At 49.2% G+C, this 288,358-nt stretch overlaps 2 protein-coding genes and 1 long non-coding RNA gene across 6 annotated transcripts; 1 reads left to right on the top strand and 2 right to left on the bottom strand.

Annotated features, from left to right (window-relative positions):
- Positions 1 to 38,229: 38,229 nt before the first annotated feature.
- LOC134933879 (E3 ubiquitin/ISG15 ligase TRIM25-like) lies at positions 38,230 to 40,736 on the bottom strand. Its single transcript, XM_063929418.1, has one exon. It carries the CDS (start codon positions 40,719 to 40,721, stop codon positions 38,949 to 38,951), a length of 1,773 nt encoding a protein of 590 aa, XP_063785488.1. The 5' UTR covers positions 40,722 to 40,736; the 3' UTR covers positions 38,230 to 38,948.
- Positions 40,737 to 136,168: 95,432 nt separating this feature from the next.
- On the top strand, positions 136,169 to 271,271 carry LOC134933876 (solute carrier organic anion transporter family member 1C1-like). 3 transcript variants are annotated; one of them, XM_063929417.1, is made up of 15 exons: positions 136,169 to 136,300; positions 179,508 to 179,629; positions 219,826 to 219,967; positions 221,402 to 221,534; positions 221,626 to 221,732; positions 224,430 to 224,576; positions 227,524 to 227,622; positions 228,106 to 228,321; positions 240,437 to 240,601; positions 241,164 to 241,359; positions 243,220 to 243,385; positions 266,915 to 267,099; positions 268,356 to 268,420; positions 268,552 to 268,669; positions 270,274 to 271,271. In XM_063929417.1, exons 2-15 carry the CDS (start codon positions 179,522 to 179,524, stop codon positions 270,482 to 270,484), a joined length of 2,058 nt encoding a protein of 685 aa, XP_063785487.1. In that variant the 5' UTR covers positions 136,169 to 136,300; positions 179,508 to 179,521; the 3' UTR covers positions 270,485 to 271,271. The 3 variants fall into 3 exon arrangements, with proteins under 3 accessions (XP_063785487.1, XP_063785485.1, XP_063785486.1); XM_063929415.1 differs by lacking the exon at positions 136,169 to 136,300 and adding an exon at positions 174,839 to 174,945; XM_063929416.1 differs by lacking the exon at positions 136,169 to 136,300 and adding an exon at positions 174,878 to 174,959.
- On the bottom strand, positions 267,076 to 287,179 carry LOC134933878 (uncharacterized). 2 transcript variants are annotated; one of them, XR_010179769.1, is made up of 4 exons: positions 287,073 to 287,179; positions 286,619 to 286,725; positions 282,630 to 282,802; positions 267,076 to 267,160 (listed from the first exon to the last, which is right to left on the bottom strand). It is a non-coding gene; the product is annotated as an uncharacterized LOC134933878 (long non-coding RNA). The 2 variants fall into 2 exon arrangements; XR_010179768.1 differs by lacking the exon at positions 287,073 to 287,179 and having other exon boundaries at positions 286,619 to 287,045.
- Positions 287,180 to 288,358: the final 1,179 nt, after the last annotated feature.

Genomic DNA, 288,358 nt, shown 5'->3' with positions numbered 1-288,358 from the left:
TGTAGTTGTGTTATGCTGAGTGCAGTGTGGGATAATGGAGAAAGGTAAAATACTATGCAGCGTCTGTGAATGTGACACTGGCATTACAATCACACCCCCAACTGGGCCTCTGGGACATCTGCAGGACTTTGCACTCCCCTTGGTGGCTTAACCCCCCACCCCCACCCCCAGAGCCGGATTTCCCACTAGGCACATGGAGGTGGCATGCTCCCCCCCCCCCCCCCCCCATTAGAGAAGCTGATGTCCCCCTGTGCTGTAAGCGGCACTTCATTCTGATCCAGCCAGTGCCGGATGAAGAGGATGGTCCGGGGGCTGCTCCTTAGCTGATGATTGATGTCCCCCTGTGAGGCTGTGTGCGGAGCCAACGGCGCAGGTGCTTGCCGCTCGCTCCTCCTCCTCCCTGCTGTCAATTCGCCACTGCTGATGATTCATGTCTCCCTGTGAGGCTGTGAGCGGCGAGTACCCACGTCGACGGTGCCACTCACAGCCTCACAGGGAGACATCAATCATCAGCTAACCAGGGCTGCCAGGAACTGCAGCCCCCGAACCATCCTCTTCATCATGCCATGGAACTGGCAGGATCAGAAAGAAGCCTACTTCACATCAAGGATGCCTCAGAGTGGCATGGGCGCTCGCCGCTCGCTCCTCCTCTGCTGTCAGTTCACCAATGCCTGCACTGCTGCAATTGCAACATGTTAAATTAGGTGTGTGTGCAGGGGGGGGGCAACAATATTGTGCTTAGGGGCGGCTTGACCCTTAAATTCGCCACTGCCTCCCCCCCCCCCCCCCCATGCTCCCCAGCTGGGCCAAATCATACTGTAATTGCGGCAATTGTGATCGGGCATTTGTTGCCTTTTTGCATGCCCTAGGACAAACAAGCGAACGTATAACAACTTACAGCGTGTCTCCGTGTCCTGTCCTTCACTCCCAACCAACCCCGCGGTGCATTCCTGTGATTGCGATTTGTGCACAGCCAGTGGCGGATCTAGACTTAACTTTTAGGGGGCGGCGGTTTAAGAATGATGACTCCTCCCCCTAATCATAGCCCCTCCCACTAAGTAATGCCCTTCCCGTTCGCTTCTAAAATTTCCTATTGTTGCCATTACTAATAAAATGTTGCCAGTTAGTGGAGAGAACCCTGCGCACTGGTGATACAGACTGGCGAACCGCCTTGCCTTCCATCAGGGGTGATAGAGGCTAAGACAGTAGGGCAATTTTAAACATGCATGGGATAGACATAAGGATCTCCTTACAAAGAAATAAGGATCAAATAAGGTTAGAGATAAAAATAATGTTAAAAAAAAAAAAAAAGGGGGCAGACTAGATGGGCCAAGTGATTCTTATCTGTCGTCACATTCTATGTTTCTATAGCACACAGTGACAGAATGAGCCGAAACTCACATTATAGCACACTGTATGAGCCGAAACTCACATTATAGCACACTGTATGAGCCGAAATTCACATTATAGCACACTGAATGAGCCGAAATTCACATTATAGCACACTGTATGAGCTGAAATTCACATTATAGCACACTGAATGAGCTGAAATTCACATTATAGCACACTGAATGAGCCGAAATTCACATTATAGCACACTGAATGAGCCGAAATTCACATTATAGCACACTGTATGAGCCGAAATTCAGATTACAGCACACTGAATGAGCCGAAATTCAGATTGTAGCACACTGAATGAGCCGAAATTCACATTGTAGCACACTGAATGAGCCGAAACTCACATTGTGGCACACTGAATGAGCCAAAATTCACATTATAGCACACTGTATGAGCCGAAATTCACATTGTAGCACACTGTATGAGCTGAAATTCACATTGTAGCACACTGAATGAGCCGAAATTCACATTATAGCACACTGAATGAGCCGAAATTCACATTATAGCACACTGTATGAGCCGAAATTCAGATTACAGCACACTGAATGAGCCGAAATTCAGATTGTAGCACACTGAATGAGCCGAAATTCACATTGTAGCACACTGAATGAGCCGAAACTCACATTGTAGCATACTGAATGAGCCGAAACTCACATTGTGGCACACAGAATGAGCCGAAATTCACATTATAGCACACTGTATGAGCCGAAATTCACATTGTAGCACACTGTATGAGCCGAAATTCACATTATAGCACACTGTATGAGCTGAAATTCACATTGTAGCACACTGTATGAGCTGAAATTCACATTATAGCACACTGAATGAGCCGAAATTCACATTATAGCACACCGAATGAGCTGACATTCACATTGTAGCACAATGAATGAGCCGACATTCACATTGTAGCACAATGAATGAGCCGAAATTCACATTATAGCACACCGAATGAGCTGACACTCACATTGTAGCACACTGAATGAGCCGAAATTCACATTATAGCACACCGAATGAGCCGACATTCACATTGTAGCACAATGAATGAGCCGACATTCACATTGTAGCACAATGAATGAGCCGAAATTCACATTATAGCACACTGAATGAGCCGAAATTCACATTACAGTACACTGAATGAGCCAAAATAATGCAGGCACTGGGGGCAAGGGGAATCCTACCCCCATATTAACTTACACTGGGGCAGCGAGGAAAAAAAACACAGGCGGGAGACGTGGCACACACACACTTTAGCTAGGAGGGGGGACATATCATACACTTTAGTTAGAGAAGAGGGGGGAGAAATGGCACACAGACACTTTAGCTAGGAGGGGAGGGGGGAGACATGGAACACAGACGCTTTAGTTAGGAGGGGAGACATGGCATACACACTTTAGCTAGCAAGCTAGGAGAAGGGGGTGGTGGATGACACACACACACACACACACACACACACACACACACACACACACACACACACACACACTTTAGCTTGGAGGGGAGGAGACATGGCATACACTGACACCTACTCATATTTTGTCCGCAGCACGAGGAGTCGGGATGGAGGCCGGGTCCCGCCGCGGTGTTGGGAACGGGGTGGAGAGCGGTGCAGCGGGGGAAGGGGAGAGAGAGAGCGTCCTGACGTGCGTAGAGGGAGGAGGGGGCATGGTCAGAACGGACGGCAGAGGCAGCAGTGTATACAATCACTGTAGCCTGTCCCCGCCGGCCTCTGTTTTGTAGGGGGGTTGTTCGCCCTAATCGCCCCCCGCTAAATCCGCCACTGTGCACAGCTGCGGGAAGGAAGGTTCCAGTTAGTTCCTCCATCTCCACTGATCCCTTATGAGCAACAGCCCCCAGGCACATGAGGCAGCAGGGTGAGTGTTAGCAAGCCCCTTGCAGGCTCGCTGCGGGCATGGTGGCTAGCTGCGCTTGCCACAGGATTTATTCTCCCTCTATGGGTGTCATGGACACCCATATAGTGAGAAAATCCTGTGGCGGCGGGATTCTGGCGTCGGTATTTCAGCGCTAGTCGTGATTCCGGTGTCTACGTTGTGATGTCAGGGATCCCGACTAATATGGTAACCACTTCCCCTTCATGGAAGCCTTCAACCTCCATGTTGTATCAGTCTCCGAGTCAGGATCTACAAGTGAGCCAGCACCAGCTTCATCAGGCCATCTTCCCAGAACCTTTGAAATCAGGTCTGACAACATGCCCGATGCAGGTACACAAGGGATTAATGCGCAAGCAGCTGTACATCTTGTTACCAATAAAGTTAATATGAAAATGATGTTTAGTTAAAAAATACCACATGAATTGGGAGCAACAACTGGCAGCTTTTAGGCAAGCATACAATAACTAGAGATGAGCGGGATCGGTTCCTCGGGATCCGAACCCCCCCGAACTTCACCCATTTTACACGGTTCCGAGGCAGACTCGAATCTTCCCGCCTTGCTCGGTTAACCAGAGTGCGCCCGAACGTCATCATCCCGCTGTCGGATTCTCGCGAGATTCGTATTCTATATAAGGAGCCACGCGTCGCCGCCATTTTCACTTGTGCATTGGAGATGATAGCGAGAGGACGTGGCTGCGTTCTCTCAGTTTCTGTGTTCGGTGTGCTGCAAATATCTGTGCTCAGTGTGCTGCAAATATCTACGTTCTCTGCCTGAAAAACGCTCCATATCTGTGCTGCATTGTAGTATATAGTAGGAGGACAGTGCAGAATTTTGCTGACCACCAGTATATATATATAGCAGTACGGTACAGTAGTCCATTGCTCTACCTCTGTGTCGTCAAGTATACTATCCATCCATACCTGTGCTGCATTTTAGTTGTGCGCAGTATATAGTAGGAGGACAGTGCAGAATTTTGCTGACCACCAGTATATATATAGCAGTACGGTACAGTAGTCCATTGCTCTTCCTCTGTGTCGTCAAGTATACTTTCCATCCATACCTGTGCTGCATTTTAGTTGTGCGCAGTATATAGTAGGAAAGTGCAGAATTTTGCTGACCACCAGTATATATATATATATATATATATATATAGCAGTACGGTACAGTAGTCCATTGCTCTACCTCTGTGTCGTCAAGTATACTATCCATCCATACCTGTGCTGCATTTTAGTTGTGCGCAGTATATAGTAGGAGGACAGTGCAGAATTTTGCTGACCACCAGTATATATATAGCAGTACGGTACAGTAGTCCATTGCTCTACCTCTATGTCATCAAGTATACTATCCATCTATACCTGTGCTGCATTTTAGTTGTGCGCAGTATATAGTAGGAGGACAGTGCAGAATTTTGCTGACCACCAGTATATATATAGCAGTACGGTACAGTAGTCCATTGCTCTACCTCTGTGTCATCAAGTATACTATCCATCCATACCTGTGCTGCATTTTAGTTGTGCACAGTATATAGTAGGAGGACAGTGCAGAATTTTGCTGACCACCAGTATATATATAGCAGTTCGGTACAGTAGTCCATTGCTCTACCTCTGTGTCGTCAAGTATACTATCCATCCATACCTGTGCTGCATTTTAGTTGTGCGCAGTATATAGTAGGAGGACAGTGCAGAATTTTGCTGACCACCAGTATAATAAGAATTTACTTACCGATAATTCTATTTCTCGTAGTCCGTAGTGGATGCTGGGGACTCCGTAAGGACCAAGGGGATAGCGGCTCCGCAGGAGACTGGGCACAAAAGTAAAGCTTTAGAACTACCTGGTGTGCATTGGCTCCTCCCCCTATGACCCTCCTCCAAGCCTCAGTTAGGATACCGTGCCCGGACGAGCGTACACAATAAGGAAGGATTTTGAATCCCGGGTAAGACTCATACCAGCCACACCAATCACACCATATAACTTGTGATCTAAACCCAGTTAACAGCATGATAACAGAGGAGCCTCTAGAAAAGATGGCTCACTACAGCAATAACCCGATTTTTTGGTAACAATAACTATGTACCAGTATTGCAGACAATCCGCACTTGGGATGGGCGCCCAGCATCCACTACGGACTACGAGAAATAGAATTATCGGTAAGTAAATTCTTATTTTCTCTGACGTCCTAGTGGATGCTGGGGACTCCGTAAGGACCATGGGGATTATACCAAAGCTCCCAAACGGGCGGGAGAGTGCGGATGACTCTGCAGCACCAATTGAGAGAACTCCAGGTCCTCCTCAGCCAGGGTATCAAATTTGTAGAATTTTACAAACGTATTTGCTCCTGACCAAGTAGCTGCTCGGCAAAGTTGTAAAGCCGAGACCCCTCGGGCAGCCGCCCAAGATGAGCCCACCTTCCTTGTGGAATGGGCTTTTACAGATTTTGGCTGTGGCAGGCCTGCCACAGAATGTGCAAGCTGAATTGTACTACAAATCCAACGAGCAATAGTCTGCTTAGAAGCAGGAGCACCCAGCTTGTTGGGTGCATACAGAATAAACAACGAGTCAGATTTTCTGACTCCAGCCGTCCTGGAAACCTATATTTCCAGGGCTCTGACAACGTCTAGCAACTTGGAGTCCTCCAAGTCCCTAGTAGCCGCAGGCACCACAATAGGTTGATTCAGGTGAAACGCTGAAAACCACCTTAGGGAGAAACTGAGGACAAGTCCTCAATTCCGCCCTGTCCGAATGGAAAATCAGATGAGGGCTTTTACAGGATAAAGCCGCCAATTCTGACACGCACCTGGCCCAGGCCAGGGCCAACAGCATGACCACTTTCCATGTGAGATATTTTAACTCCACATATTTAAGTGGTTCAAACCAATGTGACTTTTGGAACCCAAAAACTACATTTAGATCCCAAGGTGCCACTGGAGGCACAAAAGGAGGCTGTATATACAGTACCCCTTTCACAAACGTCTGAACTTCAGGGACTGAAGCTAGTTCTTTTTGGAAGAAAATTGACAGGGCCGAAATTTGAACCTTAATGGACCCCCATTTCAGGCCCATAGACACTCCTGTTTGCAGGAAATGTAGGAATCGACCTAGTTGAAAATTCCTCCGTCGGGGCCTTACTGGCCTCGCACCACGCAACATATTTTCGCCAAATGCGGTGATAATGTTTTGCGGTTATATCTTTCCTGGCTTTGATCAGGATAGGAATGACTTCATCCGGAATGCCTTTCTCCTTCAGGATCCGGCGTTCAACCGCCATGCCGTCAAACGCAGCCGCGGTAAGTCTTGGAACAGACAGGGTCCTTGCTGGAGCAGGTCCCTTCTTAGAGGTAGAGGCCACGGATCCTCCGTGAGCATCTCTTGAAGTTCCGGTTACCAAGTCCTTCTTGGCCAATCCGGAGCCACGAATATAGTGCTTACTCCTCTCCATCTTATAATTCTCAGTACCTTGGGTATGAGAGGCAGAGGTGGGAACACATACACTGACTGGTACACCCACTGTGTTACCAGAGCGTCTACAGCTATTGCCTGAGGGTCCCTTGACCTGGCGCAATACTTGTCGAGTTTTATAAACACGTGGAAGACTTCTGGGTGAAGTCCCCACTCTCCCGGGTGGAGGTCGTGTCTGCTGAGGAAGTCTGCTTCCCAGTTGTCCACTCCCGGAATGAATACTGCTGACAGTGCTATCACATGATTTTCCGCCCAGCGAAGAATCCTTGCAGCTTCTGCCATTGCCCTCCTGCTTCTTGTGTCATCCTGTCTGTTTACGTGGGTGACTGCCGTGATGTTGTCCGAATGGATCAACTCCGGGTGACCTTGAAGCAGAGGTCTTGCTGAGCTTAGAGCATTGTAAATGGCCCTTAGCTTCAGGATATTTATGTGAAGTGATGTCTCCAGGCTTGACCATATGCTCTGGAAATTCCTTCCCTGTGTGACTGCTCCCCAGCCTCGCAGGCTGGCATCCGTGGTCACCAGGACCCAGTCCTGAATGTGCGGCCCTCTAGAAGATGAGCACTCTGCAACCACCACAGGAGAGACACCCTTGTGCTTGGTGACAGGGTTATCCGCTGATGCATCTGAAGATGCGACCCGGACCATTTGTCCAGCAGGTCCCACTGGAAAGTTCTTGCGTGGAATCTGCCGAATGGGATTGCTTCGTAGGAAGCCACCATTTTTCCCAGAACCATTTCATTGATGTACTGAGACTTGGCTCGGTTATAGGAGGTTCCCGACTAGCTCGGATAACTCCCTGACTTTCTCCTCCGGGAGAAACACCGTTTTCTGGACTGTGTCCAGGATCATCCCTAGGAACAGAAGACGAGTCGTCGGAATCAGCTGCGATTTTGGAATATTGAGAATCCAATCGTGCTGCCGCAACACTACCTGAGATAGTGCTACACCGACCTCCAACTGTTCCCTGGATCTTACCCTTATCAGGGAATCGTCCAAGTAAGGGATAACTAAAATTCCCTTCCTTCGAAGGAGTATCATCATTTCGGCCATTACCTTGGTAAAGACCCGGGGTGCCGTGGACCATCCATACGGCAGCGTCTGAAACTGATAGTGACAGTTCTGTACCATAAACCTGAGGTACCCTTGGTGAGAAGGGTAAATTGGGACATGAAGGTAAGCATCCTTGATGTCCCGAGACATCATGTAGTCCCCTTCTTCCAGGTTCGCAATCACTGCTCTGAGTGACTCAATCTTGAATTTGAACCTCCGTATGTTAGTGTTCAAGATTTTAGATTTAGAATCGGTCTCACCGAGCCGTCCGGCTTCGGTACCACAACAGTGTGGAATAATACCCCGTTCCCTGTTGCAGGAGGGGTACCTTGATTATCACCTGCTGGGAATACAGCTTGTGAATGGCTTCCAAAACTGCCTCCCTGTCAGAAGGAGACATCGGTAAAGCCGACTTTAGGAAACGGCGAGGGGGAGACGTCTCGAATTCCAATTTGTACCCCTGAGATATCACCTGAAGGATCCAGGGGTCTACTTGCGAGTGAGCCCACTGCGCGCTGAAATTCATTGAGACGGGCCCCCACCGTGCCTGATTCTGCTTGTAAAGCCCCAGCGTCATACTGAGGGCTTGGCAGAGGCGGGAGAGGGCTTCTGTTCCTGGGAACTGGCTGATTTCTGCAGCCTTTTTCCTCTCCCCCTGTCACGGGGCAGAAATGAGGAACCTTTTGCCCGCTTGCCCACGAAAAGACTGCGCCTGATAATACGGCGTCTTCTTATGTTGAGAGGCGACCTGGGGTACAAACGTGGATTTCCCAGCTGTTGCCGTGGCCACCAGGTCTGAAAGACCGACCCCAAATAACTCCTCCCCTTAATAAGGCAATACTTCCAAATGCCGTTTGGAATCCGCATCACCTGACCACTGTCGTGTCCATAACCCTCTACTGGCAGAAATGGACAACGCACTTAGACTTGATGCCAGTCGGCAAATATTCCGCTGTGCATCACGCATATATAGAAATGCATCTTTTAAATGCTCTATAGGCAATAATATACTGTCCCTATCTAGGGTATCAATATTTTCAGTCAGGGAATCCGACCACGCCAACCCAGCACTGCACATCCAGGCTGAGGCGATTGCTGGTCGCAGTATAACACCAGTATGTGTGTAAATACATTTTAGGATACCCTCCTGCTTTCTATCAGCAGGATCCTTAAGGGCGGCCATCTCAGGAGAGGGTAGAGCCCTTGTTCTTACAAGCGTGTGAGCGCTTTATCCACCCAAGGGGGTGTTTCCCAACGCACCCTAACCTCTGGCAAGAAAGGATATAATGCCAATAACATTTTAGAAATTATCAGTTGTTATTGGGGGAAACCCACGCATCATCACACACCTCATTTAATTTCTCAGATTCAGGAAAACTACAGGTAGTTTTTTCTCACCGAACATAATACCCCTTTTTGGTGGTACTCGTATTATCAGAAATGTGTAAAACATTTTTCATTGCCTCAATCATGTAACGTGTGGCCCTACTGGAAGTCACATTTGTCTCTTCACCGTCGACACTGGAGTCAGTATCCGTGTCGGCGTCTATATCTGCCATCTGAGGTAACGGGCGCTTTAGAGCCCCTGACGGCCTATGAGACGTCTGGACAGGCACAAGCTGAGTAGCCGGCTGTCTCATGTCAACCACTGTCTTTTATACAGAGCTGACACTGTCACGTAATTCCTTCCAACAGTTCATCCACTCAGGTGTCGACCCCCTAGGGGGTGACATCACTATTACAGGCAATCTGCTCCGTCTCCACATCATTTTTCTCCTCATACATGTCGACACAAACGTACCGACACACAGCACACACACAGGGAATGCTCTGATAGAGGACAGGACCCCACTAGCCCTTTGGGGAGACAGAGGGAGAGTTTGCCAGCACACACCAGAGCGCTATATATATACAGGGATAACCTTATATAAGTGTTTTTCCCCTTATAGCTGCTGTATTTTTAATACTGCGCGTAATTAGTGCCCCCCTCTCTTTTTTAACCCTTTCTGTAGTGTAGTGACTGCAGGGGAGAGCCAGGGAGCTTCCCTCCAACGGAGCTGTGAGGGAAAATGGCGCCAGTGTGCTGAGGAGATAGGCTCCGCCCCCTTCTCGGCGGCCTTATCTCCCGTATTTCTGTGTATTCTGGCAGGGGTTAAATTCATCCATATAGCCCAGGAGCTATATGTGATGCATTTTTTTGCCATCCAAGGTGTTTTTATTGCGTCTCAGGGCGCCCCCCCCCCAGCGCCCTGCACCCTCAGTGACCGGAGTGTGAAGTGTGCTGAGAGCAATGGCGCACAGCTGCAGTGCTGTGCGCTACCTTGTTGAAGACAGGACGTCTTCTGCCGCCGATTTTCCGGACCTCTTCTGTCTTCTGGCTCTGTAAGGGGGCCGGCGGCGCGGCTCTGGGACCTATCCATGGCTGGGCCTGTGATCGGTCCCTCTGGAGCTAATGTCCAGTAGCCTAAGAAGCCCAATCCACTCTGCACGCAGGTGAGTTCGCTTCTTCTCCCCTTAGTCCCTCGATGCAGTGAGCCTGTTGCCAGCAGGTCTCACTGAACATAAAAAACCTAAAACTAAACTTTTCACTAAGCAGCTCAGGAGAGCCACCTAGTGTGCACCCTTCTCGTTCGGGCACAAAAATCTAACTGAGGCTTGGAGGAGGGTCATAGGGGGAGGAGCCAGTGCACACCAGGTAGTTCTAAAGCTTCACTTTTGTGCCCAGTCTCCTGTGGAGCCGCTATCCCCTTGGTCCTTACGGAGTCCCCAGCATCCACTAGGACGTCAGAGAAATATATAGCAGTACGGTACAGTAGTCCATTGCTCTACCTCTATGTCATCAAGTATACTATCCATCCATACCTGTGCTGCATTTTAGTTGTGCACAGTATATAGTAGGAGGACAGTGCAGAATTTTGCTGACCACCAGTATATATATAGCAGTACGGTACAGTAGTCCATTGCACTACCTCTGTGTCGTCAAGTATACTATCCATCCATACCTGTGCTGCATTTTAGTTGTGCGCAGTATATAGTAGGACAGTGCAGAATTTTGCTGACCACCAGTATATATATATAGCAGTACGGTACAGTAGTCCATTGCTCTACCTCTGTGTCGTCAAGTATACTATCCATCCATACCTGTGCTGCATTTTAGTTGTGTGCAGTATATAGTAGGAGGACAGTGCAGAATTTTGCTGACCACCAGTATATATATAGCAGTACGGTACAGTAGTCCATTGCTCTACCTCTATGTCGTCAAGTATACTATCCATCCATACCTGTGCTGCATTTTAGTTGTGTGCAGTATATAGTAGGACAGTGCAGAATTTTGCTGACCACCAGTATATATATAGCAGTACGGTACAGTAGTCCATTGCTCTACCTCTGTGTCGTCAAGTATACTATTCATATGTGTGCTGCATGTGCTGTTTGGGGACTATTTTTTAAATCTGCCATCCTGTCTGACACTGCAGTGCCACTCTTAGATGGGCCAAGTGTTTGTGTCGGCCACTTGGGTCGCTTAGCTTAGCCATCCAGCGACCTTGGTGCACCTCTTTTTTTCTTTGCATCATGTGCTGTTTGGGGACAGTGCCACTCCTAGATGGGCCAGGTGTTTGTGTCGGCCACTTGTGTCGCTTAGCTTAGTCACACAGCGACCTTGGTGCGCCTCTTTTTTTCTTTGCATCATGTGCTGTTTGGGGACTATTTTTTTGAAGTGCCATCCTGCCTGACACTGCAGTGCCACTCCTAGATGGGCCAGGTGTTTGTGTCGGCCACTTGGGTCGCTTAGCTTAGTCACATAGCTACCTCATTGCGCCTCTTTTTTTCTTTGCATCATGTGCTGTTTGGGGACTATTTTTTTGAAGTGCCATCCTGTCTGACACTGCAGTGCCACTCCTAGATGGGCCAGGTGTTTGTGTCGGCCACTTGGGTCGCTTAGCTTAGTCACACAGCTACCTCATTGCGCCTCTTTTTTTCTTTGCATCATGTGCTGTTTGGGGACTATTTTTTTGAAGTGCCATCCTGTCTGACACTGCAGTGCCACTCCTATATGGGCCAGGTGTTTGTGTCGGCCACTTGGGTCGCTTAGCTTAGTCACACAGCTACCTCATTGCGCCTCTTTTTTTCTTTGCATCATGTGCTGTTTGGGGACTATTTTTTTGAAGTGCCATCCTGTCTGACACTGCAGTGCCACTCCTAGATGGGCCAGGTGTTTGTGCCACCCACTTGGGTCGCTGAGCTTAGCCATCCAGCGACCTCGGTGCAAATTTTAGGACTAAAAATAATATTGTGAGGTGTGAGGTATTCAGAATAGACTGAAAATGAGTGGAAATTATGGTTATTGAGGTTAATAATACTATGGGATCAAAATGACCCCCAAATTCTATGATTTAAAGCTGTTGAGGGTTTTTTGTAAAAAAACACCCGAATCCAAAACACACCCGAATCCGCCAAAAAAATTTCAGGGAGGTCTTGCCAAAACGCGTCCGAATCCAAAACACGGCCGCGGAACCGAATCCAAAACCAAAACACAAAACCCGAAAAATTTCCGGTGCACATCACTAACAATAATCATGAATATTCTAACAGTAAAGGTAAAATGTTTGTGTTATACACATATACTGTACTGTAGACACTACCTATGGTGAATGAGATTTGAGAGATTTAATTTCCTCCTACCTCTTTCCTGCCTCCACCATTCCTCTTCTCTCTCTTTACCATCTCCCACAATTCCTTATCTCTCTCACTTTCGTCTCCCCCTTCCTACTGTCCCCCCCATTCTTCTTTTCTCTCTCTCTCACTCATCTTCCCCAATTCCGTTTCTCTCTTGCTCTCGTCTCCGCCTCCTCCTCTTTTATCCCCCCATTCTTTTTATTTCTCTCTAATCTTCCCCAATTCATTCTCTCTCTCCACTGTCTCCCCTTCTTGCTCCTATTTCTCTCTGGGGGTGATTCACTTTTGCGTGATAATAATAGCACTGGGAAGGAGGTCAGGGTCTGTGATCTGTGCTGCTAGGAGAGGGGTACTGTGCTGGGGGTGGGGTTCTGTATGAGGGGTGCTGTGCTGGATGAGGATTGATGTGGGAGAGGGGTGCTGGGTGTTGCTGGATGCTGCTGTGATCTGAGCTGCTGGGTGATGGGTGCTGTGCTAGGAGAGGGGTGATGGATCAGCAGCAGAACTAGGGGTGATGCAGCTGGTGCATTGCGCCGCCACCTGCCACAATAAAGGATCCCGTAGCCGGCAGAAGTATAATGATGTAGAGATGTGCCCTGTGTCACAGGGCACATCAGAAGTGCAGCGGCGGGTGTCCGGTGCAGGGATTAGAGGGGGGCGCGGCGAGCCAATCGGCCAGAGCCGGATTAACAATGGGGCGGGTGGAGCTGCAGCTCCAGGCCTCCCCATGAAAATAGGCCCACAGAAGACTGTCAGCTATGACAGGAAAAAAAACGTTTTCCTATTAAAAGTTGCCAACGGCCGTCCTCCCAGAGCCTCTTGCAAACCCTGCTGGCCGTCACCTCCCCTCCCCGCCTGGGAGAATGCCTCAATTATCATGGAGTCAGGTCCCCGGCATGAAAAATAGCAACACAGTGAAGAGCTTCACAAGCCCTCCCTGTGCCGCTGACATCATCTAGGTTCCACCCTATGGGCGCAGCTAGGGGCAGTGGAGTAATTACCGTGGCTGCTATTGGTAATCGATTGCCTCTAGGGCCCGCCCCGCACCTTCACCCAGTCATGCCACAGTAGAGCCGCGCTTTCCGTGGTGTACCGGTACAATTGTGGAGCCGCCGGCACTCCGAATCCCAAGCATGCATACTGCATGCTTAATGCTATTACCCAGCGCCTCGTTCCCGCAGCGTGTGTTCCTAGTCCTAGTACAGTGCCCAGCCGAACTTCCTGCAGTGGGGAGGAGGAGCCAGGAGCCAGCCCTGCAGACAGCTGAGCGGGGAGATATATGAGTTGAAGAGAAGCTGAATAGAAGAGACCATTAAATTGATAGTAAGAAAAAGATGCTGGGGAGGGGGGCTGGTTGCGATAGCAGATTGCATTGGAGGCACCATGTTTTTGTTAGGTTTGGAGAGAATAAGGGGGCAGTTTGGGATTTTACTAAGATACTGTGGGGTAGATTTATTAAGCCTGGTGAAGTGATAAAGGGAAAGGTGATAAAGCACCAGCCAATCAGATCCCAACTTCCATGTTACAGGCTAGGTTTGAAAAATGACAGTTAGGCGCTGACTGGCTGGTACGTTATCACCTTCCACTTTATCACATCACCAAGCTTAATAAATCTGCCCCTGTATATTTGTTTAGTAATGAAAATATTGCTATTTTTAACAAATTCAACAGTGACACTTTATATACAATGGCTGCAGTAGCTCCAAATATAGGTAGACAGAAGGGTTAGATGCATTGAATACTATACAAATTTCAATTCTATGCATATGCACAGCAAGATGGCGAAGCGTCAGATCGAGAGGAGGAGATATAGAAGCATCAGGTCAGTAGCAGGACATATGGAAGTGTCAGGTCAGGAGGAGGAGATATGGAAGCGTGCGTCAGGTTAGGAAGAGGAGATATAGAAGCATCAGATCGGTAGCCGGACATACGGAAGCATCAGATTGGGAGGAGAACGTATGGAAGTGTCAAGTCAGGAGGATGACATATTGAAGCGTCAGGTCGGCAGGAAGAGATATGGAAGCGTCAAGTCAGGAGGAGGAGATACGGAAGCGTCAGAGCGGGAGGAGGAGATACGGAAGCGTCAGGTCAGGAGGAGGAGATATAGAAGCATCAGGTCGGGAGGAGGAGATATAGAAGCATCACGTCGGGAGGATGACATATAGAAGCATCAGGTCGGGAGGAGGAGATATGGAAGCGTCAGGTCAGGAGGAGGAGATACGGAAGCGTCAGAGCGGGAGGAGGAGATATAGAAGCATCAGGTCAGGAGGAGGAGATATAGAAGCATCAGGTCAGGAGGAGGAGATATGGAAGCGTCAGGTCAGGAGGAGATATGGAAGCGTTAGGTCAGGAGGAGGAGATATGGAAGCGTCAGGTCAGGAGGAGGAGATACGGGAGCGTCAAAGCGGGAGGAGGAGATATGGAAGCGTCAGGTCAGGAGGAGGAGATATAGAAGCATCAGGTCAGGAGGAGGAGATATGGAAGCGTCAAGTCGGGAGGAGAAATATGGAAGCGTCAGGTCAGGAGGAGGAGATACGGGAGCGTCAGAGCGGGAGGAGGAGATACGGAAGCGTCAAGTCAGGAGGAGGAGATATAGAAGCATCAGGTCAGGAGGAAGAGATACGGAAGCGTCAGAGCGGGAGGAGGAGATACGGAAGCGTCAGGTCAGGAGGAGGAGATATGGAAGCGTCAGGTCAGGAGGAGGAGATATGGAAGCGTCAGAGCGGGAGGAGGAGATACGGAAGCGTCAGGTCAGGAGGAGGAGATATGGAAGCGTCAGGTCAGGAGGAGGAGATACGGGAGCGTCAAAGCGGGAGGAGGAGATACGGAAGCGTCAGGTCAGGAGGAGGAGATATGGAAGCGTCAGGTCAGGAGGAGGAGATATGGAAGCGTCAGGTCAGGAGGAGGAGATACGGGAGCGTCAAAGCGGGAGGAGGAGATATGGAAGCGTCAGGTCAGGAGGAGGAGATATAGAAGCATCAGGTCAGGAGGAGGAGATATGGAAGCGTCAGGTCAGGAGGAGGAAATACGGGAGCGTCAAAGCGGGAGGAGAAGATATGGAAGCGTCAGGTCAGGAAGAGGAGATATGGAAACGTCAGGTCAGGAGGAGGAGATATAGAAGCATCAGGTCAGGAGGAGGAGATATGGAAGCGTCAGGTTGGGAGGAGGAGATATGGAAGCGTCAGGTTGGGAGGAGGAGATATGGAAGCGTCAGACCGGGAGGAGGCCATATGGAAGCGTCAGGTCAGGAGGACCGTTTGTGATTTTGCTGCTGCAAAATCACAAATGGACGCTTTCTGGCCATCTGCGCATGTACAGAGTACGCAGGGTGTGCGCGCGGACATTCACCTAGTGATCACATCCTGGAACGATGCAATCGCTCTGTAATTGACAGACGGTGGGGTTTGGGGCCATCATGCGGCATTGAGGGGAAGGGCACCAATGCCTAATAATGTCGCCTGCGTTTCCTGTGATCAGAAACATGGCGGTGGTGCACCTGCCTTCGCAGCCTGGCAACCCTTATTCTTGCCATTCCTGCGATGCGATTGCAATTAATATGGATCGCAGTGCAGGGTGGCATTTCTAATGTGGGGCCTTGCCCTGTGTTGGCGGCTCCAAGCATGAGATTTTTTCAGCAGCAGTTTTTGCGATTTAGCAAAACTGCTACTGATGCTGAATAAGGCCCTAAGTGCCCTTTGTCTTTTTTTTTGTCATATTAACAAGGGGTGTTTCCTTTTTTAATTTGTAGACTTTCAAATTACGCTGTGGATTTAAAGAAAGTGGGGAGGGCAAATGAGGTGATTGAGGGAAGGCGCTAGCCACAGTCCATAACGCCACCCCCCCCCCACAGAACTGGTCATGCCCCCCCATATCACTAATCACACCCACTGTGGCGGCACACAATAGGCCTTTCAGAAATTTCAGCTCCAGGCCCTTGTGGACATTAATCTGGCACTGCAATCGGCGCTCGCCGCGTCATAGGCCCCGCCCCCGGCGTGTGATGTCAGACGCCGGGCAGGAGCCGAAGCAAGAAGAAGCCGCGCCGAAGAGCGGTGAAGAGTCGGGCGGCGCCAAGAAGAAGAAGACATCGCGGGAAGAGCTCTGGTGGCCACGGAAGAGGCCAGAAGACGCCTGCTTCCCGACTGGACGCGGAGGAGCAGCGGCGGCGCTGCTGGCCAGGACGGGCCAGCGGCAGAAGAGCCTATCCAGGCCTGAGAAGTGCTGCAGTGGTGGGAAGCAACGGACCTGTGCAGTTCCCCACTGCAGCACCCTTGGAAGGTGCCCCCCCCCCCCCTTTCCTCCCTAGATCACCGGGTGATCGGGCACCAGGCCCGTAGGCACAGTCAGGCCCTCCCGGCCTGTGGGTAAATAGTCGGGCCCTCTCGGCCCGTGGCCACATATAGTCAGCCCCCCGGCCCGGGGCCCTAGTGTTCGGGCATTAGGCCCGTGGGACAGTCAGGCCACAAGCCTGTGGCACAAGTTAGGCGGGCACTAGGCCCATGGGCAACATCAGGCATTAAGCCTGTAGGATATTAGAGGGCATTAGGCCCTAGTTCAGTAAAGTGCGGCCGTATATAAGGTGACCCTGGGCACTAGTCCCAGATCACCCAACGGGCCCCAAGTTACTCGGGCGCTAGGCCCGTAGGTGATGTCAGGCCTCTGGCCTGTGTGTAATTAGGGGCGCTAGGCCCAGTAAATAAGTTGTCCCCCAGGTAAATAAAGGTGGTACTGGGCACTAGGCCCAGGCCACCTCGAGGTGTATAGGTAGGCAGGCCAGCTTGGACTGAGCCCCATATAATGACAAAGGACAGAAAAAGGATTGTCTCTTCGTTGGCACACTTAGAAAGAGGAAAACTTATGTATTTTCTTAAAATATAACTTTTATTCTTATTTGATAAAAAATTGCCTAGCAATTGAGAAACAATTCAAATTATGCTACAGCAGTACACTTTAGACATGTTATGCCACACAGTTGCACCCCTTACACATGTTACGTCACACAGTTGTACCCCTTATACACAGTAAGCCACACAGTAGTACCCCCTTATACACAGTATGCCACACAGTAGTACCCTTACACGCAATATGCCACACAGTAGTACCCTTACACACAATATGCCACACAGTAGTACCCATTTTACACAATATGCCAGTCAGTAGTACACCTTATACAAATTTTGCACCTTATTGATAATAAAAAATCACTAGTCCAGCAGCTAGGTCAGGCTTAGGTAGAGGGGGAAGTGGTGGGGGGCACACATTGTCTTTAATAGTTAAATCCTAATATCCCCCTCCCCCCTTCACCTTAGCCTGAACTAAATGCAGGACAAATCATTTTTATTAGACTTTTTTATAAGCTCTAGTAACAGTCCATTTCCACCACAACTCCCCCCATCAACCCCCCTCAGCCCTGTCCCTCCCTGGCAGGTTTTTACTATATATATATGGGAGAGTCTGAGCCATGCGGGAGCTCGAAGGTGCCGGGGCTGACTGCGGAGGCAGGGCTGAGACACACATGCGGGAGCTTGAAGGCGCCGGGGCTGACTGCGGAGGCAGGGCTGAGACACACATGCGGGATCTCAAAGGCGCCGGGGCTGACTGCGGAGGCAGGGCTGAGACACACATGCGGGAGCTCGAAGGCGCCGGGGCTGACTGAGGAGGCAGGGCTGAGACACACATGCGGGAGCTTGAAGGCGCCGGGGCTGACTGTGGAGAGAGAGCTGAGACACACATGCCAGAGCTGGAAGGCGCCGGACCTGACTGAGGAGGCAGGGCTGAGACACACATGCGGGAGCTCGAAGGCGCCGGGGCTGACTGTGGAGAGAGAGCTGGGACAAACATGCCAGAGCTGGAAGGCGCCGGACCTGACTGAGGAGGCAGGGCTGAGACACACATGCGGGAGCTCGAAGGCGCCGGACCTGACTGAGGAGGCAGGGCTGAGACACACATGCGGGAGCTTGAAGGCGCCGGGGCTGACTGTGGAGAGAGAGCTGGGACAAACATGCCAGAGCTGGAAGGCGCCGGACCTGACTGAGGAGGCAGGGCTGAGACACACATGCGGGAGCTCGAAGGCGCCGGGGCTGACTGAGGAGGCAGGGCTGAGACACACATGCGGGAGCTTGAAGGCGCCGGGGCTGACTGCGGAGGCAGGGCTGAGACACACATGCGGGATCTCAAAGGCGCCGGGGCTGACTGCGGAGGCAGGGCTGAGACACACATGCGGGAGCTCGAAGGCGCCGGGGCTGACTGAGGAGGCAGGGCTGAGACACACATGCGGGATCTTGAAGGCGCCGGGGCTGACTGTGGAGAGAGAGCTGGGACAAACATGCCAGAGCTGGAAGGCGCCGGACCTGACTGAGGAGGCAGGGCTGAGACACACATGCGGGAGCTCGAAGGCGCCGGGGCTGACTGAGGAGGCAGGGCTGAGACACACATGCGGGAGCTCGAAGGCGCCGGGGCTGACTGAGGAGGCAGGGCTGAGACACACATGCGGGAGCTTGAAGGCGCTGGGGCTGACTGTGGAGAGAGAGCTGGGACAAACATGCCAGAGCTGGAAGGCGCCGGACCTGACTGAGGAGGCAGGGCTGAGACACACATGCGGGAGCTCGAAGGCGCAGAGGCTGACTGAGGAGGCAGGGCTGAGACACACATGCGGGAGCTCGAAGGCGCAGGGGCTGACTGAGGAGGCAGGGCTGAGACACACATGCGGGAGCTCGAAGGCGCAGGGGCTGACTGAGGAGGCAGGGCTGAGACACACATGCGGGAGCTCGAAGGCGCCGGGGCTGACTGAGGAGGCAGGGCTGAGACACACATGCGGGAGCTCGAAGGCGCCGGGGCTGACTGTGGAGAGAGAGCTGGGACAAACATGCCAGAGCTGGAAGGCGCCGGACCTGACTGAGGAGTCAGGGCTGAGACACATGTGCGAGAGCTGGAAGGCACTGACACTGACTGCGGATGGAGAGCCGGAACATACGTGCAGGAGATGGAAGGCGCCGGACCTGACTGCCGAGGGAGAGCCAGGACAGGCGTGCGGGAGATGGAAGACCAGATCTGCCAACAGAACCCTGCTTCTCCCGCTCCACCTGTTACCCTGCTTAGCGCAAGCTGACCCCTCCAGCCAGTGCTGAACTGCTGAGAGGTTGAATACCTGCAGGAGCGGCAGGTATGCAGAGCATTGCCGTGGATATGGTTGGGCGGGCCTCGGGCCCCCCACTCTGTCTGGGCCCGGGACTGCTGTACCCGCAGTCCCCCCTTGATGGCGGCCCTGTTTATTTCTATACATTTTTGGTGGATATCCAGATCCTCCTTGTGTGGGCTGCCATAAGACGAATGTGATTTAAATATATACATCAATCATATTTGTCACTTTTGACATTTGCAGACAGATCCATACCACAGTAAGTTAAGTACCTACTCAAAACGGGTGGTATTCATGTGACCGCCGGTCAGCTGACCGACAGTCACATGACCTCCTCCACCAGCCCGACGGGTCACTATCCCGACGGTCGGCATGCCGACCAACAGGGACTATTTCCACTCGTGGGAATAGAACCCGTGGCGACCGCAGGTCGCGACCGAGCCCGCAAGGGGCTTGCTGCACTCGCCCCTCTCCGCCGGGATCCCGGTGTCGGTATGCTGCCGGGATCCCGGCGTCGGTAAGCTGACCTGCGGTCAGGAGACCGCCGGTCAGCAGTACTACACCCCTCAAAACACATATACATATTTTTTTGGGGCCCATATTTGTTTATATTCTAAAATTGAAAAATAACAATCTTTAACCACATATGGGCCCTCATTCCGAGTTGTTCGCTTTTTAGCTGCTTTTAGCAGCATTGCACACGCTAAGCCGCCGCCCTCTGGGAGTGAATCTTAGCTTAGCAGAATTGAGAACGCAAGATTAGCAGAATTACGAATAGAAATTTCTTAGCAGTTTCTGAGTAGCTCGAGACTTACTCTGCCACTGCGATCAGTTCAGTCAGTTTCGTTCCTGGTTTGACGTCACAAACACACCCAGCGTTCGCCCAGACACTCCCCCGTTTCTCCAGACACTCCCGCGTTTTTCCCAGAAACAGCTGCGTTTTTTCACACACACCCATAAAATGGCCAGTTTCCGCCCAGAAACACCCACTTCCTGTCAATCACACTCCGATCACCAGAACAAAAAAATTTCTCCGTTAAGCCGTGAGTAAAATACCAATCTTTTTAGCAAATTTACTTGGCGCAGGCACACTGCGAACGTTGCGCATGCGCAGTTTGCGACTAATCGCACCGATGCGAAGAAAAATAACGAGCGAACAACTCGGAATGAGGGCCATGGTTCTACGTTACACAAATATAATTTTTAAAAATTCCAAAAAATAAGAATTTACTTACCGATAATTCTATTTCTCGTAGTCCGTAGTGGATGCTGGGGACTCCGTAAGGACCATGGGGAAATAGCCGCTCCGCAGGAGACTGGGCACAAAAGTAAAGCTTTAGAACTACCTGGTGTGCACTGGCTCCTCCCCCTATGACCCTCCTCCAAGCCTCAGTTAGGATACTGTGCCCGGACGAGCGTACACAATAAGGAAGGATTTTGAATCCCGGGTAAGACTCATACCAGCCACACCAATCACACCATATAACTTGTGATCTAAACCCAGTTAACAGCATGATAACAGAGGAGCCTCTAGAAAAGATGGCTCACTACAGCAATAACCCGATTTTTTGGTAACAATAACTATGTACCAGTATTGCAGACAATCCGCACTTGGGATGGGCGCCCAGCATCCACTACGGACTACGAGAAATAGAATTATCGGTAAGTAAATTCTTATTTTCTCTGACGTCCTAGTGGATGCTGGGGACTCCGTAAGGACCATGGGGATTATACCAAAGCTCCCAAACGGGCGGGAGAGTGCGGATGACTCTGCAGCACCAAATGAGAGAACTCCAGGTCCTCCTCAGCCAGGGTATCAAATTTGTAGAATTTTACAAACGTATTTGCTCCTGACCAAGTAGCTGCTCGGCAAAGTTGTAAAGCCGAGACCCCTCGGGCAGCCGCCCCAGATGAGCCCACCTTCCTTGTGGAATGGGCTTTTACAGATTTTGGCTGTGGCAGGCCTGCCACAGAATGTGCAAGCTGAATTGTACTACAAATCCAACGAGCAATAGTCTGCTTAGAAGCAGGAGCACCCAGCTTGTTGGGTGCATACAGAATAAACAACGAGTCAGATTTTCTGACTCCAGCCGTCCTGGAAACCTATATTCCCAGGGCCCTGACAACGTCTAGCAACTTGGAGTCCTCCAAGTCCCTAGTAGCCGCAGGCACCACAATAGGTTGATTCAGGTGAAACGCTGAAAACCACCATAGGGAGAAACTGAGGACAAGTCCTCAATTCCGCCCTGTCCGAATGGAAAATCAGATGAGGGCTTTTACAGGATAAAGCCGCCAATTCTGACATGCACCTGGCCCAGGCCAGGGCCAACAGCATGACCACTTTCCATGTGAGATATTTTAACTCCACATATTTAAGTGGTTCAAACCAATGTGACTTTTGGAACCCAAAAACTACATTTAGACCCCAAGGTGCCACTGGAGGCACAAAAGGAGGCTGTATATACAGTACCCCTTTCACAAACGTCTGAACTTCAGGGACTGAAGCTAGTTCTTTTTGGAAGAAAATTGACAGGGCCGAAATTTGAACCTTAAAGGACCCCCATTTCAGGCCCATAGACACTCCTGTTTGCAGGAAATGTAGGAATCGACCTAGTTGAAAATTCCTCCGTCGGGGGCCTTACTGGCCTCGCACCACGCAACATATTTTCGCCAAATGCGGTGATAATGTTTTGCGGTTATATCTTTCCTGGCTTTGATCAGGATAGGAATGACTTCATCCGGAATGCCTTTCTCCTTCAGGATCCGGCGTTTAACCGCCATGCCGTCAAACGCAGCCGCGGTAAGTCTTGGAACAGACAGGGTCCTTGCTGGAGCAGGTCCCTTCTTAGAGGTAGAGGCCACGGATCCTCCGTGAGCATCTCTTGAAGTTCCGGTTACCAAGTCCTTCTTGGCCAATCCGGAGCCACGAATATAGTGCTTACTCCTCTCCATCTTATAATTCTCAGTACCTTGGGTATGAGAGGCAGAGGAGGGAACACATACACTGACTGGTACACCCACTGTGTTACCAGAGCGTCTACAGCTATTGCCTGAGGGTCCCTTGACCTGGCGCAATACTTGTCGAGTTTTATAAACATGTGGAAGACTTCTGGGTGAAGTCCCCACTCTCCCGGGTGGGGGTCGTGTCTGCTGAGGAAGTCTGCTTCCCAGTTGTCCACTCCCGGAATGAATACTGCTGACAGTGCTATCACATGATTTTCCGCCCAGCGAAGAATCCTTGCAGCTTCTGCCTTGCCCTCCTGCTTCTTGTGTCACCCTGTCTGTTTACGTGGGTGACTGCCGTGATGTTGTCCGAATGGATCAACTCTGGGTGACCTTGAAGCAGAGGTCTTGCTGAGCTTAGAGCATTGTAAATGTCCCTTAGCTTCAGGATATTTATGTGAAGTGATGTCTCCAGGCTTGACCATAAGCTCTGGAAATTTCTTCCCTGTGTGACTGCTCCCCAGCCTCGCAGGCTGTCATCCGTGGTCACCAGGACCCAGTCCTGAATGTCGAATCTGCGGCCCTCTAGAAGATGAGCACTCTGCAACCACCACAGGAGAGACACCCTTGTGCTTGGTGACAGGGTTATCCGCTGATGCATCTGATGATGCGACCCGGACCATTTGTCCAGCAGGTCCCACTGGAAAGTTCTTGCGTGGAATCTGCCGAATGGGATTGCTTCGTAGGAAGCCACCATTTTTCCCAGAACCCTTTCATTGATGTACTGAGACTTGGCTCGGTTATAGGAGGTTCCCGACTAGCTCGGATAACTCCCTGACTTTCTCCTCCGGGAGAAACACCTTTTTCTGGACTGTGCCCAGGATCATCCCTAGGAACAGAAGACGAGTCGTCGGAATCAGCTGCGATTTTGGAATATTGAGAATCCAATCGTGCTGCCGCAACACTACCTGAGATAGTGCTACACCGACCTCCAACTGTTCCCTGGATCTTACCCTTATCAGGGAATCGTCCAAGTAAGGGATAACTAAAATTCCCTTCCTTCGAAAGAGTATCATCATTTCGGCCATTACCTTGGTAAAGACCCGGGGTGCCGTGGACCATCCATACGGCAGCGTCTGAAACTGATAGTGACAGTTCTGTACCACAAACCTGAGGTACCCTTGGTGAGAAAGGTAAATTCGGACATGAAGGTAAGCATCCTTGATGTCCCGAGACATCATGTAGTCCCCTTCTTCCAGGTTCGCAATCACTGCTCTGAGTGACTCAATCTTGAATTTGAACCTCCGTATGTAAGTGTTCAAGATTTTAGATTTAGAATCGGTCTCACCGAGCCGTCCGGCTTCGGTACCACAACAGTGTGGAATAATACCCCGTTCCCTGTTGCAGGAGGGGTACCTTGATTATCACCTGCTGGGAATACAGCTTGTGAATGGCTTCCAAAACTGCCTCCCTGTCAGAGGGAGACATCGGTAAAGCCGACTTTAGGAAATGGCGAGGGGGAGACGTCTCGAATTCCAATTTGTACCCCTGAGATATCACCTGAAGGATCCAGGGGTCTAATTGCGAGTGAGCCCACTGCGCGCTGAAATTCATTGAGACGGGCCCCCACCGTGCCTGATTCTGCTTGTAAAGCCCCAGCGTCATACTGAGGGCTTGGCAGAGGCGGGAGAGGGCTTCTGATTTCTGCAGCCTTTTTCCTCTCCCTCTGTCACGGGGCAGAAATAAGGAACCTTTTGCCCGCTTGCCCACGAAAGGACTGCGCCTGATAATACGGCGTCTTCTTATGTTGAGAGGCGACCTGGGGTACAAACGTGGATTTCCCAGCTGTTGCCGTGGCCACCAGGTCTGAAAGACCGACCCCAAATAACTCCTCCCCTTAATAAGGCAATACTTCCAAATGCCGTTTGGAATCCGCATCACCTGACCACTGTCGTGTCCATAACCCTCTACTGGCAGAAATGGACAACGCACTTAGACTTGATGCCAGTCGGCAAATATTCCGCTGTGCATCACGCATATATAGAAATGCATCTTTTAAATGCTCTATAGGCAATAATATACTGTCCCTATCTAGGGTATCAATATTTTCAGTCAGGGAATCCGACCACGCCAACCCAGCACTGCACATCCAGGCTGAGGCGATTGCTGGTCGCAGTATAACACCAGTATGTGTGTAAATACATTTTAGGATACCCTCCTGCTTTCTATCAGCAGGATCCTTAAGGGCGGCCATCTCAGGAGAGGGTAGAGCCCTTGTTCTTACAAGCGTGTGAGCGCTTTATCCACCCTAGGGGGTGTTTCCCAACGCACCCTAACCTCTGGCGGGAAAGGATATAATGCCAATAACATATTAGAAATTATCCGTTGTTATCGGGGAAACCCACGCATCATCACACACCTCATTTAATTTCTCAGATTCAGGAAAACTACAGGTAGTTTTTCCTCACCGAACATAATACCCCTTTTTGGTGGTACTCGTATTATCAGAAATGTGTAAAACATTTTTCATTGCCTCAATCATGTAACGTGTGGCCCTACTGGAAGTCACATTTGTCTCTTCACCGTCGACACTGGAGTCAGTATCCGTGTCGGCGTCTATATCTGCCATCTGAGGTAACGGGCGCTTTAGAGCCCCTGACGGCCTATGAGACGTCTGGACAGGCACAAGCTGAGTAGCCGGCTGTCTCATGTCAACCACTGTCTTTTATACAGAGCTGACACTGTCACGTAATTCCTTCCAACAGTTCATCCACTCAGGTGTCGACCCCCTAGGGGGTGACATCACTATTACAGGCAATCTGCTCCGTCTCCACATCATTTTTCTCCTCATACATGTCGACACAAACGTACCGACACACAGCACACACACAGGGAATGCTCTGATAGAGGACAGGACCCCACTAGCCCTTTGGGGAGACAGAGGGAGAGTTTGCCAGCACACACCAGAGCGCTATATATATACAGGGATAACCTTATATAAGTGTTTTTTCCCCTTATAGCTGCTGTATTTTTAATACTGCGCGTAATTAGTGCCCCCCTCTCTTTTTTAACCCTTTCTGTAGTGTAGTGACTGCAGGGGAGAGCCAGGGAGCTTCCCTCCAACGGAGCTGTGAGGGAAAATGGCGCCAGTGTGCTGAGGAGATAGGCTCCGCCCCCTTCTCGGCGGCCTTATCTCCCGTTTTTCTGTGTATTCTGGCAGGGGTTAAATTCATCCATATAGCCCAGGAGCTATATGTGATGCATTTTTTGCCATCCAACGTGTTTTTATTGCGTCTCAGGGCGCCCCCCCCCCCCAGCGCCCTGCACCCTCAGTGACCGGAGTGTGAAGTGTGCTGAGAGCAATGGCGCACAGCTGCAGTGCTGTGCGCTACCTTGTTGAAGACAGGACGTCTTCTGCCGCCGATTTTCCGGACCTCTTCTGTCTTCTGGCTCTGTAAGGGGGCCGGCGGCGCGGCTCTGGGACCTATCCATGGCTGGGCCTGTGATCGGTCCCTCTGGAGCTAATGTCCAGTAGCCTAAGAAGCCCAATCCACTCTGCACGCAGGTGAGTTCGCTTCTTCTCCCCTTAGTCCCTCGATGCAGTGAGCCTGTTGCCAGCAGGTCTCACTGAACATAAAAAACCTAAAACTAAACTTTTCACTAAGCAGCTCAGGAGAGCCACCTAGTGTGCACCCTTCTCGTTCGGGCACAAAAATCTAACTGAGGCTTGGAGGAGGGCCATAGGGGGAGGAGCCAGTGCACACCAGGTAGTTCTAAAGCTTTACTTTTGTGCCCAGTCTCCTGCGGAGCCGCTATTTCCCCATGGTCCTTACGGAGTCCCCAGCATCCACTAGGACGTCAGAGAAACAAGTGTTTAATGTGTTCTTAACCTAAGCCTACCTGAAATATTGTCTGACTATTCGTGCCCTAAAGGCATGTCCCCGCTGGGCCTCCGAGCCCCAGACCCTTGTGCGCCCAAACCCTGGCTCCTCATCCTCTTGGGGTAATACCTCATTATCAGGCAGCTCGACACGCCTCCTCACAGCAATATTGTGCAGGATTGCACACAGGACCACAATTATACTTACCAGTTCCGGCGAATACATGAGGTCGCCACCAGTGCGGTGGAGCACACGGAAGCGTCCTTTCAGGACGCCAATTGTGTGCTCCATCAACTGCCTAGGGGCTGTAAGTGCGTAATAAAATGCTGCTTGTGGCCCTGGTGTGGGTGTGCTGCAAGGAGTCATGAGCCAGGGGGTGCAAGGGTATCCACGATCTCCTCTAAAAAGACAAGACAATCATATGTTCAAAGTATGGCCCACATAACCTAAGATTTAAAGCTTTAAAAAAATGTTGCCAATACAACTCACCCAATAGCCACGTGTCTTGGCCTTCCATCAGTCTTAATTTTTGGCAGATCCCTGATTGCCTAATGACGTGGACATCATGCGCACTCCCAGGGTACTTTGCATTCAGGGACAGGATCTGGAGGGATGGGCCACAAACAACCATCACATTCAGAGAGTGGAACATTTTCCGGTTCCTATAGATTTCTTCATTATGATCTGGTGCCACAAGTGGAACATGTGTCCCATCCACAACCCCAAAAAACGTGTGGGTAGCGACTACCTCCTTCCTGGAATTGCCACTTCACCACAGCTCAGGCCCCAGCATCCAATGGCATTGATATGAACTGCTTAATTCTTCTGCAATTACGCGCCTCAGTATTTTTGAGAAAGCTGAGTGTGAGATTCCTACCAGCACCCCAACCACATGCTGTGGCGCAGAAATGTAACACAACAAAGGAATTGTGTCAATGCTGGTATTGCTGTAGGATACCGAATTGATGTATCTAGATCACTCTCTATTATTGAGAGAGTTTCTAGGATGACCTGAGGGGGCAGCCTGTATCACTGCACAACCTCATCATCTGGCATACCAAAAAGGGTGACACGGGTACGGAAAATACTAGGCCTTGCACGCCTCTATTGCCTTCCAGGATGAGGGGCAGGTTGGGTTTGGACGGCTTCTGAGGATAGATATGTGGCCACCAGCATCTTGAAAAGGTTAAAAAATTGTGTCAAAACAACATCCAATGTGTTACAAATATTACAACATTGAAATATATGCATCATGAAAAAACAACTCACTTCTGTCTCATAATACATATCTAAATGTCGACCACCAGGAGGAAAGAAATGTAAACAATTAGGCAGAATATTTTGACAATTTTTAACCAAAAACAACAAACACCAATAAAATTACAAAAACACACTTGTTACCTTAAACATACAATTAACACACAAATATACTTACATGGGTAAATAGAAACTCCAAAAATGAGCCAACGCCCCACCACTCCAAACACACCAAAGAACATGCATATACGTACCAGCAGATAGATAGCAAGGCCCCCCCAAAAAAGGCAAAAGGCCTGGAGAACTGAAACAAGCCTACTATGGCACAAAAATACAAAATATGCTCCCTGGAGAATGAAAAGTGACACAACAATAAGAAGCAAACCTGTACACAGAGAATACCACACTCCACCACCCCAAACACACCAAAGAACATGCATATACTTACCAGCAGATAGATATACTGTTGGTCCAATTAGAATAAAGGAAAACAGATTCCAGTTACAATGAAAGTCCAAACCACCACAAACGTCATACAAGACATACCAACAAAACGCAAAAAAAACTAACAACATGTAAGTCAAAATTAATGTTTAAAAATGCTGAGCGTTCGCTAAACAACAAATAACTGCAACGCAATACGATGGAAGTATGCGTTTGTTTGAAACACAAAACTTACCTTGAATGGCGAACAACTCTGAAAAGACAACTCGAAATTCATAAAATCCTGCATACACCCACAACACAGGCGGCATGGAAGATGCTTAAATAGTGTGAGTAATCCCTGCATGTGTACCACTTGTGTATGCATCACCTGCGCGGGTTCACGCAACACCCTGCATACACAGGTATAAAACCACATCACAGATTCATACGTACATGTAATAAGCATCCTGGAGCAGGATCTAGTGACTGATCCAGTGGCTGCTGAGATGGAAATGCTCTATCAGCAGATGCGTGCCATCTTGGCAAGATGAAGGCAGCTGGCATGGACGTGCTCAGCAGCAACAAACACCTGCCAGTGCAGAGGAGGAAGTAGCAGGACCCAGTATTGACCAACCCCCATCTACTGGCCCACAAGCAGAAGAAGAGGCTGGTGTGAGGGACCTGCATGAGGAAGATTCTGTCCCAAATACCCACACCCAGCAAACCCATCCACAAAGTGAAGAGGAAGGTGGCGACACTTCACAGGCTGATGGTTCACAGGCAACAGAAAGAGAAAACGGCAACCGCCATTTTCAAAGAGGGAGTTGGCAATCTTGGTTCCACAGGCCATTGATAAAATCCATTTTGGACCGAAAAACATGGGCGCTGGGGCAAAAGACCAGATCTGGCAAGAAATTACAGACAGTGAATGGAGTTGGCCCAATTGTCCGCACACCACAGGAAGTCCGAAGACGGTAAGTACATACTGCGACACAAGGACAAACACTATAGTATGCATTAATTAAGATTTAAGCAGCAGTTTTCAAGTGAGGTTGCCTTTAGCAACCAATACCATGTCAGGTGTTCAAAAAGTAGGCAGCACATTTACTTACATTTTCTTTCTTCTCCATTCCCCCAAACCACAAAACATATGTAGTTGGGCTGACTTCAAGTCCCGCCTGAAGCTGAAAAAGTCTGCGAACTGGAATGCTTTGAGGGCAACAGGGGGAGGCCCAGCCCCTGAAACTGTGGAGTATACAGACCTGGAGGAGCTAGCGATGGTCTGTGTGTCCTATGAGGAGGTGGCAGGTGTGTCTGAAATGGACACCGACACACCTGCCATGGAATGTCCACATGGCTTGGCAGGTAAGGATGGAGAGGGTGACCTTCTGGTGCCCCGCCGGCTTGCTCTAATCAAATAACTGGAGACGAGACTTGTAATTTTGTGCAAAGAATAAATGGTCACAGCTTTATTTCCACCTAATACCAAAAACACACCATTGCAGGGTAAAAAGGAGAGGAAGCGGTGCACGGCTCTCCCGCTGTTTAGAGAAACGCCTGGGGCGTGCCTTACCGGCAACGGCCACGCCCCCTCCCCGCCTGAGGCGTACCCGGCCCGCCCTTGCGGGCCGACGGACCACGCCCCCTGCGCTGGGGGACCAGCTACCATGCGCATAACACCCTACCACGGCGCGCAACCCGTATGGCCCCTGCCGCATTTAGCTGGAACCAGGCGTATGGCCTACTAATTGGTGACTTATGCGAGGCATTCTGACAATCCCCCCTTACCATGCCTTGTGCACCGCTCCTTCCCCGCCACACGAGGTCCCAGCGACCTGCGGACCAAAGCCCCACCCTGCGCTACCACCGCAAACCCTCCAACGCATCCTGCAACGCATTGTTGAAGATATCAAGGCCTATGTCCGACAGGTGCACCCCATCGTGCCTGTAAAAACCCTCACATCTCCCTGCAAGGTCATTGTGGTGTATAACGCTTCCCCCGTTGGCTGTGACCACTTTACCGATGGCCGCATTGACTTTCTTCCTAGCTCTGTCTATTCCGTGCCCTGACCTAGCCCCCCTCCAGGCTAGTCGCGGGATAATTTTTGACCAGACTATGCGCACGTTGCTCCACCGCCCTTTTATCCAGGCAATGTCCTCCCTGGCCTGCCTGATCAGGTCTAGCGACTTTGTTTTCCTGATATCGTTTCCCCCAAGGTGCAACACCAACATGTCGGGCTTTCCCAATGCCCGCTCGGCTTTGAGCCAGGCCTCCCTGGCCTGCTCCCATACCATGCCCCTGTTGCCCAGCCAAAAAACTGCTGCCTCTTCTCGCCTCATCCCCAGCTGGCGCCCGTATGGTCTTTTTGCGGCCCGTGCCGCTGCCCAGAATATGTATGAATGGCCGAAGATCCAACACCGCTTCCCGATGATCCCTGCGAAGATTAAAGGAAGCGGGGGGGGGGGGGAGGAGGGGGTGTTAGGACAGTTGTCAATTCCTTCTATTGCGGCGGCGCCCTGGCCACCGGCCTGACGTAAGATTTGTAACTGTTTGACTTCCACCCCCCTTTCCCCTTTATCTCTTCGGCTGAACATCCCTGGCTTGCGGCGGATGTTGCCGCGCCGATCCTAAATGAGTGGGTTCCGAACTTCTTCGGGTTCCAGCCTAACTCCCTGATGCATTTTTTAAATATGGCTGTGAACTGGAACCTGGTAAGTGCTGTCTGATCCACATGAATAAGGAAATTCTCGCCCCCTTTTGGCCTGACCTCCAAAAATTTTTGTACCGCCTCGATTGGACAGACTGTTGTGTCCTGGTGCCTGCCCAACTGGACCCATCTTCCCTTCCCTATCTGGTCCGTTTTTGACTTGTGAATTTTGCACAAGACCGCGCCCTGCGAGGCCGCTACGTTTTTTACCAACAGGCCTGTTCCTGTGGCCGTTTTTGACTGCGCTACCAGATCCCCGACCCTAAATGCTCCGCTAAACGCCATGATAAACGCTGCTTTAAACAGTGTTTCCTCGTACTCTCCGCTACATACTTTCGCCACTATGTGAATAATGCTCTTAAGCCTCTCTATGGTTACTGGCTCCCGGGAGTCCGGTCTCCGTATCTCCGCTCTGGCCCATCCCTTCATCACTGTGCGCACTACGAATGCCTTAGTTAGGTCCTCTTTCCCTAGCAACTTTGAAAAGAAAGATACCCCTGCCAGCCTGGTGTTTGCCACTGCCCTTGATGCTCCCTCCTCCCTACTCTTGCCTAAGAATTCCAACAATTGCTGCAGGGGCGCCTGGCCCTCTGAGCTTACGTTCCCCTGGAACTGCTGCCATTTCTCCCATGCTGCCACGTACGCTTTCCAGGTCTTGGGCGCCAGGGACCTTCCCACCAGCTCGTTCAAACAGGCTCGGCTATCTGCCAAAGATGAGAAGGGCATGTTAAACCTTGGCCCCGCGCGAACGGCGCTGCCGCCCTAAACACCTCCCATTTCTGACGTGACAGCGCGTCCGCGATAACGTTCTCGACTCCTGGCACATGCTTTGCCCTGAATGTGATGTTGTGCCTCAAGCATGCCGCTACCAACCACCTCAGCAACCTAATCACCGGTGCGGACGAGGCAGATTGGCTGTTTATGGCCTGTACCACACCCATATTGTCGCACCAAAACTGTATGAACTTATTCTCTAGCCTGCGGCCCCAAACCTCTACGGCTACCACTATAGGAAACAACTCCAAAGCTGCCAAGTTCTTAGTCAAACCGCTGTCCTTCCACCTTTGCGGCCATTCTTCTGCGCACCACTCTCCCTGCAAGTACGCTCCGAAGCCTATGGCTCCTGCTGCGTCTGTGAACAGCTGCAGTGCATGGTTTGGCGATATCTTGCTCGGCCACATGCGTACCCCGTTAAACTGTTTCAAGAAATCCTGCCATACTAACAAATCTTCCTTCAATTCCCCGCTGATGCGGATGAAGTGATGTTTCTTCCTCACTCCCGCTGTTGCCCTTTCCATACGTCGCTTGAAAATCCGCCCCATAGGGATTACGTGACAAGCAAAATTCAGCGACCCTAGCAATGACTGCAACTGGCCCAAGGTAACTGACTTCGCTTGGGCGCATGCACTGATTTCTCGCTCCAACTTTTCGATTTTTTCTGTTGGCAACCGGCACTCCATCTTCTCTGTGTCGATCTCTATACCTAGGTAAGAGATAACCTGTTTTGGGCCCTCAGTTTTCTCCCCCGCAATGGGGACTCCGAACTCGTTCAGCATCTTTGTGAGCTCTTGCAGCAACTGCGCGCACTGCCCAGACTGAGCTGGGCCTGCCAGCAAGAAATCGTCCAGGTAGTGCGCTACTGCCCTACAGCCTGTCCGTGCTTCCAAGCACCAGTGCAAGAAGGAGCTGAAAATTTCGAATAACGCGCAAGATATTGCGCATCCCATAGGCAAACATTTGTCCACGAAATATTGGCCCTCAAACTGGAAACCCATAAGGTAAAAACTGTCCGGATGCAGGGGGAGTAGCCTGAACGCTGACTCGATGTCCAGCTTCGCCAACAAGGCCCCTTTCCCTTGCCTCCTAACCATTTTTATCGCATGGTCAAACGACTGATATTGCACCGAGCACTGTTCCACGTCCAGGGCATCATTAACCGATGCCCCCTCCGGGAAAGATAGGTGTTGAATAAGTCTGAACTTTCCCGGTGCTTTCTTGGGAACTAACCCCAGCGGTGACACTACCAAATTTTCAATTGGGGGGGGCGCGAATGGCCCGGCCATCCTGCCCATCTCCAATTCTTTTCCAATTTTCTGTCGCGCCACCTGCGGCTGCTCCCTGATGGAATGAAGGTTCCTATTGCGGTCGCCCGGAAGGACTTCCCGTCTTACTGGGATCTTGAACCCTACTCTAAAACCCTCCTGCAACCGCTGGGCTTCTAAACGCTTGGGGTACCTGGCTAGCCATGCCTGCATACCCTCCAGCCTCACTGGGCTACTTGCCTTTGACAGGCACAAGCGCTCCAGATACCTTCTCCCCTCTCTCTCCCTGGCGGCCTTTTTTCCTAAAGCAGTCTTTTGCCGGGTGACTTTCGCTGCAGTGCGTGCATGCGTGCTTGAATTTGCAGAACGCCCGTGTGCACCGGGTGTCATTGAAGGCGTAGCATTTGAGCATATCTTGTCTATGCGTGCCAGGCCTCCCTGTCCCCTGCCTTTGCGCTGTCGCTTCTTTATCGCTAGCCCCTCTTGCCTGCGCCTTGAGCCACAGCTCGATATCCTTTGTCCCAAACTTGATGGGTTGCTGCCCTTGCGCTCTTAACCTAAAGGACTCGTCGTATCTGCGCCACGCAGTTCCCCCATAATCCTTGTACACTGAATAAACAAGATTGATGTATTTCATCATGTTCATTGCCATATTTGGGTAAGCTTCTATGTAGCAACCAGAGTATGCGAACATCCCGGTCATCCAATTGTCAATTGTCTTGTAGGATTCCCCTCGCCCTACTCCCTTCTCGCTGCCCCTCTCCTTGTCCCTGAGACCCTCCTCTGTAAGGGAGCATATGTCGATTAAATCCCCCTTCACAATTTCCTTCCTAATTTCTTTAGGCAAATGCCCTGCCAATGCGCCTAGCTCGTGATCCAATGCGCCTCCCTGCTGTAAGAAAACTGGCTTAGCTGCTCCGGTCTGACCTAGCTTACTCCACGCTGTATCTGCCCCTGGGGCTGACAACTTCTTCTTCTTGTGATTGGCCCTGGCCAACCGCAGTTGCTCTTTCAATACCTTGCATGCCTCGTCGTCGTCTGACTCGGACGCGCTGCTATTGCCCCGCTTGCCCGCCTGATTATCTGCGGCGCTGTTACCCTCCCATTGTGTGTTCGCTACATCGTTTAAGGTGGCCCCCCTGCCATTTGCGCTGTTTTGGTGCAACCCCTGCCTCTGCCCCTTTTCAGTACCACCCCTCACACTTTGTGTATTGCTATTATACAACGGCATAACATTCACATTCTGCATATTAAACACATGGTTCATCTCACCGTTCCTGAGTGATGCTGTGGAGACGTCTTCTCTGGCCGGGCTGGTCACGGCACCGGCCTCCGCTGTATTCTTCTCCGCCGTTCTTGCAGCGGCAAGATGCTGCCCTGACGGGCCGCTGGGCATGGCGAGGACCGCACTGTCTCTGTAACTGCTGTAATTGTCTTGGATTCTCGCTTGTGGTTGTGATGTGAAATCTTGCGATTGTGATGCGAAATCTTGTGCTTGTGATGTAAAATTTTGCGCTTGTGATGTGAAATTTTGCGATTGTGATGTGAAATCTTGCGATGTGGCTCCTTGCTCCCGATTGCTTGCTTGCGGCGTTTCGTGGCCCCTGCTCTGTCCTGTGACTGGCGTTGGTATCTGCTGGTACATTCTCCTGGGCGGGGATATAAACGCAGGGGAGCGGGCAAGCTGGTTTCGCAACCCTAGCGTAATGTCCCTGTCCTGTGCGCTCCCTGCGCCCTGTCCCCAGTTACCCCCTTGCCTAGGAGTGCCCTCTGGCTGCCTAGCCGGGCTATTATATTGCTGTGTCTCTGCCAGGAATACCCATCTCCCCCTCACTTCGGGTGACCCTGCCCCGCTAGCTGTGTCGGTGAGAATAACTCCCCCTTCCTGGCATGCTGCTCCTACGTTCCTAGCCTGTGTTGGGGTATTCTGCTGCAACGTTAATAGGGGTTCCCCCGCTCTGCCCCTCCCCCCTTGGGCCTAAAATGGCTGCCCCATTCCCCCTTTCTCCTATGCCTTCTTGCCCCGGCTGGTACTCACCCCCCTCTTGCCCTTGCTCCTTTCGCAGGGCTGCTGGTCGCTGCTGCCTTCCGGATCTAGCCGTTGCTTTTCCTGCTTTCTTTCTTTTTTCCCCTGGTTGTTTCTTCTTATGTGTCCTCCGGCCACCAGATGGCGCCACAGCACCATTTTCACTGCTCCTGTGCTGCCTTTCTGAAGAGGAACGAACGGATGGGCCCTGCAGCTGCTGGCCAGAAATGCTGACCTCCCGGCCTCTGTATCGTGCTGGAAGCTCCCTTCTCCTCTCTGGCCGCTCTGCCAAGCGCTGCCCGACCCTTGCTCCCTGCTGTGATGGTGACCTGCCTCCGGTCACTGTGGAAGCCATGCCTGGATCCCTGGAATTGCAGCAGCCACCGGACAGACACAGGTACTTCCTTTCCTGTGTGGGGCAAATGGAGCTATTAACTCCCTCCCCCCCGGCTGCTGCTTTATCTGCCTCTCCCTCCTCCCCCCCCCCCCCGCCTCTGGGCCGCACCTTTTACTGGCCCAGGGTTCCCTGCAGGTGATGCAAAGGGGAGGGGGTCCTGCCTCCCTGCAGCCAACCCCCCCTCCCCCGGCGTTCACGCCTTCGGGCCGCCCGGCACCCCTCCTCCTTATCCTGCTGCGGCGCCATTGCTGCCCCCTTCGCCCCTGTAAGTTTAGAAACATATATTGGCAAGTGCTTTCTGTATCATTGTATTATTTTTTTTTCTTTTTGATCTTTTTGTCTTTTTTATCTTTTTGCCAAAACACAGCACGGGGGGGGGGGGGGGCATCTCACTGAGTCACAGGTGGGGCATCTCACTTAGGCTGAGGATGGGGGAGGTAGTGTCAACTCCAGTGTGGGGCAGCAAATACCACCTGGCGAGCCCAACACTGGGCCCCCCACCCAAACCACTCTCCCGGGGTTTCTGGCTGAGATAGCCAGTCATGGAGTTGAAAACACAAATTCCATGACGAGATGTTCCGGGGGGTACGTGAGATGTCCTGCCGGCTCACTGAGCTGAACACCTGTGATCGCCAGGGCATGAAGGGCCCACCGGGGGGATGCTGTGGTAGGGGCCCATGTTTAGAGGTGTGGCCAGTCTCCTGAAGGGGTGTGGCCAGCCAGCACATTGGTTTGCCTAACTATAAGAGAGTGCATGGTCTGGGCCCTTTGATAAATATATATAGTAATTACTGCTAATACATGCATGATAATGTACCAGAGTAATACACCATAGTCCTGTGCAGTATAAGGTAACAAGTATAATGTACAATTCAAGTACACAGTCTGGAACCTGATCCATTGTGGAGGGGAAGGGATACCCAGACAGTGGGGCCCACATGTGGTTTCCCCTGTACCCAGGGCCAGTCCAACCCTGCTTCCAGACCATCGCTGGACTCCTTAGCCACAGTCTTAGGGATGCTCCAACACCTGGGCCATCCCCTACCCCTGCCCAAGAAAAAAGAACCACTGGACATCCACTTCAGGTGGGCCACAAAAAGAAGAAGAAATTATTTCTTGCCAGATGCGGTCACATTTCCTGGCATCCATGTTGATTTGGGCCTCAAATTGCTTTTCACTGGCTTGTGGGACCATAATGACCAACTCCCTCATGCTGAATGGGGTTTGCTGTTTTCTCTTTTTGTTAGTAGCCTGTGATGCATTATCTTTGGAAGTTGTCCCAGCTTCCTCTTCATATTGTGGTGTGGATAGTTGGGTTTGGGTATTGTGGCCAGAATCTTCCCCAACTTGACCCACATGTTCATCAGCCAGGGTTATGACACCAGTCTCTTTTTGAGTTTGCTGCCCAGTAGATGGGGGGGGGGGGGGGCTTCACTACTGGGTACTGTCTTCCTACTTTGTGCACTAGCAGGAGTCTATTGCTCTGTTATTTTTGTTAACAAATGTTCTTTTTGTGACAAACATTATGTACTAGTTTCAAACATAGGCCCTCATTCTGAGTTGATTGCTCGCTAGCTACTTTTTGCAGCCGTGCAAATGCATAGTCGCCGCCCATAGGGGAGTGTATTTTCGCTTTGCAAGTATGCGATCGCATGTGCAGCCGAGCAGGACGAAAAAGATTTTTGCAGTTTCGGAGTAGGTCTGAACTTACTCAGACCTTGCGATCACTTCAGCCTGTCCGGTCCCGGAACTGACGTCACACACCCGCCCTGCAAACACTTGGACACGCCTGCATTTTCCCTACCACTCCCAGAAAACGGTCATTTGACACCCATAAACGCCCTCTTTCTGTCAATCTCCTTGCGATCACCCGTGTGAATGGATTAGTCGCTAGAAGCATCGCCCAGCAACAATGCTGTTTGTACGACGCACGTGCGCATTGTGGTGAATACGCATGCGCAGTAGTAACCCGATCGCTGTGCTGCGAAAATCAGCAACGTGCGATCAACTCAGAATGACCCCCACAGTACATTTACTTTGAGCCAAGATACTTTGGTGTGAAATTGTGTGTTTATTATTGTGGGTGTGTCTAAAGAGTTAATTCATTTTAGATTTTTTGCTTTAAAAAAAAAGTTTGTCAAAGCCAAGAAATCATGGCAAGTTGCTTAGCGTAAAATCATTCTTAAAAATAAAACATGTATGTTGCTCCTTACACAATGGCCCTCATTCCGAGTTGATCGGTCGCAAGGCGAATTTAGCAGAGTTACACACGCTAAGCCTACGCCTACTGGGAGTGTATCTTAGCTTCTTAAAATTGCGACCGAAGTATTCGCAATATTGCGATCACAAACTACTTAGCAGTTTTAGAGTAGCTCCACACTTACTCTGCCTGTGCGATCAGTTCAGTGCTTGTCGTTCCTGGTTTGACGTCACAAACACACCCAGCGTTCGCTCAGACACTCCCCCGTTTCTCCGGCCACTCCTGCGTTTTTTCCGGAAACGGTAGCGTTTTCATCCACACGCCCCTAAAACGCCGTGTTTCCGCCCAGTAACACCCATTTCCTGTCAATCACACTACGTTCGCCGGAGCGATGAAAAAGCTGTGAGTAAAAATCCAATCTTCATTGTAAAAATACTTGGCGCAGTCGCAGTGCGAATATTGCGCATGCGTACTAAGCGGAATTTCACTGCGATGCGATGAAAAATACAGAGCGATCAACTCGGAATGAGGGCCAATATACGGCCACGAAGATGTTTGGGTACAATGAGCAATATCAGAAATATAACTCACAACTGACCTAATTCATCCATAGCAATGTATCAGGCAAATCTGCAGGTAACAACATTGTAGGTTATGGTCAATTATGTTTGTAATGTTGTTATGTAAACACAAAAGTAATCTATGAATCTGGAAAACATGGCATGTCTGTGGCTATATAATGAAATTATTTAGTTTTTATCACTTACAAATAAAAATACATTTATACACAAAGCAGACATGTGGGACAATGGACGTGACCAGTACACATGTATTTGCTGCTGCTACTACTACACACGTGTGCTGCTTGGCAGTGTAACATCATTTGCTTACATTGAACGTAATAAAATTTCCAGGGAGTGTAAGTGTACATACAATCTGTCAGTGATACAGCTATAAATGAGGTCTTCATGCGTTCACATCTCAATCAGCTGCGTTCAATTGTTAATGATTAGCCAGGTGCACCCTGTCAGGCACCTGTAGCAAGTGTTCTCTAGCTGTGCGCAGCCCTAGACTTACTCCTGTGCTGCGAACGCCTGGTGTGTACCAGCAACGAGCAGCTTTGCCACGGTGCGAAAACCACACCTGCAGCCTTTAGCACACTCCCCCACAAGACACCCATTTTCGCTAGCTATCGAAGCCATTCCTTCGCACCGCCCTCAAGACGCCTCTTTGTCATTGCATGGATGCGAACACAAAAAAATTGTTTATTTCTGCACATTTGTCGTAGAGGGGACTTTGCGCGTGCGCATTTGGCTAAATCACGCTGCTTGTGATGCGAAGATCAGCAGCATAATATACACAACTGTAGCTCCTCCTACTGCCTCATTCTATTTGCTGAGTGTCCCACCAATCAGTTTTACTTCCCTGTGATGTCACCAGTCTCTGGGCAGATGTCTTATGGTAATGTCTCCCAGCTCCTGACTCCCTCACATACAGTTATACACCCTTTCTCTACATATAATGCAGCATGGAGGGGCTCAGTGAGGACGGTAGTGTAGGTGTGTAAGTGTCTGATGGGGTCACACAGAGAATAAAAGGACAACTGTCCTGCCTCATAATCCAGATATACCCTCACTCTGTCACAGGGGATATTGTCAGGTAACTGGATATCTGTCCTGTCATGTCTCACTGAGTACTCATTCTTATACCTCCGCAAACACCAGGACTTGTTATTACCTCCAATGTATGACTGCAATCCTCTCCTTTCTATACTGGGATAACACATCCCCACCATCCACCTCACTGACTTACTGACATCCACCTCCCAGTAATGTCGCCCTGAGGAGAATCCCCTGCTGCTTATTACCTGATCACACTGAAATCTCTCTGGTGTTACTGGGTGATTCTGGTTTATATGTGACCTGGATGTGCTTTTCCTGTCCCCAGATATTTGTATATTATTACCAGCTGTGGCTACATCCAGTAATATGTCTGCAGGTTCCTGCACATAGAAACACACATTTATCCCTGTTATTATATCAGATAATGTGCGTAACGTCCCTGAGATGAGACCAACATCCAGATCTCCTACCTTATGTATCTCTACCTCCTCAGTCTCATCCTCACTATCATCCTCACTATCATCCTCACTATCATCCTCACTATCCTCCTCCTCACTATCCTCCTCCTCAGTATCCCCCATATCTGACCCTTTTTCTACACCAGTCTCTGGATCAGGCATGTTACTCAGCTCCTCAGTGTCACACAAGTCCCCTGTGTCCTGTAAGACAGTCACTGGATCAGTCATGTTACTCAGCTCCTCAGTATCACACAAGTCCCCTGTGTCTGGTTCCTGTAAGACAGTCACTGGATCAGACATGTTACACAGCTCCTCAATGTGACGCATATTCCTGGACAGCTCGTCCTTCTTTATTTCCAGCTTCTGGATCAGATCAGAGACTGAGAGTGAAACGCGCTGTTCCTGCCTTGAGATCTCACTCAGGACTCCCTTCTCCAGGTCCTCCAGCTGTCTCCTGATGTCTCTAAACAGAGCAGTGATTGTCTCTGTCACACCAGCTGCTATACCCTGATCTTCTCTCCTGCGCTCCTGCAGACTCTGGACTCTTTTCTCAGCCTCCGCTCTCTTTGTGGTCAATTTCTGCAGAACATCTCTCAGCTTTTCCTTCTTCTTCTCAGAGGCCTCATCCAGTGACTCCATCTGATGTCCTCTATGCTCCCCGATCAAACAGCAGGACACACATATACAGGCAGCGTCCTCAGTGCAGTAATATTCCAGGATCTTCTTATGGATGGAGCATTTTCTGTTTTCCAAGGAAGTGGTTGGATCAACTAAGACATGTTCTGCTGACTTGTTGTGTGTCCTCCAATGTGTATCACACAGAGAAGCTTCACACTTGAGACAGGATTTAAGAGCAGGTACTGGAGATTGGACACAGTAAGTACAGAACACCCCGGTTTCCTCCTCTGGAATAGAGCGGATATGTTCTGCTATGTTGCAGAGCTTCCTGTTTTTCTCCAGGGCAGGGCGCTCCTGATACTCTGCTCTGCAGTCAGGACAGGTATATACTCCAGCCCTCCCCTGTGCATCCAGCACTCGATCAATACAGACCCGGCAGAAGTTGTGGCCACATCTCAGGGTGACAGGATCTGTATAAATGCTCAGGCAGATGGAACAGTCCAGCTCCTGTCTCAGATCAGCAGACGCCATCGCTGCAGCAGGAGAGGGAAATGAAAGTGAAAGTCTCTGACACTCAGACACCAAGGGGGGGTCACATTCTGCACACAGGGGGAGGGGAGCTGTCACTCAGATTATAGCTACAGGCTCAGTTACACTAATACCCTGCTTGTAAAGAAAATATGACAATAAAAACACAACACGTTTTTAAAAATGTTTTATTATTCAGGGTCTTCACCTGGTGGGCGGCGGCCTTTAAGCTCTTTTGCACAGCCGCCCCTTATCCAGGACTTCCCCGATGTCTTCTGCCTTCAGAAGCTCATCACTGCTCCTCATCCGCCTTCGGACTGATGCCGCTGCATCGCGCTGACTTACATAAGTCAGCCAGGGGGGGCGGGGCAATGACGCGGCAAGCCGTGATTGGCTCGCGGCGGCCATCTTGAATTTAAAAAATGACGCTGAGGTGCCATTTTTTAAATGGCTAGCGCTCCGCTGCCAAGCTCTTCACAACAGCAGGCAGGGATCTCGGATACCTGCTGCTATGGCTATTGACTCCGCTGCGTTCTGCTGCCGCTGAAGCCTGCACCTCCGCCGCGTCCCGCTGCCGCTGACGACCGCAACTCTGCCACACCCACACAGTGATTACAACGGATCCTGTGACGGATCTGCTGGCCAATCACTCTGGCCTCACTGACAGGGGCGTGCTCAGAGCCGGCCTTAGGCATAGGCAAACTAGGCAAATGCCTAGGGCATTTGGTATGCTTAGGGGCACCAGCAGCTTCTGCTGATTAAAATGATATGCAGCATGCCTATATTCTGTGTGTGACTGCAGCTGTATCTGCATACGAAATGCTACGTTGCAGTGTATTCCTGGAAATCACTGTAATGTAGCAATTCATATGCAGATACAGCCACAGTCGCACACAGAATACAGGCATGTTGCATATCATTTTAATCAGCAGAAGCTGCTTGTGCATCCTAGCCACATAGTAATGAAAATAAGATGCATTTTCATAAACAAAAGGCGCCCGGAGTTAGCAGAGCTGCCAGCTGACTTATGCCAGGCATCTCCTGCAGAACTAGCGGCGGTGCTAGCGGGCACCAGCCAAAATCTTGCCTAGGGCATCATATTGGTTAGGGCCAGCTCTGGGCGTGCTTTCATAGTTGAAAGCACGTCCCTGTATCACAGCGACACTTCTAATGGTGCAGCTTTTCCATTTGCTTTCAATGGGCTTTTACAGCCTGCATCATGGCAAGGGTGCCAGGCACTGTTCGTTATTAGGCCCCACCCCCAACATGGCAGAATGACATGAATTGTGGGTCTATGAGGAGGGGTCTGGGATATAGTGACCTGATTGGTTGCTGGGTGTGTGTACCTGTTGTTAGCGCAGTACCTGAGTCTTCATCACTGCTGGTGGGGAAGTGGACAGCAGATTCTTACACGACATGTAGGGCACACACACACACACACACACACACACACACACACACACACACACACGGGTGTTGCGTGTATATGGAGGTGTAATAACGCAACATGTCAGTAAAAAGGTATTACAGCAATATGGTGGCTGACCTGCTGATATTGGCAAGTCCAGTGGAGGGCGGTCCAGGTGGATGGTCTGGGGGTCTGGCACAGCAAATTACATCATTACAGAACTGATGATTATGCTCTGCTGTTAACTTTAGTACATGGCAACTTCCCATGTTGTGTAATCTCTTCTAGGCGTTGCCTATTCCACCCAGGGTGACCTATGTGGTGTGCCCAAAATGGCTGCCTTGTCTGGTACCTTTTAATGGTGGGTTATGTAACCTGTGTAAATTATTAATCAAGATGGCTGCACAGCCTGCATCATGGTTATTGGGGGGGGATGTAATGGGATGCGCTTTGGTGACAAAATGCGAGTTTAGCACTAAGCTCGCATGTTTTCACTCTCGCAAATGTAATACCATGTGTATATGAGTTTAATGTGAGTAAAGTAGCATTTTTCAGCCTTACTAAAAATAGGATTTTAAATACCTACTGGTAAATCCTTTTCTCGTAGTCCATAAGGGATATTGGGGAACTCATTAGTACGATGGGGTATAGACGGGTCCAAAGGAGCCGGTGCACTTTCAATTTCTTCCACTGGGTGTGTTGGCTCCTCCCCTCTATGCCCCTCCCACAGCTCAGTTATAGGTAAACAGTGCACAAAGGAGAATGACATACTTGAGAGAAGGAACATGACAACAATAAGTGTGGTGAGATTTACACACCAGCACACCATAACATAACCTGGCCAGCAATGGCTGGCAACAGAAACAGCAACAGCTGAACAGGTAACACATAACAGAGAACCTGCAGAAGTCACCGCAAAGAGGCGGGTGCCCAATATCCCTTATGGACTACGAGAAAAGGATTTACCAGTAGGTATTGTCGAAGTCGAAAATATTATACCCACATGCATCAAGTACAAACACCACACAGAGTGGCCTCCGTGCGCGTGCTTGTTCTGCGTGTGTGCGTATGCCCGCACGCTGCGTACATTGGCTCGCGAAGCCCTGCGTATAAGCGCGTGGTATGAGTAATTACAGTAGCATAAGCATTCGCATGGAAGAAGCCACAAAGACATAACTGATATTTCATCCACATAGTGCATAATGTACACATAGTCTACACACACCACACCAGCAAGATACATTTACTTTAGAAATGGAACAATAGAGATATTCAACTTTACAGGATGTGAGGGGACAGAAATAGGTCAGAACATAGTGTTTGGTATCCACATGTACAGTAATTCAAGGGCAATATACCGATCGCAGTTTGCAGATTATAGCGTGCTCCTGCGCATAATTATGTGCAGGAATACAATATTCATATCTCACTGTATGTACTGTACTCCTGATATTCGGCGGGAACCCAGTGGAAGACATCTGAAAGTACACCTGGACTAAGCATCGCCCACCTGTTCAAACCAACCTATGACCCCTCATGTACTGTAAATGACCGGCCCTTTGACCTATGAAAGAAGAGATTACAGTTTCCTTTGTTTCATGCTTTGGACTATTGTATAAAAGCCAACCCTCCTGGCCGGTCTCAATCTATTCTCTGAAGGTAATCTTTCCAGACTGACTGAGGACCGGATCCGGGTGGCGCAGGTGAAAAAACATATGTATCCATTGGTTGTAGCTTCTTCTCTGTAATATTGTTGTATTTCATTGTATATCCCCTTTTAGTAAATAATTGTTGCTGCGTTGGACCACAACATAACATATACTACTGGTGTCGCATTCCATTTCTGTTAAGGGTTTAAAGTGTATTCAGTCACACGTGTAGCTGCATTGTGCTCACAGCGTGTTGGCATGTGTATGCAAAGTGTGTACATATTACGCCCGTTCGGCGTGGGTACGCAAAGCGTGTACACAGTTACGGATTGCATTCTGCGGCCGCAGCGGCCCGAACTTCAGTGTAATAAGGTACTGCTTTTTCCTGTAAGTTAAACGAACTTAACAATTGGGAGCTCGCCCGGTTCACCACATACTCATGGACTTGCAGGGCCTAACAGACTTTGGTCTACCAGCAAAGGGTGGAGACACGTCTTAAGTAAGTTTGTATTGTGTTTAAAACATCTTGTGTTAGACCATGTCTGTTCTGTACAGTCTTAGAGGTGCTGGTGCGAACCGAGGGACAAACAGGAAAAAAAGCCATCTATTATTTCTTTGTGTGTGTAATTTACTGTAAAGCGTGCTGATAGTTTGCATACATTCTCACATATTGTTGCTATAGGTTGTAATAGTCATTTTAGATCTGTATAAAATCGGATACGTTTATTTGTTATATATTTGACATAGTTTGTTAAGGGAGTAATTATAAATAACACGAAACGCAGTTCTGGCCTAAAACGTTTAGGTAAACACTCAAAGGAGGATCACCCTTGTGGGCGGTTTCCGGCGGGTGTAAGGGACAAAGGTGTATTGTGTAAGTGAGCAGTAGGATTATTGCTTACATTGATAGTTATACGGGTGATATATTGAATTGCGAACGCACGGTGTACGGCACGTGAGGAAAAACTACGAGACGCGCACGTGGTGCAGAAATGAACACGGTTGCGTAAGCGTGCAAGGTTGCGTGAAATAGCGAGCGCAAGTGTAACCACACAATAGAAATAAATTTAAAGGCGGGATATAAGATATAGTTATACAATAGCAAGTAACTACCCGATTTTAAAAGCAGATTAATATAATATTTGTTTAAAGTGTACTACCTCTGGAACAAGCTATCAATCAAAGGGAGTGATATTTTTCTGTACAGAAAACCTGTGTATTAGTGTGGGTTGAAAGCAAGTGTGAATGCATTGAACTCTATGACCAATTTGGGTTTCCATAGAAGACACTGAGTTGGCAGAGGGTTGATGGCATGAAGGCTAGCGACCTTACGTTATATGAGAAATACGCAGGTAGTGAGGAAACTTACGGAGGAGCGTGATAGAGTATAGATTGTGAAGCATTGAAGTAAGGTTTTGGTATTACACTCCGCCTGTGGAGCGCAGCTAGTTGAATTCGACTCCCGAGATTGCAGGGCATATGGATATGCTGTGCGATTGGACTGCACGTCTGTGTGTGCAATACGCGGTGCAACGTGATACCATTTGCTTTCTTTCACGCAAATTGCATCATCATACGCGCTGTGCGGAGCATACACAGACATGATTTGTGTAAAGTAGACGGAATTTTCGCTGACTCTCTCAGGAAATATTCCGGGTGGAAGTCCATAGGAAGGCTTGGTGACGTTTCCCAGGCAGAATTGCTGTGGAAAGAAAGCACAAAGATCAGGCTAATTTTTTTAACCTCCACTGAAAAAGGTGGCGTATTGATTTATTGCTGTCAATACGTCAATACTTACAGTGAAGAGGGGTCTGGTATGGATCCTCACTGGGTACGCGGTGGTCACTATTGGAGTGAATCGTGGTACTGTCAGCGAGGAAGGAGTTGGTGAGAGAACTCAGAGAACTTTCACAGTTTGCTCACATTGTTCATTTGGTGCATGTGTACCCACGATGGAAACCAAGTGCACAAGCGAGAAGCGTTCAACGGCCAGGGTTCAGGCTGACGAGCTGAGACCAAGGGGGTCCGCTCAGGTGATAATGTGTGGAAAATATGATCCACACGCAGAGGCTTTCTGTGATGAATGGGTAAGAATGACAACGAATGATAGGAGATCATTTCCTAGGGTTGGCAGTTTTGATCCAGAGGTGCTACAGAATGTTAGGAATAGAATATGTCTGATAAAATCTAAGAAACAAAGGGTCAGACATAATGACTGTTTAAACATGTGGCAACAAGAGGGAGATATGCAAAGGGAACTTGCTCACACAGCAAATTCCAAACCACACAGAAATGTGAATGCGAGTGCACCACCACCGCCATATGTCGATGGGCAGAAGGCAGCTACAGCCAATGGTACATCGGTAAATGATAAGAACATGCATAACACTTGTATTAACCCTAATCCCTACAAGTTGTATCCTGTTTTCAATTCTCCCCAAGGTTGTAGTATTGAAGAAGACGATGAGCCCAGCCCTTTCCCTAGCAGCTACCATACGGGACACTCAGGTGGGCACGGCTCAACCAGTAAGAGCAGTGGCGATGAACCCCAGTGGAGGGGTGGGTGAGATCATATCCACCGGTAAGTATGGAACCGTTCATTATGCAGAGACAGTAACCCTCCCCCCCCCCCCCGTATTATAGAGACAAACAAATTAAGTGGTTGAGTTAAACCCTGTCAGGGTTGGGAGAACTGATAATCAGGGAGTAACCCCCATCAGGAACATTGCAGTGCATTGTCCATGGTCCCGGTCTGAACTGAGGTCCATTATGTCAGAATTCCCCTATCCCAGAAAAGATCTAGTCAGATGCCAGAAATTTATTAAAGAACTGGGCAATGCCCATGAGCCCACAAACAAAGATTGGCGGATAGTGTTAAGAGCGAGTCTACCCTCTAATATTGACATCCCAAAATTTATAACAGACTGCAAACTGGATACAGAAGTGCCTCTCACTGATTAATACAGCCAGGAGAATGTAAGGCAAATTAACATACAATTAGGATTGTATTTCCCCACTATTGTCAAGTGGAATAAAATTTTCTCCATAAGACAGAAAGAAAGTGAAATGGCATCCGAGTATTTCCATAGAGCTTTACAGGAAATGGCTAGATACACTGGGATAGAGGATATAAAGGAAAATGCCAACCACAGGGAGGTAGCTGTCTCTGTACTAATGGACGAGCTCAAAGAGGCATTGAGGGTCAGAGTACAAACCTCTTTGCCAAATTGGAGGGGGATCATGGTAGATGCCCTGAGAGAGTCTGCCATCGACCATGACCATAATATCCTCAAACACAAGGAGTCGCAAGGGGATAGGTTAATGGTGGTAAGTATACAGGCTCTTGAAGGGAGGTCTGACCAACAAAAACCCCACACCCCTGACGACTGGAGAAGGTCAACAACATGTTTTAATTGCAAAAAGGAGGGACACATTGCCAGAGAATGTAGGTTTGCAGGGACACATAGCCAGTATAGGCCCCCTAGACAAGATTACGAGCCACGCTACCAAACACATAGACGGGATCAGAGAACATATAGGAGAGAATATGAACCACATAACGGGGAAACAAGGAGGTACCCACCAAGGAGGGACTGGCAGGCCTCCGAAAACTCACAGCTACCCCCCTCACATATAGTAGCTGCCAACGCCATACAGGAAGTCCAACACCCACAATAGAGGTCAGGTCATACCTGTAGTCTGCAGTCGGTGAAACTGATTGCTGGCCTTGGAAATGAACCTGAGCTGATGGTCAATGTAGCTGGCATACCACAACCTTTTCTTGTAGATACAGGGGCACCCAGATCAGTACTTAACTCCACAGCAGGTTTAATGAGAACGGGAAAAATGATTTTGGCTATGGGAGTAACGGGAAAGGTACAGCAGTACCCTTTGAGTAGACCTGCAGAGGTTACGATAGGGCCCTTGCATACCAAACATTCTTTTCTGTTGGCTGCATCGGCTCCGACTAATCTACTTGGCAGAGATTTGTTGTGTAAAATGTGGTGGGTCATATATTGTACCCCTGAGGGTGTGTTTTTAGATATCTCTGAGAACCATGCACAGGAAGTACAAGATATATTAGACACCCCTCAAAGGCTAATGTTACACTCCACCGTTATAGACACATGTCCATCGCAGGTAGAGGAAATGATCTCACAAATACTGGGTTCCCTTTGGACCAAAGAAGGACAGGACACTGGATTGATGGCGAATGTAGCTCCAGTAGCAGTACAAGTAAAAGATGGCAGGATAGCTCCAAAAATCCCCCAGTACCCTCTGAAACCAGAGGTTGAATTAGGAGTATACCCCGTCATAGAGCGGCTTCTACAGCAGGGCATCCTAGTCAGGACGTCCAGCACAGCCAACAGTCCCATCTTCCCTGTGAAAAAGAGTGAGGGAAGGGGTTACAGGCTAGTGCAGGATCTAAGGGGGATAAACAAGATAGTCGAGAGCCAATTTCCCGTAGTGTCCAATCCAGCTGTCATCCTCATGCAGATTCCCTCCACCTCTAAGTACTTCACTGTCATTGACCTCTGTTCTGCTTTCTTTTCTGTCCCCCTTCACCTCGACAGTCAGTACCTTTTGGCTTTTACCTACAAGGGAGTACAGTACACTTGGACCCGTCTCCACCAAGGTTTCATTGACAGCCCAAGTATTTTCTCCCAGGCCCTGCATGACTGTTTGCAATCCTTTCAACCTGAGAATGGGTCAGTGCTGATACAATATGTTGATGACGTGTTGTTGTGCTCTGACTCATTCGAGTCGTCCCTGGCAGACACTAAACAGCTTCTGTTTCATCTCTCCCAGACAGGACACATGGTTTCAAAGGATAAGTTGCAGTTGTGCTGGACTAAGGTTAAATACTTGGGACACTGCTTGACGCAAGGACTCAGACACCTGACCACTGACAGAATACAGGCCATCCGCGACATGACTCTGCAACAAACTCAGCAACAAATGTGCACTTTTCTAGGAATGTGTGGGTATTGTCGGAACTGGATTCCGGGGTTCTCTATTCTGGCACTACCACTGCAAGAAATGGTCTCTTTGAACAAACCAGAATGGGTCTCTCATACAGAAGAGTCTGAACTGGCGTTTGATAGACTAAAAGAGTGTTTGTCACAAGCACCAGCATTGGGGATGCCGGATTATGAGAAGCCCTTTGAGTTGTACGGTACCGAAAGTGCTGGGTGCGCGGCAGGAGTCTTAACCCAGAAACATGGTGATGCCAGCAGACCGGTAGCCTACTACAGTGCACAGCTGGACACTGTAGCACGATCTCTTCCTACTTGCCTATGAAGTGTTGCAGCCATTGCCTTGTTGGTAAGTGTGACCGGACGGTCCTGTACGAAAGTCCTCACCACTTTCGCGTCCCGTCCCCATACACAGAATGGATGTTTAGGTCACACAGGACATGGCCACATAGGGGATTCCCGCTTACAGTCAGTAACCGCCTGTTACAGACTCCACCCACTGCGCAGTGGGCAGGTTTATGCTGCCACCACCAAACTCCTAACCTGCCGTGGCATTTGGAACCACGGTTCTGCTCTATATGTGCCGACACGCTGCCTTACCACACCTGTGTGGTGTTGACAAATCCCCAATAGTCGCTTGACTAAGGCTCTACCGGTAGCTGGCGTAAGGCGGAACTTGGAGACGCTGGTTCACCATGGACAGCTGGTGAATGGGGCTAGGTTTCGCATAGCCCTGTAGGTCACAAGATGAAGCAATCTTCTTGAGGCAGATGATATTTAATGCCAACAAATAGTTCTGAAAAGAACTCAGCAATACAGCAGATGTTACAGCAGAATGAAAATGGTATAAAAAACTTGGAGCTCACAGGCTATCTCTTTATTATACAATAAAACCACACAGTACCACAGGGGGTCATGTCCCCCCCTGTGTCCTTTCCATCCAATCAGGAAATCTTACAAAATACAAATAAATAAATTACATTTCAAAAGGATATAAGTGCATATAACAATTTCCTACTTCCTGTCACACAGACAACGTTTGGTATCAGTTTAACATTCACTATTGATAAATTTATCACATAGCTTCAAAATACAAATGTTTCTGTCTCATTCACATCTCCATGCAAACCCAGTGTTTGGGATTACAACAGGAAAGGCTGCAACACAAACAGTCTTCCTTCCACCTTCATTTGTATTTCAAAGATGTTTGGCCACCAAGAGGCCGGCTAATTTACACTTACTTGTACATAGCAAGTCTGGAGCTAGGATAATTACCATACTACTTCCTATGCAAAAGTGTCTCAAGAACTATTTTCAAGGCCTTTTTAGAAACAAAATACCTTGTACTTTTCTCAAAAGTGTCCTGTCTATGCAGTTCATCATTCTCCAACTGCGCACTGCGCAGTGATATAACATATGACACATTATTAAACATATTTTAAATACCCGGTGCCTAGCACCCACAATACATTTAAAGATGGCGCCTAGCGCCGGTGCACAGTTTAACGGTGGTGCCAAGCGCTCATTGTCCTCCTAATGGCGCCGGGCACTAGGGGTTAACCCCTTCAGTGCCACGGCCACCATTGTCCATGTGGCCACCAAGGCTGTCCGGCCACACTAAGTAAAAGCGAAGACGTAGTGTTAGGACACGACTTGACCATCCATACACCACATGCAGTATCAGCCTTGCTAAACTCCGCCCAAACCAGACATGTCTCATCTGCTCAGTTTACAAAGTGGGAACTGTAACGAAACGAGATGGACTTGGACTGAGAACCTTTTTATTCATCACTCGTTTCTCTCAGTATAATGTACTTTTTAATCCTTGGCCCAGTCTAGGTATATACACCAGAGCATAGGTGTATCATGTGTTATTTCATGTTATTAGGTATTTAGTGTCTTGCTATTACCTGCAATATGGTATGTATTGGAGATATAAAGACAATTGCCATACTGTGTGACTATAGCAGGACAGGTCATAATGTGTGACAGGAGAAGAGCCAGGCAGCTGTGCTAGTTCATTACCATTTGTATCACATATGTGAGTCCATTGTGTGAGGTGTAATAGGTGTTGCTGGTAATGTAATCAGAACAATGACTGAGTGACTGGTAAGATAGCTAGCTGCCAGCCCATGTTATTTATATAGGTCATCAGGTCATCTGGGAGGTAATTAGGTTAGAACTCCCAGAGGATGTACAATGGGTCTCCACAGCAGGATACTGGCTGAAATAGCCTTGGGATATCCTGACCCAACCTCCTGAGTAGACTGTTTGGCACCAGAGGGGATCTGCCAGTCAGGTATATAAGGAGAGCAGGTCTCAATGGAAGGGAGTCTATTGTGGTGGATCCTGTGAATCAGACGTCAGCAGGAAACACTCTGAGCTGGGCATCGTTGTGCCACCAGAGGAAACCCTACCAGGACAGGGTCAGTGTGAGCCAGTACCCCAGGCTGGGGTACACAGGACTGTCTAGCAAGAGGTAGTGGTAAGGATACAGATTACTTCTATTGCTACTTATGGATGCTGACTGCAAGAGTCTGCTGGAGGATATGTGCTACCAATTACCCTGTAACATGTGACTATTTTATGGTGCTGTGCTGTCATAATAAAGACTTATTTTTTATATATTCTGATCTGCCCGAGTGAATTGAATCCCACAGAGGGTAACCACCATCCCAGTGAAGCGTGGTTTCCTCACAATTGGTGGCAGCAGTGGGATCACTTGGTCCGGTATCACAAGAACCGGGAGGCTGCGAGGAATGCAAGCGTTTGCAGTCCAAGAGCCTTGCACGGACAGCACAACACGGGAAACACAGCACTCAGAGAAAGCCAGTCAGAGGACTTATAAGAAACGTGAGCCATGAAGAGATACAGCTCCCTAAACCTGAAGAGGATCCAGGAAATATGCCGGGCAAGGTAAATTTCTACTACCCGTGATGACTCCAGGACACAGCTAGTGGGAAAACTACACCAAGGGGACATGTCCCTACTCGATGAGGCAATCGGTATGAAAACAGTGGAGGTCCCAGCAATAGAATTCTCTAAAGTTGGGACTCATGTAGCAGAGATTCTGGATGCCAGGCAATCAGGTGTGGACCAGGAGCAACCCTGTATGTTGGTACTGAGTGATGGGGCCATGCTATTTGCAAAACCATCTGAGGTGAGCATTATTAAGGAAAGGCAGGAGAACTTCCCAGAAATGGTGGGGGAATGGTCCAAGGAAACTGGGGTGAGTTACTACACCACCTCACTGCCTGAGGAGCAGACGCCACTGGAGTCCACAGACCTGGCACTACTCTTTCAGGAACAGCCAGTAAAGATTCCTGAGATCGCAGCTACCGTGCAGACCAAACCCACCACAGGCCAGTCAGCAGTGCGCAGTGGAAGCTGTGACTACGATCAGCTTTGCCGAGAGCTGCAGGAAGTTCTGAATTGGTGGATCTTGAAAAAAGGTCTTGGGTCGGTAAAAGCATGGCTGCCTGACATTTTACTCAACCTTCAGGATTGGGTGGCCAAGTGGAAGCCACAGTCCCAGGAAAAGCCAAAAAAGGGGCAGAAGGAAGGCCCAATGCGACCCAGCAACCGAGGACACTTGGGAAAAGTCTGGAAGCGGTGCCATCGATGTGGACATTGGGGGCATCTACGTCGGGAGTGTCCCAGAAAAGGAGGTCAATTGGATCAATCCCAACCCATGGGTGTTGTTGGCAGGAGCCACCGTTGGAAAAACAAACATTACCCCCCTGATGCGCCAGAGGCGAGGGGGGTAAATGCCACTTGCAATGTTATTGTTGGTGAAAAGCAAAGCAACAGGCAAAGGAAGAACTTTCACCACTACACACCAGTGACAACTGGGTATCAGCAACCCATTTTCCACACCTCCGGACCTCTGAGGGTGAGTAGCCAAGACCATCCTGAGGGGGTGTTAGTCCTAGGGGAGGAGGCTAAGTCTAGACTGCAAGAAGCCCAGTTACTAGATCCAGAACTAGATGGGATGCGGGCAATTGCAGATAGGGCATATGAGACCGGGATGCCAGAGGAATGTGTTTGGATGGATGGATTACTGCATACCGTGTCCAGTCCAAATCATAAGTACAGGCTGGTAGTCCCACCCGAATATCGGGGTCTGTTCCTAGCTCAGGCCCATAGGGCAGGTACCAGTCACTGGGGAAAACGAAGAACAAGAGCCCGGCTCAGGCAGCATTTCATGTGGTTAGGTTTAGCAAGGGATGTAGATCGCTACATAGCCAACTGTGCAGATTGCCAGAATAAGTTACAGCACGGCTGCATCAGTGACAGTCAGACACAGGAGGAGGGTAGGCAGCATAGACAGCAAGACATTGAGGACTGTGTGCTATCACTGTCAGTAGTCCCTGGGGGAAGTAAAGAGCAGCAGGAATCCTGCAGGCAGTCAGTCCATAAGCGGGCGCAGACTGGGGAAATAAGTAACCCCAGGACAGATAGGAACTGGGGGAGGTGGAGGCGCAGCCAGGCAGGGCCGCAGGCAACTAAGGACAGGCAGTGGGTAGGTCACTCAGACAGTAGGGCTCAGACTAGCTACTGGAGAAGGAGACAGAGACTTCCTTCAGAGGTTCGGGGAATTGACTGGTGCTGGTGGTTACAAGAGAACAACATGGGACAACAAGTAAACGCTGGAAGTGGTGCACAGACCAGCAGGAATTGTTTCAACATGCGGAGGTCAACATACAACCTGCAGTAGTGTCTGCAGAAGAGACTGGGGCTCAAGTTTAAAAAGTGGGGGAGGTATATGTAACGAAACGAGATGGACTTGGACTGAGAACCTTTTTATTCATCACTCGTTTCTCTCAGTATAATGTACTTTTTAATCCTTGGCCCAGTCTAGGTATATACACCAGAGCATAGGTGTATCATGTGTTATTTCATGTTATTAGGTATTTAGTGTCTTGCTATTACCTGCAATATGGTATGTATTGGAGATATAAAGACAATTGCCATACTGTGTGACTATAGCAGGACAGGCCATAGTGTGTGACAGGAGGAGATCCAGGCAGCTGTGCTAGTTCATTACCATTTGTATCACATATGTGAGTCCATTGTGTGAGGTGTGATAGGTGTTGCTGGTAATGTAATCAGAACAATGACTGAGTGACTGGTAAGATAGCTAGCTGCCAGCCCATGTTATTTATATAGGTCATCAGGTCATCTGGGAGGTAATTAGGTTAGAACTCCGAGAGGATGTACAATGGGTCTCCACAGCAGGATACTGGCTGAAATAGCCTTGGGATATCCTGACCCAACCTCCTGAGTAGACTGTTTGGCACCAGAGGGGATCTGCCAGTCAGGTATATAAGGAGAGCAGGTCTCAATGGAAGGGAGTCTATTGTGGTGGATCCTGTGAATCAGACATCAGCAGGAAACACTCTGAGCTGGGCATCGTTGTGCCACCAGAGGAAACCCTACCAGGACAGGGTCAGTGTGAGCCAGTACCCCAGGCTGGGGGACACAGGACTGTCTAGCAAGAGGTAGTGGTAAGGATACAGATTACTTCTATTGCTACTTATGGATGCTGACTGCAAGAGTCTGCTGGAGGATATGTGCTACCAATTACCCTGTAACATGTGACTATTTTATGGTGCTGTGCTGTCATAATAAAGACTTATTTTTTATATATTCTGATCTGCCCGAGTGAATTGAATCCCACAGAGGGTAACCACCATCCCAGTGAAGCGTGGTTTCCTCACAGGAACTATCACTGATGGCCCCTGTAAACATCACCATAAAGAGCTGCAGCGCACTAAATCCTGCAACTTACTTGCCGAGTGTGCCTTATCATGCACAAAGGGTGGAGAATGAGAATGATGGTGAAGGAGGATTTATTGCAGACACTGATACGCATGATTGTATGGAATACCTGAACCAGACTTTCACTGTGAGACCTGACATCAGTGACAACCCACTGGAAGATGTAGACTTTATCTTCTACACTGATGGTAGTTGCTACAGACAGATGGACTCGGGAGACCTGTGCATCGGATACGCAGTTGTAGATGATGAAGGTATCATAGAAGCTGAACCCCTTGGTCCATCTCACTCAGCACAAGTCGCTGAGCTGGTAGCACTGACCAGAGTATGTTGGCAAATGGTATGCCTTTGGAGTGGTGCATGATTTCGGGGCCCTGTGGAACCTCAGAAATTTCATGACGGCAGCTGGCACACCTGTGGCGCATGCGTCACACATTAAGAGGCTTCTGACAGCCATACAGGAACCTGACAGAGTGGCTGTTATCAAGTGTAAAGCACACACTTACAACCAAGACCCAATCTCACTTGGTAACAGCCAAGCGGACGAAGCTGCAAAATCAGCAGCGAGCAAGATCATACAAATTAACACCACACAACTGATGACATTCAACACGATAAACATGCAACAAATTAATTGAAATGCAAAATTTGTATTCCCTACAGGAGAAGGCTGTCTGGAAGGCTAAGGGATATGGTCAGGAGTCCTCGGGACTCTGGAGAGATGGACAAGGTAAGCCAGTGGCCCCCAGGGCATATCTCCCAAGCCTAGCTGAAGCGGCACATGGTCTGACTCATCTGGGCTAGGAAGGTATGTGCAAATTGGTAAGAGCCTACTGGAGTGCACCAGGGTTCTCTTCTCATGTAGGCAAGAAAGCAATGACATGTCTTACTTGCTTGAGGAAGAATATTGGTAAGACAATACCAACGGAGCCATCCCATATCCCTCCTACAGATGGACCTTTCCAGGTAATACAAATTGACTTCATACAGTTACCACCCTGTAGGAATTTAAAGTATGTTTTGGTATGTACAGATGTCTTTTCAAACTGGGTAGAAGCGTTCCCCGCTGTCGCAAATACTGCTGTGTTCACTGCAAAGAAAATTGTGCGGGAATTTGTGTGTAGATATGGTATCCCTAAAATGATTGAAAGTGATAGGGGTACCCATTTTACAGGTGAAATCTTTCAAGTCATGTGCAAACTTATGGGTATTAATAGTAAGCTACATACTCCGTACCGACCACAGGCCAGTGTGAAGGTTGAGAGAATGAACAGCACTATTAAGAACAAGCTGAGCAAAGTGATGGCTGAAACTGGACTGTTGTGGCCAGAAGCACTGCCACTAGTGTTGTACAGCATCAGAACCACTCCCAGGTCACCGATTAACCTATCACCCTTTGAAATTCTTTTTGGATGACAGCCCCATGTAATGATAGAACCCCAGGATGATCTGAAGTGCAATAATGGAATGACTGTGAAATATTTGGTTAGGATGAGCTAGCAACTGAGAAACCAGCAAAGGAATCTAAAACTGTCGATTCCTGACCTACCAAACAGTAATTGTCATGACATTAAACCTGGGGACTATGTGAAGATTTGAAATTTTCTATGCTCAGGTTGCCTCATTGACAGGTGGGAAGGACCATATCAAGTTTTGTTGACCAGCACGACAGCATTGAAAGTCGCAGAGAGAGAGACTTGGGTCCATTCGTCCTACTACAAGAAGGTCGCTGACCCGGATAAAACACGTGAGAAAGAGAGTGGTGAAGGAGACCTAATATCACTAGAGAATCTGTTCTGGGAAAGCTAAAAGGCAGGACTGTTGAACGGCACCTGAGCGTGGTGAACAGCAAAATCAAGGACAATTGTCATAATTTTTTTTTCTCCCCAATCACCCCCCACTGCATTTTTCTTTTTACTCCCCCCTTCTCTCTTTTTTTTTTTCCTCTCTCTTTTTTTACTCCTTATCGAAATGGATCCACATCAATAGATTGTGTTCCGGCTTTTTCGTGACTGTTTTTGATCAGGACAATTATGTTTTTGTGAGGGCCCCCGAGAGGTCAAGCAAGGATCTGGAATGGGTTCTGATGAAGAGGATGGATTCCGAGGACCCCAGGATCAGTCCATCACTTTGGTCAAAGCTGGTATCAGTAATAGATCTGGTAGTCCTGGAGCTCGGAGGGAATGTGAAGGGTTATTGTCTGATGAATACTGCATATGTAAGTACTGCGAAAACATAGTCGAAGATGGGTGCATCCAGAGATGTCAGTCAAACACTAATGCCAACATTGGCGGACATCCATTGAGTGATTACCACTCATTAGTGGGTACGGTCTTAAACCAAACGGAATGCTGGGTGTGCTCGCAAGTACCTCAAGGACGGAGTAAGTTGGGATTAGGGCCATACCCTTTAACAGTAAATGAGGTATTCGAATTACATGGAGGGAGACCGGTGGACAGGAAATTTAATATATCTAGGCCCCCTAGCTTGAAGCTCCACCAGTACCACGTAGATAGGTCACTGCTGTGTTTTAGCATGTCCAATTTCTGGAAACCAGGAAATTGGGAAGTGACATGGAACAATCAGACAATGACCTTCTCACATAGAGCTGATAAAGTACCCATCAACTCTGAACTTGTACGTAGGATAGCCACAAGTGGGAAGTACTACCGATACAGGTATACACGTGGGATCAAAACCATGTGGGTTGGAAAAGTGACACAGGGGACCGGTTTCTTTATAAGGAAGATATGTGATATGATTTTATTGCATTTTGTCCCGTATGTTCTTCCAGATGACGCCTATTTCATATGTGGAAGGAAAGCGTACAAGTGGCTTACTCCGAGCTCTGAAGGGTTGTGTTACATTGGCAGAGTACTACCAGAGGTCATGACCAATACACACGACAAAATGAAAGATATTCACTGCAACGCTCAGACTCCTTTTACTCATACACACTATGAACACATTGTCAAGAGACACCTCATAGATAGGACAGAGCCCGCAGCCTCTGATTTGATCCATGAATCCACCGGGATTCAAATTCTTCTCGCATTAGATATCACCCATACTGCCAGAGGAATTATAAATTATAGGTACATCCATGCGCTGGCGAACTTGATAGATAATATCACTGAGATGTATGATGACACCTTCAGGTATACGGGTAGGGAACTACAGGCCTACAAGAAGGAGCTGGTCCAGCACAGGATGGTCTTAAATTATGTCACGGCCGTGACAGGTGGGTACTGTGTTACTCTGGCAACTCAATATGGTGTGAAGTGCTGTACTTACATTACCAACAGTACTGAAGACCCAACGGAGTTCATTGATCAAAAGATGGACGAGATCTTGCAGTTGAAGTGGGAGTTCAGAAGGAAACACAACCTTACTTTATCGGCTGTGGGTAATGAATTGACTATCTGGGCCTCATGGTTGAACCCACTGAAATGGTTCTCTGGGTTAGGAGAGTGGGCACAAAATGTAATCGCAAGTGTGGGAAAGTTTCTCCTCTGTATCCTGGGTGTCGTCATAGTTATCGGTCTGATATTCTGATGTGTTCGAATTTTGACGTGGCGAAAACAAGACAAATTTGATGAGTCTAAGGAGCGAGGGCGTTGTAACAGCGGCAGATTTAATATATGACCCGACGGTAGAAACAGTGTTGTGATAAGGAATGCAAATTAATTTCATGGCCTGTTTCTTTCTCCATTTTACTGTTTTGCCCTCTACCCAGAGACCTACAACCGGACTCCAGTGTACCCAAATTTATGTGAAAGTATTCTTATATGTCTTACCCTCATCTCTGCAATCTTCAGTTATTAACACCCATAGTCGGTAAACATTATCCACACATAATGGCATACACATATACCTCCCCACATGTATCAACAGATAAATGTGCTCCCCTTTTATTATTATAGGAAGCCGAACAAGGTGAGGACTAATGGCCCTTGCCTAGAAAGAGTAATGTTTGTTTGCCCATGCACAGACTCTTAATACGGGATGAGAAGGATTAAATGTATACTTCGCAATACCTCGAAGCTTACTTTAGAACTTATGCGGCATGATGATACATCCCCCTCAGACTCTTGCTCATACATACACACTTTTGCCTATCCCACTAGGTCGTATATTTCCCACCTACAACTCTTCCCCTGTTACCCGAATGTTGTACATATTGTAAATGTAATATTTTCAGTATTATTAGTTATGTGTGGCAGTTTTTGTTTACTGCCAAAGGGTGGACTGTCGAAGTCGAAAATATTATACGCTGCGTACATTGGCTCGCAAAGCCCTGCGTATTAGCGCGTGGTATGAGTAATTACGGTACTATACGCATTCGCATGGAAAAAGCCACAAAAACATAACTGATATTTCATCCACATAGTGCATAATGTACACAGTCTACACACACCACACCAGAAAGTCACATTTACTTTAGAAATGGAACAATAGAGATATTCAACTTTACAGGATGTGAGGGGACAGAAATAGGTCAGAACATAGTGTTTGGTATCCACATGTACAGTAATTCAAGGGCAATATACCGATCACAGTTTGCAGATAATCACATGCTTCTGCGCATAGTTATGTGCAGGAATACAATATTCATATTTCACTGTATGTACTGTACTCCTGATATTCGGCGGGAACCCAGTGGAAGACATCTGCAAGTACACCTGGACTAAGCATCGCCCACCTGTTCAAACCAACCTATGACCTCTCATGTACTGTAAATAACCGGCCCCTTGACCTATGGATGAGGAGCTTACAGTTTCCTTTGTTTCATGCTTTGGACAATTGCAGCGGTGGCCAACCAGTGGCTTGTGAGCTGCATGTGGCTCTTTATTTATTCAAATGTGGCTCCCAACACTCAAAAATCACATGACCACAATAGATAAGGAAACTGCTGCACTCCAGCCAGACACACAGCAGCACTATGGGCAATGAGAATTGAGGGAGTCAGATACTAGAGGTGAGACACCCACTGGCAAACAGAGGACATATAAGGGGCTGCTGCAATGTCTCGAGTTGTATGGGCTGTGGTGACACATGAGGGTGGGCTGGAGTGACACAAGGGGGAGCTGGCTGGAGTGACACAGGAGGGTGCTGGGAGTAGTGACACATGGGGGAGCTGGCTGGAGTAACAAAATTTATTTTATACCAGGTGCGTGGTCTAGTAGGCACAAGGTCCCATTTTTGCACGCGGACCTTTGGCTTGATGTCAGCTCTTTGACGTACCTAACTCGATTTTTTGGCTCTTTGTCTCTGACTGGTTGGCCACCCCTGGACTATTGTATAAAAGCCAAGCCTCCTGGCCGGCCTCAGTCTATTCTCTGAAGGTCATCTTTCCAGATTCACTGAGGACCGGATCCGGGTTGCGCAGGCGAACAAACGTATGTAGCCATTGGTTGTAGCTTCTTCTCTGTAATATTGTTGCTCCTGCGCATAATTATGCGCAGGAATACAATATTCATATCTCACTGTATGTACTGTACTCCTGATATTCGGCGGGAACCCAGTGGAAGACATCTAAAAGTACACCTGGACTAAGCATCGCCTACCTGTTCAAACCAACCTATGAACTCTCATGTACTGTAAATGACCGGCCCTTTGACCTATGAAAGAAGAGATTACCGTTTCCTTTGTTTCATGCTTTGGACTATTGTATAAAAGCCAAGCCTCCTGGCCGGCCTCAGTCTATTCTCTGAAGGTAATCTTTCCAGACTGACTGAGGACCGGATCCGGGTGGCACAGGTGAACAAACGTATGTATCCATTGGTTGTAGCTTCTTCTCTGTAACATTGTTGTATATCATTGTATATCCCCTTTTAGTAAATAATTGTTGCTGCGTTGGACCACAACATAACATATACTACTGGTGTCGCATTCCATGTCTGTTAAGGGTTTAAAGTGTATTTAGCCACACGTGTAGCTGCATTGTGCTCACAGCGTGTCGGCGTGTGTACGCAAAGTGTGTACATATTACGCCCGTTCGGCGTGGGTACGCAAAGCGTGTACACAGTACAGGGGTTACGGATTGCATTCAGCGGCCCTAGCGGCTCGAACTTCAGAGTAATAAGGTACTGCTTTTTCCTGTAAGTTAAACAAACTTAACACTATACTGGGTGCAGGATGTGTGGAGCGTGCAGAGCATACCTCACTGGTGCCAGAATGCGGGTCCCCTCCCTATGTAATGTGCAGGCGGGGGCCCTGGGTGTATCTATACTGGGTGCAGGATGTGCGGAGCGTGCAGAGCATACCTCACTGGTGCCAGCAAACGGGTCCCCTCCCTCTGTAATGTGCCGGCGGTGCCCCTGGGTGTATCTATACTGGGTGCAGTATGTGCGGAGCGTGCAGAGCATACCTCACTGGTGCCAGCAAGTGGGTCCCCTCCCTAAGTAATGTGCCGGCGGTGCCCCTGGGTGTATCTATACTGGGTGCAGGATGTGCGGAGCGTGCAGAGCATACCGCATACCTCACTGGTGCCAGAAAGTGGGTCCCCTCCCTAAGTAATGTGCCGGTGGTGACCCTGGGTGTGTGTATACTGGGTGCAGGATGTGCGGAGCATGCAGAGCATACCTCACTGGTGCCAACAAGCGGGTCCCCTCCCTATGTAATGTGCCGGCGGTGCCCCTGGGTGTATCTATACTGGGTGCAGGATGTGCGGAGCGTGCAGAGCATACCTCACTGGTGCCAGCAAGCGGGTCCCCTCCCTATGTAATGTGCCGGCGGTGCCCCTGGGTGTATCTATACTGGGTGGAGGATGTGCGGAGCGTGCAGAGCATACCTCACTGGTGCCAGCAAGCGGGTCCCCTCCCTATGTAATGTGCGGGCGGTGCTCCTGGGTGTATCTATACTGGGTGCAGGATGTGCGGAGCGTGCAGAGCATACCTCACTGGTGCCAGCAAGAGGGTCCCCTCCCTATGTAATGTGCCGGCGGTGCCCCTGGGTGTATTTATACTGGGTGTAGGATGCGCGGAGCGTGCAGAGCATACCTCACTGGTGCCAGCAAGCGGGTCCCCTCCCTATGTAATGTGCAGGCGGGGGCCCTGGGTGTATCTATGCTGGGTGCAGGATGTGCGGAGCGTGCAGAGCATACCTCACTGGTGCCAGCAAGCGGGTCCCCTCCCTATGTAATGTGCCGGAGGTGCCCCTGGGTGTACCTATACTAGGTGCAGGATGTGCGGAGCATGCAGAGCATACCTACTGGTGCCAGCAAGCGGGTCCCCTCCCTATGTAATGTGCCGGCGGTGCCCCTGGGTGTATCTATACTGGGTGCAGGATGTGCGGAGCGTGCAGAGCATACCTCACTGGTGCCAGCAAGCGGGTCCCCTCCCTATGTAATGTGCCGGCGGTGCCCCTGGGTGTATGTATACTGGGTGCAGGATGTGCAGAGCGTGCAGAGCATACCTCACTGGTGCCAGCAAGCGGGTCACCTCCCTATGTAATGTGCCGGCGGTGCCCCTGGGTGTAACTATACTGGATGGTGGATGTGCGGAGCGTGCAGAGCATACCTCACTGGTGCAAGCAAGTGGGTCCCCTCCCTAAGTAATGTGCCGGCGGTGCCCCTGGGTGTATCTATACTGGGTGCAGGATATGCAGAGCGTGCAGAGCATACCTCACTGGTGCCAGCAAGCGGGTCCCCTCCCTATGTAATGTGCCGGCGGTGCCCCTGGGTGTATCTATACTGGGTGCAGGATGTGCGGAGCGTGCAGAGCATACCTCACTGGTGCCAGCAAGCGGGTCCCTTCCCTATGTAATGTGCCGGCGGTGCTCCTGGGTGTATGTATACTGGGTGCAGGATGTGCGGAGCGTGCAGAGCATACCTACTGGTGCCAGCAAGCGGGTCCCCTCCCTATGTAATGTGCCGGCGGTGCTCCTGGGTGTACCTATACTAGGTGCAGGATGTGCGGAGCGTGCAGAGCATACCTACTGGTGCCAGCAAGCGGGTCCCTTCCCTATGTAATGTGCCGGCGGTGCCCCTGGGTGTACCTATACTAGGTGCAGGATGTGCGGAGCGTGCAGAGCATACCTACTGGTGCCAGCAAGCGGGTCCCTTCCCTATGTAATGTGCCGGCGGTGCTCCTGGGTGTATGTATACTGGGTGCAGGATGTGCGGAGCGTGCAGAGCTTACCTCACTGGTGCCAGCAAGCGGGTCCCCTCCCTATGTAATGTGCCGGCGGTGCCCCTGGGTGTACCTATACTAGGTGCAGGATGTGCGGAGCATGCAGAGCTTACCTACTGGTGCCAGCAAGCGGGTCCCCTCCCTATGTAATGTGCCGGCGGTGCCCCTGGGTGTATCTATACTGGGTGCAGGATGTGCGGAGCGTGCAGAGCATACCTCACTGGTGCCAGCAAGCGGGTCCCCTCCCTATGTAATGTGTCGGCGGTGCCCCTGGGTGTATCTATACTGGGTGCAGGATGTGCGGAGCGTGCAGAGCATACCTCACTGATGCCAGCAAGCGGGTCCTCTCCCTATGTAATGTGCCGGCGGTGCCCCAGGATGAGCGGAGCGTGCAGAGCATACCTCACTGGTGCCAGCAAGTGGGTCCTCTCCCTATGTAATGTGCCGGCGGTGCCCCTGGGTGTACCTATACTAGGTGCAGGATGTGCGGAGCATGCAGAGCATACCTACTGGTGCCAGCAAGCGGGTCCCTTCCCTATGTAATGTGCCGGCGGTGCCCCTGGGTGTATCTATACTGGGTGCAGGATGTGCGGAGCGTGCAGAGCATACCTCACTGGTGCCAGCAAGCGGGTCCCCTCCCTATGTAATGTGTCGGCGGTGCCCCTGGGTGTATCTATACTGGGTGCAGGATGTGCGGAGCGTGCAGAGCATACCTCACTGATGCCAGCAAGCGGGTCCTCTCCCTATGTAATGTGCCGGCGGTGCTCCTGGGTGTATGTATACTGGGTGCAGGATGTGCGGAGCGTGCAGAGCTTACCTCACTGGTGCCAGCAAGCGGGTCCCTTCCTTATGTAATGTGCCGGCGGTGCCCCTGGGTGTACCTATACTAGGTGCAGGATGTGCGGAGCGTGCAGAGCATACCTACTGGTGCCAGCAAGCGGGTCCCTTCCCTATGTAATGTGCCGGCGGTGCCCCTGGGTGTATGTATACTGGGTGCAGGATGTGCGGAGCGTGCAGAGCTTACCTCATTGGTGCCAGCAAGCGGGTCCCCTCCCTATGTAATGTGCCGGCGGTGCCCCTGGGTGTATCTATACTGGGTGCAGGATGTGCGGAGCGTGCAGAGCATACCTCACTGGTGCCAGCAAGCGGGTCCCCCCTATGTAATGTGCCGGCGGTGCCCCAGGATGAGCGGAGCGTGCAGAGCATACCTCACTGGTGCCAGCAAGCGGGTCCTTTCCCTATGTAATGTGCCGGCGGTGCCCCTGGGTGTATGTATACTGGGTGCAGGATGTGCGGAGCGTGCAGAGCTTACCTCACTGGTGCCAGCAAGCGGGTCCCTTCCCTATGTAATGTGCCGGCGGTGCCCCTGGGTGTATCTATACTGGGTGCAGGATGTGCGGAGCGTGCAGAGCATACCTACTGGTGCCAGCAAGCGGGTCCCCTCCCTATGTAATGTGCTGGCGGTGCCCCTGGGTGTATCTATACTGGGTGCAGGATGTGCGGAGCGTGCAGAGCATACCTCACTGGTGCCAGCAAGCGGGTCCCCTCCCTATGTAATGTGTTGGCGGTGCCCCTGGGTGTATCTATACTGGGTGCAGGATGTGCGGAGCGTGCAGAGCTTACCTCACTGGTGCCAGCAAGCGGGTCCCTTCCCTATGTAATGTGCCGGCGGTGCTCCTGGGTGTATGTATACTGGGTGCAGGATGTGCGGAGCGTGCAGAGCTTACCTCACTGGTGCCAGCAAGCGGGTCCCTTCCCTATGTAATGTGCCGGCGGTGCCCCTGGGTGTACCTATACTAGGTGCAGGATGTGCGGAGCGTGCAGAGCATACCTACTGGTGCCAGCAAGCGGGTCCCCTCCCTATGTAATGTGCCGGCGGTGCTCCTGGGTGTATCTATACTGGGTGCAGGATGTGCGGAGCGTGCAGAGCATACCTCACTGGTGCCAGCAAGCGGGTCCCCTCCCTATGTAATGTGCCGGTGGTGCCCCTGGGTGTATTTATACTGGGTGCAGGATGTGCGGAGCGTGCAGAGCTTACCTCACTGGTGCCAGCAAGCGGGTCCCCTCCCTATGTAATGTGCCGGTGGTGCCCCTGGGTGTATCTATACTGGGTGCAGGATGTGCGGAGCGTGCAGAGCATACCTCACTGGTGCCAGCAAGCGGGTCCCCCCTATGTAATGTGCCGGAGGTGCCCCAGGATAAGCGGAGCGTGCAGAGCATTCCTCACTGGTGCCAGCAAGTGGGTCCTCTCCCTATGTAATGTGCCGGCGGTGCCCCTGGGTGTACCTATACTAGGTGCAGGATGTGCGGAGCATGCAGAGCATACCTACTGGTGCCAGCAAGCGGGTCCCCTCCCTATGTAATGTGCCGGCGGTGCCCCTGGGTGTATCTATACTGGGTGCAGGATGTGCGGAGCGTGCAGAGCATACCTCACTGGTGCCAGCAAGCGGGTCCCCTCCCTATGTAATGTGTCGGCGGTGTCCCTGGGTGTATCTATACTGGGTGCAGGATGTGCGGAGCGTGCAGAGCATACCTCACTGGTGCCAGCAAGCGGGTCCTCTCCCTATGTAATGTGCCGGCGGTGCCCCTGGGTGTACCTATACTCAGAGGCGTATCTAGCACGGGGCGAGCAGGGCACGTGCCCTGGGCGCCATGGCAGCCCCAACAGAGGGGGGCGCCACCGGCACCTGCACGGCCCACTCGCCCCATGCTTCAGGGATTCCGCCGGCGCTACCCGCGGCGCTTTCCCTGTCTCCCCGGCTGCTGTGCCTGTCACAATAGACAGGCAGCGGCAGCCAGGAGCCTCCCCCTACTCCCCCCTGCAAAGTGACTGTGTGTGTACGCGATCGCGACCGCGGAGGTGCGCGCATGCGCGTGCGCGACCTCGGGGGGGGGGGGGGGGGCGTGCGTGCGGCCCCTGCCCTCAGCCCTGACAGCAGTGAGTGGCGTGCAGGTGAGCGGGAAGGGGGTGCGGGACATTTTTTTTGTGTGTGTTAAGTGTGTGTGTGTCGGACTGTGTGCGTGTGTGTTGTGTGTGGGACATTGTGTGTGTGTGGGACAGTGTGAGTGTTAATTGTGTGTGTGGGATAGTTTGAGTGTGTGTAAATTGTGTGTGTGTGACTGCGTGTGTGTGTTTGTGTGTGTGGGACAGTGTGCGTGTGTTAATTGTGTGTGTGTGTGTGACAGTGTGAGTGTGTTAATTGTGTGTGTGGGACAGTGCGTGTTTGTTAATTGTGTGTGTGTGACAGTGTGTGTGTGTTAATTGTGTGTGTGTATGGGACAGTGTGAGTGTGTTAATTGTGTGTGTGTGGGAAAGTGCGTGTTTGTTAATTGTGTGTGGGACAGTGTGCGTGTGTGTTATTTGTGTGTGTGGGACAGTGTGCGTGCGTGCGTGTTAATTGTGTGTGGGACAGTGTGCGTGTGTTAATTGTGTGTGTGTGTGTTAATTGTCCCGGCGGTTATTGGCGTCTGTAGTGTGCGCCCCATCCTCCTCCGCTGCCGCTGACAGGAGCAGCGGTGTGCGGCTCTCCCCCTCCTCCGCCGGCTCCGTCCTCCCGTCGTGGCCCTGCAGTGTGTGCCGGTCTCCCCAGCAGCAGCAGCAGGTTAGTCTCCCCCCCCCCCCCCCCTCTCTCTCTCTCTCTCTCTCTCTCTCTCTCTCCTCCTGTGGATTGCAGTTTGTAAGTATCATTTTAATTTTTACAGGTACGTCCCCTATTGGATTCTACTGGACAAGTGGACGTGACCGGCGTGGGATGTAGGTAAGTAATCTGTCTCTCATTTTTACAGGTACCCCTATTGGATTCTACTGGACAAGTGGACGTGACCAGCGTTGGATATAGGTAAGTAATCTGTCTCTCATTTTTACAGGTACCCCTATTGGATTCTACTGGACAAGTGGACGTGACCGGCGTGGGATGTAGGTAAGTAATCTGTCTCTCATTTTTACAGGTACCCCTATTGAATTCTACTGGACAAGTGGACGTGACCGGCGTGGGATGTAGGTAAGTAATCTGTCTCTCATTTTTACAGGTACCCCTATTGAATTCTACTGGACAAGTGGACGTGACCGGCGTGGGATGTAGGTAAGTAATCTGTCTCTCATTTTTACAGGTACCCCTATTGGATTCTACTGGACAAGTGGACGTGACCGGCGTGGGATGTAGGTAAGTAATCTGTCTCTCATTTTTACAGGTACCCCTATTGGATTCTACTGGACAAGTGGACGTGACCGGCGTGGGATGTAGGTAAGTAATCTCTCTCATTTTTACAGGTACCCCTATTGGATTCTACTGGACAAGTGGACGTGACCGGCGTGGGATGTAGGTAAGTAATCTGTCTCTCATTTTTACAGATTCCCCTACTGGATTCTACTGGACAAGTGGACATGACCAGCGTTGGATATAGGTAAGTAATCTGTCTCTCATTTTTACAGGTACCCCTATTGAATTCTACTGGACAAGTGGACGTGACCGGCGTGGGATGTAGGTAAGTAATCTGTCTCTCATTTTTACAGGTACCCCTATTGGATTCTACTGGACAAGTGGACGTGACCGGCGTGGGATGTAGGTAAGTAATGTGTCTCTCATTTTTACAGGTACCCCTATTGGATTCTACTGGACAAGTGGACGTGACCGGCGTGGGATGTAGGTAAGTAATCTGTCTCTCATTTTTACAGGTACCCCTATTGGATTCTACTGGACAAGTGGACGTGACCGGCGTGGGATGTAGGTAAGTAATGTGTCTCTCATTTTTACAGGTACCCCTATTGGATTCTACTGGACAAGTGGACGTGACCGGCGTGGGATGTAGGTAAGTAATCTGTCTCTCATTTTTACAGGTACCCCTATTGGATTCTACTGGACAAGTGGACGTGACCGGCGTGGGATGTAGGTAAGTAATCTGTCTCTCATTTTACAGATTCCCCTACTGGATTCTACTGGACAAGTGGACGTGACCGGCGTGGGATGTAGGTAAGTAATCTCTCTCTCATTTTCACAGGTACCCCTATTGGATTCTACTGGACAAGTGGACGTGACCGGCGTGGGATGTAGGTAAGTAATCTGTCTCTCATTTTTACAGGTACCCCTATTAAATTCTACTGGACAAGTGGACGTGACCAGCGTGGGATGTAGGTAAGTAATCTGTCTCTCATTTTTACAGGTACCCCTATTGGATTCTACTGGACAAGTGGACGTGACCGGCGTGGGATATAGGTAAGTATGTGTGAGTGTGTCAGTGTGCTTTAATAAATTTTTACTGTCACGGTGTGTGAGTTGTGTTTTTATTTGGGTATTTTTTCTGTTGTAGAACTACAGGTACCGGCGGGCCCGTTATTTCCCTGCATGTTGGTACTTGAGGTTCTCCAAGTACCAGCAAGCGGGGAGGCTTTCTGAGCCTTGTAGTTCCACAACAAAAAACAATGGGGGTAATTCTGAGTTGATCGCAGCAGCAAGTTTGTTAGCAATTGGGCAAAACCATGTGCACTGCAGGTGTGGCAGATATAACATTTGCAGAGAGAGTTAGATTTGGGTGGGTTATTTTGTTTCTGTGCAGGGTAAATACTGGCTGCTTTATTTTTACACTGCAATTTAGATTTCAGTTTGAATACACCCCACCCAAATCTAACTCTCTCTGCACATGTTATATCTGCCCCTCCTGCAGTGCACATGGTTTTGCCCAATTGCTAACAAAATTGCTGCTGCGATCAACTCAGAATTACCCCCCATATTCTTTTTTTACTTACATGACTATCAGCCTCCCATCCACAGCCCACGGATGGGGGGGACAGCCTCGGGCTTCACCCCTGGCCCTTGGGTGCCTGGAGGGGGGGTGACCCCTTGATTTAAGGGGTCCCCACTCCTCCAGGGAACCCCGGCCAGTGGTGACTAGTTGGGGGGGGTAATGCCACGGCCGCAGGGACCTACATAAATGTGTCCCCTGGCTGTGGCATTATGTCCCTGGCTAGTGGAGCCCGGTGCTGGTTTTAAAAATACGGGGGGACCCCTACATCTTTTGTCCCCCGTATTTTTGGAACCAGGACTGGACTAAGAGCCCGATGCTGGTTGTCTAAATACGGGGAACCCCTGTCCAATTTTTTCCCAGTATTTAAACAACCAGGACCGGCTCAAAGAGCCCGAGGCTGGTTATACTTAGGAGGGGGACCTCACGCAGTTTTTTTTTACATTTTTAACCCATTCAGACCCTTCTCCATTAAGTTAATGGAAACCCTGGACAACAAAATTGCATTCATGTCCTCCTCCCGCTCCCTTCCCAGTCCCAAACACTGATTATTATTTTTTTCTATAAAAATGTACAATATATCATAAGTATGATGAGCAGGCATGCAGCGGGCATTGGCGACTTTGGACTGAGTTGCAAATTAGTGGCGGAGGGCTGGGTCAGTTGATGGTGGGCGAGTTTGTAAGCCATTGGTGGTGGCAGCGGGCATCGGCTCAGAGGCAGTGGTGGGCATTGGCTCGGTGGCGGTAGGGTTCATCGACAGGATTCGGCGGACATTATGGCTGTAGTGCCTCACCGCACGCCACTGACCTCACCGCACGCCACTGGTGTGTGGGACAGTGTGCGTGTGTGTTAATTGTGTGTGTGGGACAGTGTGAGTGTGTGTTAATTGTGTGTGTGTGGAACAGTGTCAGTGTGTGTAAATTTTTGCAGTCCAGTGTGTGTGTGGGGGAGAGGAAAGTATGAGAATGTGTGTGTGTGTGTAGTCTGAGTGGGTGTGTGTAGGATTTGGGGGTGGCCAGTCTGTGTGTGTGGGATGTACTAATGGCCATTTACCGAAGAGAGATATGTATTAAACCACGGGCACTGAGATGCCCTTCTCACTCACCATCCAGCTGGGTGGGCGAGCCGGGCGGGTGGAAAGCCAGCAGCAGGGGCAGCATGCCGGATATCAGCAGCCGAGGGTGGGGGCTGTAATGCACATGCGGAGCCCAAAGCCGGAGATCAGCAGCATGTTGACCGGCAATAAGCAGCTTCTGCTTCCGCGTTCAACATGCTGCTGATCTCCGGCTTTGGGCTACGCAGGGTTCGGGGGATGGGTGTCCTCTGCCGGTGTACTGCAGCTCCGGGGGTGCGGGCTCCGGAGGCTTTCAGCACTGTTGAATATCCAGCTGCCTCAAGTATGTACAGCCCGCACCCTCTGCTGCAGATATCCGGCATGCTGCTGCTGGCTGTCCCCCCGCCCGGCTCGGCCACACAGCTGTATGGTGAGAAGGGCATCTCAGTTCCTGAGGTTTAACACATATGCCTCAGAAAATGGCCTCTGCGGTAAACGATACTAATGCTTACCGTGACAGTAACAGCGGGGAGGAAGGCGCACATCGGGATCCTGCAGCATGAAACAAGAACCCCTTCGGAGCGCAGCAGGCCACACTGAAAAGGGTGCATACCCGGTGCGGTGCTCTGCATCCCGGGTGGTGCCGAAGATGTGGAGTGTCGGAGGTGGCAGAAGCGCCGCAGCTTGGGGTGAGAAACCGCTGCAGCCCTTCCGCTGCTAAACTCTGCAATTAGTCTATTAAGGGGGTGGGCTCCCCTCATCATAGTGCCCCACAGGCCATGTTAATTCTGGGGGTAGGATCCCCTAACTCTATAATGGGAATTTTGGCTCATATCATGTGCTGTAACGTGAATTTTGGCTCATACTGTGTGCTATAATGTGAATTTCGGCTCATGCCGTGTGGGGTAATGTGAATTTCGGCTCATACTGTGTGCTATAATGTGAATTTCGGCTCATACCGTGTGCTGTAATGTGAATTTTGGCTCATACCATGTGGGGTAATGTGAATTTCTGCTCATACCGTGTGCTATAATGTGAATTTCGGCTCATACCATGTGGGGTAATGTGAATTTTGGCTCATACCGTGTGCTATAATGTGAATTTCGGCTCATACCATGTGGGGTAATGTGAATTTCGGCTCATACCGTGTGCTATAATGTGAATTTCGGCTCATGCCGTGTGGGGCAATGTGAATTTCGGCTCATACTGTGTGCTATAATGTGAATTTCGGCTCATACTGTGTGCTATAATGTGAATTTCGGCTCATACCGTGTGCTATAATGTGAAAGGGGCACCAGTACTAGATAGTATAAGGGGTCCTACTACACTGAAGGACACGCCCCTTTTGAGTGACCACACCCCTTTTCCGGAGCGCGCATAATTGCTATCTGCACTCTTTCATTCCACCTTCAAAAATTCAACTTCGACCACCGCACCTACATACACATACATACACACACACCCTGACATCTTTATATGCAGTGACACCGGTGGCGTCTGCACATACTTTCCTTTTGTATTTTTTTTTTTTATTATCATTTTATTAATTTATTATTTTTATTAAGAAATTTTTTTTTTGGGGGGGGGGGGGGGGGGGGGGCGCCATTATTGATCTTGCCCTGGGCTCCAAAAACCCTAGTTACGCCTCTGCCTATATTAGGTGCAGGATGTGCGGAGCATGCAGAGCATACCTACTGGTGCCAGCAAGCGGGTCCCCTCCCTATGTAATGTGCCGGCGGTGCCCCTGGGTGTATCTATACTGGGTGCAGGATGTGCGGAGCGTGCAGAGCATACCTCACTGGTTCCAGCAAGCGGGTCCTCTCCCTATGTAATGTGCCGGCGGTGCTCCTGGGTGTATGTATACTGGGTGCAGGATGTGCGGAGCATGCAGAGCTTACCTCACTGGTGCCAGCAAGCGGGTCCCTTCCTTATGTAATGTGCCGGCGGTGCCCCTGGGTGTACCTATACTAGGTGCAGGATGTGCGGAGCGTGCAGAGCATACCTACTGGTGCCAGCAAGCGGGTCCCTTCCCTATGTAATGTGCCGGCGGTGCTCCTGGGTGTATGTATACTGGGTGCAGCATGTGCGGAGCGTGCAGAGCTTACCTCACTGGTGCCAGCAAGCGGGTCCCCTCCCTATGTAATGTGCCGGCGGTGCCCCTGGGTGTATCTATACTGGGTGCAGGATGTGCGGAGCGTGCAGAGCATACCTCACTGGTGCCAGCAAGCGGGTCCCCCCTATGTAATGTGCCGGCGGTGCCCCAGGATGAGCGGAGCGTGCAGAGCATACCTCACTGGTGCCAGCAAGCGGGTCCTTTCCCTATGTAATGTGCCGGCGGTGCCCCTGGGTGTACCTATACTAGGTGCAGGATGTGCGGAGCATGCAGAGCATACCTACTGGTGCCAGCAAGCGGGTCCCCTCCCTATGTAATGTGGCGGCGGTGCCCCTAGGTGTACCTATACTAGGTGCAGGATGTGCGGAGCATGCAGAGCATACATACTGGTGCCAGCAAGCGGGTCCCCTCCCTATGTAATGTGCCGACGGTGCCCCTGGGTGTATCTATACTAGGTGCAGGATGTGCGGAGCGTGCAGAGCATACCTCACTGGTGCCAGCAAGTGGGTCCCCTCCCTATGTAATGTGCCAGCGGTGCCCCTGGGTGTATCTACACTGGGTGCAGGATGTGCGGAGCATGCAGAGCATACCTCACTGGTGCCAACAAGCGGGTCCCCTCCCTATGTAATGTGCCGACGGTGCCCCTGGGTGTATCTATACTAGGTGCAGGATGTGCGGAGCGTGCAGAGCTTACCTCACTGGTGCCAGCAAGCGGGTCCCCTCCCTATGTAATGTGCCGGCGGTGCCCCTGGGTGTATCTACACTGGGTGCAGGATGTGCGGAGCGTGCAGAGCATACCTCACTGGTGCCAGCAAGCGGGTCCCCTCCCTATGTAATGTGCTGGCGGTGCCCCTGGGTGTGTGTATACCTGGTGCAGGATGTGCGGAGCATGCAGAGCATACCACACTGGTGCCAGCTAGCGGGTCCCCTCCCTATGTAATGTGCCGGCGGTGCCCCTGGATGTATCTATACTGGGTGCAGGATGTGCGGAGCATGCAGAGCATACCTCACTGGTGCCAGCAAGCGGGTCCCCTCCCTATGTAATGTGCCGGCGTTGCCCCTGGGTGTATCTATACTGGGTGCAGGATGTGCGGAGCATGCAGAGCATACCTCACTGGTGCCAGCAAGCGGGTCCCCTCCCTATGTAATGTGCCGGCGTTGCCCCTGGGTGTATCTATACTGGGTGCAGGATGTGCAGAGCGTGCAGAGCGTGCAGAGCATACCTCACTGGTGCCAGCAAGCGGGTCCCCTCCCTATGTAATGTGCCGGCGTTGCCCCTGGGTGTATCTATACTGGGTGCAGGATGTGCGGAGCGTGCAGAGCATACCTCACTGGTGCCAGCAAGCGGGTCCCCTCCCTATGTAATGTGCCTGCGGTGCCCCTGGGTGTATGTATACTGGGTGCAGGATGTGCAGAGCGTGCAGAGCATACCTCACTGGTGCCAGCAAGCGGGTCCTCTCCCTATGTAATGTGCCAGCGGTGCCCCAGGGTGTATTTATACTGGGTGTAGGATGTGCGGAGCGTGCAGAGCATACCTCACTGGTGCCAGCAAGCGGGTCCCCTCCCTATGTAATGTGCCGGCGGTGCCCCTGGGTGTATCTATACTGGGTGCAGGATGTGCAGAGCGTGCAGAGCATACCTCACTGGTGCCAGCAAGCGGGTCCTCTCCCTATGTAATGTGCCGGCGGTGCCCCTGGGTGTACTGGGTGCAGGATGTGCGCAGCATGCAGAGCATACCTCACTGGTGCCAGCAAGCGGGTCCCCTCCCTATGTAATGTGCCGGCGGTACCCCTGGGTGTATCTATACTGGGTGCAGGATGTGCAGAGCGTGCAGAGCATACCTCACTGGTGCCAGCAAGCGGGTCCCCTCCCTATGTAATGTGCCGGCGGTGCCCCTGGGTGTATTTATACTGGGTGCAGGATGTGCGGAGCATGCAGAGCATACCTCACTGGTGCCAACAAGCGGGTCCCCTCCCTATGTAATGTGCCGGCGGTGCCCCTGGGTGTATTTATACTGGGTGCAGGATGTGCGGAGCATGCAGAGCATACCTCACTGGTGCCAGCAAGCGGGTCCCCTCCCTATGTAATGTGCCTGCGGTGCCCTGGGTGTATCTATACTGGATGCAGGATGTGCGGAGCATGCAGAGCATACCTCACTGGTGCCAGCAAGCGGGTCCCCTCCCTATGTAATGTGCCGGCGGTGCTCCTGGGTGTATCTATACTGGGTGCAAGATGTGCGGAGCGTGCAGAGCATACCTCACTGGTGCCAACAAGCGGGTCCCCTCCATATGTAATGTGCCGGCGGTGCCCCTTGGTGTATCTATACTGGGAGCAGGATGTGCGGAGCGTGCAGAGCATACCTCACTGGTGCCAGCAAGCATGTCCCCTCCCTATGTAATGTTTCGGCGGTGCCCCTTGGTGTATCTATACTGGGAGCAGGATGTGCGGAGCGTGCAGAGCATACCTCACTGGTGCCAGCAAGCGGGTCCCCTCCATATGTAATGTGCCGGCGGTGCCCCTGGGTGTATCTATACTGGGTGCAGGATGTGCGGAGCGTGCAGAGCATACCTACTGGTGCCAGCAAGCGGGTACCTTCCCTATGTAATGTGCCGGCGGTGCCCCTGGGTGTATCTATACTATGTGCAGGATGTGCAGAGCATGCAGAGCATACCTACTGGTGCCAGCAAGCGGGTCCCTTCCCTATGTAATGTGCCGGCGGTGCCCCTGGGTGTATCTATACTGGGTGCAGGATGTGCGGAGCGTGCAGAGCATACCTCACTGGTGCCAGCAAGCGGGTGCCCTCCCTATGTAATGTGCCGGCGGTGCCCCTGGGTGTATGTATACTGGGTGCAGGATCTACGGAGCGTGCAGAGCATACCTCACTGGTGCCAGAAAGCGGGTCCCCTTGCTATGTAATATGCCGGCGGTGCCCCTGGGTGTATCTATACTGGGTGCAGGATGTGCGGAGCATGCAGAGCATACCTCACTGGTGCCAGCAAGCGGGTCCCCTCCCTATGTAATGTGCCGGCGGTGCCCCTGGGTGTATCTATACTGGGTGCAGGATGTGCGGAGCATGCAGAGCATACCTCACTGGTGCCAGCAAGCGGGTCCCCTCCCTATGTAATGTGCCGGCGGTGCCCTGGGTGTATGTATACTGGGTGCAGGATGTGCAGAGCGTGCAGAGCGTGCAGAGCATACTTCACTGGTGCCAGCAAGCGGGTCCCCTCCCTATGTAATGTGCCGGCGGTGCCCTGGGTGTATGTATACTGGGTGCAGGATGTGCAGAGCGTGCAGAGCATACCTCACTGGTGCCAGCAAGCGGGTCCCCTCCCTATGTAATGTGCCGGCGGTGCCCTGGGTGTATGTATACTGGGTGCAGGATGTGCAGAGCGTGCAGAGCATACCTCACTGGTGCCAGCAAGCGGGTCCCCTCCCTATGTAATGTGCCGGCGGTGCCCCTGGGTGTATCTATACTGGGTGCAGGATGTGCAGAGCGTGCAGAGCATACCTCACTGGTGCCAGCAAGCGGGTCCTCTCCCTATGTAATGTGCCGGCGGTGCCCCTGGGTGTATCTATACTGGGTGCAGGATGTGCGGAACACGCAGAGCATACCTCACTGGTGCCAGCAAGCGGGTCCCCTCCCTATGTAATGTGCCGGCGGTGCCCTGGGTGTATGTATACTGGGTGCAGGATGTGCAGAGCGTGCAGAGCGTGCAGAGCATACCTCACTGGTGCCAGCAAGCGGGTCCCCTCCCTATGTAATGTGCCGGCGGTGCCCCTGGGTGTATTTATACTGGGTGTAGGATGCGCGGAGCGTGCAGAGCATACCTCACTGGTGCCAGCAAGCGGGTCCCCTCCCTATGTAATGTGCCGGCGGTGCTCCTGGGTGTACCTATACTGGGTGCAGGATGTGCAGAGCGTGCAGAGCGTGCAGAGCATACCTCACTGGTGCCAGCAAGCGGGTCCCCTCCCTATGTAATGTGCCGGCGTTGCCCCTGGGTGTATCTATACTGGGTGCAGGATGTGCGGAGCGTGCAGAGCATACCTCACTGGTGCCAGCAAGCGGGTCCCCTCCCTATGTAATGTGCCTGCGGTGCCCCTGGGTGTATGTATACTGGGTGCAGGATGTGCAGAGCGTGCAGAGCATACCTCACTGGTGCCAGCAAGCGGGGCCTCTCCCTATGTAATGTGCCGGCGGTGCCCCTGGGTGTATTTATACTGGGTGTAGGATGTGCGGAGCGTGCAGAGCATACCTCACTGGTGCCAGCAAGCGGGTCCCCTCCCTATGTAATGTGCCGGCGGTGCCCCTGGGTGTATCTATACTGGGTGCAGGATGTGCAGAGCGTGCAGAGCATACCTCACTGGTGCCAGCAAGCGGGTCCCCTCCCTATGTAATGTGCCGGCGGTGCCCCTAGGTGTATCTATACTGGGTGCAGGATGTGCAGAGCGTGCAGAGCATACCTCACTGGTGCCAGCAAGCGGGTCCCCTCCCTATGTAATGTGCCGGCGGTGCCCCTGGGTGTATTTATACTGGGTGCAGGATGTGCGGAGCATGCAGAGCATACCTCACTGGTGCCAACAAGCGGGTCCCCTCCCTATGTAATGTGCCGGCGGTGCCCCTGGGTGTATTTATACTGGGTGCAGGATGTGCGGAGCATGCAGAGCATACCTCACTGGTGCCAGCAAGCGGGTCCCCTCCCTATGTAATGTGCCGGCGGTGCTCCTGGGTGTATCTATACTGGGTGCAGGATGTGCGGAGCGTGCAGAGCATACCTCACTGGTGTCAACAAGCGGGTCCCCTCCATATGTAATGTGCCGGCGGTGCCCCTGGGTGTATCTATACTGGGGGCAGGATGTGCGGAGCGTGCAGAGCATACCTCACTGGTGCCAACAAGCGGGTCCCCTCCATATGTAATGTGCCGGCGGTGCCCCTGGGTGTATCTACACTGGGTGCAGGATGTGCGGAGCGTGCAGAGCATACCTCACTGGTGCCAGCAAGCGGGTCCCCTCCCTATGTAATGTGCCGGCGGTGCCCCTTGGTGTATCTATACTGGGAGCAGGATGTGCGGAGCGTGCAGAGCATACCTCACTGGTGCCAGCAAGCATGTCCCCTCCCTATGTAATGTTCCGGCGGTGCCCCTTGGTGTATCTATACTGGGAGCAGGATGTGCGGAGCGTGCAGAGCATACCTCACTGGTGCCAGCAAGCGGGTCCCCTCCCTATGTAATGTGCCGGCGGTGCCCTGGGTGTATGTATACTGGGTGCAGGATGTGCAGAGCGTGCAGAGCGTGCAGAGCATACTTCACTGGTGCCAGCAAGCGGGTCCCCTCCCTATGTAATGTGCCGGCGGTGCCCTGGGTGTATGTATACTGGGTGCAGGATGTGCAGAGCGTGCAGAGCATACCTCACTGGTGCCAGCAAGCGGGTCCCCGCCCTATGTAATGTGCCGGCGGTGCCCTGGGTGTATCTATACTGGGTGCAGGATGTGCAGAGCGTGCAGAGCATACCTCACTGGTGCCAGCAAGCGGGTCCTCTCCCTATGTAATGTGCCGGCGGTGCCCCTGGGTGTATCTATACTGGGTGCAGGATGTGCGGAACACGCAGAGCATACCTCACTGGTGCCAGCAAGCGGGTCCCCTCCCTATGTAATGTGCCGGCGGTGCCCTGGGTGTATGTATACTGGGTGCAGGATGTGCAGAGCGTGCAGAGCGTGCAGAGCATACCTCACTGGTGCCAGCAAGCGGGTCCCCTCCCTATGTAATGTGCCGGCGGTGCCCCTGGGTGTATTTATACTGGGTGTAGGATGCGCGGAGCGTGCAGAGCATACCTCACTGGTGCCAGCAAGCGGGTCCCCTCCCTATGTAATGTGCCGGCGGTGCTCCTGGGTGTACCTATACTGGGTGCAGGATGTGCAGAGCGTGCAGAGCGTGCAGAGCATACCTCACTGGTGCCAGCAAGCGGGTCCCCTCCCTATGTAATGTGCCGGCGTTGCCCCTGGGTGTATCTATACTGGGTGCAGGATGTGCGGAGCGTGCAGAGCATACCTCACTGGTGCCAGCAAGCGGGTCCCCTCCCTATGTAATGTGCCTGCGGTGCCCCTGGGTGTATGTATACTGGGTGCAGGATGTGCAGAGCGTGCAGAGCATACCTCACTGGTGCCAGCAAGCGGGGCCTCTCCCTATGTAATGTGCCGGCGGTGCCCCTGGGTGTATTTATACTGGGTGTAGGATGTGCGGAGCGTGCAGAGCATACCTCACTGGTGCCAGCAAGCGGGTCCCCTCCCTATGTAATGTGCCGGCGGTGCCCCTGGGTGTATCTATACTGGGTGCAGGATGTGCAGAGCGTGCAGAGCATACCTCACTGGTGCCAGCAAGCGGGTCCCCTCCCTATGTAATGTGCCGGCGGTGCCCCTAGGTGTATCTATACTGGGTGCAGGATGTGCAGAGCGTGCAGAGCATACCTCACTGGTGCCAGCAAGCGGGTCCCCTCCCTATGTAATGTGCCGGCGGTGCCCCTGGGTGTATTTATACTGGGTGCAGGATGTGCGGAGCATGCAGAGCATACCTCACTGGTGCCAACAAGCGGGTCCCCTCCCTATGTAATGTGCCGGCGGTGCCCCTGGGTGTATTTATACTGGGTGCAGGATGTGCGGAGCATGCAGAGCATACCTCACTGGTGCCAGCAAGCGGGTCCCCTCCCTATGTAATGTGCCGGCGGTGCTCCTGGGTGTATCTATACTGGGTGCAGGATGTGCGGAGCGTGCAGAGCATACCTCACTGGTGTCAACAAGCGGGTCCCCTCCATATGTAATGTGCCGGCGGTGCCCCTGGGTGTATCTATACTGGGGGCAGGATGTGCGGAGCGTGCAGAGCATACCTCACTGGTGCCAACAAGCGGGTCCCCTCCATATGTAATGTGCCGGCGGTGCCCCTGGGTGTATCTACACTGGGTGCAGGATGTGCGGAGCGTGCAGAGCATACCTCACTGGTGCCAGCAAGCGGGTCCCCTCCCTATGTAATGTGCCGGCGGTGCCCCTTGGTGTATCTATACTGGGAGCAGGATGTGCGGAGCGTGCAGAGCATACCTCACTGGTGCCAGCAAGCATGTCCCCTCCCTATGTAATGTTCCGGCGGTGCCCCTTGGTGTATCTATACTGGGAGCAGGATGTGCGGAGCGTGCAGAGCATACCTCACTGGTGCCAGCAAGCGGGTCCCCTCCATATGTAATGTGCCGGCGGTGCCCCTGGGTGTATCTATACTGGGTGCAGGATGTGCGGAGCGTGCAGAGCATACCTACTGGTGCCAGCAAGCGGGTACCTTCCCTATGTAATGTGCCGGCGGTGCCCTGGGTGTATCTATACTATGTGCAGGATGTGCAGAGCATGCAGAGCATACCTACTGGTGCCAGCAAGCGGGTCCCTTCCCTATGTAATGTGCCGGCGGTGCCCCTGGGTGTATCTATACTGGGTGCAGGATGTGCGGAGCGTGCAGAGCATACCTCACTGGTGCCAGCAAGCGGGTGCCCTCCCTATGTAATGTGCCGGCGGTGCCCCTGGGTGTATGTATACTGGGTGCAGGATCTACGGAGCGTGCAGAGCATACCTCACTGGTGCCAGCAAGCGGGTCCCCTTGCTATGTATTATGCCGGCGGTGCCCCTGGGTGTATCTATATTGGGTGCAGGATGTGCGGAGCATGCAGAGCATACCTCACTGGTGCCAGCAAGCGGGTCCCCTCCCTATGTAATGTGCCGGCGGTGCCCCTGGGTGTATCTATACTGGGTGCAGGATGTGCGGAGCATGCAGAGCATACCTCACTGGTGCCAGCAAGCGGGTCCCCTCCCTATGTAATGTGCCGGCGGTGCCCTGGGTGTATGTATACTGGGTGCAGGATGTGCAGAGCGTGCAGAGCGTGCAGAGCATACCTCACTGGTGCCAGCAAGCGGGTCCCCTCCCTATGTAATGTGCCGGCGGTGCCCTGGGTGTATGTATACTGGGTGCAGGATGTGCAGAGCGTGCAGAGCATACCTCACTGGTGCCAGCAAGCGGGTCCCCTCCCTATGTAATGTGCCGGCGGTGCCCTGGGTGTATGTATACTGGGTGCAGGATGTGCAGAGCGTGCAGAGCATATCTCACTGGTGCCAGCAAGCGGGTCCCCTCCCTATGTAATGTGCCGGCGGTGCCCCTGGGTGTATCTATACTGGGTGCAGGATGTGCAGAGCGTGCAGAGCATACCTCACTGGTGCCAGCAAGCGGGTCCTCTCCCTATGTAATGTGCCGGCGGTGCCCCTGGGTGTATCTATACTGGGTGCAGGATGTGCGGAACACGCAGAGCATACCTCACTGGTGCCAGCAAGCGGGTCCCCTCCCTATGTAATGTGCCGGCGGTGCCCTGGGTGTATGTATACTGGGTGCAGGATGTGCAGAGCGTGCAGAGCGTGCAGAGCATACCTCACTGGTGCCAGCAAGCGGGTCCCCTCCCTATGTAATGTGCCGGCGGTGCCCTGGGTGTATCTATACTGGGTGCAGGATGTGCAGAGCGTGCAGAGCATACCTCACTGTTGCAAACAAGCGGGTCCCCTCCCTATGTAATGTGCCGGCGGTGCCCCTGGGTGTATTTATACTGGGTGTAGGATGCGCGGAGCGTGCAGAGCATACCTCACTGGTGCCAGCAAGCGGGTCCCCTCCCTATGTAATGTGCCGGCGGTGCCCCTGGGTGTATCTATACTGGTAGCAGGATGTGCGGAGCGTGCAGAGCATACCTCACTGGTGCCAGCAAGCATGTCCCCTCCCTATGTAATGTGCCGGCGGTGCCGCTTGGTGTATCTATACTGGGAGCAGGATGTGCGGAGCGTGCAGAGCATACCTCACTGGTGCCAGCAAGCGGGTGCCCTCCCTATGTAATGTGCCGGCGGTGCCCCTGGGTGTATCTATACTGGGTGCAGGATGTGCGGAGCGTGCAGAGCATACCTACTGGTGCCAGCAAGCGGGTCCCCTCACTATGTAATGTGCCGGCGGTGCCCCTGGGTGTATCTATACTGGGTGCAGGATGTGCGGAGCGTGCAGAGCAAACCTCACTGGTGCCAGCAAGCGGGTCCCCTCCCTATGTAATGTGCCGGCGGTGCCCCTGGGTGTATGTATACTGGGTGCAGGATCTACGGAGCGTGCAGAGCATACCTCACTGGTGCCAGCTAGCGGGTCCCCTCCCTATGTAATGTGCCGGCGGTGCCCCTGGGTGTATCTATACTGGGTGCAGGATGTGCGGAGCGTGCAGAGCATACCTCACTGGTGCCAGCAAGCGGGTCCCCTCCATATGTAATGTGGCGGCGGTGCCCCTGGGTGTACCTATACTAAGTGCGGGATGTGCGGAGCATGCAGAGCATACCTACTGGTGCCAGCAAGCTGGTCCCTTCCCTATGTAATGTGCCGGCGGTGCCCCTGGGTGTATCTATACTGGGTGCAGGATGTGCGGAGCGTGCAGAGCATACCTCACTGGTGCCAGCAAGCGGGTCCCCTCCCTATGTAATGTGTCGACGGTGCCCCTGGGTGTATCTATACTGGGTGCAGGATCTACGGAGCGTGCAGAGCATACCTCACTGGTGCCAGCAAGCGGGTCCCCTCCCTATGTAATGTGCCGACGGTGCCCCTGGGTGTATCTATACTAGGTGCAGGATGTGCGGAGCGTGCAGAGCATACCTCACTGGTGCCAACAAGCGGGTCCCCTCCATATGTAATGTGCCGGCGGTGCCCCTGGGTGTATCTACACTGGGTGCAGGATGTGCGGAGCGTGCAGAGCATACCTCACTGGTGCCAGCAAGCGGGTCCCCTCCCTATGTAATGTGCCGGCGGTGCCCCTTGGTGTATCTATACTGGGAGCAGGATGTGCGGAGCGTGCAGAGCATACCTCACTGGTGCCAGCAAGCATGTCCCCTCCCTATGTAATGTTCCGGCGGTGCCCCTTGGTGTATCTATACTGGGAGCAGGATGTGCGGAGCGTGCAGAGCATACCTCACTGGTGCCAGCAAGCGGGTCCCCTCCATATGTAATGTGCCGGCGGTGCCCCTGGGTGTATCTATACTGGGTGCAGGATGTGCGGAGCGTGCAGAGCATACCTACTGGTGCCAGCAAGCGGGTACCTTCCCTATGTAATGTGCCGGCGGTGCCCTGGGTGTATCTATACTGTGTGCAGGATGTGCAGAGCATGCAGAGCATACCTACTGGTGCCAGCAAGCGGGTCCCTTCCCTATGTAATGTGCCGGCGGTGCCCCTGGGTGTATCTATACTGGGTGCAGGATGTGCGGAGCGTGCAGAGCATACCTCACTGGTGCCAGCAAGCGGGTGCCCTCCCTATGTAATGTGCCGGCGGTGCCCCTGGGTGTATGTATACTGGGTGCAGGATCTACGGAGCGTGCAGAGCATACCTCACTGGTGCCAGCAAGCGGGTCCCCTTGCTATGTAATATGCCGGCGGTGCCCCTGGGTGTATCTATATTGGGTGCAGGATGTGCGGAGCATGCAGAGCATACCTCACTGGTGCCAGCAAGCGGGTCCCCTCCCTATGTAATGTGCCGGCGGTGCCCCTGGGTGTATCTATACTGGGTGCAGGATGTGCGGAGCATGCAGAGCATACCTCACTGGTGCCAGCAAGCGGGTCCCCTCCCTATGTAATGTGCCGGCGGTGCCCTGGGTGTATGTATACTGGGTGCAGGATGTGCAGAGCGTGCAGAGCGTGCAGAGCATACCTCACTGGTGCCAGCAAGCGGGTCCCCTCCCTATGTAATGTGCCGGCGGTGCCCTGGGTGTATGTATACTGGGTGCAGGATGTGCAGAGCGTGCAGAGCATACCTCACTGGTGCTAGCAAGCGGGTCCCCTCCCTATGTAATGTGCCGGCGGTGCCCTGGGTGTATGTATACTGGGTGCAGGATGTGCAGAGCGTGCAGAGCATATCTCACTGGTGCCAGCAAGCGGGTCCCCTCCCTATGTAATGTGCCGGCGGTGCCCCTGGGTGTATCTATACTGGGTGCAGGATGTGCAGAGCGTGCAGAGCATACCTCACTGGTGCCAGCAAGCGGGTCCTCTCCCTATGTAATGTGCCGGCGGTGCCCCTGGGTGTATCTATACTGGGTGCAGGATGTGCGGAACACGCAGAGCATACCTCACTGGTGCCAGCAAGCGGGTCCCCTCCCTATGTAATGTGCCGGCGGTGCCCTGGGTGTATGTATACTGGGTGCAGGATGTGCAGAGCGTGCAGAGCATACCTCACTGGTGCCAGCAAGCGGGTCCCCTCCCTATGTAATGTGCCGGCGGTGCCCTGGGTGTATCTATACTGGGTGCAGGATGTGCAGAGCGTGCAGAGCATACCTCACTGTTGCCAACAAGCGGGTCCCCTCCCTATGTAATGTGCCGGTGGTGCCCCTGGGTGTATTTATACTGGGTGTAGGATGTGCGGAGCGTGCAGAGCATACCTCACTGGTGCCAGCAAGCGGGTCCCCTCCCTATGTAATGTGCCGGCGGTGCCCCTGGGTGTATCTATACTGGTAGCAGGATGTGCGGAGCATGCAGAGCATACCTCACTGGTGCCAGCAAGCGGGTCCCCTCCCTATGTAATGTGCCGGCGGTGCCGCTTGGTGTATCTATACTGGGAGCAGGATGTGCGGAGCGTGCAGAGCATACCTCACTGGTGCCAGCAAGCGGGTGCCCTCCCTATGTAATGTGCCGGCGGTGCCCCTGGGTGTATCTATACTGGGTGCAGGATGTGCGGAGCGTGCAGAGCAAACCTCACTGGTGCCAGCAAGCGGGTCCCCTCCCTATGTAATGTGCCGGCGGTGCCCCTGGGTGTATGTATACTGGGTGCAGGATCTACGGAGCGTGCAGAGCATACCTCACTGGTGCCAGCAAGCGGGTCCCCTCCCTATGTAATGTGCCGGCGGTGCCGCTTGGTGTATCTATACTGGGAGCAGGATGTGCGGAGCGTGCAGAGCATACCTCACTGGTGCCAGCAAGCGGGTGCCCTCCCTATGTAATGTGCCGGCGGTGCCCCTGGGTGTATCTATACTGGGTGCAGGATGTGCGGAGCGTGCAGAGCATACCTCACTGGTGCCAGCAAGCGGGTCCCCTCCCTATGTAATGTGCCGGCGGTGCCGCTTGGTGTATCTATACTGGGAGCAGGATGTGCGGAGCGTGCAGAGCATACCTCACTGGTGCCAGCAAGCGGGTGCCCTCCCTATGTAATGTGCCGGCGGTGCCCCTGGGTGTATCTATACTGGTAGCAGGATGTGCGGAGCATGCAGAGCATACCTCACTGGTGCCAGCAAGCGGGTCCCCTCCCTAGGTAATGTGCCGGCGGTGCCGCTTGGTGTATCTATACTGGGAGCAGGATGTGCGGAGCGTGCAGAGCATACCTCACTGGTGCCAGCAAGCGGGTGCCCTCCCTATGTAATGTGCCGGCGGTGCCCCTGGGTGTATCTATACTGGTAGCAGGATGTGCGGAGCATGCAGAGCATACCTCACTGGTGCCAGCAAGCGGGTCCCCTCCCTATGTAATGTGCCGGCGGTGCCCCTGGGTGTATGTATACTGGGTGCAGGATCTACGGAGCGTGCAGAGCATACCTCACTGGTGCCAGCAAGCGGGTCCCCTCCCTATGTAATGTGCCGGCGGTGCCGCTTGGTGTATCTATACTGGGAGCAGGATGTGCGGAGCGTGCAGAGCAAACCTCACTGGTGCCAGCAAGCGGGTCCCCTCCCTATGTAATGTGCCGGCGGTGCCCCTGGGTGTATGTATACTGGGTGCAGGATCTACGGAGCGTGCAGAGCATACCTCACTGGTGCCAGCAAGCGGGTCCCTTCCCTATGTAATGTGCCGGCGGTGCCCCTGGGTGTATCTATACTGGGAGCAGGATGTGCGGAGCGTGCAGAGCATACCTCACTGGTGCCAGCAAGCGGGTGCCCTCCCTATGTAATGTGCCGGCGGTGCCGCTTGGTGTATCTATACTGGGAGCAGGATGTGCGGAGCATGCAGAGCATACCTCACTGGTGCCAGCAAGCGGGTCCCCTCCCTATGTAATGTGCCGGCGGTGCCCCTGGGTGTACCTATACTAGGTGCAGGATGTGCGGAGCATGCAGAGCATACCTCACTGGTGCCAGCAAGCGGGTCCCCTCCCTATGTAATGTGCCGGCGGTGCCCCTGGGTGTATCTCTACTGGGTGCAGGATGTGCGGAGCGTGCAGAGCATACCTCACTGGTGCCAGCAAGCGGGTGCCCACCATATGTAATGTGCCGGCGGTGCCCCTGGGTGTATCTATACTGGGTGCAGGATGTGCGGAGCGTGCAGAGCATACCTCACTGGTGCCAGCAAGCGGGTCCCCTCCCTATGTAATGTGCCGGCGGTGCCCCTGGGTGTATCTATACTGGGTGCAGGATGTGCAGAGCGTGCAGAGCATACCTCACTGGTGCCAGCAAGCGGGTCCCTTCCCTATGTAATGTGCCGGCGGTGCCCCTGGGTGTATCTATACTGGGTGCAGGATGTGCAGAGCGTGCAGAGCGTGCAGAGCATACCTCACTGGTGCCAGCAAGCGGGTGCCCACCATATGTAATGTGCCGGCGGTGCCCCTTGGGTGTACCTATACTGGGTGCAGGATGTGCGGAGCGTGCAGAGCATACCTCACTGGTGCCAGCAAGCGGGTCCCTTCCAGTGGCGTAACTTCTGCCCCCGCAGCCCTCGCGGTGGCTTGGGGGCGAGGGGCTGCGGGGGCGCCACTGATTTACAGCAGACTGACATGCGGACGAGCGTCCGCATGTCAGTCTGCGGTCTCCTTCCCTCCGCCTCTTGTTGGAGGGACACGGAGGGCACAGCGCGCCTCCCTGTGTCCCTCCTGCATCATCTCCGGCGGCCGCGGGTCTAATAGGGGGAAGTGCCGTCCGTGAGCTCTAATTGGCTCACGAACCGGCACTTCCCCCTATTAGACCTGCGGCCGCCGGAGATGATGCAGCAGGAGGGACACAGGAGAGGCGATCTGTGCCCTCCGTGTCCCTCCAAAAAGCAGCAGCAGCAGCGGCGCGGGGGGGGGGGGGGGGGGAATATCTGGCACTGGGGCATATATGGCACTGGGGGAGGAATATCTGGCACTGGGGGCATATATGGCACTGGGGGAATATCTGGCACTGGGGGGGGGAATATCTGGCACTGGGGGGGAATATCTGGCACTGGGGCATATATGGCACTGGGGGGGAATATATGGCACTGGGGGCATATGCGGCACTGGGGGGGGGATTTCTGGCACTGGGGGCATATATGGCACTGGGGGGGGATATCTGGCACTGGGGGCATATGCGGCACTGGGGGGGGGATTTCTGGCACTGGGGGCATATATGGCACTGGGGGGGGGATATCTGGCACTGGGGGGGGGAATATCTGGCACTGGGGGGGGAATATCTGGCACTGGGGGCATATATGGCACTGGGGGGGAATATATGGCACTGGGGGCATATGCGGCACTGGGGGGGGGATTTCTGGCACTGGGGGCATATATGGCACTGGGGGGGGATATCTGGCACTGGGGGGGGGAATATCTGGCACTGGGGGGGGAATATCTGGCACTGGGGGCATATATGGCACTGGGGGGCATATATGGCACTGGGGCATATATGGCACTGGGGCATATATGGCACTGGGGGGGGAATATCTGGCACTGGGGGCATATATGGCACTGGGGGGGAATATCTGGCACTGGGGCATATATGGCACTGGGGGGGGGAATATCTGGCACTGGGGGCATATATGGCACTGGGGGGGCATATATGGCACTGGGGGCATATATGGCACTGGGGAGGAATATCTGGCACTGGGATAATATCTGGCACTGGGGGGGAATATATGGCACTGGGGGGGTATATGTGTACCTGGCACATGGGGGGGGGCTATATTTGGCACTGGGGCATGTGAGTACCTGGCACCGTGGGGGAATATCTGGCACTGGGGACATATGTGGCACTGGGAGCACAGCCCTAGCAACAAGGACTACCTGCTAGCAACGAGCATGACACCCAGTGCATGAAACACCTGGCAACGAGCATGACACCCAGTGCATGAAACACCTGGCAACGAGCATGACACCCAGTGCATGAAACCCCTGGCAACGAGCATGACACCCTGAGCATGAAAACCCCTGGCACCGTGCATGGAACCAAGAGCATGAAACCCCTGGCAACGAGCATGACACCCAGTGCATGAAACCCCTGACAACGAGCAGGTAATTGAAAAGTAATTAGAAGCCTTACTGTAGGACTTAATGTGTAATGGGCATTACGGTGTGTGGCATAATGTATCACGGACATTGCGGTGTGTGTCATAATGTGTCACAGGCATTACGGTGTATGGTATACTATATCGCGGGCATTGTGATATGTGGTATAATATCTCAGGGTCATTGCAGTGTGTGGCATAATGTATCACGGACATTGCGGTGTGTGTCATAATGTGTCAGGCATTACGGTGTGTGGTATACTATATCACGGGCATTGTGGTATGTGGTATAATGTCTCAGGGTCATTGCAGTGTGGCATAATACATAACTGGCATTGCGGTGTGTGGCATAGGGTATAACGGGCAGGGCATTGCGGTATGTGTCACAGGCATTACGGTGTATGGTATACTATATCACGGGCATTGTGGTATAATGTCTCAAGGTCATTGCAGTGTGTGGCATAATGTGTCACAGGCATTGTATGTGCTATAATGTATCGGGCATTGCAGTGTGTGGCATAATGTATCACGGACATTGCAGTGTGTGTCATAATGTGTCACAGACATTGTATGTGCTATAATGTATCAGGGGCATTGCAGTGTGTAGCATAATGTATAACGGGCATTGCGATTCCTGTCATAATGTGTCACAGGCATTACGGTGTGTGGCATAATGTGTCACAGGCATTACGGTGTGTGGCATAATGTGTCACAGGCATTACGGTGTGTGGCATAATGTGTCGGGGGCATTACAGTGTGTGCATATTGTTTCATGTGCATTATTGTGTGTGGAATAATGTCTAAGGGCCATTGCAGTATGTGGCATAATGTATACTGGGCATTACTATAAGGAGGAAAAATGACAAATAATGTAAGGGGCATGAATCAGGATTATTTTTCTTTCCTGTGGTGGCTAACGTCTGGGCGTGCAGGTTGCAAAACTGGGGTATAAGGTAGTCTTTTCCTGCAATGCCACGCCCCTTTATGAGAAACCACGCCCATTCCAACGAAACCACACCCCTTTTTTTGCTGCGCGCGCGCCTTAGGCGCATGCATATTTTTCCCTTTCTTGCTCCCAATTATGGAGCATGAGGGGGGGGGCGCCGAAGAATTGTTTGGCTTGGGGGAGAAAAATTTCTAGTTACGCCACTGGTACCCTCCCTATGTAATGTGCCGGCGGTGCCCCTGGGTGTATCTACACTGGGTGCAGGATGTGCGGAGCATGCAGAGCATACCTCAGTGGTGCCAGCAAGCAGGTCCCCTCCCTATGTAATGTGCCGGCGTTGCCCCTGGGTGTATCTATACTGGGTGCAGGATGTGCGGAGCGTGCAGAGCATACCTCACTGGTGCCAGCAAGCGGGTCCCCTCCCTATGTAATGTGCCGGCGTTGCCCCTGGGTGTATCTATACTGGGTGCAGGATGTGCGGAGCGTGCAGAGCATACCTCACAGGCGCCAGCAAGCGGGTCCCCTCCCTATGTAATGTGCCGGCGGTGCCCCTGGGTGTATCTATACTGGGTGCAGGATGTGCGGAGCGTGCAGAGCATACCTCACTGGTGCCAGCAAGCGGGTCCCCTCCCTATGTAATGTGCTGACGGTGCCCCTGGGTGTATCTATACTAGGTGCAGGATGTGCGGAGCGTGCAGAGCTTACCTCACTGGTGCCAGCAAGCGGGTCCCCTCCCTATGTAATGTGCAGGCAGGGCCCCTGGGTGTATGTATTCTGGGTGCAGGATGTGCGGAGCGTGCAGAGCATACCTCACTGGTGCCAGCAAGTGGGTCCCTCCCTATGTAATGTGCCGGTGGTGCCCCTGGGTGTATCTATACTGGGTGCAGGATGTGCGGAGCGTGCAGAGCATACCTCACTGGTGCCAGCAAGCCGGTCCCCTCCCTATGTAATGTGCCGGCGGTGCCCCTGGGTGTATCTATACTGGGTGCAGGATGTGCGGAGCGTGCAGAGCATACCTACTGGTGCCAGCAAGCGGGTCCCTTCCCTATGTAATGTGCCGACGGTGCCCCTGGGTGTATCTATACTAGGTGCAGGATGTGCGGAGCGTGCAGAGCATACCTCACTGGTGCCAGCAAGCGGGTCCCCCCTATGTAATGTGCCGGCGGTGCCCCTGGGTGTATCTACACTGGGTGCAGGATGTGCGGAGCATGCAGAGCATACCTCACTGGTTCCAGCAAGCGGGTCCCCTCCCTATGTAATGTGCCGGCGGTGCCCCTGGGTGTATCTACACTGGGTGCAGGATGTGCGGAGCATGCAGAGCATACCTCACTGGTTCCAGCAAGCGGGTCCCCTCCCTATGTAATGTGCCGGCGGTGCCCTGGGTGTATCTACACTGGGTGCAGGATGTGCGGAGCGTGCAGAGCATACCTCACTGGTGCCAGCAAGCGGGTCCCCTCCCTATGTAATGTGCCGGCGGTGCCCCTGGGTGTATCTATACTGGGTGCAGGATGTGCAGAGCATGCAGAGCATACCTACTGGTGCCAGCAAGCGGGTCCTCCCTATGTAATGTGCCGGCGGTGCTCCTGGGTGTATCTATACTGGGTGCAGGATGTGCAGAGCGTGCAGAGCGTGCAGAGCATACCTCACTGGTGCCAGCAAGCGGGTGCCCACCATATGTAATGTGCCGGCGGTGCCCCTTGGGTGTACCTATACTGGGTGCAGGATGTGCGGAGCGTGCAGAGCATACCTCACTGGTGCCAGCAAGCGGGTCCCTTCCAGTGGCGTAACTACTGCCCCCGCAGCCCTCGCGGTGGCTTGGGGGCGAGGGGCTGCGGGGGCGCCACTGATTTACAGCAGACTGACATGCGGACGAGCGTCCGCATGTCAGTCTGCGGTCTCCTTCCCTCCGCCTCTTGTTGGAGGGACACGGAGGGCACAGCGCGCCTCCCTGTGTCCCTCCTGCATCATCTCCGGCGGCCGCGGGTCTAATAGGGGGAAGTGCCGTCCGTGAGCTCTAATTGGCTCACGAACCGGCACTTCCCCCTATTAGACCTGCGGCCGCCGGAGATGATGCAGCAGGAGGGACACAGGAGAGGCGAGCTGTGCCCTCCGTGTCCCTCCAAAAAGCAGCAGCAGCAGCGGCGCGGGGGGGGGGGATATCTGGCACTGGGGGCATATATGGCACTGGGGGGGGAATATCTGGCACTGGGGGAATATCTGGCACTGGGGGGGGGGGATATCTGGCGCTGGGGGGGAATATCTGGCACTGGGGCATTTATGGCACTGGGGGGGGGGAATATCTGGCACTGGGGGCATATATGGCACTGGGGGGGAATATATGGCACTGGGGGCATATGTGGCACTGGGGGGGGGATTTCTGGCACTGGGGGCATATATGGCACTGGGGGGGAATATCTGGCACTGGGGAAATATCTGGCACTGGGGGGGGGGAATATCTGGCACTGGGGGCATATATGGCACTGGGGGGGAATATCTGGCACTGGGGCATATATGGCACTGGGGGGGGGAATATCTGGCACTGGGGGCATATATGGCACTGGGGGGGAATATCTGGCACTGGGGCATATATGGCACTGGGGGGGAATATCTGGCACTGGGGGCATATATGGCACAGGGGGGGAATATCTGGCACTGGGGGCATATATGGCACTGGGGGGGAATATCTGGCACTGGGGCATATATGGCACTGGGGGGGGGGAATATCTGGCACTGGGGGCATATATGGCACTGGGGGGGCATATATGGCACTGGGGGCATATATGGCACTGGGGAGGAATATCTGGCACTGGGATAATATCTGGCACTGGGGGGGAATATATGGCACTGGGGGGGTATATGTGTACCTGGCACATGGGGGGGGGGCTATATTTGGCACTGGGGCATGTGAGTACCTGGCACCGTGGGGGAATATCTGGCACTGGGGACATATGTGGCACTGGGAGCACAGCCCTAGCAACAAGGACTACCTCCTAGCAACGAGCATGACACCCAGTGCATGAAACACCTGGCAACGAGCATGACACCCAGTGCATGAAACACCTGGCAACGAGCATGACACCCAGTGCATGAAACCCCTGGCAACGAGCATGACACCCTGAGCATGAAAACCCCTGGCACCGTGCATGGAACCAAGAGCATGAAACCCCTGGCAACGAGCATGACACCCAGTGCATGAAACCCCTGACAACGAGCAGGTAATTGAAAAGTAATTAGAAGCCTTACTGTAGGACTTAATGTTTAATGGGCATTACGGTGTGTGGCATAATGTGTCACAGGCATTACGGTGTGTGGCATAATGTGTCACAGGCATTACGGTGTGTGGCATAATGTGTCGGGGGCATTACAGTGTGTGCATATTGTGTCATGTGCATTATTGTGTGCGGCATAATGTCTAAGGGCCATTGCAGTATGTGGCATAATGTATACTGGGCATTACTATAAGGAGGAAAAATGACAAATAATGTAAGGGGCATGAATCAGGATTATTTTTCTTTCCTGTGGTGGCCAACGTATGGGCGTGCAGGTTGCAAAACTCGGGTAGAAGATAGTCTTTTCCGGCAATGCCACGCCCCTTTATGGGAAACCACGCCCATTCCAACGAAACCACACCCCTTTTTTTGCTGCGCGCGCGTCTTAGGCGCGTGCATATTTTTCCCTTTCTTGCTCCCAATTATGGAGCATGAGGGGGGGGCGCCGAAGAATTGTTTGGCTTGGGGGAGAAAAATTTCTAGTTACGCCACTGGTACCCTCCCTATGTAATGTGCCGGCGGTGCCCCTGGGTGTATCTACACTGGGTGCAGGATGTGCGGAGCATGCAGAGCATACCTCACTGGTGCCAGCAAGCGGGTCCCCTCCCTATGTAATGTGCCGGCGTTGCCCCTGGGTGTATCTATACTGGGTGCAGGATGTGCGGAGCGTGCAGAGCATACCACACTGGTGCCAGCAAGCGGGTCCCCTCCCTATGTAATGTGCAGGCGGGGCCCCTGGGTGTATGTATTCTGGGTGCAGGATGTGCGGAGCGTGCAGAGCATACCTCACTGGTGCCAGCAAGCGGGTCCCCCCTATGTAATGTGCCAGTGGTGCCCCTGGGTATATCTATACTGGGTGCAGGATGTGCAGAGCATGCAGAGCATACCTCACTGGTGCTAGCAAGCGGGTCCCCTCCCTATGTAATGTGCCGGCGGTGCCCCTGGGTGTATCTATACTGGGTGCAGGATGTGCGGAGCGTGCAGAGCATACCTCACTGGTGCCAGCAAGCGGGTCCCCTCCCTATGTAATGTGTTGGCGGTGCCCTGGGTGTATCTATACTGGGTGCAGGATGTGCGGAGCGTGCAGAGCATACCTCACTGGTGCCAGCAAGCGGGTCCTCTCCCTATGTAATGTGCCGGCGGTGCCCCTGGGTGTATCTATACTGGGTGCAGGATGTGCGGAGCGTGCAGAGCATACCTCACTGGTGCCAGCAAGCGGGTCCTCTCCCTATGTAATGTGCCGGCGGTGCCCCTGGGTGTATCTATACTGGGTGCAGGATGTGCGGAGCGTGCAGAGCATACCTCACTGGTGCCAGCAAGCGGGTTCCTCCCTATGTAATGTGCCGGTGGTGCCCCTGGGTGTATCTATGCTGGGTGCAGTATGTGCGGAGCGTGCAGAGCATACCTCACTGGTGCCAGCAAGCGGGTCCCCTCCCTATGTAATGTGCCGGCGGTGCCCCTGGGTGTATGTATACTGGGTGCAGGATGTGCGGAGCGTGCAGAGCATACCTCACTGGTGCCAGCAAGCGGGTCCCCTCCCTATGTAATGTGCCGGCGGTGCCCCAGTCTATACTGGGTGCAGGATGTGCGTATCGTGCAGAGCATACCTCACTGGTGCAAGCAAACGGGTCCCCTTCCTATGTAATGTGCCAGCGGTGCCCCTGGGTGTATCTATACTGGGTGCAGGATGTGCGGAGCGTGCAGAGCATACCTCACTGGTGCCAGCAAGCGGGTCCCCTCCCTATGTAATGTGCCGGCGGTGCCCCTGGGTGTATGTATACTGGGTGCAGGATGTGCGCAGCATGCAGAGCATACCTCACTGGTGCCAGCAAGCGGGTCCCCTCCCTATGTAATGTGCCGGCGGTGCCCCTGGGTGTATGTATACTGGGTGCAGGATGTGCGGAGCGTGCAGAGCATACCTCACTGGTGCCAGCAGGCGGGTCCTCTCCCTATAGGAGGCCTCGCTCAGACGAAGGACACACGCAGCGACTGAATTACGATTCTGCACGCAGGGAGGATTCATTCACAAGTGATGACACAAAGCCGACATTCTGTGTGAGGTAACAAGGAGTGCGGGCGTGTGGGGACCGTTTTTGTGGCGTGTATCAGCCTTGGTCTTCGATACTGTACCCAGGAATCATGTCCCCGGCGTCTCAGTTACGGCGGAGTGACCATGGACTTACGCGAGGAGTCAGTTTGCCTGATCTGCGCCGATGTCGGGAATGTGTACGCAGTTGCGGGCAACAGTGAGGGATCTGGTGGGCGTCTCTACACAAATCCCGGCGGCTGTAACATTATCACAGCATTGTGCAACCTTTGAGTCAGGAATCGCATCTGCGGCAGCGTTAGCGCACATCTCGGAATCTGGCCCATAATAAATGTCTGTATACAGAAGGAGAGCTGAAGCATGGAATGGACAAGAGAGGGTTAAACCCCTCAGGCTGGGGGCAGATCAGGGAAACATCAGGTTTTTAGTGGCCTATGGGTGCAGAGGGTAAGGGCTGTCCCGGAGTTGCTGTAAGGGAGCTGGCAGAGGGTAGGGGCTGTCCCGGATTTGTTGTAAGGGAGCTGGCAGAGGTTAAGGGATGTCCCGGAGTTGGTGTAAGGGAGCTGGCAGAGGGTAGGGGCTGTCCCAGAGTTGTTGTAAGGGAGCTGGCAGAGGGTTAGGGCTGTCCCGGAGTTGTTGTAAGGGAGCTGGCAGAGGGTAAGGGCTGTCCTGGAGTTGTTGTTAGGGAGCTGGCAGAGGGTAAGGGCTGTCCTGGAGTTGATGTAAGGGAGCTGGCAGAGGGCAGGGGCTGTCCCGGATTTGTTGTAAGGGAGCTGGCAGAGGGTTAGGGCTGTCCCGGAGTTGTTGTAAGGGAGCTGGCAGAGGGTAAGAGCTGTCTCGGAGTTGGTGTAAGGGAGCTGGCAGAGGGTAAGGGCTGTCCCGGAGTTGATGTAAGGGAGCTGGCAGAGGGCAGGGGCTGTCCCGGATTAGTTGTAAGGGAGCTGGCAGAGGGTAAGGGATGTCACGGAGTTGGTGTAAGGGAGCTGGCAGAGGGCAGGGGCTGTCCCGGATTTGTTGTAAGGGAGCTGGCAGAGGGTAAGGGATGTCCCGTAGTTGGTGTAAGGGAGCTGGCAGAGGGTAGGGGCTGTTCCGGAGTTGTTGTAAGGGAGCTGGCAGAGGGTAGGGGTTGTCCCGGAGTTGTAAGGGAGCTGGCAGAGGGTAAGGGCTGTCCCAGAGTTGTTGTAAGGGAGCTGGCAGAAGGTAAGGGCTGTCCCAGAGTTGTTGTAAGGGAGCTGGCAGAGGGTAGGGGCTATCCTGGAGTTGTTGTTAGGGAGCTGGCAGAGGGTAGGGGCTGTCCCGGAGTTGTTGTAAGGGAGCTGGCAGAGGGTAAGGGCTGTCCTGGAGTTGTTGTTAGGGAGCTGGCAGAGGGTAAGGGCTGTCCTGGAGTTGATGTAAGGGAGCTGGCAGAGGGCAGGGGCTGTCCCGGATTTGTTGTAAGGGAGCTGGCAGAGGGTTAGGGCTGTCCCGGAGTTGTTGTAAGGGAGCTGGCAGAGGGTAAGAGCTGTCTCGGAGTTGGTGTAAGGGAGCTGGCAGAGGGTAAGGGCTGTCCCGGAGTTGATGTAAGGGAGCTGGCAGAGGGCAGGGACTGTCCCGGATTTGTTGTAAGGGAGCTGGCAGAGGGTAAGGGATGTCACGGAGTTGGTGTAAGGGAGCTGGCAGAGGGCAGGGGCTGTCCCGGATTTGTTGTAAGGGAGCTGGCAGAGGGTAAGGGATGTCCCGTAGTTGGTGTAAGGGAGCTGGCAGAGGGTAGGGGCTGTCCCGGAGTTGTTGTAAGGGAGCTGGCAGAGGGTAGGGGTTGTCCCGGAGTTGTAAGGGAGCTGGCAGAGGGTAAGGGCTGTCCCAGAGTTGTTGTAAGGGAGCTGGCAGAAGGTAAGGGCTGTCCCAGAGTTGTTGTAAGGGAGCTGGCAGAGGGTAGGGGCTATCCTGGAGTTGTTGTTAGGGAGCTGGCAGAGGGTAGGGGCTGTCCCGGAGTTGTTGTAAGGGAGCTGGCAGAGGGTAAGGGCTGTCCCAGAGTTGTTGTAAGGGAGCTGGCAGAGGGTAGGGGTTGTCCCGGAGTTGTTGCAAGGGAGCTGGCAGAGGGCAGGGGCTGTCCCGGAGTTGTTGTAAGGGAGCTGGCAAAGGGTAGGGGCTGTCTCGGAGTTGTTGTAAGGGAGCTGGCAGAGGGTAAGGGCTGTCCCGGAGTTGTTGTAAGGGAGCTGGCAGAGGGCAGGCGCTGTCCCGGATTTGTTGTAAGGGAGCTGGCAGAGGGTAAGAGCTGTCTCGGAATTGGTGTAAGGGAGCTGGCAGAGGGTAAGGGTTGTCCCGGATTTGTTGTAAGGGAGCTGGCAGAGGGTAAGGGCTGTCCCAGAGTTGTTGTACGGGAGCTGGCAGAGGGTAGGGGTTGTCCCGGAGTTGTTGCAAGGGAGCTGGCAGAGGGCAGGGGCTGTCCCGGAGTTGTTGTAAGGGAGCTGGCAGAGGGCAGGGGCTGTCTCGGAGTTGTTGTAAGGGAGCTGGCAGAGGGTAAGGGCTGTCCCGGAGTTGTTGTAATGGAGCTGGCAGAGGGCAGGGGCTGTCCCGGATTTGTTGTAAGGGAGCTGGCAGAGGGTAAGGGATGTCCCGAAGTTGGTGTAAGGGAGCTGGCAGAGGGTAAGGGCTGTCCCAGAGTTGTTGCAAGGGAGCTGGCAGAGGGTAAGGGATGTCCCGGAGTTGTTGTAAGGGAGCTGGCAGAGGGTAAGGGCTGTCCTGGAGTTGTTGTAATGGAGCTGGCAGAGGGTAAGGGGTGTCCCGGAGTTGTTGTAAGGGAGCTGGCAGAGGGTAAGGGCTGTCCTGGAGTTGTTGTAAGGGAGCTGGCAGAGGGTAAGGGATGTCCCAGAGTTGTTGTAAGGGAGCTGGCAGAGGGTAGGGGCTGTCCCAGAGTTGGTGTAAGGGAGCTGGCAGAGGGTAAGGATTGTCCCGGAGTTGTTGTAAGGGAGCTGGCAGAGGGTAAGGGCTGTCCCAGAGTTGTTGTAAGGGAGCTGGCAGAGGGTAAGGGCTGTCCCAGAGTTGGTGTAAGGGAGCTGGCAGAGGGTAGGGGCTGTCCTGGAGTTGGTGTAAGGGAGCTGGCAGAGGGTAAGGGCTGTCCCAGAGTTGGTGTAAGGGAGCTGGCAGAGGGTAGGGGCTGTCCCGGAGTTGGTGTAAGGGAGCTGGCAGAGGGTAAGGGCTGTCCCGGAGTTGGTGTAAGGGAGCTGGCAGAGGGTAGGGGCTGTCCCGGAGTTGGTGTAAGGGAGCTGGCAGAGGGTAAGGGCTGTCCCGGAGTTGGTGTAAGGGAGCTGGCAGAGGGTAAGGGGTGTCCCGGAGTTGTTGTAAGGGAGCTGGCAGAGGGTAAGGGCTGTCCCGGAGTTGTTGTAAGGGAGCTGGCAGAGGGTAAGGGTTGTCCCGGAGTTGTTGTAAGGGAGCTGGCAGTCAGGTCCGCCTCTTTTCTAGAAGATGTTGGTCAGGTGGGAGCTGTACTCTGTGCAGTTACTTAGTGCTGTGGTATATGGGCTCTTGTTCATTGCTCCAGTTTATATTGAGCTTCTCCTTATATTATTACTCATATAATATAATTATTAGAGATGAGCGCCTGAAATTTTTCGGGTTTTGTGTTTTGGTTTTGGGTTCGGTTCCGCGGCCGTGTTTTGGGTTCGACCGCGTTTTGGCAAAACCTCACCGAATTTTTTTTGTCGGATTCGGGTGTGTTTTGGATTCGGGTGTTTTTTTCAAAAAACCCTAAAAAACAGCTTAAATCATAGAATTTGGGGGTAATTTTGATCCCAAAGTATTATTAACCTCAAAAAACATAATTTACACTCATTTTCAGCCTATTCTGAACACATCACACCTCACAATATTATTTTTAGTCCTAAAATTTGCACCGAGGTCGCTGTGTGAGTAAGATAAGCGACCCTAGTGGCCGACACAAACACCGGGCCCATCTAGGAGTGGCACTGCAGTGTCACGCAGGATGTCCCTTCCAAAAAACCCTCCCCAAACAGCACATGACGCAAAGAAAAAAAGAGGCGCAATGAGGTAGCTGACTGTGTGAGAAAGATAAGCGACCCTAGTGGCCGACACAAACACCGGGCCCATCTAGGAGTGGCACTGCAGTGTCACGCAGGATGTCCCTTCCAAAAAACCCTCCCCAATCAGCACATGATGCAAAGAAAAAGAAAAGAAAAAAGAGGTGCAAGATGGAATTATCCTTGGGCCCTCCCACCCACCCTTATGTTGTATAAACAAAACAGGACATGCACACTTTAACCAACCCATCATTTCAGTGACAGGGTCTGCCACACGACTGTGACTGATATGACGGGTTGGTTTGGACCCCCCCCAAAAAAGAAGCAATTAATCTCTCCTTGCACAAACTGGCTCTACAGAGGCAAGATGTCCACCTCATCTTCACCCTCCGATATATCACCGTGTACATCCCCCTCCTCACAGATTATCAATTCGTCCCCACTGGAATCCACCATCTCAGCTCCCTGTGTACTTTGTGGAGGCAATTGCTGCTGGTCAATGTCTCCGCGGAGGAATTGATTATAATTCATTTTAATGAACATCATCTTCTCCACATTTTCTGGATGTAACCTCGTACGCCGATTGCTGACAAGGTGAGCGGCGGCACTAAACACTCTTTCGGAGTACACACTTGTGGGAGGGCAACTTAGGTAGAATAAAGCCAGTTTGTGCAAGGGCCTCCAAATTGCCTCTTTTTCCTGCCAGTATAAGTACGGACTGTGTGACGTGCCTACTTGGATGCGGTCACTCATATAATCCTCCACCATTCTATCAATGTTGAGAGAATCATATGCAGTGACAGTAGACGACATGTCCGTAATCGTTGTCAGGTCCTTCAGTCCGGACCAGATGTCAGCATCAGCAGTCGCTCCAGACTGCCCTGCATCACCGCCAGCGGGTGGGCTCGGAATTCTGAGCCTTTTCCTCGCACCCCCAGTTGCGGGAGAATGTGAAGGAGGAGATGTTGACAGGTCGCGTTCCGCTTGACTTGACAATTTTGTCACCAGCAGGTCTTTCAACCCCAGCAGACCTGTGTCTGCCGGAAAGAGAGATCCAAGGTAGGCTTTAAATCTAGGATCGAGCACGGTGGCCAAAATGTAGTGCTCTGATTTCAACAGATTGACCACCCGTGAATCCTTGTTAAGCGAATTAAGGGCTGCATCCACAAGTCCCACATGCCTAGCGGAATCGCTCCGTGTTAGCTCCTTCTTCAATGCCTCCAGCTTCTTCTGCAAAAGCCTGATGAGGGGAATGACCTGACTCAGGCTGGCAGTGTCTGAACTGACTTCACGTGTGGCAAGTTCAAAGGGCATCAGAACCTTGCACAACGTTGAAATCATTCTCCACTGCACTTGAGACAGGTGCATTCCATCTCCTATATCGTGCTCAATTGTATAGGCTTGAATGGCCTTTTGCTGCTCCTCCAACCTCTGAAGCATATAGAGGGTTGAATTCCACCTCGTTACCACTTCTTGCTTCAGATGATGGCAGGGCAGGTTCAGTAGTTTTTGGTGGTGCTCCAGTCTTCTGTACGTGGTGCCTGTACGCCGAAAGTGTCCCGCAATTTTTCTGGCCACCGACAGCATCTCTTGCACGCCCCTGTCGTTTTTTAAAAAATTCTGCACCACCAAATTCAAGGTATGTGCAAAACATGGGACGTGCTGGAATTTGCCCATATTTAATGCACACACAATATTGCTGGCGTTGTCCGATGCCACAAATCCACAGGAGAGTCCAATTGGGGTAAGCCATTCCGCGATGATCTTCCTCAGTTGCCGTAAGAGGTTTTCAGCTGTGTGCGTATTCTGGAAAGCGGTGATACAAAGCGTAGCCTGCCTAGGAAAGAGTTGGCGTTTGCGAGATGCTGCTACTGGTGCCGCCGCTGCTGTTCTTGCGGCGGGAGTCCATACATCTACCCAGTGGGCTGTCACAGTCATATAGTCCTGACCCTGCCCTGCTCCACTTGTCCACATGTCCGTGGTTAAGTGGACATTGGGTACAACTGCATTTTTTAGGACACTGGTGAGTCTTTTTCTGACGTCCGTGTACATTCTCGGTATCGCCTGCCTAGAGAAGTGGAACCTAGATGGTATTTGGTAACGGGGGCACACTGCCTCAATAAATTGTCTAGTTCCCTGTGAACTAACGGCGGATACCGGACGCACGTCTAACACCAACATAGTTGTCAAGGACTCAGTTATCCGCTTTGCAGTAGGATGACTGCTGTGATATTTCATCTTCCTCGCAAAGGACTGTTGAACAGTCAATTGCTTACTGGAAGTAGTACAAGTGGGCTTACGACTTCCCCTCTGGGATGACCATCGACTCCCAGCGGCAACAACAGCAGCGCCAGCAGCAGTAGGCGTTACACGCAAGGATGCATCGGAGGAATCACAGGCAGGAGAGGACTCGTCAGACTTGCCAGTGACATGGCCTGCAGGACTATTGGCATTCCTGGGGAAGGAGGAAATTGACACTGAGGGAGTTGGTGGGGTGGTTTGCGTGAGCTTGGTTACAAGAGGAAGGGATTTACTGGTCAGTGGACTGCTTCCGCTGTCACCCAAAGTTTTTGAACTTGTCACTGACTTATTATGAATGCGCTGCAGGTGACGTATAAGGGAGGATGTTCCGAGGTGGTTAACGTCCTTACCCCTACTTATTACAGCTTGACAAAGGGAACACACGGCTTGACACCTGTTGTCCGCATTTCTGGTGAAATACCTCCACACCGAAGAGCTGATTTTTTTGGTATTTTCACCTGGCATGTCAACGGCCATATTCCTCCCACGGACAACAGGTGTCTCCCCGGGTGCCTGACTTAAACAAACCACCTCACCATCAGAATCCTCCTGGTCAATTTCCTCCCCAGCGCCAGCAACACCCATATCCTCCTCATCCTGGTGTACTTCAACACTGACATCTTCAATCTGACTATCAGGAACTGGACTGCGGGTGCTCCTTCCAGCACTTGCAGGGGGCATGCAAATAGTGGAAGGCGCATGCTCTTCACGTCCAGTGTTGGGAAGGTCAGGCATCGCAAACGACACAATTGGACTCTCCTTGTGGATTTGGGATTTCAAAGAACGCACAGTTCTTTGCGGTGCTTTTGCCAGCTTGAGTCTTTTCAGTTTTCTAGCGAGAGGCTGAGTGCTTCCATCCTCATGTGAAGCTGAACCACTAGCCATGAACATAGGCCAGGGCCTCAGCCGTTCCTTGCCACTCCGTGTGGTAAATGGCATATTGGCAAGTTTACGCTTCTCCTCCGACAATTTTATTTTAGGTTTTGGAGTCCTTTTTTTTCTGATATTTGGTGTTTTGGATTTGACATGCTCTGTACTATGACATTGGGCATCGGCCTTGGCAGACGACGTTGCTGGCATTTCATCGTCTCGGCCATGACTAGTGGCAGCAGCTTCAGCACGAGGTGGAAGTGGATCTTGATCTTTCCCTAATTTTGGAACCTCAACTTTTTTGTTCTCCATATTTTATAGGCAGAACTAAAAGGCACCTCAGGTAAACAATGGAGATGGATGGATTGGATACTAGTATACAATTATGGACGGACTGCCACGGTTAGGTGGTATAAAAAAACCACGGTTAGGTGGTATATATTATAATAATAATACAATTATGGATGGACGGACTGCCTGCCGACTGCCGACACAGAGGTAGCCACAGCCGTGAACTACCGCACTGTACACTGGTTGATAAAGAGATAGTAGTATACTCGTAACAACTAGTATGACACTATGACGACGGTATAAAGAAAGAAAAAAAAATACCACAGTTAGGTGGTATATATTATAATAATAATACAATTATGGATGGACGGACTGCCTGCCGACTGCCGACACAGAGGTAGCCACAGCCGTGAACTACCGCACTGTACACTGGTTGATAAAGAGATAGTAGTATACTCGTAACAACTAGTATGACACTATGACGACGGTATAAAGAATGGAAAAAAAACCACGGTTAGGTGGTATATATTATAATAATAATACAATTATGGATGGACGGACTGCCTGCCGACTGCCGACACAGAGGTAGCCACAGCCGTGAACTACCGCACTGTACACTGGTTGATAAAGAGATAGTAGTATACTCGTAACAACTAGTATGACACTATGACGACGGTATAAAGAATGAAAAAAAAACCACGGTTAGGTGGTATATATTATAATAATAATACAATTATGGATGGACGGACTGCCTGCCGACTGCCGACACAGAGGTAGCCACAGCCGTGAACTACCGCACTGTACACTGGTTGATAAAGAGATAGTAGTATACTCGTAACAACTAGTATGACACTATGACGACGGTATAAAGAATGAAAAAAAAACCACGGTTAGGTGGTATATATTATAATAATAATACAATTATGGATGGACGGACTGCCTGCCGACTGCCGACACAGAGGTAGCCACAGCCGTGAACTACCGCACTGTACACTGGTTGATAAAGAGATAGTAGTATACTCGTAACAACTAGTATGACACTATGACGACGGTATAAAGAAAGAAAAAAAATACCACGGTTAGGTGGTATATATTGTAATACAATTATGGATGGACTGACTGCCTGCCGAGTTCCGACTGCCGACACAGAGGTAGCCACAGCCGTGAACTACCGCACTGTACTGTGTCTGCTGCTAATATAGACTGGTTGATAAAGAGATAGTATACAATACATACAACAATATACTACTATACTGGTGGTCAGGCACTGGTCACCACTAGTCACACTGGCAGTGGCACTCCTGCAGCAAAAGTGTGCACTGTTTAATTTTAAATTAATATAATATTATGTACTCCTGGGGGCTCCTGCTATAACAACCTGCAGTGCTCCCCAGTCTCCCCCACAATTATTATAAGCTTTGCCTTTTATACATTGATGTGCAGCACACTGGGCTGAGCTGAGTGCACACAGACTGAGTCACACTGTGTGACTGGCTGCTGCTGTGTATCGTTTTTTTTCAGGCAGAGAACGGATATAGCAGAGAACGGATATATTATATTAAAATAAATAAAAGTTAACTAACAACAACTGCACTGGTCACTGTGGTAAACTCTGTCTGACTCTGCACAATCTCTCTCTCTCTTCTAATCTAATTTCTAATGGAGAGGACGCCAGCCACGTCCTCTCCCTATCAATCTCAATGCACGTGTGAAAATGGCGGCGACGCGCGGCTCCTTATATAGAATCCGAGTCTCGCGAGAATCCGACAGCGTCATGATGACGTTCGGGCGCGCTCGGGTTAACCGAGCAAGGCGGGAGGATCCGAGTCTGCTCGGACCCGTGAAAAAAACATGAAGTTCGTGTGGGTTCGGTTTCAGAGAAACCGAACCCGCTCATCTCTAATAATTATTATTATTATTATTATTATTATCCTTTATTTATATGGCGCCACAAGGGTTCCGCAGCGCCCAATTACAGAGTACATATGCACATAATCAAAACAGGAAAACAGTGACTAAGGGTGTGTACACACGGTGAGATTTTTTCTTGAGATTTTGACTATATAGTCAAAAACGCAAGAAAAGTTAGTGCAGATTGCAACTTGGTGAAAGTCACCTTGCGATCCTGATGCGCGGCCCCGCCTGGTCGGCATCGCAAGAAAAGATAGACTGTGCAGGCAAGTCAATCATTGCTAGATCGGTGCACTATCTAGTTCATCTCACATGTCAATGACATCTCACATAAGCCAGAATGGTAAGCACACACAGTCCATATCTCAAGAAAAGTTACTCAAAATCGGTGGTGCTGGGCTCCGGGGAGTTCAGGGGAAATCGCAAGTGAAAATCGGGCATAGCGAGGATCTCTCCGTGTGTACACACCCTAAGTTGAATATAGGACAAGTACAGGGTAACTAAGCATAACTACACCAGTAAATGACAGAGAAGTTCCAGGTGGCCAAAAAACTGCGTGATTTGGGCAGTTGAGGATTATTAAAGTAAGAAAAGGATAAGCACATGAGGGAAGAGGGCCCTGCTCGTGAGAGCTTACATTCTAATCACTCACATACATACAATTACTGAGTTACTACACATTACATTCATGCACCTACGCTTTCAGTCCCTCTTCCGTTCAGCACGCCCCGCCTGCGGCATTCCCCCAGGCCTCCGGCCTGTTACCTCACTGAGGAGGCCAGCGCTCTGGTGCCTGCGGCTCTCCCAGCTGTGCAGCCATCACGTAGTTTCCCCTCTGACGGCGGCAGCGGGCGGCGATGGGGACGTGCTGCTCAACGTTTTACCGCCGCTGCTTCTCCCTCGCTGCCGTAGACAGACCCCTCCCCGACAGGACAATACACGGCGGTGGGGCCGGTTGCCGTTGGGCTGGAGTGGCAGCTCCATGGCCTGCTCGCGCTCAGTCCTCTCTGGCGGTGGCAGCTGCAGCAGGAGCGAGCGGCGGACGGCCGCTGGTGGGAGGCTCCCTGCACCTCACCAGCCGGGTACTGCTGCCATTGTTGCAAGCAGTGGTGCTCCGCCTCCAGCGGTGGGGGCAAGGGCTGAGGGTCCTGCGTAGTCGCTGCGGGGGGTCCCATGGGGGGCGCAGGTATAATTTATCATGGGAAGGTTCTGCTACAGACTCAGCCCAGGCTGCTGGGGCTGGGGAGACTGGGCCCTCCTTCTCCCTAGTAGTGAGGGGGGGTGCTGGACGCAGGCCTGCTGAGGGTCACCCTAGCAAGCGGGCTGCTGCTGGGCCAGTAGTTAAGCAAATCAGACGTGGGTGCCGCAGGGCTGATGTGGCTGCCGACTCTGAGAGGGTTGCGGCGGAGGCAGCAGTGGTTCCGTCGGTCCCTCCGCTCTGTCACCGTTAGTGGCAGCCATGGCTCAGGCCGGTCCTTCTGCTTCGGACGGCCCCAGTAGCTCGGCCTCTCAGCCTGGTGCTTCGGGCGAGGCTGTGGCTCAGTTGCTTAGGGCTTGCTGGGACATCGGTGCGGCTGCAGCGATGATTGGTTCCGGGGCACCCTCGGCTGCTCCGGTTGTGGCGGGTCCTGCTGCTTTGTCTAAACCCTTGTTTTCTGCGAGCGGTGCTTCGGCTCCGGTGTTTTTCTCCTCTGTTGCAGGTGGTTGAAGCAATGCCAGCGGGGACGCCGATGAGGATGCGCTCCTTTTGTCAGTGGCTGGGTCGATGCATGGTGATCCCACCAGGTCGGACAGTGAGTCCAGTGCAGTTTCTGTTACTAGTCGGGTTTCATCGACGTCCAGTCGTTCTTCCGGTAGATCTTCAACAGCGTCATCATCTGTGTCGCTAGCATCTGGCAGTACCGTAACTAGGGCCAAGAAGCGGGCAGCGCATTACGGGGGTCATTCCAAGTTGATCACTAGCTGCCGTTCGCAGCGCAGCGATCAGGCTAAAAATCTGCATTTCTGCGCATGCGTATGTACTGCAATGCGCACACGCAATGTACAACATTGCAATCTGGGACAGCTGTGTAGTTTTCGACACCTCTGCTTGCAATGTAATGGGACACATCCCGCCTTCAATTGCTTCCGCTTGGGTAAGCAGAGTTCCAAGCCCGGTAGTAGCGCAACGCCCAAGCAGGCTGGAGGCAGTGTCCCTAAATAGGGCCCCCACCCCTGTCCGTTTGGCAGCCATGGCCAAATGGTTGGAGTGGTATCCGAACCGGGTTGATGCCGATTTCTTATTTTCAGGGTTTCGTTTTGGTTTTCGCCTGCCAGTTGAAAGGGAGGTGGTTGTTAGTTGCCCCAAAAATTTACAGTCGGCTCAAATTTTTCCTGAGGCTCTTTGGGAAAAAGTTGAACATGAGGTTATGCTAGGGAGGATGGCGGGCCCCTTTTCCCGAGCTCCTTTGGAGAACTTGATTGTCTCCCCTATGGGGGTTGTTCCCAAGAAAGCTCCAGATAAGTTTTGGCTGATTCAGCATCTGTCTTACCCATTAGGGTCTTCTGTTAATGATGCGATACCTCCCGAGCATTGCTCGTGGGGTATCAGTCGTTTGATGAGGTGCTTTGCTTGGTGCGGGCGCATGGCAACCAATGTGAGGTGAGACCGGTTGTTCGCTTTTGCTATCATTTGTTTGGAAACTCTTTGTGGAGGGTCGGTCGAGAGCAACGATTTCTCGTTACCTTGCGGGGATTTCCTTTTTTTCCAAATTGCGGGGTATTCCGGACTACACGAAGGGTTTCCTTTTAACTAAGGGCATGCGGGGTTGGGCGCGGCTGGCGCCTGTTCCTCCTGATAAAAGGCATCCCATTGATAGCTCCCTGCTATCTTCCATCTTGGGAGTGGTTGCAGAGATGGCAATTTCCGGTTTTGAGGCGCTTTTATTTCGATTGGCGTTTTCCATGGCATACCATGGAGCGTTTCGGTTGTCGGAACTGATGGCTTCGTCCAAATGGACTAATGCGATTCATGTTGCATACGGATGTTGTCACGGTAGAGAGGTCCTTGCTATGCAGAGTGCGCCGGTCCAAAACGGACCAATTGGGTCATGGTCGTTTTGCTCTGTGGACGAAATGAAGGCTTTGGGTCGATGGCGGTCGGCCAGTTATAAGCATTACATTCGGCCAGTTGTGCTGTTTTTTGTTCATTCTGGTTGATGTTTATTGCTTGCTTTTGCCTGTTTTCGTCTGTGGTGTTCACGTCTTGTTAGTCTCCCCCTGTCCTCCCTACTCGGGGATTAGCTACTCGCCACTGTTGGCAGTGGGGGTCTGGAGTTCTTTAACAATTTTTTACCTGTACTGACGGACTGAATCTGGTCTATTCAATTTTAATTCAGCTGATTGGGTTTTCAATTATAAGTTCCTCAGCAGGTTTTTAAGTTTCACCTCCAGCCGAGTTCACCTGTTTTTTTCCCGTACTCCCCCTCCCCCCACCTCCCCCTTTTTTATTTTACCATGGCTCTTCCTCCTGTTTCTTTTTGTTGCTTCAATTGGCCTGAAGCTTGTTTTTATGGAAATTTCCATCTACACTATTTTTCTTTTTGGCAGATCCTCTATTAAAGTTATTGCATGCCTTTCCGTTGCCTAGGCTTTGACCTATATTTGTTCCCCAGATTTTAACTTTTGTTCTATTTTCCCCCTCAATTATAGGCAGGGGCGGATTGGGACGCCGGGACACCATGCCAGTTCCTGGTAGGCTGGCCCCTTTGTCCCCTCAGAGGGCTGACTTTCTCCTCCACCAGGCCGGCTACCGCGATCGGAGCTTAGCTCCGATCGGGTAGCGCTGAGAAACAGTCCCCTTTCACAGTCTGTTTAGCTGCAGGCTGTGTAGAGCTGCTCGTACTCGGTGGGCTGTCAGTGTGCAGCACTTCCTCACTGTAAGCCCCGCCCTCTTCATGACGTCGGGCTGGGCGGGATCAGCACTCTGCACAGCAATGTCTGCTTCCATTTAACTACACACTACAGAGACTTAGAGAACTATAGGAAGATGTGAGGCAGAAGAAGAAACTAGCAGTGAGTACAGTAAGCTGCAGTGCAGAAAGGTATAAGGATAAGTGAGAGTGAAGAGAGGAATGTGACTTAGGAATGACAGTGGAGGGAAAGAAAAGACTAGCCTGAGGCAGCAAAGAAAAGTAGGTGATAGAGAAAAGAAAGCTAGTGAGATGCTCTGTGTAGTGAGATGCTCTGTGTATAGTGAGATGCTCTGTGTGTAGTGATATGCTCTGTGTGTAGTGATATGCTCTGTGTAAAGTGAGATGCTCTGTGTATAGTGAGATGCTCTGTGTGTAGTGATATGCTCTGTGTGTAGTGAGATGCTCTGTGTATAGTGAGATGCTCTGTGTGTAGTGAGATGCTCTGTGTATAGTGAGATGCTCTGTGTAGTGAGATGTTCTGTGTATAGTGAGATGCTCTGTGTGTAGTGAGATGCTCTGTGTGTAGTGATATGCTCTGTGTGTAGTGATATGCTCTGTGTGTAGTGAGATGCTCTGTGTGTAGTGAGATGCTCTGTGTGTAGTGATATGCTCTGTGTGTAGTGATATGCTCTGTGTGTAGTGATATGCTCTGTGTGTAGTGATATGCTCTGTGTATAGTGAGATGCTCTGTGTGTAGTGAGATGCTCTGTGTGTAGTGAGATGCTCTGTGTGTAGTGAGATGCTCTGTGTGTAGTGATATGCTCTGTGTGCAGTGATATGCTCTGTGTGTAGTGAGATGCTCTGTGTATAGTGAGATGCTCTGTGTGTAGTGATATGCTCTGTGTGTAGTGAGATGTTCTGTGTATAGTGAGATGCTCTGTGTATAGTGAGATGCTCTGTGTGTAGTGATATGCTCTGTGTGTAGTGAGATGCTCTGTGTGTAGTGAGATGCTCTGTGTATAGTGAGATGCTCTGTGTGTAGTGATATGCTCTGTGTGTAGTGAGATGTTCTGTGTATAGTGAGATGCTCTGTGTGTAGTGAGATGCTCTGTGTGTAGTGATATGCTCTGTGTGTAGTGATATGCTCTGTGTGTAGTGAGATGCTCTGTGTGTAGTGAGATGCTCTGTGTGTAGTGATATGCTCTGTGTGTAGTGATATGCTCTGTGTGTAGTGATATGCTCTGTGTGTAGTGAGATGCTCTGTGTATAGTGAGATGCTCTGTGTATAGTGAGATGCTCTGTGTGTAGTGATATGCTCTGTGTGCAGTGATATGCTCTGTGTGTAGTGAGATGCTCTGTGTATAGTGAGATGCTCTGTGTGTAGTGATATGCTCTGTGTGTAGTGAGATGTTCTGTGTATAGTGAGCTGCTCTGTGTATAGTGAGATGCTCTGTGTGTAGTGATATGCTCTGTGTGTAGTGATATGCTCTGTGTGTAGTGATATGCTCTGTGTGTAGTGAGATGCTCTGTGTGTAGTGATATGCTCTGTGTATAGTGAGATGCTCTGTGTGTAGTGAGATGCTCTGTGTATAGTGAGATGCTCTGTGTATAGTGAGATGCTCTGTGTGTAGTGATATGCTCTGTGTGCAGTGATATGCTCTGTGTGTAGTGAGATGCTCTGTGTATAGTGAGATGCTCTGTGTGTAGTGAGATGCTCTGTGTATAGTGAGATGCTCTGTGTGTAGTGATATGCTCTGTGTGTAGTGAGATGTTCTGTGTGTAGTGAGATGCTCTGTGTATAGTGAGATGCTCTGTGTATAGTGAGATGCTCTGTGTAGTGATATGCTCTGTGTGTAGTGAGATGTTCTGTGTGTAGTGAGATGCTCTGTGTATAGTGAGATGCTCTGTGTGTAGTGAGATGCTCTGTGTATAGTGAGATGCTCTGTGTATAGTGAGATGCTCTGTGTAGTGATATGCTCTGTGTGTAGTGAGATGTTCTGTGTGTAGTGAGATGCTCTGTGTATAGTGAGATGCTCTGTGTATAGTGAGATGCTCTGTGTAGTGATATGCTCTGTGTGTAGTGAGATGCTCTGTGTGTAGTGAGATGCTCTGTGTAGTGAGATGCTCTGTGTATAGTGAGATGCTCTGTGTGCAGTGATATGCTCTGTGTGTAGTGAGATGCTCTGTGTGTAGTGAGATGCTCTGTGTAGTGATATGCTCTGTGTGTAGTGAGATGCTCTGTGTATAGTGAGATGCTCTGTGTGTAGTGATATGCTCTGTGTATAGTGAGATGCTCTGTGTATAGTGAGATGCTCTGTGTATAGTGAGATGCTCTGTGTAGTGATATGCTCTGTGTGTAGTGAGATGCTCTGTGTAGTGAGATGCTCTGTGTGTAGTGAGATGTTCTGTGTGTAGTGATATGCTCTGTGTATAGTGAGATGCTCTGTGTGTAGTGAGATGTTCTGTGTGTAGTGAGATGCTCTGTGTGTAGTGAGATGCTCTGTGTGTAGTGAGATGCTCTGTGTAGTGAGATACTCTGTGTGTAGTGAGATGCTCTGTGTATAGTGAGATGCTCTGTGTGTAGTGAGATGCTCTGTGTATAGTGAGATGTTCTGTGTGTAGTGAGATGCTCTGTGTATAGTGAGATGCTCTGTGTGTAGTGAGATGCTCTGTGTAGCGAGATGCTCTGTGTAGTGATATGCTCTGTGTATAGTGAGATGCTCTGTGTATAGTGAGATGCTCTGTGTGTAGTGAGATGCTCTGTGTGTAGTGATATGCTCTGTGTGTAGTGAGATGCTCTGTGTATAGTGAGATGCTCTGTGTAAGAGGTTAGAAAAGAGTCAAGGTCAGTTTGTTATGTGACAGATGAGAAAGGAAGAAAAGTGAGTGAGAGATGATCTAGAAAAGAAAGGGAGAGTAAATGAGAATAAAGACTAAAGAGAAAGGTGAGGCTTCAAAGAGCGTACGGAGTAAAGAAAAGGGGTATAGGCAGATTGGCATGCCGGGATGCCGGACCAGATGCCGTTTGACTGGTCCGGATGTCCCCTCAGTGACCGCCGTTATCACTCATGCTGGCCGGCTGCCGTGAGTGGTGTTTAGCTCCGATCGCGGCAGCGTTAACCTGAAGCTAACTGAGAGATGGCCGCCAGCGGAGCTGCTGCGCATGTGCATATATATAAACAAATCCAGAAGCCCGGCATTCCATATATCACCATTACTTAGCTGGTTTCCCGCAGTAGAAGGATATACAGTATGCGCCAGACAGCGACACTCCACGCCGCAATAATGAACACCGCACAGGAGGTAAGTTTCAACGTTTCATTGGCTAAACATATATGATGTCCTGATGAAAATGCCATATATTATGTTAAGGCATTGAAACGTTGAAACATACCTCCTGTGTGGTGTTCATTATTGCGGTGTGGAGTGTCGCTGTCTGTCACATACTATATATATACTATATATATTTTATTATCAACGTTTCAAGGCCGAAAATAACGTGCTTTACCTGGGGCAATGCGTATAATGTGCTCTGCCTGGGGTAAAGTGTATACCATTCTCTACCTGGCACAAAGTGTAGACGTGCTCTATCTGGCGGAATATGTATAACTTGCTCTACCTGGCGCAGTGTGTATAGGAGGTTCTATCTGGTGCAATGTGTATAAGCGGCACTACTGTGTGGTGTAATGTGAATTGTCGGTATTATGTGGCCATGCCCCTTCCCCCACGAAGCCACACCCCTAAAATTTTGCAACGCTCCTGCGGCGCGCACTCTCCGTGCTTTCTATAGTCATGCTTTCTGAGCAGTAATCCCTCCCACTCGACAGACTCCACCCCCTCAACAGCCCCCCCACCCTTTATGAGGGCTGCTTCCATAAATTTCCCTGACTGGTTTTAAATCCCAATCCACCCCTGATTATAGGTGTGGTAACGGATGTTTTGGAGGTCTGGGTGGTCGGACACTCCTTTGTGTATTGGGCAGCTGAATTGATGCTTTCAGACGGGGCTCCGTCTTTGGTCAGGCACGCAGGTGTCCATTGGATTGGTGAGTGGGGTATGTTGTGGCAGGATTTGAAGCCCAAGCTGCTTGGTCAGGTGCGGCTTTTTGGGTTACCTAGGATTTTGGTAATTCATCTTGGAAGTAATGATTTGGGGAAGGTGTCCACTTTGCAGCTGCGTTTGACATCATCCATGAATACTGCGCATTATGAGGGCTTGGCCATCCTGTACGGTGATTTGGTCTGAGATTGTACCTAGATTGTTTTGGCATGGAGTGGTAGATTGCAGGGCTTTAGATGAGGCTAGAGAAGAGCTGAAGTCTGCTGTGTCCAAGGTGGTGATGTGTCCAGGTTTAGATATTTTTACCTGTTTAGGAGGGATGGGGTGCATTTGACTGTGGAAGGCTTGTCAATCTTTGTTGAGGATCTGTTTTTTGGTGGTTGCCGGTTTGGGTTAGGGGTATGGTGGCAGTGCGTGATTTCTGTTGCCAGAGGGAAAGATCAGGCTATTACCTGTTGTTGGTTGAGTTTGCTAATTATTTTGGGTGTGCTCACCTGCGGTGACTGTTATAATATCTGCTGGATCACCTTAACGGGGGGGGGGGGGGGGGCAGCCTCACTACCCGGACAGGTGGGTAGTCAAGTGGAGGTTGAGTGGATACCTTTGTGTAGTGTTTTAGTGTTGTGACTTGGCTGGGTTTGTATAGAGCTTTTGGTCTGGACTGTTACTGCCGTTCTTTCTGGCTACCACACTCTTAATTTCTTTACTCTACTTTATTAGATTTATTAGTTTACTACTTATAAATAAATAGCCGTCAAGTTTTTCTGCCAAATCCAAGTCTCCGGGTCTTTATTTTAGATGTTAAGTATAATTGTTGTCACTGAATGAGTTTAACTGGACGGCCCTCAGCCGTTAAGGGGTTTAGAGCGTTCATTACGTTTTAGCAGCCAGTGTCTCATGAAACAGTATATGGTGCGATATTTGTGTTTTATATTTCAAAACTATATATAATAAGTGGTTCATTGTTAATAAGGAATAATAAAATCCTGAGAGAATGCTTTGTGTTGTTATGTATATTGAGTCACTGAGCCACCACTGAATCAGCCCTACGTGAGAGCATATAATTAGGGATATAGGGCCTCATTCAGGTTGGATTGCAAAACGCCATCCATCCACAAATATTGCTAAAAGGATGGCATTCACAACCCCCGTCCTGCGCATGCGCCGCATTTTCTGCGGGGTCTGCAGAAAATGCGAACGCCTCTGCCTGTCAATCTGGCAGAGGCATTCGCGGGACGGGGGTGGGGCGGCAATGATCGTTTCCTAGGGAGAGACGGAGCGTTGTGGGGGGGAGGTGGGCAAACAGGCGCGGAGGCGGGCAAACAGGGGTGGAGTTGTGGAAACGGGGTGTGTTGTGTGGGCGTGATCGCGGCAGCTGCGTGATGTCACACACAGCCGCCGCAATCAGTAAGATAGCGGCTGGAGTGCTGCGCCGGCAGGAGGCAACCTTAATTTCTACGATAAAGATGCGATCACAATTTCTGCTTCAAGGGAGGGAGGGGGGGGGGGGGGGGCGGATAGCATGCGCTCAGAAGGATTGCAATTTCTGCTAATTTGCTATCCTTACTGGATTAGGCCCCTAGGCCCCCATTCATCATAGATCACATTTGTAATGCTGTGTGCAATAGAAACGCAGTAGGAAGTGTTACACACCTCTTTGCTGCATTTGCGATCACGGGACTGCAACCGGAGTCTGAGATCTAACATTGCGACTATCAGTTGTGATGGTCATCTGCGAAGGCGGCCGGATTAAGCCAAGCAGCGTACGCAGGGGGTCATCCCTAATTTCTTGTTCTGCAATGCAATTGCAATTGAATTGCGATCGCATCACTGAGCAGGACTTTGCGTGTTGGGCGGCCTGGCCCTGCGCTATGCGGCCCCCGGTTATACCGAGGAGCAGATTCGGCTACTGAACCTGAATAATAGGCTCCTAATTTCTTTGATGTGAACATTTTATTTTACATGTGAAGTGAAGATGAGAGCGTCCTCTCTGAATTAAGGGTTCTTGTGCCAACCTAGGACGTCAGGGGGCGTCTGAAGACCCTCTTACTTTGCCCTTATAGGCATGCCCTCTTGTATTTACATTGCTACTGCCAGGACGACCTCTGGTTTCCTGTAAATATCAGTTTCGTAAGCGCCCGGGTTGAACTTTCACCTCCACGTGCCGGAATCTTATCGCTCAATAACCAAACACTGGGAAACCTTTCATGTCCCCGACAGAAGCATCATCCCCAGAACTCAGACGCACTCCGTGGCATTTATACCCCTCGCTGATAGAAATGTGACCTGTGCTGCCCTACACGTAACAACATCGCACACTGAACGCGTGTTATCTAATGGCGCATTACATCCATGTAACCACTGCAAAACAAAGTCCCCATATACACTGCAGCAAACGCGACACTCTATGAGGAGACATCCAGGGGTGACTAGCGGGCAAGCGCGCCCAGTTTTCATGGGCCGGCGTGTGGATAATGCAGGGGATAAACACCCATCGGATTAAACACCCCTGACAATCCGGCTACTGCGGCACCTCATGCTAAGATGTCTGCGCTCTCATCTCATTGTCAGGGTTAGATGTGCCCATACTGTATATCCCTACCCTGAAACCACACCAAATACCCCACCCGGCGCACCACAGACCATGCGGCTACGCCACACCGGGTGTCCTGCCAGAGGCTTATTCTCATAATGTGCATCTTATTGGCATCACTAATGCAACAACGCACGAGTACTCTGACCACCAGCGCTGCCATTTCACACACTTCTATGGGTAATCTGGCAAAATACAGAGTTCCAATAGCGAAACAAGCTACGCCACGCCCCGCGTCATGTATTCTTAGGCTTATTCTGTGACTTTAGCATGTGTGGCGCAAAGGACTGGTATAGTATAGTGTGGATGGCACACTGCTATCACCTTGGGTGCGGCAATGATGCGAATAAAACAGTAAAAAGTGCGAATCATTTACAGCGGCGGAGCGTCTGAGTCGTGCCAAGCACTAGGCAAGTGAGGACACAGCTGTAACGCCAGGCTAGATGTAGTGGGTTAGTATGCCCTCCTCATAGTCCGTGCTAGCGCCAGCTATCCAGTGAAATCACAGGGCTTTACCCCGTGCCATGTTCTACCGGACAGACTTTGCCGCTGTTCCGATTTGGCAACGTGCATTTTATACTGTAAATTAAGCATTTTTTAATGATTATCTGCTGCGATAGCGCGGAGGACGGCGGTGGTGCTTACTGTATATGGCTGCGACCCTTCCTATATAGACATTCTTAGGAAGGTTAGCAGCGGAGGAACCTATGGAGGACATAGCATGATTCCTCCAGTCATTTCCTGTATATCATCCAGCCAGTGCATATACTGTACGAGGGTCTGCTGCGCGGAGCCCAGCTTCCCGCTTTCTCCTTTGTCTGACGTCGTGGTAGTAGGAGCGAGATGCGATACTGGGGACAATAGATCGCCGGAGGGGGAAGTCTGAGAATCGCCTCTGCCGTGACTGCATCTGTGGTACATAGTGGCGCAGAGACAGCCCGCATTGCTGCGATACGCATAATGTGTCTTAGCGCTGGCATGACAGCCATATTGGCGAATCTCCCCGGACGTCCCTATGTTCCCTGATGCTTATAGTTAGTAGAGATGAGCGGGTTCGGTTCCTCGGAATCCGAACCCGCCCGAACTTCATGATTTTTTACACGGATCCGAGCGACTCGGATCTTCCCGCCTTGCTCGGTTAACCCGAGCGCGCCCGAACGTCATCATGACGCTGTCGGATTCTCGCGAGGCTCGGATTCTATCGCGAGACTCGGATTCTATATAAGGAGCCGCGCGTCGCCGCCATTTTACACGTGCATTGAGATTGATAGTGAGAGGACGTGGCTGGCGTCCTCTCCGTTTAGAGAAGAAATAGATAGGAGAGTGAGAGTGAGACAGTGACACTTCATTTACTGGAGCTTAGGAGGAGTACTCAGACAGAGAGTGCAGAATTTTGCTGATAGTATTAGTTAGTTATACTAGTGACAGAGTGAGACAGTGACACTTCATTTACTGGAGCTTAGGAGGAGTACTCAGACAGAGAGTGCAGAATTTTGCTGATAGTATTAGTTAGTTATACTAGTGACTGACCAGTGACCACCAGTGCAGTTTTATATTATTTAATATAATCCGTTCTCTGCCTGAAAAAACGATACACAGTGACTCAGTCACATACCATATCTGTGCTCAGCCCAGTGTGCTGCATCATCTATGTATAATATCTGACTGTGCTCACACAGCTTAATTGTGGGGGAGACTGGGGAGCAGTTAGGTTATAGCAGGAGCCAGGAGTACATATTAAAATTAAACAGTGCACACTTTTTTTCTGCAGGAGTGCCACTGCCAGTGTGACTGACCAGTGACCTGACCACCAGTATAGTATACTATATTGTATTGTGATTGACTGTCTGCCTGTAAAAATTAAACACACGTCGTGTGACTTGTGTGGTGTTTTTTTATTCTATAAAATAAAAAACTCATTCTGCTGACAGACAGTGTCCAGCAGGTCCGTCATTATATAATATATACCTGTCCGGCTGCAGTAGTGATATATATATATTTTTTATATCATTATTTACCATCCAGTCGCAGCAGACACCGTACGGTAGTTCACGGCTGTAGCTACCTCTGTGTCGGCACTCGGCAGTCCATCCATAATTGTATACCACCTACCCGTGGTTTTTTTTTTCTTTCTTCTTTATACATACTACATCTCATTATCATCCAGTCTATATTAGCAGCAGACACAGTACAGTACGGTAGTCCACGGCTGTAGCTACCTCTGTGTCGGCACTCGGCAGTCCATCCATAATTGTATACCACCTACCCGTGGTTTTTTTTTCCTTTCTTCTTTATACATACTACATCTCATTATCATCCAGTCTATATTAGCAGCAGACACAGTACAGTACGGTAGTCCACGGCTGTAGCTACCTCTGTGTCGGCACTCGGCAGTCCGTCCATAATTGTATACCACCTACCCGTGGTTTTTTTTTCTTCTTCTTTATACATACTACATCTCATTATCATCCAGTCTATATTAGCAGCAGACACATAACAGTACGGTAGTCCACGGCTGTAGCTACCTCTGTGTCGGCACTCAGCAGTCCGTCCATAATTGTATACCACCTACCCGTGGTTTTTTTTTTCTTTCTTCTTTATACATACTACATCTCATTATCATCCAGTCTATATTAGCAGCAGACACAGTACGGTAGTCCACGGCTGTAGCTACCTCTGTGTCGGCACTCAGCAGTCCGTCCATAATTGTATACCACCTACCCGTGGTTTTTTTTTTCTTTCTTCTTTATACATACTACATCTCATTATCATCCAGTCTATATTAGCAGCAGACACAGTACAGTACGGTAGTCCATGGCTGTAGCTACCTCTGTGTCGGCACTCGGCAGTCCATCCATAATTGTATACCACCTACCCGTGGTTTTTTTTTCTTTCTTCTTTATACATACTACATCTCATTATCATCCAGTCTATATTATCAGCAGACACAGTACGGTAGTCCACGGCTGTAGCTACCTCTGTGTCGGCACTCGGCAGTCCTTCCATAATTGTATACCACCTACCCGTGGTTTTTTTTTTCTTTCTTCTTTATACATACTACATCTCATTATCAACCAGTCTATATTAACAGCAGACACAGTACGGTAGTCCACGGCTGTAGCTACCTCTGTGTCGGCACTCGGCAGTCCGTCCATAATTGTATACCACCTACCCGTGTTTTTTTTTTTCTTTCTTCTTTATACATACTACATCTCATTATCATCCAGTCTATATTAGCAGCAGACACAGTACAGTACGGTAGTCCACGGCTGTAGCTACCTCTGTGTCGGCACTCGGCAGTCCGTCCATAATTGTATACCACCTACCCGTGGTTTTTTTTTCTTTCTTCTTTATACATACTACATCTCATTATCATCCAGTCTATATTAGCAGCAGACACAGTACAGTACGGTAGTCCACGGCTGTAGCTACCTCTGTGTCGGCACTCGGCAGTCCATCCATAATTGTATACCACCTACCCGTGGTTTTTTTTTCCTTTCTTCTTTATACATACTACATCTCATTATCATCCAGTCTATATTAGCAGCAGGCACAGTACAGTACGGTAGTCCACGGCTGTAGCTACCTCTGTGTCGGCACTCGGCAGTCCGTCCATAATTGTATACTAGTATCCATCTATCTCCATTGTTTACCTGAGGTGCCTTTTAGTTGTGCCTATTAAAATATGGAGAACAAAAATGTTGAGGTTCCAAAATTAGGGAAAGATCAAGATCCACTTCCACCTCGTGCTGAAGCTGCTGCCACTAGTCATGGCCGAGACGATGAAATGCCAGCAACGTCGTCTGCCAAGGCCGATGCCCAATGGCATAGTACAGAGCATGTCAAATCCAAAACACCAAATATCAGTAAAAAAAGGACTCCAAAACCTAAAATAAAATTGTCGGAGGAGAAGCGTAAACTTGCCAATATGCCATTTACCACACGGAGTGGCAAGGAACGGCTGAGGCCCTGGCCTATGTTCATGGCTAGTGGTTCAGCTTCACATGAGGATGGAGGCACTCAGCCTCTCGCTAGAAAAATGAAAAGACTCAAGCTGGCAAAAGCAGTAGCACCGCAAAGAACTGTGCGTTCTTCGAAATCCCAAATCCACAAGGAGAGTCCAATTGTGTCGGTTGCGATGCCTGACCTTCCCAACACTGGACGTGAAGAGCATGCGCCTTCCACCATTTGCACGCCCCCTGCAAGTGCTGGAAGGAGCACCCGCAGTCCAGTTCCTGATAGTCAGATTGAAGATGTCAGTGTTGAAGTACACCAGGATGAGGAGGATATGGGTGTTGCTGGCGCTGGGGAGGAAATTGACCAGGAGGATTCTGATGGTGAGGTGGTTTGTTTAAGTCAGGCACCCGGGGAGATACCTGTTGTCCGTGGGAGGAATATGGCCGTTGACATGCCTGGTGAAAATACCAAAAAAATCAGCTCTTCGGTGTGGAAGTATTTCACCAGAAATGCGGACAACATTTGTCAAGCCGTGTGTTCCCTTTGTCAAGCTGTAATAAGTAGGGGTAAGGACGTTAACCACCTCGGAACATCCTCCCTTATACGTCACCTGCAGCGCATTCATAATAAGTCAGTGACAAGTTCAAAAACTTTGGCCGACAGCGGAAGCAGTCCACTGACCAGTAAATCCCTTCCTCTTGTAACCAAGCTCACGCAAACCACCCCACCAACTCCCTCAGTGTCAATTTCCTCCTTCCCCAGGAATGCCAATAGTCCTGCAGGCCATGTCACTGGCAATTCTGACGAGTCCTCTCCTGCCTGGGATTCCTCCGATGCATCCTTGCGTGTAACGCCTACTGCTGCTGTTGGTGCTGCTGTTGTTGCCGCTGGGAGTCGATGGTCATCCCAGAGGGGAAGTCGTAAGCCCACTTGTACTACTTCCAGTAAGCAATTGACTGTCCAACAGTCCTTTGCGAGGAAGATGAAATATCACAGCAGTCATCCTGCTGCAAAGCGGATAACTGAGGCCTTGACAACTATGTTGGTGTTAGACGTGCGTCCGGTATCCGCCGTTAGTTCACAGGGAACTAGACAATTTATTGAGGCAGTGTGCCCCCGTTACCAAATACCATCTAGGTTCCACTTCTCTAGGCAGGCGATACCGAGAATGTACACGGACGTCAGAAAAAGACTCACCAGTGTCCTAAAAAATGCAGTTGTACCCAATGTCCACTTAACCACGGACATGTGGACAAGTGGAGCAGGGCAGGGTCAGGACTATATGACTGTGACAGCCCACTGGGTAGATGTATGGACTCCCGCCGCAAGAACAGCAGCGGCGGCACCAGTAGCAGCATCTCGCAAACGCCAACTCTTTCCTAGGCAGGCTACGCTTTGTATCACCGCTTTCCAGAATACGCACACAGCTGAAAACCTCTTACGGCAACTGAGGAAGATCATCGCGGAATGGCTTACCCCAATTGGACTCTCCTGTGGATTTGTGGCATCGGACAACGCCAGCAATATTGTGTGTGCATTAAATATGGGCAAATTCCAGCACGTCCCATGTTTTGCACATACCTTGAATTTGGTGGTGCAGAATTTTTTAAAAAACGACAGGGGCGTGCAAGAGATGCTGTCGGTGGCCAGAAGAATTGCGGGACACTTTCGGCGTACAGGCACCACGTACAGAAGACTGGAGCACCACCAAAAACTACTGAACCTGCCCTGCCATCATCTGAAGCAAGAAGTGGTAACGAGGTGGAATTCAACCCTCTATATGCTTCAGAGGTTGGAGGAGCAGCAAAAGGCCATTCAAGCCTATACAATTGAGCACGATATAGGAGGTGGAATGCACCTGTCTCAAGCGCAGTGGAGAATGATTTCAACGTTGTGCAAGGTTCTGATGCCCTTTGAACTTGCCACACGTGAAGTCAGTTCAGACACTGCCAGCCTGAGTCAGGTCATTCCCCTCATCAGGCTTTTGCAGAAGAAGCTGGAGACATTGAAGGAGGAGCTAACACGGAGCGATTCCGCTAGGCATGTGGGACTTGTGGATGGAGCCCTTAATTCGCTTAACAAGGATTCACGGGTGGTCAATCTGTTGAAATCAGAGCACTACATTTTGGCCACCGTGCTCGATCCTAGATTTAAAGCCTACCTTGGATCTCTCTTTCCGGCAGACACAAGTCTGCTGGGGTTGAAAGACCTGCTGGTGAGAAAATTGTCAAGTCAAGCGGAACGCAACCTGTCAACAACATCTCCTCCTTCACATTCTCCCGCAACTGGGGGTGCGAGGAAAAGGCTCAGAATTCCGAGCCCACCCGCTGGCGGTGATGCAGGGCAGTCTGGAGCGACTGCTGATGCTGACATCTGGTCCGGACTGAAGGACCTGACAACGATTACGGACATGTCGTCTACTGTCACTGCATATGATTCTCTCACCATTGAAAGAATGGTGGAGGATTATATGAGTGACCGCATCCAAGTAGGCACGTCACACAGTCCGTACTTATACTGGCAGGAAAAAGAGGCAATTTGGAGGCCCTTGCACAAACTGGCTTTATTCTACCTAAGTTGCCCTCCCACAAGTGTGTACTCCGAAAGAGTGTTTAGTGCCGCCGCTCACCTTGTCAGCAATCGGCGTACGAGGTTACATCCAGAAAATGTGGAGAAGATGATGTTCATTAAAATGAATTATAATCAATTCCTCCGCAGAGACATTGACCAGCAGCAATTGCCTCCACAAAGTACACAGGGAGCTGAGATGGTGGATTCCAGAGGGGACGAATTGATAATCTGTGAGGAGGGGGATGTACACGGTGATATATCGGAGGATGATGATGAGGTGGACATCTTGCCTCTGTAGAGCCAGTTTGTGCAAGGAGAGATTTATTGCTTCTTTTTTGGGGTGGGTCCAAACCAACCCGTCATATCAGTCACAGTCGTGTGGCAGACCCTGTCACTGAAATGATAGGTTGGTTAAAGTGTGCATGTCCTGTTTATACAACATAAGGGTGGGTGGGAGGGCCCAAGGACAATTCCATCTTGCACCTCTTTTTTCTTTTCTTTTTCTTTGCGTCATGTGCTGTTTGGGGAGGGTTTTTTGGAAGGGCCATCCTGCGTGACACTGCAGTGCCACTCCTAGATGGGCCCGGTGTTTGTGTCGGCCACTAGGGTCGCTTATCTTACTCACACAGTCAGCTACCTCATTGCGCCTCTTTTTTTCTTTGCGTCATGTGCTGTTTGGGGAGGGTTTTTTGGAAGGGCCATCCTGCGTGACACTGCAGTGCCACTCCTAGATGGGCCCGGTGTTTGTGTCGGCCACTAGGGTCGCTTATCTTACTCACACAGTCAGCTACCTCATTGCGCCTCTTTTTTTCTTTGCGTCATGTGCTGTTTGGGGAGGGTTTTTTGGAAGGGCCATCCTGCGTGACACTGCAGTGCCACTCCTAGATGGGCCCGGTGTTTGTGTCGGCCACTAGGGTCGCTTATCTTACTCACACAGTCAGCTACCTCATTGCGCCTCTTTTTTTCTTTGCGTCATGTGCTGTTTGGGGAGGGTTTTTTGGAAGGGCCATCCTGCGTGACACTGCAGTGCCACTCCTAGATGGGCCCGGTGTTTGTGTCGGCCACTAGGGTCGCTTATCTTACTCACACAGTCAGCTACCTCATTGCGCCTCTTTTTTTCTTTGCGTCATGTGCTGTTTGGGGAGGGTTTTTTGGAAGGGCCATCCTGCGTGACACTGCAGTGCCACTCCTAGATGGGCCCGGTGTTTGTGTCGGCCACTAGGGTCGCTTATCTTACTCACACAGTCAGCTACCTCATTGCGCCTCTTTTTTTCTTTGCGTCATGTGCTGTTTGGGGAGGGTTTTTTGGAAGGGCCATCCTGCGTGACACTGCAATGCCACTCCTAGATGGGCCCGGTGTTTGTGTCGGCCACTAGGGTCGCTTATCTTACTCACACAGTCAGCTACCTCATTGCGCCTCTTTTTTTCTTTGCGTCATGTGCTGTTTGGGGAGGGTTTTTTGGAAGGGACATCCTGCGTGACACTGCAGTGCCACTCCTAGATGGGCCCGGTGTTTGTGTCGGCCACTAGGGTCGCTTATCTTACTCACACAGTCAGCTACCTCATTGCGCCTCTTTTTTTCTTTGCGTCATGTGCTGTTTGGGGAGGGTTTTTTGGAAGGGCCATCCTGCGTGACACTGCAGTGCCACTCCTAGATGGGCCCGGTGTTTGTGTCGGCCACTAGGGTCGCTTATCTTACTCACACAGTCAGCTACCTCATTGCGCCTCTTTTTTTCTTTGCGTCATGTGCTGTTTGGGGAGGGTTTTTTGGAAGGGACATCCTGCGTGACACTGCAGTGCCACTCCTAGATGGGCCCGGTGTTTGTGTCGGCCACTAGGGTCGCTTATCTTACTCACACAGCGACCTCGGTGCAAATTTTAGGACTAAAAATAATATTGTGAGGTGTGAGGTATTCAGAATAGACTGAAAATGAGTGGAAATTATGGTTTTTGAGGTTAATAATACTTTGGGATCAAAATGACCCCCAAATTCTATGATTTAAGCTGTTTTTTAGGGTTTTTTGAAAAAAACACCCGAATCCAAAACACACCCGAATCCGACAAAAAAAATTCGGTGAGGTTTTGCCAAAACGCGGTCGAACCCAAAACACGGCCGCGGAACCGAACCCAAAACCAAAACACAAAACCCGAAAAATTTCCGGCGCTCATCTCTAGTTAGTGGGTGATATATTTGGTATAAAAGAAGGTTCACAAATAAAGTAATTGGAGACTAGACAATCACTTTGCGCTGCATCAGAATTCTGGACCCTTAATCTGCCCTGAGGCGCTCGGAAGCGACTCCCATGAGCAGAGGCGTAACTAGGGTTTTTGGAGCCTAGGGCAAGATGACAAGTGGCGCCCCCCCCCAAAAAAAAAACAAAACAAAACAAAACAACAAAACACCAAAAGAAGTATGTGCGCGTGCCGAAAAAATGGGCGTGACCACGCACCAGAAGGGGTGTGGCCATGCACCAGAACGGGTGTGGTCACTGAAAATGGGGCGTGCCAACATGACTATCACCTACCCCCTGTGTCGCCTCTCAGCGCACTATCACCTACCCCACAATTGCCCCACAGTGCCAGATACACAGTGCCCCACAGTGCCAGATACACAGTGCCCCACAGTGTCAGATCCACAGTGACAGATACAGCACCCAACAGTGCCAGATCCACAGTGACAGATACAGCGCCCCACAGTACCAGATACATGCCCCACGCAGTGCCAGATACAATGCCCCACAGTGCCAGATACAATGCCCCACAGTGCCAGTTACATGTCCCACAGTGTCAGATATAAGACCCCCCCTCACCATTTCCTTCCCCATGCTATGTGAGGGGAGGAGAGCGCAGCGCCTATCCTGCCCCTCAATGCTCCAGGTCTCCGGCGGCGGCTATGTGGCACCGGTTCGTTAGCCAATCAGAGCTCGCGGACCGGCAGCCAATCAGGAGCCGGTCCGCAAGCTCTGATTGGCTACCGCCGGAGACCGGACACAGCAGCGCTGCTGGCGGCAGTAGTGAGTTCATTGAGGGGCAGGAGAGACGCTGCGCTCTCCTCCCCTCACATTGCAGCGAGACGGGGGCGAGTGGGGCATGATGCCCTGGCCGCCGGCAGTGCCCCCCTCTGCTGGACCTGCCTAGGCGCCCAGGGCACGTGCCCCACTCGCCCTGCCCTAGTTACGCCTCTGCCCATGAGAGAGACGGGCAGTGCAGCCTGACGCGTGCTGGGGGACGATCCCGATGATGAAACAGCTGTGTGCTCACCGCTACTTGTCAGCCGCGAATCTCGGCCGCCATTGTGACACTGGCCCAGAGTGGTATCGCAGATACGTGCGCCTGCAAGTCGCCGGCGCAGATCTGGGATTTCAGCTCCACTAATATACGGAAAACAAAAGTAAAATATAGATTAAAAGTTATAAAAAAATACTAAAAAAGATTCATACAAAGATGTTTATCCGTTATGGGTATTTTGCGCTGCAGAGCAGGTATTGGGGCGGTAACGCGGCGAGATGTTATGTGAATGAAGTTACCCCGCAGTAACATTGCAGTGTCATCAGTATGTCCTGTTTGTGTTCTGTGACTCGTGCACTTCACCCCTATCCCAGTGCACTGTTTGCTTTCTGATTAGAGTGTCACAATGTTTCCTGTGACAGTAACAGGCCGGCCGAAGACACTGACCATACAGGGACCTATTCTCTAATATGAGTAATTATACACGTACTGTACCTCACCAGGATTTACTGCAGCCAGTCAGCATTGCTCCGGCGAGGGGTCAGACACGTGCGCAGCGAAGGCCGGAGGATGAGCCCTCTGTGCAATCCGCCATTTCCCTCCTATAAGACGGAGCAGGGCTCAGCAGCTAACGCCATCTGAAGAAGGTGTCAGCTCCCACAATCACGCCCTGAGAACTCGCCGTCCTCATACCAGTATATACGTATAGCGCGTCATGCCGGTGTCACTGATATCTTCTGTTACATAACACATGTATAGAGGACACATCCACCTTGATAAATAGGCCCCACAGTCTCTGCTGGAAAACATTATGGTAACGGTGCACCTCCCCAGTCAAAACTCCTTTTGAATATTGCATCATGGCTTGGAAAGTGATAAAATGGAGAGAGATAAAGTATCAGCCAATCAGCTCCTAACTGCCATTTTCCAAACACAGCCTGTGACATGACAGCTAGGAGCTGATTGGCTGGTACTTTATCACTCTCCATTTTATCACTCTCCAAGCGATGATGTATCTAGCCCACAGTGGGGGGTTTTGGGTGCTACTTGGGGGCCCCTGGGAGATACATGAGGGCCCTTACAAAATATTGTGTTATGGGATCTGTAAATGTCTAGTTACACCCCTGCTACTGCCGCAGCCAATCAATGTCACTAGCCTCCTGTGCTCTGTGGCTGGTTAGTGTCACGCCCACTGTCAGGTAAAGAAGGACTCCGTACTCCTGCCAAGCTGTGCAATATCACCAGGGCTGGACTGTCCCACAGCGGTGCCGAGGAAGCCCCCCGTGGGGCGCACCCCCTCCTCTAGGGATCAGGTTCTAGACTGTGCACTGTAATTAATTATACATTATACATATGTGACCTTCTACAGCACAGAACTATGGGGGTCATTTCGAGTTGATCGCTCGCTAGCAGTTTTTAGCAGCCGTGCAAACGCTATGCCGCCGCCCACTTGAAGTGTATTTTAGCTTAGCAGAAGTGTGAACGAAAGGATCGCACAGCGACTACAAAAAATATTGTGCAGTTTCTGAGCAGCTTCAGACCTACTCAGCGCTTGCGATTACTTCAGACCATTCAGTTCCGGATTTGATGTCACAAACACGCCCTGCGTTCGGCCAGCCACGCCTGCGTTTTTCCTGGCACGCCTGCATTTTTTCAAACACTCCCTGAAAACGGTCAGTTGCCACCCGCCGTTGTGAAAGTACGTCGCACGTGCGCACTGCGCCGCATACGCACGCGCAGAAGTGCCGTTTTTTTCCTAAATCGCACCGCAGTGAACATTTTCAGCTAGCGATCAACTCGGAATGACCCCCAATGGTGTATTCTCTACAGAGCATTCCTGTTATTACTCTGCTACATTATCCTGCAGGCACTCCATGCAGTGTATACTATATTTATCAAGCTGGCCAGACTTTGCGTTCTATAATGGTTACCAAGCCTCTGTGGGGGACTGGCCACAACACTACAAAACATGGGCCCTACCACTGAATCCACCCTGTGGCTCTTCATTCCCCAGTTCGACGCGGCTGACATCCAACAAGACATGTGGTTGTGAAAGGGTTAATGAAAATGCAGACCTAAAACCGAATAATAAATGACTAAACACAAAAATCATTTTCAATGGAATGAGAAGGGAACCACAAGTTCTGAGTAATTAAATAGTCCCTGTAAAACTAGCGTTATCAAGGCCAGGACTGTTTGCTATGTAATTGGCATCTTTTACATTTAACTCTTAGGGGTAAATTTACTAAGATTCGTGTTTTGGCCGAGTCTAAACTCTGCTGGTTAGGAACCTAGACACTGTAGATGTGTTTTTGAAAAAAATATCCAGTAATTTACTAAGCTCCCGTGTTTGCTGGATTCATGTCTTCCGATAGTGTATGCATTCGTGTTTGGATATCGGGTTTGCCGAACACGAAGTCCGCATGGATCAGTGAGATATGTGCAGTGCTTCTATGTGTAAACGTTAAAGAGTTAAAATTAAAAAAACAAACTACGCAGGGTCCCCCTCCTAAGCACAACCAGCTGTGAGACGGTCCTGGATCTAAAAATACAAGGGAAAATTGTGTGAAGTCCCCCTTTATTTAAAGAATCAGCACCCTGGTTTCAAAGATACGAGGGGAAAAAAATGTAGGGGTCCCCTGTATTTTTAAAACCAGCTCTGGGCTCCATTAGCCAAGGAGGTAATGCCACAGCTGGGGGACACATTTATACTGGTCCCTGCGGCAGTAGAATTATCCCCCCCCCCCCCCCTTCTCCAGGGCACTAAAGGACCAGGGCTAGAGCTCAGAGCTGTGGGTGGCAAATGCATAGCATTTCAGTGTAAAAATAAGAATATTGTGTTTTACTTGTGGAACTACAATTCCCAGCAAGCCTCCCCCACATGCTGGTACTTCGAGAACCACAAGTACCAGCATGTGGGGCATTAAGGGGCCCAACGGTACCTGTAGTCCCACCAGTAAAACAAATATTACAATAAACACAGGACACACACACACACCATACACAGTACAACTTTAATAAACTCACAATCACACTTTCATACATGCACACACTCACACATACTTACCTACCTACCATCCCCCATAGTGTTTCGGTCCCCTTGTCCAGTAGTAATCCATACGTAACCTGTCAACAACAACAAAAAATAATACTATTTATATACCTATATCCTGTGTAGATCGATCCCCTTTGGTCCTTGTAGGCATCCCAGGGATTAAAAATAAAATAAAATAAAAATACAGACCATCGGATGTAAGGGAATCCATGTGTATACACCTGGTTTCCCTTTCCTGAATGGCGGGCCTCCACATGACTTCTGCCACTGATTGTCTTTGCGCTGCTGAGCTGTCACTCAAGCGGAGCCCATACACTTCTATGGGGAAAAATCCCCATAGAAGTCTATGGCTGGGACCTGGAGGTTTGCGGTAGACCACAAAATTAATTGAGGTCAATATTGTGATTGACTGCAATTAACCTTGTCTACTGCAAACTGCAATAAGATCACAGGACCAGCAAAGTGCGATCGCATAGCAATTGCCAGGGAGTGACCATTTGTGGGAGGTTGCATGGCGTTTGTGGGGAGTGGTTGGGAAAGTGCAGGCATGTCATGGCCGTTTTTTGGGCGTGTATCTGACGTAAGTTGCGATGGATTGCGACTAAACACTTGGCATCTGAATAAGGTCCATGGTCAGTTGCAAAAAAATAAAATAAAATGTGAAGAGTGTGAGAAACTAGGCCCTGGAGAGGGGACACTGGCACTGAACACCACATGGCTTTCTGGAAAACCGGTAGGGTACGCCCCCTTGTTACACAGAGACCCCATCGCTGGGCCTGACAACCGGAGGCCGCAGACACCTATTTGCAGACACGCAGTTTCACTGCTATTATAATCTTGAAGCTCCTTACTACATAATATACACCGTTGTTGTGGAGACCTGGGGATGCCGATACTATAGGCTATAGATCACCCACCCTGACCTGAAAGCTACAGGATAGTTGCTATTAAGCACCTGAATTACGCTCTTATCTTCTGTTTGACTATTGATATAACAACACAGCCAGCGCTGAGAACTTTGCTTTTATCTAGTGCAGTTTTTATTGCTAACACTTCTGTGGTCACCATCACCTCCTAGGCCCCCCCAACATACTACCCCTCTCCGTATTAACACCGCCTCCGGAGTAGGACGTATAGACCCTGAGCCTCAGGATCGCACTCCCGTGCCACAGTTTCCCCATTGCCCTGGACGGCCCTGTGACGCAGTTCCTGCGCATTGCTATATTGGAGAAGGGCTCACTTCACATACCGTCCATAACTCACCTGCTCTTTGTTAGAGCGCTTTCTTCTCGAAACGTGATGGACTGATAATATTCCATTGTGGCCCTTACACCTTCTTTTTAATCCTTTACTTGGATCCGTGTCTATTGTTTCTAAGCTACAGTATCTGACACCAGCTTTTAATATGTCTAACAGAAACCGGAAAGCCTCTGCTACGACTACCCCTTCTATATTTACTCCCAGAACCAAAGCACCGTCGCAGACTACACACCGTGCGGGATCATCTCCCCCTGATTTCCTGTCAAGCTGGATATCGATCCATCTATTCACTCTGTCCTCACTACGCTTGTAGATGGGATAAAGTTGACATTCCAACAAGAGCTCAAAAGAGCGGTGGACGATTTCAAATCAGGACTGACTTCTCTTGGTACGAGGATGGATGCCCTGGAGTCTAAAACGGATGAAATATGCCAACACCAAGGCACTATGGAGAGAGAGCTTTCCCTCCTGAGATCTGAAATGGCTGACATAAAGGAAAAGCAAGAGGATTTGGAGAATAGATCACGTGGGAACAATGTTAGGGTCAGGGGTGTCCCTGAGACGGTCTCTGCTCCGACTATAACTGCATTTCTTAAAGATCTCTTCAGGCATATTCTCCCCGACCTTCTTGATGATGAACTCCTCCTAGACAAGGCACACCGTGCACTTAGAGCCAGACCACCTCCTGGACAACAGCCCAGGGATATTGTCGCCCGATTACACAACTACTGAACAAAAGAGAAGATTGTCATCGCGACTAGAGATACACCAACCATTGCATTTGGGGACACGCACGTCCAGCTATTCCAAGACCTAGCACCTTCTACAATACAGAAAAGGAGGGATCTTCAACCTATCACAAAAATCCTGCGACACAACAATATAAAATATTGATGGATCTTTCCTTTCCAGTTACAAGTCCTAGCAGACAACACTGTCCGCACAGCCAAAACGCTGGAACAAGGCCAAAAATTACCTACTTCTCCCAGAACCTAACACTGCTGTTATCCTACCAGGTTCTCCCAAGCCATAGCGCAATCGACCTCCTCAGGCGACATGGCAGCAAGTTCGGCATGGCCCAAAAAATTACTCTGCCGCTCCGTGATCTGGGACTTTCGCACTTCTGGTCACACGCACCCTCTTGAGGTGGGAGAGGACGGGGTTTCTTGACCCTACACACCCCGTCTTAGTGATTTAAACCCACACTCACAACTTCATTGCTGCTGCATAGTACTTTATATTTTAGCATCCTTCTAGTTGGTTAGTTCTCTATTCCATTCGATGACCTGCATAATGCTCGTCACTGAGTTTTTCTTGTTTACAGGTTCATTTTGAATATTTTGTTTTGTTATTTTGATAATACTGTTTTTGTTTTACATGTTATTTGCCATTCGTGTTTCTGTTTGCATATTATGGATTCACCACCACTGCGCCTCCTCTTATGGGAGACCTACTATATAGTCTAAGGGCCCATGGTTATCCACCAGCCCTAGCTTTACGTAACCCTCCCCCACTTGGGGGAGTTACTGTTCTCATATATTTTCCCTTTTTTTATTCTAGTGTGTTACTCTTTGTTGAAATGTATAGCCCCTTTGTTAGGGTCTATTTTTTAAAGGGATTTGGCCTACTGAGGTCTTATTTTACTATTCTGTTTCCTCAATCTCCTTTCTCTTCTTCTCTTTTCTTCTTTCTATCTTCCTTCCCCTCTTTCTCTCTCCCCACCTCGACTGGTCCTGTCTTAACCTTTATGGGAATTATCAGCGGTAATCTAAGACTTTTCATATCTGGCCTCCCCTATGGGTCTGAAGGTTTTCTCATTGAACGTTAATGGTCTCAATTCCCCCAAGCGACGTACGCTTGTTTTAGATACTTGTAGATGGGAGAAAGCTGAAATCGTGATGCTTCAGGAAATGCATATGACCGGCGAACATTCTCAATTACGAGGTAAGCACTTTCCCCAATCCTATTTTGCTTCTGCACCTTGCAAAAAAAGGGGCATAGCAATTCTAATTTCCAACAAGGGGGTATATTTACAAAGATTCATGTTTTGGCCGTTTTGAAGGGTGTTTGAACTCGCCAGGACCCCCCCTGACTCCTGTCAAAGAGGGTCCCTTTAGCCAATCAGGGAGCGCCACATCGTGGCACCCTCCTGATTGGCTGTGTGCTCCTGTAGTGTCTGTCAGGCAGCATACGGCACAGATACAATGTAGCGCCTATGCGCTCCATTGTAGCCAATGGTGGGAACTTTGCGGTCAGCGGTGAGGTTACTTTCGGTCAACCGCTGACCGCAAAGTTCCCACCATTGGCTACAATGGAGCGCATAAGCGCTACATTGTATCTGTGCCGTGTGCTGCCTGACAGACACTACAGGAGCACACAGCCAATCAGGAGAGTGCCACAACGTGGCACTCCCTGATTGGCTGAAGGGACCCTCTTTGACAGGAGTCAGGGGGGGTCCTGGCAGTCGGGAAAGGGGTCCCATGTGTAAACATGGGACCCCTTTCAGTGCGTGGTCGGGTTTCCGATTTTTTATTTTACCAAGTACGTGGATTATTCAAAAGTCTGATTCTACACTGGATTATGTGAGTATAATTTTTTTCACAGGTACACCAAGGATTCTACATGGAGAAGAGGACCGAGCCTCGTGGGAACATAGGTAAGTATGTGTGTATGGAGGTGTGCATGTATGTAATAAACTTATACTTTCACGGTGTGTGTGTCCTGTTTTTATTGGGGTATTTTTTTAGTAGTAGTACTACAGGTACCAGCGGGCCCGGTTTTCCACCGCATGCTGGTACTTGTGGTTCTCCAAGTACTGCTACTAAAAACAATATTCACATTTTTTCAAAAGGCTATCAGCCCCCCATCCGCCACCCTTGGATGGGGGGGACAGCCTCGGGCTTCACCCCTGGCCCTTGGGTGGCTGGAGGGGGGGACCCCTTGATTTAAGGGGTTCCCACTCCTCCAGGGTACCCCGGCCAGGGGTAACTAGTTGGGTATGTAATGCCAGGGCCGCAGGGACCAGTATAAAAGTGTCCCCCGGCTGTGGCATTATGTACCTGGCTAGTGGAGCCCGGTGCTGGTTTCAAAAATACGGGGGACCCCTACGCTTTTTGTCCCCCGTATTTTGGAACCAGGACCAGGCGCAGAGCCCGGGGCTGGTTGATTAAATATGGGGGAACCCCTGTCATTTCCCCCCCCATATTTTTGCAACCAGGACCGGCTCAAAGAGCCCGAGGCTGGTTATGCTTAGGAGGGGGGACCCCACGCAATTTTTTTTTCAGTTTTTACACTAAACAGACCCTTTCCCATAGATAACCATGCACAGATCTCACTGATTCGTGCATGGTTATCCAAACTCGACTGGAAGAAGGCAGGTTTATTTTTTTGCTGCTTTTTTTAACGAATCGAAAAAAAAACAGACCCGCACTTGAGCACTCAGAAACTAACACCCAAATACGAATGAATAGTGAATGCCCGTATTCTATGAAATAACAGCCGCGTTTGACCGATGGTCTATTCATTCGTATTTCTGAACGTTGTCATTCAAACCATTACGAATAGTCCAAACACTGCCGAGATTGGTGCTTAGTGAATTCCCGGATTGGGACTTAGAAAAAAAAACACAAATCGGACAAACTCGGATTTTTAGTAAATACTGGCCAAGGTCTCCTTTATTCTCTCTAAGTCCTTGGTAGATCTGGAGGGTAGATACCTTATGATACTGGGCACTATTGGGGCGGAGACGATTACCCTAGTTAATCTATACGCACCTAATACGGGCCAGGGATGCTTCTTCCTCAACACATTTAGACGAATTGAACAATTCTCTCAGGGCCACATAATTATCGTCGGGGACTTTAATGCTGTTCTAGAGCCAACCCTTGACAAAAAAGCTCCCACACAGCTTAAACACTCATCTGAGGTACTGCAGATGGCTCAAGTCCTTGGTGATGGCATGAATAGACTTATGTTGCTGGACTCCTGGTGCCTTAAAAATTCTATGGCCAGAGACTATACCCACTACTCCGGTCCCTACCAAATTTATGCAAGAATCGATATGATCTTGGTCTCCTGTTCCCTAGCATCTACGGTCTCCTATGCGGGTATAAAGCCTATCATGTGGTTGGACCATACGGGATCTATCATTCTGTTCAATCTATATAACTCCACTGGTAGATCTAACTCCTGGCGTCTAGCCGATAGCTTACTATTAGATCTTTCTACTCTCCAGGATGTCAGATCTGCTATATCGCAAAATTTTGAGATCAACTTGTCTGACGAGATCTCTAACAGTGTTATTTGGGAGGCTCATAAAGCCACGATAAGAGGGAAACTCATTAGTAAAGCATCTCATCGCCGAAAGCAAACTCGGCGTGAAATCTCCTCCTTAGAAACTGAAATATCTACGCTGTTAGCTGAACATGAGCTACGCCCCACTCTTACCTTACTCTCCCAGATAAATACTTTAAGAGGCAGACTTAACACTGTGTTATCACGCAGAGCGACTTTCATCTTAAGACGGCTTCAACAGAAATATTACGATAAAGCATACAAAGCAGATTCCGTTCTGGCAAATAAATTACGGCAAAAAAGGGCCTCGGGCCTGATTAACAAACTCAAATCTCAGCAGACAGGGGCCACCACATATGCTCCCGAGAAAATAGTCCGGGAATTTCAGACTTACTACAAAAAACTCTATAATCTCAATAATTCCACAACCCACCGAGAACCCCGGGACACCCCGTCCCTCTCCACTTTTTTCTCTGATGTCTTACTCCCTCGTATTTCTAACCAATAACTTTTAGAATTAAATGCTAATATTACAGAGATAGAAATTCCCGGTGCCATTAAGGGACTTAAAACGTCTGCTGCCCCAGGCCCGGATGGTTTTTCCTCGCAGTACTATAAAAAATGGGCTGCAGTCCTTACTCCTTTCCTTCAAAGGTTTTTTAATGACCTATTAAACGGTGCATCTTTTGATGTTATGACTTCCTTGGCAAGTATAGTTGTTATCCCGAAGCCCGATCGGGGCCCAGACCTAGTCACTAATTACAGACCTATCTCGCTTTTGAATGTTGACATCAAGATCTATGCAAAACTATTGGCAAACAGGCTGGGCCCCCTTCTTCCCAAATTGATTCACCCTGACCAGGTTGGTTTTATACCAGGACGTCAAGTTCTTGACAACACACGTAGGACGATCGATTTGATCCATGAAATACATAAGCGGTAGATTTCAGCTCTGATCATGGGCTTGGACGCTGAAAAGGCGTTTGATCGAATCCAATGGCCTTTTATGTTTCACACGCTCCAACATGCAGGTCTTACGGGCCGCTTCTTTCAAGGAATATCTGCACTATATGGTAACCCCAGAGCAGCTGTACTTGCCACCGGAGTGATGTCTCCGTCCTTCCCAATTACCAATGTAACGTGACAGGGTTGCCCTCTTTCCCCTTTAATATTTGCCCTCTCTATAGAACCCTTAGCTGCACGGATACGGCCGACCCACATATAAAAGGAGTGAAGGTGGGCTCTGTTGAACACAAAATTGCATTATATGCGGACGATGTTCTGCTCACAATCTCCGATCCCATACACTCATTGCCCCACCTTTTTCGGGAAATAGAGGGATTTGGTGTACTCTCTGGCTATAAAGTTAATACTGATAAGACTGAGGTCTTAGATTTTTATATCACGCAGAACATTAAAGATAGCCTAACACATATGTTTAATTTTCGCTGGAACACGCGACAGCTATCGTACCTGGGAGTTGCCATCACCAAGAATTACCATCATCTTTTCCAAGCCAATTACCCCAAACTACTTGTCCAGCTCCAAAGAGATCTTGAGAACTGAGGGAGTCGCTATATTTCCTGGATTGGCCGTATCAATGCCGTTAAAGTGAATTTATTACCGAGACTCCTCTATTTATTTCAAACAGTTCCTATTCGGGTGCCTTCCTATGTTTTCAAACATCTCCAACACGCCACCTCACAATTTATCTGGTCCAAGAAGAAGCCTAGGCCCTCATTCCGAGTCGTTCGCTCGGTATTTTTCTTCGCATCGCAGCGTTTTTCTGCTTAGTACGCATGCGCAATGTTCGCACTGCGACTGCGCCAAGTAATTTTGCTATGAAGATAGTATTTTTACTCACGGCTTTTTCTTCGCTCCGGCGATCGTAGTGTGATTGACAGGAAATGGGTGTTACTGGGCGGAAACACAGCGTTTTATGGGCGTGTGGATAAAAACGCTACCGTTTCCGGAAAAAACGCGGGAGTGGCTGGAGAAACGGAGGAGTGTCTGGCCGAACGCTGGGTGTGTTTGTGACGTCAAACCAGGAACGACAAGCACTGAACTGATCGCAGATGCCGAGTAAGGTTGAAGCTACTCAGAAACTGCTAAGTAGTTTGTAATCGCAATATTGCGAATACATCGTTCGCAATTTTAAGAAGCTAAGATTCACTCCCAGTAGGCGGCGGCTTAGCGTGTGTAACTCTGCTAAAATCGCCTTGCGAGCGAACAACTCGGAATGAGGGCCCTAGAGTGAAATGTATAACATTACAAAAACATTCATCGGAGGGCGGCCTTGGAGTTCCAGACTTTAAAGCCTACTATATGGCTGCCAAACTAGCACAATGTATTCAATGGAATACTCCCAAAAATGAGAGGGTTTGTGTCTCGATAGAATCTGACTCTCTCAACCTGCACTATATATCTTTTTTATTGTGGCTTCCTTGTTTAGCGCGACCTCGCTCGGCTAAATCCCATCTGGTAATTTCCCATTCCTTAGACATTTGGGACTCTGCTAATCACAAATATCAAATGGCCCCATACCCTAGCGCTCTGATTCAACTGTTCGATAACCCTGTATTTCAACCAGGCCATCAACTAAATGCTCTCGTACATTGGCGGGAGGGAGGTATAAGACTACCGAATGACCTAGCTACAGATTCCCTGTTCCCTTCCTTCTCTGATCTCCAATCCAAATTCGCCAGTCCCCATAAATTTTTCTTCCAATATTTGCAGATTCGACACTTCCACTCCATGCTCCTTACACAACTTAATCATAGATCTCTGACCACTCTAGAAGATCATGCAATGCATAAGGACTCGACCAAAGGACTTATTTCTACTATCTATAGATCTCTTCTGCTCCCTTCACGGGTGGATAGAGAGCCTCACGGAAGAGCTTGGGAATTAGACCTAGGGGAAACGCTAGATAATGATGAGTGGTCTGATATTTACTCGAGCCTAGCGTCCAGCTCCATCTGTGTACGAGCGAAGGAGAATGCATATAAGCTTTTTTATAGATGGTATTATGTCCCCACTCGACTTGCTAAAATGTACCCGGAGCTCTCTCCTTTATGCTGGAGATGTAAGACTTTGGATGGAACGTTCCTACATATTTGGTGGGAATGCTCTAAATTATTCCACCTCTGGAAGGAAATAGGATCTCTAATTGACTAAATTTTAGATATTCGGATACCCTTGTGCCCCAAACATTTCCTACTCACCGTGTCTTTACCTGAGGCTTCTCGTAATCAGACGAAACTATTCATCCATATAGTCCTAGCGGCTAGATGTGCCATAGCCTCAACCTGGAAATCCTCGGAGGTTCCCACTCTCTGAGAAATTGTACATTTATACTATGGAACACATTACTAACATTTTAAAGGGTTCTTCTGGGACCTTTCTTAAGGTATGGGAACCCTGGACGTCCTTTTTTTAAGACCCCACCACCCTTTCATTGACTAGCCTTCGCTCTTCCATACCACATAAACTGCTCACGTTATAGCACAATGTTTTTTCAATTTATCTCCCAGAAAGCGGGACCAGTCGAGATATCCTTCCATGCTTCCATCCTATATTTTTCCTATCTTCTATTTCTTATCCCCCTTCCCTTTTAGACTCTATCCTTATCCTTCCTTTTTCTTCTCTCCTCCCCCTCACATCTCCTCATTTCTATACTGTTTCCTACTATATTAAAAGAAATTTGATGAGACTGATTAATGGTTTCTAATCGTATATATTTACAGGAATCTCCCCATGTTGGACACTGGTTTTCCATTTTAGGGCATTCTCTGTGATTCGATAATTTTGCAGAAATCCTGTTGCACACTGTTATTGACATTCTCTTTATTGTATCTCATCTTCCTAATAAAATTTACTTAAAAAAAATAAATAAAAATATGTGAACATCGGCCTTGTGTGTAGATTGTGTGTGGCACAGAATCAGGCTCTATAGGAGCACCCCTGGGGCCCTTTAGCAGTTATAGGGGCCCATTTATCAAAAACATATTTGAAGCTATTTCTCCAAAAACACTCGACGTTAAGTATCTCCTAAATGTCTCTGATACCTGCTGCAATTCCTCCTTTCCTGCCAGCAGCCACAACCCCCATAGGTTTCTACAAAGCATTCCCAATGTTGGCCCCCGCAGCTGCCAGATGGCGGTAGCCCATTGCGGCCTATGGGCTACACATTGCGTTTGCAGCACGGAAATGGCCACGGTGCATGTGCGGTGGGCGGGGCTGTGCATGCATGTGCGGTGGGCGGGGTTGTGCATGCATGTGCGGTGGGCGGGGCTGTACATGCGCAGTAGTCCAGCCGTCACAATGAGCAGGGACGGGCTCTTTCCCCTGCGGGTGCTCATTGATACATTGACCCGGCATAACTGCATGTTGCATTGCGATCCCGCGCACAGATCACATTGAGTATGTGACCAATGATAAATGGACCCCATAAGTGGATGAAATGACCGCGCAGTGCCGACACCAGGGCTCTCACCATCATTTTTTCCTTCAAACCATTTCTTTTATTAAGATTTTCTACTTAATTCTTCATATTTGCTGCAGCTCGTGCTGATTATTATTCAGGGGGGGATTAGGGACTCCCCCTCGTCTCCGTTGCACATTCTCCAGCTAGCTACATTGATGAAGAGAAGGAATGCCAGGAAAAAGCCGGAGAGAGGACGCCTCGTACTGACCCCCTTTTGTTTCAGGATTAGTAACTTTCTCTGTAACACCAGGAGCTTGTGAGATGCTCTGCGGGGACGGTTATTTTGCTGGCCGGAACACACTGAGGCGGTTCCAGTGCTTTTTCCCATCTCATGGAATGAGGCCTCAGGATCCCCCATTGTATGTATGTGAGATTTGGGGTGACCGGTGTTATTCTGCGTTGTACGAGGACCCTGCAGATAGTAACTGGCCACAGTTCATGAAGGTAAATGTTCTGCATTATCGCAATGGCTCGTCTTGTATAACATGTGCTGTAGCGCTGTCACATACTGTCAGGTGAGGGCACATAGTGGTCTATTCATGAAGCAGTGAAACGTGTGGAGAAGTGAGCCAGTGGAGAAGTTGCCCATGGCAACCAATCAACAATGAAGTAACATTTATAATTTGCATACTATACAATTGTACGGAGCAGCTGATTGGTTGCCATGGCTCACTTCTCCGCACTTTTCACTGCTTCATGAATAGACCCCTCATACAGTAGCGTGCATACTTATTTAGTAGGGGCAGAAAACCTGACCACAGCTATATGAGTTTTGGGGCATTTTGGAGGGGGGGGGGGGGATTGACGATAAAGTGTTGCATACCCTGGAAGTGCCACCACGTATGCAGCGACCGTCGGAGCAGGGGTCCCAGTGCACTACCTTACTAAATGTTCTTTTCCTGGATACTGTCACTTACTGTCTCATATACTTCTCTTGTGTATACCATAAACACATAACGGACATTTATAGTTGTCCGAGCTGTCAGAACAGCAGCATACGCCGCGTATTGGTTGTGATATGTTAAGCAAAGGAAAAGGTGCAACAATGGCGCAAGCTAATCGTCACTTCACGCAGGCACCAACCGGCTTCCATCGAAAGAGATTCAAGTGCCACCAATCACAGAGCTGGAATGTGTAATGAGCTTACGGTACGTTGGCCGCTGTTTCTCAATGAATTTAAGCCTAGAGGGTCCATGCGAGAAAAGAACGACGATCCAAATAGAGTTGCCGGTAGAGGGGGACAGAGCAGAGGCCTGGCGCAGCAATGGGATCTCTGCAGGCTTGACCAAAGGGGCCAGGCAGGGTAAAACCCCAATGGGGTACTTGCACTTTTTCCAGTAGACCTCTAGGGTATCTTTATGCAGTGGCGTCACCCAGTGTGTGAAATGGACAGCAAAGAGGGTGAGTGGCCTTGTTGGGAAGGGACATGGTTGCACACCCCAGCCCCCTCCCTGTTTGCATTACTCTGGGAGATGCTGGGCTGCCCAAAAGACTCCCCCCGCACTGCCGGCTCCCCCCGCACTGCCGGCTTCCCCTCAGTAACACACTCCCGCCAGCATGTTTATGTCACTGCTCGGAAGGTGACACCCAGTGCAGTCCACACCCCACTAGTGACACTACTGTCTCTATGGAATTTACTCTCAGGCACTAGGCCCGTGGCACTTGTTGGCATAGGGTCCTCATACGCACCATTAGGTCCTCACATACTACAGTTAGGCGGGCACAAGACCTGAAGGTTATAATGGCAGTAGGCCCTTATCCTAGAAGTGAATTAGAACACTGCCATGGATCCATGGTTACGCCCTGGTGGAGGAGGAGTATGCCCGCTCTCACGCCCAACCAGGAGCTTATAACAGGACTTCAGGCTGGCAATTATCCAGAATACAGTAGGAGGAAGAAGTGCACCAGGAACAAATGGAAACTTATACTATAGTGCTATCTAATCACACACACACACACACACACACACACACACACACACACACACACACACACACACACCATTCCCCACCAGAATAGGGACAGAGTAGGGACACAGCACAGGGATAATCTGTATATTGCAGTGGTTCTCAAACAGGGCCGACTCAGGAGATTTGCAGGGATGCCTTGGATTGGCCCCCAGGGGTAGTTCTGTTAGCTAGAGGAGAATAGGGCAAACACACCCAGGGGTAGTTCTGTTGGCTAGAGGAGAATAGTGCATACACACCCAGGGCTAGTTCTGTTGGCTAGAGGAGAATAGAGCAAACACACCCAGGGGTAGTTCTGTTGGCTAGAGGAGAATAGTGCATACACACCCAGGGGTAGTTCTGTTGGCTAGAGGAGAATAGAGCAAACACACCCAGGGGTAGTTCTGTTGGCTAGAGGAGAATAGTGCATACACACCCAGGGGTAGTTCTGTTGGCTAGAGGAGAATAGTGCATACACACCCAGGGGTATTTCTGTTGGCTAGAGGAGATTAGTGCATACACACCCAGGGGTAGTTCTGTTGGCTAGAGGAGAATAGGGCATACACACCCAGGGGTAGTTCTGTTGGCTAGAGGAGAATAGTGCATACACACCCAGGGGTAGTTCTGTTGGCTAGAAGAGAACAGTGCAAACACACCCAGGGGTAGTTCTGTTGGCTAGAAGAGAACAGTGCAAACACACCCAGGGCTAGTTCTGTTGGCTAGAGGAGAAAAGCGCATACACACCCAGGGGTAGTTCTGTTGGCTAGAGGAGGATAGCGCATACACACCCAGGGGTAGTTCTGTTGGCTAGAGGAGAATAGCGCATACACACCCAGGGTTAGTTCTGTTGGCTAGAGGAGAATAGTGCATACACACCCAGGGGTAGTTCTGTTGGCTAGAGGAGAATAGTGCAAACACACCCAGGGCTAGTTCTGTTGGCTAGAGGAGAATAGTGCAAACACACCCAGGGGTAGTTCTGTTGGCTAGAGGAAAAGAGTGCAAACACACCCAGGGGTAGTTCTGTTAGCTAGAGGAGAATAGCGCATACACACCCAGGGGTAGTTCCGTTGGCTAGAGGAGAATAGTGCATACACACCCAGGCGTAGTTCTATTGGCTAGAGGAGAATAGTGCATACACACCCAGGCGTAGTTCTGTTGGCTAGAGGAGAATAGTGCAAACACACCCAGGGGTAGTTCTGTTGGATAGAGGAGAATAGTGCATACACACCCAGGACTAGTTATGTTGGCTAGAAGAGAATAGTGCATACACACCCAGGGGTAGTTCTGTTGGATAGAGGAGAATAGTGCATACACACCCAGGAGTAGTTATGTTGGCTAGAAGAGAATAGTGCATACACACCCAGGGGTAGTTCTGTTGGATAGAAGAGAATAGTGCATACACACCCAGGGGTAGTTCTGTTGACTAGAGGAGATTAGTGCATACACACCCAGGGGTAGTTCTGTTGGCTAGAGGAGAATAGAGCAAACACACCCAGGGCTAGTTCTGTTGGCTAGAAGAGAATAGTGCAAACACACCCAGGGGTAGTTCTGTTGGCTAGAAGAGAATAGTGCAAACACACCCAGGGGTAGTTCTGTTGGCTAGAGGAGAATAGCGCATACACACCCAGGGGTAGTTCTGTTGGCTAGAGGAGGATAGCGCATACACACCCAGGGTTAGTTCTGTTGGCTAGAGGAGAATAGCGCATACACACCCAGGGGTAGTTCTGTTGGCTAGAGGAGAATAGTGCAAACACACCCAGGGGTAGTTCTGTTGGCTAGAGGAAAATAGTGCAAACACACCCAGGGGTAGTTCTGTTGGCTAGAGGAGAATAGCGCATACACACCCAGGGGTAGTTCTGTTGGCTAGAGGAGAATAGTGCATATACACCCAGGCGTAGTTCTGTTGCCTAGAGGAGAATAGTGCATACACACCCAGGCGTAGTTCTGTTGGCTAGAGGAGAATAGTGCAAACACACCCAGGGGTAGTTCTGTTGGCTAGAGGAGAATAGTGCAAACACACCCAGGGGTAGTTCTGTTGGATAGAAGAGAATAGTGCATAAACACCCAGGAGTAGTTATGTTGGCTAGAAGAGAATAGTGCATACACACCCAGGGGTAGTTCTGTTGGATAGAGGAGAATAGTGCATACACACCCAGGAGTAGTTATGTTGGCTAGAAGAGAATAGTGCATACACACCCAGGGGTAGTTCTGTTGGATAGAGGAGAATAGTGCATACACACCCAGGGTTAGTTCTGTTGACTAGAGGAGATTAGTGCATACACACCCAGGGATAGTTCTGTTGGCTAGAGGAGAATAGAGCAAACACACCCAGGGCTAGTTCTGTTGGCTAGAAGAGAATAGTGCAAACACACCCAGGGGTAGTTCTGTTGGCTAGAATAGAATAGTGCAAACACACCCAGGGGTAGTTCTGTTGGCTAGAAGAGAATAGTGCAAACACACCCAGGGGAAAGTTCTGTTAGCTAGAAGAGAATAGTGCAAACACACCCAGGGGTAGTTCTGTTGACTAGAAGAGAATAGTGCAAACACACCCAGGGGTAGTTATGTTGGCTAGAGGAGATTAGTGCATACACACCCAGGGGTAGTTCTGTTGGCTAGAGGAGAATAGTGCATACACACCCAGGGGTAGTTCTGTTGGCTAGAGGAGAATAGTGCATACACACCCAGGGGTAGTTCTGTTGGATAGAGGAGAATAGTGCATACACACCCAGGAGCAGTTCTGTTGGCTAGAGGAGAATAGTGCAAACACACCCAGGGGTAGTTCTGCTGGCTAGAGGAGAATAGTGCATACACACCCGGGGGTAGTTCTGTTGACCAGAGAAGAATAGTGCAAACACACCCAGGGGTAGTTCTGTTAGCTAGAAGAGAATAGTGCAAACACAGCCAGGGGTAGTTCTGTTGGCTAGAAGAGAATAGTGCAAACATACCCAGGGGTAGTTCTGTTGGCTAGAAGAGAATAGTGCAAACACACCCAGGGGTAGTTCTGTTAGCTAGAAGAGAATAGTGCAAACACACCCAGGGGTAGTTCTGTTGGCTAGAAGATAATAGTGCAAACACACCCAGGGGTAGTTCTGTTGACTAGAGGAGATTAGTGCATACACACCCAGGGGTAGTTCTGTTGGCTAGAACAAAATAGTGCAAACACACCCAGGGGTAGTTCTGTTAGCTAGAAGAAAATAGTGCAAACACACCCAGGGGTAGTTCTGTTGGCTAGAAGAGAATAGTGCAAACACACCCAGGGGTAGTTCTGTTAGCTAGAAGAGAATAGTGCAAAATCACCCAGGGGTAGTTCTGTTAGCTAGAAGAGAATAGTGCAAACATACCCAGGGGTAGTTCTGTTGGCTAGAAAAGAATAGTGCAAACACACCCAGGGGTAGTTCTGTTGGCTAGAGGAGAATAGTGCATACACATCCAGGGGCAGTTCTGTTGGCTAGAAGAGAATAGTGCAAACACACCCAGGGGTAGTTCTGTTGGCTAGAAGAGAATAGTGCAAACACACCCAGGGGTAGTTCTGTTGGCTAGAAGACAATAGTGCAAACACACCCAGGCGTAGTTCTGTTGGCTGGAAGAGAATAGTGCAAACACACCCAGGGGTAGTTCAGTTGGCTAGAAGAGAATAGTGCAAACACACCCAGGGGTAGTTCTGTTGGCTAGAGGAGATTAGTGCATACACACCCAGGGGTAGTTCTGTTGGCTAGAGGAGAATAGGGCATACACACCCAGGGGTAGTTCTGTTGGCTAGAGGAGAATAGTGCATACACACCCAGGGGTAGTTCTGTTGGATAGAGGAGAATAGTGCATACACACCCAGGAGTAGTTTTGTTGGCTAGAGGAGAATAGTGCAAACACACCCAGGGGTAGTACTGTTGGCTAGAGGAGAATAGTGCATACACACCCAGTGGTAGTTCTGTTGACTAGAGAAGAATAGTGGAAATACACCCAGGGGTAGTTCTGTTAGCTAGAAGAGAGTAGTGCAAACAGACCCAGGGGTAGTTCTGTTGGCAAGAAGAGAATAGTACAAACACACCCAGGGGTAGTTCTGTTGGCTAGAAGAGAATAGTGCAAACACACCCTGGGGTAGTTCTGTTAGCTAGAAGAGAATAGTGCAAACACACCCAGGGGTAGTTCTGTTGGCTAGAGGAGAATAGTGCATACACACACACACACACACACACACACACACACACCCAGGGGTAGTTCTGTTGGATAGAGGAGAATAGTGCATACACACACAGGAGTAGTTCTGTTGGCTAGAGAAGAATAGTGCATACACACACAGGGGTAGTTCTGTTGGCTAGAGGAGATTAGTGCATGCACACCCAGGGGTAGTTCTTTTGACTAGAGGAGATTAGTGCATACACACCCAGGGGTAGTTCTGTTGGCTAGAGGAGAACAGTGCATACACACCCAGGGGTAGTTCTGTTGGCTAGAAGAGAATAGTGCAAACATACCCAGGGGTAGTTCTGTTGGCTAGAAGAGATTAGTGCATACACAATCAGGGGTAGTTCTGTTGGAAAGAGGAGAATAGTGCATACACACCCAGGGGTAGTTCTGTTGGCTAGAAGAGAATAGTTCATACACACCCAGGGGTAGTTCTGTTGGATAGAGGAGAATAGTGCATACACACCCAGGCATAGTTCTGTTGGCTAGAGGAGAATAGTGCAAACACACCCAGGGCTAGTTCTGTTGGCTAGAGGAGAATAGTGCAAACACACCCAGGGGTAGTTCTGTTGGCTAGAGGAAAATAGTGCAAACACACCAAGGGGTAGTTCTGTTAGCTAGAGGAGAATAGCGCATACACACCCAGGGGTAGTTCTGTTGGCTAGAGGAGAATAGTGCTTACACACCCAGGTGTAGTTCTGTTGGCTAGAGGAGTATAGTAAATACACACCCAGGCGTAGTTCTGTTGGCTAGAGGAGAATAGTGCAAACAAACCCAGGGGTAGTTCTGTTGGCTAGAGGAGAATAGTGCAAACACACCCAGGGGTAGTTCTGTTGGATAGAGGAGAATAGTGCATACACACCCAGGAGTAGTTATGTTGGCTAGTAGAGAATAGTGCATACACACCCAGGGGTAGTTCTGTTAGATAAAGAAGAATAGTGCATACACACCCAGGAGTAGTTATGTTGGCTAGAAGAGAATAGTGCATACACACCCAGGGGTAGTTCTGTTGGCTAGAGGAGAATAGTGCATACACACCCAGGGTTAGTTCTGTTGACTAGAGGAGATTAGTGCATACACACCCAGGGGTAGTTCTGTTGGCTAGAGGAGAATAGAGCAAACACACCCAGGGCTAGTTCTGTTGGCTAGAAGAGAATAGTGCAAACAAACCCAGGGGTAGTTCTGTTGGCTAGAAGAGAATAGTGCGAACACACCCAGGGGTAGTTCTGTTGGCTAGAAGAGAATAGTGCAAACATACCCAGGGGTAGTTCTGTTAGCTAGAAGAGAATAGTGCAAACACACCCAGGGGTAGTTCTGTTAACTAGAAGAGAATAGTGCAAACACACCCAGGGGTAGTTCTGTTGGCTAGAGGAGATTAGTGCATACACACCCAGGGGTAGTTCTGTTGGCTAGAGGAGAATAGTGCATACACACCCAGGGGTAGTTCTGTTGGCTAGAGGAGAATAGTGCATACACACCCAGGGGTAGTTCTGTTGGATAGAGGAGAATAATGCATACACACCCAGGAGCAGTTCTGTTGGCTAGAGGAGAATAGTGCAAACACACCCAGGGGTAGTTCTGTTGGCTAGAGGAGAATAGTGCATACACACCCAGGGGTAGTTCTGTTGACCAGAGAAGAATAGTGCAAATACACCCAGGGGTAGTTCTGTTAGCTAGAAGAGAATAGTGCAAACACACCCAGGGGTAGTTCTGTTGGCTAGAAGAGAATAGTGCAAACATACCCAGTGGTAGTTCTGTTGGCTAGAAGAGAATAGTGCAAACACACCCAGGGGTAGTTCTGTTAGCTAGAAAAGAATAGTGCAAACACACCCAGGGGTAGTTCTGTTGGCTAGAAGATAATAGTGCAAACACACCCAGGGGTAGTTCTGTTGACTATAGGAGATTAGTGCATACACACCCAGGGGTAGTTCTGTTGGCTAGAAGAAAATAGTGCAAACACACCCAGGGGTAGTTCTGTTAGCTAGAAGAAAATAGTGCAAACACACCCAGGGGTAGTTCTGTTGGCTAGAAGAGAATAGTGCAAACACACCCAGGGGTAGTTCTGTTAGCTAGAAGAGAATAGTGCAAAATCACCCAGGGGTAGTTCTGTTAGCTAGAAGAGAATAGTGCAAACACACCCAGGGGTAGTTCTGTTGGCTAGAAGAGAATAGTGCAAACACACCCAGGGGTAGTTCTGTTGGCTAGAGGAGAATAGTGCATACACATCCAGGGGCAGTTCTGTTGGCTAGAAGAGAATAGTGCAAACACACCCAGGGGTAGTTCTGTTGGCTAGAAGAGAATAGTGCAAACACACCCAGGGGTAGTTCTGTTGGCTAGAGGAGATTAGTGCATACACACCCAGGGGTAGTTCTGTTGGCTAGAGGAGAATAGGGCACACACACCCAGGGGTAGTTCTGTTGGCTAGAGGAGAATAGTGCATACACACCCAGGGGTAGTTCTGTTGGATAGAGGAGAATAGTGCATACACACCCAGGAGTAGTTTTGCTGGCTAGAGGAGAATAGTGCAAACACACCCAGGGGTAGTACTGTTGGCTAGAGGAGAATAGTGCATACACACCCAGGGGTAGTTCTGTTGACTAGAGAAGAATAGTGGAAACACACCCAGGGGTAGTTCTATTAGCTAGAAGAGAATAGTGCAAACACACCCAGGGGTAGTTCTGTTGGCAAGAAGAGAATAGTGCAAACACACCCAGGGGTAGTTCTGTTGGCTAGAAGAGAATAGTGCAAACACACCCAGGGGTAGTTCTGTTAGCTAGAAGAGAATAGTGCAAACACACCTAGGGGTAGTTCTGTTGGCTAGAGGAGAATAGTGCATACACACACACCCAGGGGTAGTTCTGTTGGATAGAGGAGAATAGTGCATACACACCCAGGAGTAGTTCTGTTGGCTAGAGGAGAATAGTGCATACACACCCAGGGGTAGTTCTGTTGGCTAGAGGAGATTAGTGCATGCACACCCAGGGGTAGTTCTGTTGACTAGAGGAGATTAGTGCATACACACCCAGGGGTAGTTCTGTTGGCTAGAGGAGAACAGTGCATACACACCCAGGGGTAGTTCTGTTGGCTAGAAGAGAATAGTGCAAACACACTCAGGGGTAGTTCTGTTGGCTAGAAGAGATTAGTGCATACATACCCAGTGGTAGTTCTGTTGGCTAGAAGAGAATAGTGCAAACACACCCAGGGGTAGTTCTGTTGGCTAGAAGAGAATAGTGCAAACACACCCAGGGGTAGTTCTGTTGGCTAGAGGAGAATAGTGCATTCACACCCAGGGGTAGTTCTGTTGACCAGAGAAGAATAGTGCAAACACACCCAGGGGTAGTTCTGTTAGCTAGAAGAGAATAGTGCAAACACAGCCAGGGGTAGTTCTGTTGGCTAGAAGAGAATAGTGCAAACATACCCAGGGGTAGTTCTGTTGGCTAGAAGAGAATAGTGCAAACACACCCATTGGTAGTTCTGTTAGCTAGAAGAGAATAGTGCAAACACACCCAGGGGTAGTTCTGTTGGCTAGAAGATAATAGTGCAAACACACCCAGGGGTAGTTCTGTTGACTAGAGGAGATTATTGCATACACACCCAGGGGTAGTTCTGTTGGCTAGAACAAAATAGTGCAAACACACCCAGGGGTAGTTCTGTTAGCTAGAAGAAAATAGTGCAAACACACCCAGGGGTAGTTCTGTTGGCTAGAAGAGAATAGTGCAAACACACCCAGGGGTAGTTCTGTTAGCTAGAAGAGAATAGTGCAAAATCACCCAGGGGTAGTTCTGTTAGCTAGAAGAGAATAGTGCAAACATACCCAGGGGTAGTTCTGTTGGCTAGAAAAGAATAGTGCAAACACACCCAGGGGTAGTTCTGTTGGCTAGAGGAGAATAGTGCATACACATCCAGGGGCAGTTCTGTTGGCTAGAAGAGAATAGTGCAAACACACCCAGGGGTAGTTCTGTTGGCTAGAAGAGAATAGTGCAAACACACCCAGGGGTAGTTCTGTTGGCTAGAAGACAATAGTGCAAACACACCCAGGCGTAGTTCTGTTGGCTGGAAGAGAATAGTGCAAACACACCCAGGGGTAGTTCAGTTGGCTAGAAGAGAATAGTGCAAACACACCCAGGGGTAGTTCTGTTGGCTAGAGGAGATTAGTGCATACACACCCAGGGGTAGTTCTGTTGGCTAGAGGAGAATAGGGCATACACACCCAGGGGTAGTTCTGTTGGCTAGAGGAGAATAGTGCATACACACCCAGGAGTAGTTTTGTTGGCTAGAGGAGAATAGTGCAAACACACCCAGGGGTAGTACCGTTGGCTAGAGGAGAATAGTGCATACACACCCAGGGGTAGTTCTGTTGACTAGAGAAGAATAGTGGAAACACACCGAGGGGTAGTTCTGTTAGCTAGAAGAGAGTAGTGCAAACAGACCCAGGGGTAGTTCTGTTGGCAAGAAGAGAATAGTACAAACACACCCAGGGGTAGTTCTGTTGGCTAGAAGAGAATAGTGCAAACACACCCTGGGGTAGTTCTGTTAGCTAGAAGAGAATAGTGCAAACACACCCTGGGGTAGTTCTGTTGGCTAGAGGAGAATAGTGCACACACACACACACACACACACACACACACACACACACACACACACACACACACACACACACACACACAGGGGTAGTTCTGTTGGATAGAGGAGAATAGTGCATACACACCCAGGGGTAGTTCTGTTGGATAGAGGAGAATAGTGCATACACACCCAGGCATAGTTCTGTTGGCTAGAGGAGAATAGTGCAAACACACCCAGGGCTAGTTCTGTTGGCTAGAGGAGAATAGTGCAAACACACCCAGGGGTAGTTCTGTTGGCTAGAGGAAAATAGTGCAAACACACCCAGGGGTAGTTCTGTTAGCTAGAGGAGAATAGCGCATACACACCCAGGGGTAGTTCTGTTGGCTAGAGGAGAATAGTGCATACACACCCAGGTGTAGTTCTGTTGGCTAGAGGAGAATAGTAAATACACACCCAGGCGTAGTTCTGTTGGCTAGAGGAGAATAGTGCAAACAAACCCAGGGGTAGTTCTGTTGGCTAGAGGAGAATAGTGCAAACACACCCAGGGGTAGTTCTGTTGGATAGAGGAGAATAGTGCATACACATTCAGGAGTAGTTATGTTGGCTAGTAGAGAATAGTGCATACACACCCAGGGGTAGTTCTGTTAGATAGAGAAGAATAGTGCATACACACCCAGGAGTAGTTATGTTGGCTAGAAGAGAATAGTGCATACACACCCAGGGGTAGTTCTGTTGGATAGAGGAGAATAGTGCATACACACCCAGGGTTAGTTCTGTTGACTAGAGGAGATTAGTGCATACACACCCAGGGGTAGTTCTGTTGGCTAGAGGAGAATAGAGCAAACACACCCAGGGCTAGTTCTGTTGGCTAGAAGAGAATAGTGCAAACAAACCCAGGGGTAGTTCTGTTGGCTAGAAGAGAATAGTGCGAACACACCCAGGGGTAGTTCTGTTGGCTAGAAGAGAATAGTGCAAACATACCCAGGGGTAGTTCTGTTAGCTAGAAGAGAATAGTGCAAACACACCCAGGGGTAGTTCTGTTAACTAGAAGAGAATAGTGCAAACACACCCAGGGGTAGTTCTGTTGGCTAGAGGAGATTAGTGCATACACACCCAGGGGTAGTTCTGTTGGCTAGAGGAGAATAGTGCATACACACCCAGGGGTAGTTCTGTTGGCTAGAGGAGAATAGTGCATACACACCCAGGGGTAGTTCTGTTGGATAGATGAGAATAATACATACACACCCAGGAGCAGTTCTGTTGGCTAGAGGAGAATAGTGCAAACACACCCAGGGGTAGTTCTGTTGGCTAGAGGAGAATAGTGCATACACACCCAGGGGTAGTTCTGTTGACCAGAGAAGAATAGTGCAAATACACCCAGGGGTAGTTCTGTTAGCTAGAAGAGAATAGTGCAAACACACCCAGGGGTAGTTCTGTTGGCTAGAAGAGAATAGTGCAAACATACCCAGTGGTAGTTCTGTTGGCTAGAAGAGAATAGTGCAAACACACCCAGGGGTAGTTCTGTTAGCTAGAAAAGAATAGTGCAAACACACCCAGGGGTAGTTCTGTTGGCTAGAAGATAATAGTGCAAACACACCCAGGGGTAGTTCTGTTGACTATAGGAGATTAGTGCATACACACCCAGGGGTAGTTCTGTTGGCTAGAAGAAAATAGTGCAAACACACCCAGGGGTAGTTCTGTTAGCTAGAAGAAAATAGTGCAAACACACCCAGGGGTAGTTCTGTTGGCTAGAAGAGAATAGTGCAAACACACCCAGGGGTAGTTCTGTTAGCTAGAAGAGAATAGTGCAAAATCACCCAGGGGTAGTTCTGTTAGCTAGAAGAGAATAGTGCAAACACACCCAGGGGTAGTTCTTTTGGCTAGAAGAGAATAGTGCAAACACACCCAGGGGTAGTTCTGTTGGCTAGAGGAGAATAGTGCATACACATCCAGGGGCAGTTCTGTTGGCTAGAAGAGAATAGTGCAAACACACCCAGGGGTAGTTCTGTTGGCTAGAAGAGAATAGTGCAAACACACCAAGGGGTAGTTCTGTTGGCTAGAGGAGATTAGTGCATACACACCCAGGGGTAGTTCTGTTGGCTAGAGGAGAATAGGGCATACACACCCAGGGGTAGTTCTGTTGGCTAGAGGAGAATAGTCCATACACACCCAGGGGTAGTTCTGTTGGATAGAGGAGAATAGTGCATACACACCCAGGAGTAGTTTTGTTGGCTAGAGGAGAATAGTGCAAACACACCCAGGGGTAGTACTGTTGGCTAGAGGAGAATAGTGCATACACACCCAGGGGTAGTTCTGTTGACTAGAGAAGAATAGTGGAAACACACCCAGGGGTAGTTCTATTAGCTAGAAGAGAATACTGCAAACACACCCAGGGGTAGTTCTGTTGGCAAGAAGAGAATAGTGCAAACACACCCAGGGGTAGTTCTGTTGGCTAGAAGAGAATAGTGCAAACACACCCAGGGGTAGTTCTGTTAGCTAGAAGAGAATAGTGCAAACACACCTAGGGGTAGTTCTGTTGGCTAGAGGAGAATAGTGCATACACACACACCCAGGGGTAGTTCTGTTGGATAGAGGAGAATAGTGCATACACACCCAGGAGTAGTTCTGTTGGCTAGAGGAGAATAGTGCATACACACCCAGGGGTAGTTCTGTTGGCTAGAGGAGATTAGTGCATGCACACCCAGGGGTAGTTCTGTTGACTAGAGGAGATTAGTGCATACACACCCAGGGGTAGTTCTGTTGGCTAGAGGAGAACAGTGCATACACACCCAGGGGTAGTTCTGTTGGCTAGAAGAGAATAGTGCAAACACACTCAGGGGTAGTTCTGTTGGCTAGAAGAGATTAGTGCATACATACCCAGTGGTAGTTCTGTTGGCTAGAAGAGAATAGTGCAAACACACCCAGCGGTAGTTCTGTTAGCTAGAAAAGAATAGTGCAAACACACCCAGGGGTAGTTCTGTTGGCTAGAAGATAATAGTGCAAACACACCCAGGGGTAGTTCTGTTGACTATAGGAGATTAGTGCATACACACCCAGGGGTAGTTCTGTTGGCAAGAAGAGAATAGTGCAAACACACTCAGGGGTAGTTCTGTTGGCTAGAAGAGAATAGTGCAAACACACCCAGGGGTAGTTCTGTTAGCTAGAAGATAATAGTGCAAACACACCCAGGGGTAGTTCTGTTGGCTAGAGGAGAATAGTGCATACACACACACATAGGGGTAGTTCTGTTGGATAGAGGAGAAGAGTGCATACACACCAAGGAATAGTTCTGTTGGCTAGAGGAGAATAGTGCATACACACCCAGGGGTAGTTCTGTTGGCTAGAGGAGATTAGTGCATGCATACCCAGGGGTAGTTCTGTTGACTATAGGAGATTACTGCATACACACCCAGGGGTAGTTCTGTTGGCTAGAGGAGAACAGTGCATACACACCCAGGGGTAGTTCTGTTGGCTAGAAGAGAACAGTGCAAACACACCCAGGGGTAGTTCTGTTGGAAAGAGGAGAATAGTGCATACACACCCAGGCGTAGTTCTGTTGGCTAGAGGAGAATAGTGCAAACAAACCCAGGGGTAGTTCTGTTGGCTAGAGGAGAATAGTGCAAACACACCCAGGGGTAGTTCTGTTGGATAGAGGAGAATAGTGCATACACACCCAGGAGTAGTTTTGTTGGCTAGAGGAGAATAGTGCAAACACACCCAGGGGTAGTACTGTTGGCTAGAGGAGAATAGTGCATACACACCCAGGGGTAGTTCTGTTGACTAGAGAAGAATAGTGGAAACACACCCAGGGGTAGTTCTATTAGCTAGAAGAGAATAGTGCAAACACACCCAGGGGTAGTTCTGTTGGCAAGAAGAGAATAGTGCAAACACACCCAGGGGTAGTTCTGTTGGCTAGAAGAGAATAGTGCAAACACACCCAGGGGTAGTTCTGTTAGCTAGAAGAGAATAGTGCAAACAGACCTAGGGGTAGTTCTGTTGGCTAGAGGAGAATAGTGCATACACACACACCCAGGGGTAGTTCTGTTGGATAGAGGAGAATAGTGCATACACACCCAGGAGTAGTTCTGTTGGCTAGAGGAGAATAGTGCATACACACCCAGGGGTAGTTCTGTTGGCTAGAGGAGATTAGTGCATGCACACCCAGGGGTAGTTCTGTTGACTAGAGGAAATTAGTGCATACACACCCAGGGGTAGTTCTGTTGGCTAGAGGAGAACAGTGCATACACACCCAGGGGTAGTTCTGTTGGCTAGAAGAGAATAGTGCAAACACACTCAGGGGTAGTTCTGTTGGCTAGAAGAGATTAGTGCATACATACCCAGTGGTAGTTCTGTTGGCTAGAAGAGAATAGTGCAAACACACCAAGGGGTAGTTCTGTTAGCTAGAAAAGAATAGTGCAAACACACCCAGGGGTAGTTCTGTTGGCTAGAAGATAATAGTGCAAACACACCCAGGGGTAGTTCTGTTGACTATAGGAGATTAGTGCATACACACCCAGGGGTAGTTCTGTTGGCAAGAAGAGAATAGTGCAAACACACTCAGGGGTAGTTCTGTTGGCTAGAAGAGAATAGTGCAAACACACCCAGGGGTAGTTCTGTTAGCTAGAAGATAATAGTGCAAACACACCCAGGGGTAGTTCTGTTGGCTAGAGGAGAATAGTGCATACACACACACATAGGGGTAGTTCTGTTGGATAGAGGAGAAGAGTGCATACACACCAAGGAATAGTTCTGTTGGCTAGAGGAGAATAGTGCATACACACCCAGGGGTAGTTCTGTTGGCTAGAGGAGATTAGTGCATGCACACCCAGGGGTAGTTCTGTTGACTATAGGAGATTACTGCATACACACCCAGGGGTAGTTCTGTTGGCTAGAGGAGAACAGTGCATACACACCCAGGGGTAGTTCTGTTGGCTAGAAGAGAACAGTGCAAACACACCCAGGGGTAGTTCTGTTGGAAAGAGGAGAATAGTGCATACACACCCAGGCGTAGTTCTGTTGGCTAGAGGAGAATAGTGCAAACAAACCCAGGGGTAGTTCTGTTGGCTAGAGGAGAATAGTGCAAACACACCCAGGGGTAGTTCTGTTGGATAGAGGAGAATAGTGCATACACACCCAGGAGTAGTTATGTTGGCTAGAAGAGAATAGTGCATACACACCCAGGGGTAGTTCTGTTGGATAGAGGAGAATAGTGCATACACACCCAGGAGTAGTTATGTTGGCTAGTAGAGAATAGTGCATACACACCCAGGGGTAGTTCTGTTGGATAGAGGAGAATAGTGCATACACACCCAGGGTTAGTTCTGTTGACTAGAGGAGATTAGTGCATACACACCCAGGGGTAGTTCTGTTGGCTAGAGGAGAATAGAGCAAACACACCCAGGGCTAGTTCTGTTGGCTAGAAGAGAATAGTGCAAACACACCCAGGGTTAGTTCTGTTGGCTAGAAGAGAATAGTGCAAACACACCCAGGGGTAGTTCTGTTGGCTAGAAGAGAATAGTGCAAACACACCCAGGGGTAGTTCTGTTAGCTAAAAGAGAATAGTGCAAACACACCCAGGGGTCGTTCTGTTAGCTAGAAGAGAATAGTGCAAACACACCCAGGGGTAGTTCTGTTGGCTAGAAGAGAATAGTGCAAACATACCCAGGGGTAGTTCTGTTGGCTAGAAGAGAAGAGTGCAAACACACCCAGGGGTAGTTCTGTTAGCTAGAAAAGAATAGTGCAAACACACCCAGGGGTAGTTCTGTTGGCTAGAAGATAATAGTGCAAACACACCCAGGGGTAGTTCTGTTGACTATAGGAGATTAGTGCATACACACCCAGGGGTAGTTCTGTTGGCTAGAAGAAAATAGTGCATACACACCCAGGAGTAGTTCTGTTGGCTAGAGGAGAATAGTGCATACACACCCAGGGGTAGTTCTGTTGGCTAGAGGAGATTAGTGCATGCACACCCAGGGGTAGTTCTGTTGACTAGAGGAGATTAGTGCATACACACCCAGGGGTAGTTCTGTTGGCTAGAGGAGAACAGTGCATACACACCCAGGGGTAGTTCTGTTGGCTAGAAGAGAATAGTGCAAACACACCAAGGGGTAGTTCTGTTGGCTAGAAGAGATTAGTGCATACACACCCAGGGGTAGTTCTGTTGGAAAGAGGAGAATAGTGCATACACACCCAGGCGTAGTTCTGTTGGCTAGAGGAGAATAGTGCATACACACCCAGGCGTAGTTCTGTTGGCTAGAGGAGAATAGTGCAAACAAACCCAGGGGTAGTTCTGTTGGCTAGAGGAGAATAGTGCATACACACCCAGGGGTAGTTCTGTTGGATAGAGGAGAATAGTGCATACACACCCAGGAGTAGTTTTGTTGGCTAGAGGAGAATAGTGCAAACACACCCAGGGGTAGTACTGTTGGCAAGAGGAGAATAGTGCATACACACCCAGGGGTAGTTCTGTTGACTAGAGAAGAATAGTGGAAACACACCCAGGGGTAGTTCTATTAGCTAGAAGAGAAGAGTGCAAACACACCCAGGGGTAGTTCTGTTAGCTAGAAAAGAATAGTGCAAACACACCCAGGGGTAGTTCTGTTGGCAAGAAGAGAATAGTGCAAACACACTCAGGGGTAGTTCTGTTGGCTAGAAGAGAATAGTGCAAACACACCCAGGGGTAGTTCTGTTAGCTAGAAGAGAATAGTGCAAACACACCCAGGGGTAGTTCTGTTGGCTAGAGGAGAATAGTGCATACACACACACCTAGGGGTAGTTCTGTTGGATAGAGGAGAATAGTGCATACACACCCAGGAGTAGTTCTGTTGGCTAGAGGAGAATAGTGCATACACACCCAGGGGTAGTTCTGTTGGCTAGAGGAGATTAGTGCATGCACACCCAGGGGTAGTTCTGTTGGCTAGAAGAGAATAGTGCATACACACCCAGGGGTAGTTCTGTTGGCTAGAAGAGATTAGTGCATACACACCCAGGGGTAGTTCTGTTGGAAAGAGGAGAATAGTGCATACACACCCAGGCGTAGTTCTGTTGGCTAGAGGAGAATAGTGCATACACACCCAGGCGTAGTTCTGTTGGCTAGAGGAGAATAGTGCAAACAAACCCAGGGGTAGTTCTGTTGGCTAGAGGAGAATAGTGCATACACACCCAGGAGTAGTTATGTTGGCTAGAAGAGAATAGTGCATACACACCCAGGGGTAGTTCTGTTAGATAGAGGAGAATAGTGCATACACACCCAGGAGTAGTTATGTTGGCTAGAAGAGAATAGTGCATACACACCCAGGGGTAGTTCTGTTGGATAGAGGAGAATAGTGCAAACACACCCAGGGTTAGTTCTGTTGACTAGAGGAGATTAGTGCATACACACCCAGGGGTAGTTCTGTTGGCTAGAGGAGAATAGAGCAAACACACCCAGGGCTAGTTCTGTTGGCTAGAAGAGAATAGTGCAAACACACCCAGGGGTAGTTCTGTTGGAAAGAAGAGAATAGTGCAAACACACTCAGGGGTAGTTCTGTTAGCTAGAAGAGAATAGTGCAAACACACCCAGGGGTAGTTCTGTTGGCTAGAGGAGAATAGTGCATACACACACACCCAGGGGTAGTTCTGTTGGATAGAGGAGAAGAGTGCATACACACCCAGGAGTAGTTCTGTTGGCTAGAGGAGAATAGTGCATACACACCCAGGGGTAGTTCTGTTGGCTAGAGGAGATTAGTGCATGCACACCCAGGGGTAGTTCTGTTGACTAGAGGAGATTACTGCATACACACCCAGGGGTAGTTCTGTTGGCTAGAGGAGAACAGTGCATACACACCCAGGGGTAGTTCTGTTGGCTAGAATAGAACAGTGCAAACACACCCAGGGGTAGTTCTGTTGGAAAGAGGAGAATAGTGCATACACACCCAGGCGTAGTTCTGTTGGCTAGAGGAGAATAGTGCATACAAACCCAGGCGTAGTTCTGTTGGCTAGAGGAGAATAGTGCAAACAAACCCAGGGGTAGTTCTGTTGGCTAGAGGAGAATAGTGCAAACACACCCAGGGGTAGTTCTGTTGGATAGAGGAGAATAGTGCATACACACCCAGGAGTAGTTATGTTGGCTAGAAAAGAATAGTGCATACACACCCAGGGGTAGTTCTGTTAGATAGAGGAGAATAGTGCATACACACCCAGGAGTAGTTATGTTGGCTAGAAGAGAATAGTGCATACACACCCAGGGGTAGTTCTGTTGGATAGAGGAGAATAGTGCATACACACCCATGGTTAGTTCTGTTGACTAGAGGAGATTAGTGCATACACACCCAGGGGTAGTTCTGTTGGCTAGAGGAGAATAGAGCAAACACACCCAGGGCTAGTTCTGTTGGCTAGAAGAGAATAGTGCAAACACACCCTGGTTTAGTTCTGTTGGCTAGAAGAGAATAGTGCAAACACACCCAGGGGTAGTTCTGTTGGCTAGAAGAGAATAGTGCAAACACACCCAGGGGTAGTTCTGTTAGCTAGAAGAGAATAGTGCAAACACACCCAGGGGTAGTTCTGTTAGCTAGAAGAGAATAGTGCAAACACACCCAGGGGTAGTTCTGTTGGCTAGAAGAGAATAGTGCAAACATACCCAGGGGTAGTTCTGTTGGCTAGTGTCATGAACCGGTCTCTTACCTCTGCGGGTTCTGGGGTTCATCCGTTGCCAGTGCGGTTGCTCGCGGTGCTGTGCGCCCGTGTGGGGACACGGCGTGATCAATGGCACAGGTAATGCAGAGTCTGGGAACTGTGAGTGCGGGGACCAAATGGCCTAAGGCACTGCGGTGTGTCTGCTGTATAGGAGGTGGCCATGTTGGAGACCAAATAGCTAATACAGAGCACTTGTGAAAACACCTGTGGGCAGGTGTAAGCCAATCCCGTGCTTGTGCTGCCTTTAAGTAGGCTGGGATTATGTTACTCTGGGCCAGTGCTTTGTTGTATCAAAGCTGTGCTCTAGCTCTGAGCTCTCTCCGTGCATTCCTGTGTGATTCCCGTGGTCCAGATATCGCCTCCGTTCCCAGAGGTCCGTCTGCAGCCTTCACTGCTGAAAGATCCACCGGCTCTCTGCTGTGCTGTCAGTTAATTGCACTCCTATTGGAAATAGTTGGATTCCCAGTGTCCTGCATGAGGTTACCTTGTCAGTCTGCCTATCATTCAAAGTCTGGAGGATTCTGTTTCTCTCAGCTGTTCGTTTGTTCAACTCTGCATTTAACCCATTCATCACCTTGTCTTCTACTACAGTTTCACAGTGATCTCCGGAACCCGCAAGTAACCCAATTCAGTACTTTTATTTGCTATGTTGTCATTACAAGGATAATTCATCACAGTCTCTCAGTTAACTCTCAAAGCTCCATTGCCAATTCTTACAGTTAATTCTCCATGTCTGCATTAACCAGTTAAACACAATCTGCAGTTCAGCATCAAAGCTTGTTTATATTTGCTATGTTGTCATAACAAGGATAATTCTTCACAGTCTCTCAGTTAACTCTCAAAACTCCATTGCAAATCCTTACAGTTATCTCTTCATGTCTGCATTATCCAGTTAATCATATTCTGCAGTTCAGCATCAAAGCTCGTTTATATTTGGACAATCCAACATTTATTCATCAGCTTGTTTTGCATATGTTTCCATGAACATTTCTTTTATGTATTTTTGAGTTTTCTCTTGCATATTATTCCTGCAATACTTCAGTATAATATGATGATTAACAACTTGTCAGTTAACTCTTTACTGAATTGTTATTTTGAATAAATATATGAATCGGAACTTTCTTCGTCCTCCCTGCTTTCTTCATAGCCCAGCACCTACACCTGTGGTTGGTCCCGGGTTAACGGATTCACAAAAACACCCGGGCCTGACAGCTAGAAGAGAAGAGTGCAAACACACCCAGGGGTAGTTCTGTTAGCTAGAAAAGAATAGTGCAAACACACCCAGGGGTAGTTCTGTTGGCTAGAAGATAATAGTGCAAACACACCCAGGGCTAGTTCTGTTGACTATAGGAGATTAGTGCATACACACCCAGGGGTAGTTCTGTTGGCTAGAAGAAAATAGAGCAAACACACCCAGGGGTAGTTCTGTTAGCTAGAAGAAAATAGTGCAAACACACCCAGGGGTGGTTCTGTTGGCTAGAAGAGAATAGTGCAAATACACCCAGGGGTAGTTCTGTTAGCTAGAAGAGAATAGTGCAAAATCACCCAGGGGTAGTTCTGTTAGCTAGAAGAGAATAGTGCAAACACACCCAGGGGTAGTTCTGTTGGCTAGAAGAGAATAGTGCAAACACACCCAGGGGTAGTTCTGTTGGCTAGAGGAGAATAGTGCATACACATCCAGGGGTAGTTCTGTTGGCTAGAAGAGAATAGTGCAAACACACCCAGGGGTAGTTCTGTTGGCTAGAAGAGAATAGCGCATACACACCCAGGGGTAGTTCTGTTGACTAGATGTCATGACTGAGGTTTTTGTGAACCCGGTGTAGTGAAGTCTGTGCGGGCGACTGGAGGATTATGTGAATACTACCACTGACCTGGTTTCTGAAATGCTGTGGACTCTGGGTTTCCTCCGGTGACTGGGAAGAGGAACCGCAGCAGAGATGGCCGAATCTAGGTTCTCCTCATGCAGGATTAGGTCGGCAGACAGGAGGCATGCTGAAGGTCTCCTGAAAGACAGAACTGGAAAGGCACTGATGAATCAGTGAAGAATACCAGGTATAATTGTGCTAACGGGGTGCTTGGAGACACTGAGGTGCTTGCGGACACTGAGGTGCTTGCGGACACTGAGGTGCTTGCGGACACTGAGGTGCTTGCGGACACTGAGGTGCTTGCGGACACTGAGGTGCTTGCGGACACTGAGGTACTTGCGGACACTGAGGTGCTTGCGGACACTGAGGTGCTTGGAGACACTGAGGTGCTTGGAGGCACTGAGGTGCGTGGAGGCACTGGGGTGCGTGGAGGCACGGAGGTACTGAAGCACGGAGATGCTGGAAGCACGGAGGTACTGAGGCACGGAGGTACTGAGGCACGGAGGTGCTGGAAGCACGGAGGTACTGAGGCACGGAGGTGCTGAGGCACGGAGGTGCTGAGGCACGGAGGTGCTGAGGCACGGAGGTGCTGAGGCACGGAGGTACTGAGGCACGGAGGTACTGAGGCACAGAGATGCTGGAAGCACGGAGGTGCTGAGGCACGGAGGTGCTGAGGCACGGAGGTACTGAGGCACGGAGGTACTGAGGCACGGAGGTACTGAGGCACGGAGGTACTGAGGCACAGAGATGCTGGAAGCACGGAGGTGCTGAGGCACGGAGGTGCTGAGGCACGGAGGTGCTGAGGCACGGAGGTACTGAGGCACGGAGGTACTGAGGCACGGAGGTACTGAGGCACGGAGGTACTGAGGCACAGAGATGCTGGAAGCACGGAGGTGCTGAGGCACGGAGATGCTGAGGCACGGAGATGCTGAGGCACGGAGGTACTGAGGCACAGAGATGCTGGAAGCACGGATGTACTGAGCTCTGGAGATCCCAACTACAACAGTAGTAAAACTGAAACACGACAACTGTGGTTTTAGTGGAGAACACGGAATTCTGTACTGTGCCTTTAAGACAAAACACTGCAGCTGTGCCTTTACATTGAGACTCAGGGAAATGGTGAAATCAATGGCAACACAAAAGTAAACCATACGGTAACAAGGGAACAGAGTTTCCACAGGAACTTAGGTACAAAGGTTACCTTTAGGGAGCTCAGCTTTTCAGACTCACACAAGGCTGTATGTGACACAAGGAACTGGCCCAGATTGCAACTCAGCCTCCTGATTTATACTTCCTGGTCCTTGATGATTGGTGGGCAGGATTAGGTGATGTCACTGACATGTGACTACTCTAGCCAAGGCTGTGATGTAGAATGAGGCCTAGCAGGCCAAGAGAACACTGAAGCCTGGACTTCTGCAAAACACAGGATGCTTGCTTTTAGATTACTGAATTCAGCCTCACACAGGAGATCACCACAGGTGGAGCTGATTACCTCTCAGGCAGAGAACTCAGGAATACTCATAGTGCTGACAAGCTGTTTAACTCCGTGAGTGAAAAGACACAGGATCCAGGACAGATGGCAGGGGTAAGTCACCAAATATAAACCTACAGTCAGGATTGTGACAGTATCCCCCTCTTCAAGGGTGGACTCCGGACACCCATCTTGAATCTTAGAGGAACTTGATGAATAACTTGTACACAAAGCTTCTAAAAAGTGGAAACCAGAGGGTCCAGAACAAAACTTAAGCTGGATTCTTTAGAAGTCTTCCTGATCTTCATCTTCAGAACAGGTAGACCATCCATCATAGACAAGACTGGAATTTCCTTCATCCGAAAGGACTGAGGAATAAACTGTAGAAGGTTCCAAAGGTTTAGGACTAAATTCTTTAACTACAGCGTTACTAAAAGTCTGTAAGTCATGGAACACAGGATCATTACTCTCAAAGAGCATGTTGGCCCACTCCAAAGCTCTTCCTCTGAATGCCAGGAACAGATATCGAGTAACGTTGGAAGGAGTTATTGCACCTAAAGGATCAGACTCCATCCGAGAGAGAAATTGTTCAACCAGAGCGGCATATTGCAATAAATCTCCATCAAAGTAAATAGGTGGAAAACCATCAGATGAACGCTTAGAGGATGAAACTGAAGAAAGCTTTGGCTGGACGAGTAGGACTGGATTGGATCCGAGGATACTTGGATTGGCTGGAGCCAAAGGAGACGGACCAGGCTGGTCCTGGAGTATTGCTGGACCGGCTGGAACCGGGACGGACTGACCAGGCGGAGCCTGGAGTATTGCTGGACCGGCTGGAACCGGGACGGACTGACCAGGCAGAACCTGGAGTATTGCTGGACCGGCTGGAACCGGGACGGACTGACCAGGCTGGGCCTGGAGTATTGCTGGACCGGCTGGAACCGGGACGGACTGACCAGGCAGGGCCTGGAATATTGCTGGACCGGCTGGAACCGGGACGGGCTGAGCCCTTTCTTCACAGGGCTGGGCTGAGGCAAGAGCCCCCTCTTCACGGGGCTGGGCTGAGGCAAGAGCCCCCTCTTCACGGGGCTGGGCAGCACTCTGTAGAATCTCTGGCTGGGCAGCACTCTGTAGAATCTCTGGCTGGGCAGCACTCTGTAGAATCTCTGGCTGGGCAGCACTCTGTAGAATCTCTGGCTGGGCAGCACTCTGTAGAATCTCTGGCTGGGCAGCACTCTGTAGACTCACTGGCTGGGCAGCACTCTGTAGACTCACTGGCTGGGCAGCACTCTGTAGACTCACTGGCTGGGCAGCACTCTGTAGACTCACTGGCTGGGCAGCACTCTGAAGACTCTCTGGGGCTGGACGCTCTGAAGACGCCCCTCCTGGGGCTGGACGCTCTGAAGACGCCCCTCCTGGGGCTGGATGCTCTGAAGACGCCCCTCCTGGGGCTGGACGCTCTGAAAACGCCCCTCCTGGGGCTGGACGCTCTGAAAACGCCCCTCCTGGGGCTGGACGCTCTGAAAACGCCCCTCCTGGGTCTGTGGACACGGACTCCTCTGTGACTGTAAATGGCTTGAACATTCTTCTCTGGACACCCAACTTGGGATAAGGTCTTTTAACCACCGGACCCCAGTCATAAATTTGAGTCTCTCTCAGAAGAGTAGCCTTCTTGATACCCCCGTCAGCAGCAGAAGAATCGGATACTGTGGATGACTTGTAGACATGAGCACTATGATACTGAGATTTGTCACTATTACCTGGCTTGCGAAGAATGCAGTCTTTAACAAAATGACCAGAATTTCCACAGTAAAGACAGAGATGTAGCTCCTTACGCCGCTGACGTTCAGCTTCAGAGAGCTTGGGCCGTGGATAGCTCTGATGAAAAACTTTCCCTTGCGCAGAGGAAGAGACTCTATTAACTGGATGGGACAAAACAGGATCAACAACGTTGGTAGTATTCCTGAGGAGATCAGGCATCACAGAGAGAATACTAGACAAAAGTTCTTGTAACTGTAGTAACATCTGGTAGAAAATCTGCAGTTGGTCAGGAGTCTTAGAGCAGAAGGTCATAGAATCACTGGAGGACGAATTCCGCTGCAGACACTGTGCCAATCGATGCTGAGTCGACTCCAGACCTTCCAAGCGTCCTGCAATATTGCTTAGGAGGTCATGCGTCAGACTAACACTTTCGGCCGGGTCCATGTGGCCAGTTCCTACTGTCATGACTGAGGTTTTTGTGAACCCGGTGTAGTGAAGTCTGTGCGGGCGACTGGAGGATTATGTGAATACTACCACTGACCTGGTTTCTGAAATGCTGTGGACTCTGGGTTTCCTCCGGTGACTGGGAAGAGGAACCGCAGCAGAGATGGCCGAATCTAGGTTCTCCTCATGCAGGATTAGGTCGGCAGACAGGAGGCATGCTGAAGGTCTCCTGAAAGACAGAACTGGAAAGGCACTGATGAATCAGTGAAGAATACCAGGTATAATTGTGCTAACGGGGTGCTTGGAGACACTGAGGTGCTTGCGGACACTGAGGTGCTTGCGGACACTGAGGTGCTTGCGGACACTGAGGTGCTTGCGGACACTGAGGTGCTTGCGGACACTGAGGTGCTTGCGGACACTGAGGTGCTTGCGGACACTGAGGTGCTTGCGGACACTGAGGTGCTTGCGGACACTGAGGTGCTTGCGGACACTGAGGTGCTTGGAGACACTGAGGTGCTTGGAGGCACTGAGGTGCGTGGAGGCACTGGGGTGCGTGGAGGCACGGAGGTACTGAAGCACGGAGATGCTGGAAGCACGGAGGTACTGAGGCACGGAGGTACTGAGGCACGGAGGTGCTGGAAGCACGGAGGTACTGAGGCACGGAGGTGCTGAGGCACGGAGGTGCTGAGGCACGGAGGTGCTGAGGCACGGAGGTACTGAGGCACGGAGGTACTGAGGCACAGAGATGCTGGAAGCACGGAGGTGCTGAGGCACGGAGGTGCTGAGGCACGGAGGTACTGAGGCACGGAGGTACTGAGGCACGGAGGTACTGAGGCACGGAGGTACTGAGGCACAGAGATGCTGGAAGCACGGAGGTGCTGAGGCACGGAGGTGCTGAGGCACGGAGGTACTGAGGCACGGAGGTACTGAGGCACGGAGGTACTGAGGCACGGAGGTACTGAGGCACAGAGATGCTGGAAGCACGGAGGTGCTGAGGCACGGAGATGCTGAGGCACGGAGATGCTGAGGCACGGAGGTACTGAGGCACAGAGATGCTGGAAGCACGGATGTACTGAGCTCTGGAGATCCCAACTACAACAGTAGTAAAACTGAAACACGACAACTGTGGTTTTAGTGGAGAACACGGAATTCTGTACTGTGCCTTTAAGACAAAACACTGCAGCTGTGCCTTTACATTGAGACTCAGGGAAATGGTGAAATCAATGGCAACACAAAAGTAAACCATACGGTAACAAGGGAACAGAGTTTCCACAGGAACTTAGGTACAAAGGTTACCTTTAGGGAGCTCAGCTTTTCAGACTCACACAAGGCTGTATGTGACACAAGGAACTGGCCCAGATTGCAACTCAGCCTCCTGATTTATACTTCCTGGTCCTTGATGATTGGTGGGCAGGATTAGGTGATGTCACTGACATGTGACTACTCTAGCCAAGGCTGTGATGTAGAATGAGGCCTAGCAGGCCAAGAGAACACTGAAGCCTGGACTTCTGCAAAACACAGGATGCTTGCTTTTAGATTACTGAATTCAGCCTCACACAGGAGATCACCACAGGTGGAGCTGATTACCTCTCAGGCAGAGAACTCAGGAATACTCATAGTGCTGACAAGCTGTTTAACTCCGTGAGTGAAAAGACACAGGATCCAGGACAGATGGCAGGGGTAAGTCACCAAATATAAACCTACAGTCAGGATTGTGACACTAGAGAAGAATAGTGGAAACACACCCAGGGGTAGTTCTATTAGCTAGAAGAGAATAGTGCAAACACACCCAGGGGTAGTTCTGTTGGCAAGAAGAGAATAGTGCAAACACACCCAGGGGTAGTTCTGTTGGCTAGAAGAGAATAGTGCAAACACACCCAGGGGTAGTTCTGTTAGCTAGAAGAGAATAGTGCAAACACACCTAGGGGTAGTTCTGTTGGCTAGAGGAGAATAGTGCATACACACACACCCAGGGGTAGTTCTGTTGGATAGAGGAGAATAGTGCATACACACCCAGGAGTAGTTCTGTTGGCTAGAGGAGAATAGTGCATACACACCCAGGGGTAGTTCTGTTGGCTAGAGGAGATTAGTGCATGCACACCCAGGGGTAGTTCTGTTGACTAGAGGAGATTAGTGCATACACACCCAGGGGTAGTTCTGTTGGCTAGAGGAGAACAGTGCATACACACCCAGGGGTAGTTCTGTTGGCTAGAAGAGAATAGTGCAAACACACCCAGGGGTAGTTCTGTTGGCTAGAAGAGATTAGTGCATACACACCCAGGGGTAGTTCTGTTGGAAAGAGGAGAATAGTGCATACACACCCAGGCGTAGTTCTGTTGGCTAGAGGAGAATAGTGCATACACACCCAGGCGTAGTTCTGTTGGCTAGAGGAGAATAGTGCAAACAAACCCAGGGGTAGTTCTGTTGGCTAGAGGAGAATAGAGCAAACACACCCAGGGCTAGTTCTGTTGGCTAGAAGAGAATAGTGCAAACACACCCAGGGGTAGTTCTATTGGCTAGAAGAGAATAGTGCAAACACACCCAGGGGTAGTTCTGTTGGCTAGAGGAGAATAGTGCATAAATACCCAGGGGTAGTTCTGTTGGATAGAGGAGAATAGTGCATACACACCCAGGAGTAGTTTTGTTGGCTAGAGGAGAATAGTGCAAACACACCCAGAGGTAGTACTGTTGGCTAGAGGAGAATAGTGCATACACACCCAGGGGTAGTTCTGTTGGCTAGAGGAGAACAGTGCATACACACCCAGGCGTAGTTCTGTTGGCTAGAGGAGAATAGTGCATACACACCCAGGCGTAGTTCTGTTGGCTAGAGGAGAATAGTGCAAACAAACCCAGGGGTAGTTCTGTTGGCTAGAGGAGAATAGTGCATACACACCCAGGGGTAGTTCTGTTGGATAGAGGAGAATAGTGCATACACACCCAGGAGTAGTTTTGTTGGCTAGAGGAGAATAGTGCAAACACACCCAGGGGTAGTACTGTTGGCTAGAGGAGAATAGTGCATACACACCCAGGGGTAGTTCTGTTGACTAGAGAAGAATAGTGGAAACACACCCAGGGGTAGTTCTATTAGCTAGAAGAGAATAGTGCAAACACACCCAGGGGTAGTTCTGTTGGCAAGAAGAGAATAGTGCAAACACACTCAGGGGTAGTTCTGTTGGCTAGAAGAGAATAGTGCAAACACACCCAGTGGTAGTTCTGTTAGCTAGAAGAGAATAGTGCAAACACACCCAGGGGTAGTTCTGTTGGCTAGAGGAGAATAGTGCATACACACACACCCAGGGGTAGTTCTGTTGGATAGAGGAGAATAGTGCATACACACCCAGGAGTAGTTCTGTTGGCTAGAGGAGAATAGTGCATACACACCCAGGGGTAGTTCTGTTGGCTAGAGGAGATTAGTGCATGCACACCCAGGGGTAGTTCTGTTGACTAGAGGAGATTACTGCATACACACCCAGGGGTAGTTCTGTTGGCTAGAGGAGAACAGTGCATACACACCCAGGGGTAGTTATGTTGGCTAGAAGAGAACAGTGCAAACATACCCAGGGGTAGTTCTGTTGGCTAGAAGAGATTAGTGCATACACACCTAGGGGTAGTTCTGTTGGAAAGAGGAGAATAGTGCATACACACCCAGGCGTAGTTCTGTTGGCTAGAGGAGAATAGTGCATACACACCCAGGCGTAGTTCTGTTGGCTAGAGGAGAATAGTGCAAACAAACCATGGGGTAGTTCTGTTGGCTAGAGGAGAATAGTGCATACACACCCAGGAGTAGTTATGTTGGCTAGAAGAGAATAGTGCATACACACCCAGGGGTAGTTCTGTTAGATAGAGGAGAATAGTGCATACACACCCAGGAGTAGTTATGTTGGCTAGAAGAGAATAGTGCATACACACCCAGGGGTAGTTCTGTTGGATAGAGGAGAATAGTGCATACACACCCAGGGTTAGTTCTGTTGACTACAGGAGATTAGTGCATACACACCCAGGGGTAGTTCTGTTGGCTAGAGGAGAATAGAGCAAACACACCCAGGGCTAGTTCTGTTGGCTAGAAGAGAATAGTGCAAACACACCCAGGGGTAGTTCTATTGGCTAGAAGAGAATAGTGCAAACACACCCAGGGGTAGTTCTGTTGGCTAGAGGAGAATAGTGCATACATACCCAGGGGTAGTTCTGTTGGATAGAGGAGAATAGTGCATACACACCCAGGAGTAGTTTTGTTGGCTAGAGGAGAATAGTGCAAACACACCCAGAGGTAGTACTGTTGGCTAGAGGAGAATAGTGCATACACACCCAGGGGTAGTTCTGTTGGCTAGAGGAGAACAGTGCATACACACCCAGGGGTAGTTCTGTTGGCTAGAAGAGAACAGTGCAAACATACCCAGGGGTAGTTCTGTTGGCTAGAAGAGATTAGTGCATACACACCTAGGGGTAGTTCTGTTGGAAAGAGGAGAATAGTGCATAAACACCCAGGCGTAGTTCTGTTGGCTAGAGGAGAATAGTGCATACACACCCAGGCGTAGTTCTGTTGGCTAGAGGAGAATAGTGCAAACAAACCCAGGGGTAGTTCTGTTGGCTAGAGGAGAATAGTGCATACACACCCAGGAGTAGTTATGTTGGCTAGAAGAGAATAGTGCATACACACCCAGGGGTAGTTCTGTTAGATAGAGGAGAATAGTGCATACACACCCAGGAGTAGTTATGTTGGCTAGAAGAGAATAGTGCATACACACCCAGGGGTAGTTCTGTTGGATAGAGGAGAATAGTGCATACACACCCAGGGTTAGTTCTGTTGACTACAGGAGATTAGTGCATACACACCCAGGGGTAGTTCTGTTGGCTAGAGGAGAATAGAGCAAACACACCCAGGGCTAGTTCTGTTGGCTAGAAGAGAATAGTGCAAACACACCCAGGGGTAGTTCTATTGGCTAGAAGAGAATAGTGCAAACACACCCAGGGGTAGTTCTGTTGGCTAGAGGAGAATAGTGCATACATACCCAGGGGTAGTTCTGTTGGATAGAGGAGAATAGTGCATACACACCCAGGAGTAGTTTTGTTGGCTAGAGGAGAATAGTGCAAACACACCCAGAGGTAGTACTGTTGGCTAGAGGAGAATAGTGCATACACACCCAGGGGTAGTTCTGTTGGCTAGAGGAGAATAGAGCAAACACACCCAGGGCTAGTTCTGTTGGCTAGAAGAGAATAGTGCAAACACACCCAGGGGTAGTTCTATTGGCTAGAAGAGAATAGTGCAAACACACCCAGGGGTAGTTCTGTTGGCAAGAAGAGAATAGTGCAAACACACTCAGGGGTAGTTCTGTTGGCTAGAAGAGAATAGTGCAAACACACCCAGGGGTAGTTCTGTTAGCTAGAAGAGAATAGTGCAAACACACCCAGGGGTAGTTCTGTTGGCTAGAGGAGAATAGTGCATACACACACAAACCCAGGGGTAGTTCTGTTGGATAGAGGAGAAGAGTGCATACACACCCAGGAGTAGTTCTGTTGGCTAGAGGAGAATAGTGCATACACACCCAGGGGTAGTTCTGTTGGCTAGAGGAGATTAGTGCATGCACACCCAGGGGTAGTTCTGTTGACTAGAGGAGATTACTGCATACACACCCAGGGGTAGTTCTGTTGGCTAGAGGAGAACAGTGCATACACACCCAGGGGTAGTTCTGTTGGCTAGAAGAGAACAGTGCAAACACACCCAGGAGTAGTTCTGTTGGAAAGAGGAGAATAGTGCATACACACCAAGGCGTAGTTCTGATGGCTAGAGGAGAATAGTGCATACACACCCAGGCGTAGTTCTGTTGGCTAGAGGAGAATAGTGCAAACAAACCCAGGGGTAGTTCTGTTGGCTAGAGGAGAATAGTGCAAACACACCCAGGGGTAGTTCTGTTGAATAGAGGAGAATAGTGCATACACACCCAGGAGTAGTTATGTTGGCTAGAAGAGAATAGTGCATACACACCCAGGGGTAGTTCTGTTAGATAGAGGAGAATAGTGCATACACACCCAGGAGTAGTTATGTTGGCTAGAAGAGAATAGTGCAAACACACCCAGGGGTAGTTCTGTTGGATAGAGTAGATTAGTGCATACACACCCAGGGGTAGTTCTGTTGGCTAGAGGAGAATAGAGCAAACACACCCAGGGCTAGTTCTGTTGGCTAGAAGAGAATAGTGCAAACACACCCAGGGTTAGTTCTGTTGGCTAGAAGAGAATAGTGCAAACACACCCAGGGGTAGTTCTGTTGGCTAGAAGAGAATAGTGCAAACACACCCAGGGGTAGTTCTGTTAGCTAGAAGAGAATAGTGCAAACACACCCAGGGGTAGTTCTGTTAGCTAGAAGAGAATAGTGCAAACACACCCAGGGGTAGTTCTGTTGGCTAGAAGAGAATAGTGCAAACATACCCAGGGGTAGTTCTATTGGCTAGAAGAGAAGAGTGCAAACACACCCAGGGGTAGTTCTGTTAGCTAGAAAAGAATAGTGCAAACACACCCAGGGGTAGTTCAGTTGGCTAGAAGATAATAGTGCAAACACACCCAGGGGTAGTTCTGTTGACTATAGGAGATAAGTGCATACACACCCAGGGGTAGTTCTGTTGGCTAGAAGAAAATAGTGCAAACACACCCAGGGGTAGTTCTGTTAGCTAGAAGAAAATAGTGCAAACACACCCAGGGGTAGTTCTGTTGGCTAGAAGAGAATAGTGCAAACACACCCAGGGGTAGTTCTGTTAGCTAGAAGAGAATAGTGCAAAATCACCCAGGGGTAGTTCTGTTAGCTAGAAGAGAATAGTGCAAACACACCCAGGGGTAGTTCTGTTGGCTAGAAGAGAATAGTGCAAACACACCCAGGGGTAGTTCTGTTGGCTAGAGGAGAATAGTGCATACACATCCAGGGGCAGTTCTGTTGGCTAGAAGAGAATAGTGCAAACACACCCAGGGGTAGTTCTGTTGGCTAGAAGAGAATAGTGCAAACACACCCAGGGGTAGTTCTGTTGGCTAGAAGACAATAGTGCAAACACACCCAGGGGTAGTTCTGTTGGCTGGAAGAGAATAGTGCAAACACACCCAAGGGTAGTTCTGTTGGCTAGAAGAGAATAGTGCAAACACACCCAGGGGTAGTTCTGTTGGCTAGAGGAGATTAGTGCATACACACCCAGGGGTAGTTCTGTTGGCTAGAGGAGAATAGGGCATACACACCCAGGGGTAGTTCTGTTGGCTAGAGGAGAATAGTGCATACACACCCATGGGTAGTTCTGTTGTATAAAGGAGAATAGTGCATACACACCCAGGAGTAGTTTTGTTGGCTAGAGGAGAATATTGCAAACACACCCAGGGGTAGTACTGTTGGCTAGAGGAGAATAGTGCATACACACCCAGGGGTAGTTCTGTTGACTAGAGAAGAATAGTGGAAACACACCCAGGGGTAGTTCTATTAGCTAGAAGAGAATAGTGCAAACACACCCAGGGGTAGTTCTGTTGGCAAGAAGAGAATAGTGCAAACACACTCAAGGGTAGTTCTGTTGGCTAGAAGAGAATAGTGCAAACACACCCAGGGGTAGTTCTGTTAGCTAGAAGAGAATAGTGCAAACACACCCAGGGATAGTTCTGTTGGCTAGAGGAGAATAGTGCATACACACACACCCAGGGGTAGTTCTGTTGGATAGAGGAGAATAGTGCATACACACCCAGGAGTAGTTCTGTTGGCTAGAGGAGAATAGTGCATACACACCCAGGGGTAGTTCTGTTGGCTAGAGGAGATTAGTGCATGCACACCCAGGGGTAGTTCTGTTGACTAGAGGAGATTACTGCATACACACCCAGGGGTAGTTCTGTTGGCTAGAGGAGAACAGTGCATACACACCCAGGGGTAGTTCTGTTGGCTAGAAGAGAACAGTGCAAACACACCCAGGGGTAGTTCTGTTGGCTAGAAGAGATTAGTGCATACACACCCAGGGGTAGTTCTGTTGGAAAGAGGAGAATAGTGCATACACACCCAGGCGTAGTTCTGTTGGCTAGAGGAGAATAGTGCATACACACCCAGGCGTAGTTCTGTTGGCTAGAGGAGAATAGTGCAAACAAACCCAGGGGTAGTTCTGTTGGCTAGAGGAGAATAGTGCAAACACACCCAGGGGTAGTTCTGTTGGATAGAGGAGAATAGTGCATACACACCCAGGAGTAGTTATGTTGGCTAGAAGAGAATAGTGCATACACACCCAGGGGTAGTTCTGTTAGATAGAGGATAATAGTGCATACACACCCAGGAGTAGTTATGTTGGCTAGAAGAGAATAGTGCATACACACCCAGGGGTAGTTCTGTTGGATAGAGGAGAATAGTGCATACACACCCAGGGTTAGTTCTGTTGACTAGAGGAGATTAGTGCATACACACGCAGGGGTAGTTCTGTTGGCTAGAGGAGAATAGAGCAAACACACCCAGGGCTAGTTCTGTTGGCTAGAAGAGAATAGTGCAAACACACCCAGGGGTAGTTCTGTTGGCTAGAAGAGAATAGTGCAAACACACCCAGGGGTAGTTCTGTTGGCTAGAAGAGAATAGTGCAAACACACCCAGGGGTAGTTCTGTTAGCTAGAAGAGAATAGTGCAAACACACCCAGGGGTAGTTCTGTTAGCTAGAAGAGAATAGTGCAAACACACCCAGGGGTAGTTCTGTTGGCTAGAAGAGAATAGTGCAAACATACCCAGGGGTAGTTCTGTTGGCTAGAAGAGAAGAGTGCAAACACACCCAGGGGTAGTTCTGTTAGCTAGAAAAGAATAGTGCAAACACACCCAGGGGTAGTTCTGTTGGCTAGAAGATAATAGTGCAAACACACCCAGGGGTAGTTCTGTTGACTATAGGAGATTAGTGCATACACACCCAGGGGTAGTTCTGTTGGCTAGAAGAAAATAGTGCAAACACCCCCAGGGGTAGTTCTGTTAGCTAGAAGAAAATAGTGCAAACACACCCAGGGGTAGTTCTGTTGGCTAGAAGAGAATAGTGCAAACACACCCAGGGGTAGCTCTGTTAGCTAGAAGAGAATAGTGCAAAATCACCCAGGGGTAGTTCTGTTAGCTAGAAGAGAATAGTGCAAACACACCCAGGGGTAGTTCTGTTGGCTAGAAGAGAATAGTGCAAACACACCCAGGGGTAGTTCTGTTGGCTAGAAGAGAATAGTGCAAACACACCCAGGGGTAGTTCTGTTGGCTAGAAGAGAATAGTGCAAACACACCCAGGGGTAGTTCTGTTGGCTAGAAGACAATAGTGCAAACACACCCAGGGGTAGTTCTGTTGGCTGGAAGAGAATAGTGCAAACACACCCAGGGGTAGTTCTGTTGGCTAGAAGAGAATAGTGCAAACACACCCAGGGGTAGTTCTGTTGGCTAGAGGAGATTAGTGCATACACACCCAGGGGTAGTTCTGTTGGCTAGAGGAGAATAGGGCATACACACCCAGGGGTAGTTCTGTTGGCTAGAGGAGAATAGTGCATACACACCCAGGGGTAGTTCTGTTGGATAGAGGAGAATAGTGCATACACACCCAGGAGTAGTTTTGTTGGCTAGAGGAGAATAGTGCAAACACACCCAGGGGTAGTACTGTTGACTAGAGAAGAATAGTGGAAACACACCCAGGGGTAGTTCTATTAGCTAGAAGAGAATAGTGCAAACACACCCAGGGGTAGTTCTGTTGGCAAGAAGAGAATAGTGCAAACACACTCAGGGGTAGTTCTGTTGGCTAGAAGAGAATAGTGCAAACACACCCAGGGGTAGTTCTGTTAGCTAGAAGAGAATAGTGCAAACACACCCAGGGGTAGTTCTGTTGGCTAGAGGAGAATAGTGCATACACACACACCAAGGGGTAGTTCTGTTGGATAGAGGAGAATAGTGCATACACACCCAGGAGTAGTTCTGTTGGCTAGAGGAGAATAGTGCATACACACCCAGGGGTAGTTCTGTTGGCTAGAGGAGATTAGTGCATGCACACCCAGGGGTAGTTCTGTTGACTAGAGGAGATTAGTGCATACACACCCAGGGGTAGTTCTGTTGGCTAGAGGAGAACAGTGCATACACACCCAGGGGTAGTTCTGTTGGCTAGAAGAGAATAGTGCAAACACACCCAGGGGTAGTTCTGTTGGCTAGAAGAGATTAGTGCATACACACCCAGGGGTAGTTCTGTTGGAAAGAGGAGAATAGTGCATACACACCCAGGGGTAGTTCTGTTGGCTAGAAGAGAATAGTGCATACACACCCAGGGGTAGTTCTGTTGGATAGAGGAGAATAGTGCATACACACCCAGGCATAGTTCTGTTGGCTAGAGGAGAATAGTGCAAACACACCCAGGGGTAGTTCTGTTGGCTGGAAGAGAATAGTGCAAACACACCCAGGGGTAGTTCTGTTGGATAGAGGAGAATAGTGCAAACACACCCAGGCTTAGTTCTGTTGGCTAGAGGAGAATAGTGCAAACACACCCAGGGGTAGTTCTGTTGGCTGGAAGAGAATAGTGCAAACACACCCAGTGGTAGTTCTGTTGGCTAGAAGAGAATAGTGCAAACACACCCAGGGGTAGTTCTGTTAGCTAGAAGAGAATAGTGCAAAATCACCCAGGGGTAGTTCTGTTAGCTAGAAGAGAATAGTGCAAACACACCCAGGGGTAGTTCTGTTGGCTAGAAGAGAATAGTGCAAACACACCCAGGGGTAGTTCTGTTGGCTAGAGGAGAATAGTGCATACACATCCAGGGGCAGTTCTGTTGGCTAGAAGAGAATAGTGCAAACACACCCAGGGGTAGTTCTGTTGGCTAGAAGAGAATAGTGCAAACACGCCCAGGGGTAGTTCTGTTGGCTAGAAGACAATAGTGCAAACACACCCAGGGGTAGTTCTGTTGGCTGGAAGAGAATAGTGCAAACACACCCAGGGGTAGTTCTGTTGGCTAGAAGAGAATAGTGCAAACACACCCAGGGGTAGTTCTGTTGGCTAGAGGAGATTAGTGCATACACACCCAGGGGTAGTTCTGTTGGCTAGAGGAGAATAGGGCATACACACCCAGGGGTAGTTCTGTTGGCTAGAGGAGAATAGTGCATACACACCCAGGGGTAGTTCTGTTGGATAGAGGAGAATAGTGCATACACACCCAGGAGTAGTTTTGTTGGCTAGAGGAGAATAGTGCAAACACACCCATGGGTAGTTCTGTTGACTAGAGAAGAATAGTGGAAACACACCCAGGGGTAGTTCTATTAGCTAGAAGAGAATAGTGCAAACACACCCAGGGGTAGTTCTGTTGGCAAGAAGAGAATAGTGCAAACACACTCAGGGGTAGTTCTGTTGGCTAGAAGAGAATAGTGCAAACACACCCAGGGGTAGTTCTGTTAGCTAGAAGAGAATAGTGCAAACACACCCAGGGGTAGTTCTGTTGGCTAGAGGAGAATAGTGCATACACACACACCCAGGGGTAGTTCTGTTGGATAGAGGAGAATAGTGCATACACACCCAGGAGTAGTTCTGTTGGCTAGAGGAGAATAGTGCATATACACCCAGGGGTAGTTCTGTTGGCTAGAAGAGAATAGTGCATACACACCCAGGGGTAGTTCTGTTGGATAGAGGAGAATTACACACCCAGGCATAGTTCTGTTTGCTAGAGGAGAATAGTGCAAACACACCCAGGGGTAGTTCTGTTGGCTGGAAGAGAATAGTGCAAACACACCCAGGGGTAGTTCTGTTGGCTAGAAGAGAATAGTGCAAACACACCCAGGGGTAGTTCTGTTGGCTAGAGGAGATTAGTGCATACACACCCAGGGGTAGTTCTGTTGGATAGAGGAGAATAGTGCATACACACCCAGGGGTAGTTCTGTTGGATAGAGGAGAATAGTGCATACACACACACCCAGGGGTAGTTCTGTTGGATAGAGGAGAATAGTGCATACACCCTTTTGTGCTTTTCATCTGCCTTCTCCCTAATAGGGGAGATAGGATGGACCAAAGGCCTTTCCTGATGTCCCTAGTTTTCTGCCTAGAGGGTGTCACTGACATCTATCACCTCAGCATGAGAGCGCACATAGGTGACACAAGGGTGGCTGATGTTCTGGTGCCACCCAATCTGGAGAATAGGTGGCCGGTTCCCCTTTCCCTACCACCTCTTTGCCAGGTTGCCCCCCTCTAGGGCCATAGGGACCAACAGACCTTTACCTTTGTGACAGTGTAATTTAGGTAAGGTACCAATAAAAGCAATGCTTCTTACCTAGACCCTAGTGTGTGCTATAAATTAGATGTGTTTCCCGCTCACTGTGTATGGTAAGACAGCTACTGACAATGATATCCTGCGCACAGAAGGCTAGACGTGGTAGAGGGTGGCCATATACAATAAGATACTGTACCCAGCATGTTCTAGCTTTCTAAATGCTGATTACAAACATGTAGAACCATGACCCAACTACTGTAGTAGGTGACTGAGGCCCCTGGGACCCCTAACACAGGCGGAAGTTTTACGTGTGAAGCTTTTTATTGATCGGAGCGAGGTTGGTAACGCGTTTCTCCAGCATGCGGGTGCAGAACATCTCTCATTACAACTACAGGATGAGGCTCCATCTCTACTCCCTTGGAGCTGGTGCAAACTGTCCTGTTGCCCGGTGTAATGGGAACACCATTAAAAATGTGTCCTGTCAGATCCTATTATTACACTTCATTCCACATGTAAAATAATATTGCATTTCTCAACTGCTCGCAAATGAGGCGTATATCTGCAAGTGTGTACGCGTTCACCTCCTGCCCTCTGCCGGAACAGTGTACATTACGGCCATCTTGCACTGTAAACACCTATTGCAGATTGAGGTACGAGGCGTCCTGCTGTTGGACTGCGGCTGTGGTATCCCCCCGGAGTGTCAGCTTTAAGATTTTTGTATTTTTATCAAATTGCATTTTTCTGTCCTCACGGCAGCGCTCACCGTTTCCCGATACACGCTCTGTTATATATTTTGTTTATCACCCCTGATTCATGTTTGTAAGTAAAGCAAATAAAGCAAGTAACTTTGGGGGTCATTCCGAGTTGATCGATAGCTGCCGTTGTTCGCAGCGCAGCGATCAGGCTAAAAAACAGCACTTCTGCACATGCGTATGCACCGCAATGCGCACGCACATCATACGGGGACAAAGCCCATTGATGTTTTGCTCAGGTTCTAGCGAAGTTTTCAGTCGCACTGGCGGCCGCTAGAAGATTGACAGGAAGGGGGCGTTACTGGGTGTCAACTGACCGTTTTCAGGGAAGGTTTGCAAAAACGCAGGCGTGTCTGAAAATACGCAAGCGGGTGTATGACGTCAAATCCGGACAGGAATAGGCTGAAGTGATCGCAAGCGCTGAGTAGGTCAGAGCTAATCAGAAACTGCACAAACTGTTTTTGCAGAGCTCGGCTGCACAGGCGTTCCCACTTCTGCTAAGCTAAAATACACTCCCCAGAGGGCGGTGGCATAGCGTTTGCACGGCTGCTAAAACTAGCCTGCGAGTGATCAACTCGGAATGACCCCCTTTGTGTCTGGAACAAACCACGTAGCCATGCAAGGGGAGCAAATGCATTTGTATTGTTTCTGTGCAGGGTAAATACTGGCTGCTTCTGCGTGTAGCCCACACATGTTAGACCGCTTTATTCTTACACTGCAATTTAGATTTGTTTGAACACACCCCACCCAAATCTAACTTTCTCTGCACATGTTACATCTAACCCACCTGCACTGCAGCATGGTAGAAAATGTGTAACATGTGCAGAGAGAGTTAGATTTGGGTGGAGTGTGTTGCTTGATAATTTGCTTTTCTTACAAATATGAATCAGGCCCATGGTACGGTGCGCGGATATCACCGGGAGAGTTTGGAGTCCACCACTCTACAATGGACTCATGTACTGCCCCCGTTTACCACCCCCGAGCCTGACTAACAACGACTGCTGGGAGAAACCCTTTGTCCAGGTTTTGGAAAGACAAATACAGTGATCAGTGATCCAGCCAGAGATCACTGATAGCAGAGAGCATTGGTCCAGTCTGTATGCAGGACACCTGGCAGAACAGGTAACTTCCAGCAACCAGGGCCACTGTCTGTTTTGGAGAAGTTAATGATTGCTGACCTCTCACTACACCAAATAGGTAGGAAGGTCTCATCCCGTCTGCAGCCAGTGCATGGAACGTTCCAGCTGGACAGGTAATCCCTATACAGTATGTTACCTTATAGCTTACACCATTCATATAGTGCTGTGTATTTTGTGTATGACATCCTCTCTGGTATATGTAGGCGTTATACGTATTGTGTCTGTGGTAGATGAGGGCTGGCGCATTTATGTCACCCGCTAACTAAAGTGTTTCTGACCACGTTCTCTTTAGTCTGTGTGAGTCGGTTTACGAAGAATCAGATCTTCTAGGAGTTTAGTGAGGAACCCTCCCCTCGTCTTCATGCAAAACAGGTGTACTACGATATACCGGTGTTTGGGATTCCGGCGGAATGCCGGAGGCGGGGCAAGTGAAAAAGATCCTACGCACGCCATACTAATTATTCTCCATCCTGGGGTGTCGTGGATCCTGGCATCGGTATGCAGAGCTCTGGGATACTGACAGCCGGAATCCTGACAGCCTTCCATGCAAAACAATAGTAGATGGCGTTGGGGTACAGATAGCTACTGCGCCATTTTTATACATTATAATTAGACTCCTCAGATGGCAAAATACTTTTAAATAACTTTCTGGGACTGTTCTTAAGGTGCGTGAAGTAGAGATGTGCGGTTCTCCAGAGATCTGAATCCACCCGAATTTTGTGGATCCAAACCAAATCCTGGTCCGGATCACCATAGGAGATCTGAGCCGAGTCTGTTTCAGATCTTCCTGAGGTTCGGATAATGGATTTTAAATCCGAATTCCGGGGTTTTGGTGTGAAGCCATTACATGATTTTAGTTGTTTGTTTTTTAATAGATATTTAGCAATAAGTAATTATTTTTTATTGATTTCTTAACCAAACCAAAAAAACAATCTGAACCATAAGACTTGAGAGCGGCTTCACCAAAACACGTCATTCCGCGCACATCTAGTTTGAACTGTTTAAAAAAATGACCATTCAGCCGTCAGATTCCATCATAAAGGAAAAATCCAAATTAAGACAATGATATTTTACTATACAGTATTATATATTTATATACTAAAGTATGTACTTGTACTGTATGCCATAATAGTCATACACTATATATACAATAATAGTCATACACTATATATACAATAATAGTCATACACTATATATACAATAATAGTCATACACTATATATACAATAATAGTCATACACTATATATACAATAATAGTCATACACTATATATACAATAATAGTCATACACTATATATAGATGTATACAATAACAGTCATACACTATATATAGATGTATACAATAATAGTCATACACTATAAGTATATATACAATAATAGTCATACACTATATATACAATAATAGTCATACACTATATATACAATAATAGTCATACACTATATATACAATAATAGTCATACACTATATATAGATGTATACAATAACAGTCATACACTATATATAGATGTATACAATAATAGTCATACACTATATATACAATAATAGTCATACACTATATATACAATAATAGTCATACACTATATATACACAATAATAGTCATACACTATATATAGATGTATACAATAACAGTCATACACTATATATAGATGTATACAATAATAGTCATACACTATATATAGATGTATACAATAATAGTCATACACTATATATACTGTAGATGTATACAATAATAGTCATACACTATATATAGATGTATACAATAATAGTCATACACTATATATAGATGTATACAATAATAGTCATACACTATATATAGATGTATACAATAATAGTCATACACCATATATACAATAATAGTCATACACTATATATACAATAATAGTCATACACTATATATACAATAATAGTCATACACTATATATAGATGTATACAATAACAGTCATACACTATATATAGATGTATACAATAATAGTCATACACTATATATACAATAATAGTCATACACTATATATACAATAATAGTCATACACTATATATACAATAATAGTCATACACTATATATACAATAATAGTCATACACTATATATACACAATAATAGTCATACACTATATATAGATGTATACAATAACAGTCATACACTATATATAGATGTATACAATAATAGTCATACACTATATATAGATGTATACAATAATAGTCATACACTATATATACTGTAGATGTATACAATAATAGTCATACACTATATATAGATGTATACAATAATAGTCATACACTATATATAGATGTATACAATAATAGTCATACACTATATATAGATGTATACAATAATAGTCATACACCATATATACAATAATAGTCATACACTATATATACAATAATAGTCATACACTATATATAGATGTATACAATAACAGTCATACACTATATATAGATGTATACAATAATAGTCATACACTATATATACAATAATAGTCATACACTATATATACAATAATAGTCATACACTATATATACAATAATAGTCATACACTATATATACAATAATAGTCATACACTATATATAGATGTATACAATAACAGTCATACACTATATATAGATGTATACAATAATAGTCATACACTATATATAGATGTATACAATAATAGTCATACACTATATATACTGTAGATGTATACAATAATAGTCATACACTATATATAGATGTATACAATAATAGTCATACACTATATATAGATGTATACAATAATAGTCATACACCATATATACACATGTATACAATAATAGTCATACACTATATATACAATAATAGTCATACACTATATATACAATAATAGTCATACACTATACATGTATACCATATAATTGACTGAGAACTTACAGAGGTGCATGTACCAAAGACTGAGAACCCGGATCTATGCACCGAGTTAGCATTAAATATGATTTTTCCTACAAGTAGATGGGACGTGGCAGCTCATTGGTGCTGATGAGGTTTCTCTTTACCTTGCCTCAGCGTCGGGGCGGAATGTGATATAATAAATAATACAACCGCTGATGTGTGAGAACAATATACAGCTGCGTTATACAGGATGATGGAAATACATGTATCGGCCGCCTGGTCCCATTCACTTATACGGTGTAGTGAGCGACCCAGAGGCTCGATGATGCTTTTACTGCAGAATGCCAATAACTGTGGCCTTGTAGTTGGGGGGGGAGGAGCTGCAATGGCGCAATTCACTCCGGAAGAGGCGTGAAAATCATCGGCATGTTTGGGGTTACATGCAGAACACGGCGGTATTTTCCATGCTTGCAAAACAGACTGTATTATTACTGTGCGTCACATGGACTGTCCACGTGGCCATTTCCAACCTGACGCTATTCCTAGCGCTAATGAGGCCCAATGGGTGTATTACGCAAGCCGTCTTCTGTGATGTCATATTAGATACTCCTATGTAAGACTGGTGGCTTCAGCGCAATTCTGTTTGCAGAGCGTATTCTGTCTGGGGGCCTAATTCAGACCTGATCGCAGCAGCAAATTTGTTAACTAATGGGCAAAACCATGTGCACTGCAGGGGGAGCAGATGTAACATGTGCAGCGCAGCGGTGGCAGATGTAACATGTGCAGAGAGAGTTAGATTTGAGTGGTTTATATTGTTTCTGTGCAGGGTAAATACTGGCTGCTTTATTTTTACACTGCAATTTAGATTTCAGTTTGAACACACCCCACCCAAATCTAACTCTCTCTGCACATGTTACATCTGCCCCACCTGCACTGCACATGGTTTTGCCATTTGCTGCTGCAATCAGGTCTGTGCTTGCTCCAGAATCAAGTGTATGCATGTACGGGAGATGCAGAGGTATATAGCTCCATTTGCGTCAGAGTAGGCGTAATAGGCTGGCGTAATGGTGGGCTGTGCAGAGATGTTACCGCGCTTGTTTTCAGACTGATGTTTTTGTCCAGGGCTGGTGTAAGCGCGCACTGATAATGATGGTGACTGTGATGCCAGGCGTGTGGATAGTGCTGGTCTGATGACAGAAATGCGTAAATCTCTGCATACGGGGGCGGGGGAGTATCCGCACTTATGTACACACACACAATGCGTCAGTGATCGGATGACCTCTGCATGGGCCGCTGTCTGTATATAGGTAACGCTGTGTCATGGAAGATCAATAGCTGGGAGGCTGCAGTAAGACACAATGATTGTGCAACAGAGAGAAGCACAGCGCAGAGGGGCGCTGTTACCATCTAGTTACTGAGGGGGCACAGAGGGGTGTCATACAGTCCACCAGCCGGTGAGTGTATACTGCACACGGGTGGAATGCAGGGAACCTCTGCTCTCTCTGTCTCCCACCATGTCACGTTACACAGTGAAAAGACAAGTTGTCCCCTGCACTTGCTCAGTAGTGATCTTGGTAGCCATCTTGGGATAGGGCATGTAGCCTCCCTGGAGAACAGGAAAAATGGATTCTGCACAGTAATTCACTCCTCTCTCAGCAACAAGTGCACCTTGAAAGAATAGGAATAATCATTAATACAAGGTATATAATGTGTCACTTATATCCCAAATGATAGTTACTCATTGTCACATGTCATAACAACAATGTATCTTCTCCCAGATTTCAGACCACTGTGTCAGATTCCCTTTGGTGACATTTAATGTTATCTTTCAGACTAATCCTGCAACATGGAGAAAGAAAACAACGACCTCAAGAACTCAAAGTCCAACTTATCTCCGCAAGATGGAAATGTATCTGATCCCGCTAAGAAGCCCCAATGCTGCACCCCTCTGAAGGTACTGTCACGTCACCCTTTATCCCCCCCCCGCAGAGATTGCATCATATATGGGGGAGGATGTATCAAACCTTGGAGAGAGATAAAGTGCCAGCCAATCAGCTCCTGACTGTCATTTTTCAAACACAGCCTGTAACATGGCAGCTAGGAGCTGATTGGCTGGTGCGTTATCTCTTTCCACTTTAGCTTAGTACATCTCCCGCTATGTCTCTATCGCATTCCGGATATTGGTGAAACGGGAAGCATCGCATAGGAACATATGGGGATTGCGGCTGCCGGGCGGTAATGAGGGATCGCTGCGGTTCCTCCTTCTTACATTCAGGAAATACCTAATATTTGCGGCTAACCCCCGAATATGGGTGTTTTCAGTAATATAGCCACAAACATACTTTGATAAATGGGCCCCACGTCGCCCGCCTCCTTGCCCTCCAACATGATGCAGGGATCCGCCTGCGCAGCCGCACGTGTTAATGCAGGTGACACGAGCCCAGCAGTATGATCATTTCTGTATACAATACTTTATATATGTATATATGTAGATTTTTTCCTGCTCCTCCACGCTCCTTGGACATTGCATATTTACTGTTTACAAACCATCAGAGAATATCGGGGTCAGGACAGGCGATGCGGGGGAGTGCGTCACACCTGTCTCCGCAGGAAGAGCGGCTTTTCAGAAGTCATAATAAGGTAAATAGGGATTAATACAATTTCCTCTTAACAACTTGCCTGGCATGGTCGCATCATTTGCAACCTCACCAGGCTGTGCGCTGTCTGGCCTGGTTGCAAACGATGCGACCAGCCAGAAACACATAGTGGCCGGCTGCCGGAAGATATTCTTATAGCAGCCGCCAATCACAGAGGGACCTTCGGGTCCCTCTGCCTCCCTGCACTCTCCCCCAGTGTCTGCCAACCGGTCAGTACGGCAGGACCCCCCACCCGTCGACTACAGAGAGAAGCAGCCGCTCAGGAAATGTAAATGAATCCCCCCCTGAGCCCCCAGTGTGTACCTGGTGGCTGCAGCCACTGGGAAAGTCAAAGATGGGAGGGTCCCACGATGTATCCGATGTTCTGCTGGTGCTGTTGCGATGTTCCAATGTTTGTAAAGCCAATATTTTTAAACTGTTAATTTGTTTCCAATAAAATCATTTTGGATAAGTTTTAAATAGATCAATTAATTCAATCATAAAAAAAAGTCAATTTATGAGCTGTTTTTTGGGAAAAAAACATTAGCCGGTTAAGTGGTTAAAGGAAGAACGCTGTTTATCACAGTGAATTTAATACTAAAGTTTCACTCATGAGAATATAAACGTGATGAATAGACCCCTTAAGCCCAGATCTGCTATTTGTCCATGTGATACACAGACAGGGTAGTGGACAAGTGGAATAGACTCCCATTAGAGGTGGTAGAGGCTAAGACAGTAGAGCAATTTAAAGTTAAAAATACATGGGATAAATATAAGGATCTCCTTACAGGGAACTAATGATCTAATAGGGTTTGAGATAACAATATGATTAGAAAAGGGGCAGACTAGATAGGCCAAGTGGTTCTTATCTGCCGTCACATTCTATATTTCCATAATGTCATACCTGCCTACTCTCCCGGAAGCTGCGGGAGGCTCCCGTTTTTTTGGGGTAGCCCCCCGCACCCCCGGAAGAGTGGGCAGGTCTCCTCCATCCTGCTCACATCCTAGTGATGCGGGAAGGATGGAGAGATACTCTCCTGAGTTAGCGGTTCCGTGGAGTGGGGAAGGGGATAGAATGACGCGAATCGCATCATTTTATCCCCGCCCCCTTCCCATGGACCCCGCAAATTGCGGTGTTTTCCTGATGTAGAGGCGGAGCTTGATGATGTCACAGCCCGTCCCCTGAAGTCTCCTGCAGCGTCTCCTCTCCAGGCTTCTTCCGGAGAGAAGACATTCAAAGTAGGTAAGTATGTAAATTGTTCCCTATTCATTATTCTGGGACCACTGTGCTATCGCCCTGGTCTTCACAGGCCAGGGGTCCTCTCAGCCCAGGGGCCCACTCAGCCCAGGGGTCCTCTCAGCCCAGGGGTCTTCACAGCCCAGGGGTCCTCTCAGCCCAGGGGTCCTCTCAGCCCAGGGGTCTTCACAGCCCAGGGGTCTTCACAGCCCAGGGGTCCGCACAGCCCAGGGGTCCGCACAGCCCAGGGGTCCGCACAGCCCAGCCCAGGGGTCCGCACAGCCCAGGGGTCCGCACAGCCCAGCCCAGGGGTCCGCACAGCCCAGGGGTCCGCACAGCTTGGGAGTCGGCACAGCCCAGGGGCCTCTTTAGCACAGGGGTCTCTTTAGCACAGGGGTCTCTTTAGCACAGGGGCCTCTTTAGCACAGGGGTCTCTTTAGCACAGGGGTCTCATCAGCACAGGGGTCTAATCAGCACAGGGGCCTCATCAGCACAGGGGCCTCATCAGCACAGGGGCCTCATCAGCACAGGGGCCTCATCAGCGCGGTGCTGGTACTCCCATATGGGCAGTACAGTGTGTATGTATAGGAGGAACATTGTCTCAATTACTGTCCTTTAAACCAAAACAAATGGGGTCTCCCGGTAACAGCCCAATTCTCCAGCAACTTTAATATAATCTGACATCTGAGCCTTGTGTGACTGACATCTAATTTCTCTGCTGATTCTCTCCTGTACGCTGCGCCCAGCTGCCACCTATATACTATGACCCCACGTGCGCCCAGCTGCCACCTATAAACCATGACCCCACGTGTGCCCAGCTGCCACCTATATACCATGACCCCACGTGTGCCCAGCTGCCACCTATATACCATGACCCCACGTGTGCTCAGCTGCCACCTATATACCATGACCCAACATGTGATAAACCATGGCCCCACATGTGCCCAGCTGCCACCTATATACCATGACCCCACATGTGCCCAACTGCCACCTATATACCATGACCCATGTTTGCTCTGCTGCCGCCTATATACCATGACCCCATGTGTGCTCAGCAGCCACCTACAGTATATACCATGACCACACGTGTCTCCCAGGTGCTCGGGTATGGCACATTGCGGACCGGATATGGAGGGGCCGGGAACGGTCTTGGTCCACGTTGTCACCAACGACAAAGTTAGTGGTAGGTGGGATGTCCTTAAGAAAGATTATAGGGACCTTGGACAAAAATTAAAGGCAAAGACATCTAGGGTAATATTCTCTGAAATATTACCCGTGCCACGCGCTATCTGAGGGAGGCAGAGGGAGATTACGGAGGGAAATGTGTGGCTCAGAGACTGGTGTAGGAAGGAGGGGTTTGTGTTCTTAGAACACTGGGCGGACTTCTCAGTCAGGCGCCATCTTTTTTGTCGCAATGGATTGCACCTGAATGAGGAGGGGGCAGCGGGGCTGGAGGGGGGGGGGGGGAGGATGGTTAGAAGGGTGGAGGAGATTTTAAACGATGTGCCTGGGGGGGAGGGATTTGAAAGAATTAGTGGGACAACTAGAGAGTGAAGAATAGTGGGATGTATAAAGTATAATGGGGGTGGAGAGGGGGGAAGGAGAGAAATAGTCAGCAATGGTAATTTAAGGGAAACCCAGGTTCCTAAGGAAACGTTATGTACAACAAAACTTGCGGATCAGGGAATTACTAAACTCAAGTGTATGAATGCAAATGCGATAATCCTAACACGTAAAATGGGGGAATTAGAGACAATTGCACTTAATGACCAATATGATATAATAGGCATTACAGAGACGTGGTGGGATGATTCTCACGACTGGGCGGCAAACATTGAGGGGTACACTCTCTTCAGGAGAGATAGGACTAATAAAAAGGGAGGGGGTGTTTGTCTCTATGTTAAACCATTCTTAAAACCATATTTAAAGGAGATCATTTATGAGGGGACTGGAGATAACGTAGAGGCATTATGGGTTGAGATTTCGAGCGGAGTAAAGATATAAAAAAAAATTGTAATAGGGACATGCTATAAACCGCCAGATATTAGTGTGACTGACGAATTACTACTCTGGCAGCAAATAAAAAAAGCTGCAGGTATGGGGGACGTCATTATTGTTGGGGACTTTAATTACCCGGACATAAACTGGAACACCGAAACAGTAACTACAACTAGGGGTAACAGGTTCTTAAACATGCTAAAAGATCATTACTGTTACATTCCTGATGCTCAGAACTGGAGAGATGTAGTGATGCGAGTTCAGAGAACCAGAACGTGACACTGAACTAAGGAGAGGTACGGGAATAGCCCCTAGCACCCTACCTCCGTTGTCTTACCCGTGTGGTCGACTCACGCCTGAACGACTATGGTTTCTTGGGCCCACGGCAGCCGCGTTTGAAGGGCGGATTAGGTCTGCCCAACTCCGATGCCTCCTGGTCTTAGAGAGAGACAAAGCATGAACCGAGATAGGGTAATAATAACAAGGGGACCTCTAACTAAAGCAAACAGAAAGCTAGGGGCTACTAACTACCCTAAACCTAAATATATGTGCGGCACGCCGCCAAGGAAAAAGGACAACAAAAGATACCACTGTCCGTTCCCCCACACGGCACCGCCGAGTTCCGGGGAGGACAGTGAAAAGCGGAAGCCTCCACAAAAACCTCCAATACAAAAGTAATACAAAGTTAAAGCGGCCTAGGCCGCAACTCGCGGCAGAAGCCGCTACTCACGAAACCGGGAGAGAACCCCAAATAACGAGAACCCTCGGATGACTGCAGCCCGCGGGCCGCATAAGGCTCGCAAAGCCATTTGTTACGGGCCAACCCGCTTGTGTGTCAGCGAGACATGCCGCCGTTCAGTCCGCGGCGGGCAGGATCTCAAACCAGCCGCCAGTTCATGAGCCAATCAGAGCTCACGGACAGGCAGCCAATAAGGAGCCGTCGCTGCCGGTCCGCGAGCTCTGATTATCTGTTAGGGTCTCCTGCCCTGTGCTGCCACGTCGTCATGGCAACCGAGAGACAAGTGCTAGCGGAGTAACCTGAGCGCAGCTGATACTCCGGTTCGGGTCTTTTGCTGTGCAGTGGTTACAGGCTCTGTGCACGGCAGGGGATCCGGTGCTGGTTTTTGTGCCCACAGTCTGTGAGGTCTGAGTGGGGCGTGGACAGCACCTGCTTTATAAGGCCTCTTCTCAGGTTAAGCAGATGCTGCTGAATCTTTGTTGGTTAGTCAGTTCCTGAAAGTTAGCCAGTACTGTGTAGCTTTGTATTTGTTGTTGCTTACTGCAAATAGGCCTGGGGATTTGGTACTACACTCTGCCAATCCAGACCTAGCAGTAAGACTGGAGTCAGTCGTTTAGCTTGCTGGGGTTCTTTTACTACTCTGTGAACTTAGCAAGTTTGCGGCTGTATTCTAAGACTTGCCTGCCTAAATCCTGTCTCACTGTGCAAGGTGTTCAGGTGTCAGTTTAGTGGCAGTAAGCTGAACCAGTGCACTGCAAGTGAGAATTAGGATTGTGGAGACTTTCCTTGTGTCTATCATTCCATCTCTGACCAAGGAGTTTACTGCCACACCCGTTGGTAACCCTTTAGGGTTTTGCTGTTGCCCTTAGCAACAGCATTTCGGGTTCCCTACGTATTAAAACACAACATCTTGCTTTTCCCATCTGAGCATTACTAATACTAGGGAGACACCCAGTTCCTTAGCCTCTGGGCTTCTCTGTTCACTTTGTGTGTATTTTGTTACCCTATCACCTTCTGTGTCTGTCTGTGAGTTCATTTGCTTTGCATACCTATCCGTTCAGACACCAGTACATTCCTGCAGGCACTGGTGTGCATAACAGTTCAAACACCAGTACATTCCTGCAGGCACTGGTGTGCATAACAGTTCAAACACCAGTACATTCCTGCAGGCACTGGAGTGCATAACAGTTCTGACACCAGTACATTCCTGCAGGCACTGGTGTGCATAACATATTCAGCAGCCTAATACTCCTGTTGAAATTTTGTGGGAATATGGAGCATACCCCTCAAAATACGTTGCAACAGGTGGTCGATCAGGTGCAGGTCCTGACTCGACAATTTAATGATTTGTCCATTAAAATGCACACCTCCCAGGCCGCTGGCGGAGCTCCTCGCAGCAGCAGCACCTTCAGGGGTTAAGGAGCCGAAAGTAAATCTCCCGGATCGTTTTTCTGGAGATCGCTCGCAGTTCTTTTGTTTCAAGGAGAGCTGCAAGCTATACTTCCGGCTTAGGCCTCAGTCTTCTGGGTCGGAGATTCAGCGGGTGGGCATAGTGATTTCCTTGCTACAAGGAGACCCACAGGTCTGGGCATATGGGTTGCAGCCTGACTGTCCGTCGCTTAAAAGTGTTGATGCTTTTTTTATGGCACTGGGCATGTTGTATGATGACCCTGACAAGACGGCCTCAGCCGAGGCTCAGATTTCGATCCTTAAGCAAGGGCGAAGGCCAGTTGAGGTTTACTGTACGGAGTTTCGGAGGTTGGCCCATGATACCCAGTGGAATGACCCAGCCCTGAGACACCAGTACCGAAGAGGTCTTTCTAACCAGATAAAGGACCAACTGGTACAATATCCCTTGCCTGATAGCTTGGATCAGCTCATGCAGTTATCCATCCGGGTGGATAGATGGCTGAGAGAGCGTAGGCTTGAAAGGGAGACTGAGGTTTCCTTCTTTCCCAAGGGAACCTCAGACTCTGAGGAATTTTCCGAGGAGCCTATGCAGATTGGGGCTACCCGCCTCTCCTCGTGTGAGAAGACGCGGAGGAGACAGCAGGGGTTGTGTTTGTACTGTGGGAATAAAGGTCATGTGGTAGTATCATGCCCAGAAAAGCTGGAAAACTTCAGGGCCTGAGGGTGATGGGAAATATCCTGTCAGGCCAGAAGTCAGAATTTCCCAAGAAGACTTTTATCATTCCGGTGACTTTGAAGGTCCTCGGTCAAACTGTCAAGACTGAGGCCTTTGTGGACAGTGGGGCCGACGGGGTTTTTATGGACCGCCAATTCGCCCTGAAACACTCTGTTCCCTTAGTACCCTTGGCATCGGAAATTGAGATTTGTGGGTTAAACGGGGAACCATTATCCCAAGGTAAAATTACCTCTTGCACTAGCCAGATTTCTTTGTTTATTGGAGCCACACACTCTGAAAAATTGTCCTTTTATGTGACTGTCTGTACTTTTGCCCCATTGGTGTTGGGGTTACCCTGGTTAAGGGCCCACAATCCTCAATTTGACTGGGTCTCTGGGGAGATTCTTAGTTGGGGTACTGATTGTTTCAGGAGTTGCTTGAGCCTTCCAGTCAGGCTCTCGCAGCTAAGTTTGCCAGGATTGCCAGGGTGTTATGCAGATTTTGCGGACGTGTTCTCCAAAAAAGTTGCAGAGGTACTACCTCCCCATCGCCCCTATGACTGTGCCATTGATTTGTTGCCAAATGCTAAGCTTCCCAAGAGCAGGTTGTACTCCCTGTCACGTCCTGAGACTCAGGCTATGGCAGAGTACATTCAGGAGAACTTGGCTAAGGGATTTATCAGACCTTCACAGTCTCCAGTTGGGTCGGGGTTCTTCTTTGTGGGTAAAAAGGACGGTTCGTTGCGACCCTGCATCGACTTCAGGGAATTGAACCGTATCACGATTAAAAACTCATACCCACTGCCTCTCATTTCGGTCTTGTTTGACCAGCTTCGTACTGCCACCATTTTTTCTAAGATTGACCTACGCGGTGCGTACAATCTAATCCGAATAAGAGAGGGGGATGAATGGAAGACTGCCTTTAATACCCACTCAGGGCATTATGAATATTTGGTGATGCCTTTTGGGCTCTGTAATGCCCCGGCAGTCTTCCAGGATTTCATGAATGATGTGCTCAGGGAATATTTGGATAGATTCTTAGTTGTATACTTAGATGACATCCTAATCTTCTCCCATTCCCTGGAGGAACATCGGAAGCATGTACGCTTAGTCCTCCAGAAACTCAGAGACCACCGGCTTGGGGCGAAGCTGGAGAAGTGCGAATTTGAAGTTCAGCAAATCGCATTTCTAGGATATATTATCTCCCCAGAAGGTTTCCAAATGGAGGGTTCCAAGGTACAGGCAGTCCTGGATTGGGTGCAGCCCACTAGTTTGAAGGCGCTTCAGCGTTTCCTGGGCTTTGCGAATTTTTATAGACGATTTATCGCTGGATTTTCGTCTATAGTGGCGCCTTTGGTGGCACTCACTAAGAAAGGGGCGGATGTTGCTCACTGGTCTTGTGAGGCTAAAGCGGCTTTTGCCCGTCTCAAGAGGGCATTTGTATCGGCCAAGGTGCTGCGACACCCAGATCCAGAGCGTCCTTTTGTGGTGGAGGTGGATGCCTCTGAGATGGGTATTGGGGCAGTGCTTTCTCAGATGGGAGTGTCTGATAATCGCCTTCATCCCTGTGCTTACTTTTCCCGTAAATTTTCGCCTGCCGAGATGAATTATGACGTGGGTAACCGGGAATTGTTGGCTATTAAGGATGCACTCGAGGAGTGGAGACACTGGCTTGAGGGGGCTAAGTTTGTGGTCTCAATTCTCACCGACCATAAGAATCTGGCATATTTAGAGTCAGCGAAGCGTCTCAATGCCAGGCAGGCACGATGGGCTTTGTTTTTTGCTCGCTTTAATTTGTTGATAACATATCGCCCTGGGTCAAAAAACATCAAGGCTGATGCGCTCTCGCGGAGTTTTGCTCCAATCCAGGAGACCACCGAGGAGCCGTTGCCCATTGTGTCCCCATCATGTATTAAAGTGGGCATTACCCAGGACCTCTTATCATTAGTCCTTAGAGCACAGGAGCAGGCTCCTCCAGACCTTCCGGTAGGTCTTTTGTTTGTGCCTCCTAGGTTAAGACAGCGAGTGTTCCTGGAATTCCATGCCAAGAAGTCGGCAGGTCACCCGGGTATTGCCAGAACTCGGGAGTTGCTATCTAGGGCGGTGTGGTGGCCCTCGGTGGCTAAGGATGTGGATCAGTGGGTTCGGGCATGTGACATCTGTGCCCGAAATAAGACTCCTAGAGGGGTTCCTGTTGGCCCATTACATCCACTCTCTATCCCATCTAAGCCATGGACCCACATTTCAATGGATTTTGTGGTGGACTTGCCCAAATCCTCGGGGATGACAGCCATCTGGGTTGTCGTTGACAGGTTTTCGAAGATGGCGCACTTCGTTCCACTGGTTGGGCTGCCATCGGCCAGACGCCTGTCTGAATTATTTATGCTGCATGTTGTGCGTCTCCACGGGTTGCCACTTGATGTGGTCTCTGACCGCGGATCCCAGTTTGTGGCCAAATTCTGGAGGGCATTTTGTTCCGATCTCCAGATTTCTGTCAGCTTGTCGTCAGGCTACCATCCGCAGTCTAATGGGCAGACTGAAAGGGTGAACCAGTCCTTGGAGCAGTTTCTCAGGTGTTATGTCTCCAAGTGTCAGACTGACTGGGTTGCTCATCTGTCCATGGCGGAGTTTGCCTATAACAACGCGGCTCACTCTGCTACAGGGATCTCTCCCTTCCTTTGTGTGTATGGGCATCATCCTAAGGCCAATTCTTTTGGCCCCCTGGACTCCACGCCTGGTGGTTCCTCTGTGGTTTCGGTCCTTAGAGGTATTTGGCGGAAAGTGAAGAAAGCCCTTCTGTCTGTGTCATTAGTGACCAAAAGGGTTTTTGATAAGCGGAAAAGACCCTGCAGCTTCAAATTAGGAGACTTCGTCTGGTTGTCTACCAAGAATTTGAAGTTGAGACAGCCATCTCATAAGTTAGGCCCCCGGTTCATCGGCCCTTATAAGATCACCAGGGTTATCAATCCGGTGGCATTTCAGTTAGATCTGCCCCGTTCTTTGGGTATCAATAAAACATTTCATTGTTCCCTTTTAAAACGGGCGATTAGTAATCCTTCTTCCAGTGGAAGACCTTCCCCTCTTCTGATACGTGGCCAGAGGGAGTTTGTTGTTGAAAGGATTCTTGACTCCAAGATGGTTCGGGGTCGGCTGTCATTTTTGGTGCACTGGAAGGGGTATGGCCCGGAGGAGCAGTCGTGGGTGCGCAGTTGTGATCTTCATGCCCCCAGACTGATACGCTCTTTCTTCTCGCAGTTCCCCGATAAACCCGGTGGTAGGGGTTCTTTGACCCCTCGTCAGAGGGGGGTACTGTTAGGGTCTCCTGCCCTGTGCTGCCACGTCGTCATGGCAACCGGGAGACAAGTGCTAGCGGAGTAACCTGAGCGCAGCTGATACTCCGGTTCGGGTCTTTTGCTGTGCAGTGGTTACAGGCTCTGTGCACGGCAGGGGATCCGGTGCTGGTTTTTGTGCCCACAGTCTGTGAGGTCTGAGTGGGGCGTGGACAGCACCTGCTTTATAAGGCCTCTTCTCAGGTTAAGCAGATGCTGCTGAATCTTTGTTGGTTAGTCAGTTCCTGAAAGTTAGCCAGTACTGTGTAGCTTTGTATTTGTTGTTGCTTACTGCAAATAGGCCTGGGGATTTGGTACTACACTCTACCAATCCAGACCTAGCAGTAAGACTGGAGTCAGTCGTTTAGCTTGCTGGGGTTCTTTTACTACTCTGTGAACTTAGCAAGTTTGCGGCTGTATTCTAAGACTTGCCTGCCTAAATCCTGTCTCACTGTGCAAGGTGTCAGGTGTCAGTTTAGTGGCAGTAAGCTGAACCTGTGCACTGCAAGTGAGAATTAGGATTGTGGAGACTCTCCTTGTGTCTATCATTCCATCTCTGACCAAGGAGTTTACTGCCACACCCGTTGGTAACCCTTTAGGGTTTTGCTGTTGCCCTTAGCAACAGCATTTCGGGTTCTCTACGTATTAAAACACAACATCTTGCTTTTCCCATCTGAGCATTACTAATACTAGGGAGACACCCAGTTCCTTAGCCTCTGGGCTTCTCTGTTCACTTTGTGTGTATTTTGTTACCCTATCACCTTCTGTGTCTGTCTGTGAGTTCATTTGCTTTGCATACCTATCCGTTCAAACACCAGTACATTCCTACAGGCACTGGTGTGCATAACAGTTCAAACACCAGTACATTCCTGCAGGCACTGGAGTGCATAACAGTTCTGACACCAGTACATTCCTGCAGGCACTGGTGTGCATAACATTATCTCACGAACCGGTGGCTGGTTTGAGGTCCTACACGCCCCTGCAGCCTGACATAGCCGCGCTCTCCTCCCTGCTCTGACCCCTGACACGCCGCCGCTGGACGGAGCAGCAGCCGGACGGAGCAGCAGCAGCAGCTGTGAACAGCACAGTGGGGTGGGGGGGCATGTGTGGGGGCATTTGTGTATCTGGTGTTGTGGGGGCATTTGTGTATCTGGCGCTGTGGGGGCATTTGTGTATCTGGCACTGCACTGGCATATGTGTATCTGGCACTGTACTATTGGGGGCATAGGTTTATCACATCCCATTTTAATTGGCCACACCCATTTTTTGGCAAAGGCGCGCGCAATTAGTACCTCTAAGGGGCATAACTACTGGGGGGCAGAATCATTTTTAAGTTGATAATTTTTATATGGCCCCCTAAGGATTTTATAAATATTCAAATGGCCTTTGGTAGAAAAAAGGTTCCCCACTCCTGGTTTAGAGGCACTGGACTATGAGGAAAGACTTAAAAAGGTTAGATATGTTCACACTGGAAAAGAAGCGACTAAGAGGGGACATTATTCATATTTATAAATACATTAAGGGACAATACAAGGATTTATCAAACGATTTGTTTACCAAAAATAAAAAACACTACATAGGACACGAGGACACCCCCAGAGGTTAGTAGAAAAAAAATTCCATACTCAACAGAGAAAAGGATTCTTCACAGTAAGGGCAGGAAGGATTTGGAATTCTCTGCCAGAGAAGATAGTAATGGTGGACTCAATCAATAAGTTTAAAAATGGATTAGATAAATTCTTAGCGGAAAAAAAAATATATCCAGGGATACAGCATTTAATTAACAAAAAATAAAAATGTTTTTATAATATAGGTTGAACTCGATGGACAATTGTCTTTTTTCAACCTCAACAACTATGTTACTATGTAACTACTAGTGATGTGCACCGGAAATTTTTCGGGTTTTGTGTTTTGGTTTTGGGTTCGGTTCCGCGGCCGTGTTTTGGGTTCGGACGCGTTTTGGCAAAACCTCACCGAAATTTTTTTGTCGGATTCGGGTGTGTTTTGGATTCGGGTGTTTTTAAAAAAAACAACTAAAAAACAGCTTAAATCATAGAATTTGGGGGTCATTTTGATCCCATAGTATTATTAACCTCAATAACCATAATTTCCACTCATTTTCAGTCTATTCTGAACACCTCACATCTCACAATATTATTTTTAGTCCAAAAATTTGCACCGAGGTCGCTGGATGGCTAAGCTAAGCGACCCAAGTGGCCGACACAAACACCTGGCCCATCTAGGAGTGGCACTGCAGTGTCAGACAGGATGGCCCTTCAAAAAAATTGTCCCCAAACAGCACATGATGCAAAGAAAAAAAGAGGCGCAATGAGGTAGCTGTGTGACTAAGCTAAGCGACCCAAGTGGCCGACACAAACACCTGGCCCATCTAGGAGTGGCACTGCAGTGTCAGACAGGATGGCCCTTCAAAAAAATTGTCCCCAAACAGCACATGATGCAAAGAAAAAAAGAGGTGCAATGAGGTAGCTGTGTGACTAAGCTAAGCGACCCAAGTTGCCAACACAAACACCTGGCCCATCTAGGAGTGGCACTGCAGTGTCAGACAGGATGGCACTTCAAAAAAATACTCCCCAAACAGCACATGATGCAAAGAAAAAAAGAGGCGCACCAAGGCCGCTGTGTGACTAAGCTAAGCGACACAAGTGGCCGACACAAACACCTGGCCCATCTAGGAGTGGCACTGCAGTGTCACGCAGGATGGCCCTTCAAAAAAATACTCCCCAAACAGCACATGATGCAAAGAAAAAAAGAGGCGCAATGAGGTAGCTGTGTGACTAAGATAAGCGACCCAAGTGGCCGACACAAACATCTGGCCCATCTAGGAGTGGCACTGCAGTGTCACGCAGGATGGCCCTTCAAAAAATACTCCCCAAACAGCATATGATGCAAAGAAAAAAAGAGGCGCAATGAGGTAGCTGTGTGACTAAGATAAGCGACCCAAGTGGCCGACACAAACATCTGGCCCATCTAGGAGTGGCACTGCAGTGTCACGCAGGATGGCCCTTCACAAAAATACTCCCCAAACAGCACATGATGCAAAGAAAAATGAAAGAAAAAAGAGGTGCAAGATGGAATTGTCCTTGGGCCCTCCCACCCACCCTTATGTTGTATAAACAGGACATGCACACTTTAACGAACCCATCATTTCAGTGACAGGGTCTGCCACACGACTGTGACTGAAATGACTGGTTGGTTTTGGCCCCCACCAAAAAAGAAGCAATCAATCTCTCCTTGCACAAACTGGCTCTACAGAGGCAAGATGTCCACCTCCTCCTCATCGTCCGATTCATCACCCCTTTCACTATGTACATCCCCCTCCTCACAGATTATTAATTCGTCCCCACTGGAATCCACCATCTCAGGTCCCCGTGTACTTTCTGGAGGCAATTGCTGCTGGTGAATGTCTCCACGGAGGAATTGATTATAATTCATTTTAATGAACATCATCTTCTCCACATTTTCTGGAAGTAACCTCGTACGCCGATTGCTGACAAGGTGAGCGGCTGCACTAAACACTCTTTCGGAGTACACACTGGAGGGAGGGCAACTTAGGTAGAATAAAGCCAGTTTGTGCAAGGGCCTCCAAATTTCCTCTTTTTCCTGCCAGTATACGTACGGACTGTCTGACGTGCCTACTTGGATGCGGTCACTCATATAATCCTCCACCATTCTTTCAATGGTGACAGAATCATATGCAGTGACAGTAGACGACATGTCAGTAATCGTTGGCAGGTCCTTCAGTCCGGACCAGATGTCAGTACTCGCTCCAGACTGCCCTGCATCACCGCCAGCGGGTGGGCTCGGAATTCTTAGCCTTTTCCTCGCACCCCCAGTTGCGGGAGAATGTGAAGGAGGAGATGTTGACGGGTCACGTTCCGCTTGACTTGACAATTTTCTCACCAGCAGGTCTTTGAACCCCTGCAGACTTGTGTCTGCCGGAAAGAGAGATCCAAGGTAGGTTTTAAATCTAGGATCGAGCACGGTGGCCAAAATGTAGTGCTCTGATTTCAACAGATTGACCACCCGTGAATCCTGGTTAAGCGAATGAAGGGCTCCATCCACAACTCCCACATGCCTAGCGGAATCGCTCTGTTTTAGCTCCTCCTTCAATGTCTCCAGCTTCTTCTGCAAAAGCCTGATGAGGGGAATGACCTGACTCAGGCTGGCAGTGTCTGAACTGACTTTCACGTGTGGCAAGTTCAAAGGGTTGCAGAACCTTGCACAACGTTGAAATCATTCTCCACTGCGCTTGAGACAGGTGCATTCCACCTCCTTTGCCTATATCGTGGCCAGATGTATAGGCTTGAATGGCCTTTTGCTTAGAGATGAGCGAGTTCGGTTTCTCTGAATCCGAACCCGCCAGAACTTCATGTTTTTTTTCACGGGTCCGAGCGACTCGGATCTTCCCGCCTTGCTCGGTTAACCCGAGCGCGCCCGAACGTCATCATGACGCTGTCGGATTCTCGCGAGGCTCGGATTCTATCGCGAGACTCGGATTCTATATAAGGAGCCGCGCGTCGCCGCCATTTTCACACGTGCATTGAGATTGATAGGGAGAGGACGTGGCTGGCGTCCTCTCCGTTTAGAATTAGAATAGATTAGAGAGACACTTGATTTACTAATTTTGGGGAGCATTAGGAGTACTCAGTAGTGTACAGTGCAGAGTTTTGCTGATAGTGACCAGTGACCACCACTTTTATTTATAATCCGTTCTCTGCCTGAAAAAAGCGATACACAGCACACAGTGACTCAGTCACATACCATATCTGTGTGCACTGCTCAGGCTCAGGCCAGTGTGCTGCATCATCTATATATATTATATATCTGTCTGACTGCTCAGCTCACACAGCTTATAATTGTGGGGGAGACTGGGGAGCACTACTGCAGTGCCAGTTATAGGTTATAGCAGGAGCCAGGAGTACATAATATTATATTAAAATTAAACAGTGCACACTTTTGCTGCAGGAGTGCCACTGCCAGTGTGACTAGTGACCAGTGACCTGACCACCAGTATATAATATTAGTAGTATACTATCTCTTTATCAACCAGTCTATATTAGCAGCAGACACAGTACAGTGCGGTAGTTCACGGCTGTGGCTACCTCTGTGTCGGCACTCGGCAGCCCGTCCATAATTGTATATACCAGTGACCTAACCGTGGTTTTTTTTTCTTTCTTTATACATACATACTAGTTACGAGTATACTATCTCTTTATCAACCAGTCTATATATTAGCAGCAGACACAGTACAGTGCGGTAGTTCACGGCTGTGGCTACCTCTGTGTCGGCACTCGGCAGCCCGTCCATAATTGTATATACCACCTAACCGTGGTTTTTTTTTCTTTCTTTATACATACATACTAGTTACGAGTATACTATCTCTTTATCAACCAGTCTATATATTAGCAGCAGACACAGTACAGTGCGGTAGTTCACGGCTGTGGCTACCTCTGTGTCGGCACTCGGCAGCCCGTCCATAATTGTATATACCACCTAACCGTGGTTTTTTTTTCTTTCTTTATACATACATACTAGTTACGAGTATACTATCTCTTTATCAACCAGTCTATATATTAGCAGCAGACACAGTACAGTGCGGTAGTTCACGGCTGTGGCTACCTCTGTGTCGGCACTCGGCAGCCCGTCCATAATTGTATATACCACCTAACCGTGGTTTTTTTTTCTTTCTTTATACATACATACTAGTTACGAGTATACTATCTCTTTATCAACCAGTCTATATATTAGCAGCAGACACAGTACAGTGCGGTAGTTCACGGCTGTGGCTACCTCTGTGTCGGCACTCGGCAGCCCGTCCATAATTGTATATACCACCTAACCGTGGTTTTTTTTTCTTTCTTTATACATACATACTAGTTACGAGTATACTATCTCTTTATCAACCAGTCTATATATTAGCAGCAGACACAGTACAGTGCGGTAGTTCACGGCTGTGGCTACCTCTGTGTCGGCACTCGGCAGCCCGTCCATAATTGTATACTAGTATCCAATCCATCCATCTCCATTGTTTACCTGAGGTGCCTTTTAGTTGTGCCTATTAAAATATGGAGAACAAAAATGTTGAGGTTCCAAAATTAGGGAAAGATCAAGATCCACTTCCACCTCGTGCTGAAGCTGCTGCCACTAGTCATGGCCGAGACGATGAAATGCCAGCAACGTCGTCTGCCAAGGCCGATGCCCAATGTCATAGTACAGAGCATGTCAAATCCAAAACACCAAATATCAGTAAAAAGCCTCTTTTTTTCTTTGCGTCATGTGCTGTTTGGGGAGGGTTTTTTGGAAGGGACATCCTGCGTGACACTGCAGTGCCACTCCTAGATGGGCCCGGTGTTTGTGTCGGCCACTAGGGTCGCTAATCTTACTCACACAGCTACCTCATTGCGCCTCTTTTTTTCTTTGCGTCATGTGCTGTTTGGGGAGGGTTTTTTGGAAGGGCCATCCTGCGTGACACTGCAGTGCCACTCCTAGATGGGCCCGGTGTTTGTGTCGGCCACTAGGGTCGCTAATCTTACTCACACAGCTACCTCATTGCGCCTCTTTTTTTCTTTGCGTCATGTGCTGTTTGGGGAGGGTTTTTTGGAAGGGACATCCTGCGTGACACTGCAGTGCCACTCCTAGATGGGCCCGGTGTTTGTGTCGGCCACTAGGGTCGCTTATCTTACTCACACAGCGACCTCGGTGCAAATTTTAGGACTAAAAATAATATTGTGAGGTGTGAGGTATTCAGAATAGACTGAAAATGAGTGTAAATTATGGTTTTTGAGGTTAATAATACTTTGGGATCAAAATGACCCCCAAATTCTATGATTTAAGCTGTTTTTTAGTGTTTTTGGAAAAAAACACCCGAATCCAAAACACACCCGAATCCGACAAAAAAAATTCGGTGAGGTTTTGCCAAAACGCGTTCGAACCCAAAACACGGCCGCGGAACCGAACCCAAAACCAAAACACAAAACCCGAAAAATTTCAGGCGCTCATCTCTACTTTTGCTGCTCCTCCATCCTCTGAAGCATATAGAGGGTTGAATTCCACCTCGTTACCACCTCCTGCTTCAGATGATGGCAGGGCAGGTTCAGGTATTTTTGGTGGTGCTCCAGTCTTCTGTACGCGGTGCCTGAACGCCGAAAGTGGCCCGCAATTCTTCGGGCCACCGACAGCATCTCTTGCACGCCCCTGTCGTTTTTTAAATAATTCTGCACCACCAAATTCAAGGTATCTGCAAAACATGGGACGTGCAGGAATTTGCCCAGATGTAATGCACGCACAATATTGCTGGCGTTGTCCGATGTCACAAATCCCCAGGAGAGTCCAATTGGGTTAAGCCATTCTGCGATGATCTTCCTCAGTTGCCGTAAGAGGTTTTCAGCTGTGTGCGTATTCTGGAAAGCGGTGATACAAAGCATAGCCTGCCTAGGAACGATTTGGCGTTTGCGAGATGCTGCTACTGGTGCCGCCGCTGCTATTCTTGCAGCGGGAGGCAATACATCTACACAGTGGGCTGTCACAGTCATATAGTCCTGAGTCTGCCCTTCTCCACTTGTCCACATCTCCGTGGTTAAGTGGACATTGGGTACAACTGCATTTTTTAGGACACTGGTGAGTCTTTTTCTGAGGTCTGTGTACATTTTCGGTATCGCCTGCCTAGAGACATGGAACCTAGATGGTATTTGGTACCGGGGACACAGTACCTCAATCAAGTCTATAGTTGGCTCTGAGTTAACGATGGATACCGGAACCACGTTTCTCACCGCCCAGGCTGCCAAGGCCTCAGTTATCCGCTTTGCAGCAGGATGACTGCTGTGATATTTCATCTTCCTCGCAAAGGACTGTTGGACAGTCAATTGCTTACTGGAAGTAGTACAAGTGGTCTTCCGACTTCCCCCCTGGGATGACGATCGACTCCCAGCAGCAACAACAGCAGCGCCAACAGCAGTAGGCGTTACACTCTAGGATGCATCGGAGGAATCCCAGGCAGGAGAGGACTCGTCAGACTTGCCAGTGACATGGCCTGCAGGACTATTGGCTTTCCTGGGTAAGGAGGAAATTGACACTGAGGGAGTTGGTGGTGTGGTTTGCAGGAGCTTGGTTACAAGAGGAAGGGATTTACTGGTCAGTGGACTGCTTCCGCTGTCGCCCAAAGTTTTTGAACTTGTCACTGACTTATGATGAATGCGCTGCAGGTGACGTATAAGGGAGGATGTTCCGAGGTGGTTAACGTCCTTACCCCTACTTATTACAGCTTGACAAAGGCAACACACGGCTTGACACCTGTTGTCCGCATTTGTGTTGAAATAATTCCACACCGAAGAGCTGATTTTTTTTGTATTTTGACCAGGCATGTCAATGGCCATATTTCTCCCATGGACAACAGGCGTCTCCCCGGGTGCCTGACTTAAACAAACCACCTCACCATCAGAATCCTCCTTGTCAATTTCCTCCCCAGCGCCAGCAACACCCATATCCTCATCCTGGTGTACTTCAACACTGACATCGTCAATTTGACTATCAGGAACTGGACTGCGGGTGCTCCTTCCAGCACTTGCAGGGGGCGTGCAAATGGTGGAAGGCGCAAGCTCTTCCCGTCCAGTGTCGGGAAGGTCAGGCATCGCAACCGACACAATTGGACTCTCCTTGGGGATTTGTGAATTCGAAGAACGCACAGTTCTTTGCTGTGCTTTTGCCAGCTTAAGTCTTTTCTTTTTTCTAGCGAGAGGATGAGTGCTTCCATCCTTATGTGAAGCTGAACCACTAGCCATGAACATAGGCCAGGGCCTCAGCCGTTCCTTGCCACTCCGTGTCGTAAATGGCATATTGGCAAGTTTACGCTTCTTTTCAGACGCTTTTAATTTTGATTTTTGGGTCATTTTACTGATCTTTTGTGTTTTGGATTTTACATGCTCTGTACTATGACATTGGGCATCGGCCTTGGCAGACGACGTTGATGGCATTTCATCGTCTCGGCCATGACTAGTGGCAGCAGCTTCAGCACGAGGTGGAAGTGGATCTTGATCTTTCCCTATTTCTCTGACGTCCTAAGTGGATGCTGGGACTCCGTAAGGACCATGGGGAATAGCGGCTCCGCAGGAGACTGGGCACAACTAAAGAAAGCTTTAGGACTACCTGGTGTGCACTGGCTCCTCCCTCTATGACCCTCCTCCAGACCTCAGTTAGAATCTTGTGCCCGGCTGAGCTGGATGCACACTAGGGGCTCTCCTGAGCTCCTAGAAAAAGAAAGTTTAATTTAGGTTTTTTATTTTCAGTGAGATCTGCTGGCAACAGACTCACTGCTACGAGGGACTAAGGGGAGAAGAAGCGAACCTACCTGCTTGCAGCTAGCTTGGGCTTCTTAGGCTACTGGACACCATTAGCTCCAGAGGGATCGAACACAGGGCCCGACCTCGATCGTCCGATCCCGGAGCCGCGCCGCCGTCCCCCTTACAGAGCCAGAAGCAAGAAGACGGTCCTGGAAATCGGCGGCAGAAGACTTCGGTCTTCATCAAGGTAGCGCACAGCACTGCAGCTGTGCGCCATTGCTTCCCATGCACACCTCACACTCCGGTCACTGATGGGTGCAGGGCGCTGGGGGGGGTGCGGCCTGGGCTGCAATATTAAGTACCTTGGCTGGCAAAACTACACATAATATAGTCATAGAGACTATATATGTGTAAAATCCCCTGCCAGATATACCTACAAAAAAGCGTGAGAAGTCAGCCGAAAAAGGGGCGGGGCTATCTCCCTCAGCACACTGGCGCCATTTTCCCTCACAGCTCCGCTGGAAGGATCGCTCCCAGGCTCTCCCCTGCAGTTTCCAGACTACATAGGGTAAAAAAGAGAGGGGGGCACTAAATTTAGGCGCAATATTGTGTATACAAGCAGCTATTGGGAAAATCACTCAGTTACAGTGGTAATCCCTGTGTATATATAGCGCTCTGGTGTGTGCTGGCATACTCTCTCTCTGTCTACCCAAAGGGCTTTGTGGGGTCCTGTCCTCAGTCAGAGCATTCCCTGTGTGTGTGCAGTGTGTCGGTACGGCTGTGTCGACATGTTTGATGAGGAGGCTTATGTGGAGGCGGAGCAGATGCCGATAAATGTGATGTCACCCCCTGCGGGGCCGACACCTGAGTGGATGGATAGGTGGAAGGTATTAACCGACAGTGTCAACTCCTTACATAAAAGGCTGGATGACGTAACAGCTGTGGGACAGCCGGCTTCTCAGCCCGCGCCTGCCCAGGCGTCTCAAAGGCCATCAGGGGCTCAAAAACGCCCGCTACCTCAGATGGCAGACACAGATGTCGACACGGAGTCTGACTCCAGTGTCAACGAGGTTGAGACATATACACAATCCACCAGGTACATCCGTTGCTTGATCTCGGCAATGAAAAATGTGTTACACATTTCTGACATTAACCCAAGTACCACAGAAAAGGGGTTTTATGTTTGGGGAGAAAAAGCAGCCAGTGTTTTGTTCCCCCATCAGATGAGTGAATGAAGTGTGTGAAGAAGCGTGGGTTCCCCCGATAAGAAACTGGTAATTTCTAAAAAGTTACTGATGGCGTACCCTTTCCCGCCAGAGGATAGGTCACGTTGGGAGATATCCCCTAGGGTGGATAAGGCGCTCACACGTTTGTCAAAAAAGGTGGCACTGCCGTCTTAGGATAAAGCCACTTTGAAGGAGCCTGCTGATAAAAAGCAGGAGGCTATCCTGAAGTCTGTATATACACACTCAGGTACTATATTGAGACCTGCAATTGCCTCAGCATGGATAGTGCTGCTACAGCGTGGTCTATTACCCTGTCAGGACAGGGATACTATTTTGCTAACCATAGAGCATATTAAAGACGTCGTCTTATATATGAGGGATGCACAGAGGGATATTTGTCGGCTGGCATCCAGAATTAATGCAATGTCCATTCTGCCAGGAGGGTATTAGGAACCCGGCAGTGGACAGGCGATGCTGACCTTAGAAGGCACATGAAGATTCTGCCTTATAAGGGTGAGGAATTGTTTGGGGATGGTCTCTGGGACCTCGTATCCACAGCAACAGCTGGGAAAGAACATTTTTTACCTCAGGTTTCCTCACAGCCTAAGAAAGCACCGTATTATCAGGTACAGTCCTTTCGGCTTCAGAAAAGCAAGCGGGTCAAAGGCGCTTCCTTTCTGCACAGAGACAAGGGAAGAGGGAAAAAGCTGCACCAGACAGCCAGTTCCCAGGATCAAAAATCTTCCCCCGCTTCCTCTGAGTCCACCGCATGACGCTGGGGCTCCACAGGTGGAGCCAGGTGCGGTGGGGGCGCGTCTCGGGAACTTCAGCGACCAGTGGGCTCGCTCACAGGTGGATCCCTGGGTTCTGCAAGTAGTATCACTGGGATACAAGCTGGAGTTCGAGGCGACTCCCCCTCGCCGTTACCTCAAATCAGCCTTGCCTGCTGCCCTCGAGGGGAGGTAGTACTGGCGGCAATTCACAAGCTGTACTCCAGCAGGTGATAATCAAGGTACCCCTCCTTCAACAAGGCCGGGGTTACTATTCCACAATGGTTGTGGTACCGAAACCAGACGGTTCGGTGAGACCCATTCTAAAATTAAAATCCTTGAACACTTATATACGAAGGTTCAAGTTCCAAATGGAATCGCTCAGGGCGGTTATTGCAAGCCTGGACGAAGGGGATTACATGGTATCACTGGACATCAAGGATGCTTACTTGCATGTCCCCATTTACCCTCCTCACCAGGAGTACCTCAAAATTGTGGTACAGGACTGTCATTACCAATTCCAGACGTTGCCGTTGGTCTGTCCCCGGCACCGAGGGTATTTACCAAGGTAATGGCCGAAATGATGATACTCCTTCGAAAAAAGGGAGTTATAATTATCCCGTACTTGGACGATCTCCTTATAAAGGCGAGGTCCAGGGAGCAGTTGTCGGTCGGAGTAGCACTATCTCGTGAAGTGCTACAACAGCACGGCTGGATTCTGAATATTCCAAAGTCGCAGCTGGTTCCTACGACGCGTCTACTGTTCCTGGGTATGGTTCTGGACACAGAACAGAAAAAAGTGTTTCTCCCGGAGGAGAAGGCCAAGGAGATGTCATCGCTAGTCAGAGACCTCCTAAAACAAATACAGGTGTCGGTGCATCAATGCACGCGAGTCCTGGGAAAGATGGTAGCTTCTTACGAAGAAATTCCATTCGGCAGGTTCCATGCAAGGATCTTCCAGTGGGATCTGTTGGACAAGTGGTCCGGGTCGCATCTTCAGATGCATCGGCTGATAACCCTGTCTCCAAGGGCCAGGGTGTCGCTGTTGTGGTGGCTGCAGAGTGCTCATCTTCTAGAGGGCCGCAGATTCGGCATACAGGACTGGGTCCTGGTGACCACGGATGCCAGCCTTCGAGGCTGGGGGGCAGTCACACAGGGAAGAAACTTCCAAGGACTATGGTCGAGTCAGGAGACTTCCCTACACATAAATATTCTGGAACTAAGGGCCATTTCACAATGCAATAAGTCAGGCTAGACCCCTGCTTCAACACCAGCCGGTGCTGATCCAGTCAGACAACATCATGGCGGTCGCCCATGTAAACCAACAGGGCAGCACAAGAAGCAGGATGGCGATGGCAGAAGCCACAAGGATTTTCCGATGGGCGGAAAATCATGTGTTAGCACTGTCAGCAGTGTTCATTCCCGGAGTGGACAACTGGGAAGCAGACTTTCTCAGCAGGCACGACCTCCACCCGGGAGAGTGGGGACTTCATCCAGAAGTCTTCCAAATGATTGTACACCATTGGGAAAGGCCACAGGTGGACATGATGGCGTCCCGCCTCAACAAAAAGCTAAAAAGATATTGCGCCAGGTCAAGGGACCCTCAGGCGATAGCTGTGGACGCTCTGGTAACACCGTGGGGGTACCAGTCGGTGTATGTGTTCCCTCCTCTGCCTCTCATACCCAAGGTACTGAGAATAATAAGAAGGAGAGGAGTAAGAACTATACTCGTGGTTCCGGATTGGCCAAGAAGAGCTTGGTACCCAGAACTTCAAAAAGTGATCTCAGAGGACCCATGGCCTCTGCCGCTCAGACAGGACCTGCTGCAGCAGGGGCCCTGTCTGTTCCAAGACTTACCGCGGCTGCGTTTGACGGCATGGCGGTTGAACGCCGGATCCTGAAGGAAAAGGGCATTCCGGAGGAAGTCATCCCTACGCTGATTAAAGCTAGGAAAGAAGTGACCGCAAACCATTATCACCGCATATGGCGAAAATATGTTGCGTGGGGTGAGGCCAGGAAGGCCCAACGGAGGAATTTCAGTTGGGCCGTTTTCTGCACTTCCTACAGTCAGGGGTGACTATGGGCCTAAAATTGGGTTCCATTAAGGTCCAGATTTCAGCTCTGTCGATTTTCTTCCAGAAAGAAACTGGTTTCACTGCCTGATGTTCAGACATTTGTTAAGGGAGTGCTGCATATTCAGCCCCCTTTTGTGCCTCCAGTGGCACCTTGGGATCACAACGTGGTGTTGGATTTCCTAAAGTCACATTGGTTTGAGCCACTAAAAACCGTGGATTTGAAATATCTCACGTGTAAAGTGGTCATGCTGTTGGCCTTGGCTTCGGCCAGGCGTGTGTCGGAATTGGCGGCTTTGTCATATAAAAGCCCTTATCTGATTTTCCATATGGATAGGACAGAATTGAGGACTCGTCCCCAGTTTCTCCCTAAGGTGGTATCAGCTTTTCATTTGAACCAACCTATTGAAGTGCCTGCGGCTACTAAGGACTTGGAGGATTCCAAGTTGTTGGACGTAGTCAGGGCCCTGAAAATTTATGTTTCCAGGACAGCTAGTGTCAGGAAAACTGACTCGCTATTTATCCTGTATGCACCCAACAAGCTGGGTGCTCCTGCTTCAAAGCAGACTATTGCTCGCTGGATTTGTAGTACGATTCAGCTTGCACATTCTGCGGCTGGACTGCCGCATCCTAGATCAGTGAAAGCCCATTCCACGAGGAAGGTGGGCTCTTCTTGGGCGGCTGCCCGAGGGGTCTCGGCTTTACAACTTTGCCGAGCAGCTACTTGGTCGGGGTCAAACACATTTGCTAAATTTTACAAGTTTGATACCCTGGCTGAGGAGGACCTAGAGTTTGCTCATTCGGTGCTGCAGAGTCATCCGCACTCTTCCGCCCGTTTGGGAGCTTTGGTATAATCCCCATGGTCCTTACGGAGTCCCAGCATCCACTTAGGACGTCAGAGAAAATAAGATTTTACTCACCGGTAAATCTATTTCTCGTAGTCCGTAGTGGATGCTGGGCGCCCATCCCAAGTGCGGATTGTCTGCAATACTTGTATATAGTTATTGTTAACTAAAGGGTTATTGTTGAGCCATCCGTTGAGAAGCTCAGTTATATTTCATACTGTTAACTGGGTATAGTATCACGAGTTATACGGTGTGATTGGTGTGGCTGGTATGAGTCTTACCCGGGATTCAAAATCCTTCCTTATTGTGTCAGCTCTTCCGGGCACAGTATCCTAACTGAGGTCTGGAGGAGGGTCATAGAGGGAGGAGCCAGTGCACACCAGGTAGTCCTAAAGCTTTCTTTAGTTGTGCCGCTATTCCCCATGGTCCTTACGGAGTCCCAGCATCCACTACGACTACGAGAAATAGATTTACCGGTGAGTAAAATCTTATTTTTTTTAACCTCCACATTTTTGTTCTCCATATTTTAATGCGCACAACTAAAAGGCACCACAGGTATACAATGTAGATGGATGGATAGTATACTTATTATTAATGGATGACGAGTGACTGACGACACAGAGGTAGGTACAGCAGTGGCCTACCGTACTGCTATATACAGTATAATAAATGGACCTGGTGGACACTGTCAGCAAACTGCTAAACTAGTAAAAAGAAAAAAAGCCACCACAGGTATACAATGTAGATGGATGGATCGTATACTTATGGACGACGAGTGACGACACAGAGGTAGGTACAGCAGTGGCCTACCGTACTGCTATATACAGTATAATAAATGGACCTGGTGGACACTGTCAGCAAACTGCTAAACTAGTATGTATAAAGAAAAAAAGCCACCACAGGTATACAATGTAGATGGATGGATAGTATACTTATTATTATTAATGGATGACGAGTGACTGATGACACAGAGGTAGGTACAGCAGTGGCCTACCGTACTGCTATATACAGTATAATGGACCTGGTGGACACTGTCAGCAGACTGCTAAACTAGTACTACTAGTATAAAAAAAAAAAGCCACCACAGGTATACAATGTAGATGGATGGTAGTATACTTATGGACGACGAGTGACGACACAGAGGTAGGTACAGCAGTGGCCTACCGTACTGCTATATACAGTATAATGGACCTGGTGGACACTGTCAGCAGACTGCTAAACTAGTACTACTAGTATAAAGAAAAAAAGCCACCACAGGTATACAATGTAGATGGATGGATAGTATACTTATGGACGAGTGACTGACGACACAGAGGTAGGTACAGCAGTGGCCTGCCGTACTGCTATATACAGTATAATGGACCTGGTGGACACTGTCAGCAAACTGCTAAACTAGTACTACTTGTATAAAAAAAAAAGCCACCACAGGTATACAATGTAGATGGATGGATAGTATACTTATGGACGACGAGTGACGACACAGAGGTAGGTACAGCAGTGGCCTACCGTACTGCTATATACAGTATAATGGACCTGGTGGACACTGTCAGCAGACTGCTAAACTAGTACTACTAGTATAAAGAAAAAAAGCCACCACAGGTATACAATGTAGATGGATGGATAGTATACTTATTATTATTAATGGATGACGAGTGACTGACGACACAGAGGTAGGTACAGCAGTGGCCTACCGTACTGCTATATACAGTATAATGGACCTGGTGGACACTGTCAGCAGACTGCTAAACTAGTACTACTAGTATAAAAAAAAAAGCCACCACAGGTATACAATGTAGATGGATGGATAGTATACTTATGGACTACGAGTGACGACACAGAGGTAGGTACAGCAGTGGCCTACCGTACTGCTATATACAGTATAATAAATGGACCTGGTGGACACTGTCAGCAAACTGCTAAACTAGTATGTATAAAGAAAAAAAGCCACCACAGGTATACAATGTCGATGGATGGATAGTATACTTATGGACGAGTGACTGACGACACAGAGGTAGGTACAGCAGTGGCCTGCCGTACTGCTATATACAGTATAATGGACCTGGTGGACACTGTCAGCAAACTGCTAAACTAGTACTACTTGTATAAAAAAAAAAGCCACCACAGGTATACAATGTAGATGGATGGATAGTATACTTATGGACGACGAGTGACGACACAGAGGTAGGTACAGCAGTGGCCTACCGTACTGCTATATACAGTATAATGGACCTGGTGGACACTGTCAGCAAACTGCTAAACTAGTATGTATAAAGAAAAAAAGCCACCACAGGTATACAATGTAGATGGATGGATAGTATACTTATTATTATTAATGGATGACGAGTGACTGACGACACAGAGGTAGGTACAGCAGTGGCCTACCGTACTGCTATATACAGTATAATGGACCTGGTGGACACTGTCAGCAGACTGCTAAACTAGTACTACTAGTATAAAAAAAAAAGCCACCACAGGTATACAATGTAGATGGATGGATAGTATACTTATGGACTACGAGTGACGACACAGAGGTAGGTACAGCAGTGGCCTACCGTACTGCTATATACAGTATAATAAATGGACCTGGTGGACACTGTCAGCAAACTGCTAAACTAGTATGTATAAAGAAAAAAAGCCACCACAGGTATACAATGTAGATGGATGGATAGTATACTTATTATTATTAATGGATGACGAGTGACTGACGACACAGAGGTAGGTACAGCAGTGGCCTACCGTACTGCTATATACAGTATAATGGACCTGGTGGACACTGTCAGCAGACTGCTAAACTAGTACTACTAGTATAAAAAAAAAGCCACCACAGGTATACAATGTAGATGGATGGTAGTATATTTATGGACGACGAGTGACGACACAGAGGTAGGTACAGCAGTGGCCTACCGTACTGCTATATACAGTATAATGGACCTGGTGGACACTGTCAGCAGACTGCTAAACTAGTACTACTAGTATAAAGAAAAAAAGCCACCACAGGTATACAATGTAGATGGATGGATAGTATACTTATAGACGAGTGACTGACGACACAGAGGTAGGTACAGCAGTGGCCTACCGTACAGCTATATACAGTATAATGGACCTGGTTGACACTGTCAGCAGACTGCTTAACTAGTACTACTAGTATTACAAAAAAAAGCCACCACAGGTATACAATGTAGATGGATGGATAGTATATTTATGGACGAGTGACTGACGACACAGAGGTAGGTACAGCAGTGGCCTACCGTACTGCTATATACAGTATAATGGACCTGGTGGACACTGTCAGCAGACTGCTAAACTAGTACTACTAGTATAAAAAAAAAAGCCACCACAGGTATACAATGTAGATGGATGGTAGTATACTTATGGACGACGAGTGACGACACAGAGGTAGGTACAGCAGTGGCCTACCGTACTGCTATATACAGTATAATGGACCTGGTGGACACTGTCAGCAGACTGCTAAACTAGTACTACTAGTATAAAGAAAAAAAGCCACCACAGGTATACAATGTAGATGGATGGATAGTATACTTATAGACGAGTGACTGACGACACAGAGGTAGGTACAGCAGTGTCCTACCGTACAGCTATATACAGTATAATGGACCTGGTTGACACTGTCAGCAGACTGCTTAACTAGTACTACTAGTATTAAAAAAAAAAAGCCACCACAGGTATACAATGTAGATGGATGGATAGTATACTTATGGACGAGTGACTGACGACACAGAGGTAGGTACAGCAGTGGCCTACCGTACTGCTATATACAGTATAATGGACCTGGTGGACACTGTCAGCAGACTGCTAAACTAGTACTACTAGTATAAAAAAAAAAGCCACCACAGGTATACAATGTAGATGGATGGTAGTATACTTATGGACGACGAGTGACGACACAGAGGTAGGTACAGCAGTGGCCTACCGTACTGCTATATACAGTATAATGGACCTGGTGGACACTGTCAGCAGACTGCTAAACTAGTACTACTAGTATAAAGAAAAAAAGCCACCACAGGTATACAATGTAGATGGATGGATAGTATACTTATAGACGAGTGACTGACGACACAGAGGTAGGTACAGCAGTGGCCTACCGTACAGCTATATACAGTATAATGGACCTGGTTGACACTGTCAGCAGACTGCTTAACTAGTACTACTAGTATTAAAAAAAAAAGCCACCACAGGTATACAATGTAGATGGATGGATAGTATACTTATGGACGAGTGACTGACGACACAGAGGTAGGTACAGCAGTGGCCTACCGTACTGCTATATACAGTATAATGGACCTGGTGGACACTGTCAGCAGACTGCTAAACTAGTACTACTAGTATAAAAAAAAAAGCCACCACAGGTATACAATGTAGATGGATGGTAGTATACTTATGGACGACGAGTGACGACACAGAGGTAGGTACAGCAGTGGCCTACCGTACTGCTATATACAGTATAATGGACCTGGTGGACACTGTCAGCAGACTGCTAAACTAGTACTACTAGTATAAAAAAAAAAGCCACCACAGGTATACAATGTTAATGGATGGATAGTATACTTATGGACGACGAGTGACGACACAGAGGTAGGTACAGCAGTGGCCTACCGTACTGCTATATACAGTATAATGGACCTGGTGGACACTGTCAGCAGACTGCTAAACTAGTACTACTAGTATAAAGAAAAAAAGCCACCACAGGTATACAATGTAGATGGATGGATAGTATACTTATGGACGACGAGTGACGACACAGAGGTAGGTACAGCAGTGGCCTACCGTACTGCTATATACAGTATAATAAATGGACCTGGTGGACACTGTCAGCAAACTGCTAAACTAGTATAAAGAAAAAAAGCCACCACAGGTATACAATGTAGATGGATGGATAGTATACTTATTGTTATTAATGGATGACGAGTGACTGACGACACAGAGGTAGGTACAGCAGTGGCCTACCGTACTGCTATATACAGTATAATGGACCTGGTGGACACTGTCAGCAGACTGCTAAACTAGTATAAAAAAAAGCCACCACAGGAGTGTTTTTCAGGCAGACAAACGTATACTGGTGGTCACTGTCAGCAAAACTGTGCACTGTACTCCTGCTATAGCTGCTCCCCAGTCCCCACAATTAAGCAGTGTGAGCACTCAGCACAGATATATCATGCAGCACACTGAGCACAGATATGGTATGGAGCGTTTTTTTCAGGCAGAGAACTGATAAAAAAAAACTGGTGGTCACTATCAGCAAAACTCTGCACTGTACTCCGAGTCCTAACAGCTGCTCCCCAATCCTCCCCACAATTAGTAATAAAACAAGCAATCAACTGTCTCTTCTACAATTATAAACGGAGAGGACGCCAGCCACGTCCTCTCCCTATCAATCTCAATGCACGTGTGAAAATGGCGGCGACGCGCGGCTGCTTATATAGAATCCGAATCTCGCGAGAATCCGACAGCGGGATGATGACTTCGGGCGCGCTCGGGTTAGCCGAGCAAGGCGGGAGGATCCGAGTCTGCTCGGACCCGTGTAAAAAAGGTAAAGCTCGGGTGGGTTCGGTTTCTCGGAAACCGAACCCGCTCATCACTAGTAACTACTATGTGCTGTGCTGCCACCTATATACCATAACCCCACATGCGCCCAGCTGCTACCTATATACCATGACCCCACGGATGCCCAGCTGCCACCTATATACCATGACCCCACATGTGCCCAGCTGCCTGCTGCCTATATACCATGACCCCACGTGTGCCCAGCTGCCTGCCGCCTATATACCATGACCCTACTTGTGCAAAGCTGCCGTCTATATACCATGACCCCATATGCGCCCAGCTGCTACCTATATACCATGACCCCACGGATGCTCAGCTGCCACCTATATACCATGACCCCACATGCGCCCAGCTGCTACCTATATACCATGACCCCACGGATGCTCAGCTGCCACCTATATACCATGACCCTACGGGTGCTCAGCTGCCGCCTATATACCATGACCCCACAGGTGCCCAGCTGCCGTCTATATACCATGACCCCACGTGTGCCCAGCTGCCGCCTATATACCATGACCCCACATGTGCCCAGCTGTCTGCCGCCTATATGCCATGACCCCACGTGTGCCCAGCTGCCTGCCGCCTATATACCATGACCCCACATGTGCCCAGCTGCCGTCTGTATACCATGACCCCATGTGTGCCTAGCTGCCGCCTATATACCATGACCCCACATGTGCCCAGCTGCCTGCCGCCTATATACCATGACCCCACGTGTGCCCAACTGCCGCCTATATACCATGACCCCACATGTGCCCAGCTGCCGTCTATATACCATGACCCCATGTGTGCCCAGCTGCCGCCTATATACCATGACCCCACATGTGCTCAGCTGCCACCTATATACCATGACCCCTGCGCTCAGCTGCCACCTATATACCATGACCCCAAATGTGCCCAGCTGCCGCCTATATACTATGACCCCATGTGTGCTCAGTATTGGATTGCAGATACTTTGGCTGTAGACCCAGCTGAACGAGGCTGTTTGGTTTAGATATGAGATATGTTGAAAGATTTGGATAATGTTTAAACTGTTATAAACTGTTATCATTAGAAGTTGCTGTTTGCTGTGCAGCCGAAAGACAATGGATAACCCGTTATCTGCGCTCTCAGCCTTTGGCCAGGTCTACCGTCCCAGTCCTGAGCCAGATCTTCCCACGTGGCTGATGGCAGCGGCGCCACTGAAGGGGTTAGGCCCCGTGCTGCGGCGCCATATTTAAAAGGACCAATAGGAGCCAGGCTGCATTTTATACATTAAATGCCAGCAATAGGTGCCATTTGTATTAAAATGTGTATTTTATGTGCAGGGGTGTATCTACCTATTGGCCAGGATGGCTCTCGCCAGGGGCGCCAGGCAAGGAGGGGGCGCCATCCGGATGTGCCATCCATGGCCAGGGGGTAGAACCAAGTGGTACTGTTAGACTTGGTGACTGTCTGTTAGTGCTGGCGCCAGTGTCCGGCAGCAGTGCACTGCATCTCGCTTGTAATCAGACTCAACATAAACTACAGCTCCCAGCAGCCCTGGTTGCTGGGATCTCCCGGCACCAAGGGCTGCTAGGAGCTGTATTTTTCTTTGAGTCTGATTGATCACTAGTGCTGAGCTGTGCCGCTGGACATTGGCGCCGGCATTGGGCTAGGGCCGTGGACGGAGTGGAAGCACGGGAGTGGGACTACACGGTACTCACTGCCAGGCAGCCCAACAGCATGGAGGAGACGTAGAGAGGACAATGAGCTACTACAGTACATGCAGTCAGTGTACCCCATACTTACCGATATTCTGGCTGCTCTCTGAGGGAGAGAGCAGCCAGGTCGGCTCAGCGGGCGGGCAGGGGAGGCTGTGCTGTAAAGGAGGGGGTGGCCGGAGGCGGGACAGGGGCGGAATGGGGGCGGAGCAACGGCGGGTCACAGTGACACCTCCTTTAAGCCACGCCCCCGCTCTGTAATGCCGCGGTCACATGGCATTACACTGCAGGGGGCGTGGCTATGATGACGCGATTCAGCAAGAATCGCGTCATCGACTGCCCGGACAACCCACTTTACACACTAAGTGGGCGGACGGGCAGGGGGGACCCCGCAAATCGGGAGACTTGCCTGCTCTTCCGGGGGGCCGGGAGGGTCACTCCCATTCCGGGAGAGTAGGCAAGTATGGTGTACCCTGTCTGTAATGTGGGGGGTGGGGGGGATACTATATAGTCTGTCTGTAATGTGGGGGGTGGGGGGGATACTATATAGTCTGTCTGTATGTATGTCTGTGACTGAATTTATGTATGTGTGTGACTATGTATGAATGTATGTTTGTGTGTGTATAAGTATCTACTGTATTTATGTGTGTTTTAGTGTGTGACTATGTATGTGAATAAGTGTGTAACTATGTACAGTATGTATGTGACTGTATTTGTATCTACTGCATGTGTGACTGTACTGTATATCATATGTATGTGTTTTGTGTGTGACTATGTATGTAAGTGTATGTGTGTGTGCTTATGGGCTGGATCAGGTATACTAATGGCATTCCCCATATAAAATTAGGAATATATTTATTAGCACTGGTCCACATTTCCATTTTCTATTTGCATTCCCCATATGCCCTGTATAGACTGTGTTTTCTATAGGGGTATGACTGTGTGGCGTAACGTGAATAAGAGACACTACTGTGCGGTGTAATGTGAGTAATGGACACTACTGTGCGGTGTAATGTGAGTAATGGACACTACTGTGCGGTGTAATGTGAGTAATGGACACTACTGTGCGGTGTAATGTGAGTAATGGACACTACTGTGCGGTGTAATGTGAGTAATGGACACTACTGTGTGGTGTAATGTGAGTAATGGACACTACTGTGTGGTGTAATGTGAGTAATGGACACTACTGTGTGGTGTGGTGTAATGTGATACTGTGTGGCATAATTTGAATTGGAAGTACTATTGTGCGGCCATGCCCCTTCCCCACAAGGCCGCATTTCTTTTTTGACATGCCTCCGGTATTTCAAATATGTGTTTGTGTGTGTGTGTGTGTGTGTGTGTGTGTGTGTGGGGGGGGGGGGGGCCCTGCCCCTGACTTTGCCAGGGGCGCTCGGACCCCTAGATACACCCCTGTTTATGTGCCGCAGCCCAGGACCCACTCCAGGGTACTGAGGGGTCTATCAACTAAGCATTGGAGAGAGATAAAGTGGGCGGAGATAAAATACCTGTAAGTCTGCTCCAGTCATGTTACAGGATGTGTTAAAAAAAATGACAGGATCTGATTGGCTGGAACTTTATCTCTCACCAATGTTTAGTACATGGGGGGTAATGCAGACCTGATCACTAGGCAGTGTTTTTTGCAACGCTGCGATCAGGTCAGAACTGCGCATGTGTATGCACGGCAATGCGAAGGCGCGTCGCACGGGTACAAAGCGGATCGCCGCTCAGCGATGGGTTTGTGCGAAGATTGACAGGGAGAAGGCATTTGTGGGTGGCAACTGACCGTATTCTGGGAGTGGTTGGAAAAACGCAGGCGTTCCCAAGTGTTTGCAGGGCGGGTGTCAATTCCGGGCCCGGACAGGCTGAAGTGATCGCAGCGGCTGAGTAAGTCCTGGCCTGCGCAGAGACTGCACAACATCTGTTTGTACCGCTCTGCTACACATGCGTTCGCACACTTGCACAGTGAAAATACACTCCCCTATGGGCGGCGACTGGGGTATGGGAACTCAGCTTTCAGCACCCCCAGCATTACAGGGCAGCAGGGCTTAGTGGCCAGGGAGCTGTACCCCCCAGTACTGAGCAATGGCAGCAAGGTGCCCTTACAGCCCGGAAGGAGTACAGTAGCTGCGGAGCTTAGGCGGCAATGGGGGAGTGTAAATGGGGAGCCCCAGCAGGTCCCAGGCTGCAGAGCTATATTAGTGAAACGCAGCGCTGGGCGCTCAGCACAGAATAAAAACATATATAAATGTTTAAAATAAAAGCTACATGTGGTTTAAACGTCCGTGCAGGACTGAGCCAGGAAAGCAGTTAGAGTATACTTTGACACGCAGGTGATGGAGTACACTGTGACACGCAGGTGATGGAGTACACTGTGATACGCAGGTGATGGAGTACACTGTCATACAGGTTCCTGATCTGCAGTGCTACGCTGGGTAAAGCCTGATGGTGTGCACAGCCTCAGAGGATCTATTTACAATGTCACATTTATTTTAAAAGAATGTATTTAATTAAAAATGCACCTACTCTACCTGGTGGTCTAGGGGAAAATCCGGGGCTCTCTGTGGGCTGCTGGGTCCCCCCAGACCTCTCCGGCAGCCTCATCCCTGAGAAATGGCATGAGAAGGTAGAGGGAAAGCTGCATAACATGGCCAGCTAAGTGGTTCCAGGGAGCTCCAAAGAGCTTCCACTCCATGGCCAAGAAACCCTGCCTGGGAACCTTGGTTGCCCAGCTTTGAAGCTGGGATTCAGGCTTGGTCACTTAGCTCAGAGGTTCCCAAACTGTGTGCCGTGGCTCCCTGGGGTGCCTCGGGACACTTGCAGGGGTGCCCTGGGTTGGTGGTCCAGGACCAATTCAAATTACTCATGGTCAATATAACAGGCAAACCAGTGCTGGTGGCTGCCAGTCATAACATATGTGGCCAAACAGAAGCAAATCTTGTCCCTCACCACACAACTGACTCTAAGGATGACATATAAACGCCATCTACTTAATGTAATATTTCTTTCTAAATTTCTCAATAAGAATTTTCGGCCTAGGGGTGTCGTGAAAAAAATTCTGATATTCTAGGGCGCCGTGATTCAAAAAAGTTTGGAATCCACTGACTTAGCTGAATCCTGGAAGTTAGTTTTGGAGGGAACTTTTCCCCCTGGGCGGTGACTGCCAGGTGGGCTCAGGCACAGAGGAGTGAAAACTCCCCATTGTCCATTAGGAACAATGGTAAAGGTGAGCATGCCTTGTGCAGGTCAGGCACACACACTTAACTTGATTGGGTAAAAATAACAGGGCAGGACTAACCCCTGTGGTGTTGTGCATTGGCTTAGGATAGAAGAAGGCCTGCGAGCCATGTTTTATGTATATCTTCTGTGACATTGAGAAGAGATGTACAGCTGTGAACATCTGTATGCTGTATTCCCCCAATATCTGCAAGGGAGGAGTCTATCTGAAGACTTTTTTGAGCAATAAACATCTTGCTTTCAAGACGACTGCCTTTGTATTCTGTGACAACAGGATTGCGCCAAACTTAATTCTCTTCTCCGGCTGTTCCGGGTTGAGCACAGTGTCTAAGATCCACCCTCTGCCAGCTACCTTACAGGGTCTGTTCCATGGCGAGTGACCAGTGGGAACCAGACAACACAACCAAGAGGTGTGGCCACAGCTTGTCTGCGCATATGCAGCAGAATTGGTTCCAGGTGCCGATCAAAGGAACCTGATGGTGGCAGCAAAGTACCTGCCCACTGCGCAGTTGGTGGTGTCAGTAACATGCGGTTACTGACGGTAAGTGGGAATCCCCTATAGGCCCAACTCCAGTGGGATCAAACAAGTCTGTGATCGCCTGGCGCAGCGAGGTCCATCCGGTCACAGAGCCACACAGCTTCCAGTGGAGAAATAGATAAACTAAGGTGTATTAGGAAGAGGTATATCCAACTAATTGTCTGTGCTGCCGGGTTACAGTAGCTGCTGGAGGCCCCGCGCGCTAATCCAGGATTTAGGGTGCAGAGAAACCCGTTAGATTCTGCAGTTTACCAGAGGTTTTACCGGTCAAGGAAAAGGCTAAATACAGTAATTGAATAGCTCCAGGCATTAAACCTGGAACTCTCCCCGTGCAGTAAAACTTGTCCTTAATTGAATAGGACCGGAGCAGGCCTATTTATCAAGATGTTTTTTTTCCATAAAATTATGTAGAAACTGCAGTTTCTTCATTATTTTATATTTACAAAACAGAATGCAAGATGCTTATATCAATGACAATATACTTTAGATCAGAGGTTCTCAAACTCGGTCCTCGGGGGCCCACACAGTGCATGTTTTGCAGGTCTCCTCACAGAATCGCAAGTGAAATAATTAGCTCCACCTGTGGACCTTTTAAAATGTGTCAGTGAGTAATTAATACACCTGTGCACCTGCTGGGTTACCTGCAAAACATGCACTGTGTGGGCCCCCGAGGACCGAGTTTGAGAACCTCTGCTTTAGATGCTTGAAAGGGAGGGGGAATTCTATGCAAGAGACAGGATGGGGATTAACCCCTGGTGCCCCCCCCCCCCAACTATACTGGTAACATGACTTGAAAACACACACACACACACACACACACACACACACACACACACACACACACACACACACACACACACACTCCAAAGATATGTGATAGCACTCACAATGTACATATTCCATCATGCTGGGGTGCACAAAATCTCAGGCAATTCCAGGAGTTCATCCAAAAATCTGCCAATTATATCCAATTTTTGTAAAGAGAGCAATCAACAAATGCAAACACTAAGCAGATTTTACCAGATATACATTGTGGTGTTGGCAATTCAATAAAATGTGCCTGATATATAGAATCTTATTGGTATCGACTGTACCCAGGTTTCATTACTTGATATTATGTTAAATGAGCTACCGCTTATCCAGGAGTGACAACAGAAAGAGTGCAGTAAAAAATTACAACTTATCTTCACTGCAACTGTTTCCGTTGCTCACCTCCCATTGCCATAAGAAAAAAGTGTCTGGTATACAGGCATGTAAAAGAATTGTGCATAATTTCAATACTGTGAGATATGTTTAAGAATTATTATTCTGATTTAGGAGGTAGTACAGCATGTATAGCATTAGCAGTCATCCTCATCTGCTTCACACCATCATCATTGGAGCGGATAACGGGTGAGAGTACGGATTTTTGCCATGCTGATAGAAACACAGATACAGCGCCACTGCATTTCCCTGTATATGGTGTTGGATGGACCTTGATACCAATGGCATTGCAAGTTCCAAATGCGCCAACAGGGAACGTGTGAGCATTGGGAAGGAAGAAAGGTGAAGGTGGTCATATGGGTTACTGTGCTGAAAGTAGCGGTTAGAAACTGCTGGACGCGTCTTCCTCCTGCAGTGAGGCGCCGGTAAGAATACTGACACTGAACGTACGTTTCACCATGCAGGCTTGGTCACCAGGTCGCTTGACATGATGTTAGCTGTCCATTGTTTTAAGCAGTGGTTCTCAAACTCGGTCCTCAGGACCCCACACGGTGCATGTTTTGCAGGTAACCCAGCAGGTGCACAGGTGTATTAATTACTCACTGACACATTTTAAAAGGTCCACAGGTGGAGCTAATTATGTCACTTGTGATTCTATGAGGAGACCTGCAAAACATGCACTGTGTGGTGCCCCGAGGACCGAGTTTGAGAACCTGTGGTTTTAAGCTTCAGTCCCCAATCTGCTTTCAATATGCTAATTAGGTAATTTTTTCACCTGTTGCTGATTGCTGGGTGGACTGTGTTGGGCAATTTCTCTGTAGCAAATTAATCCTAGTAACCCCTTATGGTAAATTAAGCCTAAAATAAAACGAGTATTTAATGTATATAAGCTGAATAAACGTGATTATATGACTAATGTCAATTTATATGAACCATTTCTTTTTGAACAGGGTAAAATATTCATTGTGATTAATCCAAATTGTTCAGTACGCTTATATAATACATATAAGTTGGTTGGAACAAAGGAACACATTATGAATCGGACATAATTAATGAATATCAGGAACATAGTGATCAGAATGTGTCCCTGTGATACCACGATGTAAATACTAGATTAGTTACAATTTTACACTGCACTCTTCCTGTTGTCACTCCTGGATGAGGGGTACCCCATCTAACACAATATCAAGTAATGTAACCCAGCTGCATTTACTGATTGCATTAAAAGGTGCAGAATAATTAGGAGTAATACTTTCTCTCTGTTTAACTGGAATGCACAAACTGTATGCGTTATTATGAGGTATCCAGCGAAAGCGATAATGTATCCTGTCAAATACTGATTTAGGGGTTTATTTATTAACATTATTGTTACTATGTTTTCACACCCTTTTCACATTATTTTAGTATCACCTGAATGTATTTCATGAAAAACTGCTCCAAACCCTTTAATTCACTGTTTTTTAGTAACCCACGTCGCATCCCCCATATTTATAATGGGAAATGTGATGTGGCCAAATTTACTAAAGAAAAATATGAAAAAATATGGCAGTGTGCCCTGTGATGATAACAGCTCAGGCTGGTGAGATCACAGGGCAGCACCGCGATAATGAGGCATTTGCCCCAGGCAGAGAGAGCTGTGCGGGGACCCGGCAGAGTGATCAGCTCCGTGTATCCGATGGACACACAAGCTGATCACAGTGTAAAAATGAAAAAAAAAAAAAAGTAAAAAACCCCAAAACATACTCACCTGTCCAGGGAGCCGGTGTCCGCTGCTCCGGTGAGCGATGGCGGGCACCGGGTCCCCCATATGCTGCACTGTGACCCCGGTGCAGTAAAGTGACTCTGCAACGCGGCAGCGCACTTTACAGCACCGGGGGTCACAGCGCAGGAGAAGGACCCGGCGACCAGCAGCCTCCTGAAGCAGCGCAGGCCGGCTCCCTGGACAGGTGAGTATATTGCTCTTCTGGGGGGGTCCGCGGTGCGCGGGGGTAGTCACAATGGGGCGAGTCGACGCGGTGGCGGCGCATGCGCAGCAGGACATTGGGGTATTTTTTATGAAAAATACCCCGATGATGCTGCGAAGAGGCATCGCAGGGACAGAGCTTGACCGCAAGCTCTGTCCCTGCACGCTATAATTGATACATCCCTGTGATGTAATCAATTATCGCAGTGTGAGTTGGGGTGATTTTATTCCCTGTCGTCCGCATCCTGGATGCGGATGGTGATAAATACTGTAGGCCCCTTAGAATCCTAAAGACCATCTGCTGTAAGAGAGTGATCCACTCCCTTGTTGTGCAGAGCAGGGAACCACTGCCTGGGTTACTGACTCAGATTTCTATTGATGACTGTCTGATTGTATATTGGCCCTCATTCCGAGTTGTTCGCTCGGTAATTTTCTTCGCATCGCAGCGATTTTCCGCTAATTGCGCATGCGCAATATTCTCACTGCGACTGCGCCAAGTAAATTTTCTAAGAAGTTTGGTATTTTACTCACGGCATTACGAGGTTTTTTCTTCGTTCTGGTGATCGGAGTGTGATTGACAGGAAGTGGGTGTTTCTGGGCGGAAACTGGCCGTTTTATGGGAGTGTGTGAAAAAACGCTACCGTTTCTGGGAAAAACGCGGGAGTGGCTGGAGAAACGGAGGAGTGTCTGGGCGAACGCTGGGTGTGTTTGTGACGTCAAACCAGGAACGACAAGCACTGAACTGATCGCACTGGAAGAGTAAGTCTGGAGCTACTCAGAAACTGCTAAGAAATTTCTATTCGCAATTTTGAGAATCTTTCGTTCGCAATTCTGCTAAGCTAAGATTCCCTCCCAGTAGGCGGCGGCTTAGCGTGTGCAAAGCTGCTAAAAGCAGCTAGCGAACAAACAACTCGGAATGAGGCCATTGTGTAATAGTATATAGGAGTGTGTCTATGACAGCTATGTAATATTCTACTTATAGTCAGGATATAGTTACAGGTGTTGATTGGTGAAGGTTTTATGAAATAATTATAAATAAGGTTGAAAACCGATAACTAACCTATAATCTTGTATGGAAATGTTTCGTATACTATAGCGGCGATAATAACATATCTCTGCTATAATAACAGGCGAATAACTGTGCCCTGAATTAACTACTTATGATACTTTGATCTAAGCTGTACGACTCAGGTATTAATTATCCATACATTGGATTTAAGTAAAAATGTCATTCATACAAAAACATCACCAGAGACAAATATTGTGCTTTAATATATATTTAGAATAAGGAGGGGGTAACGTACATGGAATTATTTACAAAGTCACACAAATCACAATTACTTACCACTATTATCTTAAGTAAGAATATTAAAAGTTACGTTTTACAATTAACAATCATCTCAATTTAATCATCACATATAGAAATATAAAAGAGTGCTCCAAAACAGCAGCTGCCGATAAGTAGATATGAGCAGGTTAAGGTTTGGATTGTTGGGGCACCTCCAGCACCATACACTATACACCTATCGGATTCACTTTTAGTGGCTGTTTTTTTTTACGAATTGAAAGTATCAAATATATGTCAAGTCTGGTGCAGGATAATAAAATACCACTGCACATAGTGATCCGACCTTTACAGGCAAAATGATTCCCCTCCAGTGTAATAACAGGGAAACGTCTTCTCTCTACTCTGCAGCTGTTCCTGGTGTCTCTCTGCTTCACTTACTTTGCAAAAGGTCTTTCCGGAAGTTACATGAAAAGCTCCATAACGCAGATCGAGAGACGATTCGACATCTCCTCCTCCACAGTGGGATTGGTGGATGGAAGCTTCGAGCTTGGTAAATATCTTATCCACATATTACCACCTGCCTCTGACTGTCACACATTACCACCTGCCTCTGACCGTCACATATTACCACCTGCCTCTGACTATCACATATTACCACCTGCCTCTGACTGTCACATATTACCACCTGCCTCTGACTGTCACATATTACCACCTGCCTCTGACTGTCACACATTCCCACCTGCCTCTGACCGTCACATATTACCACCTGCCTCTGACTGTCACACATTCTCACCTGCCTCTGACCGTCACATATTACCACCTGCCTCTGATGTCACATATTACCACCTGCCTGACCATCACATATTACCACCTGCCTCTGACTATCACATATTACCACCTGCCTCTGACCATCACATATTACCACCTGCCTCTGACTATCACATATTACCACCTGCCTCTGACCGTCACATATTACCACCTGCCTCTGACCGTCACATATTACCACCTACCTCTGACCGTCACATATTACCACATGCCTCTGACCATCACATATTACCACCTGCCTCTGACCGTCACATATTACCACATGCCTCTGACCATCACATATTACCACCTGCCTCTGACCGTCACATATTACCACCTGCCTCTGACCGTTACATATTACCACCTGCCTCTGACCGTCACATATTACCACCTACCTCTGACTGTCACATATTACCACATGCCTCTGACCATCACATTTTACCACCTGCCTCTGACCGTCACATATTACCACCTGCCTCTGACCATCACATATTACCACCTACCTCTGATTGTCACATATTACCACCTGCCTCTGACCGTCACATATTACCACCTGCCTCTGACCGTCACATATTACCACCTACCTCTGATTGTCACATATTACCACCTGCCTCTGACCGTCACATATTACCACCTGCCTCTGACCATCACATATTACCACCTGCCTCTGACTATCACATATTACCACCTGCCTCTGATTGTCACATACTACCACATGCCTGTGACTGTCACATATTACCACCTGCCTCTGACCGCCACCTGCCTCTGACTGTCACATATTACCACATGCCTCTGACCGTCACATATTACCACATGCCTCTGACCGTCACATATTACCACCTGCCTCTGACCGTCACATATTACCACCTGCCTCTGACCATCACACATTACCACCTGTCTCTGGCTGTCACATATTACCACATGCCTCTGACCATCACATATTACCACATGGCTCTGACCATCACATATTACTACATGCCTCTGACTGTCACATATTACCACCTGCCTCTGACCGTCACATATTACCACCTGCCTCTGACCGTCACATATTACCACCTGCCTCTGACCGTCACATATTACCACATGCCTCTGACCGTCACATATTACCACCTGCCTCTGACTGTCACATATTACCACCTGCCTCTGACCGTCACATATCTTTCACACTTTATATGTGCAGGTAACTTACTGATGATCGCTCTTGTTAGCTATTTTGGGGCGAGACTCCACAGGCCGCGGCTTATTGCAGCCGGTTGCATTGTGATGGCGCTGGGAAGTTTCCTCACCGCTATGCCGCACTTCTTCATGGGGCCGTACGTAATGACATTGCTGCATTTCCATATAATTTCATTCATCGATTTTACTCGTCTGCGATAATCTCATTTCGTGGTTGTCTCTCTACAGTTACAGATATGAGTCGGCGAGGACACACAGAAGTTCACATGATAATTCCACCTTCAGTTCTTCACCCTGTTTGGCCAACGTGACAGTTTCTGAGGCCATTAAACCAGGTACAAACTGCATCCCGACCTGACTGCATTTCTCTATAGACATCACTGGGAGGGGGCCGGGACACAAGGGGCAATGGCATTCTTATTACATTATTTTCTCTGTCCCACCATAAACAGCAATAGCACCCCTGACCTAGGTGACCTCGCTACATATCAGAGGCTCCAGGTAATAGCGAGATAATATAGAACGCAGCGGGTGATTGCGCCAGGACTGCGGCTTGTGATATGAGCAGCATGAGACAGCAATAAATACATGTTGTACAGTTTAGATCAGAGAAGTTACCCTTGATGCACAATGTATTGCTCAATACGTCTTCATACCCCTTAAATCATCATCATCAACATTACCAGTCCTATTCTTCTTATTAACCTCTATTTATAGGGCACCGTATGTGGTCCACAGCGCGGTACGGAGGGCAAACAACAAGACAGTACATATAACACAGCAATAGTACTACAGCTCTCAGCACAGCTACTGATAGCCTGGATGCATAGTGGAGTGCACACCCATTAGTGTGGGTGCAACAAACAGGTTTAGAGCCACTGGAAGAGGTGCAAATACAATGAAGGTGTGGAATCAAGGGGCAGAGATCCTGAGGAGGTGCAGATGTAGCTGGTGACCAAGAGTTATAGGTAATAGAACAAGAGAAAGGAAGGCCCTGCTCGTTATAGACTAAAATGTAAAGAGAATGGGGGAGACAAACTGTTGACACATGGGTGTGAGGGCAAGAAGCAAGAGTGGGAGAGATGAGGGTGAAAGAGGGTGAGGCAAACTACTGTACTTGGTGAAATGGTTAGGCGGAGGACTGGTATGCTTTTATGATCAGGAGGGTTTTCCATGTCCGTTTGCAGCTGTACTGGCTGGGGAGGCAGTCTGATAGAATGAAGGAGATCGTTCCAGTGGTGAGGGGCAGCACAGGAGAAATCTTGGATTCGGGAGTGAGGTGTGGTTACCAGAGGGGAGGACAGGCGACAATCATTGGCTGGCCAAAGAGGGCAGAAGGGAGTGTATGGAGATGAGGTTGGAGATGTAGGGAACAGTGGAGTTGGAGAGAGGAGTCTAGCAGTATATTATTGAGATGAGAAATTATTGAGTGGACAATAGCTTTGGTGGCATCCTGGGAGATAAAGGGGGCTAGATGTATTAAGCCTTGAAAAGTGATAAAGTGGAGAGTGATAAAGTACCAGCCAACCAGCTCCAGTCATTTTTCAACCTGTAACATGGCAGTTTGGAGAGAGATAAAGTACCAGTCAATCAGCTCCTAACTGCCATGTTACAGGTTGTGTTTAAAAAATGACTGGAGCTGGTTGGCTGGTACTTTATCACTCTCAAATTTATCACTTTTCAAGGCTTAGTACATCTCCCCCATTGACTGATAAGAGCAATATTGTGGAACTGGAAGCAAAAGGATTGAATGTGGGGGTGCGCTGGAGAGGGAGGAGTCAAGAATGACAACCGGGCAGCGGAGTTGGGGAACAGAAGAGATAGTGGTGTTCTTGACAATGATAGAGAGGACAGGAGGGTAGGAGACTATTTATTGAGGGAAGACAATGAGTATACAGTAGTTTTGGAAATGTTTAGTTTAAGAAAGCATGTGAACATCCAGGAGGAGATGGTGGAGAGGCAGCTGGACACCAGAGTGAGGAGTAATGGTCAGAGGTCAGGAGAAGAGATACTGGAGGCCAAAGGAATCAATAATTCATGTAGGGAGGAGGTGTGCAGAGAAAAGAGTAGAGGGCCAAGGACAAAACACGGGACTTCTACAAGAAGAATGGATGGGGGGGGGGAGCATTGTCAGAAACAGAGAAGGAGTGGTTGGCGAGGTAGGAGTTGAACCATGAAATGTTGATGTCAGAAACTCTATGGTCTGAATGATGCACAGTATGAGATCATGATCCATGGTATCAAAGGCCGCAGGAGGATAAGCAGGGAGACGTGGCCCCTGGAATTGGCCAAGAGAAGATCGTTGGTGACTTTGGTCAAATCAGTTTCAGTGGAGCAAAGAAGGTGGAAGCCAGATTGGAGAGTATCAAGGAGGGAGTTATTAGAGAGGTTTCATTCTAGAATTATGGAGGCAAAGAGGAGAAGTAAAAGGGGGCATGCCTTGCCATCTAGCTTCCACAAGGGTGCACCAGTCTATGGGAAGACATCCATTGTTAAGTGATCTGATTTCTGATTAGTTAGGGACCTTGCCGCTTCAATCCATAGTGATAGTTTAATCCAAACTAACAACAGATTTTTCAGTTTTCAATGATCTAGCTCCGTTATTTAGTTCCCATACCTCAGGTTAGGTACTCCAAGATGCCCCCTGTACTCCTAAAGAAATGTGCCCTTCACTGCTTTGGAAAGGTACCATCTGTACTCATAGGGAAAGGTACTCCTGTACTCTTTGGGAAAACTGTCCCTCACTCCTTAGGGAAAACTGTCCCCTATTCTTCTAGGGAAAGGTGCCGTTAGCAGAATATGTAAACTTGTTTGTTAATATTAATTATAATTGTAAGAGCGTAAACTAAGAAGTAGGAGGAGTCAGGCATAGTAAGGGGAGGGGTCTATGCCAGGAGTCAGATGCTGATGCCGAATTGGATAACTGGGCTTGCTAACCTTTACTTTGATTTTCTTTAAATATCTGAAATCTTTCCTTACATGCTAAGCTTCTGTGTATATATGCTGACAATAGTAGTGCGATGTATTTTCAGAGTGCATGAAGGAAGGCGGATCATACATGTGGGTTTATGTCTTAATTGGAAATATGCTGCGAGGAGTTGGAGAAAGTCCTATTACCCCCCTAGGAATTTCGTATATTGATGATTTTTCTGGACCTGAAAACACTCCTCTGTACATAGGTAATACAGACTGTTTCAAAGACCCACCACACCATGACGTCTTTTTATCTGACCTTCTGATAACATATGCCCTGGGGTATTAAACCATAGAATATCATATTCCCCAGAGCATGACGTCTTCTCATGTATCCATAGAAAAGCTAATTCCATGATGTCTTCTCATCCTATACAATAAAAGGTTAATGCTGCTCCTCACCTCTATGGAGGGAATTCAAATGTTGCACCCACCGTTCAAGCATGGACAGACACTGGCGCTGACATTACTGTGATGTTGTTCTGTCATTTTGACAGGCTGTAACTAGTCCAGCCATAAAAATCACACATACCCTGGGGTATGATGTCTTCTGATGTAACCATAGAACAGTGCATTCGCTGGAGCATGATGTTTTCTCATCTAACCATAGAACAGTGCATTCCCTGGGCCATGATGTCTTCTCATCTAACCATATTCCCTGGGCCATGATGTCTTCTCATCTAACCATATTCCCTGGGGCATGATGTCTTCTCATCTAACCATAGAACAACGAATTTCCTGGGGCATGATGTCTCATCTAACCATAGAACAGCACATTCCGTGGGGCATAATGTCTTCTCATCTAACCAAAGAGCAGCGCATTCCCTGAGGCATGATGTCTTTTCATTTAACCATAGAACAGCACATTCGATAAGGCATGATGTCTTCTCATCTAACCACAGAACAGCACATTCCATGGGGCATGATGTCCTCTCATCTAACCATAGAACAGCACATTCGATAAGGCATGATGTCTTCTCATCTAACCACAGAACAGCACATTCCATGGGGCATGATGTCCTCTCATCTAACCATAGAACAGCACATTCCATGGGGCATGATGTCTTCCCAACTAACCATAGAACTGCACATTTCATGGGGCATGATGTCTTCTCATCTAACCATAGAACAGCACATTCCATGGGGCATGATGTCTTCTCATCTAACCATAGAACAGCACATTTCATGGGGCATGATGTCCTCTCATCTAACCATGGAATATCACATTCACTGGTGCATGATGTCTTCTCATCTAACCAAAGAATATCACATTACCTGGGGCATGATGTCTTCTTATCCAACCATAGAATATCACATTCCCTGGGGAAAGATGTTTTCTTCTCTAACCATAGAACCAAACATTCCCTGGGGCGTGATTTCTTTCCATCTAACCATAGAACAGCACATTCCCTGGGGCATGGTGTCTTCTCATCTAACCACAGAACAGCACATTCCCTGGTGCATGGTGTCTTCTCATCTAACCATGGAACCACTCATTCCATGGGTCATGATGTCTTCTCAGCTAACCACAGCACAGCACATTCCCTAGGGCCTGATGTCTTCTCATGTAACCATAGAACAGCACATTTCCTGGAGCCTGATGTCTTCTCATGTAACCATAGAACAGCACATTTCCTGGAGCCTGATGTCTTCTCATGTCACCATAGAACAGTGCATTCCCTGGGACATGATGTCTTCTCATCTAACCATATTCCCTGGGCCATGATGTCTTCTCATCTAACCATATTCCCTGGGGCATGATGTCTTCTCATCTAACCATAGAACAACGAATTTCCTGGGGCATGATGTCTCATCTAACCATAGAACAGCACATTCCGTGGGGCATAATGTCTTCTCATCTAACCAAAGAGCAGCGCATTCCCTGAGGCATGATGTCTTTTCATTTAACCATAGAACAGCACATTCGATAAGGCATGATGTCTTCTCATCTAACCACAGAACAGCACATTCCATGGGGCATGATGTCCTCTCATCTAACCATAGAACAGCACATTCCATGGGGCATGATGTCTTCCCAACTAACCATAGAACTGCACATTTCATGGGGCATGATGTCTTCTCATCTAACCATAGAACAGCACATTCCATGGGGCATGATGTCTTCTCATCTAACCATAGAACAGCACATTTCATGGGGCATGATGTCCTCTCATCTAACCATGGAATATCACATTCACTGGTGCATGATGTCTTCTCATCTAACCAAAGAATATCACATTACCTGGGGCATGATGTCTTCTTATCCAACCATAGAATATCACATTCCCTGGGGAAAGATGTTTTCTTCTCTAACCATAGAACCAAACATTCCCTGGGGCGTGATTTCTTTCCATCTAACCATAGAACAGCACATTCCCTGGGGCATGGTGTCTTCTCATCTAACCACAGAACAGCACATTCCCTGGTGCATGGTGTCTTCTCATCTAACCATGGAACCACTCATTCCATGGGTCATGATGTCTTCTCAGCTAACCACAGCACAGCACATTCCCTAGGGCCTGATGTCTTCTCATGTAACCATAGAACAGCACATTTCCTGGAGCCTGATGTCTTCTCATGTAACCATAGAACAGCACATTTCCTGGAGCCTGATGTCTTCTCATGTCACCATAGAACAGCAGATTCCCTGGGACATGATATCTTCTCATCTAACCAAAGAACAGCACATTCCCTGGGGCATGATATCTTCTCAACTAACCACAGCACAGCACATTCACTGGGGCCTGATGTCTTCTCATCTAGCCATAGAATATCACATTTCCTGGGCCCAGATGTCTTCTAATCTAACCATAGATGCATGATGTCTTAGAAGAGCATATTTGATGGGGCCTGAACCACAGAACATTAATTTTTAATGACAATTTGCCAGTGCTGGCCCATATGGAAATGCACATGATGGAAAAGTATGACAAATATTTTATCACTTTCAGATCTCTCCTTTCCATATATCTGTCTCTATATTTCTAAAACTTATTAGTAGCTAGATTAAAAAAAACTATATATTTTAGTAAAACAAGGTTTGGTCTAAAACATCCTTTATTTTTGTAAGTATTTTTCATTCTGTGTATATAGAAATATTGTGAATTAATGTTTTGCGAGGATCATTGAGTAATCGGCTGTTCCATTCGGCAGCGTGCCTCCACACAGTGGCGCTATTTGGACCAATGATGGGCTTCATGCTCGGATCTTTCTGTGCTAAACAATACGTTGACATTGGCTTTGTGGATCTGGGTGAGTCTTCATTTGAAAATGTATGAAATATGAATAAATCTAGCCAGCGTTAGTAAAAATGTTGGTGTATATATCAGTGTTATGGAAAAGGGTTATAGAAACCTTCTTTATTATTGGTGTTCGTGATTGTGTTATCTTCCTAAAAACACACAACAGATGGGAACATGATAGCAGGGCGCCCTCTGTCTTCAGTTACATATGGGATGCTTCTGGGTCATCATTTCTAGGATCAGAGTCATCCAATTGATAGATTGGGATCAGGCGGGTAATTGATAATCAAGTTCAAAGATCTTTCAGAGTGCTCTTAGGCTTATTAGGACTTCTCCGAGCGCATATTTCACATTTTACTTTGTGAATTTGAGTTATCCATTTCTTAATATTGAAATGTATTCACTTTTTCTGGGTAATCCCCTACGTCTGCTCCAGAGCTCAGTGATGTCATTGTACAATAAATACACAGAGCATAATTAATGTCTCTTCTAGACAGTGTAACCATCACCCCACAGGACACGCGGTGGGTCGGTGCCTGGTGGATTGGATTCCTGGTGGCTGGAGTGGTTACATTAATGTCGGGGATCCCTTTCTGCTTCCTTCCCAAGAGTATGAGTAAGGAAGGAACAAAACATGCCCTCAACTTACTGAAGTTTAAAGAGAATGAAAAGTCAGACTCGGAAAGTCATAAAAAGACAACAATAAAAGGTAAGTTGTTAGCGGGGGAGCGGGGCTATGTTTAAATGTTTAAAGGGTTTTTATAATACAAAAAATAAAATCCATTGAAACATTGTAGATTTCATGTTGTGTAAATCTGGGCCATTCAGAAGATGTGCAGGTGCTTTGCTCTGACCTCCATGATAGTCACCTCATGCCTCAGCAGTGTCACTGTTTCCTAGTGATCTCCATTCTCATCCTCATGCCTCAGCAGTGTCACTGTTTCCTAGTGATCTCCATTCTTGTGATTATTGGGCCTTAATATTTTTCTATATGACATCACAAAGGAAAGAGTCCACAAAAATCCCACCCATCAGATACTGTCGGGCGTGAGAGGTGTTGTCATTACAGAATACTTTACCTGCGCAGTCATGTTCACCTCTGAGCTATCTTTGAATCAGCAAGCACACACTGGAAAGATCTTTGTGGTATAACTTGTTTATATATTGAAACTGGAACGGATCATAACACAAACTGATAGTCAGAACAAGACAGGTATATGTGAGCAGCAGTCACAGCATGCTCCATCTCTCTCCTTCATGTAACCTTCAGAAGACAGGAACAAACAAGGGTAAGACATACATCACAGACTGTAAACCACATAACACATATACAACAGCTCCACCTGCTGTCCCTCCTGTGTAACACATCAAGTCTGAATCTATTGAATGCTGTTTCTCAACACCCCTTCTCAATAAGTGAGACTTGATCCACGAGACCCATCTTTCTAGATAGTCTGTGATGTCTTTCTCCAACCAATGGCTTGGTGAGAATGTCTGCAGTCACTTCTTCTGTTGGGTAATATTCCAAGTTGAGAAGACCTTGTTCCTATAGATCCTTCAAGAAGTGGTACTTTACATCAATGATCTTGGTCCTGTTAGGTTCCTGGTGCTCAGAACAAGGGAGATGTTATGAAGCGAGTCCAGAGCACCAGGACGTAACGCTGGGAAAGGGGAATGGAAAGGGAATAGCCCCTGGCGCCCTATCTCCGTTGTCTCACCCGTGCTGTCAGTACACTCTTGCGAGACTATGGTTGCTTGAGCCCATGGCAGCCGCGTTTGAAGGGCGGATTACGTCTGCCCAACTTCGATGCCCCCTCAGGTCTTAATGAGAGACAAAGAGTGAACCGAGACAGGGTGATAACAAGGGGCCTTCTGACTAAACAACAAGGCCAGGGGCTACTAACAAACCTAAAACCAAAGTATGTGCGGCTTGCCGCCAAAGGAAAAGAACAACAAAGGAAATGCTGACCACACGCCGACACAATACTTTTGTGTACCGGCGGTGACAGCATAAGCAGAACCCTCTGCAAAACACCAGTGACAGAAATAATAAGGGAATACAGCGGCCTAAGCCAACGGACGCGGCCGTGCCGCTACTCACGGAACCGGTACGAATACTGGCAAACGGACAGGAACTCCCAATGCTGCTGACACAGACTCTCAGAACTGGAGGACAGGCAGAATCCCAAACGACAGACCGGTGGACACCAAGATGCCAGAAACTTGCACAGGCAAAGGTACTGGACCTCAGGACAGGAACGCCTCACGGCAGGACACGGGATCAGACATAGGAATCGACACAGGGACTGACACAGGAATCGACACAGGAAGCTCAGGAACTAGCAGGAACCAAGCTCAGAACTCAAGCAGACTGAAAACCCAGGAATATCACCAGCATCTGTGAATTGCAAACAGCCAGCATATAACAGAGAGGCCTAATTAATAATCCCATGCAGCTGCCTTGTTGCATGATTCCAAACTGACCAGATGCAATTAGCAGCCAGGTGAGGCTGAACACAAGGGAACAAGCTGCAATTACACAGACTCACCAGCGGCAGCAGACAAGAGTATTCTAAAACAGAGCAACAGGAAATCCTGGCATGCAAGACAACTTTATAAACATAAAATAGGAATGAACCACTACCTGTGGTTCATAACAGGTCCTTGGATTTACACGTTCTGTCAGTGCTAATGCGAGACATCCTTGATTATCTTCAAAGATTTCTGTAGGTTCTGCTTGTTGCTGTCCCAAATCAGCTAACAATTGTCTCAGCCATATTAGCTCTTGACTTGCTTGAGCTGCCGCAACATACTCCGCTTCTGTGGAAGAAAGTGTTACGCATGATTGCTTCCTTCTTGTCCAACTGATTAGTCCTTCTCTAAGTAGAACTAGGTAACCACTTGTGGACTCTGTCGGTAGAGTCTCCAGCCCAATCTACATATCCAATCAGATTACACTTTCTGCTTGCTGGGAGTCTAAGTCCTACATACAGCAATTTTCCTATTGCCTCTCTGTACTGGTGATTGTCTGGTAATGGTGTACCTTCATCGTACAGTTTCTTTATGTAGTTGGTCTCCATGGGAGTACTTGCCGGTTTTGCATCTTGCATCCCAAACTCCTCAATGGCTTCCTGTATCTTTTGTCTCTGATTTAAGGTAAAGTCGCCATTTTCTTCTCTCGCTGTTTGAATACCTAAATAGTGTGTTATATTTCCTAGGTCTTTTGTTTCAAATTCCTTGTTCAGAATCTTCAGTAATTCCACTTTATCCCCTTCTTGCTCGAAACATACTACAAGATCGTCCACATAGATTAACAGGTAGATCCACCTGTCAGCTATTTCCGTGACATATAAGCAGAGATCTGCTCTGCTTCTCACAAAGTCTTCCTGTATGAGTACTTCATTTATTGTTGTGTCCCAGGCTCCCGCTGCCTGCTTCCACCATATATACTCTTCTGGAGCTTGCATACTTGGTCTGGTCTTTCAGGGTCTTTGAAACCTGGCGGCTGTTCCATGTAAATATCCTCCTTTAGGTCCCCGTGTAAGAACGCTGTCTTTGCAAGTGAGACACTTCAATGGAAAGACAGCGTTCTTACACGGGGACCTAAAGGAGGATATTTACATGGAACAGCCGCCAGGTTTGTGTCTCACTTGCATATCCTTTGCGGCTGCTACTGTAAGTAATGTCCTTATGGTCGTGTGCTAGACTACTGGAGCAAATGTCTCATCATAGTCTTCTCCATATTTTTGCGAATATCCTTTGGCTACTAATCTGTCCTTGTATCGCTCCACTTTCCCATCTGTGTTGTATTTGACTTTGAATGTCCATTTGCTGAATATGGTTTTTCTTCCTGCTGGCAGTTCTGTTATTGTCCATGTCTGATTGTCACACATGGATTTCATTTCTTCTTTTGCTGCTTCTATCCATTTTGCAGCTTCCCTTTCTGGTAAGTCAGATACTTCTTCCCATGATGCGGGCTCACGTATACTGATGGTGCTAGCTTTATATGCGAGACGCACTGGTGCCTTGCCTTTGTTCTCTCTGGTCGAGCGCCTTACTTCATCTGTGGTGCGCTCCTGCATACCTTTGGTATCTGGTTCAAGACTGATTTCAACCTCTTGGTCAGCATCTGCTGTGATGGTGTCACTAGAGTCAGCGTTGTCTTCTTTATCCTGATCTGCTGGAATCATCACTTCATTTCTTAGTTCCTCCACGAAGGTCACACTGTTGCTTATGGTTATCGTATCTGTCTTTGGGTTCAGAATTCTGTATCCTTTGGAACATTCACTGTATCCTATGAAGATTCCTTCCACTGCGCGGTTCTGCAGTTTACTGCGTCTTTCTGCTGGAATATACACAAATGCTTTACATCCAAAGACTCTTATGTGTTTCACATTAGGTTTTCTGCCATGCCACAATTCATATGGGGTTCTCTCCACTGTTCTTGAGAATAATCTGTTCTGTAAGTATGTGGCTGTCGTTACGGCTTCACCCCAGTATTTGTCAGGTAATCCTGAATCTGGTAACATGCATCTGATCCTTTCTGTCAGAGTCCTAGTCTTTCTTTCAGCTACCCCATTGTGTTCTGGTGTGTAGGGCACTGTCTTGTGGTGCTCTATACCGAGTTGTCTCAGGAACTGTTCTGTTTTGTGACCCGTGAATTCACCTCCATTGTCGCTATGAAATACTAGTGGATTTCATTGAAATCTATTTCTAGCCATTGTTACGTAATCATGTAACTTGTCCAGTACTTCATCCTTGCTTTTGATCAGGTAAGTAACTGTATATCTGGAGTAGTCATCAGTGAAAGTCACTATATATCTGTTACCGCTTGGTGTACGCACTTGCGCTGGGCCACACACGTCGCTGTGTATGAGATCTAGAGGTCTCTGTTCTCACTTTGTTCTGGAACTATCATTCTTGTGGCTTTGGCTTTTATTCAGCATTCACACCTCATGGTTTCTGAACAGTCTGATACTGTGAGGCTCTTTGTTAGGCCTGTCTTTTGTAGTTCCTTAATGCTGTCTGGGTGCCTGTGTCCTAGTGGTCTGTGCCACATGTGAATACAGTCTGTGTGTCCGTGTGTGCTTAATCTCACCTGTTGTGCCGCAGTGTCTGGGCGATACAGGTGTTCTGCTTTGGCTGTGGCTGCTGTTTCTGTTCCATTCTGAATGATGCACATTTTATCTTTGAATTTAACGGTAAGCCCTTCATCCATCAAACACTTTACAGATATTAATCCGTCTTCCAATCTGGGAACATATAATACGTTTTTAATTGGTATTGTTCTATCACTACCGTTAGCACTGGAGCATATGAGCATGCCATGTCTTTTACCTGCCGCAGTGATATTGGTACCATCTGCAGGACAGATTGCTTCTCTATGACTTGTGTCAATCTCGGTGAAGAAATCTCTGTCGCTTGTCATGTGACTTGTCGCTCCTGACTCTATGTACCAACTAAAGTTTGTATGTTTTACTGTCGCTTTAAAATTGATATTCCACTTATTTGTGCATATGTCTGTAAGTGTAGTCTTGGCTTTCTGCTTGGATCCTTTTAAAAATAGTTTCTCCTGTTCTCCTTTCCATATAGAGCAGTCCTTTGTTAAATGTCCTGTCTACTTGCATCTAAAGCATGCTCTGGTTTCTTTGTTATGCGCCCGAGTATCTGTAACTCTGAGAGATTTTTCTGTGTCACTGTCCATGTAATTCTGTGTGATTTCTTTCCTGCGCTGATGTTCATCTATAAGGCTGTTTTTCACAAAGTCTAGTGTGAGTTCTGTTTCAGGTCTTGTTTCCAGAGCGTTTATCAGTGCACTGTATGTGTCTGGTAGACTGCACAGAAGTATGGCTACTGTGTGGCTGCATTTTATATCCTCTCCTATGGATCTGAGCTGTGCTACTATCTCCAGCATTTTACTTACATGCTCTTGCATAGTCTGTCCTTTGCTAAGTCTCATTTGGTACAGTTTTCTTAGCAGGAATAATTTGCTGTTTAAACTGGTTCTGTAGCCTTTGCAGTGTATCCCACATGCCCTTTGCAGTGTATCCCACATGCCCTTTGCAGCGTCTTCTTGATTTATATGGACTAACTGATCATCTTCAACTAATAAGCCTATAGTTGCAGGTGCCTGTCTGTTCTTCTTGTCCCATTCCTGGTTATCAACATTTGGTCTTGCTATGTTTATAACTTCCCACAAATCATCTTTAGTCAGCAGCATTTCCACAGTTGCTAGTTATCATTAGACAGCTTGGTTACTGCCAGTGTAAGATCTGTGTTACTTGCCATATCTTTCTGTTTGTCTGCTACTCCCCTATAGTAATAATGCTGGGTTTACTCTCAGTTGCTGTGCAGATCTCTCAGAGATGTTTCCTGTGCCTTGATCCTTGTAACCTTTGCTCCTGGTAACTGGGATCCTCTTGTCTGTGTCTGGGCCCATAACCTGTTGTCATTACAGAGTACTTTACCAGCGCAGTCAGGATGACCTCTGAGCTATCTTTGAATCAGTAGGCACACACCGGAAAGCTCTTAGTGGTATAACTTGGTTGTATATTGAAATTGGAATGGATCATAACACAAACTGATAATCAGAACAGTATATCTGTGCATGAGCTGCCATCCTGCATGCTCCATCTCTCTCCTTCATGTAACCTTCAGAATACAGGAACAAACAAGTGTAAGACATACATCACAGACTGTAAAACACATAACACATATACAACAGCTCCACCTGCTGTCCCTCTTGTGTAACACATCAGGTCTGAATCTATTAAATGCTGTTTCTCAACAAGAGGCCCCCACAGTCTTTCCCTTCCAGGGGGATTTAATCCCATTTTCTTCAGCATTTCAAAATATACTGTAGATAGATGACTCCTCCATCCAGTGGTTAAAGTGGGCCGGAACGGGGCGGAACTGCGTTCCGTCACCTCTAATGGCAGGCGGAACCAGTTCCGCCTCCGTCCGGCCACAGCATCAGGTCCCCACTGCATTGTAAAGGTGGCAGCGGCCGCCAGCCAATCCTGGCTCGCGGACCGGCTGCTGCACCAATCAAAAGAAGAGGCGGCATTTTTAAAATCGGGCGTGAGCCAATCACGGCTCGCGGACCGCCGGCCAATGAGAAGCTGCCAAGTGTCAGCTTCTCATTAGCTGGCGGTCTGGGAGCCGTGAATGGCGCACAATCAAAGTGCAGCTTCGCTTTTTCCAATAGCAGCCCTGCCCGGTCCTCTCACATCCCATCTCACCCGCCAGCCGCCACTCAGTCACACCACATCTCCTCCCCCAGCCGCCACTCAGTCACACCGTATCTCCTCCCCCAGCCGCCACTCAGTCACACCGCATCTCCTCCCCCAGCCGCCACTCAGTCACACCGCATCTCCTCCCGCAGCCGCCACTCAGTCACACCGCATCTCCTCCCCTAGCCGCCACTCAGTCACACCGCATCTCCTCCCCCAGCCGCTACTAACACCGCATCTCCCACGGAGTCCCACCTCCACCCCTCTCCTGCCAGGGGCAGCCAAGGCGTGGGATTACTAATGTATTACATGGTGGCACAGTTTTCCAGCGCGGCGGCACGTCCTCTGCTGTGTGACGTTACACACCACTGCCGTCAGGTGTGAAGGAGGCGGCGGCGGCGGCCAGCAGGATTTGTGACAAGACTGATGCTGCTGTCTGCTGCTGCTTATCAGAGGTGACCACCTAGCAGCTGCTAATCAGGGATGGGGTCCGTGTCCTGCAGCTTAAGTCTATTAGGGCAGTGCCTCTGAAAAAGGTATGAGTGCACCTGCCACTGACTATGAAGACTTTAATGTTTATAATGTTTCATGTGTCAGAAAGGGGTGTGACCTTACAAGGAAGGGGCGTGGCCACACAAAAGTTGCAGTTGGAAAAAAGCGCAGGAGGTGAGTACCCGGGTGGCATGGGGGTTGCCTGGGGTGCACTGTGACTCACAGTGCACCCCAGGCAACCCCCATGCCACCCGGGTACTCACCTCCTGCGCTTTTTTCCAACTGCAACTTTTGTGTGGCCACGCCCCTTCCTTGTAAGGTCACACCCCTTTCTGTGGCGCGCGCGCCTTCGGCACACAGGGTCGTGGGGGAGGTGAGTTCCCCCACCTCTCCAGGACCACTTTAAGCCCTGCCTCCATCAGATAAGTGTAGAAATTATATTAACCAGTGATGAACATAAATACTGGAGCATCTGTAAGACAACAACCATCTATGCTAATGGGTTATATGTAGTGCATTATAGTAATTACAGTACAGATGAAAGACAACAATTCCACCATCCGGAATATGCCCCTAAAATTGTTGACTTCCTCCCTTTCCGGTTCCCATCTTCTCTTCTGTCCCTCTCTTCTAAGTTTGATCCCTGGTGTAGCCAGGCGTAAGAATTCATTGATGTCTTTAACTCCTCCCTCTCATTGCACCCCCACATTCATCCCAATCCTTCTGATTTCACCTCCACAACATATCCTTCCTCATCATGGTGGCCACCCAATCTCTCATTCTTATCTCCTGCCATGACTACTTCTTCCTCCTACTGTCTGGTCTTCCACTTCCCTGGCTCTCCACTCTATCTGCAATGCAGTTGCTCAGCTCCTTTTCAACTTCTTCTCTCCATCACTGTCTTCCCTTCCCCTACCAGATTTAGTTTATGCTCCTCATCCTCACTTTCCAAGCTCTTAACTGCTCCGTCCAGCCAACATCTCTGACTTCTGCCCACGCCCTCTCTCGCCTTCTAGACTCTTCATCTGTCATTGTGTGTAAACGCTGATTACTTCCTCCCACTCCTGCATAGAAGACTTCTTCTGTGCTGCTCCCCTCCCCTGGAGCTCACTACCCTATCCTGTTGGACTTTCTATCCCTCTTGTTCATTAAAGACTACCAGCCCTCCAAACACATGTATCTCACAACCTCTGTCCTCCCTTCTCATCTCTTCCCAGTTATACCCCCTCTGCCCTGGATTGAAAGCTGCATGGGCCAGGTCCGCCCCTTGCACTATCACACACAGCCACCTCTATCCTTTCCCAGTGCACAGGGTCACTGCGTGCTAATGTTATCTGTCACTTCTTTTCTTGTCTATATGTCTCACTGTGACTTTTACCTTATCGCTCCTGTGTTAAGTGATATTGGATTGGTTATATCATAGTATATGTCCCTTTTCTGCTGTGTGAACACTTGGTGGCGCCATATAAATAGACAATAGTGATAATACTACATAGACCACTTATACCCATCAAATACCTCCTGTCTATATTGTAAGTAAGTCATCCATTTATGAGGAAGCTGTATTGGAACCCATGGACAAAACACAATTCTTTTATATGGGTTCCGATGAGTTGGATATCTGACATTTATGCCAATAGCGGGAATATTATCTGTAATAGATACAAATAATTCTACCTCTGTTTTTATTCAATTTTAATATATTGTAATATTTAACCAGTATTACTTTTCCCTGCAATAGTACTGGAATTGTTTGCAATAAACTTTGACACACTCAGATAATAGTGACAGTAACTAATAATTACATTACCGTATACAGGATACAGCATCATCATTCCCTTCATTTAAGAGTAGTTACGATAATTGCTATAATAACACATCATGGTAATATATATATATATATATATATATATATCCACCAGATTCGGCACTCTTATTATCCAAGAACAAAACTTGCCAGGTGCCCTCCGTGACGGCCGTATTGCAACGGCCCACAATATCCTCTCACCACTCGGCGGCACTCCGGACGAATAAATTGGAGACTACAACGTCATCTTGGATTAAATCAATGTTTCAGAGCTCGGCGGCACTTTTATCAAGATTATCAGACAGCATGGGGTAAATTTACTAAGCTCCCGATTTTGACCGAGATGCCGTTTTTTCATCAAAGTGTCATCTCGGTAATTTACTAAGCAATAATCACGGCAGTGATGAGGGCATTCGTAATATTTTGAAGTCCTAGGAAAAAATCACGAATGAATACACCATCGGTCAAAACGCGGCTGTTTAAGTATGAATCTCGGTCATTTACTAAGAAGTGCAAAGCAAAAAAAACACAAACACTGCCGTGAAAAATTACAACTCGTAAAAAAGTGCTAAAAAAAAACAGACCTTTTTTTTTTATTCGTGATAACATAGGCATGCACGGATCCATGAGATCCGTGCATGTATATCAGTGGGAAGGGGTGGGAAAGTGCTTTTTTTTACTAAAAAAATTGCGTGTGGTCCCCCCTCCTAAGCATAACCAGCCTCGGGCTCTTTGAGCCGATCCTGGTTGCAGAAATATGGGGTAAAAATTGACAGGGGTTCCCCCATATTTAAGCAACCAGCATCGGGCTCTGCGCCTGGTCCTGGTTCCAAAAATACGGGGGACAAAAAGAGTAGGGGTCCCCCGTATTTTTAAAACCAGCACCGGGCTCCACTAGCTGGACAGATAATGCCACAGCCGGGGGTCACTTTTATATAGTGCCCTGCGGCCGTGGCATCAAAAATCCAACTAGTCACCCCTGGCCGGGGTACCCTGGGGGAGTGGGGACCCCTTCAATCAAGGGGTCCCCCCCCCCCCAGCCACCCAAGGGCCAGGGGTGAAGCCCGAGGCTGTCCCCCCCCATCCAATGGGCTGCGGATGGGGGGGCTGATAGCCTTTGTTGTCAAAGAAAAGATATTGTTTTTAGTAGCAGTACTACAAGTCCCAGCAAGCCTCCCCCGCATGCTGGTACTTGGAGAACCACAAGTACCAGCATGCGGCGGAAAAACGGGCCCGCTGGTACCTGTAGTACTACTACTAAAAAAATGCCCCAAAAAACACAAGACACACACACCGTGAAAGTATAATTTTATTACATACATACACACATACATACTTACCTTATGTTCCCACGCAGGTCGGTCCTCTTCTCCAGTAGAATCCAAGGGGTACCTGTTGAAGAAATTATACTCACGAGATCCAGGGTCCCAGGGTCCTCGGAGAAATCCTTTGTAATCCACGTACTTGAACAAAAAAACAAAACGCTTACCCGAGCCACGCACTAAAAGGGGACCCATGTTTTCACATGGATCCCCTTTTCCCGACTGCCAGAAAACCCACTCTGACTTCTGTCTAAGTGGGTTTCCTCAGCCAATCAGGGAGCGCCACGTTGTAGCACTCTCCTGATCGGCTGTGTGCTCCTGTACTGAATGACAGGCAGCACACGGCAGTGTTACAATGTAGCGCCTATGCGCTACATTGTAACCAATGATGGGAACTTTCTGCTCAGCGGTGACGTCACTTTAGGTCAACCGCAGGGCAGAAAGTTCCCATCATTGGTTACAATGTAGCGCATAGGCGCTACATTGTAACACTGCCGCGTGCTGCCTGTCAGTGAGGACAGGAGCACACAGCCGATCAGGAGAGTGCTACAACGTGGCGCTCCCTGATTGGCTGAAGAAACCCACTTAGACAGAAGTCAGAGTGGGTTTTCTGGCATTCGGAGAAAGGTGACCCATGTGCATACATGGGTCCCCTTTCTGTTCGTGGCTCGTGTATGCGTTTTTTTTTTTTTTTTCAAGTACGTGGATTACAAAGGATTTCTCCGAGGACCCTGGGACCTTGGATCTGGTGAGTAGAATTTTTTCAACAGGTACCCCTTGGATTCTACTGGAGAAGAGGACCGACCTGCGTGGGAACATAAGGTAAGTATGTATGTATGTGTGTATGTATGTAATAAAATTATACTTTCACGGTGTGTGTGTCTTGTGTTTTTTTGGGTATTTTTTTAGTAGTAGTACTACAGGTACCAGCGGGCCCGTTTTTCCGCCGCATGCTGGTACTTGTGGTTCTCCAAGTACCAGCATGCGGGGGAGGCTTGCTGGGACTTGTAGTACTGCTACTAAAAACAATATATTTTCTTTTACAACAAAGGCTATCAGCCCCCCCATCCGCAGCCCATTGGATGGGGGGGGGGACAGCCTCGGGCTTCACCCCTGGCCCTTGGGTGGCTGGGGGGGGGGACCCCTTGATTGAAGGGGTCCCCACTCCCCCAGGGTACCCCGGCCAGGGGTGACTAGTTGGATTTTTGATGCCACGGCCGCAGGGCACTATATAAAAGTGACTCCCGGCTGTGGCATTATCTGTCCAGCTAGTGGAGCCCGGTGCTGGTTTTAAAAATACGGGGGACCCCTACTCTTTTTGTCCCCCGTATTTTTGGAACCAGGACCAGGCGCAGAGCCCGATGCTGGTTGCTTAAATATGGGGGAACCCCTGTCAATTTTTTCCCCATATTTCTGCAACCAGGATCGGCTCAAAGAGCCCGAGGCTGGTTATGCTTAGGAGGGGGGACCCCACGCAATTTTTTTTTTAATTTTACACTGGTTAATTACAAAAAAAAAAAAAAATGAACCCCAGCACGGATCACACAGATCCGGCCGAGATTCATTGTAAAAAAAGTCTGCAGTGTTTTGCAAATCACTGCCGTAAAAATGAGAAAAAAACCACGAATGACATCGACATCGGAACAAAAGAAAATCCCGAATACGACAGCTTAGTAAATCCATCGTAACAAATTCAAAAAGTTGCAGTTTTACACTTTCGATGTCATTCGTGATTGAACTTTGACCTGAAACGGGAAAATACGAATCTTAGTAAATTTACCCCCATGTCTGATAATCTTGATAAAAGTGCCGCCGAGCACTGAAACGTTGATTTTATCCAAGATGACGTTGTAGTCTCCAATTTATTCGTCCGGAGTGCCGCCGAGTGGTGAGAGGATATATATATATATATATCTTATATAAAAGTTGTAGCGGAACCAGAGCAGGAATTGATTGATTGTCTTCATCCAGGGTTTTTCGTTGCTCTGAAGAAGCTGGGCAGTAACCGGCTGTATGTGATGCTGATGTGCCTGAATATGCTGCAACTGAACAGTTTCCTGGGATATATAACGTACAAACCCAAATACATGGAGCAGCAGTACGGCCAGTCCATCTCCAAATCCAACTTCTTCACCGGTAAGTGGGCAGCGGTATTATAACATACAGATGGGTCCACATTTATCTTGAGTTCTTTGCTGCGCCTAGGCACACCATGATTTATTAACATAAACACTTCATCTATTGTTCTCAGCTGCAATATAATACAGAGAACAATACATCAGGGGATTAAGTCATTACAGCAGGGAATTAAGTCTGACTGACCTTGCTCAATTAATCCTATTAAAGGCCAAGATAAACGTGAACCCATCTGTATATATAAGTCAAATGATTGCGCATTCATATAGAAACATTTATTAGAATATTAATTACTCAGTAATGCAAATTTCAGTGTAAGTGACCAGAAATGGGAAATGTTATTATTGATCATCAGTAATGTTTAGAACCTCTTGAGGGCTCCAAGCTATATTGTCCAGAATAAAGTTGCCTAATAAGGCACTTTGCATAGTTCCCCTGGCAAGTGGCTGCCGCCAGTAATTACTGTCCCCGAGACTGTACCCTGAGCTATGGCATATCGTTGTATAAAGGGTCACCCAGTAACTGCAATAAGTGATAGATTTTCCTTCCTTTCCCCCCACAGGAATCACCACCCTGCCTGCGGCAGCTCTGGGGATGCTGCTCGGTGGCCTAGTTATGAAGAAGTACAAGTTCGGGTTGCTGTCAGCGTGTAAGATGACCTTTGTGACATCATTCACCGCCTTCATCCTCTCTCTGTCTCTCTTTATGATTGGCTGTGAGAATAATGACGTCGCCGGGATAACTATCACATACAATGGGCAAGTCGATGATTTCTATTTTCTACAAGAAGTGAGAGTTTAATATATCGCATCCAGTCTGAGGGAAATGATGAATGATAGGAAAGCATTACCGGTTCCTCGCTGCAGCCCTGTGTAGCCCCCGGGGCACAGCTATTGGCTCATTATACATTGCCCGCCAGATTGTACAAGCGTGTCACTGCGCAATTCATACAATAAACATGTCACAAGGCAGAAATGTAATATCAGCACGCTGGTACAATCGCTGGTACTACAGATAGGATATACTTAGTGTGTGCGCGGTTACAGCTAGCGATGGTTCTCCTTCCAAGGAGGGCCGAGCTCACGGAGGTCTTTTGGGCGGTGACCCTTCTACACCCAGGGTTGAGACTCATAGAACCTAACAGCAGGTCTTCATGCCTTTAACAGCCGCTTTTCCCATAAGGCGGAACGTGCCTAACGGTACTGGGATGTCACCTGGAATTACGCCACTGGCGGAAGTATGAGCTTAACCCCCGAGCAACCTAAATCACGCTTAAACACCGAACTCTCCCAAACTCTGGACAGCTTTCGGGTGAAGAGAGAACATAAAGTATGTACACAGACAACACACCACAGAGAGAAGTTAGACCAAAACAATGCAGAGACAGAGCCACTGGGATAGGGAGTGCTGAGGGTATGCAGGAGAGATAGATAACTAAGGAGACACAAGACAGTATAGCAAGAAGACGAGGAGACTAATTACATAACTGACACAGAACTGAACACAGGAATACTGCAGAGGACAGCAGCAAAATAACCAAACAAAGAATTCCACAACTAGAACTAGAACCTAGAGACAAAGGCTCCCGCTACAACCAGGAACTATGACCAGCAGGGAGTGAAAGACAGACAACATATATATAGGAGACAAGAGCCAATGAGAGTCACAGCACAGCCAGAATCCCCTAATTACCAACTCTCTGCAGCTGTGCTGCTGCACATACACAGGATCCTGACTTTCACAACAAACAGGCTGGAGTCAGGTAACAAAGCATTCCCAAACAGGTGTGCTGCTACACATAGTAGCCAACTTGCTAAGAGACAGCCAGAAACACAAACAGAATCCGCAGCAGTGACTCATAACAGTAATGGGCATGGGCTCAGTATGGCAGAAGGTAAGTACGGTGTGTGCCAGATCCAGCTAACACCGAATACTGCCAGTGTCGCCAGTGGCAATGTCACCGGACATACCGCCTCACTTGCTGCCCCCCATACAGGGTGACATACCCTCATACTATAGATAGATATGTGCAGGTACTTACCTGTAACTCCTGCTGCTCTCTGCAGATTACAGCTATCCTAGATAAAAAATGCTGCTTTCTTGTCTTTATTATGGCATCATCCTGTAGGGGGTCTTTGCAGAAATAGGGTAGGGGGCTGCCAATCAGCTCTTATGGCAAGTGACAATGGGGCAGACGCACAGTGCGCGCAGCGTTTCATGAAACCACTCTGTGTGGGGGAGGGGAGGCGTTGTAATGTAGGGCAGATGCCAGCTGCAACACCTGAGAAAGCCGTATTACCTGTGGTATGTGACGGACTGATAACAGACCACTGCTGATTGGCTGATTGACACTGATAGGTGCTGTCCCTCTCTATATTGCAGTATGCATGTGCATTTCTGCATTTTATTCCCACACACAAGCTGAAGGTATATCCGCTGTATTAGGGAGGTGTCTCAGTTTTATTGGAGCCTATTGGAGCTAGAGTGAGGTATACCTGGTGTACAGCGGGTACATATGATGGGCCATGCTGCACGTATCTCAGTATATGGGATGAATAGGGTATAATGTGCAGATATTTGGGGCACAGGGCAATCTCACCTTCTCTGCTTTATTGCAGGAACAAACTGAACACGTTCCAGGACAACGTCTTATCCGCCTCCTGCAACTCAAACTGTAGCTGCTCCACGAGCCGCTGGGACCCGGTGTGTGGGGAGAATAACGTCACCTATATGTCCGCATGTTTGGCCGGGTGTAGGGCTTCCACGGGAGAAGGAAAGAACATGGTGAGTTTGACGGTCTCACTTATCTCTGATCTAGGAAAGAACAGTGGGAACTGTAGGGTGTTGTGGATGCGTCACATATATATATTAGAGATGTGCACCGGAAATTTTTAGGGTTTTGTGTTTTGGTTTTGGATTCGTTCCGCGGCCGTGTTTTGGATTCGGACGCGTTTTGGCAAAACCTCCCTGAAATTTTTTTGTCGGATTCTGTGTTTTTTTTCAAAACCCCCTCAAAAACAGCTTAAATCATAGAATTTGGGGGTAATTTTTATCCTATAGGATTATTAACCTCAATAACCACAATTTCCACTAATTTCCAGTCTATTTTAAACACCTCACACCTCACAATATCATTTTTAGTCCTAAAATTTGCACCGAGGTCGCTGGATGACTAAGCTAAGTGACCCAAGTGGGCGGCACAAACACCTGGCCCATCTAGGAGTGGCACTGCAGTGTCAGACAGGATGGCACTTAAAAAAGTTAGCCCTAAACATCACATGATGCAAAGATAAATAAAAATAAAAAAAGAGGTGCAAGATGGAATTGTCCTTGGGCCCTCCCACCCACCCTTATGTTGTATAAACAGGACATGCACACTTTAACAAACCCATCATTTCAGCCACAGGGTCTGCCACACGACTGTGGCTGAAATGTCTGGTTGGTTTGGGCCTAGAGATGAGCGCCTGAAATTTTTCGGGTTTTGTGTTTTGGTTTTGGGTTCGGTTCCGCGGCCGTGTTTTGGGTTCGAACGCGTTTTGGCAAAACCTCACCGAATTATTTTTGTCGGATTCGGGTGTGTTTTGGATTCGGGTGTTTTTTTCCAAAAACACTAAAAAACAGCTTAAATCATAGAATTTGGGGGTCATTTTGATCCCAAAGTATTATTAACCTCAAAAACCATAATTTACACTCATTTTCAGTCTATTCTGAATACCTCACACCTCACAATATTATTTTTAGTCCTAAAATTTGCACCGAGGTCGCTGTGTGAGTAAGATAAGCGACCCTAGTGGCCGACACAAACACCGGGCCCATCTAGGAGTGGCACTGCAGTGTCACGCAGGATGTCCCTTCCAAAAAACCCTCCCCAAACAGCACATGACGCAAAGAAAAAAAGAGGCGCAATGAGGTAGCTGTGTGAGTAAGATTAGCGACCCTAGTGGCCGACACAAACACCGGGCCCATCTAGGAGTGGCACTGCAGTGTCACGCAGGATGGCCCTTCCAAAAAACCCTCCCCAAACAGCACATGACGCAAAGAAAAAAAGAGGCGCAATGAGGTAGCTGTGTGAGTAAGATTAGCGACCCTAGTGGCCGACACAAACACCGGGCCCATCTAGGAGTGGCACTGCAGTGTCACGCAGGATGTCCCTTCCAAAAAACCCTCCCCAATCAGCACATGATGCAAAGAAAAAGAAAAGAAAAAAGAGGTGCAAGATGGAATTATCCTTGGGCCCTCCCACCCACCCTTATGTTGTATAAACAAAACAGGACATGCACACTTTAACCAACCCATCATTTCAGTGACAGGGTCTGCCACACGACTGTGACTGATATGACGGGTTGGTTTGGACCCCCCCCAAAAAAGAAGCAATTAATCTCTCCTTGCACAAACTGGCTCTACAGAGGCAAGATGTCCACCTCATCTTCACCTTCCGATATATCACCGTGTACATCCCCCTCCTCACAGATTATCAATTCGTCCCCACTGGAATCCACCATCTCAGCTCCCTGTGTACTTTGTGGAGGCAATTGCTGCTGGTCAATGTCTCCGCGGAGGAATTGATTATAATTCATTTTAATGAACATCATCTTCTCCACATTTTCTGGATGTAACCTCGTACGCCGATTGCTGACAAGGTGAGCGGCGGCACTAAACACTCTTTCGGAGTACACACTTGTGGGAGGGCAACTTAGGTAGAATAAAGCCAGTTTGTGCAAGGGCCTCCAAATTGCCTCTTTTTCCTGCCAGTATAAGTACGGACTGTGTGACGTGCCTACTTGGATGCGGTCACTCATATAATCCTCCACCATTCTATCAATGTTGAGAGAATCATATGCAGTGACAGTAGACGACATGTCCGTAATCGTTGTCAGGTCCTTCAGTCCGGACCAGATGTCAGCATCAGCAGTCGCTCCAGACTGCCCTGCATCACCGCCAGCGGGTGGGCTCGGAATTCTGAGCCTTTTCCTCGCACCCCCAGTTGCGGGAGAATGTGAAGGAGGAGATGTTGACAGGTCGCGTTCCGCTTGACTTGACAATTTTGTCACCAGCAGGTCTTTCAACCCCAGCAGACCTGTGTCTGCCGGAAAGAGAGATCCAAGGTAGGCTTTAAATCTAGGATCGAGCACGGTGGCCAAAATGTAGTGCTCTGATTTCAACAGATTGACCACCCGTGAATCCTTGTTAAGCGAATTAAGGGCTGCATCCACAAGTCCCACATGCCTAGCGGAATCGCTCCGTGTTAGCTCCTCCTTAAATGCCTCCAGCTTCTTCTGCAAAAGCCTGATGAGGGGAATGACCTGACTCAGGCTGGCAGTGTCTGAACTGACTTCACGTGTGGCAAGTTCAAAGGGCATCAGAACCTTGCACAACGTTGAAATCATTCTCCACTGCACTTGAGACAGGTGCATTCCACCTACTATATCGTGCTCAATTGTATAGGCTTGAATGGCCTTTTGCTGCTCCTCCAACCTCTGAAGCATATAGAGGGTTGAATTCCACCTCGTTACCACTTCTTGCTTCAGATGATGGCAGGGCAGGTTCAGTAGTTTTTGGTGGTGCTCCAGTTTTCTGTACGTGGTGCCTGTACGCCGAAAGTGTCCCGCAATTCTTCTGGCCACCGACAGCATCTCTTGCACGCCCCTGTCGTTTTTTAAAAAATTCTGCACCACCAAATTCAAGGTATGTGCAAAACATGGGACGTGCTGGAATTGGCCCAGATTTAATGCACACACAATATTGCTGGCGTTGTCCGATGCCACAAATCCACAGGAGAGTCCAATTGGGGTAAGCCATTCCGCGATGATCTTCCTCAGTTGCCGTAAGAGGTTTTCAGCTGTGTGCGTATTCTGGAAAGCGGTGATACAAAGCGTAGCCTGCCTAGGAAAGAGTTGGCGTTTGCGAGATGCTGCTACTGGTGCCGCCGCTGCTGTTCTTGCGGCGGGAGTCCATACATCTACCCAGTGGGCTGTCACAGTCATATAGTCCTGACCCTGCCCTGCTCCACTTGTCCACATGTCCGTGGTTAAGTGGACATTGGGTACAGCTGCATTTTTTAGGACACTGGTGACTCTTTTTCTGAGGTCTGTGTACATTTTCGGTATCGCCTGCCTAGAGAAATGGAACCTAGATGGTATTTGGTACCGGGGACACAGTACCTCCAACAAGTCTCTAGTTGGCTCTGCAGTAATGATGGATACCGGAACCACGTTTCTCACCACCCAGGATGCCAAGGCCTCAGTTATCCGCTTTGCAGTAGGATGACTGCTGTGATATTTCATCTTCCTCGCAAAGGACTGTTGAACAGTCAATTGCTTACTGGAAGTAGTACAAGTGGGCTTACGACTTCCCCTCTGGGATGACCATCGACTCCCAGCGGCAACAACAGCAGCGCCAGCAGCAGTAGGCGTTACACGCAAGGATGCATCGGAGGAATCCCAGGCAGGAGAGGACTCGTCAGACTTGCCAGTGACATGGCCTGCAGGACTATTGGCATTCCTGGGGAAGGAGGAAATTGACACTGAGGGAGTTGGTGGGGTGGTTTGCGTGAGCTTGGTTACAAGAGGAAGGGATTTACTGGTCAGTGGACTGCTTCCGCTGTCACCCAAAGTTTTTGAACTTGTCACTGACTTATTATGAATGCGCTGCAGGTGACGTATAAGGGAGGATGTTCCGAGGTGGTTAACGTCCTTACCCCTACTTATTACAGCTTGACAAAGGGAACACACGGCTTGACACCTGTTGTCCGCATTTCTGGTGAAATACCTCCACACCGAAGAGCTGATTTTTTTGGTATTTTCACCTGGCATGTCAACGGCCATATTCCTCCCACGGACAACAGGTGTCTCCCCGGGTGCCTGACTTAAACAAACCACCTCACCATCAGAATCCTCCTGGTCAATTTCCTCCCCAGCGCCAGCAACACCCATATCCTCCTCATCCTGGTGTACTTCAACACTGACATCTTCAATCTGACTATCAGGAACTGGACTGCGGGTGCTCCTTCCAGCACTTGCAGGGGGCGTGCAAATGGTGGAAGGCGCATGCTCTTCACGTCCAGTGTTGGGAAGGTCAGGCATCGCAACCGACACAATTGGACTCTCCTTGTGGATTTGGGATTTCGAAGAATGCACAGTTCTTTGCTGTTCTGCTTTTGCCAGCTTGAGTCTTTTCATTTTTCTAGCGAGAGGCTGAGTGCTTCCATCCTCATGTGAAGCTGAACCACTAGCCATGAACATAGGCCAGGGCCTCAGCCGTTCCTTGCCACTCCGTGTGGTAAATGGCATATTGGCAAGTTTACGCTTCTCCTCCGACAATTTTATTTTAGGTTTTGGAGTCCTTTTTTTACTGATATTTGGTGTTTTGGTTTTGACATGCTCTGTACTATGCCATTGGGCATCGGCCTTGGCAGACGACGTTGCTGGCATTTCATCGTCTCGGCCATGACTAGTGGCAGCAGCTTCAGCACGAGGTGGAAGTGGATCTTGATCTTTCCCTAATTTTGGAACCTCAACATTTTTGTTCTCCATATTTTAATAGGCACAACTAAAAGGCACCTCAGGTAAACAATGGAGATGGATGGATTGGATACTAGTATACAATTATGGACGGGCTGCGGAGTGCCGACACAGAGGTAGCCACAGCCGTGAACTACCGCACTGTACTGTGTCTGCTGCTAATATATAGACTGGTTGATAAAGAGATAGTATACTCGTAACTAGTATGTATGTATAAAGAAAGAAAAAAAAACCACGGTTAGGTCACTGGTATATACAATTATGGACGGGCTGCCGAGTGCCGACACAGAGGTAGCCACAGCCGTGAACTACCGCACTGTACTGTGTCTGCTGCTAATATATAGACTGGTTGATAAAGAGATAGTATACTCGTAACTAGTATGTATGTATAAAGAAAGAAAAAAAAACCACGGTTAGGTGGTATATACAATTATGGACGGGCTGCCGAGTGCCGACACAGAGGTAGCCACAGCCGTGAACTACCGCACTGTACTGTGTCTGCTGCTAATATATAGACTGGTTGATAAAGAGATAGTATACTCGTAACTAGTATGTATGTATAAAGAAAGAAAAAAAAACCACGGTTAGGTGGTATATACAATTATGGACGGGCTGCCGAGTGCCGACACAGAGGTAGCCACAGCCGTGAACTACCGCACTGTACTGTGTCTGCTGCTAATATATAGACTGGTTGATAAAGAGATAGTATACTCGTAACTAGTATGTATGTATAAAGAAAGAAAAAAAAACCACCGTTAGGTCACTGGTATATACAATTATGGACGGGCTGCCGAGTGCCGACACAGAGGTAGCCACAGCCGTGAACTACCGCACTGTACTGTGTCTGCTGCTAATATATAGACTGGTTGATAAAGAGATAGTATACTCGTAACTAGTATGTATGTATAAAGAAAGAAAAAAAAACCACGGTTAGGTCACTGGTATATACAATTATGGACGGGCTGCCGAGTGCCGACACAGAGGTAGCCACAGCCGTGAACTACCGCACTGTACTGTGTCTGCTGCTAATATATAGACTGGTTGATAAAGAGATAGTATACTCGTAACTAGTATGTATGTATAAAGAAAGAAAAAAAAACCACGGTTAGGTCACTGGTATATACAATTATGGACGGGCTGCCGAGTGCCGACACAGAGGTAGCCACAGCCGTGAACTACCGCACTGTACTGTGTCTGCTGCTAATATATAGACTGGTTGATAAAGAGATAGTATACTCGTAACTAGTATGTATGTATAAAGAAAGAAAAAAAAACCACGGTTAGGTCACTGGTATATACAATTATGGACGGGCTGCGGAGTGCCGACACAGAGGTAGCCACAGCCGTGAACTACCGCACTGTACTGTGTCTGCTGCTAATATATAGACTGGTTGATAAAGAGATAGTATACTCGTAACTAGTATGTATGTATAAAGAAAGAAAAAAAAACCACGGTTAGGTGGTATATACAATTATGGACGGGCTGCCGAGTGCCGACACAGAGGTAGCCACAGCCGTGAACTACCGCACTGTACTGTGTCTGCTGCTAATATATAGACTGGTTGATAAAGAGATAGTATACTCGTAACTAGTATGTATGTATAAAGAAAGAAAAAAAAACCACGGTTAGGTCACTGGTATATACAATTATGGACGGGCTGCCGAGTGCCGACACAGAGGTAGCCACAGCCGTGAACTACCGCACTGTACTGTGTCTGCTGCTAATATATAGACTGGTTGATAAAGAGATAGTATACTCGTAACTAGTATGTATGTATAAAGAAAGAAAAAAAACCCACGGTTAGGTGGTATATACAATTATGGACGGGCTGCCGAGTGCCGACACAGAGGTAGCCACAGCCGTGAACTACCGCACTGTACTGTGTCTGCTGCTAATATATAGACTGGTTGATAAAGAGATAGTATACTCGTAACTAGTATGTATGTATAAAGAAAGAAAAAAAAACCACGGTTAGGTCACTGGTATATACAATTATGGACGGGCTGCCGAGTGCCGACACAGAGGTAGCCACAGCCGTGAACTACCGCACTGTACTGTGTCTGCTGCTAATATAGACTGGTTGATAAAGAGATAGTATACTACTAATATTATATACTGGTGGTCAGGTCACTGGTCACTAGTCACACTGGCAGTGGCACTCCTGCAGCAAAAGTGTGCACTGTTTAATTTTAATATAATATTATGTACTCCTGGCTCCTGCTATAACCTATAACTGGCACTGCAGTAGTGCTCCCCAGTCTCCCCCACAATTATAAGCTGTGTGAGCTGAGCAGTCAGACAGATATATAATATATATAGATGATGCAGCACACTGGCCTGAGCCTGAGCAGTGCACACAGATATGGTATGTATGTGACTGAGTCACTGTGTGCTGTGTATCGCTTTTTTCAGGCAGAGAACGGATTATAAATAAAAGTGGTGGTCACTGGTCACTATCAGCAAAACTCTGCACTGTACACTACTGAGTACTCCTAATGCTCCCCAAAATTAGTAAATCAAGTGTCTAAACGGAGAGGACGCCAGCCACGTCCTCTCCCTATCAATCTCAATGCACGTGTGAAAATGGCGGCGACGCGCGGCTCCTTATATAGAATCCGAGTCTCGCGATAGAATCCGAGCCTCGCGAGAATCCGACAGCGTCATGATGACGTTCGGGCGCGCTCGGGTTAACCGAGCAAGGCGGGAAGATCCGAGTCGCTCGGACTCGTGAAAAAAAACATGAAGTTCTGGCGGGTTCGGATTCAGAGAAACCGAACCCGCTCATCTCTATTTGGGCCCCCACCAAAAAAGAAGCAATCAATCTCTCCTTGCACAAACTGGCTCTACAGAGGCAAGATGTCCACCTCCTCCTCATCGTCCGATTCCACACCCCTTTCACTGTGTACATCTCCCTCCTCACAGATTATTAATTCGTCCCCACTGGAATCCACCATCTCAGGTCCCTGTGTACTTTCTGGAGGCAATTGATGGTGAATGTCTCCACGGAGGAATTGATTATAATTCATTTTGATGAACATCATCTCCCCATTTTCTGGAAGTAACCTCGTATGCCGATCGCTGACAAGGTGAGCAGCTGCACTAAACACTCTTTCGGAGTACACACTGGAGGGGGGGGGGGCAACTTAGGTAAAATAAAGCCAGTTTGTGCAAGGGCCTCCAAATTGCCTCTTTTTCCTGCCAGTATACGTACGGACTGTCTGACGTGCCTACTTGGATGCTGTCACTCATATAATCCTCCACCTTTCTTTCAATGGTGACAGAATCATATGCAGTGACAGTAGACGACATGTCAGTAATCGTTGGCAGGTCCTTCAGTCCGGACCAGATGTCAGCACTCGCTCCAGACTGCCCTGCATCACCGCCAGCGGGTGGGCTCGGAATTCTTAGCCTTTTCCTCGCAGCCCCAGTTGCGGGAGAATGTGAATGAGGAGCTGTTGACTGGTCACGTTCCGCTTGACTTGACAAGTGTCTCACCAGTAGGTCTTTGCACCTCTGCACACTTGTGTCTGCTGGAAAGAGAGATACAACATAGGCTTTAAACCTAGGATCGAGCACGGTGGCCAAAATGTAGTGCTCTGATTTCAACAGATTGACCACCCGTGAATCCTGGTTAAGCGAATGAAGGGCTCCATCCACAAGTCCCACATGCCTAGCGGAATCGCTCCGTTTTAGCTCCTCCTTCAATCTCTCCAGCTGCTTCTGCAAAAGCCTGATGAGGGGAATGACCTGACTCAGGCTGGCAGTGTCTGAACTGACTTCACGTGTGGCAAGTTCAAAGGGTTGCAGAACCTTGCACAACATTGAAATCATAAACTGCGCTTGAGTCAGGTGCATTCCCCCTCCTTTGCCTATATCGTAGGTAGATGTATAGGTTTGAGTGGCCTTTTGCTGCTCCTCCATCCTCTGAAGCATATAGAGGGTTGAATTCCACCTCGTTACCACCTCTTGCTTCAGATGATGGCGGGGCAGGTTCAGGAGTGTTTGCTGGTACTCCAGTCTTCGGCACGCGTTGGCTGAATGCCGAAAGTGGGACGCAATTCTTCGGGCCACCGACAGCATCTCTTGCACGCCCCTGTCGTTTTTAAAAAAAATTCTGCACCACCAAATTCAATGTATGTGCAAAACATGGGACGTTCTGGAATTTGCCCACATGTAATACACGCACAATATTGGTAGCGTTGTCCGATGTCACAAATCCCCAGGAGAGTCCAATTGGGGTAAGCCATTCTGCGATGATGTTCCTCAGTTTCCGTAAGAGGTTGTCAGCTGTGTGTCTCTTATGGAAAGCGGTGATACAAAGCGTAGCCTGCCTAGGAATGAGTTGGTGTTTGCGAGATGCTGCTACTGGTGCCGCCGCTGCTGTTCTTGTTGCGGGAGGCAATACATCTACCCAGTGGGCTGTCACAGTCATATAGTCCTGAGTCTGCCCTGCTCCACTTGTCCACATGTCCGTGGTTAAGTGGACATTGGGTACAACTGCATTTTTTAGGACACTGGTGACTCTTTTTCTGACGTCTGTGTACATTCTCGGTATCGCCTGCCTAGAGAAGTGGAACCTAGATGGTATTTGGTACCGGGGACACACTAACTCAATAAATTGTCTAATTCCCTGTGAATTAACGGTGGATACCGGACACACGTTTAACACCACCACAGCTGCTAAGGCCTGAGTTATCTGCTTTGCAGCAGGATGACTGCTGTGATATTTCATCTTCCTCGCAAAGGACTGTTGGACAGTCAATTGCTTACTGGAAGTAGTACAAGTGGTCTTCCGACTTCCCCTCTGGGATGACGATCGACTCCCAGCAGCAACAACAGCAGCGCCAGCAGCAGTAGGCGTTACACTCAAGGATCCATTGGAGGAATCCCAGTTAGGAGAGTACTCATCAGACTTGCCAGTGACATGGCCTGCAGGAGTATTGGCGTTCCTCTCTAAGGAGGAAATTGACACTGAGGGAGTTGGTGGTGTGGTTTGCAGGAGCTTGGGTACTAGTGGAAGGGATTTACTGGTCAGTGGACTGCTTCCGCTGTCACCCAAAGTTTTTGAACTTGTCAATGACTTCTGATGAATGCGCTCCAGGTGACGTATAAGGGAGGATGTTCCGAGGTGGTTAACGTCCTTACCCCTACTTATTACAGCTTGACAAAGGCAACACACAGCTTGACACCTGTTGTCCGCATTTCTGTTAAAATAATTCCACACCGAAGAGGTGATTTTTTTTTTGTAATTTGACCAGGCATGTCAATGGCCATATTCATCCCACGGACAACAGGTGTCTCCCCGGGTGCCTGACTTAAACAAACCACCTCACCATCAGAATCTTCCTTGTCAATTTTCTCCTCAGCGCCAGCAACACCCATATCCTCCTCATCCTGGTGTACTTCAACATCTTCATCTTCAATCTGACTATCAGGAACTGGACTGCGGGTGCTCCTTCCAGCACTTGCAGGGGGCGTGCAAATGGTGGAAGGCGCAAGCTCTTCCCGTCCAGTGTTGGGAAGGTCAGGCATCGCAACCGACACAATTGGACTCTCCTTGGGGATTTGTGATTTAGAAGAACGCACAGTTCTTTGCGGTGCTTTTGCCAGCTTGAGTCTTTTCATTTTTCTAGCGGGAGGATGAGTGCTTCCATCCTCATGTGAATCTGAACCACTAACTATGAACATAGGCCAGGGCCTCAGCCGTTCCTTGCCACTCCGTGTCGTAAATGGCATATTGGCAAGTTTATGCTTCTCCTCAGACGCTTTTAATTTAGATTTTTGGGTCATTTTACGGAACTTTTGTTTTTTGGATTTTACATGCTCTCTACTATGACATTGGGCATCGGCCTTGGCAGACGATGTTGATGGCATTTCATCGTCTCGGCCATGACTAGTGGCAGCAGCTTCAGCACGAGGTGGAAGTGGATCTTGATCTTTCCCTATTTTACCCTCCAAATTTTTGTTCTCCGTTTTTTAATGTGTGGAATTATATGCCAGTAATATATCAATAGCAATGGCCTACTGTACTGTACTATATATGTATACTGTTGGTCAGCAAAATGCTGCACTGTAATACTATATATATGTGGCCGGAGAGAGCCCTCAGCCACATGGTTAATGGCGGCTGCAGCACTGAAGGGGTTAACCCTCGGTGCCCGGCGCCATATTCATGACAATGGGCGCTTGGCGACACTTTTAAACTGTGCACTGGTGCTAGGCGCCATCTTTAAATGTATTGTGGGTGTGGGTGCTTAAATAATTTATATTTAATACTGTGTTTCACCATGTTATATGTAATGCTCTAGGCACAGTTGTAGAATTGCACATTTACAATGCAGCAAATGCCAGCACTTAGAAGGAATGTGTAAGCTGTGTTGGTATAAAATGCATTTACGTTTGAGGACAAATGGCTTGGAAGCTTCTCACCTAGGAATTGAGATGCTGATGACCCTGGCACCTGGAAAGGGGTGTATGGACAAGCCATTTCTTTGAGATTGAGATGTGTCTATTGTGTAACTTTATAGACACATGCAGGTGAGAGGATTTGTTTGCTGTCTTCTCTGAATATTGTGTGAACTGGTTTTGCATGGAGACACAAGTTGCTGCTAAATCAGATTGTGTTATATGAATGCAAACTAGTGGGTTTCGTTTACCAACAGTCTGATGTAACGTTTCTTAGGCTGCATTAGGTGTGATGCATATTATGTTTAATTTACAGTATAAGAACGTTGTCTATGTGTGAGAGGATGAATGCAATTGAAATGCAAGTTACATTTACATGTGTGAAAGAGACAGGAACATGGTAAACAGATTGTGTTTGGGAAAGCCACTGGTTTGGTTATATATGAAGAGGAGCAGGAATGTGCTTTATCTAATTCTTATCTATTGTAATGTAACTTGTATTTCTTTATATTTTGTGCGATAACCTGATTGGTTGGAGAAGACAGGGAGGGCTTACCCCCCTGTGGTACTGTGTGTAGAACTGACATAAAAAGGAGGCCTGCGTGCATCCAGGGTGTATTATACCAACTACTTTCTGCTGTGAACATCTTGCTGTATTGCTGTTTCCCCTAGCAATAGGGAAGAGTTCTCTTTAGAACTATTTGTTGGCATTAAAACATCATCTGCCTCAAGAAGATTGCGTCATCTTGTGACCTGCAGGCCTATGCAAAACATAGCCCCGTTCCCCGGCTGTCCCGGGAGTACCCCAACGTCTCCAAGTTCCGCCTTCTGCCAGCTACCGGTAGAGGACTAGTGGGGATTCGTCAATACCACACAGGTGTGATAAGGCAGTGTGTCGGCACATACAGAGCAGAACCATGGTTCCAAACGCCACGGCAGGTTAGGAGTTTGGTGGTGGCAGCATAAACCCGCCCACAGCGCAGTGGGTGGAGTCAGTAACTGGCGGTAACTGACGGTAAGCAGGAATCCCCTATGTGGCCAGGTCCCGTGTGACCTAAACATCCAATCTGTGTACTGGGGACTGGACGCGAAAGCGGTGAGTGCTTTCGTACAAGACCGTCCTGTCACAATATACTGCTCACAAAAATGCAGCACAGATATGGAATGGATACTTGCAGTGACACAGAGCTGCAAGATACAGCAATGGCCTACTGTACACAACTATATACTGTTGGGTCACCAAAATGCTGCACTGTAATACTATATATACTGCTCACAAAAATGCAGCACAGATATGGAATGGATACTTGCAGTGACACAGAGCTGCAAGATACAGCAATGGCCTACTGTACACAACTATATACTGTTGGGTCACCAAAATGCTGCACTGTAATACTATATATACTGCTCACAAAAATGCAGCACAGATATGGAATTGATACTTGCAGTGACACAGAGCTGCAAGATACAGCAATGGCCTACTGTACACAACTATATACTGTTGGGTCACCAAAATGCTGCACTGTAATACTATATATACTGCTCACAAAAATGCAGCACAGATATGGAATGGATACTTGCAGTGACACAGAGCTGCAAGATACAGCAATGGCCTACTGTACACAACTATATACTGTTGGGTCACCAAAATGCTGCACTGTAATACTATATATACTGCTCACAAAAATGCAGCACAGATATGGAATGGATACGTGCACTCAGTGACACAGAGCTGCAAGATACAGCAATGGCCTACTATACACAACTATATACTGTTGGGTCACCAAAATGCTGCACTGTAATACTATATATACTGCTCACAAAAATGCAGCACAGATATGGAATGGATACTTGCAGTGACACAGAGCTGCAAGATACAGCTATGGCCTACTGTACTGTACTACTATAATTATTATATACTGGTGGTCCCCAGTCCCCATAATAAAGCACACTGAGCACAGATATGGAGCGTTTTCAGGCAGAGAACGTAGATATTTTCAGCACACTGAGCACAGATATTTGCAGCACACTGAGCACAGATATTTGCAGCACACTGAGCACAGATTACGGAGCTTTTTAGGGAGAGAACGCAGCCACGTCCTCTCCGTTCAATCTCCAATGCACGAGTGAAAATGGCGGCGATGCGCGGCTCTTTATATAGAATACGATTCTCGCGAGAATCCGACAGCGGGATGATGACGTTTGGCCTCATTCGGGATAACCGAGCAAGGCGGGAAGATCTGAGGCTGCCTCGGACCCGTGTAAAATGGGTGAAGTTCGGGAGGGTTCGGATCTCGGAGAACCTGAACCCGCTCATCTCTAATATATATATATATATATATATATATATATCATGCTGACTTGGGGTAATTAGTTCAGTAGAGGGGGGTATTGGTGCAGTGTTGAGTCCACACGCAGCTGTTCCAGGGAATAAATGACATATTGATTTACATTCAGCATAAAAGAAACAACACAACCATTCAGGACACTGACTCGCCTCAGCTAATTCACACAGCATGGTAGACCACCCTGCCACAATGTAGGTATGGACCAGTGCTGCAAGTATGGCGGTACGGGGTACCTGTAAGAAAATGCCAGCAGGTACGCTGTACCGCCGGCCCGCCACCTTGCAGACACCGGGTCATGGAGAGAGGAGAGCGCAGCATGCGCCTCTCCTCTCCTGCCTGCGAGTCCCGACTCCCGAGTCCGGCAGTGGCGGCGTGCACTGAGCCGGTCCGCGAGCCAATCAGAGCTCGCGGACCGGCAGCCAATCAGGAGCCGCTGCTGCTGAACCGGACTGAGGCAGGAGAGGGAGAGGGGGAGCGCGTGCTGCGCTCTCCTCTCCCCAGCAGAAGACAGTGCCAGCCCCAGGCAGCAGCAGCAACGGTAAGTAAGATGCACTGCTGGGGCATATCTGGCACTCTGGGGGCATATCTGGCACTGTGGGGGCATATCGGGCACTCTGGGGGCATATCTGGCACTGTGGGGGGGCATGTGTATCTGGCACTGTGGGGGCATATCTGGCACTGTGGGGGCAATTGTATCTGGCACTGTGGGGGCATATCTGGCACTGTAGGGGCATATCTGGCACTCAGGGGGCATATGTGTATCTGGCACTGTGGGTGCATATCTGGCCCTGCGGGGGCATGTGTATCTGGCACTGTGGGGGCATATCTGGCACTATGGGGGCATGTGTATCTGGCACTGTGGGGGCATGTGCATCTGGCACTGTGGGGGCATATCTGGCACTGTGGGGGCATATCTGGCCCTGCGGGGGCATGTGTATCTGGCACTGTGGGGGCATATCTGGCATTGTGGGGGCATGTGTATCTGTCACTGTGGGGGCATGTGTATCTGGCACTGTGTGGACATATCTGGCACTGTTGGGGCATATCTGGCCCTGCGGGGGCATGTGTATCTGTCACTGTGGGGGCATATCTGGCACTATGGTGGCATGTGTATCTGTCACTGTGGGGGCATGTGCATCTGGCACTGTGGGGGCATATCTGGCACTGTGGGGGCATGTGTATCTGGCACTGTGGGGGCATATCTGGCACTGTGGGGGCATGTGTATCTGTCACTGTGGGGGCATATCTGGCACTATGGGGGCATGTGTATCTGTCACTGTGGAGGCATGTGCATCTGGCACTGTGGGGCATATCTGGCACTGTGGGGGCATGTGTATCTGGCACTGTGGGGGCATATCTGGCACTGTGGGGGCATGTGTATCTGGCACTGTGGGGGCATGTGTATCTGTCACTGTGGGGGCATATCTGGCACTGTGGGGGCATGTGTATCTGGCACTGTGGGGGCATGTGTATCTGGCACTGTGATGGCATATCTGGCACTGTGGGGGCATGTGTATCTGGCACTGTGATGGCATATCTGGCACTGGGGGGCATATGTATCTGGTACTGTGGGGGCATGTGTATCTGGCACTGTGATGGCATATCTGGCACTGTGGGGGCATGTGTATTTGGCACTGTGGGGGCATATCTGGCACTGAAGGGGCATATCTGGCACTCTGGGGGCATATGTGTATCCGGCACTGTGGGCGCATATCTGGCACTCTGGGGCATGTGTATCTGGCACTCTGGGGGCATGTGTATCTGGCACTGTTGGGGCATATCTGGCACTGTGGGAGCATTTATGTATCTGGCACTGTGGGGGCATGTGTATCTGGCACTGTGGGAGCATTTATGTATCTGGCACTGTGGGGGCATGTGTATCTGGCACTTTGGGGGCATATCTGGCACTGTGGAGGCATGTGTATCTGGCACTGTGGGGGCATATATGGCACTGCGGGGGCATGTGTATCTGGCACTGTGGGGGCATATCTGGCACTGTGGGGGCATGTGTATCTGGCACTGTGGGGGCATGTGTATCTGTCACTGTGGGTGCATATCTGGCACTATGGGGGCATATCTGGCACTGTGGGGGCATATCTGGCACTGTGGGGGCATGTGTATCTGGCACTGTGGGGGCATATCTGGCACTGTGGGGGCATGTGTATCTGGCACTGGGGGGCATATGTATCTGGTACTGTGGGGGCATGTGTATTTGGCACTGTGGGGGCATATCTGGCACTCTGGGGGCATATGTGTATCCGGCACTGTGGGGGCATATCTGGCACTCTGGGGCATTTGTATCTGGCACTGTGGGGGCATATCTGGCACTCTGGGGGCATGTGTATCTGGCACTGTGGGGGCATATCTGGCACTATGGGGGCATATCTGTGGGGGCATGTGTATCTGGCACTATGGGGGCATGTGTATCTGGCACTGTGGGGGCATATGTATCTGGCACTGTGGAGGCATGCGTATCTGGCACTGTAGGGGCATGTGTATCTGGCACTGTGGGGGCATATCTGGCACTGAAGGGGCATATTTGGCCCTCTGGGGGCATATGTGTATGCGGCACTGCGGGGACATGTGTATCTGGCGCATTGGGGAAATATCTGGCACTGTGGGGGCATATCTGGCACTGTGAGGGCATATGTGTATCTGACACTCTAGGGCAATGTGTAACTGGCATTGTGGGGGCATATATGGCACTCTGGGGGCATTTGTGTATCTAGCACCGTGGGGGCATATCTGGCACTGAAGGGGCATATCTGGCACTGTGGGGGCATATGTGTATTCGGCACTGCGGGGGCATGTGTATCTGGCACTGTGAAGGCATATGTGTTTCTGGCGCATTGGGGGAATATCTGGCACTGTGGGGGCATATCTGGCACTGTGGGGGCATATGTGTATCGGACACTCTGGGGCAATGTGTATCTGACACTCTGTGGCAATGTGTATCTAACACTCTGGGGAAATGTGTATCTGGCACTGTGGGAGCATGTGTATCGGACACTCTGGGGCAATGTGTATCTGACACTCTGGGGAAATGTGTATCTGGCACTGTGGGAGCATGTGTATCTGACACTCTGGGGCAATGTGTATCTGGCACTGTGGGAGCATGTGTATCTGACACTCTGGGGCAATGTGTATCTAACACTCTGGGGCAATGTGTATCTAACACTCTGGGGCAATGTGTATCTAACACTCTGGGGCAATGTGTATCTAACACTCTGGGGCAATGTGTATCTAACACTCTGGGGCAGTGTGTATCTGACACTCTGGGGCAATGTGTATCTAACACTCTGGGGCAATATGTATCTGACACTCTGTGGCAATGTGTATCTGACACTCTGTGGCAATGTGTATCTAACTCTGGGGCAATGTGTATCTGACACTCTGTGGCAATGTGTATCTAACACTCTGGGGCAATGTGTATCTAACACTCTGGGGCAATGTGTATCTAACACTCTGGGGCAATGTGTATCTAACACTCTGGGGCAATGTGTATCTAACACTCTGGGGCAATGTGTATCTAACACTCTGGGGCAATGTGTATCTGACACTCTGGGGCAATGTGTATCTAACACTCTGGGGCAATATGTATCTGACACTCTGTGGCAATGTGTATCTAACACTCTGGGGCAATGTGTATCTGACACTCTGGGGCAATGTGTATCTAACACTCTGGGGCAATGTGTATCTGGCACTGTGGGAGCATGTGTATCTGACACTCTGTGGCAATGTGTATCTGACACTCTGGGGCAATGTGTATCTGACACTCTGGGGCAATGTGTATCTGACACTCTGGGGCAATATGTATCTGACACTCTGGGGCAATATGTATCTGACACTCTGGGGCAATATGTATCTGACACTCTGGGGCAATGTGTATCTGACACTCTGGGGCAATGTGTATCTGACACTCTGGGGCAATGTGTATCTGACACTCTGGGGCAATATGTATCTGACACTCTGGGGCAACGTGTATCTGGCACTGTGGGAGCATGTGTATCTGACACTCTGGGGCAATGTGTATCTGACACTCTGGGGCAATGTGTATCTGACACTCTGGGGCAATGTGTATCTGACACTCTGGGGCAATGTGTATCTGACACTCTGGGGCAATATGTATCTGACACTCTGGGGCAATGTGTATCTGGCACTCTGGGGCAATATGTATCTGACACTCTGGGGCAATATGTATCTGACACTCTGTGGCAATGTGTATCTGACACTCTGGGGCAATGTGTATCTGACACTCTGGGGCAATGTGTATCTGACACTCTGGGGCAATGTGTATCTGACACTCTGGGGCAATATGTATCTGACACTCTGGGGCAATGTGTATCTGGCACTGTGGGAGCATGTGTATCTGACACTCTGGGGCAATGTGTATCTGACACTCTGGGGCAATGTGTATCTGACACTCTGGGGCAATGTGTATCTGACACTCTGGGACAATGTGTATCTGACACTCTGGGGCAATATGTATCTGACACTCTGTGGCAATGTGTATCTGACACTCTGGGGCAATATGTATCTGACACTCTGGGGCAATATGTATCTGACACTCTGGGGCAATGTGTATCTAACACTCTGGGGCAATGTGTATCTGGCACTGTGGGAGCATGTGTATCTGACACTCTGGGGCAATGTGTATCTAACACTCTGGGGCAATGTGTATCTGACACTCTGTGGCAATGTGTATCTAACACTCTGGGGCAATGTGTATCTAACACTCTGGGGCAATGTGTATCTGGCACTGTGGGGGCATATATGGCACTGCTGGGGGCATTTGTGTATCTGGCACCATGGGGCATTTGTGTATCTGGCACTGTAGAAGCATATCTGGCACGGTGGGGGCATATCTGGCACTGTGGGGGCATATGTGTATCTGGCACTATTGGTGTCATAAGTGTATCTGGCCCCCAAATATGTGTATCATGCCCCCATTGTCATTGGCCACACCCATTTTTTTGGTGCTCGCAGTACCTATCAGACATTTTTTCTACTTGCACCACTGGTCTGGACTTGGCCTCCGGGCACACTGAGCTCTGACTGCAGCCCCTAGTTGTGGTCACGCACCCCTTATCTTCTCTGTGGGGCGGATCTCTCCAGCCACACATGATCATATCACCCGTTTTCCATCACAATCCCTGCTGATGTATATCCATACTGTATATATAGTACTGTGCAAAAGTTTTAGGCAGGTGTGGAAAAAATGCTGCAAAGTAAGAATGCTTTCAAAAATATAAATGTCCTTAGTTGATTTTTATTAATTTACAAAATGCAAAGTGAATGAACAGAAGAGAAATCTAAATCAAATCAGTATTTGGTGTGACCGCCCTTTGACTTCAAAACAGGTATCTATTCTTCTAGGTACACTTGCACAAAGTCAGGGATTTAGTAGTATTATAGACAGGTGTATGATAATAGGGGTGGTCTTCAGTGTGCCGGTATAACATACTACACCCGATTAACAGCAGCACATGAGAGAAACACACATTTCACCTACACTGTTATCATAGGCGTGCGCAGAACATTTTATTAGGGGGTGCACCATCGGAGGGGTGTGTTTGGCACCACCTACTGGGCGTATCTAGCACCACCTTTTGGGCATGTCTAGCACCGCCTGTTGGCACTCAAAGCAATATAAACACATGCCCCCAGCGGTGCAACTTACTCAATACCCCCAGCGGTCCCAGATACACACTTGCCCCCAGCGGTATCCAGATGCACACTTGCCCCCAGCGGTATCCAGATAAACACTTGCCCCCAGCGGTATCCAGATGCACACTTGCCCCCAGCGGTATAGAGATAAACACTTGCCCCCAGCGGTATCCAGATGCACACTTGCCCCCAGCGGTATCCAGATGCACACTTGCCCCCAGCGGTATCCAGATACACACTTGCCCCCAGCGGTATCCAGATACACACTTGCCCCCAGCGGTATCCAGATACAAAAGAATCAGTGAGTGTGCTATCAACGGCAGCCTGTATAGGGATGGTTAGTCCCAAATGGTATAGAAACAAAGTTAGGGAAAAGTAGATACTGGCGCCGGCTGTTTCTCAAAATAAAGAACGAAAACAATTATAACAATTTAAAAAATCTCATATTTAATTAAATCTAAGAAATATGTAAATAGCACATGAATAAAATGATAAATAATAATAATCACATATAAATAAAATTAGTAGCAATAAGGGCCCTCATTCCGAGTTGTTCGCTCGGTATTTTTCATCGCATCGCAATGAAAATCCGCTTAGTACGCATGCGCAATGTTCGCACTGCGACTGCGCCAAGTAACTTTGCTATGTAGAAAGTAATTTTACTCACGGCTTTTTCATCGCTCCGGCGATCGTAATGTGATTGACAGGAAATGGGTGTTACTGGGCGGAAACATGGCGTTTCAGGGGCGTGTGGCTGAAAACGCTACCGTTTCCGGAAAAAACGCAGGAGTGGCCGGAGAAACGGTGGGAGTGCCTGGGCGAACGCTGGGTGTGTTTGTGATGTCAACCAGGAACGACAAGCATTGAACTGATCGCACAGGCAGAGTAAGTCTGAAGCTACTCTGAAACTGCTAAGTAGTTAGTAATCGCAATATTGCGAATACATCGGTCGCAATTTTAAGAAGCTAAGATTCACTCCCAGTAGGCGGCGGCTTAGCGTGTGTAACTCTGCTAAATTCGCCTTGCGACCGATCAACTCGGAATGAGGGCCAATATCCTAATGGAAAATTGAGAGTCTCTCTGATGGCTTATTGACCACTTCCATTCAAGTGGGGCAATATCACTGGTGGTCTGGCTAGAACTCTGTCCTCCAAGTAATCCTCATGAATAAATGGTTGGAAATATTACCATGGTCTCAGTTGAAGGTCCCCTTGGTTCTCAATTGCAGATCGAGGTCCAATAGCAGCAGGGGAGCAAATGGAGACGTCAGAAACTGTACCGTTTGTAGAGGTTCTTGAGGATTCGAAAAGAGTCCCAAAGTGTTGCCAGAGAATGCCAGGTGAAAATCAGTGTGATGCCCGTGGTCATATGAGAGTAATGGCTCAACGCGTTTCGCTGGTCTATGTCCACACCAGCTTCCTCAGGAGCATATGATCTGGATGTGCTTAGATAGACTTATATACCCTCATAATTTGAGGTAAATTAAAACACCTGCTATAATGATTGACAGGTGAATAAACATTCATATATTCCGATTTTATAAAATACATTTATTATGAGACAGAAGGCAATCATATTGGAAGACATACTTTCTCAAGAAATTGGAGTTAAAAACGAGCATAGGATGATGTAGAAACGTTAAAAAGTAAAGGATGTATAATGAATTATTTATTGGTCATGTGATCAATCCCGATCACATGATTAGACATTGTCCAATCACCATAGTGGTAGGTATCTCCAGCATGTGTCAGAGACCGGAAAAGGCCCATATCAGGAGTCATTCCGGTCACGTGACATAAGTGAACCACGTGACCGGAAGGGCATAGCGGTTCACATAGAGGAAGTCACTCGTCTATGATGGTAAAGGCATTGCGTTCCACAGACGCAATGCATATGTATCGCGGGTTGACATAGCAACCGGTCAGAGTGGTCTGCATTAATCAGTGCGGTTCAGTGAACCGCACTGATTAATGCAGACCACTCTGACGGGTTGCTATGTCAACCCGCGATACATATGCATTGCGTCTGTGGAACGCAATGCCTTTACCATCATAGACGAGAGACTTCCTCTATGTGAACCGCTATGCCCTTCCGGTCACGTGGTTCACTTATGTCACGTGACCGGAATGACTCCTGATATGGGCCTTTTCCGGTCTCTGACACATGCTGGAGATACCTACCACTATGGTGATTGGACAATGTCTAATCATGTGATCGGGATTGATCACATGACCAATAAATAATTAATTATACAACCTTTACTTTTTAACGTTTCTACATCATCCTATGCTCGTTTTTAACTCCAATTTCTTGAGAAAGTATGTCTTCCAATATGATTGCCTTCTGTCTCATAATAAATGTATTTTATAAAATCGGAATATATGAATGTTTATTCACCTGTCAATCATTGTAGCAGGTGTTTTAATTTACCTCAAATTATGAGGGTATATAAGTCTATCTAAGCACATCCAGATCATATGCTCCTGAGGAAGCTGGTGTGGACATAGACCAGCGAAACACGTTGAGCCATTACTCTCATATGACCACGGGCATCACACTGATTTTCACCTGGCATTCTCTGGCAACACTTTGGGACTCTTTTCGAATCCTCAAGAACCTCTACAAACGGTACAGTTTCTGACGTCTCCATTTGCTCCCCTGCTGCTATTGGACCTCGATCTGCAATTGAGAACCAAGGGGACCTTCAACTGAGACCATGGTAATATTTCCAACCATTTATTCATGAGGATTACTTGGAGGACAGAGTTCTAGCCAGACCACCAGTGATATTGCCCCACTTGAATGGAAGTGGTCAATAAGCCATCAGAGAGACTCTCAATTTTCCATTAGGATATTATTGCTACTAATTTTATTTATATGTGATTATTATTATTTATCATTTTATTCATGTGCTATTTACATATTTCTTAGATTTAATTAAATATGAGATTTTTTAAATTGTTATAATTGTTTTCGTTCTTTATTTTGAGAAACAGCCGGCGCCAGTATCTACTTTTCCCTAACTTGGTATCCAGATACACACTTGCCCCCAGCGGTATCCAGATACACACTTGCCCCCAGCGGTATCCAGATGCACACTTGCCCCCAGCGGTATCCAGATGCACACTTGCCCCCAGCGGTATCCAGATGCACACTTGCCCCCAGCGGTATCCAGATATCCAGATACACACTTGCCCCCAGCGGTATCCAGATACACACTTGCCCCTAGCGGTATCCAGATACACACTTGCCCCCAGCTGTATCCAAATGCACACTTGCCCCCAGCGGTATCCAGATACACACTTGCCCCCAGCGGTATCCAGATACACACTTGCCCCCAGCGGTATCCAGATACACACTTGCCCCCAGCTGTATCCAAATGCACACTTGCCCCCAGCGGTATCCAGATACACACTTGCCCCCAGCGGTATCCAGATACACACTTGCCCCCAGCGGTATCCAGATACACACTTGCCCCCAGCGGTATCCAGATACACACTTGCCCCCAGCGGTATCCAGATACACACTTGCCCCCAGCGATATCCAGATACACACTTGCCCCCAGCGATATCCAGATACACACTTGCCCCCAGTGGTGCCAGATACACACTTGCCCCCAGCGGTGCCAAATACATATGCCCCCATTTGTGCTAACCCTCCCCTGTTGCCAGTGCCGCCGATTTCCGTCTCTGCCGCTGAGTGGAGGAGAGCACAGCGCGCGTCTCTCCTGTGCCTCACTTCACTGAGTCCTGGCTGTCTCCGGCGGCCATTTGAAATATGGCACCGGCTTGTGAGCCAATCAAGAACCGGTCTGCAAGCTCTGATTGGCTGACAGCCGAGAGACATTGTAAATGACTGCCGGAGACGGGGACACACAGTGAGGGGCAGGAGAGACGCGCACAGCGCTCTCCTCCATTCAAGTTCAGCGTCAGACTGAGACGAGAATCGGCGTCAGCAGCAACAGGAGTGCGGGGGGTGCCGGACATTAGGGGGTGTCTGTGTGCACCAGGCACCACCTGTGGGCGCACCTATGACTGTTATCCAGTTACATATTTACTCATTACAAATAATTCCCATTAAACAGCGTTATCTGATCTATTCTTCCTCTTATTCTGTATTTTATCACAACAGGGGCCATTTTATCCGATAGATAGTGTCTGCAATCACTGTCTGATATACGCAGGCCGTGGGTGGTCACGCGTGTCACAATGCATACAAAGGCGTGGGTATATCAGAGCGTGACCGCATACACAAGAGTGGTATATCTATTACATGTATCATGTATCTGCTTTATGTTTTATCTCTCTCTCTGTATATATATATATATATATATATATATATATATATATATCTTTGTGTTATGTCATGGCAGGTTTTTCAGAACTGTTCTTGCCTGGGGCATATAGGGGTCCCATCCACAAATGCCTCGGCCAGGCTGGGAACGTGTCCCAGGAGTGAGAGCTGTGACAGAATGTTCCTGTACTACATCATCTCGCAGGTCGTCACTACAGTGGTGTACGCAGTAGGAGGATCTGCAGCGTACGTCCTCGTCCTCTGGTGAGTGTCCTCCTGCCTGGAGCAGGAATGTCCCATCTGTGTTCCTGGGTTCTGATGCTTCCTGCGGATCATACGCTATATATGTTATATAATTCCTCACACATACACTGTACACTTTCAGAACACATCAAGCATTGGATTTATTCATACATATAACTTGTGAGTAATAATGTGATTTCTGTGCACTTTGTCTTTCAGTTACATCACACTTTACTTAAAACAGACAATTCTACATGCTACACCCGGGACTCAAACTCCCAACCTCATACACTACAGTCAGACACACAACACATGGCGCTATTAGCGCTTGCATAGGAAAGCATGGTAATTCCAACTGTTGTATATGAAGCGAGGTGTAACTGTTAGTTGTCAACCATTGCAGCTAAGCAGATCTATGTAGTGTGTGGCCGTGTACTATGTATATCTGCTTAGCTGCAATGGTTTAGTAATAGTTACAACGTTGTGTCCCTTAGACCTAGTGCCGGCTTCCCAGTTAATGCTGCATTTTAGTGGCAGACGAATCAAGGAGTAATGGGCCCTACACACTTTGCGAACTGCCGCCGAGCTGCCTGACGGCGGATACGGCCGACGGGCAACCCGGCGGCGGGGGGCAGTGAGGGGGGGAGTGAAGTTTCTTCACTCCCCCTGTCACCCGACTCCATAGCAGTGCATAGAAATATGGATGAGATCGTTCATATCTTTCAGTATTATCGTCCAGTGTGTACTAGTAGGGCCTATTAGATTCTGTAACACAAATCTTTAACCACCTGCAACATGTACAGCAGCACATTGTAATGAACTGTGCAAAACAGAACACCTACCTACTTTGCTGCCCCCTCCTCTGGGAGGAGGCAGCGTTGTAGGTGCATGGGGGCATGGCCAGCAGCAAGATGGGCGGTCCTGGGGCGTGACTGACAGGGAAGAGGGCAGTACGGGGGCGTGGTATAAGGATCGCATCATCGTGGCTCTGCCCCCCGCTATGCAGTGCCGAGAAAATAGGCACTGTATAGCGGGGGGCGGAGCTACGATGACGTGATTCAGCACAAATCGCGTCATTGGACCCCCTCGGACCACCCACTTGTTCTCTGCAGCGGGCGGCCGAGGAGGGGTGTAGAGAGGCTGCAGGGAAAGCGGAAGGCTTGCCACCCGATTTTCGGGAGCCTCCCGGCCATTCCGGGAGGGTAGGCAAGTATGATATATATATATAAACATACTGTACACATTATATATGAAACCTCTTCATCTTTGTGCTGCAGGATCGTTACTCCAGACCTGAAAGCCCTGGCAGTGGGGGTCTATATGTTACTGGTGAGAATGCTAGGTGAGTGTGAGAACCGCCAGGCACCGCTATAGGTGGTAACTGGTTATTATAGGGACCTCCCCCCTGCCCCCTGCCCCTGAACCTCACTGACCTTTGTATACACTGGTAATCCTTCTGTCTTTATTTTGCAGCTGGAATTCCAGCCCCCATCTACTTTGGTGCTCTCATAGATAGAACATGCCTGAAATGGGGGACCAAATTATGTGGCGGGCGAGGGGCCTGTCGGATGTATGACGCCACCTCCTTTAGGTAAGTGGCGTCCTGGAAGCGAGCGATACACCGGCTGATAGATGGCGCTATAGTGGAAACAAAGTACCAGCTGCAGGGTCACACCACATTTTTGGGGTGACAAGGCGGCCCAGCTCTACCAGAATGACCCCCAGAGGAGGCAAGCCCACTGTATAATGTGGCCTGTGTAGCCCCTTCTACCCCGATCGGTAAATCATACATGCTGAGAACTATGGAATAGCCTAATGGCGCACTGTGTACTCTGGAGACGGGGGGCAGAGAGGGGGCACATAGCGCAGGGTGGCACAGGACACTATGGGGCATATTTGTCAAAAAAAATAAATGCAGTATATCCAACAAAAATACAAGGGGATACCGGCAAATATTAAGCTTATCTTCAACCTAAGGTGAAAGTTACGGTCAGATTTTCCGGAGCCCTGTCCTGGCAGCTAGCCCGTGGTCTGCATTCTGCTAGATTGTACTTCCCAGTAGCGCGGCCGGGGTCCTGAGCCGAATACAGAATGACTGCGATCACCTTTACCTGTCGCAATGACATGTTCCTATTCCGTGTCATTGTGACATTCAGGTGATAAGTGATGATAAGAAATGATAATTATAGTGACCAAGAGCCTAATACAACATGGATCACTAAATTGCAAAATGGCAAATCGGGCGATTATCGTCAGACTGCGCAGGCGCTGCGAATGCATTGCGCTTGTGCGATGACTGCATTGCAATTGCCGTGCGTTCGCAGGGTCAGTGAGATGCGATCACAAATTGAGTGACAGGAAGTGACCATTTGTGGGAGGTTACATGGCGTTTGTGGGGAGTGGTTGGGAAAATGCGGGTGTCATGGATGCCTTTCAGAGGTGTTTCTGACGTCAGCTACAATCGCTTGCAATTAAAAACATGGCGGCGGTGCGACTGCATCTGCGTTACTCTGAGTAGGCGTGGGTCAACTGCAACTGTCATATGTTACTCTGTTTCTGCGTATGGATTATAATTCTGTGAATGCATACGCATCGCTGCAATCGGATCGGTGGGCATCTTTTACCGCCACAGGGCGGTTTTTCACAGGCGACACGGCAGCAAGGCATCGCAATGGCAGCAGCCGCCCAGAAGTGAAGAGACACCCAGTGAAGCCATTGCAACAGTCTCAGCCACTGTATACTCCGTCGCAAATATCACGCAGTGCCTTATTGGGCGCGCAGAATGGCTGTGTGAGCTGTGACGCTGGCGTCATGTTTTATGCGTACAAGTATCACAGTCGCACGCAGAGACAAGCCCCAAAAATGGTCACAACATGCCGCCATATTGCAGACAATCCCCGTTACCTACCCTAACGGTCTCCACCTGTCAATCACTTTGCCACTGTTTACTCGCTGCGAGCGCCATCGCAACGGTACCTTGGTGCATACGCACTGCAGCCGCTGTGCATGGGCAGTCTACCAGAAACCGCTCAGTTGCGACACCAGGTTGAGACTTGCCGCACCCATGTGCGTAGGTGATCCCATTTACACGCACACATGCGCGGAGACACTGTTCGCAGGAAATGACCGGCGTTTGCCTTGGTTAGCGGGTAAGAGCTAGGACTAATCTGTATCTCTGTGTATTCCTCTCCCCAGAAACACCTTCCTGGGCCTAGCCACCGGGATCCGGGCACCGTCATTTATTTTATTCATCTGGTTTATATTTATGGTGAAGAAACGGCTTTCTGTGAAATCACCGGAAAACGGGGTGCTGCGATCAGACGCCACAAAGAAAGAAGTGCGCCCAGACGATGCCACCAAAGAGGACACTGCCGCCATAGAAATAGAGAAAGAAACGTTCATTTAGCGCAGCGTGACACGTGCTGAGTGCTGTGACTGTTATGTGTATATGTAATCATTGTATGACGCGTCTCGCCGGTGGGTGGATAGTAATATTCCTGTGCTATAATTATATTGAGTCACAAGCTGGTAGCTGAATAATATACTCTCTGACCAGACGCTATTACAGTGAATCTCTCTGACTCAATAAATAGTCCCAGACTGCGCAGTGCGTCCGTAATGGCGGCTGGCGGAAATCTTTGGGGAGACGTACAAGGGAGCACATCATATAATGTCATTGGCACAAATGTAATTTTCCATGTTATTCTGGCATTTTGCGCCCAGGGTTAATCTCCGAGAAGGGAATAACCTCGTTACCGGTGAGGCATGAGGCACCTGTCATATGATGGCATACTACCAGTCCCTTATACATCCATTTATATCATAGATAACAGAGCAGCCACAGAAGGTTCCCAAGCAGCGGCGATACTGTAATGTCTCAGTGAATAGGGCTAGTAGCGCTGATGTGTACACGCGGCCACAGATATACGGCAGGACATCACACTGAGCTGTGACATCTCTTGGGCATCTGCGCTGCGGTCTCTGCAGCTGAGCGTCCGCCACTTTTAGTTACGTCTAAAATGCCGCTGCAAATTGTATCTCAAATATGTTATCACATTAAATGTCCCCCGCCTGGTGAGCTGCATGACATCTGGCTGCACGTAACCTCCACTTCATCTACCAGTGTGTATAACAGTGAGTACGGCTGTACCTGCTTCATCTTCAATAAAACCGCTCCACTGGCTAAGTTCAAATGGTTCAAAGTGCCGGTACTCCCAAAAGGTGGTTGTAAATGATAATTCCGGGTAGAATAAATGATCCACACTAGTCCAAAGCCATCCGGGTTAGGGTAGTGCAGCCCAAATCTTTTGCTGACATAATCCTGCAGCTTTATCAAAGTTGGCACGTAATGTTTGTCACAAAGCTGCAACGAAGTGGTGTCACTAGTAACGGTATATGGTGTCACTCGTATCGGTACACGTGTCACTAGTAACGGTACACGGTGTCACCAGTAACAGTACATGGTGTCATTAGTAATGGTACATGGTGTCACTAGTAACGGTACACGTATCACTAGTAATGGTACACGTATCACTAGTAACGGTACATGTGTCACTACTAAAGGTACATGGTGTCACTAGTAAAAAGTACATGGTGTCACTAGTAACGGTACTTGCTGTCACTAGTAAGGGTACATGGTGTCACTAGTAACAGGAGATGGTGTCACTAGTAACGGTACTCGGTGTCACTAGTGACGGTACTCGGTGTCACTAGTAAGGGTACATGGTGTCACTAGTAACAGGACAGGACATGGTGTCACTAGTAAGGGTACTCGGTTTCACTAGTAACGATATTCGATGTCACTAGTAATGGTATTCTGTGTCACTAGTAACGGTACTCGATTTCACTAGCAGGGCCGTAACTAGGGGGGGCTAAGGGGGCATACGCCCTGGGTGCAGGATTTGAGGGGGCGCTGAGGAGTTACAGAGGAGCAGGGTTTTTAGTTTTGTTTTTTTACCGGCAGTGTTGTGCTGCCCCAGTGAGATAGCAGACGGCTGACGGGGCAGTCTCTCTGATCCACCTGTCTGGCTGTAGCTGCCTCCGACGCTGTGCGGGTGAGCTTCAGTACCTGGGATCTCTCCTATGTCGGCTACTGTCTTAAACTCTCGTCTTTGCCGTGCAGTGCTGCGACTAGCGTGCAGTGCACTGTACAAGCTATAGAAGCGAGCTGTTGGTGCTGTGTTTTTCAGCAGGCTATGATCCCGGCTGCCTGCCCAGCACCAACCGATAACAAGCTGCAGGCTACACCACACTGCCCAGGGCTTATGCTTGCTAACAGCATACCTCCCAACTGTCCCGATTTTCGCGGGACAGTCCCGTTTTTTGGGGACTGTCCCGCTGTCCCACCCGCGGGCCGCAGTGTCCCGCGGTGGGGGGGGCAGTTGGGAGGCTCCTGCACGCGCTGCTCTGCTTAGCAGAGCAGCGGTGAATAGACGCTGTGCGCATGCGCGCAGCGTCTATTCAGTCCAGACAGAGGGAGAGAGGGCATGCCAGCAGCTCACGGAGCGCTGGGCATGCCCCCTCAATGACGAAATCGGGGGCGTGGCTCGCGATCGCGGTCCTCCCGTGAGGCCACGCCCCTTCCCCATAGGCCACGCCCCTTTTTCGGGAGCGCGCGCGGCTTCGCCGCACGTGTGTCCCTCTTTGCAAGTGGCTAAAGTTGGGAGGTATGTAACAGGTGCAGTCACCGATGTTACAGAAATCAAAGGTTCACTTTGTTTAGCTGACGCTGTGCACTTGACAGTGGAAACTTAGAGCCTGGACAACCTCCAGCTCTCACCGAGTGTCACTACATCAGCTTTGTGGTGAGTTTAAAGGCAAACTTTATTGTGGGCACTGTGCTCTCAGATGGGGGGATTTGGTGTAGTATATAGGGTGTGTAGTGTAGTGTATAAGGTCATGTAGTGTAGTGATGTAGTTCAGCGTGTAGGGGATGTAGTATATCTATATAGTGCAGTGGATAGGGGAATGTAGAGCAGTGATGAAGTGTTATGATATAGGGGTCATTCCGAGTTGATCGCTAGCTGCCGTTGTTCACAGCGCAGCGATCAGGCAAAAAAAAAATTGGCATTTTCTATGCACCGCAATGCGCATGCGCGACGTACGGGTACAAAGTTCTTTGTGGTTTTGCACAGGTTCTAGCAAAGATTCCAGTCGCACGACACAACGCAGGATGATTGACATGAAGTGGGCGTTTCTGGGTGGTAACTGACCATTTTCAGGGAGTGCTTAGAAAAACGCAGGCGTGCCAGGGAAAATGCAGGCGTGGCTGGGCAAACGCTGAGCGGGTGTGTGACGTCAAAAGCCGTCCCTCCATCGTTATAATCAGCGCGCACGAAGAGTAAGTCCAGGCCTGGTCTTGTTTTGGACAAAATGTTTTTGCAGGCGCTCTGCTGCACAGGCGTACGCACTTCTGCAAAGCGTAAAGACACTCCCAGTGGGCGGCGGCAATGCGTTAGCACGGCTGCTAAAAACTGCTAGTGAGCGGTCACCTCGGAATGACCACCATAGTGCAGTATGGGGACACACAGGGGAGCATGTAGTTGGAGGTGCATGTGACACATAGGGCATTTGAGGCACATAGGGGAATATTGTCCAATAGTATGCCCCTTTTTTTTAAAATCTGACAAGGTTTTATTTGTGGGGGGGTGGGTGTTTGTTTTGGGGGGCGGGCGCCAAATTACTGCCTTGCCTCGGGTGACAAAAATCCTAGTTTCGGCCCTGCCACAAGTAATGATACACGGTGTCACTAGTAACGGTAGACGGTGTCACTAATAACGGTATATGGTGTCACTGGTAGCGGTACACGTGTCACTAGTAACGGTACACAGTGTCACCAGTAACAGTACATGGTATTAGTAATGGTACATGGTGTCAATAGTAATGGTACACGTGTCACTAGTAACGGTACACAGTGTCACTACTAACGGTGCTCGGTGTCACTAGTAATGGTAGTCGGTGTCACTAGTAAGTAATGGTACTCGTGTCACTAGTAATGGTACATAGTGTCACTAGTAAGGGTACATGGTGTCACTAGTAACAGAACATGGTGTCACTAGTAACAGTACATGTGTCACTAGTAACGGTACATGGTGTCACTAGTAACGGTACATGGTGTCACTAGTAACGGTACATGGTGTCACTAGTAACGGTACATGGTGTCGCTAGAAACGGTACTCGGTTTCACTAGTAACTAATGATACATGGTGTCACTTGTAAAGGTACATGTTGTCACTAGTGACGGTATACAGTGACACTAGTAATGGTACACGTGTCACTAGTAACGGTACATGGTGTCACTAGTAAGGGTACATGGTGTCACTAGTAACAGAACATGGTGTCACTAGTAACAGTACACGTGTCACTAGTAACGGTACATGGTGTCACTAGTAACGGTACATGGTGTCACTAGTAACGGTACATGGTGTCACTAGTAACGGTACATGGTGTCACTAGTAACAGAACATGGTGTCACTAGTAACAGTACACGTGTCACTAGTAACGGTACATGGTGTCACTAGTAACGGTACATGGTGTCACTAGTAACGGTACATGGTGTCGCTAGAAACGGTACTCGGTTTCACTAGTAACTAATGATACATGGTGTCACTTGTAAAGGTACATGTTGTCACTAGTGACGGTATACAGTGACACTAGTAATGGTACACGTGTCACTAGTAACAGTACACAATGTCACTAGTAATGGTACATGGTGTCACTAGTAACGGTATATGGTGTCACTAGTAACGGTACACGGTGTCGCTAGTAACGGTACTTGGTGTCATTAGTAACACTACACTGTGTCACTAGTAATGGTACTCAGTGTAACTAGTAACAGTACACGGTGTCACGAGTAACGTACACGGTGTCACTAGTAATGGTACACTGTATCACTAGTAATGGTACACGGTGTCACTAGTAACAGTACACATTGTCACTAGTAACGGTACTCGTGTCACTAGTAACAGTACACGGTGTCACTAGTAACGGTACACGGTGTCACTAGTAACGGTGTACAGTGTCACTAATAACGGTACACGGTGTCACTAGTAATGGTACACATGTCACTAGTAACGGTATATGTTGTCACTAGTAGGGGTACACGTGTCACTAGTAATGGTACACGGTGTCACCAGTAACAGTACATGGTGTCATTAGTAACAGGACATGGTGTCACTAGTAGTAACGGTACATGTGTCACTAGTAATGGTACATGGTGTCACTAGTAACGGTACTCTGTGTCACTATTAATGGTACATGGTGTCACTAGTAATGGTACATGGTGTCACTAGTAACGGTACACGTGTCACTAGTAACGGTATATGGTGTCACTAATAACTACACGGTGTCACCAGTAACTGTACATGGTATTAGTATCGGTACATGGTGTCAATAGTAATGGTACACGTGTCACTAGTAACGGTACTCGGTGTCACTAGTATCGGTACTCGGTGTCACTAGTAATGGTACTTGTGTCACTAGTAAGGGTACATGGTGTCACTAGTAACGGTACATGGTGTCACTAGTAATAGTACATGATGTCACTAGTAACGGTACTCGTGTCACTAGTAACAGTACACGGTGTCACTAGTAACGTTATACAGTGTCACGAGTAATGGTACACAGCGTCACGGTATACAGTGTCACTAATAACGGTACACTGTATCACTAGTAACGGTACTCTGTGTCACTAGTAAGGGTACATGGTGTCACTAATAACGGTACATCGTGTCACTAGTAACAGGACATGGTGTCACTAGTAACAGGACATGGTGTCACTAGTAATGGTACACGTGTCACTAGTAATGATACATGGTGTCACTAGTAACAGTACCCTGTGTCACTAGTAACGGTACACGGTGTCACTAGTAATGGTACTCGGTGTCACTAGTAACGGTACTTGGTTTCACTAGTAATGATACATGGTGTCACTTATAAAGGTACATGGTGCCACTAGTAACGGTATACAGTGTCACTACTAACGGTATACAGTGTCACTAGTAACGGTACACTATGTCACTAGTAACGGTACACGGTGTCACTAGTAACGGTACTCGTGTCACTAATAACGGTACATGGTGTCACTAGTAACGGTACATGGTGTCACTAGTGACGGTACACGGTGTCAGTAGTAACGGTACCCGTGTCACTAGTAATAGTACACGATGTCACTAGTAACGGTACACAGTGTCACTAGTAATAGTACAATGTGTCACTAGTAACGGTACTCAGTGTCACTAGTGACGGTACACAGTGTCACTAGTAATAGTACACTGTGTCACTAATAACGGTACTCGGTGTCACTAGTAACGATATACAGTGTCACTAGTAACGATATACAGTGTCACTACTAACGGTACACGGTGTCACTAGCAATGGTACACGGTGTCACTAGCAATGGTACACGGTGTCAATAGCAATGGTACACGGTGTCACTAACAATGGTACACGGTGTCACTAGCAATGGTACACGGTGTCACTAGTAATGGCACATGGTATCACTAGTAACAGTACATGGTGTCACTACTAACAGTACATGTTGTCACTAGTAACGGTACACGGTGTCATTAGTAATGGTGCAGTGCTACAAGACCACTCCTGCTGTATCTGTACTACATATACTGGACTTTGAACAGCCACCTACTGTCGATCACCTACAGAAGCCTGGGACATTGAGGTGCAGCCTGGTGACTGACTTAAAGTGCACCACCCAACTATCCCACGTGTCCTGACTGTCATGGAGAGCACATAGACCATTGGTTCCTGTACTGTGTGCATAGGCGTGGGTGCCTCAGGTAGGTGGTCCAGGACCCAATCAAGTTATTTATAGTCAAAGTGACAGGAAAAATCAGTGCTGGTGGCTGCCAATCATACAACATGGACAATCAGAATCACAACTGTGCACCACCACATAACTGCCCCTAGTGTATATTTATCCTTCCACCCTAGTCTCCTACACCTCCTCCTCTGTTTCCCCTCCATCCCTCTGTTTCCTTCCCCCTCCTTTCCTGTTACCCCACTTTCATTTACCTCTGCCCCATGGTCCTGCTACCCCACAACTCAACCCTGCTCCCTCTCTCCCTTCCCTGTCACCTCTCCACACCCCCATCCACATCACACTGACCTCCCTCCCTGCCCACCTCCTGCAGTTTCCCCGCCTAGCTCAGGCACCCGTACCATCACTACTCTCTCATCATCCCTGCCCTCAACGTTACTCTCACCTCACCGCTACAGCATCCCTGATAATCTCATTCACATCTCTCCCACAAACTCACACCCTCTATCCTGTGCCCTCTGGAAAGCCAGATCTGTTTGTAACAAACTGGTTCCCACTCATGACCTTTTCATTTCCAACTCCCTACACCTACTAGCTATTACTGACACCTGGATTACCCCCTCTGACACTACTTCTCCTGCTGCTCTCTCTGCTGGGGGCCTCACATTCACATACGCACCCCGACCTGGGGGTCGCCATGGGGGTGGTGTTGGGGTCCTTTTACCTTCTAGTTACTCCTACCAACTCATACCACCAGAACCATACCTTACATTCTCTACATATGAGGTCCACGCCATACGCCTCTTCCAACCAGTCCATCTTAGAGTAGCTGTCATTTACCGCCCTTGGCGCTGCTTCCAAATTAATCGACAACTTTGCTTCCTGGCCTCCTCTCTTCTGACATTCCCTCCATTATCCTAGGCGATTTCAACATCCCTATTGACATCCCCACACAATCCCCGGCCTCTAAACTCCTTAACCTCACCTCCTCACTTGGTCTCTCCCAGTGGACCTCCTCACCCTCCCATGTGAATGGGAGCTCACTGGATCTGGTCTTCACTCACCGCTGTGATATTTCTGATTTTTCCAACTCCCCATTTCCCCTCTCTGACCACCACCTGCTCTCCTTTAACCTATCTCTCTCGACTTCCCCATCTCTCCCTCCTAAGGCTACCATCACTAAGCGTAACATTGAGGCTATTGACACCACATTTCTTTCCTCCCTGTGACTCACTTCTCTCTCCTATTCTCTCTCTCATGCCCTGAACAAGCCACTTCCACATACAACGCATCCCTCACTTCTGCTCTTGACTCTGTTGCTCCACCAACCACTATTCACCCTCGCAGATTAACACCTCAACCCTGGCACACCAAATGCACCAGATATCTGCAAAAATGCTCACGTACTGCTGAGCGACACTGGAGGAAATCACGCTCTAAGGCAGACTTCCTCCATTTCAAACTTATGCTCTCATCCTTCAGTGCTGCCCTTTCTCTTGCTAAACAGTCATACTTCAAGAACCTCATCTCCTCCCAGTCTTCCAACCCCCGGCGCCTCTTTGCCACTCTCAACTCACTCCTCTGCCCACCTCCACCTCGTCGCCCTTCCTCACTCTCTGCTCTTGACTTTGCCACCTACTTCACATCCAAAATTGACCCCATACATCAGGACATCACATCACACCAGACCATCAGTAACCAGCTTTCTCCCATCCCTTACCAACCCTCACCATCCCTCGCACCTACTCTGACATCTTTCTCCCATGCATCTGGAGAGGAAGTCATGGCCCTCATTCGTTCCTGTCCCCTCACCACCTCCCCACTTGACCCTATCCCCTCCCGCCTCCTCCGCTACCTCTCTCCTTCTGCTTGTTCCCATCTTTCCCACCTTCTCAATCTATCCCTCTCATCAGGCACTGTCCCCTCTGCCTTCAAGCATGCACTCATCTCTCCTATTCTTAAAAAACCTACTCTTGATCCAAACACTCTCTCCAACTACCGACCCATCTCTCTCCTCCCTTTTGCCTCCAAACTCCTTGAGCATATTGTCTACAACCGCCTTACTTCCTTTCTTTCCTCACACTCACTGCTTGACCCATTCCAGTCTGGCTTCCGTCCTCTCCACTCCACTGAAACTGCCCTTACAAAAGTATGCAATGACCTCCATGCTGCTAAATCTAAGGGACACTACTCTCTACTTATTCTACTTGATCTCTCTGCTGCTTTTGACACTGTGGACCATCCTCTCCTACTGCAAATCCTTCACTCCATTGGTCTGCGTTACACTGCCCTCTCTTGGCTGTCTTCCTACCTTTCTGACCGTTCTTTCTCTGTCTCCTCTCATGACTCCACCTCCCCCTCACTTCCAATAACTGTAGGGGTACCCCAAGGTTCTGTCCTTGGTCCTCTTCTCTTCTCTCTCTGTACGTCCTCACTAGGTAAGCTCATTAGTTATTTTGGTTTCCAATATCATCTCTATGCTGATGACACCCAAATCTATCTTTCCTCTCCAGACCTCTTACCTGCTCTCCTCACTCGTATCTCCAACTGTCTCTCTGCTACCTCTTCCTGGATGTCCCAGCGCTTTCTTAAACTTAACTTGTCTAAGACCGAGCTGATCATCTTCCCTCCCTCCCAGATAACCTCACCTCCTACAATCTCATTATCTATTGATGGCACTACTATCTCCTCTAGCCCCCAAGTACGCTGTCTTGGAGTAATCCATGACTCCTCCCTCTCCTTCAAACCACACATTCAGCACCTCTCACAAACCTGCCATTTTCATCTAAAAAATATTTCCAGGATCAGACCCTTTCTGACCCAGGATGCTACTAAGACTCTTATCCACTCACTGGTCATCTCCAGACTGGATTACTGTAATCTCCTCCTGACTGGCATTCCTGACAGATACCTCTCTCCACTCCAATCTATCCTCAATGCTGCTGCCCGGCTCATCTTCCTCACCAAACGCACTACGTCCACCTCTCCTCTCTTACTAGACCTTCACTGGCTCCACTTACCTTTCAGAATCCAATACAAGCTTCTCACACTCGCTTACAAAGCCCTCACCCACTCCTCTCCCACCTACATCTCTGACCTTATCTCCCTTTACACTCCCACCCGTCCTCTTCGCTCTGCTAATGCACGCTGACTCTCCTGCCTACGGATTACCTCCTCCCACTCCTACCTCCAAGATTTTTCACGTGCTGCACCACTTCTCTGGAATTCCCTACCTCTCCCCCTCAGACTCTCCACCTCTCTACAAAACTTCAAACGGGCTCTCAAAACCCACTTCTTCACCAAACCCAGCCAAATCTCATCCTAACCCTCTGTTCTACACTCTCCATGTACCCCATCTGTGTCACCCCTGTCTGTCTACCCCTCCCCTTTAGAATGTAAGCTCTCACGAGCAGGGCCCTCTTCCCTCATGTGCTTATACTTTGTTACTTTAATAATCTTCAACTGCATCAACTCCAGCAGTCTTCTGCCAACTGATACTTATTCCAGTGTCATCTGCTGATGTAACTATGTTTAATTACCCCGTACTTGTCCTATACTGTCATCAACTGTAAGTTGCTGTTTTCCTGTTTGATTATTTATGTACTCTGTAATTGGGCGCTGCGGAACCCTTGTGGCGCCATATAAATAAAGGATAATAATAATAATAATAATAGTGATGACAGGGAGGCACTATTCACTTATTCACTTCATGTAATACTTTTTCCCCTAAATTTATCAGAATTTTTGTTATCCTGATTCAAGAAGGTTTGGGAATCTCTGGTATAAATTGATGGTGAATGGATCCTGGCAGCAATGGTTACATATTACCAGGGAGGGTTGTTGGGGGGAGGGACCTAGGACAAAACAAGTCCACCAATCGGTATACAGACATGACCTCTAAGGTGATGCAGCCAGACTCCCTTTATTGGAGGACCTTGGCTGTGCTTGTACAATAAGGGATAAGTATCACGTACTCATCAGTAATAAAGGGCCTCATTCAGAGTTGGTCGCTGCAGCAAATTTGTTAGCAGTTGGGCAAAACCTTGGGGGTCATTTTGACCTGTTTGCACGCTGGAAATTTTTTGCAGCTGTGCGAATGGGTTAGAACTGCGCATGAGTGCGAGTGGCAATGCACAGGCACGTCAGTCGCCGGCCATCGCAAACGGAGCGACAGACCTTACGAAGAAGCCGTTCGCAGCAGTGAACGCAAGAAGATTGACAGGCAGAAGGCGGAACTGGGCGGCAACTCACCATTTTCGAGGATTGTCCGGAAAAACACAGGTGTGCCCAGCCGTTGAGGAGGGTTCCTGACGTCAGCTCCAAGCCGGATCATCGCAGCGGGAGTAGCTCAGGACTTACTCTGCCATTGCGATCAGTTCAGTCAGTTTCGTTCCTGGTTTGATGTCACAAACACACCCAGCGTTCGCCCCCAGACACTCCCCCGTTTCTACAGCCACTCCCACGTTTTCCCCAGAAACGGCAGCGTTTTTCAGCACACACGGCCAGTTTCTGCCCAGAATCACCCACTTCCTGTCAATCACACTCCGATCACCAGAACGATGAAAAATCCTCGTTATGCCGTGAGTAAAATACCTAACTTTTGAGTAAAATAACTAAGTGCATGCGCTCTGCGAACATTGCGCATACGCAGTTTGCGACAAATCACTCCATTGCGAAAACCACTAACGAGCGAACAACTTGGAATGAGGGCCAAAGTTCCTGCTGCGATCAACCCTGAATTACCTCCAATGTCTCCTAAGGTGCAGTGATTGTGATGAGGTGTAATTAGAGAGCGAGCCACTAGAGGGCAGTGTGAGAGGATACAAAGGATGATTGTTATACACTGTAAGATGGGTGTAGATCGCAGGGGGGGGGGGGGGTGTCTTTAGTGACATTGGAATTAGGGACTAATTCAGACCTGATCGGTGCTGTGTATGTTCGGACAGCAGCGATCAGGTCTGAAGTGCACATGCACCAGCGCGCCATGCGCCGGCGCATGCCAGACAGCCAACGGCTGTCTTAGCCCTGCAATCGCCTCTACCTGATTGACAGGCAGAGGCGGTCACTGGGCGGGAGGTGGCGCATTTGGACGCCGTTTAGTGTGGGGGTCCGGGCAACACAGGCGTGCCTGGACCGTTGGGGGTGGGGGTGGGGGGGCGGACCGCGGTGGCTGTGTATCGTTACTCGCAGCTGCTGCAACCCGGGCAGTGTTGAGTAGCTCCTGCCAGCGTGCAGGACCTGCGCTGGTCGGGAGCTACTCCTACAGTACAAAAGCATCGCCGCTGTGTGATGCTTTTGTACTTGTGCGGGGAAGGGGGGGCGGACTGACATGCGGGGCGGACTATCCCTGTGCTGGGCGTCCCCCCGCATATCAGAATGGCTGATCGTAGCTGTGCTAAATTGATCACATCTAAGATCAGGTCTGAATCCCCCCCTTAGTTTTGTTCACTCGCTGCGCTGCGATCTACCGTCCTCTGTAAGGTGAGCCGCGACACATTATCCCTGGGAGAGCCCACAGATCGCACAGGACACCGGCTGCACTGTGATCTACCGTCCTCTGTAAGGTGACCTGTGACACATTATCCCTGGAAGAGCCCACAGATTGCACAGGACACCGGCTGCAGGTCGCACCTGTTGTGCAGGTTGTTACAGTTGCGGAATCTACAACGCAGCAGGGACAGTAACTAATACATCCTCCAGCTCGTTCTTATCCTCCGCACAGTGTACAGGTCTCGCGCTGAGCGCGTTATAGGGTGATTCTGAGGGTTATATTTACCTAGAATTGTGTTACTTCAGCCGCAAAATGCTGGACATCCCGCCGCCCATCGTATCTGAGCTTCCATGGCGCGCTGTCTCTTTCATGATACACGCCGTAGTCACAGTATGAATCCGCCGCCAGTCTGCGCCAGATCCATAGCACAGCGCAGATCACACTGTCCCGCACAGGCTCTGTAATGTGCAGAAGTAAAGAATGGTGAAATGTAAGAGAAGACAATGCATGGGGGCCCATAAACCGCCCTGGAGCTCTCAGGGGAGACATGGCGTGGGGTTCTCCCTATTGTTCCCAGGCTGAGCCTGCCGGGGGGGTAATGCTATACCAGGAAGGCTACAGGCTGCAGCAACAGCTGGTCACTAAGCGACAGAGCAGCGGCACAAACACGCGGCAGCATATAGCGCATCTATGAAACGTTGCCTCACAGCATGGCAGAAATGACAAGTGCTGCAAGATGGAAGTGTCCTTGAACAAAGCCGCACTGGGGTATAACGCACTGGGGTGCAGCGAACTGGGGTACAACTTACTGGGGTACAGCGTACTGAGGTACAGCGTACTGGGGTGCAGCGTACTGGGTTGTAGCATACTGGGGTGCAGCATACTGGGGTGCAGCATACTGGGGTGCAGCGTACTGGGGTGTAGCATACTGGGGTACAGCATACTGGGGTGCAGCGTACTGGGGTGCAGCATACCTTGGTGCAGCAAACTGGGGTACAGTGTACTGGGGTGCAGCATACTGGGGTACAGCATACTGGGGTACAGCGTACTGGGGTGCTGCATACTGGGGTACATCATACTGGGGTACATCATACTGGGGTTCTGCATACTGGGGTACAGCGTACTGGGGTGCAGCGTACTGGGGTGCAGCATACTTTGGTGCAGCATGCTGGGGTACAGCATACTGGGGTGCAGCATACTGGGGTGCAGCATACTGGGGTGCAGCATACTGGGGTGTAGCATACTGGGGTACAGCGTACTGGGGTGCAGCATACTTTGGTGCCGCATACTGGGGTGCACCGTAATGGGGTACAGTGTACTGGGGTACAGTGTACTGGGGTGTGGCATACTGGGGTACAGCATACTTTGGTGCTGCATACTGGGGTGAAGCATACTGGGGTACAGCGTACTGGGGTGCAGCATACTGGGGTACAGCAAACTGGGGTGCAGCATACTGGGATGCAGCATACTGGGGTACAGCGTACTGGGGTGCAGAGTACTGGGGTGCTACGTACTGGGGTGCAGCATACTGGGGTGCTGCATACTGGGGTACAGTGTACTGGGGTGCAGTGTACTGGGGTACAGCATACTGGGGTACAGTGTACTGGGGTGCAGAGTACTGGGGTGCTACGTACTGGGGTGCAGCATACTGGGGTACAGTGTACTGGGGTGCAGTGTACTGGGGTACATCGTACTGGGGTACAGCATACTGGGGTGCAGCGCACTGGGGTGCAGTGTACTGGGGTACAGCGTACCAGGGCGCAGTACAAACACATACAACTAGTTTTATTTTTTCCTTTTTTCCTATCTTATTTTGCTAACAAGTATGGAGTCAGACTGTGACCACAGTGGGTGGAGCCTGCGGAGTCACTGCAGCATTACTCTGATGGAATTAAACAGGGGACTGGATACAGCCCCTCAGATGGACACAGTGACAGCAGCAAAGCCCCTCAGATGGACACAGTGACAGCAGCACAGCCCCTCAGATGGATACAGTGACAGCAGCACAGCCCCTCAGATGGATACAGTGACATCAGCACAGCCCCTCAGATGGATACAGTGACAGCAGCACAGCCCCTCAGATGGATACAGTGACAGCAGCACAGCCCCTCAGATGGATACAGTGACAGCAGCACAGCCCCTCAGATGGATACAGTGACAGCAGCACAGCCCCTCAGATGGATACAGTGACAGCAGCACAGCCCCTCAGATGGATACAGTGACAGCAGCACAGCCCCTCAGATGGACACAGTGACAGCAGCACAGCCCCTCAGATGGATACAGTGACAGCAGCACAGCCCCTCAGATGGATACAGTGACAGCAGCACAGCCCCTCAGATGGACACAGTGACAGCAGCACAGCTCCTCAGATGGATACAGTGACAGCAGCACAGCCCCTCAGATGGACACAGTGACAGCAGCACAGCCCCTCAGATGGATACAGTGACAGCAGCACAGCCCCTCAGATGGATACAGTGACAGCAGCACAGCCCCTCAGATGGATACAGTGACAGCAGCACAGCCCCTCAGATGGACACAGTGACAGCAGCACAGCCCCTCAGATGGATACAGTGACAGCAGCACAGCCCCTCAGATGGATACAGTGACATCAGCACAGCCCCTCAGATGGATACAGTGACAGCAGCACAGCCCCTCAGATGGATACAGTGACATCAGCACAGCCCCTCAGATGGATACAGTGACATCAGCACAGCCCCTCAGATGGATACAGTGACATCAGCACAGCTCCTCAGATGGACACAGTGACAGCAGCACAGCCCCTTATGGACACAGTGACAGCAGCACAGCCCCTTATGGACACAGTGACAGCAGCACAGCCCCTTAGATGGACACAGTGACAGCAGCACTGCCCCTTAGATGGACACAGTGACAGCAGCAGTGGCGTAAGTTCGTCCCAGTCGCCCGGAGGCATGATAAATGTTGGTGCCCCCCTACATATACACATACACACACATACCATATGTAGCTATCCGGCACCCAGGGTGAACAGTAGCAGCGTGCTCAGGTACCTTTCCCAGTAGTAATATAGATACACATACAAAGTGGACGCACTCCAAGTCAGTTATTACAATAAAACAGACACCAGCATACCATTATAGTACACCTACAGTGCTCCCTCACCCGCCAGCAGGTCTCGATGGAGATGCTTTGGCGCAGTGGTGTGCCGATATAATTAGTGTTCACCGTAGGATTTTTTTTACGGCAGGGTGCTGATCACGGGGAGGGATGGGCAAACTTAGGTACATACTATAATGCTTGGTGCTCCCATACCTATGGGCCAAAACATGGACAGTCCGCGCCGAAGGCGCGCTCCAAAAATCTAGCGGCGTTGTTTCATAATAGTGGCAATTCACATTACACCACACGGTAGTGCACCTAATACACATTGCACCAGATAGAACCTCCTACACACTGCGACAGATAGAGCACGTTATACACATTGCGCCAGGCAGAGCACTGAGGCACACTGCACCAGGTAGAGAGCACTGAGGCACACTGCACCAGGTAGAGAGCACTGAGGCACACTGCACCAGGTAGAGAGCACTGAGGCACACTGCACCAGGTAGAGAGCACTGAGGCACACTGCACCAGGTAGAGAGCACTGAGGCACACTGCACCAGGTAGAGAGCACTGAGGCACACTGCACCAGGTAGAGAGCACTGAGGCACACTGCACCAGGTAGAGAGCACTGAGACACACTGCACCAGGTAGAGAGCACTGAGGCACACTGCACCAGGTAGAGAGCACTGAGGCACACTGCACCAGTCAGAGAGCACTGAGGTACACTGCACCAGGTAGAGAGCACTGAGGCACACTGCACCAGGTAGAGAGCACTGAGGCACACTGCACCAGGTAGAGAGCACTGAGGCACACTGCACCAGTCAGAGAGCACTGAGGCACACTGCACCAGGTAGAGAGCACTGAGGCACACTGCACCAGGTAGAGAGCACTGAGGCACACTGCACCAGGTAGAGAGCACTGAGGCACACTGCACCAGGTAGAGAGCACCGAGACACACTGCACCAGGTAGAGAGCACTGAGGCACACTGCACCAGGTAGAGAGCACTGAGGCACACTGCACCAGGTAGAGAGCACTGAGGCACACTGCACCAGGTAGAGAGCACTGAGACACACTGCACCAGGTAGAGAGCACTCAGGCACACTGCACCAGGTAGGGAGCACTGAGATTGAAGTTTACAGCTGCAAAATACTTACAAGGTTAATTTAGCCCAGGGGGACTCTCATGTGCTTACCGGGTCCGGCGGCGCACGGCTGGGTCTGGCGGCGTGGCGGGGTACGGCAGGCAGAAAACGGCGGGTTGGTAGGGCGCACAAAAACGGGCAGGGTGGGATTCATCTGTCTAAAAAAAGGTGCAGACACCTAGCGTGAACACTAGATATATATATAAAAAACACACAAACGCCTCATTCACTTAAACACACACACACACACACACGTCTCTTTCACTTACACACACAAGTCTCTCTTACATACACATGCCTCCCACTTACACACACATACATGCCTCTCACTTACATACACATGTCTCTCACTTACACACACACACATCACTCACACACATGCCTTTTACTTGAATGCACAACTTTCATTAAAAACACACACACACCTCACTTAAAAACAAGCACACACAAAACACAGTGCTTCCCCCCAAATACACCTCTCCCCTACCCCCCACACAGTGTCTACCTTTGGCTTTCATCATCAGGCTGACGGAGCAGAGAGCTTCCCTCGGCTGGCTAGAAGAGGAGCTGTGCTCTGGAGCTCCCCCTAGCTGCAGCCAGTGCCATCTCTCCCTACAGGAGGCAGCTTCCGTGTCAGTGACTGCTCCTCCGTCCACAATAGCAGCGCAGTTCTCAGGCTGCGGGAGACAGTGGAGGAGATGCGCCCCCTTGTGGTCAGGAGCCCGGCGGCAGCCGACTCCACTGCCTCCCACAGTTCCGCCCCTGGACAGCAGCACAGCCCCTCAGATGGACACAGTGACAGCAGCACAGCCCCTCAGATGGACACAGTGACAGCAGCACAGCTCCTCAGATGGACACAGTGACATCAGCACAGCCCCTCAGATGGACACAGTGACAGCAACACAGCCCTTTAGATGGACGCAGTGACAGCTGCACAGCCCCTTATGGACACAGTGACAGCAGCACAGCCCCTTAGATGGACACAGTGACAGCAGCAAAGCCCCTCAGATGAACACAGTGACAGCAGCACAGCCCTTTAGATGGACACAGTGACAGCAGCACAGCCCTTTAGATGGACACAGTGACAGCAGCACAGCCCCTTATGGACACAGTGACAGCAGCACAGCCCCTTATGGACACAGTGACAGCAGCACAGCCCCTTAGATGGACACAGTGACAGCAGCACTGCCCCTTAGATGGACACAGTGACAGCAGCACAGCCCCTTAGATGGACACAGTGACAGCAGCACAGCCCCTTAGATGGACACAGTGACAGCAGCACAGCCCCTCAGATGGACACAGTGACAGCAGCAAAGCCCCTCAGATGGACACAGTGACAGCAGCACAGCCCTTTAGATGGACGCAGTGACAGCTGCACAGCCCCTTATGGACACAGTGACAGCAGCACAGCCCCTTAGATGGACACAGTGACAGCAGCAAAGCCCCTCAGATGAACACAGTGACAGCAGCACAGCCCTTTAGATGGACACAGTGACAGCAGCACAGCCCCTTATGGACACAGTGACAGCAGCACAGCCCCTTATGGACACAGTGACAGCAGCACAGCCCCTTATGTACACAGTGACAGCAGCACAGCCCCTTAGATGGACACAGTGACAGCAGCACTGCCCCTTAGATGGACACAGTGACAGCAGCACAGCCCCTTAGATGGACACAGTGACAGCAGCACAGCCCCTTATGGACACAGTGACAGCAGCACAGCCCCTTAGATGGACACAGTGACAGCAGCACAGCCACTTAGATGGACACACTGACATCAGCACAGCCCCT

The sequence above is a fragment of the Pseudophryne corroboree genome, chromosome 6, assembly GCF_028390025.1.
Source record: "Pseudophryne corroboree isolate aPseCor3 chromosome 6, aPseCor3.hap2, whole genome shotgun sequence".
NCBI classification, from domain to species: domain Eukaryota; kingdom Metazoa; phylum Chordata; class Amphibia; order Anura; family Myobatrachidae; genus Pseudophryne; species Pseudophryne corroboree.
The sequence above is the reverse complement of the archived record's forward strand: the minus strand, read 5'-3'. Positions and strand labels throughout refer to the sequence as shown.

Coding starts and splice junctions, on each gene's coding strand:
- LOC134933879 (XM_063929418.1), bottom strand. CDS start 40,721: ATGGCGTCTGCTGATCTGAGACAGGAGCTGGACTGTTCCATCTGCCTG.
- LOC134933876 (XM_063929417.1), top strand. CDS start 179,522: ATGGAGAAAGAAAACAACGACCTCAAGAACTCAAAGTCCAACTTATCT. Junction 219,968..221,401: donor GGATGGAAGCTTCGAGCTTG/GTAAATATCTTA, acceptor TTATATGTGCAG/GTAACTTACTGATGATCGCT. Junction 268,421..268,551: donor GTTACTGGTGAGAATGCTAG/GTGAGTGTGAGA, acceptor TTTATTTTGCAG/CTGGAATTCCAGCCCCCATC.